Below are 280,620 nucleotides of genomic sequence, written 5' to 3' on the forward strand. Positions count from 1 at the left end.
GGTGGATTTTGAAGTCAAAGGCACGTAATCATTTATCTGACGTGGCTAGAGTTATCTTTTCTCTAAACAAGCAGAGCAGCGTGTATTGAAGAAGACCAAAATTGGCATTGTACTCTTTTTTTTCAGCCACTAGGCGGAGGCAGTGCAGTCGTAGATTTTTTAATCCTGTAAACCACGTGACCTCCCACAGAAACACAGTCGGGCAGAGATCAATACATAAATGTCCAATTTTATTGTGACCGCAGTTTGCCACGAAATCATTTCATGACAAATCCAATGAAAGATGCAGCTAAAAGGGTGAAACTGATCATGCTTATTTTTGTCTAATTTCTACTAACTTTACTCTGTAGTGTGTGTTTAATGTGCAAAATATTTACATTCACAACAAAACCATTTGTTCTGATTTGTCAATACATAATTTTTAGTGTTGAATCAGTTTTTCACATGTCTGGCCTAAATTCTACGCCGCTCATCATGATTAATGACGTGAAATGTGTTGATAACACATGAGGAATTCTGATGAAAAAACTCATTAAAGCGATTAATTTCAGTGTTTTTTTAAAAGTAAAACACATTGATGGTCCTGATTCGATACTGAAATTACGATAAACGTAATTACATGTGAAACTGTTCAAATTAAAATTGCACAATGTTTTCTCACAATGTGAGTGTTGGACCTCCACGTATACATCTCATTTTAAATCGTTTAATCGTTGGTTAACTCATAACAGAGGATCAAGTCTTCATCTAAAGTAAAAAAAAGTTTTTTGTGTGTCATCACTTCCTTCCTTTTTTCTTGTTTATTGTCAGAAAGCATTAAACCACATCTGTGTTTTTTTCCCCAGGCAGTTAGTTGTTGTCAAAATGCCATCGAAGGTACCAGATGTCAGGTTTATTCACAGGACAGACAGAAATGAAATATCTATTTTAAATACATGACTTTCAAACGTTCAGCATGAACTTCTCTCAGGGAGCTGCCTTTGTACAGATGACGTGTAGCTCATGTAGACTTGAGTTGGATTTTAAAACAGGGAAACTAATGTAATTTAAACATCAGGTAAGTGATGAAAAAATAATAATATGAACATGGTAGATATTAAGGGAAACACTTTCACAATAGTCATTACACTGGTAACCTGGCTGAATAATGTTAACCACACAACAATATCTGTGTGACGCTGGCCACCATTAGCTATGGTCATACCCACCCAAGTCTCAGCCAGCTGCAGCAAAACCCGAGACAGACAAATTCTCTGTCAATGTGTCAATATACCATCAATATACCCACCTCCAGCTGAACCTGTAGGTTTATATGTTTATTATCTAAATATCATTGGATCATTTATGATTTCACAGACATGTAACTATTTGATTTAAGAGCTGGAATACTCATTTTTTGTAGTTTAAGGTCAGTTCATGTTCACTGATTAAGTTCTGAAAATCAGTTTTGTAATGAGAGGCTGACAACCACAGAAGAGAGAGCTGTAATAGTTGTCTGAGAACATGACCGGTTTATAGTGTCAGCATTAAACAGTAACAGAAACTGACTGACAGCTCACCCACTGGAAAAGTCTGAGTGCCGAGGTCACACCTTTCACTTTGTGTGTACGAGACTGGCAGAGTAACCGTTGAGTCATTCCATTCACTGACAGATTTTTATCCTTAACAACTAACATTTCTGCCATAGCTACTGCGTTTTGCCATTAATTGAGAAATTCAGATTATATTTCTGAAAAGAAAAATATCAAAAAAAGAACAGAACGTGCCAAATACATGTTTTAAAATAATTTAGTTTGGATTTGCATTTCCTTTATTGAAAAGTCATCATGTTGAATAAAACACCCAGTCAGGCCTTGATAAAGCTGAGGCAACATAAAGCCTGTCTGTGTTAAACTGGCTCTATAAACCACACGAACCCTCAACATTTGCAAACAACTGACCTAACAATTTTTTTCAAGTTCTTGTTTTAATCCACTTGACATTTAACATCACTATCACAACGACATCGCTGAACTCACAGATTCAAACTGCTGCATAAATCAATGAAAAACAAAACACAGCGAAACTGAATCTACATATATCAGCATTATCGCATTTCATCTTCGTAAAATATTCAGTTTGCAAAAATGAGCAGCTGGTGTCCTGTTTACTAAACCTCAGAGCAGTCTGGCCACATTTCCCCTGCCATTGGTGTGCGTGTGTGTGTATGTGTGCGTGTGAATGTGAAGCTTGAGCTGCTCTGTTCTCAGGTTAAAGTGAAATCCATTAACATGGTCAACTTCACAATAAAGACAAAAAAGCACAATTCTCTCATGAATCTAAAATAACGGTGGAAACAGATTCCTTAAACTTAAAATGTTAATGATTTGGTAAGATTTAAGAACCGAGAATGGAAACCCACACACTCATACCTCTGGTGCATTTATTTACTTGTGAAAATCAGTGTGTACTCCTCCTGAAGAGGGCTGGACTCTGAAACGCCGATCTTTACAAGCTTATGTAAATGCATCACAGTTATGGGTGTGCAGCTTTCCATTCTCTTTTTTTGATGTCTGCCTCCCTCAATTTTTCAAATATGGAAAAAATAACATCAAAATCTAAAGCCTCAAAAAATAATATGAGCCACTGAAAATAGAGATCAACGTAAAATACCAGTCATTTGTCTACTCTGTCTACTGTTCATGCATTCATTTAAAAAACATGTTGCCAGTCAGTGTGACAGCGACATAATGTTCATCATCTGCATGACCTGCGGGGTGATTTGTGATCGTGTCGAAACAGCGCTGTGAGAAAAGCTGCTCTCTGAAACTGCTTTTTTCGAGCAGGAGAGGGGAAATTCCTGCACATACGGCCTGGCACCTAACCTGGTTCCCTGAACCCACTTGATAAATGACACACACAGCATGGGACTGAAAAACAAGTGGGCACACATGAACATTTGAACTTTCAAATACCTGACTTCCCCCATAACACTCATGTGAATACCTCTGATTTCTCAGACGTTGCATTTAGCAGTAAAGTGTGAGTGACTGCTTATCAGACAGTAAAGAAGTTCTTATACGAATGTTTTGCATGTAGTCCTCCTGTCAGTTTTGAGCTGCCAGTTGTTTGTCTTGCTGTAAGTTGAGGCCTGGCAGCTTTTGTTGAATGTGTTTTTTTAAGTAAACCTCTGGGTGGGCCCCTTTTCAAGTTTTGTAACACTGTTTGATAGCATGTGAAAATGTCTTCCCTCTTCCACTCTATTAGCTGTTGTTTCCTGTTGCTGGTTGATTTCTGGGTGGCACTATAGTGTCTTTAACAAGTGTGACTCTCGTTCTCACGTTACTCTTTGCTTTCTTGTTTTCCTTTGCAAAGCTCACATGTGACAATTTGAAATCATAATGACCTCATAGTTCACACCTAACGTGCAGTTTCAAGAAAGATTCTGCACAAGGGCTTCTTTTATTTACTGAGCTCTGTGTGCACTCTGCAATGCCCAGAAAATGCTAAACACTGTCAGTCAAAGCACCCACAAAGAACACGAAGTGAAACAGTCAGCGGTGTATTTAAAAGGCGAGATCAAACCTGACGAGGAGGTCAAGTCCCACTGCATTCATCTGGAAGTACAGCTTTGAAAATGATATGAAACTTGCAAAATATGTGGTCATTGTTACATTTGATTTCACCTGCTACTTTTATAAAGCAGCATGTATTAAATTCAATCAACACATCCGTAGGTAGAGACAATTAAATGCAGATGATTTTACTGTGGTACTTCATCGCATTCACGCGTTGCTTTAAAATGTGCCATCTGATAGCTGTAAAAATATTGCTGTATTATCTTATTCTGCTCACATTTCTAAGAATAAAATATCTCTGGAATACCCAGGGCTGATATTATTTTGGGGCATTATTGTATTATCACACAAACTCACAATTACTGTATTAACCCTGATTCTGACACATCAATTATCTTCACAATGACAATATAGAAAATTCTATTATAACTTTGTGCCCTGGGAAAGTAAAGCAATTACAGCTGAGGGGTGATGACAAAATTGAGTTCAATAATGCTGGAAAAATGTTTCGCATATTTTATTTTATTTTTTTTCAAAATCTCCATAAACTTGACTAAAATTACCAGAATCTTTTTGTTAATGTCAAGACTCGACTCTAATTTAGTCTTTTAGTAAAAACATGATTGTCTTGGCTGCACTTTGGAGATACTGCGCTGTCTGCTAGGGAGCTAAATGTGGTTTTGCATCTGTGTCGCACGGCTTTATATGCTGCGAGTGCAGGTGAACGCTCTTTCTGTCCCAGAAAAGCTCACTTGAGACTTGCTTTTTTTGCACTTGCTGTGTAGGTGCAATAGGTTGGTTATTTTATTTAAATCAGTCCTTAGTTTCTGGATTTGACTTATTGAAAAGCTTGTTATAAACCTTTGGGGTGTGACATCTATTGTATATTCTCATACAATTAAATCAGTTATCAATACACAGTGTGGTGAAATGTGCCAAAAGTCAGTTGAGCAGTCTTGTTTTGTTTTTTTTATTCTCTAAGGTATCTCATCATCATGAAAAACAGGTTTCACCTTAGTAGAATCACAAATTAAAAAGAACATACAAAACACCAGTTTTATGTTACAAATACACATTTTCAAAATGCAACAATACATAGATTTCATGACATTTTGTAACCTTATTCATGCTCCATTTCTTTTAATATATCAAACACTTTAGAAAAAATGCAACTTATCAGTGATGTTACAAATTTTAAAATAATGCGTAAACTTGTAAATTAATGCAACTGCACTTTACAAATGCAACAAAATGTGGAGGATTTTCACACGAACAAAAAATGAGTGAATGCTCATATATCAACAATGTACTATATGGTATATTAAGATGAGTATAAAGAGCAGGTTTAATACTTGCAGAAAATTAGCTTAAAGCAAATAAATGACAAAAGAAAACATCAGGCTACATAGCTTGCCATGATTTCTTGCCATGTAGCTGGTTTTACTTCATATTTAAACATCTCTCAAGAGAAATATGCACAAGACCTGACAAGTTGTCCCATAGATCTTAAAAGATAGCAGAACAATAATTTTACTACCTTCAAAGTTAGAGAGTTGTGTCTTCTTCACCTACTCAAACATCTGAGTTCTCCCACCAGTTGCTCCAAAGCTCTCTGAAGTGCCGGCGTTGGTGAATGAAGCTGAAGAGTTCTGGCTCTGCAGTGACTTTGGCTTTCCCATGCAGGTCTTGTACAGGATCTCTGCCCGTCGTCTGAAGTGGTGGTCCAGGAAAAAATAAATGGCTGGATTCACGCAACTGTTGAGGAAGGCCAGGCAACACGAGATGAGGAGGCCGTTTCTTTGCCATGACTGAGCTTCACAGCTCAAATCAACACTCAGGAGCTGTGAGCCAATTACGATGACTTTGAAAATGTTGAAGGGCAGCCAGGATACCACAAAGGCCACTATGATAGAGAAGACCATCTTGAGGGAGTGTCTGCGTCGGGCTTCGGTTCGAGGATTTCCAGCAGTGACACAGTGCTTGTTGAGATGCAGGATAATGGTGCCATAGCAGAGCACGATGATCAACACAGGAAAAACGAAGGTGAGTAAGGCCATGGTCAGGCTCAGGCTGAGAAAAAAAGACGAGTTGTTATCTTCCACACAGGACACTCCATCACTGGACGGCTCCACTCTTCTGTACACCAGGGATGGGATGCCGAGCACCAGGGAGCTCAACCACACCGCAGCACAAGTGGCACGAATGCACCGACTGCTCCTGAGGTACCTGGAATCCATCAGTTTCACCACAGCCAGGTAGCGATCAACACTCATGCACGTGAGGAAGAAGATGTTGGAGAAGCGGTTCACAGCAATGATGTAGCTGCTCAGCTTGCACAGCAGGTCCCCAGAATCCCCAAAATCCCAGTAGCCGTTCTGGCTGGCAGAGGTGGCCCACAGAGGCAGCGTGAGGACGAAGATGAGGTCGGCCAGGGCCAGGTTGACAACAAATGTGTCCACCAGACGCCCACCTCTCCTACCATTTCTGCCCACGACTGAGATGACAAAGAGGTTGCCAAAAAAGCCTGTGAAGAAGATGATGTAGTACATGATGGGCAGGAAGATGTTGGAGCCATGAAGATGGGAGCTGGGACATTCTATGTCCAAAGTAAAGAGTCCATCATCAGTATAGTTCTCGCTGTAATTGTAATAGTAAGATTGATCATCAGCGTAGGCATCCATTCTGAGAGATCACACACCGGCTCTGCAGTGCAGCTGCTGGTTCGTCAGAGCGGTTAACTACTTGATATTACATGTGAAAACCACAGAGAAAAATACAGATGCTATTTCAGCTCTCTTCCTCTCACCACGCAGCGGTGCCTGCCTTTGACTGTCTGTGAAAACTTCCTCTCAGTATCCTCTCACATCTGATTTAAGTCAGTCAGACAGACATCATGATTTGATGGTGGGTGAGACACCAAGTTGTGATATTATAGCACATTATGGCAACATGGGCACAGCAGGCTGTGTAACAGGGAGCCAATGCAATCTTTTAAACTAAATCATAAAGCACTTTGTGCTACATTGTATGTATGAAAAGTGCTCTATAAATAAAGATTGATAAACTTAAAGTAAAAGTAGCAGCAGTATAGAAGTGTTCTGTTATGTTGTAAGTAAAAGCTCTTTCTTATTATACTTAAGTAAAAGTATATAACACCAAAATACACTCAAAGTACTTATTGTGTAGAATGATATGCTATAATTATGCTATGCTATAATTCTTGATAATAATTCTTGATGCATTAATGCAATTATGCTTGATGTACATTATATTAATATTGCAGCTGGTAAAAGTGAGACATATTTTCATCCACAATAATAAATTATACATCATAATTTATTTGTTGATTATATTTAGCATTATTAAAGTAACTTGTGATGAAAGGCATCAAATAAATGTGGAGTAAAATGTAGCATATTTGTCTCTTATTCGTAGTGAAGAAAAAAGCAGCAGAAAATGAAAATACTTCAGTGAAGTACAAGTACCTCAAAATCGTACTTAAGTGCAGTCACACTGAGAGGCCTTGACGACTTTATGAGGACAAAATCAAGCCCCCATAATGAAAATCAATCCATTTTGGAGTGAAGTCTTGGGTTAAGGTTAGAGTAAGTCTCCAAGAAATTAATGTAAATTCTCCAAAAGTGATGGAAACACAACTGTGTGTGGGTGTGAGTGTGCGTGTGTGTGAGTGTGAGTGTGTGGCTGCTCAATAGATGTGTGGTCACATGTGCATTACAAATATAGAAGAAGACAGATTCCTACCTGACGTGAATTATCCTCCTTTCTTGTAATGTAGTGTATTAGCTGTGTGTGACCAGTAGGGGGCAGGTAAGATTTACCTCTGTTTTCAGTGTGGCGACCTCCTGCCTGATTTCAGGCTGTCTGTGGTTCTTCTGCAAAGGAAAGCGTTTGAGTTGCTCAGAATTATTTCCTTCTCAGCAGTAAAAACATGCTTCTGCTTCAAGTCAGGAAGAAGCAAGTAGAGTTCGACTCCATTTACAAACTATTCAATTGTTAATATTTCCTCTACTCATCCATCCATTCTCCATCCAAACCCAGTTTCTGATCTTTTGACAGCTTTATATTCAGCACATATTGTGTATAATTTAATGTCTCTGCTCACCTTGCATCAGATAAAATCCTGCTGGATTGATTTTGAAGCTGCTTTATGTGCTGTGAAAGTGAGTTCTGGCCCCAGTAATTATTTAATGTCTTAGTTTCACCACGACAGGGTTGTACTTATACATATTTTTTGTTTATTGATATTATTTTATTCTTAAGGGATCATACACAATAATAAACATGAATGCTATCGTTTGATGTACCAGAGTTACCTTTAAGTCAGTCTTCATCTGCGGTCCCTAACCCAGGTCACACTTAAAACATGTAACAGGACGGGACACTTGAGACAAAATTACACAGAGCTTTCATATTGCTTTCACATATCATTACATGAGTAAAGCTTTCTAATGTGCAACTATGATCCAGGGTCCATGTGAAATGCCTCTTTCTTATTTATCACTGGCTCTATGAGAGCTGATCGTGGTCAGACAGTCAGTCAGCCGTCTTCCTGTCAGCTGCTCCAGTGAAACACACTGTATGGAAACTGTTCTGTTCTTGTATTTACTCACTCTCACCAGTTAACGTGAGGATTTGAACTGGTGACCTTTTCTTAACACGTGCACTTGTACTAACTTTTTGTGCAGGTCTCAATAGTGTATCATTGTACAGAGAAAGTATGATTTGCTTTTTGTTGTGCACTGTGAGCGAGGGGTTATTCCTTCTGCTAATGTTGTTTCTCCACACTGTGTTTTTTTTTTTAATTTTTGTCGAATCTGTAGACACAACATCTATTGCATGTCTTTCCTGGCACAGACTTCCCTCCTCTGTTTCTTTTCCTGACTTTTCTTCCAATTTTTCCCTCTGAAGTTTTGTTGCAGAGTTATTTTCTAATCCGAATCGATGGTCTAAGGATAGAGGAAGTCATATACTGTGCAGATTATAAAGCCCATTGAGGCGACTTTTTGTTTTCAGGGTGTACAAAATAAAACTGTCCTTACTGCCAATCTGCCGCCAGGTAGCAAAAACCTGAAGAGGACAGAGTAAGCAAAAAATGTTTCATCTGTACAGCAGCAGATGATGTTGGTAATAATGTGACACATAAAGCTGTTTTTCTTTAACTGCCTGGCACGTACTGTAAAAAATACCCATCACTACCATGGAAACAAAGCAGAAGCACCCTGAAACTGCTCCACAGAGCGACACTGTGCGTCAGCAGCTCATCTTTACCAGACACTGCACTGGTGTCAGTCTGGATGGTGTGATTTGACTCAGATTCTGTTGAGGCTCATTGTCTTCATCTGAGAAGGTTCACCCTGGTAAGAGATAGCAGAGATGGACGGGACAGAGGAGACTTTGGCAGTCATTGTTACAGAGAAGGAGACTGCCATTACGGCCACCTCCTCGAGACAGACCAGACCTCAGGAGAAATGAACTCTGTGGTCCAGCTCGCAGCTCTTGTGCTTGAACCGGGAGGAGTGAGGTTGGAAGACAGGCCACATCTCGCAAGAGCGCTGCATTGTTCTGCAGGGAGTTTCAGTTAAGAAAGCACGGCCAATGAATGACCTCCTTATAGGATCCCTGCTCCACTTTCTCACATTGTGCGTTATTCAAACACTCCTTCACTTTGTAGTGTCAAGGTGATGTGTGGATATACTCATCACAGCAGAAAATCCTGTCAGTCGGCATTGTTCGGTTTGACGCCGTTCTCCCTCACGCTCAGCTGTACCTTTTCCTTTAAAAAGTTTTAATTATTTCTTCTGCATTCTTGCTGCTCTGTCAGTGGAACGCTACATTCCTCTCCTCGAATAAGTGCTGTCTCACTCCAATTGAGCAGAGTAAATGTGAGAGCCAGTGAATGGAGCAGCCTCAATAGGAGAAAATAAACAATTGCATTGGTCCATGGGTGCAGCGGGGGAGAGCGGATGAGAGGAAGGGAGAAAGGCCTCCCTAACATGCTAAGATTCCCATGGATACTTAGTCCTTTTTCTGTTGAGAGGAGGATCTCGTAAAGTACTTCAACAGTGGATGATTTCTCTTTTCCTTTTACTCTGTTTTTATTTGAGGAGAGAAAGGGTGGTATGCGCCAGGGTGATTGTTAGACACAAGGCACATGCACACACGTGCGCACTTGTATACACACACACACACACATGCACATGCACACACACCGCACACACACACACACACACACACACACACACACACACACACACACACACGTACAATTTGCTCCTCGCTTGTTGAGTGCTAAGTTTCAGAAAAGGAGTCCATTGTTTGGGTGTGAAAGGTTCTTGTTTTAGCTGTTTAACTAAATCAAAAGTTCCTCTGACACAAAGGATTGCACAGCCTCTGCCCTCCATTCTGTGTCACTCTAAGTGCTCAGGGGCTTTTAACTGTTCCCCCTTTGTTCGAAAATGTCACAATTTTAACCCACTTTCTGATGACTCCTGCGTTTCCATACACACCACAGGATGTGTAAAATGTGAGCAACACCTTAATGCTCATACCCCATGATGAGAGCTATACACAGGGAGTTAAAGAATGACAATAAATCAGCTTGTGCATATAAAACAGTGCCATTTTGAGGAGAAGCAATTCCCATATTTAAGGTGCACCATTTATTTTAATGTGATGTTTCTGTTGTCTTTTACCTCCCAGCATTTTGCCCTGCTCTGCTGAGGCCTCTTTACAAATGCTGCATCAACATGTTGGCAAGGAAGCTCTGCTGCTGCTGTGTTTACACCACGACGAGTCATTTCTCTAAAGAATGTCATTGTTAAATCTGCATCACAGCAAAGCAAACAAACAAACAAACAAAAAAACCCAAAAGAAGATGTTACCGTACAACAATTTCACAACAGTGCAAAAACTTTGAAACACAACAGGATGATCATTGCAAAACACATTTCAGTGAAAAAAAGTGAAGGATGCTTGAGGTGAGTTTGATCAGCTCGTTTTTAGGACATCAGCCTTTGAAGCTGCGCTGTGGAGGCGATGAAAGATTATGTGGATGGCACAGAAATGAGTTGAGCTAAGTGTGTAAGACAAGGTTCAACTGAAACAATGGAGCAAGACTATTTCATCCTTTAGTTGTTCGTATAACTTAAGTTTTTTTTATTCTCTTTGTTTTCCTGTTGTTTCTGTGTCTGACTTGACTTGACATAAACCTAAAGCCTCCAGTCGGCTGCAGGTTATCGTCCCATCTCAGAGCATTTAGTAAACACACGGCTTTAACTACTCAGAGAGGAGTCATGTTTCATCTGCTGTTGACTCCACATGAGAGCTTAATGAGCAGCGTTGAGAGAAGCCAGTTACCCTGCAGCTGGATCAGGTTTGTGATGGCAGGGAGATACGATGGTTCAATTATTGAGTTAGAAAATCATTATTGCTGGAGCGCTGCTGGCAGCTGGTGGCAGGAGTGTGAAAGACCACGAAACATAGGACATAAAACTGAAAAGGCATTGTGTGATTTGGCACTGTGGAGGAATATGCTGTTTTGTCAGGTGTGATTTGTCTTCAGCGATAATAACACCTCAAATCTGTCCTTTGTGGTTGATAATGTACTCAGTATACTGTTCACTGTCCCCCACACAGATCTGAAAGAAAATAATTACAAACTCATAACTTGTTGTAATGAATACAAATGATGCTGTCCAGGGTATATCACAAAGGCAGAAGAGATTTTCAAGTTGCAAACGGTGTTATATGGCTTGTAGATTTTTTCCACATTAAGTCTGGCATCCTGCAGCACATCGTGAACAGGAACTTGTTGCAGCCTTCTTAAAAAGCCGAAACTCACGCTGCCAGCCACATCACAGGCACTGGTGTCAATGCAAGTAATTCACCTCAGCAAAATAAAAGAAGAGAAGACTTTTTTTGGCCCCCACGTAGACATTTGTGATCTCTCACCACAGTCACATATATCAATCAAATGAATGGATTAATTTGTCAAAAAAGAGCATGAATTGGACAGTGTACGAAACTGTTTTCATGCATGCTTTGTGCTGCCAATTAGTTAGCAGCAGACATATACTCACACAAAGCACAAAAGATACCTCATCAAGTTTAACCGTTAAAGCCCAAAACTGTCAGAATACTCTCACAGCAGGCGCAGCATTTCTGCACCCACACTTTGGGTTCTTCAAACATGATGACAGTCGATGGTGTAATAAATGCTACATTGGCTTAATTATCATGTCATTACAATTACCTACTTAGATCTGGACACTAATGAGGCACGAGGGACCTTTGCTTTGCTACATTAACATTATTGGTGTCGGGTCGTAACGTCTTACAGCTTTATTACTTTTCATTAACACTTTACATGAACTCCAGTTTATGACCCATTCATAACGAGCTTCATTAGAGACATATTGTACATTCAACAATAAATATTGTTCTTACTTTGTCTTTGTTGGCGCTCTTATGATGTGAACATACCTTTCCTTACTGTTTTAAGCCGCCCAGATGAATCTCAAACTTGTCAACCCGACATAATAATCTTCATGACCATGGACATTTCACACTGAAGCCTTACAGATGGCCATTGAAGTGTGAATAATGAATTATTATAGCACTGTGGCAAAACTGCATGAGGATAGCTGATAGCTGAAGTAATAAATACTGACAGTTCTCACATCCTCCTTGGATGATAATGACGATGAGATCATGGACATTTGCAGGGGCTGAAGACTAGACCAGTCAGTTGATGGGTCTACTGGTCTTACTGGACTGCCCTCATCTCCCAGGGGAAAGTTTTTGGAGCAGATGGCTGCCGCAGAGTGTCAGCTGACAGTAAATGATCTTCTCAGCAAGGGGCCACCATGTTATAGCTTGTCCTTGTAAAACGAAGTACAAGGTTGTACCAAACTGTATAGAAGGATGTGACAAGGCTTTCGATTATTGATCCACGAAGCAGGCTAAGGATTTGTTGTTGACATTGATCCTCCTCATTTGAATGGCGAAGAGCATCTGCTCCTGCCGGGGCTGAGTTGATTAGGCGGGCGATGATCTCGTCCCCGGGTGATCCTGGGAAGTCTCAGCTGTGTTCACAATGAAGGAGCTGATCTCCGGGGGAGGAAGAGTGGCCAGGTTCCCTCTGAAGTCAATCCTCATCTCGATAGTTTTATGCATGTTTCTGAGTAGTGGAGATGAGCCCGCATGTGTTTTTTCTTGCCATGATTCATGTCAGTATGGTCACAATCAAAACCTGTCACATGCTATCTTTGGCACACTGAGCTGATTGAACTGCCTGCGCTTCTAACATGTGAAGATAACGTGTCTCACCTCCTGTTATGAGTAAGCACTGTCTGTCTCTCTCTCTGCTCTGACTCAGTGGGGCAGGCCACAAAGATTTCGTCCTCAGTTTTGTTATTAACTGTGAGGACCTGTTCACATTTTGAGTGTTTTGGGTCAGTAGGTCAGAGGACAGGCTCACCAACACCTGGGGGACACTGAGTTCATCACTCAGAGAACCATTAGGAGCAGAAGGCTGGACCCCGACCAATGATAGACAGACGTGTCACTGCTAGCTGCAGTAAGAGACAATCAGTGAGAACATGCGGTTTGTGCGTAAGGTGTTTCGAGGTGTGATTGTGTGCAAATGTGCTCTCAGGGAGTCAGAGGGCACGGACGCATGCAGAGCACAAGCAGGGAAGTGTTGTTGGTTTTTGGAGAGGGATTGTTTTTTTCAAGAGAAAAAAAAGGGCGGATTCAGAGGGAGGGTTGATGAATGTGTTGATGGTGGCATTTTGATAGGGGTAATTTTGACCTGACAGGGCCCAGGCTCTCTCATGAATCAAAATGTGTCAGCCAGGCGCTGGAGATGGAGGGTCGCTCATTGTGGCTCTGACACCCATGTGAGGGTCTGAGGCTGTTGGGGGTCAAGTGTGACACCTCATTAGGACGATGTTGATTTAGTGTGGCCACAGTGCAACAGACCTCCTCCCATGGGGTATGGAGAGGCGTTTGAGTGAGGGGGTGGGGAGCACCGAGCACCGGACAGAGAATGGGGGCCTACTGCTCTTCATCCACAAGGCCGTCATCTGACAGCTTGCAAATCATGCACCTACGCCAAACACACCACCCTACCCCCTCTTAAATATTCACCCTGTCTCTAGTTTTTAAACATGCATTTCTTTAACCACAAAGGAGCCATGTGTATAGACAAAATATAGACAGGAATATGTATCTGAATCTAGTTTTTCTTTTTTCCTTTTTTGATGGCGGGGGCCCTGGTTTGGTCAGTTGTCCCCCTCAGTGAACCCGCCACCCCTGATAGAATAATTTTGACCTTTCACCTTTGATCTTTCGATTCGAAATTGTTTTCTGTGATTTCAAGATTACTTCTGACAACCTGCAGTTGTGCTCTCAGCTCAAGTGCAAACTGTTATTTGCTGATTTTGAGAGCTTGAAGGTTTAAAAGCACACTTCATTATTTTGAATCAGTGTCAAGCTGCATTCTCAAACTATTTTAAGTGGGCTGACATTTACAGAGATTAAACTCTTTTAACAAACCTTTCTCAGTCTGATAAACTTCCTAAGTTGCTAATTAATTTTGTCAAACTTCCTGTTTCTAGTTCAAAGTCGTCACTGACACTATTCTCACACTCATACTGTTTGTGGTTGTTGGTTAATACCAAAGAGAGTTCTATAAATACAGACATAATTACACAGATTTCCTGGCTTTGTGTCTATATAATGATTTATGGTTTTCAACGATCACTGTATCATCATGCCTGAATATTGGGTTCAGACAAGTTTCACGTATTAATTCATTTATTTGTGCTATAAAGTTATGCCAGATGTAAAAACTGTGAGTGATGGAAAGCTAACAGAGCAACTCCTCAACTTTTGCTGATAAAAAACATGTTGAACCTTTAGAAATTGATGTCAGAGTGAAGGCAGCATTAAACAAAACTGAAGAGTGTTTGAGACTCAACTTAAACTTTGACCTTTAGTTGTACTGCCCCCATCTGGCCAACTTGTTATACTGCATCCAAAGCTGTGAAGGTACAATTCCTGCAAGTTCCAAGTTTTCTGCTACTTTATGCAACATTTCACAAGACACTGAAAACAATTGAGCTATAACAAGGCAAATATTAATCTGCAGTGTTTACTTGAAGTGTCATATTTATTGATGGCTAATATGGAAATTATTCAAATGTCAGCATTTAAATAATGTCAGCAAATGGTTACAGAGCATTATGATGGATCATCTTCATTATTCTTTGACGCTACCTTTTTATGCAGTTGGCTTGACTGATCCATTTATGTCAACTGATTTTCGGTTGCCTAATTTCTTCACTGTTATTACGTCTCGGTTTTAATTACAGCACAAAGCCGCTCGCTGCTGGACTGTCACTGCGTCTCATTGGCTTGGAATTCACTGAGAAAATTAATGTCTGCCTTAATGTCTGCGACTGCTTGAATTTGATTACACTGACTCACAGAAGTGTCCACCAAATGTCATAGTTTGTCACTGTGCAGTTTCCCCCTCTTTCTGCACCACACAAAAGACATTAAGTAACCCTTTTTTTGCATTAACTCGTCATGCATACTAAAATGCATGAATAATGAATGAATCTTAGTTCATAGAAATGGTCAGATATCATTCATTAAGAAAAGACAACTATTTTTTTTTAGTGAATATCTGGGATTGTGTTATTTAAAATGAGATTTTGAGTAAAAAAAAAAAAAAAGCATTCAAATGTAAAATAATATTGTCGATAACCCTGACCTTCTTCACTCCCTTGGTCTCTGAGACGTGCAGGCACATGCGTGCACGTGCACACACACACGCACATGCACGCACACACCCACAAACAAAGGTGCAGAAGGCCATCTGTCTTTTCTGATGGTACAGATCTGGGAAAACAATGAAGGCTGCGTGATATTTCACAGATTTCCCTGTAAATACATCACACTGGCACAACAGATAACTGCTGTTTTGTTTGGCTTTCTTGTCCCCACCGCTGTGTTCAATTATCAAAACCTTATAAATTGTAGAAAATATATTTTGTCACCCACTTCTTGATAAATCCCTCTTGCCAAGAATGAATGATTTATGAATGCTGTTATAGCCGACGTCACAGTCCACTTTTGTTGCCTTTGAGATTTTACTCATTAGTCTGAATAATAACTGTCACTAATTCAAGCTGTTCTCCAATGGCTTTTTGAATAGAAAGAGAGGGAGAGAGTGCGAGTGAGAGAGAGGCAGCAATAGAGAGGAGAGAGGCCTGAGAGATTAACTCCAGTGAGCTCACTCTGAGAGGCCCAGGAACGGCTGAATATTGTTCTAGTGGTGGGGAGATGGGGAGATGGAGGGGTTGGGGGGCCGAAAGGAAAAAAATCCCTATGCAGCCAGAGAAATGAACTTGATGATCTCAGGGGGGCGGGGGGAGGATCACCATTCCTTGCTCCTGACAATCAAAATTAGATTGGCCAGCACTGTGTCAACACTAGCCTCAGTTAAGGCACGACAGGGGAGAGAGGGAGGGCAACCCCCCCGTGGGTGTTTGAGAGTTTGCCATGTGAACTATGGAGACCCCACAGTGCCTTTCACTGACTGCTCAGGCCTCAAAGAAATCCACAACCCCTTTTTATTGGCCAGCACTGTAACCGACGGCATCTCTGCCCTGAGTTTTCTATATTTTGGCAACTCATTATTGCTGTTTTTGCTGCCTTGTTTCAGTAAACCCAAAATCTGCAATACTGGGATTACAATTGGCAAGGTTTATGAAACAGATGAAAATTATGAATTTTATCTGGGAGCAGTGGAGCATTACTTCTTAATTGTCCATTTCTTCCTCTCTGATGGTTTTTTTTTAGTCTTTCACTTCATTCTCATGATGTGTGTGATCTTTTACTGGCAAATTCATTTACAGGTTATAGCACAATTTATAAACTCGAGGCAAATTCAAAGTGTTTCACATGAAATTAAAAGAAAAAAGATAATCTTAAAAAGAGTTAATGTAAAAGAAAATATTCATCAATGCTACATAAAAAAATAAATTTGATATTTGTGAAAGCCTTTCGCAATTCATCTTACATGTCAACCAAACTGAAGATTGTAAATAATACAAGAAACTCTGTCTAAAATGATAAAAACTAAAAAGTGTCCTGGATTCAAATATGTGTATACAAGGCAAATATGTATATGAAAGTATAATACCATCCATGATCTGTGCCTCCAGGTGCATATGACACATGGAGAACGAGTGCATTAATGTTAAAACATTAGAAAAGTATTTCTGTGTGTTTGTTTTGTCATTTTCTTGCACAACAAATTCAGATGTGTGTGAAGGAGGCTGAAGACTGATTTGATGGAGGGGAGTGTTTTTGGAGGTTTGATCAGTGACCTGGAATATTTCAGTGTGTCCAGCCCTACCACATTAGAGAGGGAGTGCAGCTGTGTCCTCGTATAACCTTCCTGTTTTTTATTGCATCATCCAAATTTGATGTGAAACAACTCAGAAGAAGAACCAAACACTTTGCCAGTGCTTCACAGACAGACAAAGAGCATCCTGATGTTTTTCTTTTGTTTGTTTGTGTCTTTGCATTTGTTTGTTTTCTTCTCCTCGCGGTTTACCTAATAACATCATTAATATTAAAAGCACTGCATGTGATAATTCTGTGTATTAATATGCAATTATAATCGTGCTACAGATTGCAGATGTTGTTCCAAAAACAAGGCAGATTTAGGATTATTACCAGGACGGCAGGACGACAGCGTGGGACAAAAGGTTTTGTTTTTCACTCTTGGGCTGATTCCTGTTGTTGCCAAAAGAGAGATGTCCGACTGACTTTCAAGTAATCACACACTGCTGTGAGGAGCATTCAAAATAAGTGGACGGAATGTGCAGATTGCCGTTATTAGCAGAGGAGAAGCTGGTGTTTCATGTTTTCAGTCATCATTAGGACGTACCTGTGTGAACCAGAGAGAGAATTCACTTCTTATTTTACACACCTGCACGAAGGAGTCTGTTGGTTTATGTTGTCCTCTTTGATAAACCTTCCTCTAAAAACTTCTGTGTTTTTTATATTTCAAGTAACATGCTCACAATATTTTAAGATTGTGTTTTGTCTTGAGAATATCTACACATACTATACATGTGGATATAAGTAAGATAATTGTATGGCACTTTTAAATGCATTCTTCTCTCTTTTGTGACAAGGAAACAACAGATGCAAAGATTGAAGATGAGAAAGCCTCGACTTTTGTTGCTTTTAAAAAGTCTTCCCTCATTTGGATGATTGCATTGACAAATTATTCGTGTCATGTCATATTGAGAATCAATACGGAGTTCTGCTATTTTTGCTAAACTTAAATGTATCAAAACAAGACATGATTGTCACATTAAATCAAAACTTAAAAGATGCTCCTTCATGTTATAATAAACTTGCCTCACTATTATTTGAAATGAATTTGTTTACAAAGCACTACTGGCCATCATGAGTAGATTTAGGTTCAAATACTGTTGAATCACTAATATTGTTGTATTAATCAAACTGAAAAAGCCCCGCTGCATAGAAACTGTGAACCACTAAGAGGATGTACTGATGTGAGAGTAATTATGACCTTTGTTGCTTCCTTTTTGGGGTCTGGCTGTCAGAATGGAAATCCTCCAGGGTAGGGGTGGGCATCCTGTCCTCAGGTATACTCTCAGATCAGTGGGAATGGTAAAGTAACATGCCCGGGCAAGGCAGGCAGGAGTGTCAGCCAGGCCCACCGGACTGCACCTCAACACCATCTATAGCAGAGCCAGCAATCGTCCGCTTCAAACCAGATGGTGCGCTGGGAGCACAAAAGAGTGACAGCTGTCATTCACAGGGTGCGAGAGCAGAGAGCTTTCTTCAAAGTGGTCTGTTCATGTTAAAAAAAATTCTTCCAGACATCACAGTAAGATTTCCTATAATTGTTAGAGCTGCTAGAATGAATAAAAGCCTCTTATATTAAGTACAGCTTGTAATGCACTAAAACAACATTTGTTGGGATTTTGGAAGTACAACTCACATACATTTGATAAGTGTGAGCTCAGTGACCAGAAGTGACATCTGTGAGGACAAGACATCCATGTTGAAGCAAGTGAGATACTGCTTTCAAAAAGAACTTTTAAAGTGTAATGTATATTTTGTCATTATTCTCCCAAAACATGATTTTATATCCACTTTGAGAAGGTAGAGTTAGCTAAATACATTTTGTCCCCACAAAAAAATGAAAATAAACATATTTCCTATTATTTTGAGGCACAGTAGAGTGCAACACAAATTCAGTGATCAATAATTATCATCCACACACTTATGTTCACTCTCATTCACTGTTGAGGATTTAAACATCTCATAAGCTTTGTCTGGTCGCGTCGACTCATCAGGACTCAAATCTTGTGTCTCCACAGTTTATTTTATTGTCATGTGAGATTCTTTTGTCCCATAAGAGTGTGTGTGATCTTCCCTGAACAGTTCCCCTCTCTAAACACCGGCCAGTCAGTGAGCCAGACAAAAAGGTGTTACTGATGACTGTGTCCAGCAATTTAAGCTATTGAGAGCTGCCCCCAATTCACCTTCTTTCTTAACTTTATGGCTATAATTGCCATAAAGGTCCTCCCAAATCCTCCCAGCCCCCACCGGCCTTTCTTGAGGGCTTTGTAACATGTCCAATATTCCCATTGTACTGTACTTTTTTTCCTTCCACAAGTGCCTCCATGGCACAGTTTAGTCTTTATTTAATGAAGCTGGGTCAGAGTTCATCATGTTAGTAGTCTTAAGGCTTTGGGTGCAGCATTCAGTCTCTAACACTTCACGTCCAACTTGTACAACTACTGCTTATGTGCCAAAACAATAAAAACATCCATCAATGTCCTCCCTTGTCTATGTAGGGCGGGTATGACTGATGATGTGTACGGCACATTGATGCACTTGAGGGGCAGGGGACTGTGTGAATGTTTGTTTATGTCAAGTGAGGATTTGTCAAAAGGTTTATGTCATTGCTGGCATCAGACTCCTCGAGCTTGTACTGGGTGGTCTTTGTCTGTTTGCATCCGTAAAGAGCTTCGTTCTCACTCTCATTTGTCCCCTATTGATTCTCTAAATTAGGTTGATGAGAGGCCCTCCTATCAGGTGGCATATTAATTGGGTCAGGCTGGATCTTATATGACATCCAAATAATGGCAACCCGAACTCCAACACTAAACCGTTGTCCTCCGAACGGTCTCTTTCACCAATTAGCCTCACGGTGAATCTGCTTCCTGCCACCTCTGCTGCCCGTTAGTGTTTCCCAAGAATCAGGATGCTTCTGGTGGTTTAAGTAATGTGTGTGTGTGCGCGCTTCTCAAGATGCAAAATCAACCTGGGGGGGGGGGGCGCTCTATGACCATAGAGCTGGTTAAACCAGCTGCTCACAAGCATAAGTATTTACACCCAGGAACTGGACTGGGCTGCACCAGGCACAGGTAAATCTATTACTAACTAAATCCAAATTCTTAGTAACTACTAGCTAATTTCAATTTAGTGCTTTAGTAAATCCAGTTGTATCATTTCAATTTCAGGAATGCCTGAGCGGGTAAAGACTTTGCAAAAGTTTACATAAAACAGTGGGTCAGGTGTGTTGAATGTATGTTATTTCTCTTTTTATTCTAAACAGGTCAGATTAGCAAGCTAATGTTAGTTCCTCACTTGGTTCACTTAGCTACAAAACAGATACACCTGGTACAAATAGGCTGTAAATAATGTTATGAAAGAAGTTTGCATAGTGCAAACTGTTTTGAATTAATAATTTTCACATTTTCATGCAGTGAACTATAATGAAGCTAAGTTTGCTTAGCTAACTGACAAAGCTGACCTTAGCATGCTAATATATGACCTGTTTATACTGAAGAGTAAAACAGATAATAGCTAATCCGTTATCTGTTTTAGTCTTCAGTGATGGTCAATACATGTGACCAGACACACAAAAGGTTGTTTAGCAGTGATGTCAACGTGAAAATTTTCACGATATTTCACAAAAATAAAGCAAGATAAGAGCAAATGTTCCTGATCAAGTTAGGTTAGCATAATTGGCTTGGTCTCATTCTGAACTGCCTACTTCTAACTCTTGTTACAGCATCTTCCTGTGGTTGATAGCTTTCGACTGGAGAAAGAGTCTTTACTAGCTAAGACAGTGCTTACACAATATGTCAACTGATTTGTGGTCAGTTTTAAAGCCAGCTGCAGACAAACTGACATAACACCGACTTTTTAAGTAGATATAGCCTACCTGTTCGCTAACGGCAACCTATTTCCACATGTAGCAGATGCGGAGCAACATTAGCATGAATACAGAGAGGAGTTTGTAGTCACCTGATGAATATAAGTCAAATATTCACACTCCTGATGTGTGTTGTTTTTGGTTTCTACTAACTTCTGAGGGTAAAAGCTGGGTATTTAACAGTTAAAAACTGCGTTATGTTCACCAGCTAATCTCTTAACTTTGTCTGCTGTTTGGTGCTGGGCAGGTTGCGTTGGGTTTATCATTTATCATTTTTCCGTTAAAAATTCATTGCAATGAGCTAAAATACATAAAAGCAGTCATAGAACTTTGAGGAACTGCAGAATCAGGTGAAAATTCTCGCTATTCTTCTTTTTTGACCGACCAGTTTCACATACAAGTAGTGATGTGATCCATTGTTTGTAACGAAGAGTTTAAGAAGGAACAACTGGTGCAAGCCAATCCAGGTAGGAGTTAAACAGATGCACTCGATTCAGTGAATAAACAACAAATCCCATAAGCTAAATAAATGATTTATTGTACAAAAGAAAAATGACAGTAAATAAACAACAAAAGGCAAAAATAACAATTGAACAGTTATTCATATGCACAACCATTAAACTACAAAGTTGGGGTGATTTTTTACTACACAAAGAACAGAGGAATGAAGGGGGAAAGTGAGAAAAACATTAGAAGCGGTGAACCTGTCCAAAACATCATAAATGTCAACATTTGGGTAGGTATTTACATAGAGATTTCTTACTCTCATATATTTATATGAAAACACTCTCACACATACCAGTATACAAACACTAAAATTCAAAATGCAACTTCTCAACAAGCCATAGATGTGGGCACAGCTAATTATTTCTTTTGACCACACATTACCAGAGCCGCTACCATCAGTCACTCTGTCAAATAACTCCATCTGAACCTGAGAGCAAGGGGACCCTGTGGTTTTCATCTACATTTTTGGGGGGTCGGGGTGGGTGGGTGGGTGGGGGGTTCTTATGGGTTAAATGTTTGCACAGATTAATCAATGACAAATTTAAAAAAGCAAGGTTTTTTTTAGAGGGCTAAAGTGAGGTAGACAGACTTTGAAATGCATTGTAATTAATATTAATAAATAGAGAATTGACCAGTTGAATCACTTCCAACCACTGCCCCTAAACCAGCTTTTCCTCCCTTTGAAATGTTCTAGCATATTCCTGCGATCACAAAAGTTACAGCACACAACATGTCATCCTCTACTTTGGCTAACAATCCCTGGGTACTCCTCCCATACTTACATGGGTGCTTTCACTTAAAATACACACAAAGGCAAAAACGTGTCGACGCAAGACAGTCGACACATTGTTTAAGTCAAAAGGACACAGTCTCTCTAACATGGTAACAGATTTAAGTTGGTTTTGCGGGCCATTTCCAGTTAAAGCATTCTATGTTCATTGATCCAGACACTTATTATACACATGACTTGTCACCCAAAGTGGGTAAGGAGGCCTTTCAGGCCGCTGGTACAGTACGTCCAGGTTCCAGATTGGATAGAAGTGTGTGAGTGTATGGACAGGCCCCCGCTTCGGACAAAAGTCAGGAAAGCGTGATGGTATCAAAAAGAAGTGATAACCTCTCTAGAATATGGTTGATCACCAGAAGCTTGAATAGTTTTTTTTTTATTATTTTTTTTTATCCTATACTGTACAAGCTCTCTTGTGCTTAGTAAAACACAAACAACACTTTACCTCCTCACGTCATGAACGTCCCATAGTGCAAAATTTATTGTTGGTAAGGTAGAGTGCCCCAAAAAAGGTTTTTGTATCCCTTTTTTTTTTTTTTAAATATATACATATATCATTTATATATAATGTCAGAAGGCTCTTCCTTTATCCAACAGCATAGTGCTTTCGTTTACAACAAAAGGATATCTTTGCTTTGACATCCAGGAGACAAAGACAGACTTCAAGCGTACTAATCTACTCTGTGTTCAAGCACTAACAATATTTTCTCCATTATGATGCTGACGATACAGTTGAGGTGGAGGTGGATGGGGGCATTTCTAAACGTAATGAAACATGTTCTCTGAACTAAAGTCAGTGGTTGAGTTACATTCTCTTTATTTTCTTTTTTTTTTTTGCACGTTATGTGGTTTGTTGTGATTTATAAAAGCTATCATTTCTGAGTACAGTACTGCAGTTAAAGGATTTTGCATTATTTCCATCTTTTCTGAAACTAGTGTTGAGGAAAAAGTGAATGAACTGGCTTGATACGAGCAACAAAGCTACTGCTTTTTTAATTTCCGCGTATTTTTATTACACAGATGTGAACTCTGTTGTAAGAACGAGTGTGTGCACTTCTAGTGGTAATACTGTTGCTATGTTTGTGCTATTTTCTGCTCAATAATTCATTCAGGTTACAGCAGGGTGGACATTTGAGCATACTGACACCCTCGAGTGTTTTATTTCAGGGTATAGATTCTGCGTTTGTTATTACATGCTCAGTCCCAGGCCTCTTCAAGTTATGAAACAGTGCATTTACTTCTCTGTTTTAAACATTAAATGCAAAAGATGAAGGTGTTAAAGTGTATTTTCCTTTGTTAGATAGAAGAAAGGAGATCTTGTCGTCCTGAAGGACCCTGCTCCTCCTCCTCTGCCAGGCGGTGCCAAATGACTTCAGAGTGCATCTACATTACAGTTTTGTTTTAGACTGAAGTGTGCAAGTGAAACCTAAATCTGTATTGTCTACTCTTGCAGAATGGCAGAAATAGCTATACTGGCTTTATGAACCACTTTGAAAGATAGAGTTAAATAGTATAACCCCCTCTCTCCCTTTTCCTTTTTGAGTTTTACAAGACTACAAATAAAAAAAGATCAAAGTAACTGTGAAAGGTTTCGTAGATACTCGAGAATATCACACTGGGGTGTTATACATTAATAGAGGGTATAGGTTTGGTTTTGGATCTCCTCAACACTTTACATCTCTAGAGCACATCTCTAAACATGTGTAAACAAGATTTTGGATTTATACTAAGAGTACTTCTAATGGTAAACCGTTCTCACATTAGCACAGGTTTTGTTCCTTTTGTTAAAGTGATGGATTGCAAAATAATTCTGATCATGCCCCCTTGCAAACATTTTTTGTGGATCAAATCTCACCCGTAAGTAAGTAAGTGTATATGTGAAATGAAGCATTTCCAAACTCACTTCAGGACTGAAATTGCTTTAAAAATATTGTAAATGCTTATGTCTCCTGTCATCTCAATCCACTAACCTGGACATTTCACAAAGATACCATTTAAAAAACAAAATCTTTAAAAACCCACAAAACTAACACATACTCTATAACATAGTTTTGTCTCATTTACCGTTTTCTGAAGCTGCTCCACAAGGACAACCTCTTTAAATCATTCATAATGTACTGTATTTCCATCACTCAGTTCTTTTTTTGATTCATGTTTCATTTAAAACTTTTTTTTTTCTTTTTTTCTTTTTTAACAGTTAGAATCAATTTAATTACTGGAAAAATGGAAACCCAGTGAGATGATTTTGTGGCTGAGCAAAAGTGAAATCTGGTGCCGAGGAGTGGGTTCTGGTGCCAGGGGAGAGCTCCATAAGGGTTTTGGGTGGTTTGATGTGATGGTGGCTGCACACACGTGTGCGTTTCCCCTGCAGCCTAAGAGCAGCCACATCTATCCACCACCATCCCTGGGATTTTGCCGTGAATGATCTGCTGCTTGTCATTGAAGTAGAGCATGTTGATGGGGGACATCTTGGTCGGAGTACAGCAGGGTCCTGCGGAGCCTCTGGGGTTGGCGTGCTGCACCAGGTGGGTGTGCGGGTATTTCTGCATGAACATGTACTCGCATTGGCCGGAGCAATAGTTGGCTTTGTAGCGTTTGGGGGCAATGATCCAGTCCCAGCCAAACGCCTCGAAATCCACAGTCAGGGGGTAGCGACAGCAGCGAGACTCGGTGGAGTGCTCGTCGCAATCCAGGCCGAGGTTTCTCCGAGAACGTTTGGTCGTCTCAAGAACCTTCACTTCCAGGAACGGCTGCTGGAATCAGGGGGAGGAGGGGCAGGAAAGAGACAAAGAGGTGGTTATAAGAGAACAACAGCAACAACATGGCTGACATGTCAATTAGGAAAATACAACAAACATTTGATAATTCTGTCCAGCCACCAAACTGAAAAAAATCTACATTGTAAAATGTGCACATTTGCTCTTTTGCTGAGAATTTGATGTGTGTGTGCATTAACTATGGAGCTAGAACCAGTTTTAATGCCCTTTGTTGCTTGTTTTATGTCTCTGGATGACACTGATCTTAACCTGCCTTTAAATCTGACCTTGATTAGCCAGTAATGGAGTTTGCTGTCTGTTGGGTCAACAGCCACAGCAGCCAGTGAGCACTGTATCTCCCGATGTTTAGAGAAATAAGTGAGAAAAGAGCCGTTCATCCATTCTGTGGCTCTGTGTAAAGGGGAACAACTGTTCTACAGTTCCTGTTAAAATCAGCACATGCCTGACCAGTGTACACGAACAGTTATGTGATATGTGTTTTCAGTTGTGTTAATAAGGATTGAGATTATTTATGAAATGATGCTAAAACACTTGTCTCAACTGAGATCGTTTTAGTGTAAATGTAGCCTTCATCTGTATAGAAATTGAAGCATAATATGAAAAGTTGCAGTTTAAGGAAGAGTTACACATTTATTGAATGTGCTGCCAAGAAGACATACTGACATATTGTGGCATGTTAATTTTGCTTTAAGAGGGTCTGAGGACAGTTACACCATTAATAAAATGATGACAGTAATCTGGAGTGAGGGAATTCTTTGGTTTCGTCACATGTGCGATTAGTAATATTAAAAATGGTTGCATCTCATTTAGATTTACCAGTTCTAGGGGTACTGTTTACGATGGTTCACTGGTATAACTTGACCCATGTTTTTCCTTCTATTGTAAGTTAAAATGTCTGCTGTGAGAAAAGTTTGTTTATACATAGTATCTTTGTCACGCTGAGAGAACAAAGAGCTTCACAAAGGTCTTACGGACCAAAACTTTTATGCAAAGGTGGACTGCATATGGAATTTGTTTTTTCTTCAAGACACATACATACAAATCAATTTACAACTGCACATATTCTGTGGTCAATCCAGGTGTCAGCTAACCTGCAAACTCACAGAAACATGACAACTAAGTGGACTTCTTCTGATACCTTACTACCATTAAGAATCAATAAAGCAATAATTAAGTGTTCATAAAGTGGCCACAAAGAGAAAAGTAAATAAGTATTCTAATTCAGTAATTTCAGGAGAAAAACTAGCCAAGAGAGATAACAATAGAAAAGAATTTAAAACATCTATGTACATTTAAATAAATGTGACTTTGCATAAGAATTATTCCTGGCCAATTACACCAGTAATCAAAATGTAGTCCAAGTACAAAATAAATGATTTCTGCAACAATAAAACACAAACTGATGATCAACTATAAACTGTTACAACAGCATCCCAACAAGCTGTTTTCACTAACGACACAGCAGCAAAAGCACAGGTAGAAATGATCAAATGAGTGAAGGCTGCATTCCATTTAGCTGCTCCAGTTTTCTGGTATTGTGAATGCTGGCTCACTGTCACATTATCACGGCTTACTGGGACACGTGAATAGAACAGAGCTATTATTAATGTTATTAGTAATGCCTGAGCTTTACTGAGCTTTAAAGTGCAGCAGTTTTCAGTCCCACGACATCAGCATCACATCTTGATGGTCTCCCATCACACCAAGCAGTTAACGGCATTCACCAGACACAGCGGCGGTTAATCGGTTCTAGAGACTATTAAGACATTGTGCTAGACGTCAGTCAGAGAAACAAAGCTTTGTTGTCACACATAGTTAACTGTTAAACTCTCAGTAAAACCCTCTATATCCATTTTCCTGACACGTGTTGGTTCGGTTTAACTCGGCACATGAGCCCAGCTCGGCAGAGATTTGCACCTCCATCATAACACGGCTACCTGCTTGAAGGTGTGTCTTTAACTGATGTTTAGAAGCAGCACCCACAGCAGGAAAGTCACAGGTGTCATTGATAACATTAAAAAAACGAGTGCATCCCATTTAGGTGAGCCAACGTCGGTTTTGAGCATCTATGCTTCTGAAATTGTTGTGAAATTCAAAATAATATATTTTAACTCTTCCACAAACATTTCAAGTTTCTTAATGTTCTATTTCCTAAATCAGGTCTCATCATTTTTTCCACTGCAGTGCATCTGAAGTCCACCAACATCTCAGATTAGAGGGGAAAAACATTTCTCTGCCTGACCCAGCGATCCCTGACCCGGGAGGTCATCTGCAGACTGCCATAACCTTGACCTTTGGGCAAAGCAAGAGGATCAAATATTTTACTCCATCATGTTTGTTTAATAAAACCTTCCTCTCCCCACAGTGATTCCAGCTGGGCTCGAGCACAGTTTTTTGTGACGCATTCAAAAGAGGAAATAAGCTAAAAGGCCGTCGGGGTGAGACCATGTCAGCTTGGCCTTTAGGGCTTTTGTTGCAGAAAAAAAGACCCAGAGGATCAGGGAGAAGCAGAGTTTGACTCTTTCTTTGCTTGTTGTGTTTTGTTTTATTTTGGTACACTTGCCTGTGTTTTTGATCTTTTCCTTTTTTTTTGTTCAAGAATAATATTGCACACTGCTGTGTGCTCAGAGGGCAGCGATTTATTGGCCAAGACACCAGAGCTGACCTCTGATATGTGTTGTGAAGATCTGACCCAAATGACCACTTGGTAAATATTTGGCGTTGCTTAACTGGGATGACTGGCCTACATAATTCAACATAGATGTTGTACGTAACTGTCAGTCGCAGTTACTCTGGGATTTCTAACTGGATTAATGGTTCACGGATGGTTTTGCTTTAACACTGAAGTTTGAACTCATTCGTGCAAACCCATCCATTACACGAGACATAAAGCCAGTACATTTTTAAAATCCTGTTCTCAGAGGCCCAGAAGCATCCCTTCAGCATGAGGATAAATGATCCACAGTCTGAGGTGAAAATCTGTCGAGGAACGCCCAAACTATTCAGCGGAACATTTGGTCAGGATTTTTTATACTTATTCTTGAACTGTGCATGCAGGGATAACTTCAGTTTTCGCCATCACATGGACAGAAAAAAGCTCTGCAAGCTACAAAATTGGAAAAAAGTGCATCTACACAGAAGATGCACATTAAATTTAGGACTTTTAAAAGACAACTATGATGACTATATGAGACACATTATGATGCAGTTTATGTGCTCCAGCATTAGTTAGCATGTGGAGTAACTTAGCAGCAGAGGATGCGGTGATGACTTTGGTGAAGGCAGATCCAAACAAAGCAGCTGTGTTTTCTCTGGACTGAACTAAATACAGAGTGGTCGTGACTGGCATGTTCAAAGTGACTGCTGTGGTGATGGTAGTTCAGAATACATGCTTCAGAACATGGCTGGTTTACAACCTCCACATTTCAAGTAGTATTTTGTTATTGAATCTTAAATGACTCAGACTGCAGCTCTTCCTGTATTCCTAAATGTAAACAGCCTCCAAAAATCTCTTGCAACAATTAAAACAAACTAAATGTTTGACTTGAAGACATTTATAGCCAGAAGTTAGAGGATGGAGGTTTTTTTAACTCCCACCTTCAACAGATCATTTGCCCACTGCTGTTTGATGCCTGCTGGCTTAAAATCATCCTTTTCTATGTGCATATTGACAATCGGTGTCTTTAAACTCACACAACAAATACATTTGTGTGTTTTAGGTGAACCTGTGTGTGAGCGGGAAGCTGTTCTCTTCACGGTGTGACTGTGTGATTCAGGCTGTGAGAACGAATGCAGCTTCACAGAAACATCGCTCTGAGTGCAGGTTTGTTTCTATTTTAAGAGTCGACAGTCATAGAGAATAAAAGAAAAGATGTGGAGAGATTCAGAAAGTCAACTGAGGTTCAGTCCAGTTATTAATACACGGCCACATTTCTCTTTGAATCGAGGTGTTTTCTCTAACGTGCTTTTGGCTGCCCTCCCTTGATCGAATTTGCATTAGCATGCATTAGCAGCATCTGAGCTACAATTGACGTGATTCCCCCCCTGCCCCAGGGACAGGTCTGAGGGTCCTTACCAGCCCCTCCTCCCCGGGTCGCAGCGAGGTAACTGCCAGGTCATTGCCGCTCTCATCAAAGGCGTTGATGTCGATTCCCCAGTTGGTGTGGGGCTGTTTGAACCAGTTCTGCAACACGTGCTTAAAGTCAATACTTTGCCAGTGGCCGACCCTGGAGTTGAGCTCTATCTTCAGGGAGCGGATGCGGATGTGGCGGCTGCCCTGCTCCGTCACGGGCTTCAGCCGGAGGATCTGCAGGTAGACGGTGGAGGTCTGTTGCAGCGGCCGCAGGTACACCCACAGCTGGGCCTTCAGCACCTTGGTGAACATCAGTTTGGGGCTGAACTTGAAGAAGCAGCAGCTCGGCTTCCCGTTCACCTGCACCAGGGGTTCCGCTGTGGAGAGGAGGACAGTTACATTTACATACGTACTGTATATACATTAAACTGTAAACAATCAAGATCAGCATCATTCAAATAGCACTGAACACTGCACTGGCTGTGAATTGCCAGTGTCCCCAGTTCTGGTCCAATCAGGGACCTTTGTTGGATGTCATTACCCAGCTCTCTTTCTCTCCTACCCCCTGCCTCCCAAAAAAAATTAATTCTTTCATACCTCTGCTGCAGCGTGCATTTTGCTTCAGTGTGGTGATAAATATTACTGCTAGAATGTTGGTGAAATTTGGGGTTCGGCAGGTGGAGCTCTTCTCTGTCTGTTCCCGCATCGCTGGCTCCAAAACAACACGCATAATCTTTCATCCACTCAGTGTACATGAATATATATATCTAAGTTGACCTACACAAATAAAGATAGAACTTTGTTAATCCTGAAGGAAGTTCTTGAAAACACACAGTATGAAACAAGAGCATCTCTCACAGGCTGCCACCGGCCGGCACCACAACTACAGAGACAGCTGCATCCACGCTCAGTCGTCCACCAAAGGAACCAATCGTAACACTCTAATCCATGTATTGTTAATAAATACAATCATATTCAGCCACATAACTGAAAGGGAACGTCCCTAATAGAGTCAAGCAAGGGCTATTGAAGATATAAGAGAATTTACTCCCAAAGGGGCCACAGAATCAACAGCATCTCTCAGCAGTTTTCTGAGTGACCACCATTAGCTCAGGCTGTTTGACACAGCGTTCATGAATTCACACAGCAAACAGGAAAGTTTTATGATTGAAGAGCTAACTCTTTCCTCTTTTAATACTAATAAAGATGATGCTCTGCATGAAGCGACACATGAAGACAGGTAGCGTTATTGTAAGTGAGGACGCTCTGATTGGACACTGTGTTTACTCTGTGCTTTCATCCATCACCAGTCATTCTGAGCTACATGAGCCTCAGCACAGTGATGAAATGCTGCTGATGATTAGAAAGCAGAAGAAAGCAGTCAATCAGACACTAAAACTGTTTCTTCTCTGACAGTTTGATTAATTCATCTGACGGACACTTCGGGCCTGAAACACACTCTTCCTAATGTAGTAAAGTGGAAAGCTTTAAGTGAGCAGTTAACGGTGTCGTGACTCCTCGGTAGGTAAAAATCACAGTTGCAGTTTTTTGGACTCAAGAAAGATGTGCATGTGTTTTCCACACTGATCATAATGTGTTGCCACGTGTTTGTGTGACTCCAATGTGTGAATTATTGTGCAGTTTATAGTTTATTAAGACACTGCTGTTGTCAGCATGTCGCTTATTTTCTAGAGGAAAGTTTTTTGATCTGTTATGAATATTAACAAGGATGTCAAACTTCACATAGACCTGGAGTCCATATCATCTACAGACATACATCCTAACCTATACTGATCCAGAGGAGATAGTCGGTATTCCCTTCACAGCATGACATGGTAAAACCGTAGCACCTAAACTGACTTTTTGGAAACTGCCATTCTCTGTGACTGCTCATTTTAGCCACATCTGCATGAAGGCTGTCGGTTATCATATGTGCACATGGTCCTGTTGTTTTGTCCATTCAGTCAGGTTACATTTGTGATTACATCAAGGTTGGACAAACAGATACATTTGCATATTAAAACAAGGATCAGTAATGGTGGCCAGTGGCCAGATGGTAACCTTAGATTCCCCTGGGTCAGTATAATGAAATGGTCTACCCCTACGTTACAACTAGCGAAATTAAAACATCTCAAGTTGTTTTAGCGGCTCACCCTTGCTGGAAATATATTTGGGGTGTGGATTAAGGGTTATGTCAAAGAACACAAGGCGTCTCCTAAAATAGGCAGATTTATTCCTGTCATGATCCTTCGGCTCTGGTGTTTCTGTGATTTGCACCACATGTCAAATCTGCACATGGTTCATTTACATAGATCTCCATCTGATTCATGACATCCATCCATTGCATTCATACATTCATTTCCATGTAAAGCGTTCATTTATTAAGGGAAATTTATTCCGCATCTATCTGGCATAATAATGTGCCAACAGAGTACAATAGAATATATAATCTGCCCATTTTCTCTGAGCATATTTGACATATTACAACCAAGATTTCAGCAAATAAACTGCCGTTTTCTGTCATTTATCTTGCAGATGAGTGTTGTTGTTCTTCCATTAAAAAAGCAGATAAAAAAACTGTATGGACCTGCCAATCATTGCTAAATCTGAGGTTGCTCAGGCAACCTGAAAATGCTTCCTGGGTCAAAAGGTTATTTGGCATCTCAGCCTAGTTAAGAAATGGGATCAGGGGTCAAAACCGTCAGCCTCTTTACATCTCAGGGGTGCTGGGGAGGGGCTGCCCTAATAGCCAGATTGAGTTTGAAGGTCAAGGTCGACCCATGGCAATGGTAATATGTCTTTCTTCACAACACGCTTTTGGGTTTTTTTTTTTTTTTTTCTTAACCAGAGAATCATGTAAAATCTCAGAGACACAACAGTGCTGAATCCGCCACAGTTTGTTTTTGTTTTGATTAGGGTGGAGATTCTCCAGCCAATAGTGAATTGTTTATCAAACCTCAATTGACCAGGAGAGAACACTGCAGCAGGCTGTTTTTTTTACACTAAACAAGTGTTGTAATTGAATTACGGGCATGCATTGAGGGATATGAATTCACTGAGGTACAGATGGACTATCCATTAGACGAGTCCTGGGCAAAAATTGAATAAGGGCCAAGCCAGGGACAGACGTGGTCCTTCAGCCTGTATTTCCAGGGACAGTCATTAGTGAGTGTAAATTATACAGTGTCTCACGCTGGACAAACAATATGTCAATGTTCCTTTTGGTGGGTTGCTGGGGTCACGGCAATTAACGTGGGTGGTGTTGTGTTTGCTCATCAGCACAAAACTGGGAATGAATGATTCTGCAGTTTGCTTGGGGTTTGCTTATGATTACTACTTTTTGTTGTTTTTAATCGCTGCACATGGGAGACTGACACACAACCAGCTCTTCCTTTGCAAACAGTTTTTCTATCGCTTTTGTTGAGTTCCTGTTTTTTTTTTTTTTGGGGGGGGGGGGCAGCAAACACTGCAGAGCTGAAATGGTTCAGTCTCTGGAGCAGAGGCCTTTCTTGAGAAGGAGTAATCTGAGAAGCAGAGCCCGTACAGCGTGATCCAGTTAGGACCCCGGTTATTAAACACACATGCACAACACATGAGCTACGTCACGTTAAACAATGCCTGCATTGATAGGTGAAATCAATTTGTGCCTTTATAGGTCCTGTAAGTGCACAAGTAAAGAGGAAAACTGTGGACGATGAATGAATGCCTGCAGCTTAATTACACCCAGCATCTTGGCAGAGCGTTCCACTTGTGCAGAGCGAGCTAAGCTACCTTGTAAAGATTAGAAAACCAATGAGACATTTAATCCTTCTACCTGCACTAACTTTGCTCCTGCTGCCATAACACATTATTGTTAAAAGAGCTCACACGTTTTTACTGCAGGACTTTTTTTTATGGCTTAATTTCCTGAACAATTTGCTCACTTATAGGTCAGTGTTTTGACGCTCTGATTTCAATCCTTCAGTAAGGATATGAGTGCTGATTTGCATCCAGCACCACCTACTGGGGCAATAACACCTCTCTGTTCAGTTAAACTGAAGATGAAGCTAGAAACTAGTCTGTATACATTAGTACAACTCTGCTCATTTTACTTACAAAAGTAAAAACCAAGTTAAACCCAAGCAAGTAAGTATGGACAGAGGCTGTGTTTTTCCAAAGGAAACAGGCTTGTTTGCTTTCCCTCCTCATGTTTCCAGCCTACTTCATTATTACAGCAGCTTATTTCCCTGTGGTATAATTGCAGCATATGCAGCGCATGAATTTTACTGCCAGCACGCAGCGGGCCTGCAGGTGAGCCTATCAAACATCTGGTGGACTCCCTGGGTACCTGTGTCCCATACTTAGTCCAGAGCCTCCTATATGTGCATGTTGAGGGAGACTTATAGAATATAAGGGTTTATTCACCATGCCATCTGTCCAATACACCCGTAGCCTGTTTCAAAGTTAAATGCTTTTAATAACTAAATGCAGTAATGTAACTGAGGGGTACAGGGGCAGGAGCCAGTTAAACAGATGGAGAGGGGAAGTCAAGGTGTAGTTATACAATGAATAGTTAACACATGTTACCAGTGATGGTGCTTAAATGTTTGCCATGTGGTAAAAATGGTAGATTATTGATTAGTCAAATGGTTATTTAATCATTGATTTGCACAACACATATAGAGAAAAGCAGTAAGTTCACAAAGGTTTCTAATTTTTATTTATGAAGACTGATTTCTGTACTGCTGCATCCCACGCACCCCCATGCCATCAACTTCAGCTATGAGGAGCAACCTCACTATACTTACTGCAATCATAAGGAGCCCATCCAGTGATCATAACAGGACAAAATACATAACAAAGTCTCTTGTGTCAGCTTAAGATCTGAGAACCAAGAACTGCTTCATATCCTTCTATCAAAATGACTTCACCTTGCTTTCCAAATATCAGACAGCAAAGTGCAAAAGTAAACTAAATGATGAATTTGCTTCACAGCAACAATAATGTTTGATAGTCTTAATTTAAAAATGACCTTCACACTTCTATCCCTTATTTGAAAAGAATTTCATTAGAGTTCACTCTTTTATCCAAACTCTCAAAAGGCAGTCGTGTGCATATTGTTTACACATGCTGTAACTTGTCCCAGTCAGGTGACAATCTGCTGCTGAAATGGTGTGGGGAGAGAAATGGTCACTTATTGTTATTGTCCAAATGGATAATGCATAATGGTATAAACCTAGATAGGACTTTCATTTGCATATATATCTATATTTTCTTTTCTTAATGGGAAATGCAAATGTGCCATTTTGTGGTGAGTGTGTGTTTGGGAGCCTTCATGTTGAATAAATGTGACTCTAGGGTATCCCCACGCACCTCGGCATATTAATCATCGTGACACGTTCACGACCCTTCTAATAAGACAGGGGCCACAGTGCACCCCCTCAAACATCCCATCCCACCCCAGCCCCACTCCCTCTTTGTCTCTCGGCCAGTCCCAAGGGATGGGAGAGGGTGGTGGGGGAGGCCGGGCTCGAGCTGTGGATGGAGGAGGAGCGGGGGGGTGTGTGAAGTTAGACCCCCTCATTCAGAAGCCCTCCCCTGGGACAACGGCAGGCACAAGACTCCTATTAGGACTGAGCACAGTAGCCCCCCAGGAGCAACAAAAGACACCTCCTAATGCTCCCTGTTCTAGCTCAGTGAACACACACACACACACACACACACACACACACACACACACACATACACACACAGGGAAATATGCATACACACATAAACACACAACATTCACAAGCTCCAAACTGACCGTCTTCAGCGAACAGCTCAGTGTTTTTAGTGTTGGGGTTATAGTATTTGTTTGTATTATAAGGGGAATGTCTGCGGGACATCTCCAGCAGGACAGAGGATGAAAAGAGCGAGCGTGCAGTGAACTGCAATAAGGTGGACAGCTGGACAGCAGGAAGCATGCTGGGGTCTCACCGCTTGTGTCTGTGTGCATCCACACATGCACGCAAGACGCTAACGTCAGAGGACAATGTTTTGTTTGCAAAAGTTCAATCCCAAACTTTTGACACAAGCTTATGAGTAAATACTAAGACGTGTGAATTCAGCGCTGCCATCACATTCTTTTCTTATTGTATTTACAGGAAACACTGCAAGATGAAAGTATAAGACACCAGAGATCAGTTGTTATATTTCCAAACTATCACAGCTGAGGGATGCTCATGTTTGAACCCACTGCATTATAGCCTCTGATCATAATGATAAACTCCATGTCATGCTTGTAAAAGTACAGAGAAAGCACATTTTGCTCTTTAAACTAAAATGACAAGGCCAAAACTAAACGAAGCACTAGCTTTGTGAAGTCACACCAGCTCCAAGTAGAAACTCTAATTTGTTATTATCATGTTTTTTTTAACAGTATTTGTTGTATTGTTGTTATTTTATTTTATTTTATTTTATTTTTTCTAGCATTTCTGTTTTATTTATGATAGTGACAGCTGCAGTGAGACAGGAAAGGCAGGGAGAGAGAGCGAGGATGACATGCAGCAAAGAGCCTCAGGCTGGAATCAAACCGGGGCTGCTGGGTAACGACTGAGCCTTGATACATGGTTCATGCTTTACCAGGTGAGCTACTACGGTGCCCCTGTATTATCAATATAGATTTCACAGTTATATTTTCCTCCTACTGAGAGTTTCAGACAAATTTTACAAAGTACATCAGGATAGTGTGATTGCATCTACTCTCTAAAACTTCTGTCAATCAGCTGAACCTTCATTTGCATAAACATATCGCAAACTACAAATCAGTAGTTGGACATTAGTTTTAATCCTTAGTCTTAGTCTGAAATGTGCTGCAGTGTGTTAGTTTATCCAAGTGTCTCTGGCATTCAGTTTGGCAGTGACCCTCCTGTGAGATAATCGTTTCAGAAATGGCTGAAGCCCTGAGGCGAGGGCTTCAGCGGGAATGTAGCACAGCAGCACCCAATTTGACTGCCTGTTCAATAGTCTGATAACAGTCAAATCGGGAGCCCAGAGGTGACGGATGGAAAAAGGAAGGAAGAGAATAAACACTCGAGTGATTATATGGTAAGATTTTCAGCTATTATCATTCATGATGACAGAAACTTAAAACTGTTGCAGATGTAACGCAGATCATCTCTTGATTTGCAGGCTGACCATGTGTCAGTGACAGGGGATAATGTGCTGTATACTCCTCAGGTATTTCACTGGTTAACATCTATCGTGGAAATGAAAAAAACTGCTATATTAACAGACTCCAGTGCTGGTCATCAAGCTCAATGTAACAAGCACAGCTAACCCAACATGCATGAGTGCTGATCATCTGCTGTGATCTTGTTTGAGCAGAATCACAAAAAGTAAGCTGAATTCATTCATTGGGTACAAGGTGGACCAAATTACTACAACTCTACCTGCTGATCTATGAGCCTATTTCACACTATAACGAGCTACAAGTGACCTTCAACAACACATGCTGTATTACCACTGGCTAACACATTCTGGGCAAGTTTGACCTCTATGATCAGTTTCTGTCAGGCGACATATTGGTGTCTTTATCCACAGTTACTTTTCAAAGAGTTGCACATTTATAGTATAAACACATTCAGAATTCAGAACAGCAACTTAGTTGTTAATGTAAGATCTTCTGAAGAAAAACATTCATTAAAGATTAACACTAATGCAGATCAATGAAACCAGGCTAAGAACCAGGTCTGACTCTCCACAGTCCATCTGAGAACAGCTCCAGGAATTTATATTAAAGTACACATGTGACATTGAGGACCAGTGGGTTTGGTCATTGTCAGTAGTGCATTGACAAAGATGGGATCCCTCACCGGCTTCCCAGCCAATTGTGTTTTCTGGAATGAGTGACCAACCAGGAGGTATCGCTACCGGAAACTGAGGTGAGAAATCCGCCCCTGTGCCGCCCATGTTCATGACACTGTACATGACTTTTGATACTTTAAACACAAAGTAATAAAAACAACTCTCCTAAATATGCAGATGACATCCACATGTATCTCTCTGACTGAGTGATAATGCTCCCTTTGACTCAGCAACCAGAGTACTCAACAAACCAATGCTCAGATACAGACAAAACTTCCTCATGAGCCTCTCTGGTGTCTGATCCAAACTAATCATGGAGAAACACCATTTAATTATGATGCTCCACATCATTAACTTCCACAATATATAAGACAATGATCATGTCTGAAAGCAGGTTAAAAACTAGTTTGCTCACAATCTTAATGCCATTATTCACATTAGACTTTCATCCTGCGTTCACCTCTGTCTGATTTTTCTAATTCAGTTGGTGTCCAGTGTTTTTTTTTTTTCCATTATTTAAACTCTCTTATGCCTCATGTGTAAACTGTGTTTAATGTATTTTAATCGTGAACTTTTAGCCCGCTGCCTTGCACAACAATCCATCTAATCCAGCAAAAGAAATTATAAACATGCATGTTGCCATGGCATGATGGTCGACTGACTCATATTTATGTACTCACTGCTGCAGGTCAGATATCTTACATGAACACATTCGCACACTATAGATCAAACACATGTGCCGACCGCTGATCACTTTCATCACCTTAAATGCTCAGAAAACGTGGCATATCTCTCCCTCCCTGGAAACCTTTCTGTTTGAGCACACTCACTACTGAAAAAAATCCCTGAAGCCTCCCAAATCTGTCAGAGTGTCAGCCAAGAATTTCCTCTAAAGACAAAGTTAGTGTGACCAGATCGTGCCAACCCTCCCTGTAGGCAGCGTTTTCTGCGTACACGGTTTCCTCGAGAATTTCAAAGTAACATAAAAATATCCATTGTTCCCTTCATGGGCCTCTTTATCCATCTGCACTGTATGGTATATAAATCAAATGTGGCTCTTGTCCCCAAAGAAATCACTTCAGCTATGCATTTTCATAACTGCCATAATGAACTTCCTGGGGTGATGTGGGTATGGCAGGCAGAAATACAACCACAGGTGATAATACAGCGAGAAGCTGCTCTCCTTTGCAGCAGAAAAGAGGCTAATTAAATTTTCATGTAGATAATCGTGAGGTAATCCACTGTTAATTGTGCTTCTTTCCGACACAGTGGCTCCCTCATGGGATCCAGCATTATGCCCATGCAGCATTTCCTTTTCTTAAACGCCTCTTAGATTTAATGGACTCTTCCATAAACTGATCCTCAGCAGCTCCTCGCACACGACCACACAGAGCCTGAACGCATCCATCAACAATAATCCCCTCAATGATCTCCATTTTATCTTTTCACTCCCCTCCTCCTCCTCCTCCTCCTCCTCCTCCTCCTTACTCATGTCCCTACACAGGGCTTAATTACTGGTGTGAAGTAATTATTTCCTTTATTAGTGAAACATAACATCTGTTTCAGGTCTTTTTAATTGTACCTATAAAACCCTTCCATGATTTCTGTCCCTTTAGGATAGGACAGGGCTGCTTGTTGCTCCCTGCGGACTCACTCCCTTCTTCCCTCCACCCCCCATTCATACCCGCAGCATGAGCCGTGCACCTAACTCGATCACACTCTTTGAAATCCTTTCAAGAAGCAGCCAGGAGCTCACCAGTGCTCACAAGCAGAGTTCGTCTTTTTTTTTTTTTTTTTATCAGGAGACAAAAAATATTCCAGCACAGCCACGCCTCCAAACTGACATTAATGCAGTCTTACATCCATTCTCCCAACTTCTCAGCGTTGTATTTTTGGGAAAGCATGCATTAAATTCCAAAGCAACATATTCCCTAATGCCAAGAGGAGAGACCGGCTGCAGGGACTGGTACACAGGAGCGTGGGAATAGGGGAAGAAGGGTGGAAGGAGTGAGATTCCTGAGGTCCTGGGGAAATTTTGTCCCTGTATTAATAGACTTTGGTCCCTTTGAAATTTTATTACCCATAAAGTTGACAGTATGTTGTGCAATTTCTACAGTCCTACAGACCTTTCTTTCTTAAGTTTTTACTTCTTTTCAAACAAAGTGGTCGTGCCCCCCGGTGTCCAAACAATTCAACACCAAAGTTTATCTTTCCCTCAACTGATGCCAGCAACTACACAGGGAGAACAGGTGTCATCGTCAAACTGAGACCTCCATGGAATAAATAAATCTATAAAAACCTCACATAGTCATCAACTTCCAGCAAACACTGGCCAGTGAGCTGAAGACAGTCCGACTTCTGCTGCTCTGTCCTTTTAGCGCTCTCCCTCTTAATTTTTATGGTTCCTGCACCTTCAGGAAATGACCCTTTTATAGGGTCAACACTATAAAAGACTTGTTTTTTTGTGGGAGTGGTTAGTGGATGAGTGTGTGTGTGTGAGCGTGTGTGTGTGTGTGTGGTGGGGGATAAGTGTTCAAGTTACTACCGGTTCGTCTTTGCTGCCAAAGAAAGAGACCCGATGAGGTTAATAGTCTCCTCTTCCAATATATCACATAGCTGTGAACTCTGTGACCCTTTTTGTCAATAGGAGAACTTTTCTCTGGAGTGTGTGTGTGACTGTGAGAGTGTGTGTGTGTGTGTGTGTGTGTGTGTGTGTGTGTGAGTGTGTGTGTGAGAGAGAGCATCCTCATGTGTCTACACGAGTGTGCACATGTGGAAATTTGTATAGATTTGTATACATGTGTGTAGATGTTCATTTTCATGTACGCTATAGTTGTGTAAGCCTGTGCTTGAACTGAATGTGCTTCATCTTAACAGGGTTACATAATAATACCAGTATAGCACTTCCTAAAGTTAGCCTACACACAATGATGATGGACAGGATGAATTATGGGTATAAAATAGTTTAATAAAGTGAGAAGTTTCAAGTATAGCTGAATGGTCATTAGAAATGTGTCGAAGCTCAGTTTTCACTCCTTTAAAGGTAAAGTTTGTCCTTGCAGACAGCCATGATTTCCTGCATTTTGGACCCATGTCAATGCCTGTTTGCTGAGATGAAATTTAAACATGGAATGAAGGTTTGAAGGGAGGGTAAGCGAGTGCTGCTCTCTGCTGGATTCTCCACTACTGGACAATATTGACGAATAATTACTCAAAATGTCACTGAAGAGAAAATAAGTTTACTTAAAGGAAAAGATGATGAAGACAGCTTTTCACAAAGAGCCTAAACTAAGTTCTTGTGCAACAGATGATGTAACCACGAGTATTCTTAGTCCACGGAGGTGCCACTTCTCCTGAAATATTTTCCCTGATGTGCTCTGGCAGAATAATTCGTTTTTTTAGTATTTGCTCAAACAGGTGAATAGTGCACAGTAAATCAGCATCAAAACATCCATCGAGAGACAGAGAGAAAGAAAGAGGAGGAGGTCGGTGATGGCTGAGGAAGGTCTGGTCTACATGTCTTGGACAGGTGACAAATGGGCGTCTAGTGGGGTCAAATCCTCACCCCACCTCAGGCAAAACACACTGAGCTCCAAAGTACACACTTTGCACGCTCGCTCATGCACAATTACACACACAAATCAATCAATACGCAAACAGCTCCGATCATATGTTAACACACACAGACTTGTTAATAAAAATCAAGCCTCGGTCACAATGCTGCACTACAAAATGACCCTGATAAACTCCGAACAGAGTCGTTTTTATGCATGAACAGCGAGCGGAGCGGTTACCTACACGACACACTGTATGGAGGGAGATGTTTTAGTGCCGCACTATGATATAAATAGCTGTACTTTTCCATGAAATTTCATAGTAATTAGAGACCAGGAAGCATGGACCCTCTCAACCCCCACTGCGGCACCCACGTACCTTGAGTGAATACTAAGAAGCAACTCTGGCACGGGTCCAGTTCAGTATGTACTGTGTGAACCCACATGGCCCATCAAAGGCAGTGTGCACGACCGTGAAAGGGTGATTGGGTTCGAGGTGCGCAGGGAATAGTGTTTGAAGTCCTCCTTCTATCAGAGAGACAGAAAAGGCACTTTTAATCCTGTGGGATCACTAAGGCGCCACAGGCAAAAGAGATGCACTCATTCTCTCAACTCTTCCATGAGTACTGGAGAAAAGAAGAGGAAGGAGAGAGGGGGCTAACGGGGAGGAAAGTAGGGGGTGGAGGGAGGGGGTGAGGGGTGGGAGAGAGAGAGGCAAGGAGCAGATGATAAAAACTGCAGCTGACGTAAAGAGATGAGGCAAACAGACCAGAGAGGAAGTGCTGTAACATGACAGATACATCGGTAATGTCAGTCATTAGCTGCTCCGGCTGGCATGAGGCCGTTAGAAATACGCAATTAGCCCGCGTCATACATAATGCCCTTTTCTGGCTTGGGAAGGTATCGAATCACTTTGAATGGTGTTTTGTGTGTGCGTGAGAGTGTGTGTTCGTGTGAGTGTGGCAGTGCTCAGGATGGGAGGTAAACAGTCAAGAACATAGTTTGAGGATGTTGTTGATTTGCCGTGTGATGTGCAGATGAGAGTCTTTTATCTTGTCTGTATTCACAGGTGGAGAGAGAATCATCCAATAAAGGACTGATCTGCACATCAGAGAGATCACAACCGTCAGTGTCACATACATCCTCTGTGTACATGTTTGTGACCAAGCAACACAAACACAAATAGCAAGATGGATAGGTGGATGGATGGATGGACAGATAGATGGAGGGCTTTAGCATGAGACTGCATTAGAATTTGAAGGACTAATCGGATTATTTTGTGGAAATGTCGAAAAAATAACAGCCACATAAAGCAACATGGCTGACAAATCTGACAAAGCGAATGCTTCATGATGCCTCCTCAATTCACCTGTAAGATACAAAACATCGGCTGAGGGCTGTTCTCCTTTAGAACAGCATCGCTCACATCCGGCCAGAGCAAAAACTGTTAGAGGAAACTATTTTTACGACATGCACGAGATTCACAGAGATTTTTGCAAGTGGTAACCTTTAAAAGAAGTTACAAATGTTCAACAGCTTAGATATAAGAATGGGAAAGATGACATTTGAGCCAGCCTGTACAACACCTCATGTGAGGGTTGATTTGCTAAAACAGGTGGGGCTCTCAGGTCAGGTGACAGGAAGTGTTATTAAACTGCAAGACATTAAAATCCACCTCAGCCAGATAGATAGATATTAAAATGAGGCATTAATAGATGCAACACACAGGGCCAAAGTCTCCGGCACACAGGCGTATCTTTGTTCACTCGTGGAGTGAAAAAAAAGATTATTTGGAGTGTGTTTTATCCGCCTTGTGCAGAATATATTACGTGTGTAAATGTTGTTGAACCCCACGATTCGCCAGGAAAAGGTCACACACTCCCCTCGACCCTAAGTGATTCTCTGTCTTTGTGTACTCGTGGTGAAAAAAAAAACGAGCTGCGCCCATAAACTTCGCATTTAAAAGGCAAGTGCGGCCGAGGGGGGCCGCTGCATGAGGGGAACAATAGCAGCTTTTTGGACACACTTTTTCTCACTGCGATGAACAGCAGGGAGACCGGTAGAGCCTCCTATAAAAGAGCGATAGAGCACAGCTGCCAGGGTTCAACAGTAATTTTATAAAATGTCTCCAAGGGGCCTGCCTGTGGTTTATCTGTGGATTTATGGGAAACTATAAGAGGGCGAGCAAATTGGGGCAGTGATCAGAGGGCCTCGCGACGTGATCATAACTCCAGATTTCAGGGCATTTCTGCAGAAAAAATACAGAAAGGGTAAAGTGATGCGGCTGCCAGCCAAATGCTGCATTATCATTAATAATGCACTTGACATTCAAACGGGCCTGTCACGCGTTTAGTCCCTGTCAAACACACACACACACACACACACACACACACACACACACACACACACACACATAATCGGAAAGAGGGAAAGTCTGAACATGACAGCAGGTGGACTGAGGAGTTCAGCAGCTCAATACACTGCTCCAGCAGGACTCAGCCCTCTATCATCATCATCATCATCATCATCATCATGAAAACAAAAGTTCATCAGGCCATATTGTAGCTGTCTGTCTCAGAGTGACGAGGCTCTTTATGCTGCTGGTTATTGATCTATCAGGTTCACGCGTAATCCCTGGCCTATTTTGACAGCCGTGGCACACAGCTGACCAGAGACATTTGGCCAATATTATCAGTCCGCTTCAGACACACAGAGTGGGAACCCCCCCCCCCCCCCCAATCTGAATCTCAAAATGTAGGTTAGGTCACTGACTTGAATGAGCCTCAGAGGCTCCGCTGTCCACGCAGCAGGCCTGCTCCGCGATTACGCGCATGACGCATTTGGAGACAATATTGTTGGGTTGTAAACTATTACTCACGCTCAGAGGCCATGGTGATCACGGACTCCGTGGTGGCGTGGTACTCATCCTCCTCCATAAACTCATCCTGGGACGACGCGTCTCCCTGGAAGTCGTGATGGTCCAGGAGCTGCTGGAGCGGAGGCGCCTTGGGCAGCAGCTGATTGACCACCTCCCGGCTGATGTTGGGCGCCTGCTTCAGACGCAGCTTGCTCAGGATCTGGGACTTGATGGTCTCCAGCCTGAGCACTTTGCTCTGTTCCCTCCAAACACAGGCGGAGCACTCGTGGGAACCGGCGTCCTCGTCCAGCAGGGACAGCCCGGCATCCGTGGGCGTCTCGCTGGCAGAAGGCAGCAGCAGATTGGGCTCATCGCTCCCCGACTGTCCCAGGGAGATGAGCACCATCAAGCACAGTAAGAAGTTGTACCTCGGCATGACGATGCGTGGACACCAGGCAATGCAACTTTTTTTCTTTCGTTTTGTTGTCTTTTTACTCGCTTTATCCCGTTATATCCCCTCTGTCGGATGTGCGCCGCTCCTTGCCTTATCCTACAAAAGGCAGGGAATCAGTGACATGCATATAATCCAATACGATCACCCTAAGTTGCCTTTTTTTTGCAGCAGGAGATTTTGCAAACAAAACAAAACAAAAAAGTACGTTCCAGTGTGTCTCGGTACGGTATGTTTTGATTGAAAGTTAACAAATTATCTGTCTGATGAATGCATAGCCCGCTCACGTGTAGTATAATGGTTGTTTTGGGCTCTTCTGTACAATTTAGTCCATGGAGGTGTGTGAATGTTCAGAAGTGTCACTGAAAAATGTGCAAGTGCGGTCAAAAAGGGGCTCTTTATATATCTCGGCTGCCCGGTGTCGTAATCCGTCTCCATTGGCTAAGATTGCAACAAAAGGCTTTTAGGTCTGTCACCAAGTCAAGAGGGACAGAGCGAAGGGAGGGTGCGCGCACTGTTATGAGAGTATAAATGTTTTTACAGTGCTCAAACAATGTCTCACATTAGAGACATAACCCAATTAGGTTATTATGATGATGACATAAAGTATGGCTCACTGCGTCTGTGGTTACAAATAGTTTATTATGGCGAAAATATGAAAAAAAAGAAAAAAGAAAAAAAGAGAAAAGCTTCATAGATTGTTCCCGAATGCCCGAATGCTCCACATCATCTCCTAAACCTCACACATCCAAACATTTTAACAAGGAAGCCACTGATGGGGAATCTTCATGAAGACATACGTGATGGTTACACGCAGATTATTTAGAAGTTGCACGAGCTTGTTCAATGGAAACTGAATCCAAAGTCCTCACAGAACCAGTAAAGTCAAAACTGGCCTTTTCACTTAAAATCATGAACTCTCGAATGCACATATGTTTTTTTTATTTTATGATAACTAATGATACATGAAATAATACTACAATTGTATGTTTTCTATCCATTATTGATATAGTAGTCATGCAGCAGCAGCAGCAGGTCTGCATGCTCTTATTATGTATGTAGACTTTACAATGTTTGTAGGTCTCCTTGAAATGTCATTTGTACTAATCAGTGTAGGTGCTATAAGCCTCATGAAAACGTCACACATTTTTAAATTGCCCCGCCATGAAATACCATGAATTATACAGTTTTAAATGTTCTCTTTGAAACATTTGATCTATAAACCCATAGTTTGTCAAAATGCCACAGGATCTGATCAAAACGTAGCCCAACCACACACCATGGACAGATACCGTATTTCTGACTGTATATGTGCTTCATAAAAGTTGCGATATTTCTGGAGCAGATGTACAAACAATGAGTTTTGCTGCTCTGAGCTTATCACTGACTCACTGCTGTCATCTGCTGGAGGAAAACACAGTTGCAGCTGCACAACAGATCATGTTAGGAGTTCTTCATGAGTGCTTTCATACCTTATTGAGGTCAAATTGTGGTGCTTGATTTTAAGAGTCATTAGCTCATATAGTTTTGGCAGTATTAAATCTGTATGACTAAAGACTGCACTGAGGATAAAGCTGTTGTCTGTTGATGTACTATGTGGAGCTTCCCAGACATTCAGATATGGGAAACACTGTTGCTGCTGTTTTCCACTTTAATGGTATGAAGGAATCTCTCAACTGCAGGAAGCTGTGTTATTAGCAACAACAATCACTTTTGAAACTTCTTCAAGACTCAAACATGGTTTGAGTGACCAGCTCTACAGTATGTACGGTATAAACGAGTGAGTCCTCAAGGGATAAGAGAAGACACCCGTTAGCTGGTTTTATTTTGGCACAAACGAGGGTGGCATGTCCCTGCTCTGTTTATTTGCAGGTTTTTGTGTTTATATATGCAGGTGGGATGTCAATAATTGACATTACATTTTCCAAAGCCAACCCAACAGCTGGGATTGACACCAAACTTAAACCAGAGTACTGAAGCTCAAACTCTCCAGATGGCAAATAAAATGTAATATCTAACATCGCAACGATACACTGAGACAGATCTGCTTTCAGCAAACCAGTAATGATTTGAATTACCACTGCAGCAACAAGACTTTGGTAGAGTACCTATCACACAACAGAAATGACAAGTTTCGGCGAGGCAGTCATTACGTTTTATTGACATTTTGGGAAAAGTGCTTAAATGCTTTAGTTTTTGTGTGGATTATACAAACACGACATAAGATGTTAATTGGTGAGCTTCAGAGGTGCTAGCAGATGGATTTTGTTACCTTTGGACAGAGCCAGGCTAGCTGTTTTCACCTGTTTCCAGCCTTTATGCTAAGCTAAGCTAAGAGTGGAATCGATCCTCTCATCTAACTCATTGCAAGAAAGCAAATAAATGTTGAACTAATGCTTTATGCAGCACATTGAGTGGATAAAAAGTAAGGCTTGTTAAAGAGCTGCAGGCAGGATATCCAGGGGATGGTAACACACACCAGCTTTAGGCTTTTTCCTTCACTGTGTCATCCAGTGCAGTCACAGCCCAGACCACCTCCAAACCATGAAAATAGATGCTCATGTTTTTGTGTAACATATCTAAGACCGTAGTTGAGAAGAAATGTTACCAGTTTAGTTCTGATTTGCACTGTAAATGCTTAGCATCAAATCCTGTATGTCTGCTGAACAGATGCAAAAACTGCACTGTTATTTCCACAGATTCAGAGAAATATGAACCACCTACTCAGGGGCTCCACAGACTTCATATCTGTGGAATGAACTTGGTCTGTATACGAATGAATACTGGACCAAATACTCACCACCGCCTCATCAGCACAGCTTTTGATTCTGCAGAGCCAGAACTGTCTCCCTAGAAAGGGAAGGCCCATTTTGAGTGTGAGACAAAGGCTCCAGGAGTGGCTGGACTTTTCGACCTTCAGTCCACCCTCCTGATGCTCGGCTTTTATCTGCCATTATTATCAAGAAAGCTGAGCGGTCAGCGGTCCACTGGTTTCAGGTGTGATGATAATCCTATGGAACAAGGAAAGAGCTGTGAAGTGGTTCAGCTATGATCCTTAATATGATTAAACTCAATTAAATTGTCAGCTCTTAAGTCAGTGCATTATGTTACCCAAATGAAATAAAAAAGGATGTGTTACACTGTGGATCAGTTAATGTCTTGTTAAGAAGTTCAAAGTATTTTTTCATTGTATTTGTTGATAATGTAATAAGGTGCTTTCATGAGCAGCTGCTTGATGAATAAATGTTTGTCTTTTTTCTTTTAAATAGCAAAAATGCCCCTCACTGACAGTATGACATAACCTGTAGTTTTCATCATTATGTCAGACAGGAAACTCTAGACAGATGTGCATCATTTTACAGACATTTCTCTCTAATTTAGCCTTTTGTATCTTTGGGATCTTGGCAAAATAAAAACTGTTTTTGTGCATTTGGGCAGTGCTTTGTGCAATTTTGTGTAATTGTATAAGCAGCTTTTTACTTTATTCACTTTCTCTAAACTTCCCTCATCTTCTTCATGTGACAACAAAATACAGTCAAACCATAAAGCTCACCTGAGGGACATTGGTAGGCCTCGTTGTCTTCGACGGGTTTCAACACGTAGTACCCGACCTGCGCCACGGTGCTTATCTGAGCCTTAAAACAAACACGAACTCACGTATTTTTGACTCTCCACAGTTGCAAAAATGATGCAAAGGCTGATCTTTGACTCTGTGAGTGTGGGCGGAGTGAGGGCGGTGTTAAAGACGGTATGAACCCCGTGGCTCTCCGTAGTTCACGGCCTGGGCGTCGGCAGTTCAATAAGTGCTGCTGCGTAGGAAACAAACACTGGTTCACCCACACCCAGAGGCATCGCCGAAGTCTCTTACATAAACGAAAACTTCATATAAAACATAAAAAATGCATTCAGTCACTCTGGACAGCAGCGGTTCGCCAAAGAAAAGGTCGTTTTCTCGGGGACTGAGCGAGGACGAGTCCCTCCGCAGCATTATCAAAGAGGTGAGCGGAGAAATCACAGCGTCACTGAGTGTGCTGAGCTAAAGGTAATGGGATGTTTGTTTTTCCGCTTAGAAATTGATTTCTGAAGCAATTAACGCGAGGAGTGTTGTCGGTATGAATTTCAGCCATTTCGTTAAATGCTAAAGACTGAACAGCGACTCGAAGGAGGCACCGGACTCGCTTCCTCAGGCTCGTCGCTTCAGCTCACTTCCCCATTATTAGCCTGCTAGCTGTGGTGTTGGTGCTGTGTGCTGATGCGAGGCTCCATCTGAGCTGTGCTTTTGTCTCCCGATCAGACCGAGACTCCATCCAGGCGTCTGACAAGGAGCGACAGCCGAGCAGGCACCCTGAAGAAGAGGAGTGACAGTCAGGTAGGAGCCGGATGACCGGAGCCGGAGCCCGGAGTGAACGGAAAAGTCACACCGACACCTGGGCTCCGGTGTCCCCTCTTCATGTCTCTGTCATCATCACTGCAATGTTACGATTGTACATAAGCAGCAGTGCAAAGTAACGAACGATATTTACGAAAATACTGTTCTTAAGGACACGTTTGAGGTACTTGAGTATTTACATATTATGCTGCTTTTATAGTTGCAACGATTAATCGATTAGTCATCAATGATTGGCTTGGATATTTTTTAAGAAAAACAGTGAGTCAAGCTTCTTTAATGTGAGTATTTTCAGGTTCAGGTTCTGTCTGGCAGTAAACAGAATATCTTGAGACTGTGGACAACACAAGACGTTTGAGGACACCTGGGGCTTTGGGAAAATAATGGACAGATTAATCCACAGTGGAAATAATCATTAGTGGCAGCCTTAAACTTTATACCCCGGTTTCTGCATTTAACCGACGGCTCTGATCAGATTAAGACTTCACAGAAAGAAACACATAAGGTCATAACATACAGTGCAGTTAAATGTCAAGTAAACCAAATCTTTTTGGCTTATGACCCCTTAGAGGACAGTAGGGTCATGTTTGGGCCCTTTGCTACAGTTCAGATGTCTGTGAGTTGTTTGCAGTCACACCACAGAGTGATTTTCAATCAGATCGTTTAGTTTGATGCCAGAGATCAAATTATCCACTATTTCAGAAAAAAAAGCATGAAGTAGAAGGACACACAGATTTGTGTGACAGGGTCTTGTTGTTTCTTCTTTCCTCCCTTGTTAATCATTTCACAGCCTCGCAGATTTATCTTGTTGCCCTTTGCTGGGAACCGCTGGACTAAACCAGCAAGCAGCTGCACCTCCTTCAGTACAACAGTACAATGCTGCTCGCATATTGTTGCTATTGTACTGACAACCAGATAATGTCATGAATGTAAAGCTGTCTCTCTGTGTGTCTGACACTTTCTTTCTGGAAAGAGTCTGATGCAAATAAAGCCTCATGAGCTGGTGTTGCACCAAATTTTGGAATGTCAGCTGTATCTCTGCTGCCAGTGTTTTCATCATTCTTAAGCACATACTTGAGAGCCGTTATCAAACACGGTGCCTCCGTATTTCCACAAGGTCGTACATTTTGATAGCTGGGATTTCTGTGCACCGAAGTCTGATTCTGTTTTTTTTTTTTTTGTTCTTTCAACAGTCTGACCAGGACCTCTTCATGGGACTCCCAGAAATGGTGTGTATCTCTTACCGTCACAGTCATGACTGTTGTTATCATTGCGCGTCTTCTGCACAGTCCTGTCAGGTCTGATTGATCGCCGCGCTGATGCATATTCCTTTCCATATGGAGGGTTGTCATGCTTCCAGATGAGGCCACCCACTGCTGCCTCTGAGAGCTTGCTAAACACGTGCCCACCCACTGACTGGCATGCGCTCCTCTAAAGTTGCCCACGCTGATTTGTTACTGTGTTTATGGTGTAGCTGGAGCTGCAGGCCAGCTATGACGAGGTGGTGCAGGAGCTGCGTGGGCTGGAGGTCGAGCGGGAGGCTCTGTTGTTCCAGGTGGACGTCCTGCAGGACACGCTGGAGGGTGTGGAGGAGCTGCTGGCTGAGGCTCAGAGGGAAGCTGGACAGGCCAGTTCTGTACGTCAAAGCCACATATAGACCCAGTGAGAAGCTAGTTATAATTAAGTATGACACTGTCAAGCTGCTGGTTCTCTCAATATGCCAATGTCTCTCTGCGTTTGTAGGAGCTGGAACGAGAGAGGGAGGCCAAGAGGAAACTGGAGAGCATGGTCTGCTCTCTGATGCAAGAGGTGGAGAGATTAAAAGAGGTAATGTGACAGCTGAAAGGAGAAGGTTACATAACAGCACAGAGGCGCACGCTTTTTGAGTTAATCTATAAAGATGTAAAGTCTTCTGCAGCCTGTTATGTAACCGTTTGTCATCTCCTCCTGTTGAGTGTGAATAATGAAGATGGTGCATGTTTTGTTTTCCTAAGCTAGTTTTAACCTTTCTCTGCCAGCTTATCTAAAAAGTATATCAGTCGGTATGGCAGTACACTGTGTACTGTGATGTTAGCTCACTTCTTCGTGGGGCATTGCAGGTTAATATCATAAAGTGGAAATCTTTGTCACTTTGAGGTTGAACCCAATCTGTGTTCAGTAAAAATCAGTTTACAGTGACAGTCATTCAGGAGACGCAACCTATTTTTTTTGCTGATGTTTGACAATTTGTGAAACATCAGCTAGTGGCTTCTCCCACTGACATAGTGCAGATAGCCAGATATCTCACCTTCATGTGTTCACTGTCTTATAAAATTAAAATTTCCTGTCTTTTCTTCTTCTTTGCTTCTGTATTGGTAGTGAAGGCCTTAAATTGACAAACTTGGCAAGTGTAAACAAAATAAGACCAAAATAACTTTCAAATGCAACTGTGTTTTGTTTGATCTGAACGGACATATGAGTTTGTTATGGACAGTTAAATTTGTCTTTGCAGGAAAGGAACAACAAACCATCTGCTCCAGAGGACGCACGTGGAAGTGTGGATGAGGTAACGAGACAAGGACACCAACTGAGAAATCAGCAGTGCGAAAGCAGAGGCCGAGCGTCAGAGGAAGTGGGACCGAGTGACGAGGCAGAGGATGAAGGAAGCGTCCTGACGAAGCTGCGGAAGATGGTCAGCAGGCCCCTGAGCCACGTACCCTCTCTTGCACTGGATGGCCCCGTCTCTGTCGACGGAGTCCTGCGGAGGCCTTACGAAAACGGCGTCGAGGATGGACGAGACCCTTCTCCGGACAGGAACGACTCAGACAGCATAAGTGCCTACGAGGATGCATCAGCTGAGACTCCAGAGCAGGACAGGATGTTTCCGGGCGAAGCAGACACGTTGGAGCTGCCGGATGACTCAGAGAATAAAGAGAGAAGTTTGACTAACAACTGCCAGATCAATGACGGCGAGACCCAAGACCCCAGAAACCCCGAACTGTGTGTCGTGTCTTAAGCGGTCTGTCTCGTCCACGTCTGGGCGGAAGCTCAAAGGTCATTATTGATCATCAATCAAGAGCTCTTTGATTTGCAGTTTACACACATCTGATATTTATGTTCTTTGAAAACTTTGAGGCCAACGATGACGTTCAGAGGTGCAATTAGAGCTCCGATGAGTCGTCGAGTCACTTAATAGTCGATGGAAAGACAATTAATCTTTCAGTCAATTAAAAAAAAAAAAAATGCCAAAAATGTTCTCGTTTTAGCCTCCGAAATGTGAGGATCTGCTTTTCTTTGTGTTCAGTGACCAAATAATCTTCAAAAATTTGGGCCTAAACAAACAATTTGAAGGTGTCACTCTGGGAAACTGTCATGATGATTTTTCACACAACATTTTATAACTAAATGATTAATCAAGGCAATGATCGGCAGCTTCATTGATAATGAGCGTAAAGGTTAGTTGCGGCCGTAGTTGTAATACACTGTAGTAGAGTTTTAAGTTTTAGTTTTAAATTCACAACAAAAGAACTCAGGATCCACTTGGTTTACTCGCTGGAATGCCACTAACGACTACTTAATATTAATTGCCAATCATTTCTTTTAAATGTCTTATTTTTTTTTATATAGATATATATACTAGGGTAGACATGGAGCGTACTCCATGCTGCTTTGACCTTTTACCTCTTTGGTAATCTTTTAAGAACGGTGGTTTATATACTAACAGATCAGGATTCGCCTGTGGACAAAACACACTGAGCTCTGTTGGTACTCAGCTGCTTTGACTCCAGTCAGACCGACACATGAGAAAGTCGGGAATTTAGAGATGCAGTCTGAAGATTTCAGACAGTCAGCAGCTGGTAAGTGCATTTAAAGCGGTGTGTTCTGGCTTTAAAGAAGGACGTGTGTGACATCGATCAGATGCAGGCGATCAAAGGCAGTTATTGATAAGGTACAGATTTTTTTTATGAAAGGGAAAATTGCCATCCATTTACTGCCTTGCTGACGTTCACGGGAACACTTATTTTTTTATCTTTCATATACGGCCCTTTATCCTCTTTTTAATATTGATTTTAGGGAAACTGATTTAGCTGCATTTGCACTTTTAAACTTCTTGTGGCATAAATTTGTCCGATTACATTAGAAACAACATTCCCTTTACAACCAAACGCGTCAGCGAGACGGCGTCGTCTGACCTGCTGCGGGCCGTTTTCTCTCTGCCTGCATGGTAAAACTGTATGTTTGCACATTTGCAGTGAAACTTGCTGAAATTCGTCTCTTTTGATGTCTCTGATTGCTGTATACACTTTGTATTTAATTGCCATTTTTGTACGTTTATTTTTTACAATCCTGAATTTCTTTTTTTATGCTTGAGGCAGAAATCGACCCTTTCACCTTATTTGAGATAGTCCGCATGAGCACCTAAGAATGTATATCGATTTCCAAGCTGTACATGAAATGATCTGTCACTTATTAGTACTTTTGCACGCAGTACTTTCACACATGTATTAAATAATACATTGAAGTTATTTACTGCAAACGTTGCTGTTTTGAAGGGATTTTCCATTTTAGCCTTTGTTTGCATATAATGTATCACTGTCATTCACTGGTTTGGACAAAATGAACAATTTCAGGTTTGAGGGGACCTTTTAAAATGAAGATCACAGTCTTGATCCCTGATGCAGTCACATGGAAAACAGAAGTGGAACAATATTAATACATCTATGGACATTAAGATTGCATTTGTTGCATGTAGCTGCATATACTTTGGTGGGTTTGGGGCAGAATATTAATGTTTGTATTGACTCATTTGTCTTTTGTATTACTGTGGTCACTCAGTCCTGTTTGGACATTATGCTGGTTCACATGCTGATACTTGATGATCTGCTGTCTGACCACGATGCATAAGCGGCTCACATGACGAGCTTTTTCTCCCACAAAATGAGCTGATCGGAGGCAGTGCTGTTGCTGTAGTGCTGTGGTGGCTTTGGGTCAGTACTTGAACAATCAGGTCATCTCAGCCTGACACGGTTGTTGGTTGTTTATGTTGTTGTCAGCAATTCATTTTATTTTCCCGTTCGTTTCCCGTCAGGTGAAAGGATTTACGTTACGACTTCAAATGTTTAACTGATGAAACGTCACATTTGAGTGCACATCAGTGTCTTTTTGACAGTTTATCAAGCAATCGAGTTGTTTTTGTGTTACATTTTCCCACAACAATGCAAAAAAGAGAAATATGTTCTTACTGAAATTTGATGTGTTTTATGGGTCTTGAGATTTTTGACTTGTCCTTAGCTTTCTATTTAAGTGTTCAGATGTAACAGTAAATGACATGAATTTATACTTGTAACCAAAAGGACATTCCTGACATATCAAAATAAAAGCAGTGAATAAAGTTTGATGCTTGATCTGTCATTTGTTTTGACTTGTGTTTGAAATGTTCGTGACTGCTGCCATAATCAAAGAATCACCATCAAAAGCAGCTTTAAACTTGGTATCTGGAGCCAGTGCAGGGATGTGGGCGGAAATCCGCAACCAGGCGTTGGTGAAGAACATGCAAGGTTTCGCTGACATCTGGATGAAGCTTTCTGAAGTTAAGAGTAGATGAATGCCGCAGCATGCATTTGTTTGGCTGGTGCCTTCAGAGAAACAGTCACGTAAGTAAAGGGGAGGACAGTGAAAATGCCGCTAATGGTAATTATGGAAACCTTTAAATCAAATGTCACTTCCCTGTTTGCAAGACTGGTCATCTGTTCACTTTTAAAATGCTACAGTTATGAAGCAAAATGCTCCAGAAGTTTGTTCCTGAGGCGTTTTAACTTCAACATGTTGTTCCATCGTTTGTCCAGCAGGTGGCTCTATTGTTCTTGTGATTCTATTATAATAGAAAGTCACACAAAGGTTTGTTATTGTGCTCAGTTTGATGAACTAAATTTATTTAACCAATTTCTTTAGTTTTGTTTTGATGTTCTGCTTCTGGCTTGTTTGTTTGTTGTTGTTTCATCAGGACTGAAATTCTCCACCACAGGATTAATGTAATGTTTATTAATGTTTATTAATTTCTCTATGATTACAAGAGCTCTTCATTAAACGGTGTCAATAGTACAAAATTAGCACAGATTAAAAAATAATGACCCATTCAAGACTTGTATTCCAGTGATTTGAAACAAATGTGTTAATCAATAAAAGCAGGCGATGTGCAAACACATTATCAAAAATGAGGTTAAGAAGGAGGTTGAGCTAAAGCAGTGCGGGGACACACACAGACGCCTGCTTCAGGTTTCAGGTACAGAAGTCTGATCAGAACATCCCCTTTTCTTTCTTCATGTTGAGCTGTTTCCACCGCGGCAGGCTCACAAAGTCGTCTTTGGTGATCCCAAACACGATGCTGAAGTCCACGTCAGACAGGTGTTTCTGAAAACAAGTGAGCGACACGTCAGCTTTCTTTGGCTCGAGATGATGAAACACATCAATCTGTCACTAATACCACTGATACCACACAGCAGCAAAGCATCATGGTTACAGCGAGGTCCACAAAATGTTGAGTGATTAACTAATTCATGAATAATAATGACTGAATCAAACAAGGTACATAATGATTCTCACTTGAAGATTTGGGAGAAATTTAACGGAAAAGTGTTTTTTCGTAATTTTTTCTAATAATTTCCCGGGAAGTTTCTGAGAAAGAACTATGACATTTCTTAATAATTACAGGGAAAATAGAGACAGCAGGTCAGCTAAACATGCAAAAATGTGACATTTATCTGCAGACGGCCTGCAAGCCAACATATATGGAGAATGAAGTTACCAATAATTAAGGAAATATTAATTAATCGTTCATGCGGCATTTGGAGGCAACTGCTTATTTTCATTTTTTGGTTGTTTATCGATACAAATTTCTTAATAAAAGTGTAAAAGTTCCTAATAAAGCTTTAGCTTTGATCTCCTGATAAGCGTATGTGTAACACACACACACACACACACACACACACACACACACACACACACACACACACTCACACTAACCTCTTTCTCGGAGGGGTCAACACCTTCAGGCAGCTCGCTGGCATGTTTGTTGATCAGATCATCAGGTGGAAAGGACTGATAGTTTCTCACACTTTCAACAGAGTTGTGCTCCTAGAAGAAGACGTTCAGGTTCAGGTTAGAATTCTTAATCTAAGTGTCTCCATCAACATGTTGTTGTGGCTTTGAACAGTCTCTTAAAACACATTTTGAGTTTATAGGTGGTCCATACGATTAGCATTAACTGTAACATTGTCCGTCCTGTCTCTCCTGTCATTTCCTCAAGAAAAAGACTTTTCATACCGTTGTAACATTAACAGGTGACACCACATCTCCCAGCTCCATCTTCAACTCCTCGTAGCTCTTTCCTCCCTGCAGAAGGCAGAAATGTTTCTCAGCGTATGTTTCTCTACTCATCAGTGTTCATGTTGATGCTCTGAGTCAAAGGCAAACCACTCACACTCCATTTGGAGGGGTCCCAGGCTGCGAACCACCCAGTGAAGGTGGGCGGCTCAAACCCCTGCTTGATCAGGATGATGGGGGTGTCTGGGTCTCTGGTGCCCGGGTGGGTGCGCAGGTACTCTTGGCTCGTGACCACTGCTTCTCTGCGCTCCACTTCATTGGCGTCTTTGCCGATCCAGAGAAACACCTGGTCCCACGTGTCCAGCAGCATGATGTCATCCTCACAGAGGTCATCCTGCGTGAACTGAGTCACTTCTGTCACGATGAAACGGCCCGTCTTATTGGAGCATTCGAACAGGCGTGGCTCGTGGTCTAGAACTGTCTGCTGTAATCTGGAGTGACAGGTGTGAGTGTTACCTTCGCTCTATACTCATGAAGCTTATTTGAAGATATTAGACTTGTGTCAGCATCACCTCTTGTCACTCGCATAGGGAGCCTTCCCTCCAAGCAACTCCCAGAATTCAACGGGCTCCTGACCCTCGGCTACAATCTCCTCAGAGGCTCTCTGTGACTTCTGGCCAATCACAGAGCTGACCTCCTTTGCCATGGCTCTCTCATCTCCACTTGACCCCTGATGACAAAACGAACCATAATGTTAAGTTTGACACTTCAAATGTGATTTGGATCAAAAGAGCGTTTGACTCAAGGAAACTTCTTGTCCTTCCTGTCGAAGTATTTTGATATAGTGCAACCCCCCCAAACACTGTGTAATATGGAAATGAAAAAGAAAATGTTGGGATTTGCAAATCCTTTTAAAACTATATTAATTTGAATACAGTACAAAGACGAGATATTTGATCTTTCATAATGCACCACATATTTTCAATGGGAGTCAGATCTGGACTGTAGGCAGGACAGTCCAGTACCTTTGGATGGTCATGTTCCTCTTTACTCCGGACGACACCACATCCATGATTTCCAAAAGCAATTTGGAACGTGGACTCATCAGACCACAGCACACTATTCCTCAAAGGTCACAGGCATTTACTGTTGGTTTTCAGCCTTATGTGCAGTGATTTCTCTGGATTCTCTGAATCTTTGGTAATATTATGGATTGCAGGAGGTGAAATCCCCAAATTGTGCATGGAGACACGTTGTTCTTAAACTATAGAACTACTTGAGGTCGCAGTTTTTCACAAAGTGGTGAACCTCTCTCTGTCCTTGCTTGTGATCCACTGAGCCTTTACAGGATGCTCCTTTCACACCCAATCATGACACCATCACCTGTTACCAATCAACCTGTTTACCTGTGGAATGTTCCAAACAGGTGTTTTTGGAACATTCCACATCTTTCCCAGTCTTTAGTTGCTCCTGTCCCAATGTGTTTGAAACATGTTGCTGCTTCAAATCAGAATGAGTGTATATTTACAAAAACCAAGAACGTTTGTCAGTCTGAACATTAAATATCTTGTCTTTGTACTGTATTCTTTTGATTCAATTTTTGGACCTGGCTGCAGGGGTTTGCTCATTAATGAGGTCAGGCACAGATATTGAGCCATCAGGCCTCGCTCACAGCCTGCGTTCCACATGAGGCTAAAGGTGTTGGACGAGGGTGAGGTCAGGGCTTTTTTTGGACCTGGCATTGTCATATTAAAACAGAAAAGAGCCTTCTCCAATCTGTTTTCTTAAGTATCACTGCACTCTGTGGCATTAAGATTTCACTGAACAGGACTAAGGAGCTGAGACCAAACCATGAAAGCAGCCCTGCAAAAAAAGTAGACAAACCTTTCTGGATGTGGGTTTACCTTTGGCCAAGTATATCATATATTTTTTACCTTTATGTGGCACAGACACACAGATGTGAACAAAAAAACAAAAACACAAAATAGTACCAGAAAGCTCATTGAAAAGTATAATCATCTTCACCTTTCCACACCACAGATAAACTCCTGATTGGCTCTTCAGTAAAAACACATCATTGGAGTTCAGAGAGGTGGCCAGAGCTGGAACCTCAAAGGCTTTTGTGTTGGACGGATCAGAGCCGTGGACCTGGAACAACCTTATTGGTGGTTCTGGGTCAGAAGACCCTTTTCCAGATGTGCCCCCCTGACAGAAGAAAGAGAAATAATCTGCGCTTTTATAAAAACTATATACACCTGCCATAAATAGCATTTTTCCTCTTGATATAACAGATTGTTTCCAAAGAAATGATCGTAAGTGGTCAACAGTCCTACCTCGAAGATGACCATTTTACCCTTGAAAATGGCCATAAAGTGTCTTGGTTCTTTGCCCATTGTTACTCTCACTTGAACTGGCTCGTCACCGTACTTCTGATCCAAGTCCACAGCCTGAAATGCTGAGGCTGCCAGTTCATCCTGTGTGGCATGACGCCCCTGAAATAAGAAGTGGTAAAGTAGTTTAATTTCATCCCATAATACAGTGACAATCAGACAAGCAACGGATAAACTTTTTGTAAGCAACTCCCTACTCACCTGCCATATGTAGAGCAGGTAACACCTCTTGCTGTTAACCAGGTAAGTGTAGAGGATCAGGTAGCAGTCCCCCCCGTAGAAGTATCCGTACCATTCAGGGTCCACAGGGACAAGCTCCAGGTTCTCAATTCTCCAGACCTGAGCATGTTAAAAAAGGTAAATTAACACTGAATCACAAATGGCAGAAAGCTGCTGCTGCATAGCTACATGTGTGTCTGTCAGGGCAGTAGGAGTGTGACCTTGCTAGCTCTGACATTTTATGACTGGATGTTTGTCATGTAACATACCAACATTAGCATGCACGACTGAACAGTATTGTTGCATTATGTTTATTTTTATTGAGGACTTAGCATGTCACAGTTAACATGGTAACACCATCACATTTAACATTACGGTGTTATGTTCTTGCATTAACATGTTTGTACTTCAGTATATTATCACAATGTGTCAGCACTGTCCACAATGTGCAGATGTGCAAATTGTCACACATACCTCCACTTGACCTGTGCCATTGTCCACCATTCGCTCCTGTGCAGCGACCTCTGGCATCACGTGCATCAGAGAGGCATCAAATTTTTCCTGTGTGATGTGAGCTGAGGCAGCATGTGGTCACAATACAAACCAAGTGAAGACAAAGAAGAAGAAAAAGTTTTTTTTTTGTTTTTTTTTTCCAGAGGCAATAGCAATTTTGTGAATTTAAGAAGACACATACCTACTTTCCCTCTTGTATGCGTTTTGCCCAGACCTTGAGTCTGGTCCCTTACAGTCCACCTCTGGAACAGCTGCTTGAAGAGAGCTGACTCTGCCCCGTCATTCACCGTCTCCACATTTGTGGTGATCGGGTAGTTTTTCGCTTTGATGAACTCCTATAACAGCCAGTCAAGAAGGAACATGGGAAATACACCCCGCTGCCAGTTTATTAGGAACACCTAGCTAAAACTAACACAGGGTAATACAACAATCCTGCAATAAATCCTCCCTGTCAGGAGTAAAGGAGCGTAAGCTAAGGATACATGTGAAAGTCTGATGTAGAATCACTCACCAAAGCTCTGTTCATAGCGGCCTGTCTCTCAGCTTTGTTTGCTTTCTTCCCCTTCCACACAAAGATCTTCGTTCCTCCCTGATCCAGGAAGTAGCAGTCCTAAACAGATGATTACATTAAGTAAACATGATCAAATAATTTAATACTATCAGTCAGTAAACTATTTTATCATCACTCCTGGAGTCGTGTGAGGCCAAGTGTGTGTAAGACTAGATGTGGCCATAACATGTGATGCATGCGTCCTTTATTCGGTCGGTGTTGCATCAACTCACATCATGGTTGAGGAGATCCTGAATCAGCGGTCTGGTAGCGACTTCTGTGACCTTCATCTGCCCATCAGCATCTGACACACTGTGAAACAAATGCATAAACAAATAAGAAGAAACGCACAACACTTAAGGTGGACATAGATGAATCCTCATCACAGTCAAGGAGCTGCTCACTGGTAAAGTGTGAGTTTTGACTTCTGCTCCTGGTCAGCAGTTTCATCTGGAGGTCCCTCTGTCAGCTCAGAGGTTCTTTCTCCAAGAACAGTATTCAGGACGTCCATGTTCTGAGGCGAGTTTGTCTCTGCTTCACCCTCGATCACCCTGATCTCGGCCCGACCTCCTCTCTCTCTGTCCCGGATGTCTTTGGCCAACAACGTGCCCTGAGAATCAGAGGTACAACAAAGAAAAACTGCACAATCCAGATATCTCGGAATAAAAAATTACTACCAGATATTAAAGAAATATGTTGCAAAATTTTAGATCCTTTTCCAAATCCTGAGAGATGTCATCATTGTGACAGTCTCATTGCTGCTCATTGTATCATATTATGTCACTAACTGATATATGTGCCGTTTTCACTCATTCAGTAAAATAGTTTTCATCAGCACATAAACATCCAATCTCATCGATTATTATCTGACAACATTCAATCGCCTCTGGAGGTAACGGCCAATGATTTGAGCCTTCCAGCGTCGCCATCAGATATCCAGATAATGGTTAATGAATATCCAGGCCAAGTCTTCCTCTTCCATGTGTCGGTCAGTGTTTATAGTCTGATTAGAAACTTGATGTGAAGACAACAGTTGTCCATATTCACAACAGTGGTGTATAAGTGAATTGCACTAGGAAACTGTAGAGCTGCCAAATCACAAATATACCAGCTCTTTCATAATGTTGCTTTAAATGTGTGGTAGACAAAATGATGTAAACACCTAAAATATGGACATCAATGACCTAAAAGTTCCAGTCCTCACTGCATTGCTGTTATATGGTTTGAACTGTGTGTGGGGTGGGATAATGAATCACTCAGAGCCTCCTGCCTTTTTGTGGGCAGAAGGAAATGAGCTTCGACGGTGCACTCCCACAACTTTCCATAAAGGTTTAATGATGATATTTAGATCTGGTGAGAGCCGGACTGAAAGTATCCAACTTACTGTCAGACTTGTTTCAGGGTCTCTACCTCAAATATACTGTATATATCAGTAACAACCAGATAAAATGCTGCACATTGACAAGACACGAAGGCAGGTTCAAGTGTCTGTTCATGGAACTTTTCCATTCACATGACCAGAAAACATCTTGTAATTATACCACATGTACTGAAACAGAAGTTAAGAGTGAAGAAATGGCAAAGTGTTCTCATGTTCTTTCTATTCTTCTGCTCATATATACGTTTTTATGCTCCCATATGCACCCAACAATACACACGAGCACCTGCACGGTTACAGAAATCTTACTCTAAGCTTCTCCTGTTTGTTGCTCTTGGGTCCGTTCCACTGAACGATGGTCTTGCCAATATCTAACAAAAACACGTCTCCAAGGTTGAAGCTCTTCCAGCTCATCTCCACCTGAAACAAATTCAAACAAAAAGCACTCTCTCATACAGCACATCCTCTGTCCCATGGTGTTACATAACTGCTGAGAAGTGTGGCTCACCTCCTTTGCAATCACTCTTTTCTTCCCTTTGACATGAAGCAGTCTCTTAACGTCATAGGTGTTGGTTTCAGTGTGCCTCATGCCTGATGCTACTCCACCTTTCTTAAAGCTTAACAAGACAGGATCATGATTTTTATAGTTTCTTTGACCGTGTATACACGAGGGCCGACTGACCTCATTTTCACTCACATTATTCCTTGTTTGAAGTAGCCCTTAAAGGCATCAGACTCGTGGTTCTGAACCTCGCGGTGCTGGACGGGAGTGGAACCCAAAAATTCATCGAGCTGGATGGTGTAAACAGCAGCTGCACCCTGTTCATCCTGAGTGGACTGGGAGCCGATCCAGTAGTGGACATCATAAGACAGAGAGCTGCCCACTTTCTTAGTCTGGAGGCATACAGGAGTGGAGTGACAGTGGGGGTGGGTGGTGTTAGCCGATATGCTACAAGACTGAAGGAAAAAGCATTCTGTCTCTTCTTCGTTATTCAAAACACAAAAAATAAAGAGCAAAGTCTACAAATACGACAGTGGGTTTTACTAAACAAACAAGCAGTCCAGGCATTCAAAACCACAATGATTCATTAGTCACCCCCGCAGACTTACAGACAGAAGTACGTAGCAGTCACCCTCATAAAAGTTTCCATATGATCTCTCAGGGAGTTGAACCAGCTCCATTTTCTATTGCACAGAGAGAAGAAGGTGTCCGTTTACTTTTATGTCCACCAAAAAAAAAGAAAGAAAAGTATGTTGAGGAAAACCTTCCCTTTTTTTTTAACATCAGCACAGCTGTTTCAGTCATTTGCTCCTATGGTAGAGGCCTCCTTTTTTATTCTCTTCAGTCCACAGTCACTATTGAAGCAACAACTTTAAAATCAAATTACCTCAACTCTCCAGATTATAATCCCAGGGCTGTGAGTTACTGCTCTGAACGTGTACTCCATGTTTGCTGGATCCAATTTCTCTTGCTTGGTTTTCCTTTTCTGGAGGAGAAAATCATTATGAAATGATGCAAAGTAGTAGTAGTAGTAGTAGTAGTAGTAATAGTAGTAGAATTAGAAAATCGAATACAAATTCCTTGCACCGACCTACAACAACACAAACATTTGCATTGTTTTAAAAGGTAAAAAAAAATCTTATGCACAAAATAAGATTTATATCCAACTGAACTAGAAACCTACATCCAGCCAGCATGATCGAATCTCAAATTTCAGTGTTATCAAACGGAGCATACCTGGTATTCTTGTTTGAAGATGTTCCTGTAAGCCTCTGTGATGGTCCAACAGCTGATTTTCTGTCTGATAACAAGAGGCCCTCAGTCCTCTTCCTCTCTGTGCCCCTAAAAGATTTGCCTGTGTTTGCATGTTTCAGGACCTTCCACTGTGCCTGCCAATCACTGAGGAAGACATGAAATCCTGTAGGCAAATATGCTGAAAAAAAAAAAGACTGACTCATATTCAAATGCACACACACACATACGCGCAGTAACACTGATCATGTCCATTCATTCTCCAGCCCACTTGGCCCTGTACCACCACAATCGCACCATATATGGAAGTGTGTACAGCTGAATAGGTCGACTGTCTATAAATGAATTATTATAGTTATTAATAACAATTATTGTTTATCTTTATCATTATTAGCAGTAGCATTAGTAATCAAACATTATTTTTAGCATCATTATATCCTTTACATGTCCACTGAGCATGCTATGAATATGATGTGACTTTTACACAGTCATACACACACATGCACACTAAGGCAGATGAGGTCAGGCCGATGGGTTTGTTTGACAATACGTAGGAGACAAAACAACGGTGATGCCAAAGGTGTGGAACCGTCCTGAGAGGGTCTGGCCTGCTCCGAAATGTCTGCAGAGGGCTCACATTAAGAACGTCTGATGAAATAAAGAATGAATACAAAACGGAAATTTGTTTTTAACAGGTCTACCAGACTTGGGGAGGACTACTGTATGTGAAAAAAAGGTTGTGTAAAGCCTTTTGAGACTCCAGAGGGAGCTGTGCAAAGTCTGATAAATTGCCTAAGGTGATGTCATTTGACTCAGCGTTAACTGGGTTTGAAAGTGAAAAATATATCTTGCTTGTGCAGTTAGAAAGTGATCTTATCAGACCTTTGTAGCCCGCTCCTCATCTCTGCTACGGGCGAGCAGTCCAAGGCTACACTAGCTGCTCCTTAATACCTGATTGAACTGCCATCATCACATTGCATTGTGGGTAATGTAGGCGTCAGGTTTTGACAAGGATGAGACCTATGTGGAATGAAAAAGGTGATACCTCTGGTTATGCTGCTTCGGTTTTGATCCTCTTTTTTAACTGTTCACAGAAAAAGATTCAGTGTTTGTTGTTGTTTTGGCACCTGTATCCTCACTTTTTATTCAAGGAAAATTAAATGAGTAATAATAAGACCCCTATGCAAATAAACACATTGTTAAACAAACAAACCTCAACAACTCACAGTGTAAAGTGAGATAAAGGAAAGTCATAAAGTTGCCGCACACTACCATGAACACAGTGACTGTATTGTAAATGAAGACCGAAACAGTGGACCTTTAGTTGTAGCAGCATTAAGCAGCAACAACATTTGTGGTGTAATTCATGTGCATGAGAGATGGCATGAGAGCCCACTGACTGATAGAGGAGCTACAATCCTGCACAACAGGGTACTGTCGGCAGGAGGAAATGACATGAAAAAGATCTGAGGATTTAAAAAAATGGTCACCAGAACTCAATGGAGATTACACACACACACACACACACACACACACACACACACACACACACACATTCTTGGGCTTAGTGTACAGATAATTCTGTAAAATCGTGTAGAAATATAAACATGCATGGTTCTGGGCTTTGTTATCATTCTAGTCAAAGGTTTAAAGGCAAACTGATGCAACTCCACCTCAAACTTGGCTCGATAACTCTTCAACAGGAAGCCTGAAAGGTGTCAAAGGTTGCCACGCAGTGCCTTAATGGCTACCCTACATGCTAGAAAAGGATCTGGAACTATTTCACCAGAAATGTATCACAACTTCTGGATGCTGGTGCCCGACCACATACAGCTGGTGCCTAGCTTTCTCCAAAAAAGAGCTAACTGACACATTCCTCTAAAAAAAGGAAAGAGATGAGGAGAGATGAGAGTTCAGGGCATATGCTGTCTTTCACAGTTCTTGGTTCGATTGCATCAGTTCGGTATATTCTGAGGATAAAGCTGCCATGCTGTCAGCAGTGTTAGTGCCAGTGGACAGTGCGTAGGCAGACACACTCAAGTGGTGCTGAAAATATGGAAATGCAAAGCAATTGCACTGCAGTTTGTACAGAATGGAAATAATAGTTTTGATTTGCAAAATCAATTTTCCACTCCAGATGCTCAGGGTGCTATTTACAATACATAAAATCACACGAGAGAGGGCATGAATGAAAGACAGACAGAACTTGTTACAGTTGTATAAAACCATCTTTTGTCACGTCTTTCCTCCACAAATGTGTCTCTATCGGAAACTATGTCATCCAGTTCAAAACAGCCAAAATAAAATGAATTAAAAACCTGTGAAACTCAAAAGGACAGGAAGAGTATTATGCCATTAATTATTGCCCTTGTGGCTCAGGGTGAGTTTTAGAGCCAACGGGAAAAACCGAGGTGTGCAGTGATGTCAATACTGACTCTTGTGTGGCAAGTGAGACCAGAGACAGTGTGAACACTATTCCCTATTTCCCCAGTAATTCACGGCTGGCAAGGCTAACTACTGTATTTTCAGTACGACAGACATGAGCCCATTATTACAGCTGTTCCTGTGCACATGAACAGCTGGAAAACTGCTGTAACTTCATCAAAAAATCCTCATGAATGAAGCTCTCAGAAAGAAACTCTTTACATATGTTTCACATTTTATTTAGATTATTTTTCCAATACCATATTGCTTCCAGTCCACCACTCTGTCCATTACTTACATGCTTGTTTACATCAGATGGATCCTCGAGGTTATTCTGTGCCGTTGAATTTTGGTGCAGCAGCGTTATTGGCTATGATAGGAGCAGCATTAACTGTGTGGATATTTTGTGTTTTTAGTGGTCTATAAAAGGGTGTCGAGTGGCTGGTTAAGGATTCGCAGATGTTTCACAGATGATTTAGGAGGTCGGTCGTGCCCACAGCACAGTGAGCTGTGTTTGTGGATATGATTTGCAAGGTTACATGTGCTGTTTTTACAATTATCAGTTTCCATTTTATATTCATTGGCTGATGTATTGAGCCTGTTTCCAGATGTATGATTTGTGACTTTTAGTTATTAATAAATAGTCTATTGTGTCAGATATATGTTTTTAGTTGAATGGCTCGACAGTAAAATCCTCATGGAATATGCGTTTGCTTGTGTGTGAGAGTCACTGCTGCTGTTATGGCAGTGTGTCCTTCATATGTTGTCAGATGTAACTTGTGTATCTTGTGACTTGTGTCTGAATTAGTTTCCCGTCCAGGGATTAATAAAGTTAATCTGTCTGCTTTAATCTCATTCGGCACATTAGATGTCCACTTTCACCTTTCAAAATAAAGATACCCGTTTGGATTCAACATCTAAGAAATTCATCTGCCGGTAGAGTTCATATTGTGCTCCACAGAGCTCTTCATTGACTTTGTTACAGAGTTTAAACCGAGGGTGACTTTCTGAAGTTGGTCACAGTCCTCAGTCCATGGTATTTCCCTTAGTACAGGAGAACAGTGCCTCACTGACTCCCACTCACATTATGTTTCCTCCTCCTACGTAACTTGTGGTCCAGCACCACATTATCGTGTGGCGCAGGACCACACATTAAAAACTTCCTGCCCCATCAAATTCACACATACATGCAACCATCAGACTGTATATTTTGGTGTTTTTTTTTCAGTTTGTCAGTCAGATAGAAGTTAAAGATAAAAAAAATACTGTCTTTAAGGACTGTGTGCTTCCATCTGCACCAGATGTTTTTGGCTCCTCCCAGACAGCTTAGTAAAACATTCCAGCCCACCTCTGGGAATCTGCTGGCTCCTTCACACTCGCTCACTGAGCTCCAGTCAAACGTCGTCAGGACCTAAAGAGACTGAGCTGACACAAAATGAGAGGACTTGTCGTCTTGGTTACTTTGGCCTGCTTTGCCACCGCTCAGCACCAAGCACTGATTGACTACTTGGAGCGGCGGCTGCTCGCTATAGAGGTAAGACTCCCTTCACCTCCCTGCCGAGCCCTGTGCTCCAGAGTCCCTCTGAAAGGAAACTTCCAGGGACAGGGCAAAGGCAATGGAATGCAGATGTGGGCAAATCCTGAGGAAAATGCTGGAAAATGCAGCTCTCTGAAAACTTTTGGGGTTATGAGCTTCTTGTTTGAGTTCAGAGACTGAGACGAAAATATAGAGTTTAAAAGTTAGATCAGTCAGATATTTGTATATATTATGTGAAAAATGACACAATAAAAACAAAAACTGCCGTTTGTAAAACTTATATAATTGGAAACTGTAAAATTCTATGAAGGCTGGTTTATTTTGTGGAGTTTTGCTGTATTGGCATTACAAAGTGACATTTATCATGATGATCAAATCAAAGTAATTATTTCACAAACAACAGATTAAACAACTTTTCCTGAAATTGTGGAAACTTATTGTTGTGATGGATAGAAATATATCTCTCTTAGTACCCTTAATATTGTGGTTTTGTTTGTAGGAAAAGGTGAAAAATAAAACAGCTGATGGTCTCTCTATCTAACAGTTTCTGCATCGCTCTGTAATGAAGCGTCAGACTCTGCTGATCACCTGTAGGGAAAATCTCTCTTCATTTTTGTCCTCCACAGCGAGGTCAAAGGTCAGGGTCTGCCACTGGGTGAGCTGGTAGGATTTCGTGTTTTGCTTGAGGACATTTGAGCAGGGTGGATACTTGCCACGTGTGGGCTGAACCTGGTTCTTTGAAGGATGAGTTTCCTTCTTATTATGCCCTTCTGTCTCGGTCTATTTACTGAGCCTGAATAGAACATAAAATTATGGCTTTTTCATCTCTCCAGAACGGCATTTAGAGTTCCTGTAAAACAAATATACACGAATTACTCACATTACTGAAATACAAACTGGTAAGATGGAGTGTGAACACTTGTATAAAACAGCACACATAACTAATCTTATGTCACCTTTTAAAACAGGACCGGATCTCATTGTGGCATGAACAGACCACGCGCTACGCTTCAGAACTGCGGGAATTGAAGCAACAGATGGTTTCCCAGCTGGAGACCCTGGATAAAGAGAAAGAGACACTGAGAACGAATCTGGACGGTGTGGGATCGCGGGTGGACCGGGTGGAGCGTGAGCTGGACTACCTGGAGACTCAGAACGGAGCTCAGCCGTGTGTGGATGTGGACGACAAGCTGATCGAGCAGCAGGTGACGCTGGTGAAGGAGAAGCAGAGGGCAAAGTATTCAAAGTTATCAGGTGAGATGTGCTGTGCTTAAACTGCACACGGACAGCTGAGCAGACCAGAATAAACACTGTGTTTTATTAAACTCAAAGCCCTCCGCATGTGATTGTTTGAAAAGTAAGAAAATCCTCAAGTTTTTAACGCTGTAACCATCAAAATAATCTTATAATCTGACGTTACAGAACAGTTTTATAAGAAGATCACATGCTTATTCGCTTTCTCGCAGAGAGTTAGATGATATTATGATATATTTCAATGTAAATGTTGTTAACGTGTCAGAAAGGTGTTGCCCACCATATAAAGCTTGTCACCCTCCCACTCACAGACTGCAGTGACATGATCTCCAGCATAAAAGCCATGAAGATCTTGAAGCGAGTTGGGGGGCCAAAGGGCATGTGGACCAAAGACACCAGCAGGGCCTCTGGGAAGGTCTACATTTTTAACGGGACAGACGAAGACACCATCCATGAGTTTGCCACCGTGCAAGACTTAACCCGCTCGCTGGGTCTGTCTCAGTCCAAGAGCCTGAAGCTGCCGTCTGCCTGGACGGGAACGGGACACATTGTCTACAACAATCACGCGTATTACATAAGCCAGGCTGAGGAGATAATGTTGGTTAAATACGACATGAAGAACAGCTCTGTGACTGACACCACAGTGTTCCCAGTGCAGGACCATGTCCCAGTGTACGGCCTGACCCCCGAGACAGTGATGGACCTGGCTGTGGACGAGGAAGGCCTGTGGGCCATTTATGCCACGCGGCAGAACGATAGGCACATCTCTCTGGCCAAAATGGACGCCAAATCGCTGGACATCGAGCAAATGTGGGACACAAACTGTCCAAGAGACAACGCAGAGGCGGCTTTTGTCATCTGTGGTACTTTGTATGTGGTGTACAACAGCAAGCAGCCCGGCCGCTCTCGTGTCCAGTGTGTGTTTGATGTCAATGACATGGTGACCAATGAAGACGCACCGCTGATTTACTTTCCAAAGCGTTACGGGGCCCACTCCAGTCTGAAGTACAACCCGCAGGAGCAGCTGCTGTACGCCTGGGATGATGGCTACCAGATCCTGTACAAGCTTGTCATGAAAAAGAAACTAGAAGTTTGAGCAAAAGAAACCACTGCACCATCCTCACAAAGCTTCCACACACACACACCCAAACCCCCTTAAAGGACCAGACCAGTGCTTTTACAAGTTAAAGCTTTACAAATCATGTGCACTTTATATCACTGCTGACCATTTATGACACATGCTGCAGAATTTCAGACTTTTGAACGTGTCTAAACAATTACATAACAATTTAGAGACACTATGACACGTTAAACAACTTAAGCGTCTGCCACATGATTTTCACACCATACAGAAATGGATTGACAGCGATGGAGGTCTGAAAAATACACTCAAAAATACTCCAACATGGTACGCAAAGTGGTCAGCAGTGACGTTAAGCATTGAACAGCTGTCACATGCAGTCTCACTGGTATGGGTCTGAAAAGGTGCCGGACTGTATCTTCATACTTTCACACACTCTTTGACGTGAACGCACACGGTCACCTCTGTGTCTGCTGGTGCGCCAACTCACTGTACTTACCTGTGATCTTTTGTGCTACTGTTTCTAAGGTCTTCCAAGACGAGGTTACTTAAGGTTTTGATGTAAAGCACTAGTTTCTCTTTGGTCATGCTGCAGATAAAGGACACATCCTGCTTAAGTGTGATTATAATATAGTAATTGTGTAATTAGTCTAATTTACAGCACCACTCACTTTGACCGCACTAACAAAATCTGTCCATCTTTGTATACTTTACATGCCATTTTGTTGTCTGAATAAATGTTGATAACATAAATCTGAGTAGCACTGCATGAAAACACTCATTTCTTGTTCATTTTGATTCAACCTTAATTCTCTCCCTGGTCATGTGTGTCCTCCTGCAGTCTTTACAGCCAGGGGAAACCATGAGGCTGGGACGAGATTAAGACGTGCAGCATCTATAAGAATTCAGTGTAAACACAGGCTTAGCGTTGCTGAACTAGTCAGTATATAACATTTATTATAATGTATAAAAGGCAATGCTTACTTTAGGAGATAGCATTAATTTTTTTTTTTTGCAGCATTATTAATTTATCACTCATCATGTCGAATGTAGAGACAACAAATGTCATAATCAAAATATCAGTGTTGTCACAATGCAGTCTAACACTGCTGTCACGATAGCAGGCAGCCTCAGAGTGTCAGTACATATAACTGGGATACGTGTGTTTACTTTTCCCACATGTTGAGCACATACGTATTAAATTACGCTTTTATTAAATGAAATCACCAAAATTAACAAAGAGCACCACTATTTGAGTCATGCATCTCATATAATGCAATTGTCTAATTTATACATGAATATGACATGTCCATTTCTTATTGTTTGCGTTTATTCTGCTCATTTCTCCACAATCATCTGTTCCTACTCTGCCTCTACTTCCTGTTCGTTATGAAATAAACTACACCTGTTAACAGGAGTCTGTCTTTTTCTGTGTACAGAAAGAAACTCGTTAAAGCTGACATGTCTAAGAATGAAACGTTTTAGACTTTGGCGCCTCCAGTGGCAGCATCAATAAAGACACTGGCAGACAGCAATGCAAGATGTTTAGTTCAAACTTTCAAATGTTTTACTTCATGAGTTTCGAATGTGATTTTACCTTATACGAGTTCATCATCTAATTTCAATTCAACCTTGATTCCAAAGGTGATAATTTGCTGCTCATTTTTGACATATATTCAGTATATTTAATGTTTCACCTCATCAGCTTCATTGATTTCTGTAAATATCTGCTTCTTCTGGATTCATTCAGGTTCATTGGTAACAGGTGATAGTATCATGATTGAGGAAGTGAGGATGTAGCGAGGTTCAGCACTTTGTATAAAGGATGTTACTCCATGGGCTCATGAACACTTCATAAAACTGCTGTCTGCAAACGGTTTGTTTGCAAATGATTTAACTATGTTTCCATTTATGTTTTACAGTGTCACAACTTTTTAGGAATCAGGGTTTTACATACTTGAATACTTAAAATATCGCTTGCACTTTGTCTATAATTCCTGTCTTTTTAATCTTCAAGCCGTCATGTGTTTCTTTGCATATTTCGACTTGTTTCCTGCCATAATAAAATAAAACGGCCATAGTAGAGATTTCACCACCTGCTTTACCAACAGGTTACCAAAACCACCTCTCATGAAGTGAGCTGTGTTCATCTCACCAAAGATTAGTGAAAAGCAACAGTAATTGGATTTAACAGTGTAAGACATCACACTTTGACTCTGGTATTTGCTCTTGGAAACTTTTTGGCTGTAATTGCTTCACTTGGCTTCGGAGCTGTAGAACACACTCACTCTGTCGAGCCTTGAAAGGAAGCGGCTGTCGCTCAGACTGGAGACCAAAATGATCCTCACATGAACAAACGGTAACAGTTATTTAAACAATTTTATTTTTTCAAACCGTAAATAAACAATATCCATAAAAAACACTTCAACAAGTCTGAATAAAATCAAGAGTAAGAAAGATGCAACAGCACAATCAATTCTGTAAAATCTGAATTACAACTGGGAACATTTGTATTTCTGTCTGTACAAAGCTGAGAACTTCAGTCTGCTGAGTAATCCTGAGCACACACCTGAACCAATACTTCACTCTTCTGTTAACCAACCAAAAAGTGCTGCTCTAAAATCACTTCAAGATACTTTATAGCCAAATGTTGAAATCAACTGCAAGAAAATCACCCTGAAAGAACAAAATCTTGATCTTTTAACATCAACTGTTTCACATCAGCTGACGTCGAGTGTTGTGACAACTTGTGCCGAGAGCCGTCGCCACATCTTCCACTCAGCTGCTGCTCAGTCTCACAAAGCATGACGTTTGTTATTTGCACTATCCCACAAACTTACTTAATTCCAACTACTAGACTATTTGAATTTGGACATCCAAAAGCCAAAAATATCTTTAAATTGGGAAATTTAATGGTAGATAACTAAAATGTGTCTATCTGACCTCCCAATCAAAAATAACATTTACATCAAATATGGCAGCTGCACATAAATATGCAAAATAACGATATTGAAAATTACAGTTAAACATTCAGAACTATTAGAACACCACGGCTGAGAAATCAGCAGAACCCTCAGGACATCTACGGTCTAGAAAGCTGGTTTTAGGTGTTAACAAACATCCATCAAAGGATCCAACATATCCTGTAGCGTCCACTTTTTTCTGTCCTGTCCACTCGCAGACATGAAGAGAGGTGAGGAGGTCCTTATTGCTTCGACACTGTTTGCATTAAAACGGCCTGATACGTTGCTGGTCTCAAAGCCGCAGGTGAGGAACTGGCATGGTGACGTCGCGGAAGAATCTGTGTACAAGGGCGTTTTTGGCAGACAACCTTTTGTTTGGATCATAATTCAGCAATTCCTGCAAGAGCAAAACCAGGAGAAACACAGTCAAACAATGCTGAACGAGGACTCTCACATCAGATCAATCTGCTGCTTCACGGGAATTCTGTGTCTGATTTTGTTTCATTTACATACAGTAATTCAACAGAATGTGTTAAATAGATCCACACTAAGACGAATCACTTGTTCCTTGATTCTGTGACCTTTCCAACAAATAAAAAAACTTTATCGTTCTTTGCCGATAACATGCAGACAAACATGATGAGACAGAGGTAATTCATGCTAAATGAATGAAAGACAAATGTTCTCACTCCCAGCAGTTCTCGTCCGTCCTCATCAAGAAGAGGCACCACTTTGGATAAATCCTGCTGGGCCCACTTTGGGAAAGACGGTTTGTAGTCGGGCATTGACGTCACTCCTGGCCAGACGGTCTCATCAGGCGTGCCCAAGGTGCGGAAGATTCGGAACAACTGATCGATCTCGGAGTCTCCGGGGAATAAGGCCCTCCTGGTGATCTGTGCGACATTGGACAGTGAGGTCAGTCTGCTGCTGCGATGTTATGTTTGATGCCCTGTGTGTCGTGTGCAGGCTTCGTTCATTCACAGTGCAGCTTATCAGGGGTGCAAACTGGTGATGGCACAAAAATTACACATTACCATTTCAGCAAAGATGCACCCCAGACTCCAGATGTCAACAGCTGTGGAGTAGTATTTACAGCCCAGGAGGATTTCTGGTGCTCTGTACCAAAGTGTGACCACCTAAGGAAAAAGCGCAGAAGCAAGATTAAATTAGAAAAATACAACTCTTCAGAAAAAAGTACTAAAGTATCAACAAAATCCTTCTGAAACAGCTTTGTTTAGTGACACACAACGCCGGAAATAAAAACCATAAACTTGAGTGGCCTGAGATATTTCTGCTGTTAGCTAATGTTAACTACACCAGAGCACTCGAGTTCCTTAGAGGAAGAACGCTGGAGCGCACTTCAAATCGTATAACGCTGTATTTTCTCCAGAGGCCTGCTGACACGGATGAATGTGGCGGCCATCCACGTTACCTCGTGTGTGTATGTGCGAACAGGCACCCCGAAGGCTCTTGCCAGGCCGAAGTCAGCGAGCTTGATCTCCCCCTGGGCGTTGATGAGGAGGTTCTGGGGCTTCAGGTCTCGATGAAGCACCCTGTGAGAGTGGCAGAAGGCCAGGCCTTGCAGCAGCTGGAACAGATAACTCTACAAACACAAAAACAACATGTGCCTGCGTGAGTCAACTCAGAAACCCAGATTTCATCTATTTCTGATTTCTTCCAGATCAAGACAGATTTGTTTTATGAATCTAGCAGAGGTTCACCTTCACCAGAGGCAGCGGGATACCGGTGACAGAGGAGGAGTCCATGAACTTCTTTAGGTCCTGATGAAGGAACTCAAAAACAAGGTAGAGCTTGTTCTCGGTGTGGATGACGTCCCGCAATCTGAAACACGTTAACAGGCAGGCTGCCTTAAAAACTCACAGAAACAAGCAACACGAGAAGCTTGGAAGCAGGATTTAGCTCAAAGGTGTAACTTTAGGACCTTACTTGACAATATTTGGATGACTGAGTTCTTTGAGGAGTGAAATCTCTCGGATGGCAGTGCTCGGTACACCCTCTGTTTCTCTGTGTGAAGAACATGGTGAATCAGTCACTCGCGGGTTATAATCGGGTTTTTTCATTTTCTTCAGCCTGGTTCATGATTTTGTAACATTTGCTGGTTTCACTGTGATCTTCAAAGTCAGTTTATCTTTTGTGTATCTTCACAGGACAAACAGCCAAAGCATTCACAACAAAAGTAACTTGAAACTCTTGAGAGACGTCCACCGGGGAAAGATGACCAGCAGGTCTATAAATACATCACCGCCAGCGCAGCAAACATATCAGCCAACAAAAGCACAGCGATGCTTTTCTTCCTTTGGACTGACACAAAGGTCACAAAACACTCGATAAACAGACTCACCAGCGATACTTCTGGGCACAACATTGCAGCAAATAAATATTCTATAAATTAATAACAATAAATGATCCTGAATGTATGCCGACACAAACTATGCACATTTTTTTGCACAATGCACGTGAGCACAGCTGCAACGATTAATCGATTATGTGTCCAGTATTCGAATAATCACCAACTATCTTTGCTGAAGAGAAAACTCTCTGATTTCAGCTTCTTAAATGTGAATATTTTTGGTTTTGCAGCTCCTCTAAGACAGTAAACTGAAAATCTGTGGGTTATAGACAAAACAAGACATTTGAGGACGTCATCTTGGGCTTTGGGAAACACTGATCAACATTTTCTATCATTTTCTGACGTTTCACAGAACAAACAACTCATCAATTAACGGAGAAAATAACCAACAGATTAACCACCAATGAAATGTATCACCTAGGAAGCTGCTTTTAGGTTATAACCTGAAAGTCTCTGGGAGGATTTTAGGGGTGGGGCAACAGAAAAACCTTCACAAGGAAAAAACTACATTTCAATGTCAGAAAACGTTTTCTGTGACAGTATGACAGAAAGTATTTCTTAATCATACTGTGGCCCCTCAGATTGATCTTAGGACCCCTGACCACCAGGCTGGAAACCACTACAAATACACCCACCATAGATTGTGGGATCTTTTTTACAACATGCATCATGTCTGTGTAGTACAACATGCAGAAGTTATCAAATGTCAAATGTGAGAGCTTATATGTGCAGGGATCATATGAGTAACGTTACTGTGTAAATGTAGCTGAGGTTGCAGTTTTACACCTGCAGGTAAAGAAAAACACTCTCACCACAGTATTTCTATGTGTTTCTATCAAACACTAAAGGACTGAGGGGAGGAAGCTCTGCAAACTAACGCGAGCTGTGTGCAAACAGCGTTTAGCTGTCACACCCTGGAGGAGCCCGAGGGAGGCTCAGACAGTTCAATCACACCCGAAGCAAAGCAACAGTTAGCAGCGGCAGCGTTAGCTCGGCCTCCCGGTGAGTCCAGATGATAACAAACAACAATCTGATCTCCACTTACGTCTCGAGCCTGATTTTCTTGAGAGCAACAGTTTCTCCGGTGACTTTGTTCTTGGCTTTGTACACCACTCCGTACGTCCCTTCTCCTATCTTTTCTACCTTCTGAAACGTATCCATTCTTTAAAGAAGAAGAAGAAGAAAGTAACTGGAGGTTTGTTGGTTGTTTAGCGAGTTAGCAAGACTGCCCTCTTTGTGTGTGAGCTAGCTGCTCGGTGGCTACACAGACAAACGTTAACGAGCAGCGCGCAGACCGACATATAATTAACTCCTCCGCTGGTCCGGTTCAGACGGTCCGGTAAACTACAGCCGGAGGGCAGCGGTCCTGCGGAGGATACACTTGGTCAGTTCAAAACAGCAAAACACTGTGGCATCAGGTCATTTGTTGGCCTTAATAATGATCATATCCCTTGATATGTGGATTAGCGTGGCGGGCGCTCCTCTGTGGGAAAACACTGAACCAACACAGCAGCGTTTCCCGCGTTACCCCGGGAGCGTTAGTTTTTGTGTTCACGACACACCGAGTACGGCAGCCGGGTGGTAATTCAAAGCTTGTCGAGTTGGCCCCTAAAAAGCATTCCTCCAAGGGAACGGCTGTGTAGGTGACTGGTGCTAAGAAGTAAGTAAATGTCTTTTTAAAAAGTCTGCTTGTTGAGTTTCAATTCATGGTTTTAACGTCGGTGGGTGCAAATCGAGAGATGAAGTCTTGTGTAATCGGGATAAGAAAAGATAACCGAACAAACACATCTCATAGGTCACATGGTGAGACGCAATGACGCTTTACGTATTCAACGTCCGAGGCGGAAGCGGCAGCGTTACAAAAAAAAAAAAAAAAAAAAAGAAGCTTAGCAGCGGTGGAAAGTTAATAAGAACGTTTATTTTCTCGGGCAGTAAGTCAATTTTGATTTATACTTTATTTGAGTTTTTCCATTTTCTGCTACTTTATACGTTTCAAAGAGAAATATTGTACCTTTTCTCTACTACATTTATTAAATATCCTTAATTATCAGTTACTTTGCAGACTCAGATTAATAATTCAAAATCTAATAAAATGAAAACAAATATATCATGTATTATTCATAGATTAAGATAAGGTTTTATTGATTTCTCGGTCAGCTTTCCAGCTGCAACACTGAAGCGATGTACACATTAATGCATTAATTAATTATTCATAATTATAATCTAGAAATATAATATACATTATTCTAAAATGCATGAGGTAGGTATGTTGGTAAATGTCAAATAATAAAGTAAATGGCCCCACAGTGGACTGAACAGGACCGAATGAAGGAGAAACACAGTTGCTCCCTCTAGTGGCAGCACGTGCAGCTGTTCTGTCCCTCAATGGTTGAGAGCAAGTAGTTTCCACCATATTTCTATCATGTACCTCAAGCTGGAATGAAGCTGGGAAAAAAGTCTGTTGTGAAGTCCTGTTTCATTATTATTCTTTAATAAACAGGATTCACAGACCTTTTCCCTGCATTTTCACTTGTCATAGCAGGAAAAGATCAAGTGGAACTAATGACATTAATGATGACTCGTCACACCTGTGTTTGACATGTTAAAATGATCACTGTGAAAAAGATCTTTTCAACTTAAGTTTCACATCACATGTTTCCCTCTGATCAAGTGTGTGCCCTTTGCATTGGCTTTGTGTTTGGTCCAGGGCCATGGATTAACCAGTGACGAGACCCTGGAGCTGCTGGGCCCCATACTAACCTCCCTGTTCAACATGCAACAAAGGACCCCAGTCAGAATTAAGGTGAGGACACTGTAGTTATATGGTCTGCATCTTAATCAAATAAACAACAGTTTTAACATACCTGCTTTTCTGTCATGTCTGATAAAGGACATAAATGTTATGATCATCATAACTATTAATGTTAGTCACACCTGTAATTTTCCTCCTCTGACAAGTCAAAATGTCTGCTGTGAAAACGGTCTACGTTAATCTGAAATATGGAGCAGGATTGGTCATGAGGCACTGGGTGTCCTGCATTAATGCATGATGAAACAACCTGTGTTGGTCTGTCTGGACACGGAAGCATTCATACTGTACCAGTACTGTACTGTTGGTTACTAATAATAATCAGTGTGAACATCATTGATCAAGAAACTGATGCCCTTTTAGAGGATTTACAGAACCAGAAATACACCCTGATGAAAGTCACGTACGAAAGTTTTGCTTTGTGTTTGCAGAAGGCAAATTTAGGTGAGTCTTGTTTACGTAGCCCTGTGCTGCATTGCTGTATTCATGAGCTGATTTGCCTGTCTGCTCTGATCTTGTCACACCAGATGGCCTTATTGATTTGGCATTTGACCAATAATAAAACTCAGTTCTCGTTTTCTGTGAGCTAGTGTTTGAATACTGAAAGCTTGTTCATGCGTGCGCGACTGCAGGTGGGGTACAGGTTGTGTGTTTGTGTGGTCCTTTATCATTTTTAAGGTATCCAAGCGTAACTGTGACCCTGATGTCAAATTCCATGCACTTCCATTACTTTTCATGTTATCTTTGCTCCACAAGAACAAAAAATATTCCTGGAAAGTGAGCAGCTGCAAAATTCCCATTTCTATCATGTCCCCTGTGTGAAATACAACTCTCCAAATTCTCTGTTAATTCCAGAAATTCCTCAAACCTCGGGAACAATGTTATTAAGAAATGAGACAGTGGAGACTAATGAGGAAAGAAGCTAACGGTTGACTATTTGTGGTATGTTAAGTCAGGTGCTCTGTGGGAAGGATTTATTTCTTCCTGAACTGTGCTGTTAGCACATGAGGGGTCACATGCAGTGCAGCCTGAGCAGCCTCACAGGCATCAGACAACGTCACCGGGAAAACCAGCAGTCACTCGCTGCATAGCTGGGCTCACGCTGCCTCTGTCTTCACAGCCAAGACATTTCTTATTGCTTTCTAACCTGTTCTCTATCTAACTTTATGTGTTTTCTCAACTTACTATTTATTTTGTTTTAATTACGCAGATGTTTAAAAAATGAAGCGAGCAAAGCCTTAAAAGAGAAACAAAAACAAGTTATTTATTAAAAAAACTGTTAATATGAAAATAAAAGGTGAGAAATGGTGAAGCTATGATGAACCATCCACTTTTTTGTACTTTCCTAACCTTTTTTAACTTTAGATTTTGCCCACCAAGAAAAGATATGGTGTTTTCCTACAGAGCCATTTTATGATCCACATTTTAAATATTTGGATATTAACTGATGGATATAGTATTTGAGTGAACTTGCTGACCGACAGTGCTCAGTCTAGCCTCTTTTGTAGCAAGTGCTTTCATACTATGCTATGTTTTAGGCTGTAATGAAGTATAAATATAAACATGTCCATTTTTGACAAAAGCACGTCAGCAAACATCTCTCTGCTTTATTATAGAGCAATCGAGGGGTGGATCCCCTACTGTTTTTTTTAAATATATATATTATTCAATCTTTGCTTTTGTATTTTCCAGCTTCACAGAACACGAACCACAGCAATCCAAATAACATAAATAATTCATTGCGATGTATCAGTGATATCTTGTTTCAGGATTTATTGATGTCATTTGCCTTGCGTTACTTGGAGATGCTAAGTGTGGGAAGCTTCATTAGGTTAGATGGACTCGTATTTGCTGAGAAAACACAGAATGAGAAAGAAACAGTTGTGGAAACTGATACAAAGTCTTTACATCCAATAATGTGAGGTTTTTTTTTTTTAAAATGACTTCCACAATCAATGAGCTCATTCATTTAACTGCCTTCCTGTTGTCATCTGACTGAAAGTTCGGCCTATGAAGGATGATGATGATGATGATGATGATGATAATAATACATTTGTACAGCACCTTTCACACAAAATGCAGCTCAAAAACACAGATAGAAAATCAATGGAAAATAAGGAAATATATAATAAAATAAAATTAGAAATAGACAACAAAGGACGCATGAAATGAGGCAGAAGGACAGCAGCGCATCAGTGAGAGCGATGAACAAGGCTTCGCGCTTCGCATCACATATGTCTCATAAACTGAGCAGGGGTGTGTCCGCGTTGCTGCGAGCGCGGATTCTTCAAGCTGCAGCAGCCTGAGGAGGACAGCAGGACACGGGGGAATGGCTGAGGAAATGAAAGGATGCTATTGACGTGCCGTGCACACACTCATCTTGTGACGCCCATGCACACATAGCTCTAAGGTCATACGTCAAGAGAAGGCATGACTCGAGCTCTGCTCACAGTTCTCAGCGCTCTAAAGCAGGCAGCATGTACAACATTTTCATTTACACTGTGCAGCAGGCAGCCATTGATTTTCCAATAATGCACTTAGAAAAATGTCGTCCTGCTTGAGGGATGTCTGCGTTTGTGTTCATTTGAATTATTTACTAGCACTATATCCATCGTTTGACGTCTTTTTCTGCATTCACTTAAAATACAAGTTGTTCCCTGAGCACACAGTAAAAAACTCACAGCACACATGAAGTAAAACGACTGTTAGCTCTGGTGAGAAGATAAAATCTGATAAAATGGTAGAAGCAATGTCAAAAGATATTCATCAACACAACATTTCCTGTAAAATAAAACAATAGTTAACAAAACAGAGCTCATATGTGCTCTTACAGTTTCAGAGGGGGTGGTGCCGGTTTGCAGACTCCCAGTGATGTCAGAGGTGAGAAGAAACTTTATGGTAATTCAGGTCGGAGGCCCTCTTAAAGAGAGTGAGGAGACATTTGTTAAGTCTCTCTGGGAGTGGTGTTGGGGTTCAGGACTGCTGGGTGAGGATCGGGGCTGAGAGAGAGGAAACACACAACCGATTACAGGATGGCGACTCTGACACTGGCACTGGCACTGCTGGTTTTGGCTTTTACATCTGCCACTGCAATAAGTGAGTACACCAGCAACAAGGTTCAGTCGGGCATGTGGTTTTATGTTTGTTTTTCCTGTCAGTTGAGCTGCAGGTGAATTGACGATGACAGGTTTTATATGTCGTGGTCACAATTCTGCAATTAAAAAAGTGGAAGAGGCCTCTCAGTGTATGCTTTTTTTTCCATCAGACAACAACTTGTGTCAAAGACTTTTTTTTGTCTGAGTGAAACTACAGCAGGCTGTGTTTTCTATCTCCTTTGACACAAACCATCTGAAGCGAGAGAAGCTGCAAAGGGATAAAGTAGAATTGCAACGCTTCTCTTTAGTTTGAAAAAAATAAAGTTTGGAAGCTCAGTCTTTAGTTAAGATGGAGTTTTTAATGTGTGAGATGTAAGAACTTTATGCAAACACAGTTTAGCAACACAAGAAGTGATTCATTTTCACTTTTGTAACTAATGTAAATCAACATTTTTCTGCTTTTCCACCGATTACAAGCGTACATCTGACTCTATGTGTTAGTCTTTCTTTGTTTTGACTACAATTTGAAGAGCACATGGATTGATCTGTGATTTCACACTCATTTCATGCTAACACACTCCCACTCTGTTAAACAAGGGGAGATCTACAAACTGTGACATGCCAGTTTTACGCTTCTACACTGTTTTTTATGCTGCTTTCCATTCATGACTGCAGGCTCAAATATTTTCCAAGGTGTGTGCTTTAATTCAGAATGATGTCCGTCACAATCTTGAAAATAATCCGTCATATCATTGTGAAGGGATTTCATGAAATAACATTTACACACACACACACACACACACACACACACACACACACACACACACACACACACACACACCTCACTGGTTGAGAGAAAACCCAGTGAGCCGTCTGGGAGCCCTCATTCCTCTCACTGGGATTACTGATGTTGCTGCTCAGCTGAGAGTCACATGAAAGGGATTGAGGGGGATTGCAGGTCGTGTGACTCCCACTGCCAAGGACCCCAAGACTCCTCTCCCCTCCTCAACACCAACAACATAAACCTGCTCTGATTCACACAAGCATCTCATCATTATGTTCGAAACCTGATTGATTATCATGTAGAATCTCTTCAAAAAAACATGTAAATAAAATATGGAATCAGAGGTACGTCCACACTTAATATGGCTCGTTGGAAGAGTAACACGAGTGGCTTGATGTGGCGTCTTTTCCTGAAGAGTTTGCAACGTTTCTTCCAGAGCCGAGAAGTCAGTTCACACGTTACCGCTCGTGGAACTCACGGATGTATCCGGTGTGGAAAGACGGAGACCAGAGGTTCAGGAACTGTTGGTCTGGTGAGCCTCATTCCTCCGTTTCTAAAAACAGAAATGTTACAGAATGTTCTGCCAGTCAATCTGAAGATGTTAAACCGCACGTAATCTGCTTTCCAGGTGGTGAAGTAACTTTTGATTTGAAAAATGATGCTCCCACCCTGACTGGAGCAAGAGCAACCTTCTCTATTAATCTCAATTTCCCACCAAACCAGACAGTGCTCTCTGATGGGCAGGTGGTCTGGGCACGAAACTGCACCATCAATGGTAAGACAACCTTTCCAGTAACAGTATATGTGTATACATACACACACACACACACACACACACACACATATACATACATACATACATACATATATATTATCCAATAACACGGTGGAGGGCAGGGACTCCAGGTTAATATGCAGCCTATTGTGATGTCAAATTTTCTGCTTTTTTCATTAACACTGAAAACCACAAGCAGATCACTGATCATTTTATCAAAACAACAAAATGATCTTCATGTTACAGATAAATAGTTGACACGATGTTTTCTAAAGAAATAAAGAGTAACTTAAAGACACTTTCAAATATGTTTTTCTTTTAGAATTTCCATATCAAGAAATGAGAATTTTTTTTTCTATTAGGTAATTTATCAATGATTACGAAAAAGGAGAAATCCGTCTGTTAATTACCAGTTGAAACACCAACAATTTATCATAATGAACGATACAAAGGGATTTGGAAATTGTGCTACTTTCATTTTGATAGGACAAAGACTCTTGTTTTATTTCACTTGTGTTGCCTCATGCATGATCTGTGGCCTTCATCTCCTCCAGGACAACAGTATCAGGAGGGTCAGCCTGTGTATCCCGACCAGGACGCAGAGAGGACCGGAGTCTTCCCTGATGGCACGCCGTTCAACAGGAGCCAGGATAAGAGACCACGCTATGTGTTTGTGTGGAAGACATGGGGTAAAATGCAGCTATCACTACATTACATTAAAACACACAGACACACACATACACACACACACACACACACACACACACACACACACACACACACACACACACACACAGGCACTCCTACATCAAGACAAAGAACAGACCATAAAGCTGTAAAAGAATAGAGGAGGTTTCTCCTCCAGCCAGGAGTTAAAGCTCAGCATGTGCCCGAGGCCCAATCAACAAAGAAAGCCTTTTCAGTGAACAACTTATCTCTGATGTTTGTCTTTGACATTTTATATTTCTCATGAGAAATTCTCATGACTTTTTACCTCTGAAGACTCTGTAAATACACGCTAGACTTCAATTGTGCTGTGAAAATCTTGTTCAGTGAATAATCACTATTATGTGGATTAAAGGTCCAGTGTGCAGATGTAGGGGGATCAGTTGGCAGAAACTGGATTTTATATTCATAATTACATGAGTTAATTGGTGTATAATCACCTCAAAATAAGAATTGTTGTGTTTTACTTACCTTAGAATGAGCTCTTTATATCTATTTATCTGTATCAGATGAGCACAACAGCAGAGCAACCAACCAGCTAAGAAGAAGCTGAGCTGTGCCAGGTTTCACGGTGGAGACTTTCTTCCCAGCCTTTTTAAACTAAAAATCTGCTCCACTTTATTCTGGTGCTGCTTGTCATCCACAGCACATCAGACGCAGGCCATTACATTAACTCACGCTGATGAAACCTGGTGTTTCTCCAAAATGTGTAAAAGAAGTGATTTTAGCTGTTATTAGCAGACCACTCTAAGTAATCACAATGTTGCTCTATTGAAGGGCGTTACTGGCAGGTGGCAGATGGACCATCCTCCTCCCTCTCTATTGGAACAGACAACATCCCCCTGGGCTCGTACAACATGGAGGTCGTCATCTATCACTGCCGTGGCAAAGACAAGTTTATCCCTCTCGGTTACGCCTCCTCAGTCTTCGCTATCACAGGTGACCTATTAAATCATTTCTAGCCTAACTTGAGGAATTTCATTCTACACTATTTGCATTTCTTTAACATCCTCATCATTAAGAGCTCTCCATCTTTTGCTCCACCATCAGACCAGGTTCCCTTCACTGTATCACTCAGCCAAGTCAATGATGTAAACCAGGACGACCAGAACTTCATCCAGAACCGAGCCATTGCTTTTAACGTTGCGCTCCACGATCCCAGCCAGTATCTCAAAAACGCAGACATCAGCTTCAGCTGGGACTTTGGGGACAGCACTGGTACTCTGATCTCCAGAGATCTAACTGTCACACACACATACCTCTCCGTTGGGAGCTTCAAACCTCAGGTGGTCCTCATGGCAAGCATCCCCAACGGCTGTGGAAACCCCACTGCTGGTGAGGTTTTAGTATTTATGTTACATCTTTTGTGTCCTATAAGATGTCAGAACTAGGATTTGCTCATTCGTTTTAAACTTTTCTTCCAGTTGTTCCCATTGATGCCTCTGCTGCTCCAGCAGTAGTTGTGATGGCCTCCACCCCTGCAGCAGCACCAGCCGAGGGAGGAGACACAATTGCTCTAGATGTTCCTGCTTCCGATGTCACTCCACTGGCTGCCTCTGTGCAGCCAGCTGAAGCAGCCACAAACACAGAAGATGGAGAAACAGCCATTGAGACAGACACAGGGGTAGTAGAGGTTGCCTCTGTTGCACCTGCAGGAGTTGATGCAGCTGTTGTCCCAGAGGAACAAGATCCTGCCAACACGGCTGCCCCTGCTGCAGAAACAGATGTTGCAGCTGAGGACACAGATGCAGCAGCAGCAGCAGCAGCAGCAGCAGCAGGTGAGGGGGCCGCAGCTGCCTCTGTTGCACCTGCAGCTGAAGAGCCGGCAGATGCTGCTGCAGATGAGACCGCTGTGATTACGGATGCAGCTGAAGAAAATGTGCCTGTGATTGACACTGCTGCTTCAGTTGCTCCTGTTGCAGAGGGAGAAGAAGCTGCAGCAGAGGTCACTGACACTGTCACTGTTGCTCCTGTGGCAGAAGTAGCTGCAGAGGGAGAAGCTGTTATTGTGGCTGCTGATGCTGCTGCCACTGATGCTGCTGCTGATGTTGCTGCCGGTGATGCTGCCGCTGCTGATGCTGATGCTGCCACTGATGCTGCTGCCGCTGATGATGCTGCCGCTGCTGCTGATGCTGCTGCCGCTGATGCTGCTGCCGCTGATGCTGCTGCCGCTGATGATGCTGATGCTAATACTGCCGCTGTTGATGCGGCTGCTGTTGATGCCGCAGTCGAGGTTGTCCAAGCTGTAACAGAAGCCCCTGCTGATAACGTCGTAGCCCCTGCTGCCACTGAGACCACAACTGTAGAAGAGGCAGCACCAGCTGCAGATACTGAGGCAGAAGTGCAGGCTACTGAGAATGAAGTTGCAACCGCTGCAGCTCCTGCAGGTGAGTATTTACTGTAAACAGGCAGACACAAAATAAAAAGATGGCTCTTGTAACTAAAGCACTTTTACTAAATCTGTCAACCAGCAGGTGAGGAAGAGGCTGTTCCAGCTGAAGGTGAAGTTCAAGCAGAGGTGGAAGCTGATCCAGCACAGGTTGCCCTGGTTGTGGCTAAAAGACAAGCACCAGAGCTGACAGCTGACTGCATGGTCTACCGTTATGGCTCCCTCGCCACCACTGTAGATGTTATCCGTAAGTCAATACAGGTCTTGTAATTATGGCAGTTTAAACCTCGACAGATAATGTTATTCTTTAACTTACAGAGTATGATGTGAGTTTTAAAATCTCTCCTTCTGCCTCTCTTCTCCACAGAGGGTATTGAAAGTGTAGAGATTGTACAAGTGTCCAATGTTGTATCAATGGCGACTGAGTTGGATCAGAATGCTGTGGACGTCACCATTACCTGTCAGGGAAGGTGAGCAGTGACATTTATCTATTAAACATGCTACTTTTATGTAAGCACACTTGCTGTTATAGTTGTTGATTTATCTCAGTCTAGAATTACACAACTCAAACAAATTGTCCTTATTCAGACTTTACCTGAATCACTGATGTTTGAAAAATCCTGAAAAAAAGCTGATTGTTCTCCTTAAAACTACGTGTCTGTGTCTTCATTATCTTTCCTTCAGTCTCCCAAGTGAGGTCTGCACAGTCATTTCGGACGCTGACTGTATCACACCGGTGGAAACGATCTGTAATGCAGCGACACCCTCTCCAGACTGTCAAATGATCCTTCGTCAGTTCTTCAATGACTCTGGAGTATTTTGCATCAACGTCTCCTTGACCAATGATGTCAGTCTTGCTGTGGCAAGTGCTAGAGTCAGTGTGACAGTAGGTGGGTGGAAGAAAAATGAATTAATAGCCACCAAAGTACTTAATCTATTGGTTATTGTCTCATTTCTATCACGTGCTTCAATTCCAGCTTCCGGTGGTTCCCCAGCTGGAACTGCAGCCACAATCCTGGGTGTTATGGTTCTTGCCTGCGTCGTCTGTTGTATTGGATTGATGTACCGGTGAGTACCTAATTTATCAACCTAATTTGATTTGAGGACAAAATGAGCCCCGTCACTAGTGTTACTGATACATTGGCAAAAATCTTATCTTTTCTGTAGCCAGAAGCAACTATCTTCCTTCTTGTTTACAGTTTTCTTTACTTTCTTATGATTTTGTTTGTTGTTGACGGACATATTGGCCTTTTTTCATGGCATATGAACTCATATTTTTATGGGAAACACATATTTTTGTCATTGGTGGGGCCTCCTCACTTGTCTCACCTGTTTCATGTCTGTGAACAGGCGGTTCAAGCAGTACCAGCCGCTAAGAGAAGACAGCGCTGACAATAATGGAGGCGGCTCGGCGGTAACGTCGGTGCCTTTGTTGTTGTGGAATTTGTTGAGCCGACAGTCACCAGGAGAGAGTCGTCCATTACTTCAGGGGAGGATTGTGTGAATATCATCATGAGCTCATGCAGCCTACTTCAACAACATCCACTAAAATATCAGCTTTATACACAGAATGCTTTATATTGTAGTAATATTAGAACTCCCAGTCAATGTATTGAACCCAAACCAATTAAGCCTATCAAGTTAAGTGAACCAGCCTGTGTACAATGATGTGTAAAAATAGAAAAGAGCCAAGTATGTAATAAACAAAGTAAAATAAAAATGTTGAAGCATTTGTAGAGGAAAGTGATATTTATTTTTGACCTACAGTATTTTTTAATAATTGGCACTAATAGTGTAAACAAGCCATAACTATTCTCTTATTTGTGTCCCACTTATACTAAATTGGAAAATCACTCTTAACACGTTTCAGTTCAGTTTCTTTACAATGTAATTTAAATCATTTACATCACAGAACATTAATACGTTTGCTACCCCAAAATAAATAAAATGATACTTTATCACCAACACAGTTATGTTTCCCCATTTTTTTCCTTTTCACTTGCATGTGATATTTACATGATTTTATGTCCTGAACAGTTGAAGCAGCTGAAAGTCATCAACAGCAACATTTGGTACATTTATTAAATCACAAGGTCAGTATAACACAATGGCAGAAACAATACGAAGGTTTGTTTGACTCTCACTGCTCTCACTGAAGTTGTTTTCAGACAAAGTAAAAAAAAGAAATAAAAAAAAACAGCTATTTCTCCCAGGAGTTGATGGAGACCAAAACTGAGGTAAAAGGAGAATGAAGATTGGATTCATGTTCATCAGATGACCAGAAATACACTTCCAGGTGAATATTAATTGGCAGGATAGGCAACTGTGTGCCAACGCTTTTACTATGTTTATAAGATGAAGTTGCTGCACTGCCACCAAGTGGCCAAAAAATCAATTAACACAGATTTAACTAAATAAATCAACCCAATACAAAACCCATCAGGGCTAATCTACCACAATGACTTAATGTTTAAGTGTTTTCCATTTTTAGAGAGACTTTGTCAGCTTGTAACTGCTCAAACTCAAAGAAAAGCATGAATAAATAAAACAGTGAAATTTAAATTGAACTCAGAGACGGAACATTTAGTCAAAATAGCAACACATAACACAAAAGAATGCGGTCCAAAAGCTTTATAAAGAAGACTAATCGAACTACAAGAATTTGTGACAACCCACAACTTTATAAGCACGTCATAAATGTTTCACATGGCTTCAGCAGGCAGTTAGGTGGAGGAGAGCTGTGGTCAGAGAGTGGTGTGGTTACAGGAACGCTGCTGCTGAGTGTGCTAAAAAAATATTACCATCATGTTCTGCTCTCTGCTCAATTAAAATGATTGAACAACATGTTACAGGGTTCCTTAATGCACTGAGCCGACAAAGAGCGTCTGATAGTAACATGTACATCATATGACAGACTGCAGTGCAGGAAAAAAGGCTGACGTCACTGCAGCAAAAGCTTTAATGGAGGAAGCTATGGCCTGGCCTTCACAGAGGAAACAAAGACGTGGGGTGATGGGCCAATAAAGGAAACAATGGTGCTTGATTACATGGTTTATTTTTATGAATCAGAGTAAAATTCAGAGTAAATATGATTGTTTTTGTGAAGGCTGTTGCATTACACATGTCTTAATTCACAGATTTTAAATTAAAGTCTATTGTATCGTTGTACTCATCTAAGGAGCAAAATGAGAGAAAATAGGCTCATGCTCTGCACCCCTCCACCAAACCTTTTGGGATAATTATGCCATTTTGTGTTGGTTTCACTCATGTATGCACCGCTTCACAATGTCCTGTCTCTGTTTACTTACATGCAGAAATATTCCAAATTAACATCCCTATAACAGACTTGTGTTACACTGCAGTGCTCCATTACAGTAATTACCAAACACAGCCATTAATCATCCTCGACTATTAACATGTCTCCGTCACATGTACCAAGTGTTGTTCAGCCATCTGCGTTCAGTCTGGACGTGCACTGCAGCCCAGATAAAAACATACAGTTCCCCTGAAAGACTATTAGTTTTCACAGATGATCTCAATCTTGGACCTCAAAGGCCTCTGGGATCTTACCAGACCTGCTGCTTTTAATAGGCCACAGCATCCTCGTGATTTGTCCCAGTCAAAGCAAAGCAGCATTACTGGCTGTGCTCCAGGAATTGGCTCCTTTTTTCCAGATAAGCTGGCGAGACTTTTATAATTCCTCGAGTCCTCTCTGGACTGTGAACATGGAGATGAGTCAGTCGGTGACACCATCCAAGCAGCGACGCCGCTCTGATTAATGTGAACGGCTCTTTATTGCTCACCCCTCCCCAGCAACTGATCTTAAAAAAGATGCGTTTTCCTTCATCTGTCCTCTGCACTGCAAAAACCAACCACAGTCGAGGATGTGGTGATGAGTCTCGCTGCAACCCACAATTAACATCAGCACAAACAGTCGTCACCTGTATTTATTCTGTACCTTACATTAAAGCCACTATGTCTAGAATTTAAACAATCCATCTAGTACTACAAATTTTATATCAAAGCCTTTTCTTTGCCACCATTTATGAAAGTGTGGAAAACCCAATCATTGGCAAATCTGAATTTGCAGGACAGAACATGGCAGATTAATGTGTTAACAACAGCCAGGAAGCAGCTTCAGACTCTGGCTGTTTCAGTGTAATCCTGGCCAAAGACATTTCTCCCCTGCACTGATGTCAGATGAGTGGGGATGTACAGAAAACCATCTGCTGGGACATGGAAATAAACGGAACATTCCTGTCAATCACAAACTGCTGTTTATATGAAGATCTATTGACGTTGTGAATAGTGACTCCTCTGAAATGCTTGTCATAATGACCTAATTACAGCATCTACATTCAACTAAGATACATTAAGATTTTAAAATTCTTGAATGCTTATTTGTGAAGATATGGACCTTTTCCCATCACCAGCAGCCGTGTTTCATGATACACTGCCTCAGTTCACAATGCATTCTGGGAATTTCCTTCTACCACTCTGTTTGGTGTCTTCATCTGAAAATGCTCCATGTGGAGGGCTGGATAATCACTACCCCTCGATCCCCAAAACAAACGGGACACCGTACCCCGCATGACCACACACAAAGTGGGACTGGGCCACAGTCTATTTGGAATAACAATCCGTCATCTTTCTGCAACCTTAACCTGCTATAGTCGACATGTATCAGCTAGTGGGATTTGGAAAAATGTTAACTTTGGAGATAAAAATATAAATGCCATTATCCATCGTGCTGATGATGGCATTGTGCATCTGTGTGTGTGTGTGCTTTTTTTCTTTTCTTAACTTAACCCTTAACCTAATATTGATGTTAATGAAGAGGGTTGGGACACTAAACTACGAGTCAAAATTCTTCAAGATCCTACACATGGGAGCTTTAAAGGTGAAAGGATGACCCCTGTGAATGACATAAAATGACAGCTGTAAATGTTGCTGTACGCTCAGCTTCCTGTGCAGCGGCGCTCTGTGCTGTTCTCACTGCTGGCTGCTGTGCGAGATTCAAGTTTGATTAGATTTCTCCTCAGAGACCACACCCAAGATGTGAACTTTATATATGAAAATGGAGTGAGCGCTTATTCCCTGTTATCCCAGAAGACTGAGATATGGGAATGCCTGTGTGGATTTGAAACATGACACACAGACTGTGAGTTCAATATGTGGAAATGGGAACAGATATTCTAGCCTGATACTGTCGAAGAGGCATTATTGAATTCATGGCTCCTTCGGGAATTCTCTGAGAAACCAGGAGGATCAATCGCTAATGGTAACATCTGGCAGATGGTTAGTATTACTGACACGGTCCGGTTCAAAATCATCGAGCTGTATGTTTTTTTTGTGTGTGAGTGCGTTTGTGTGCTTGACATACATGTTGGTAATTAAAGTGTACAAATGCAGATTCAGCCTTTACACCGATAGAAAAGCTTGATACAGGAGCAGATTGGAGCAGGATCTGGTGGAAGAATTGAAAGTGAGATGTGCTCTGAGCAGAGAGAAAGAGAGGAGGGGGGAGAGGAGAGAGTTACCGACCATGAAGCAGGTTGATTAGATTACAGAGCTAAGACCAACAGTGGCCATTTATTACGCTGAAAGCCAGAGCTCGGCAGTGGCAGCCATGCAAACCTACAAGGAGGAAAATCAAGTGTGTGTTTGTGAATGACAGACAGTTAAAAAGATTACTATATTTTTACAATGCTGTGCTGCAGATGCTCCATTGGGAGAAGAAACCCAAAGTTTAATTTAATCAGCGCTGAGTACAGTTTAAAATAAGGACTGTTGATTGGTGTGTAACAGTGTGTGTGTGGACATGTATACCTCCTGTTGTAGGGATATGCATCTGTTTACAACATCACATTGTAGGAGACAAAACACAAGTTCTCATAATGTAAATCATTAAATTCTAAGGTGAAGACTTGGGTCAGGGTTGGGGTTAGACAAGTCGTGGTTATGGTTGTGTCCAGGAAATGAATGTAAGTCAATGCAATGTCCCCAACTGTAATGGAGCCTGTGTGCATGTGTGTTTGAAAGAGAAACAAATATGGCACAACTTGTTATACTCAATATTACATCAGGCAGTGGAGAGCATGAGGGTGGACAGGCTTAAAGGTACCAAGCGTGACTGGGGACACAAAGGGAAGAAGGCACCACACCCGGTCACCACAGAGCATGCTCAGAATTACGTCAGCTTTTTATGAGATTGGTAGCCTGTCTGCAGACATCAATTAAAATCACTATAGACCTTACACGCACACACACACACACACACACACACACACACACACACACACACACACACACACACACACACACACACACACACACTGCGCAATACAAAAGATTTGAAGGTGCTGCCTGACAGAATAACATCAACATTAATGTCACATTTTTCCCAGCATTTGAAGCCACTGTCCATACATGTACATTTAAAAACAGCAACAGAAAGCAGGGAATAGTGTTTATTGTTGCCATGTCATTCTGAGTTAAGGCTTAATGTCCCCCTCAGTGGCTGATTTAGTAATATAATAGTCCCCTCCCTTCATCATTTATCAAGCCTGCAAGTAGGATTCACACATCTCTACAGAAAAAGAAACTTATACATTATTAATGATTTTATAGCACAGTCTCTTTTGTCCTTGGCTGAAGCAACTTCAACTGATGTCCGAGAAAGTCTTATATGATAGATAACATTATATGTTGAGAGCAAAGTACCTTCTTTTCAGAGTTAGAGGTGACATACATTTTGATATTTTGACAGTTAGCTAGTTAATAGAGCATCATTATCAAGTTTTGACTGTGATCAGTTGGCTTTTCTGCACCGGTTAATTAAATTATTGCTTTCAAAGTGACAATATCCTCAAAACAATGTAACATTTAAATAATTTCTTTTTAAAATGGTAATTATTTGTGCTTGTGAGTCATTGAGTCCCTGGACCTGCTTTCACAGCAGCCACTATTCTTTGACTTCTATCATCTATCTGACTTGTCCAAAAAGCCACTGCTCACCAGAAATACAGACAAAGTTAACTGACAACTTTTACTCTGACAGGAATTACTGGATCTAGTGCAGTTCAAAAGGATGGAATAACTGCGGAGTCATGGCTCTGCCCCAGACGCCCAGAATATCAATAAAGTATTCCATTACTGTAAAAGGAGAGAGAGACAGAGAGGCGAGAGGTAGGGAGACAGATGGAGGGGGGAAAAAGAATCAAATCAATGTATCCATGTGATTCAATTTAGGCCACAATTTCACAGTTTCTTATTGAGAACCAGGTAACAGAATCTGTGCCACACATTTGATAGTAAAGTTAAGATGTGCGTGTAAGAGTGAAGTCATATTTATAAGTCATATGGAGAAACAACAATCAAAACTGAGCAAGAACCCGTGCAAAGTGTCAGCAAGGGCACGAATCAGGGTGAGGAGGGGTGGGCGAAGGAGACATCTTTCGTAAGCAAAGCAACAATGTGGAAGCTGGACTGGCCCCGTGCCAAGTGCTGGTTAAAAGGGTGGAACTGTCGAGACAGAGAGTAAGACAGAGCGCCGGTGAAAGCACAGAGAGAGAGGCAGGGTCTTTCTCTGAAGGGTAGGGAGTGGCCAAAGCCTGTGTGCTGATGAGTGATTGAGAAAGGAAGGGTTCATGTGGGTGGGGTGAGGAGAAACGAGAGAGGGGGAGGCGCGAGGATGATGGGATAGCCAGCTCCTGTGCATAAAACCCCCGGTACTCTTCAGTCTGATGTCCTGTTGCCTCACGAGCATCTTCAAGTCTCCAGCTCTCCATCTTTCCACAGCGATAAAGAACAAAACAAGACCAGCCATGAGCCACTCTTCAATGCATACCTCCACTTCCTACAGGCGCACCTTTGGAAGCCCACACCCCATCTCCATGTCTTCTTACTCCCCTGCGTCCTCCCGTATGCCCATTTCTGGAGGGCGCTATATGCGTTCAATGTCACCTGTGGTTTCATCCCGCGCCACCACCTACCACCAACAGCGTTCCCGCTCCAGCACCCAGCCCCCTCGTATCTCTTATGACAAGGTGGACTTCACCCTGGCTGAAGCCATCAACCAGGAGTTCCTCACCACCCGCAGCAACGAGAAGGCCGAGCTGCAGGAGCTCAACGACCGCTTTGCCAGCTTCATCGAGAAGGTGCGCTACCTGGAGCAGCAGAATGGCGCTCTGCAACAGGAGCTCAGCCAGTTCAAGGGCCAGCAGCATGGTCAGCCCAACCGTGCCACTGACCTCTTCCAAGAGGAGCTGAGGGAGATGCGGCGCCAAATGGACGCCATTGGAAAGGAGAAGGACCAGTACCTACTAGAGAGGGACAACCTGGCTGAGGACCTGGCCCTGCTCAAGCAGAGGTTGGTACCAACACTGCGATGAATGAAGATATGAGATCTGTTAAATGGCCGATGTTTGGAATGAGACAGAAGGATAAGGAGGGTGTAAAGAGTTTGTGCATGGGTGATATTGTGCGATATATTGGGTAACGGCCAGGGTAATCAGGGGCACATTGAAAAAAGAACAGAACAATCTTTAGAAATTGTTGGGCCTTGCCTCAAGAAAATAATAGAACCATTACAGAACATGGAGCTGTGGAGAAGTTGCTAATCAGACAAACCAGACAAGGTCAACGGTTTCTCTCCTCTTCATTCCAGTGTTTCCTTGTTGTGAGTGCGTCTGTCATATAAGTTGAGCCCTGGCTGTGGGCTCCTGTTTAACACCAATGCCACCATCACATCATTCATTGACACTGTTATGACTCACGGTCCACTTTAAGCACAGAGAAGGCAGAGTCCCAGGGCATTTGGCACTTGAGTCCAGTGGTGATGGTGGTGCAGGGCGTGGCACTCCGGCACACATGGACAGAGCGGCAGTGTGATGGAGGCCCTACTTCTTGTGCGTGAGACTGTTTCTATGTGTGAGTGTATATGTTTAATGAATTGTCTTACTGGCAGGATTCAACATGAAGGAGAAGAGTCTCAGACAGCAAAGTCACCCGCGGAAAACTATGGCACAGTACAGGATGTCAAATTAGACAAGGAGGTGTTGAATGATTCCCGTAAATAACACAAACTTATTGACTTTTCGAAACACATACAATTATGCATGCACACAGTAGGATGAGAGGAGACAGGAGGAGGATGGATGGGGCAGACACAGGGTGGGGCTGGCTGAGGAGCAGGGAGGGGAGAGAAAGGAAATGGGTCCAGAGGAAGAGAGGCTGGATATCAGGCGGGGTGAGAATAGCGTCAGGAAAAATCAATGTGACTCAATGACTCCATTAGGTGTGTTTTCAGTGTCCCTCTGTGCTGATGGGATGGTGCCAGAGACCCCATTAGGACAAAAGGACCCCTGTAGCACAACATGAATTAAAGATGAGGAAGCAGGGCTCACTGTGTGATGCTTTGCCCACTAATCTACTTTATGTCCAGTCCGGGCATGACTTCTGTCTGACAGGACAGATGGAGCTGGATTCAAATTCCCATCCAGACATCGACCACACAGACAGCCCATCAGTCAAACAGTGTTAGCACAGAATGAGCAACTTATTGTGTTCTACATTGTGATACAGTTTGTGATGAGTCAACACAGCGGCTCATGAATTGAAACTGAAGCGTGAATGAAATGTCCTTTTTCATTTTTATTTCATTTTGCTCACTTTTGCAGGAGCACCAACTTACATTTTGTTTGAAGACGGTCCGCAAATGTCTCATTATGCTAAAGTAAATCCTACATAATGCAGATTTTACATGGCTGCCCTGGGCCAATATTAAAATGACCGTTTAAAATCATTAAAAAGACGGGAAGTGCGTGTACATAACCTCACTGAGTGTGTGCCGATGACCTTATTGAACTGTAGAGAAACCACATTAGTTCAAAGGAGCAGCTGCTGATCCCACTGGGCACGGCCCCAACCCTTTTTACAGGACAGTAAATTAACAAATTGATCCAGAAAGCTTTTTGCCAGCTGATGTCCTGGCTCAGGAGAGCTTTTTCTTTTTTTTTTTTTTAACATATTCATCATGTTCTTTTCTGTCCTCTTTTGGTGAAAAGGAGATTCTTGGAGCCTGGAAGAAAATCTGTACACTGTTTGAAATATTCTGTCTCACTCTTTGTCCTCAAGGTTGGAGGAAGAAGCCCAGAAGAGGGCAGATGCTGAGAATAACCTGCTTGCCTTCCGCAAGGTAAACACTCAGCTCACTGGACCACAATTACCATATTTATTACAGTGTCCTCAGGCTCAGAGAACAGGTCAAAATGGTCAGCTTTGTTCCATTTCCAACGCTTCCACAACAGTGCCACAGTACTACAGACAGATTTGACAGACAGGAAAGAAGCATTTTTGCTGATGCACTTACATGAAATGAAATGGCTGCAAATGGTTTATAGAAGTGATGAGAAGGAGACTCTTTTTGTCTTTAGTGTGATTCTGTTTTTCATGATTAAAACCTAATTAAAAACTTTGTACCACGTCACAAAATATTTCTATGCACTAAAGGAACCATAATGGCATTTTCACAGCTCGCATGGCTCAACTCACAATAATTTGTCAAATACAATCTGTATATCAAAGGTGCAGTGATGTAATATTGAAAAAATAAGGTTATGCCTCAGTAAAGATAACATATTGCAATTATGGCAACCTGAACTATCTTTGTCTCATTTATAAACTAGGATGTGGACGATGCCACATTGTCCCGTCTGGAGCTGGAGAGGAAGATTGAGAGTCTGATGGATGAGATTGAATTCCTTAAGAAACTCCATGATGAAGTAAGTGGTGCTGCCTCCTCTGATCATTTCCATTGTGTTTGCATAAATGGAGAAGTTTGAGTGTCATCTGCATCAAAGTTGGAAGAAATGCATCGTTAAGTGATTACATTAATCTGGAGGACACACAGGGCTAAACCATCTCCGAACACCCAAATAAATGTTACTGTGTCAGCTTTTCCACATTTGACGATATGTTCATATCTTGGTATTATCAGGAAATCCAGGAAGTACAAGTGAGTGTCCAGACCCAGCAGCTGAAGATGGAGGTGGACAGCAGCGCCAGGCCTGACCTCACTGGTGCTCTGAGGGACATCAGGGCCCAATATGAGACCATCGCCCTTAAGAACATGCAAGAATCGGAGGACTGGTACAAGTCCAAGGTGGGCAGACAGACATTGACGGTCACATACACATACACACATACAGACACATATTCACTCTTGGGGGCTTCCTCTGTTTTGTTTTTACAGTTTGCGGACCTGACTGAGTCTGCAAAGCGCAACACTGATTCTCTGAGGCAGGCCAAGCAGGAGGCCAATGAGTCCAGGAGGCAGATTCAGTCTCTCAACTGTGAAATTGATGCACTGAAGAACACAGTGAGAAAAACACCATCAGTCATTTGTCTATATTAATCTATATCACTATATCACATTGCATTTTCTTATTGTATTTGCTGCTGTGTTTTTCAGAATGAAGCTCTGCTGAGGCAGATGCGTGACATGGAAGACCAGTTTGGCAATGAGATTGGCAATTACCAGGACAACGTGGGCAGACTGGAGGATGAGATCCGCCACCTGAAGGAGGAGATGGCTCGCCACCTTCGGGAGTACCAGGACCTCCTCAATGTCAAAATGGCTCTGGACATCGAGATTGCTACTTACCGTAAACTGCTGGAGGGAGAGGAGAGCAGGTGAGGAAGAACATATTGTGTCTCAGGTCAAAATTTCTGCTGTTTTGATAGGATTTTTTTCTTTTATCACTGTGCATTTCTCTCTTGATCAGGAACAAGATGGGCATCATGTTGAATGTTTGTCACCCCACAGCTAAAATGACCTAAGACCCATCCTAAACCCTGTTAGACAATTCAGATATCTCACAAATTTTAAGAAACATCCAAGACAGCTGCATAGAAATTTGTAATTGCACACCTACTGTGATTTAAGTTTTCATGCACTAGCAAAACTAGCAAACAAAATGTGAATGTCTTTTTCTCTTTTATGGTCTTTAACCTATGCCAATTACAAAGCGATGTGCATGTTTAACCTTAAGGATAACCTTTCATTACAGATTTGTATATAACACCCAAAATGTGTATTCCCCGTTCAGGATTACTGTTCCCATTGTCAATCTTGGCATGAGCAACCACTTTGGTGATCGAGGTAAGTTATAGTTCTCTGTTCAAGATCAAATATAATTATATTCAGGGATCCCTTTTACCTTTCAGTTCTAGAGTTATGAAGTGGAAGGAGCCACTGGTTCTGGAAGTGGTGTTCTCAATTCTGTATTCTTATTCTACATTTTTCTTCAAGCATTACTCTCCATATTACTTAACAGAGAAATGTGGCGCATTCCTGAATAATGCAATAACCCTGTAGATTCATGTCATAGCCTCAATTTTCAATTGTTTCAACTTGGTTTCTGAGAATTCATGTTTTGTCTGTCAGTTTGGTATGGGGGGTGGCTTTAAATAGTTAAATACCCATGAGCCTCAGTCACCATTGCTGAGGAGAAGAAGCAAGTCAGAGGTGCGAATCAGACTTGGGGGACCAGATCTAAAACCACAGCGTTGTCACAACATGAAACAGATAATTGAACCTTGAAGAAACATAAAGTTTGCATGTAAAGAAATGTAAAGTTTCAATATATCCCTGGTTTTGAACTGTTACTTTGGGAACCAGGGGTTTTCTATACAGCCTATCACTGATCAATAACAACTCTTGATAATTCAACCTTTGAAGAGAATCTTCAGAATGTAAAAGCATCTCTTTTTTAATGAAAATGTGTCTGACTGTAAAAACCTTGATGTGACTTTTCCCAGACTATGAACAAACTCCAAGCACCATGACCAAGAGGACTGTGGTGATAAAGACTGTTGAGACTAGAGATGGAGAGGTACAATGATTTATACAAAAATGACATGACACAATGGAAAATAACTATATTGATATTGTTTGTGTTGTGGAAATTGTGTGGAACAAAAAAAGCTACATTAACTTGCACCATTTGAAAGTGAATTTGAACAAGTCTGTTTGTTTTCCATCAGGTGGTGAAGGAATCCAGGAGGGAGAAGGAGAGAGACTCAGACCGCTCTGATAGAACCGACAAGGATGACAAGGACGAATAGATACAAACTGATTAGAAAATGTGAGGGCCAGAGCCATGAGGGAAAAAATACATAAAAAAGAGGAAAAGATATGAAAAAAACAAACTGATCTACACAGTCCTCATTCCCACTAGTTATGTGTTTTGTTGTCTAGCAAAGAGTCTGTCAGTATAGGTGCAATGGTGAATGAAACCCTTTAGACAGTGTCACTTTGGTGCTATTTCAGCCATCCAGTTTTTGCTAAACATCATCTGTAGGACTAAGCAAAACCACTTTATTAACATACCACTTGAGGCCTTGATTTGCAGTGCAATCCCATGACATCCTTAGACGACCACACGTTTGTAGTATAAAGCTACAGGCTAAAGTAGGTAGTTTAAACGCAGAGTTTTAATAATTTGTGTCGTAGATATGACTTACTAACAAAGCTTCAGACACTGCCCTTTGGTCAACACAGACACTGAGAATAAATGAACCTGTCTGCTTTTGTTTTAGACGCTTTTCTATCCTCTTATTGTGCAAACCAATACATCACCAAAGACATGGACCATTAGTAAACATGTGACGCACAGGAAATGTTGACGCTGAAAATATGACAGTCACCAACTGAAAAGACTTGCTGAATGTGCTTCGCAATGCTGAGTGTATCTGGTACAATTGATGACCGAATACGTGCAAATAAACTTAATTGGAGCAAATCTATGTAGTCCGTATTTATGAATGTGCTGCAAGAGTGTTTTTTTGGTTTTTACTAATTCCCTCCACGCAGTGTTTTGTTCCATACAAGCCAATGTCTCTAAGCCTATGTTCAAGAACACCTTTACAGAAAAGTGTACAATGCAGCAGGAAACCATTTGTCAGAGGGGCTAGAAAACCAGCGGATAACATAAGTGTTCTTATGCTTCAGCAGTAGCGGAACCCCTGCATTGAGATGCTCTTTGCCCGAAGTAAAATCTCTCAGGCAACACCTTGGCTCAAGCTGCATGTATATTCCACTAAACTCTCAGAGTCTTCATCATCCAAACGTCAACCATGACTCAGGTCTTAACCTTTGCCTCTTTGCTTCGACCTGACACATTACTGATTTGGGTTAGTTGTGAGTGTGTTGGGTAGGTAGACGTGGGAAGTGGCTGCCTGAAATGCTAAAATCAGGGCAGGATTATCCCGTAGTGACGACATTCTACATCCGCTTTCTGAGTTTTCGCTCGCTGTCTTGGCGCGAGACTTGTTTGATTTGTAAGACAGCAGGCTGGAAACCAACGTTATGCTGATGGAAAAGCTCTTAGATTTATATACCGCCGGTTACTGACAAGAACACCTGTAGAGTAACAGCACTTGAACGTTTTGGTAAGTTATTCCATGCTGTTTCTCTTTCTCTGAAGTAAGGCTCGAGACATTGCGCGGTCTGCTGCTGTAAACTGAAGCTAACTGTCCCGGCGGCTACGTAACATTAGCAATCCGCTGTGAAGAACCGTCCTTTGTGGATTCACGTTAGCAAGCTAAGTACCGGGACTGACATACACATTTGAATGATCGCGCTACCTTTAAATAACACTCGAGTTTTTAACGTTATGGTTGTCCCCCAGTCTGGTGTCCACTTAGTCTGACGTTACACTGAACAGTTTAATACTGATGTTTGTAGCTTTACGTAGAACCCACTTAAAGTATTCAGACTCCATGAAGTCAGTCAGATAATAAGCAAACTTCACCTGCACAGAGATGAGAATGGAAAAGTCTGAAATCCCCTCCACAGGTGACAGATGAGCCAGCCAGCTCAGCTTGTAACAGTTTACCTGTCATGTGCAGGTTCACGCCCATGAGCAGATATTGATTGGATTGATCTCGTGCTCAAGAGTAACACGCAAAATCTGAAGTTCACAGTAAACACAACTTTTTGAGATGCTTTGTTGATCTATTGGTCTTTCTATACCCTGCTGATTAGGCTGAACCTCCACCTTTATGCTGTCTGATGGTGTCTGGACTTAGTCACGATGAACTGCGAGCTTTTGGCAACGTGCAGCGCTCTTGGCTTTCTGGAGGGAGACACCTATCACAAGGAAGCTGACTGCTTAGGTGACATCTCTTTTAAAATGTTATGAATATTTTGTGACTGTAATAAACAGATTATTTTCTCGCATCATCAGAGGGAAGGGAATAATATACAGTATTCTTGTTACGGATTAAGGAGATAAAAGCCTCCTCCTGACCGTCCTGTGTCTGTGTTGCAGAGAGTGTGAAAGACTTGATCAGGTATTTACGCCATGAAGATGACACCCGTGACGTCCGCCAGCAGCTGGGCGCAGGCCAGATTGTACAGAATGATCTTCTACCTATTATCATTCAGCATGGACAGGACAGGGCCTTATTTGATGCATGCATCAGGTACAAACCCTCACATGAAACTTCTCTCTTTAACCTCAAATGTGTGTTTATGAATATTTATAGTATGGGCAGAACAAATAATCAGTTTGTTAATATGTCATAATGTAGCCTGATAAAGTGGATTACTGATACACCAAAGCCAATATTGTTAGTACCAAGTATTGTTTAATTAAACATGTTGTCATTAAATTTCCACAGTAAGTCTGAGAATAGGACACTGTTGCTCATGTGACTCTTCTGTGGTTTACCTCAGGCTCATGGTCAACCTTACTCAGCCTGCCATGCTTTGCTTCGGTAAAGTCCCTGATGACCCCGTGTTTAGACATCACTTTTTGCAAGTGACGTCTCATTTACAAGCGTACAAAGAGGTATCGTGATCTCAGTATTACTGCAATATCATTTTACATTTTCTAATATGTAATGATATTAACACAGTGAATATTTCTGGGTTAGATAAGTGCTTCCATTACTACCATTAGAACTGTAATTCATATTTAAAAAGTACTGTATTGTGTAACAGTGACTACTATTATTTTCAGGCCTTTGCCAGTGAGAGGGTGTTTGGCATTTTGAGTGAGATATTATACAACCTTCTACAACTGGTGAGTTTCACCTGCTTCACATTACTTTCACCTCACCTGGGTTCTAGTTTCTATCAGTAAAATGGTTCTGTTTACCCCTGTGGTTCCTCCTGTGTATCCCTACTCACTTTCTTGCTTTTCAGGACTGGGAGCACAGACAGGAAGAGGATAACCTGCTGATAGAGAGGATCCTGCTGCTGGTCAGGAATGTGCTCCATGTGCCTGCAGACCCCTGTGAAGAGAAGGTGTGAAGTTAACATGAATACCAGTGTGATTATATGAGAGGCAGAGCTAAATCTGGCCTAAATTAGACTTTTTTACCCTTTATCTCACCTGTACTTCCTCCCTAATCTGTCCGTATTGTAGAAAGTGGACGATGATGCCAACGTCCATGACAGGCTGCTGTGGGCCATTCACATGAGCGGCTTCGATGACCTGGTTAAGTTCCTGGCGTCGGCCCAGAGTGAGCAGCAGTGGAGTATGCATGTGTTGGAGATAATCTCCCTCATGTTCAGAGACCAGGTTAGACTGAAGAACCTCTTTTAGGTACACATTTAATCTCCATCTCTTCTGTGTTTGAGCTCTTCTTCTTTCCTTATAGACACCAGAAGCTTTGGTGAGCGCCGGCCAGGCTCGTTCAGCAGAGGAGAAGCGGAGAGATTCTCAGGAGCTGGAGGCGCTGAGGCAGAAGGAGCACGCGGCAAAACGTTGTCGCACATTACAAAGAGGAACCAGGTACCATCAAGCTGTTATACAGTCGCCACAGCAGCTTCAAATAGCTGCAGTTATATGTTATTATGCTGTGCCTCTGCAACACAAGCAAGACATATTTCCAGATGGGAAGAAAAGCCCTTGTTGCAGTCATACCAGGGTTGGTAGTTACTTGTTGTATTTCCCAGTCAATCGTAAGAATGTGCACTACAGGTGAACCACAAATGTACCTTCTTTATTCCACCAACAAAATGTCTTTTATTTTCCATCTTTTCTTGAAAAGTATCATAGAATGCATGTTATTAGCTTTTGTTTGTCCCAACTGTAGTGAGAGGAAACACTCCTCAACCTGTATATATCTTGTTTGAAGTACTGGAGCTTGAACCTGGATATTTTCCTTTCAGACACTCTCGCTTTGGAGGATCCTATGTGGTTCAAGGCCTCAAGTCAATTGGGGACAAAGATGTGATTTATCACAGAAATCTTCATCATGTGAGTTGTGACTTCCTGCAGCTCATCAATCGGACGGTGCTTGCAAAAGTAGTTGTAATGTGAATCTCAGTTTTTCTTTCTCTTTTCTCTGTTTTTTTTTAGTTCAAACATTATACTCATGATGTAGGCAAAGCAGTGCGACGTGTTCCAAAGAGGAACCGACAGGCACAGGAATGTAAGGACAAACGCCGCTCAGCCTTAAATGTTCGACTCTTCCTGCGAGAGTTTTGCATCGACTTCCTGGAGAACTGCTACAATCACCTCATGTACCTTGTCAAGGTCAGCTGCTGCAACATTAACAAACTAATAAAAAGCAGGAGATGTAGTAAAGTTCAGCAAACTTAACAAGATGCTAAAACACTTTAATCATTATGATGTGGTCCAAGAAAAACGTTGCAGTCCACTTTGTTACTGTTGTGGACAAACTGAAAGAGTTACACAAAAATCCTTTTAGAGAGGATGTCTGATATGTTTATGTGGAATAGGTGATCGGTCTTCTTTAGTTGCTGTTGTACATTTTGGACTAATGTTGTAAAAGTTTCATAAGGCTATTTGTATGTGACACAAACTACAAAACTCTCAACACGTTGTGTTTCCTTGTCTCTTCGACAGGAAAGTCTAATTCGAGAGCAAACTCAGCAACATGACGAGACGTACTACCTTTGGTCGCTCAGCTTTTTCATGGCCTTCAACCGTGGCAACGGTTTCCGCGCTGACTTAGTTTCTGAGACCATGTCCATTCGCACGTTCCATTTTATTGAGCGCAACATCACAAACTACTACGAGATGATTCTCACAGACCGCAAAGAGGCCACGTCCTGGTCACGCAGGTAAGAAGACCATCAGGAGGCAGCTAAATCTGTGCGTGCGTCCCAGACTGATCGTCACGCTCTTTCTAGGATGCACCTGGCACTGAAGGCATATCAGGAGCTGCTGCTGACTGTGAATGAGATGGACCGCTCAAAGGATGAAGGCATCCGTCAGAGCTCCAACATTATTAAGAGTAAGATGCTAACAGCTCTTGTTCAGATAGAGTACTGCATGCATTATGCAACTGCATAATGCTCCAAGTCTATGGAGATGCTATTAGGACAATACACCAGTTTAAATGTGCTGTGCTTGTTGCCTCATCTGTTCACCTTCACTTTCTAGGCAACATATTTTACCTGATGGAGTACAGGGAGATTTTCCTGACCTTGCTGAGGAAGTATGACGAAACCACACAGCCTCACTCGTACCTCAAAGACTTGGTGGAGTCAACTCATCTCTTCTTGCGCATGTTAGAACGCTTCTGCATTGGTCGCAAAAACTTGATGGTTCAGGTAGCTTGTTCTTCTAAATTTGCAGTTTGAGGAAATTCTTGTCATTAGTGCCCTACTCAATTTACCAATATCACGCTCTGTTAACTCGGCAGAAGAAGAAGTTGAACCGGAAAAGGTCTCGACATGATAAAAAGCCCTCAGCTCCAGACACTAGTCCAGAGGCCCTGGCAGAGACATGGAAGGTCGTGGAGGAAGAGCTGAGGGCGACAGGGTTTCAGGTTAGTGTGAGAATCAACCTCTAGGGGCAGCAGAGAGCATTTATTGATGAAAATTGTTCCTGGAGTCAGGATGCTTTCTAAAGGGTCAAATTAATCAACACTGAAAACCACCTGTCTGTTGTCTGTGTGCAGCTGTCAGAGTCTTTAACTGAAAGCATCGTACCGTTCGATGCCACGTCTGAAACACCACTGGAGGAGCAGCGGACTGAGGCCATGGTGCGGGTGCAGGACGCCCTGCTGGTCCGACTGGGACCAGAAGCACTGGGGCTGCTGCGTGCTGCCCGGTCAGTGAGACTCGACCCCTCAGACTAATGACGCGTGTTTAGTTATTTAAGTATTTACCATCTTCGTGTCGTACTCAGGGAGGTGTGGCCGGAGGGAGATGTATTTGGGTCAGCTGATGTGGAACCTGAAGAGGAACTGGAACTCCTCAAGCAGATCCTACATGCCAACCTGCCAAGTAGGTTTTTATAAATGTATTCTTATGTGACCCTTTGTATCACAGCACCTGTGCAGCATTTCAACGTTTAATTTCAGGGTCATCTCCTCCTGATCCTGTGGTAGAGGATGAGGATGATGCAGCAGAGTTAGAGGAGGAAGAGCTGGAACCTGTCCAGGTTTCTGAATCAGAGTTCAACTTTCTAGACTTTATCAAGAGGTGAGGAAAATGGTTACTGTAACCTGCCACTGCATGCCAAATACTGCCTTTGTGACATTCCTGATGGGACATGTGACCTTTCTGTTACCCCTCACAGGTTTGCCAGCCCCAGTATTGTGCGTCCATACCTCCTCTTATTAAAGTCATACTCAAAGAACACACCACACACCAACCACTGCATCGCTCGAATGCTGCACCGCTTGGCGGTCAACCTCAAAATGGATGCTCTGCTTTACCAGCTGTCAGTCTTCAACCTTTTAAACAAGATCCTAAATGACCCCGCCGCAGCTGCTTACAAGGTACAGTAATGACATGAGAAAAATCATCTCTTAGTGTTGTCAAACAAGTTGTTGGTGATATCAGATCAACACAAGAGCTGACTCTTATTCTCTGCTCCACAGGAACTGGTGACCTTTGCCAAGTATGTGCTGAACCGTTTCTTTTCACTGGCAGCACAAAACAACAAGGCATATGTTGAACTGCTGTTCTGGAAAAATGTGGGGGCTGTACGTGAGATGACTGAAGGCTACAGCAAAGACGGGTCGGTGCTCTCTTTGTGTTGTGTTTCACTTATAAGACACGCCATTTACACATATCACAAAATAGCAACATTTTGGTTCTGCCATTTGAAATATTGCATGTTGGTGTCGTAAATATGTCAGAGAGGGAAAGAAACAAACATGGACTGAAGAGGAGGAAGAGGAGCTGCGCAAGCTCTATGAGGAGCACCGTCATTCTGAAGGTCAGCTTCCTTTTTGTTTCCTGCTTGTAAGTCACAAGATGCATTTGCACACTCTGATCTAGAGTCTTTCATTGAATGTTGATTCTTGTGTTTAGTACCAGATATAGTGGAGACTCTGCTGCCGTTGCTCAGCAACAGCACCCGCACTCGGCGCCAGGTAGTGACACAGCTGGTGCGTATGGGTCTGGTAGACAACGCAAAGGAACTCAAGAAACCCAAGTATGTACTCCAGACAGAGTGATATGTTAATGTCAGAATGGCTCCATACACTGCAAATCATAAGAAACCTTGTTAAAGAGTTCTTTGTATTCTTTCACAAAAGGAAAGGTACCCAGATTGTTCTTTGGACTGAGGAGCAGGAGCAGGAGCTGGAGATGCTCTACGAGGAGTACAAAGACTCTGACGGTACCAGACACCGTGTTATCATTGTGTAGTGCCTGGGTGCTTTTTCAGTGTGCCTCTATCAGTTCCTGTCCTTGTACAACAGCTCTCTTTAGTAAAAACTCTGTATTTTCATAGATGTGCTGGGTGACATCCTGAAGAAGCTCACAGCCAAGCGGTCCCGTGCACGCGTGGTGGACAAGCTGCTCAGTATGGGCATGGTGTCCGAGAGACGAGAGCTTTATAAGAAGAGGAGTCGCAGTGCTCAAGGGAAGAGCTCTGGAAAAGGAATGGTAAAGTTACTTTAGAGGTGCTTTGTTCTTTTGTAGTAACAGTGTGGATTAGATTAAGAATTGGGAAATAAAGACAGTTATGTGTCTCGTACAAAACCAAGTATACATTAACACACTCTGCAATAACAGCCACTCTTTCTGTCACAGAGTGAAGAAGAGTTCCTACAAGGACTAACACAAGATTTCCCAGATGATTCTGTGGACAGAGATGATGAAGATGAGGGTGAGGATGAGTCTGAAGAGAGTGAGGAAGAGGAAGATGAAGAACAAGAAAGGGAAAAATCACAAAATGGAGGAAGGACGAGCCAAAGCCCGAGCCAAAGCCTGCACTCTCCAGTGGAGAGGAGAGCTGATGTAGGTGCCATGGTGTGTGCTCTTCAGCAGGAAGGTGAGACAGTTCCAGAGTGATATTAGAGCGTCTTTAGATAAATGAGATCAAAGGAAGAAACAATGTGTTTCTGTGCAAAGACGCTGGTGGCATGTGTGTTAGTCCTTGTCTGAAAAAGTACATCTTCCAGACTTCGAGTTTCATGCTGTTGTTTTTTGATAACAGGTTTGTCTGAATCCCTGTTGTGGCTACAGAAATGTCTAAACAGAACAGCAGAGGACCGTGAACAAGATGGTAAGAGCAACTGTCAGACATAAAACACTTCATTTAAAACATTTCATGTTTTTAGCTGTCAGGGGAGTCACAGTATCGCACAGTTGTTTGGTCTGTTAATGAAACTGTGGTGGTGCATTCATCACCAGGTGTGTCCCAGGCTGTACCAATCGTTCCTCTGAAAGAGGAAAATGAAGCCGCCATGGACAACAAGAACTTCCGTAAACTGCTGCGCAAACTGGGAATTCGAGCACCTGCAAATGAACAGGTGTGTTTTTTGTGTAATATTTCACTACCAAATCCTTTCACCTCAGACTGATTCTAACCCTTTGAGCTGCTCTGTGTGCTTTCATTTGAGACGAGGATTGAGTTTTTAAGTTTGACTGTAAAATCATTTCTAAATAATGGATCAAACACCTGATGGTAAAGTACTTTATCACTGATACTTTGCATTTAATTTTTCACTGTTCTATTACCAGGAAACCTTTTGGAGGATCCCAGCAAAGATCAGTGCATCCCAGCTTCGGAGTGTAGCTGCAGCTCTTAGTCCAGGAGAGGAAGAACATAAAGGAGATGAGGAGCAAAACGGCTCCAGGAGCCCGACCGGAGAGTCCCAGCAAGAGGAGGTCTCAGGTGAACAGAGAGCTCAGGCTCTGAGAGCTCTGCTGCACGCACGCAAGAGGAAACCCCACACCTCAGAGCGAGCGGGTATGTGTGGGAGTTTCACGTTGCTCTGTGTGTTGTGTCAGATGACCGTAGTTAATTACAGCCGTGGTCATGTGGGTAAGTGTTCATTTACAAAGAACACATGAAACTTGTGTTTTTTCCCACCACAGCAGAGGCGTCATGTTTTCGGGTTGTCTGTTCATCCCACTGTACGTACGTACAGGTCAGGGTCACTGTGACCGTCCCTCTCTCATAAATTTGATCTCAAGAATGCCTCGAGGGGATTTCTTGAGGTTTGAGCAAAACATTCAGCTGGACTTCAGGATGAACTGGTTAGATTTTGGTGGTTGAAGGTCACTGTGACATCACACAACACATTGGTGGCCATAATTCAAACATTCATACACTAATTATGATGAAGTTTCACACAAATGTCTCAAGATAAATTGATGAAGTAAAATAAGGTCAGCTTCATTGTGATTTCATAATGTTGTGTAGAAACACCTTTCAGGCCATTATTCAACACCATAACTCAGGAACAGCGTGTTTCTCACTGGAAATTATTCACTGGAATCATACATGTCAATATAGTGTTAACTTCCATTTTGCCAAAAAACACACTTAATACCTTTTATTAGATTTCTTCAATATCTTCACTACATGTATTATATGAGCCTGGACAGACATAGATGTAAATGTAACTTGACTGGTCGGCTGAGGGACACGACCTTGAGGCAATAATTCTAGTTTATTGCATGCTTTGTCTAATCTAGTAGCGAAGAGTGTGGTGTCGGAATGTTTCTAAATGTAAAAAGTCAACGTTCGTTTTTCAGTTTTCCAGAGAATCTAACAGAAATCCACTGCAGTGGCAACATTCTCACAGCGGAGTGTTGTTTTAGCTTTGAGCTTGAAAGGCAGCAATGTATTTGGCATGGTAGATCTCAAAATGTTGGATTTATAAGAACATAAAAAATCAGCAGCACGTAGGCACATGGTGGAAAGCACATGATAATAGATTCCTCTGGTACGCCAGTTTAGAAAATACTAGCTGCCTTATAGATGAGACGGGAAACGAAAACCAGTGGGACACTTTTGAGATGTTGTTAAAGCATTTAAGACGCAGCATTTTTCAGATGAGTCAATGATGAAGATAACTTTGTTCATATAATTCAACTTTTTTTCTGTTGTTTTTAGCTCCTGTGTCAGATTTCTCTCCTGTTGAGGATTCAGACAGTACAGTTGAGAGGTGAGGTGTCACCCTGTGTTTTTGTTAATCCGTTAAGCCAAACCACACCTGAAAAGTGTCTGTTTTTAATTCTAAAAACTGTTAATTCTTCGTCTATTCCTGTTCCCCTCAGATCCCAGGAGAAGAGCTCAACTAAAAGAAGCAGAAGCAGCGTGTTGGACGATGATGAGGAGGAGAATGGTATTTTACTGTTGGATATCAGCTTGGCGTTTTAATGTGTTAGTTTTGTCATGCCTATCTACCACTAAAGGTTAAAAGTAGGTTCAGGTTATGACTAAGTTTAACGACAGCACTGCAGGACCAGTACCGGCCTCTGACAGTAGTGTTGTTTAAGCATGACTGAAATTTTGACTCGTACATTACTGTCTTCACAGAGGAGGACTCCACCCCCGCAGTGCATATGGATACCAATGGTGATGCAGATTCAGACAGGGAGGACATCTCTGCTCCTGTGAAGCGTAGACGAAAGATGGTCTTAATTGATGAAGAGGACGATGAGGATTAGTGACTCTCTTTAATGGACTGTAAAAAACTGCAGACAAGGGAGACATAAAAGTCCCTCATTTTGCTCAGACGTGGATGCAGCCCTCTGGAGGTCTGCAGCCCAGACAGCGGAAACTCTATTAATGGAATACTAAACAAGAAATAGGCCCTAAGACCTGCCCCAGTGGATACATATATCATATTATGCAGTTTGATTTTGTCATCTCTTGGGTCAGCTTGATTGGTGCCTTTATGTGGTTATGGTAAATGCATTCTGCCAGTCTTCTCTTTTGTGAATCGTTCTTTTTCTCTTCACATTCTTAGCAGGAACAGCGTACAGATATTGCTGTCTGAGAAAGTTTTGCATCACAGGACTTTGTTTATAATTCAGTAATTTCATCTTTGATGTGAAAACTGGGGGTTAATTGTCTCATTGTTTTGATAAATTTCTCTCTAAACAAACACCTTTGTACTTCTTAATTCAATTCCAGTGTTGACCTTGGATTTAAATTCATGCCTTCCTATTAATAAAAAAAAAAGCACTATTGTCAAAATCGTGTCTCTGGCAGCTTTTTGTGACTTTGTTGCACTGCATTGTTTTAAACACTAGAGGGCACATGGTGAACTGTTTCCTATGAACGAGTCAAAGAAGTGTTTGAATATGTGGAAGATCTCATTTGAACTCTTGAATACAATGTTTATCCCTTTGAGTTGGAGTTATTGAACTAATCTTTAATTCGTGTTGCACCTCTGTAGTGAGTGAGGACAGGCTGAATGAAAGCTGGAACAGAACAAAAGGTCAGTCTGTTGATATTTGTCTTAAGATTACATGAACAAATGTCTTTTGACTGAGCTTTCTTCAACACAGGGATCCTGTTTGTGTCTGCAGCCGCTGCCTGTAGCCATCCCTGTTTTGCAGCTGTGTCGGAGGTGGTCTTGTCCTTACATCTGGACCATGTTAGTAACTTCCTGTCACAGCATCTGCTCTGCCCCCACCCCACGGAGCCAGAGGCAGACCTGACAATCCACAGATACTGCTGTGCGTTAAGCCTGTGAGCACAATAGTGGGTGGATGTAGTTCACAAAAGCGAAGAGGCTAAAGGTATATTGCTTCCTCTGCACAGAGAAAGGCTTAATATGTCTCCATGTAGCAACCTAAACCAGGCTTGGACAGTCTGTATATCAAAATGTCTATACAGAGATGACTCATTGTTTTGTAACCAGAACATGAAGCGCCAGCAGGCTGTATTGCAGAAATGTTAGTGCAAACTTTCAGTACAAAGGAGCCATGCTTTTGTTGGTGAAAATGAAGACCTGAGTATTCATTTCAAAGCTACAGAAAGTGACAGCATATCTAAACCTGACACAAGCTCTGCCACAGACAGAGTTAACACCATTGCTTATCCATAAAGGGCTCATTAACTTAAAATCTTGTTGAGGTTGTAGGCCTGTGTAATGATTCTCCTGCTGTTGTCCGCCTGTTGCTGACGTTGGGACACAGTGTCATGCTTAGGTAAATTCCAAGCGGCTGGAGAAAAAGTACCTGACATCTGCGTCACAAAATTTCCCAGAATTTAGGGACTGGATTGCAACTGAACTTCATGTCACAACACAAGATTATTGTATTTATGGATTACACAGACGAGTTGTGACTTTTCAGAGGTGAGGAGGTTCACCAGAAAGGAGAGAACAGCATCCTCACTTGGCAGTACTTGATGTTTTTCCAAAACAAGTTCTCCATGATTGGAAAACCTCAAGAAACCAAGAATAACTCAATTGCTCACTATTGTTAAATCGTCCTGGAACTGCAGTGAAAGGGGTTACATAGAATAATGTACCAATAAATGATCATGGTACTGGGATATTTCAAGGCAGGAAACCATGGAGTCTACAAGCCATGTAAAAGAACATATGTCTGTCTAGTCAAACCTGACTGAACAGATCATAAAATTGTAAATGTAGACTGCATGAACATCTGTATGTGGGTGTGGTTGTTGAACTGTTAGTGTGGAGGTCATACAATCTATGGACATGGCTATAAATAAATAAGACCCTCTCCCTGCCATACACTCACTCAACCACTGACCCCTCCTCTGGGAGACCCTGTGGGGAGAATGAAGTCCTCCTACAGTGTCAACACTCACAGCTGTAGCTCATTCCCTCTGCATGTACCAACACAATCCACAGAGTCCTGTGTCACCAGTTGTTTCTCTGTGGACACCACAAATTCCCAAGCCTCTCCTCAGTGTGCAGCAGCCAAAATGCAAAAAGGAGAAGAGAATGAATAAGCTTGAAATGTGTCCAACTTGTCTGCCTTCACATTCACACACTTGTCAAGTTAAGCCTGTACCACTTTCTAAAAGGGCACCCTTTAAAAAGTATTTTTAATTGTATTAATGGCTAAATCATTATTGATTTATGAATCAGTTATAAGATAGTAACTTTTGGTTTGTCAGGTTAGAAAAAAAATCTCTCATTAACAGTCTTGTCATTATTAGAGGATAATGTGTCATCAGGTCTGCAGGTATAGATGTTAATATGCGATTACTCATAAGCTTTCAATGTCTGTGCTTGTTTTTAATATGTGCACCCATGAGTCACTGGGTAGCCGTGTCGTGGTATTATAATAAACTGATGGGATTATCCAGGTCAAATAAAATATGTTGAACTGAATCAAGCCACAGTTGTAAATCTGAGTAACTTGTCTCTAAATGTATTCTGGCTTAGAGGCTCTGCAGCACTTTTCCAGGAGGTCAGAGGTCATGGGTCCTTTTGAAGTTCTAGAGCAGAAAATGATTAGCTGGAGAAAGCTAAATGCAAGCCAGAGACAACCTGGCCACCCAAAATGAGGTCTTATTGGTTTGAGTGCCCTGTAAAGTGCTAGAGAATACTTAAATAATTAATAACGAGATTATTTTCATGTTTGCAATGTACCTTACTAGAAAGTGGTAATGCCATTACTAGTTAGCACTTTAGCTAATCCTTAAAATGCATCTACCATCATCCTGTAAAGTTAGCGAGTGTTGTAGCTGTTTTCATTAGCTAGCCTGTACTGTGCTCTCATTGAGTGTTGGAGAGGAAAAAACTAAATAACGTTACAAGGTTTGGTGTAAATGGACTGCCGTGACTCCCATCTGTTCGCTATTGTTTCCTATTTATCCAACCTCCTGTCAATTGAATGAGTTTCCAACAGGAGCTCAGGTATAGCAAGCTAGCTCCATTAAAACTGAGACTTCATCTGTTGCTGTGCCCCCCCCCCCCCTCTCCCTGCCCCTCCAACGGACCAACTGACGACGCTGGATGGAGATAGCGAGGGGACCGCCTCGGAGGGAGAGAGGGAAAAACTTTTTCTCCTTTGTTTTTTTTTTCAGTGTCATTTACTTAAGCGGAGAGAGGAGGAGAGGGGAGGTGTGTGAAGGGCGGACCGTTAAGATTTTCCAGAGGTGTTCGTTTTTTTGGTGTGGAGTCCTGGGAACTTCAACGGTTAATGTAGTGAACGCTTCAAAGCAGTGACCGGCTGAGGAACCCGTGGAGAATATGGAAACTAGCTAACCCTCCATACGGCTGTGGTCAGAGCTAGCTTCGCCTTTTTAAAAAGATTTGCATGAGGCAAGGGTAGGCACAAAACCATGCCGCTGGTGTCGGTTTAGCTCAGCCTTTGAGTTTAAAAAGGAGTCTTGGGAGAAGTTGGGAGAAAACCGGTTTTTCCTGGTACCCTACCGCCGCTCTGTGTGTGTGAATGGTGGGCTGTTTTTCTTGTCTGACAGGGCCGATTGTCAAGGAGAAGTTAACGTTACAGCTGCCGAACACACGGGCTCATCGGTAAGTTTTTAAAGTCACTTTTACTTAAGCTTAAACGATTGTTTTGTGTTGCATATGTCTACATCACTAAGCTACTCTTTGTTTAAACATCAAGGTTTGGCTGTCTGTTTCTCAGTGGACATTTGAATTCAGTCCAGTCTGTCATAGGAAACTACAGCCACATAGTTAATTACCGATGGAAATCCACCTCAGATCGTGACTGATCAGTGCCAAACTCAACAGCTGGAAATGTTTGTAATAACACGTATAGCAAGTCCGGCTGCTCCCATGGCTGCTCCCCTCAAGCATTTTACACTTGAGGCACATAATGCAACTTATCCTTCAGCCTTTGAGGACAAAGACATAATGATCCAGGATAACAAAGGCTTTATTTGTGTGCACTGAACTAAAGCATGTAGACAAAGACCCCGAGTACTGAGTGCTTTAATCACTACTGGCAAACAACTCCAGGTAGTTTTACAGAAGTTGTGGAAGATGGTAAGTGGCATTCAGCTCTTAACAAAACATATGCTGTGAGATCAGTATTGATTTTATGATGTTGTAAACTCCACAGTTTGCTTGATAAATCTAACCACTTCCAGAAACAGTATATTCCTTTATTGTCACCCATAAGCATACTATGGAAACATCCTTCATCTTGTAAAGCAAACATTTCAGGTCCCCTCATGGCCCACGTAGCGTGCAAAAGGCCCTGGCCCTGTGGTTCAGCTGTGTGATCCAGGGTAGGACTGCCTCTTGGTTTTTTGGCCAGTGTGATGACAGTCTACAGGTCCCGTCTTTACTAGGGAGTGCAGTCTGTAGTTACACCCCCTCAGCAAGCCGCCCCATCTACTTGACCTACTCTGTCAGCCTGCTCCAGATGGTTTTGCCGCTTTGAAACGGCAGAGAGGAAGCCCTTCCCTGCTTTGGGGAGAAAGAGAAGGCAGGAAAGGAAGCATGAAGAGCGGGGGCTGATGAAAGTTGGACTGCACATGTTGTTTTGCATGGTGCCTTTTAATTAGCACAGATGCAGGGCTCTCATTTTTTGTCTTGTCCTTGTTATTAGAACATGCTAACACCATGCTGACTTCTCTTCAATGCTTTTTACACACATAATTAAGTGAAACAATTTAACAGACATATTGAATGCTGAACTTTATTGAAAATGCTGTAAGCAGCTTTCAGGAGAGTGCTGCAGGGGAAAGAGTGTGCACAGTAAGAGCAGCTGACCAGCACAGCGAAGTAGGAATTCCCGTTTTATGAGGATAAGCTTTAATTTGAAGTTTGGGTAATTACTGCGTTTGGATCTCTGCTTTCTTCTTTAAACACAAGCAGTTTTTTTCCCCTTAAAACAACAAGGCCAGAGGCTAAGGTTTATTCTTCTAACTAAGGTATGGCTGGTTGGCCATCCACACTATGTCTACAGTTCCAAACTTCTGTGAGACGGCGCTGTTGGTTTACTCTTTATTTTGCAGCGTAAAGTAAAAATAAGATACACAATTCCTGCTTTTGATTCACATTCTGAACAGTTTGGCTAAAGCTGTCGTCAAGCTCATAATAGAAATTTGGGTAAGTTCTAGTTTTACTTTCAGCTGTGTCACATCTGTGAAAAAGATGAACTTCATCACTGTCTGTGGTTACTTTAAAACCCCAGTTAGTCATCTGTTCTGCAGTATTAGCTGTATTGTGTTTATTGATGGATATTCAATAGGAATCAATGACAGAATGGCGTATACACAGCTTCTCCTCTGTCGTTAGTTTTTGCCACGTGTCAGGACATTATTTAAGATTGAAGACATTACAAATGCAAGTGCAGTGTCGCAATGACACTGTTGTGTAATGATGATTATTTAGACAAATGTACTTCAGAAGTCATAAGAGTTGCTCTAGCTCTGTCGGGCCGCATGCTCAGGCCTCCTGCATCAGTCCATATGTACTGCACATGGACAGATCTGTTCGCTGAGGAGAGGTTCTAAGCTTGTCTTTCCGAATAAGAGCTGAGGAAGAGCTGTGCTGTACAATCTGTACTCATTGAAGGCTGTTGTAAATCTAGTAAGGATGCCATTGTGTTTTGTACCTGTGACTTTCTCCTCTTATTGGACAGCACGTCATAGATGTATTCTCATAAGACCTCAAGGAATGCTTTTTAAGTAATGGGCAAAAAAAAAAAAACTCAGAGGACAATTTAAATGGTGCCAGATGTGATGTTTTATGTCTTTGTTTTTTATATAGTAAAAAGTGGTCACTCATTGAATTTATTTTTAAATTACCCAAACATGAGTGGAATTGCTTTTTTGTCATCAAATGCAGTTGATCCTGGTACTTCTTAATGGCAGCTATCTGAAAGAGGAACTGACACGGCTGAGGGGCGACCTGACTTTGTGTTTGACTCAGGGATGGAAGGATCGGGAGACTCCTGGGTCCCATTGTCACATGGAAACCACATAAAAAACTGATAGCAGTCATTTTGAAACATCCATCCATAGGCTACTTATAGCACTTTAAACATTGGTTATAGTTTCAACATGAGAGGGGTGTTGAGTTGGCTTGGAAAATGAAGGGCACATGATATTTTAGACTCGTGAGATCGCTGTTGGAGGTACAATTATTGTCGACTGGAATTTGACAGAGAGGGTTAAATGTCTGCTCTAAATGATAGAGCTGCAGACATATATAGGCACTGCATGGAGGTCTGAACCGCTACATTGTCCCGACTCCTCTTTTACCACTATAGCAAACCTATCTACAAATTATCACCATTCAGTCAGTGGCCTACTTGATTTTCAATTGGCAGTCTGCCTAAGCAATGCTGTTTCATGTACACCAGATTGATAAGAGCTAAGCAAAGTGTTAATATGCACTATAATAGTACCATCACGCCCCGGTGAAACTTTTTGAGGTCAGAACACCCCTGGTATTTGCGATGGCGTCTTGCTCAAGGACATGTCTGCACGATGGGTGGTTACATGTAGGTCCTCTACGCCAACCTAGTGTTCATCAGCAGCATATATTATCTCATACACAGTGCTGTTCTGTCATGCTCTCACAGACATATGGACATCAGACTCCACCACACTGCCTACTAAATACTGCTCTCCACCACAAACCCTAATAGAGTGTTGTGGAAGTGCTCCTCCTTGCTGCACACACTATATGCTCCTTCCTCTGCTCTCACTTACTGTAGCATAGAGAGCTAACTGGATGAATATTAGTCCTTACCGTGTTAATGTCCATGTGTGTTTCTGATGTACAGCATACACACATGCACCATTGACATGTGACTCAGAAAGCTCCACATTGTGTTTCTGATCTTTTGCCATTCCTCTCTATAAGTAGCTCTCTGCAGTCTTAAATTGACAGGCCTCTTATTGTTTAGACTAAAGTCAGGCAGGCGTGAGATTCAGAGATAATGAGGGGAAAATAAGTTGGATGCTACTAATAGAATATTGCCACAAGTGACCATTCTGTGGCGTTAGGGCAAATGATTTAGCAGTGAGAGCTATGAATTTGATTTATGATTTTTTTAATGATCTTCATTCAGGAATTGGAGACTTCGGTTAAAGTCCTGCAACTGCCAGTGGGATTGTTATTGGGATATCTCCACTTGAACAGCTGCAAATTGTGTCTGTAAATTAAAAAAAGCTATGATGGGAATTTTTATAAGTCAGGGTAATGACTTAGGCAGGATCTCCAACTGTGCTGTGCACAAGATGAAGTTGTCTGTGTGAGTCAGCTTTGGGAGGCAAATAGTTTTGCATAAAATTAACAGCTTTGAAGACCCTGTGGTCAGAAATATCTTGGTTATGGGGACAAAAGTGAAACATATTTTTGCTTCAGATTCTGTGGCTCAAGAAAGATGCATTGCACACAGTGCACATTTTGGTGTCATATCTTGTCAGAGAGCTGCATTAAAACGTATGCTTTGGTAACTGTCTGATTGAGATGGCTTTAGGAGAAGCAGCTGATGTCTAAGGAAAGACCATGTGACACCCTGGCAAGAAAGCTTCAGAGGAGATTAGACATGAATATGAATAAGGAATTGTTCATTCCCAGATCTGCACTGGGATACAGTTGCTCAAGCCACATGCAAAGGCTGTCAGAGGCGTGAGTAATGAGTATGTAGAATATCCCATGAGTCACATACAGTCTGGTCAACTTTGTAGAATGCACATAGCACAGCCGAGCTTTTAAAAAACCGTTGATTTGCCTATCACACGTGCCAGTAAGGTTGAGGTATGCTATGTAGTTTTTCTGCTATATTTATTTAGATTTATTTTTGCCTGTGTTTTTCAGTTTTTTAAGAACGTGTGAGTCAGGGCGTATAAGACTTTGTTAGAAAGATGGGAGGAATGTGTTTGCTGTGCGACCTGTGAATGTGACAGTGGAGACTTGTGACACTGGCAGGTATTGACTTGTGTAGTTGTTTGTTTGTCATATGCAAAACAGTTTCAGTGAAGCAATCGTTAGCAAGGAAATTCTTGTTCTTAGGCCCCCTCCAACAGTGCTCATACAAAAAGACATAAATAGTATGCAGAGGTACACTGGTGGTGATGAATAGGTAATGAACATAACAATATGTACTGTGTACATTTTGTGTATATTCATAGTCAGTGCATCATTGTGCTTTGAATGTAGCTGCATGTAGCTCAGACCCAGAGTTCATGAATAAGAATTCACAGTCTGTAAAAAAAAGAGTAAACTGACTATCATGTGGTGCTTTGTTCATTATGCAAGTTGTTACTATGCTTGGTGACACAATAGCAAGTGTTATATGTAGATTAGCCTGCGAGCCAGACAGATTACAAGCTTATTTTCACGCTGAAGGCTGCCTCTGCTGCTGTTTCCTCAGGATGGCTGAAGTGCTTAGGTCCACTCTCGGTATCGACAATGCTAACTTTCTTAGCAGTGCACAGTCCTACGTGTTTTCCCAGATTCTCAGTTTAAACCAAGGGAGCTGTGTTTTTGAGGTGAAATGATGTTTCAGTGTTGATGACCCGGCTTTTTGTTCCTGTCTCTGCTCCACGTCAAAAACACAAGGGTCAGTTCCTGCTGAAACCTCATGTTCCACTTCCTCATCTGGCCCTGAGCTTCCTGCTATGGAGGGACAGGAAGCTCAATAGTGGCCCATATGATGTCTTGCTCAATGTGATCCAGACTGAAAGCAGATGGTATTGTGATGATGAGGGTAGATTTATCCACGTTTATCCAGTGTTATGCTTAGCACAATATGGAATCCATTTTAATAACCCCAACTGTTAAGGCCAGCGTTATTCCCATGGTGCCTGTTGTCTGGCCTCGAGTCTTTCAGCTGGTTGGGGTGTTCAGCCGAAGGTGCCGTGATTTATGGCTGCAACTGCAAAGTGCATCTCACATGTTTGGTAGAGTCTCAAGTGAAGTTGTCAGAAAGCCAAGTCATAACTCTGCAGATTTTCAGCTTCTCAGCTGGCTCTGGCCATCAAGTCCAGGGAGCACTTGCGGAATCCTTGGCTGTAATCACAGACGCCCACCCCTTCATTAAACACACCCAAATTAGTTATGTGGGGAAGTTGTTGTCGGCCCTGCCTGTTCCTCAGCAGCTGAGCACTCAAACCTGTGCTGCTCAGCTCCCCTGCATTGTTTGTTCAGGGGGAGCATACTTTTGGGCAAGTTTTGCTTTCAAGGCCAACATAATATTCCAACAGCTCATCTGCAGCTGATGCTTGTCGTATGGTTACACACTGTTTCCAACTATTGCCTCTTAAGCACGTGTAAGTGATACTTCTGGAGGCCATTATCTGTGCTTTTGTTTTTGTCTCCCCATTTAAGTGAAAGTAAAGGGGGTTTGACTTTCAAGCCTCTAATGGTCAAGCTGGAATGGTAGATGGAAAGGAAATAGTCGATCAGTTGGTTGGTCGTTACGCCATTTTGGTCCAGACTGAAATATCTCAACTACTGGGCAAACTTCTGTAACATTTTCTGTAGACATTGACGCTCCCAGAAGGCCAATTTGATGATCCTCTAACTTGTTGTCTGGCTACATCACAAGGTTTACATTTTTGTGTTTGTGTGAAATTTTGATGAACTTTTGATGGACTGATGTGAAAGTTGCCACAGATATTTAAAGCGCCCAGAGGACATACTCTAACTTTGTTGATCCTCTGACTTTTCATCCAGCACCGTCAGGTCTAAATTAGAGTTTGTCCAATCCTTGGCTATGTGAGAAAAAGCACCAAAAATGAATGACATTCTCATGCGCCTCAGGTGTGCTTTCTATTTAGTGCTAATAAGCTCATTTTCGTATGCTGACCGGCTAAATGTTAGCACTGTCACTGAGCATGTGAGCACGGTGATGTTAGCATCTTGCTCCAGCCTCACAGAGCTGTGAGTATGGCAGACACTCTTCCTCTTGTTGACTTGTATTGAATTAGTTGCCAGGCGACTCTAGCTTTTAGAAAATTCAGCTAGGAAGCATTGGGAGATTTTGGGGCCTCCAGAGAGCCCAGTCAGTAAGATAGATAGTTCTGTTTCTTGTTAGGACCCCCTCCCTCCATCACTAGTCAGCCCTCTGAAGGCAAATACTTGGCACTCATCTTAAAGCAAACACTTGGAATCTACCAGTTTCCTTGGTGCTCTCAGCCATCTTTATGTGGTCTCTGTTTTTGTCCGCGTGGTTTCCTCTGAGTGCCACTAGAGGTCACAGCATGGGCCTCGGAGTCTTTGTTTTGCCCCATAATGGCTCCATTCTCCCACAGCAGCAAGGACTTCCAAGCCTGCTAGACAGGATACCATTGTGACTCACAGAGGGGTAACATGAGGCAGGCGCACAGAGATATGGGAGTGTACATGGACAAGCTTCTAGAGTTGAGTAACTACTGTCAAAATGGTGATGAAATATTAACGCGTTCACATTCAGAGTGCTAGCATTACTGGTAAACCAAAAATTTGTTGTTTTTGACCAGTTGGAATTTAAAAAATGATCAGAAACCAAATTTGATGTGTGGTAGAAAGAAGGAGACTTTATTATTTTCTTAGCGTTGATGTCTCATAGTTTAACTAAATTCAATAAGCGGACCACAAACCATCCATTTAAAGTCCTGGTCCATTAGAAACAAGGGAGGAAGCTGCCAGTGTCCAATTATAGTAATCAGTATAAGCTACTGTGTAACATGATCTGTATATACCCACGGAATGTAGAACAAAGCTGTATTCGACTTGCTGTACATTAAAGCTAGAGTTGGCAAAGCAGGAGCAAATAGCAAAAGTGAACTAGACTCTGAAAGTATCCCACCAAAAAAATCCATCCCCTCCTTTCAGGCCTCCCCCCAAAACCACTCTCTCACAACACATGAACGCTCGCTGCCTGATTACAGCTGGAGGACGAGTCCACGACAGAGCGCTGGGAGAGGAGTGGTGACATTGAGACGAAAGAGAATTTCAACAAATATCAACAAAAGAGTGCTTCTGAAATACTTCAGCTTTCACTTTTTGTCTTCTGTGAAAAGATTTTCTAATTGAACTGGTGTAGATTTAATAGGAACAGCATCAGCACCTGTTGTTCGTACAGACAAACAGGATGTGGTTTGTTTGTTTGTTTGAATGAATTGTGTTGAAGAAGATGAACTTAATCTCTCATTGTTATTAAAGCTTCATGTTTCTCTGCCAAGAATTGCAAACATCAAAAGGTCAGAGCAGGTAAATATGGGACAGGCTTTAGAGTAGAGGCAGTCGCAGCAAGCTCTGCTAATTACAGGAAGCTGGCTGGTGCAGGTGTTTCACATCCAAACCAACCAGGTGGCTTTATGCTGCATTCATGTCACATGAAACAAAGGCCGACTGAGGCAAAAAGCTCCAGGCCAAACCCACAGCAATCAACATCATCAAGTTGAACCTGTACTTAGAGTCAGAAGTAAACTAAATCCACTGAAGCTCATTGGTTCATTTTTTTAGAACTACACATTAACCGTTTAACAGTTACACATGGTGACATAAAAAAAACTCCTTTTCTTCTCATATGACTGAGTCAACACCAGCGTGGAGAGACAGATCACAGTAAGGAGACCAAAGAGCGGAACAGACGCCCACAATGATGTTCCTGTCTATGTCAATCCATTTTCTAACCTCTTACCCTGTTCAGGGGTCACATGGAGCTGGAGGCCCCCCTCTTACTGGGCAAGGGAAGCCAGTCTATCACAAAGATAAACGTATTCACCGACACTCATATTCACATCTAGGACACATTTAACCCGATTGTCTATAGACCCTTACAGATGCAGAGGGAATAGAGCACTGTGTGTGTAGTTGTAGAGTTTGGTTCCTCATTTTAGGGTGGCTGGTGTTGATGTGAAGATTATAGTCATGATTGTATGCAGAGATCTCTCCAGCATTTTTTTTAGGAACGTTAGGCTTTATTGTGGGTTTGTCTCAGTCTATCCAGTTTCCTTTTTGTCTTCCAACCTTTATTTCAGCGACTATCAGTGCAGTTTGCACTTTTATGGGCACGTATGTGTAGTTTTGGAGTATTGAAAGTGATACATGGACAGTCATTGAAGTTTTTGTATTTCATTTTTGTATATATAACAACATTGCTGTACCCACATCATGTTACATAACGATTGTACGTCTTAGTTTCAGCTGTTTACACATAGTGTATCCAGACTTTAACTGGCCACATACACATTTCTCCTAAATTCCCCTGCAAAGAGAAAAACAAAAGAAATGAGACATTGCTGTTGTCACTGAAGAAAGCAGAAGAGAGAGAGAGAGAGAGAGAGAGAGATAGGTGCTGGAGAACTGCAAGTGACTGAAGAAGAAAAGGAAACTTTCCAGTGGACTCTCATTTTTTCCATGTAAAGTCATTCACAGGCAGGACATACAAATTACACAGCCCTGTGTCCGAGAAGAAGGCGAAACAAGTGAGGCCCATTTCAGCGAGGAAACAGATTTAAGCTGGGGAAAGTTCCAGGTTAAGAAGGAGAGCTGGAACATAGACACGGTGGAAAGAGAAAGATCTGGCAAAGAGCAAAGAATAAAGACAGGGCCGACTGTTCTGATCGATGGTCTCAAGTAGAAAACGTGAGTTAGCTGTAATCGGATCTCGGCTGCGGTGAGATCATCCGAGAGGCCTGCCAGCAGGCTCAGAACGAGCAGTCCACCCATAAGCCTTTAGCCCCGCTGCAGCCCTCTGTGGCTCTCTACACGCCTGCCAGCTTAAACATCAGAGAGAACTGTTCAGGAGTACTAGTCAGTGCATATCCTCACAATTATGGAGTAGGTAGAGGTGAAGTAAGTACCAGAAAAATGTTTTTAAGCTTTGTTTTGCATACAGTTACATAAAAAGATGGGCTTCATGCAATTTTAGACTGTATTTTAGGATAGAAGCTTGTTGCTGTCCAATGAAAACCACGTATCGCCAAATTTTCAGGTTTTTTTCCTTTATGAATTAAGAATCAATACCTACTTCTTACGCTAAATAAACGATTTAATATTCATTGTCAAGGAGCTGAAACAGGGCTGCTGTTGTTCTTAGCTCATCACAAGTCAACATCTTGAAGACATGGACAGTTAACATCAACTGCTCTGCAGATACTGTGTCTACTAGTTGTTATCATAGTTAAGTTACCAATTAAGTGGATGTTTGTATCTTTTTCAATCAGCAAGACCGTTAGATTTTAGTCAGGATTGAAATAGCATGCTGCTGAAAATTGTCCTGCATGGATGCTTTCCTTCCGGAAGTGCCTGAATTCTGGCACACTGGATGCAATTTTGTTTTTGAACAGTGCCAAGAAAAAGCCTAAGTAGATTCAGCCATCACATTGTACTTTAGGCTGGATTGGCACCGGTTTTGCTTCAACTCGTTCTATTTATTTTGAACTGCTGGGGACTTTATAGCTCATTTATCGTTCATGGATGTTGGACAGCCTTTGAACACTGGTCTGAGTTCTTAATTGTTTGTTTCGGGAGGTTGCAGTGACATTCAGAACTTATTTTGAAGAGAAAATTGATTTGCCTCAATATGCCAGCCTATGTTTGGACTGGCATGTTTATTGCTTTTTTGACAGAATTTTAGTGAGAGGGGATGAAAGATGTCTGCCTGTGTTCATCTATTGTGGAAGCACCATTTTCATTTTTACCAAAAAAGAACTTAAAATAAATGTTAATTTACTCAAAACCAGCCATTCATTGTAATATGTTACCATATTACCCCGAGATATCCCATTAAGAGGCACAGCAGCATAACTTGATTTAGCTAATAACTATTGATTGTTTAAATCTCCTGACAGGATCTGTCAGGATCTAATGTTGACTAATGTTCTGTCTTCTCCTACACATCCAAAAGGTCACACACGCAGTCAGGGTTCATACAGTGAACCTGTTTGGACTGAAGCAGCTGTCCTCCGGATGAATCTCAAGCTCCGTCAGAGCTGCCTAAAAGAAATGCATTTTAGAAGCTGGAGGTTGCATTGTGTTCTCTGTCCTGTCAAGTTTTAGTTTTGCCTCGTAAATGGTCGATGATATTAATGCACCTGTGGAAACATTTAAGATGACTGAAAGTAAATCATTACAGAAACACTCATACACCAATACAACACACAATGACGAAGTCACCTGGAAAGCTCACACTGCTCAGTGTCATTTAAAAGGCAGTATAGCTTCCAGGGACCGGTGTGAAATGCCCGTGTGGGTGTGGTTCTCGGAGCCGATCCGCGAGTCGCCCGAGCATGCAGGATTGCACTGAGCTGCATATCTTGATGTTGAGTTTGTGACAGCTGCACACACAGAGCAGCTAGGAAGAAGTCACAGCTGACCTGAAGATGTCACGCTGCACATTCTTCACTGCTTAGGTTTTCTGCGCTGATCATGATGAACCTTCTTTCTTTTTCTCACAGTTCATCAACATTTTCTCTTCTCTTCCAGTCACCTAACCTGCTCAGATGGACTTGAGATAACGCTGCCAAAAGTTCTACCCTTGTGTCCTGAACTTCAGCCTCCCACATTGAGCCAGCATGGCAGATCCCACTGGGCTGAGCTCTGAAGGGGCCGGGGCGGGTACGGCTGAGGTCGACGCCTGCAGTTTGGAGATAGAGAGGAAGTATGATGTCATCCCTGCTGTCATCTGCTCCATGTGTTGCCTGTTTGGCATCATCTACTGCTTCTTTGGTGAGGATCCCTGCCGGCTCACATACTTTGATGCCAAGCGATCGGAAACTTAATGTTTTTGGGATGACATATGTCATCAAGCTCCTCCATGGTGCTGCCTTTAAACATATCAGATCAAGTTGGCTACACCTCTGTTTTTACTAGATGTTACCGCTTTCTTCTACAACCAACCTCTAGTGGGCATCTTCTGTCTCGCGTAAAAAAATTGTCCGTTTTCTCTTCCTCTAGGTTACCGCTGTTTCAAGGCTGTCATGTTCCTGTCTGGCCTGATGTTTGGCTCAGTCATCATCTTCTTGCTGTGCCACAAGGAGCACGTGCTGGACACTCAGCTGAGCGTGGAGGCCAGCGCAGGTATCGGCCTCGGCATAGGCCTGCTGTGCGGTCTGGTCACCATGCTGGTGCGAAGCGTCGGCCTCTTCATGACCGGCCTGCTGCTGGGCCTCCTCCTGGCCCTCGCCGCCCTGCTGGTTACACACCAGTTCTACACTCCCACCACGGTCTGGGTCCCGCTGGGTGCGCTCCTGGGAACGGGCATGCTGTTTGCCGTGCTGACCCTGCAGTGGCAGAAGCTCTTCACCGTGCTCTCCACGGCTGTGTTCGGGGCAGCTATCATGACAGTGTGTGCTGATTACTTTGTGGAGATGCTGGCTTTGGCCACGCATGTGTACGAATGCTTGCGCCTCACTCCGGGGCCAGCTCTCTGCTGGTACAGCTGGGTCATTCTGGGCATCTGGCCCACCCTCAGCCTCATAGGAGTACTGGTCCAGTGGAAACTGACGGATGGCAGCTTCTCACACACTGAGGGTAAGGAGGAAATATCAGGAAGCTTGAGTTGTGTTGTGGAGTGGTTAAGAATGACACTTAAAAGTTCTCTAAAGAGCAGCAAAGTCAAGAAAGTGCTCCTCAGATATCAAGCAACTTACTCCTGTTCAAAGCAAAGTGAAGGAGAACATTTAAAGGCAAGTCAAGTGATTAATCACATGTATGCTTGAAGCTGGAGCAGCCAATTAGAGACAAGGATTTACCCAACATCTGCTCCTTTGTACATTCTTGTTAAAAAAATCTTTATTATTCTGCAAAAACATTATGTGATTTTCATGTTTTTAATGCTTAAGTAAAATCCTTACTATCCCTAACAGCAAGTAATATGTAACAATCTCATTTACTCATAATATATAAGTATATTAAAAGGGAAACAAAACCAAAACCAAACTGAAGTAGGAAATAAAATCTGCTGCTGGTAGAGAAGGTCCAACAGAGAAAACACAGAGTAAGGAGAGTTTAATTTAGCAAACATGAAGATGCACTAAAAGTGATTGCAAACAATAGTGTTGCAAATGTTTTCAATAAAGATAAATGCAAAAATTTAAAATAGTAATACAAAGAAAAAAGAAAGGATCTTGTAACATTCTAATTACAAGACACATAAAATGCTCATAAAAGACTGAAATGAGCCTATTCTGAATAGAATTTTCGAGTAAAAACAAAGGATTTGTATTTGTATTTGTATTTTTACTTTTCAGTCGTCCAGAATGTTACTTTCAGCAGTTTGAGGCCGAGATGTTTTAAGTTTGGATTTTACAACCACACTGTATTTCCTCCGTATCTCATCGTCTGCCCAGAATGACTGCTGTTTAATGATGAAGTGATGTTTTAAAGCTGCCTCTGAATCCCCTTCTCCTCATAGTCGTTATCAGTCGGAGACAGAAGAGAGTCCAGCTGATGCGGATTCGAGAGAAGGACGCCAAGAAGCGACAGCAGGCAGGTGGGCAGGAAGGCACGTACCGCCGTAAACCAACCCCAGTGAAACGTTACGCTGGGGATCTACTGGCACCGGTCAGTGTCACCCAACAGGGCGTGTGCTGTAGATGCTGATGCCATAAAATCCTTGTCCAGTCAACCCCGCCGTGTCTGTGCACCTCGCTCATCTCTCCCTGTCTTCTTTTCTCTTCTCAGAGCTACCTGCAAAGTCTGCGGGACAGACAGATGGGCACAGGCACTTCCCTTAGCAGCCTGGGCACTGCCAACCACACCATGATCGATTTGGACTATGACACCGGGTCCACCGCGCCCCTGACAGCTACGACACCGGTCGTCAGGGTCTGACAAAGCGGAGATGAAGAAAGAACCGCTTTGTACTCTCTGGTTCTCCATCTGCATCGTTCTAATGTCGAGTAAAACCAATAAACTGCTTCATTCTGCCCCTGAATTGACTTGCAGTGAGGATGGATTTCTTCCTGAGGTGTGTCCACCTCAGAATGCTGCTTTTTGGGGAGAAGTGGTGTCATGTTACACCCTGATTCCAAAAAAGTTGGGATGCTGTGTAAAATGTAAATAAGAACAGAGTGCAGTCATCAGCAAACAAACTGTTTCCCTCCCAGCAACAGATTTACAAAATGTTCCTGAGTCCATGCAGTAACATCCTTTATCCAATCATGTGTTCACAAAGTGGTGAACCTCTCTCCATCCTCGCTTGTGATCGACTGAGCCTTTCCAGGATGCCTCTTTCATACCCAATCATGATACACCTGTTATCAATCAACCTGTTTACCTGTGGAATGTTCCAAGCAGGTGTTTCTGGAGCATTCCTCATCTTTCCCAGTCTTCATTGGTCGTGTCCCAACGTGTTTGAAAAATGTTGCTGCATCAAACTCAGAATAAGCAGATCAATGGAGCAAATCAATGGAGCTGATGAGGTCAAACATTAAATATGTATCGTCTGTGTGCTGTTTTCAGTTCAGTATATGTCAAAAAGGAGTAGCTTATAATTATTTATGTTTTACACAGCATCCCACTTACTTGGCGTCTTGGTTGTATAAACAGTGCAGCCACTGTGTTTCTCAGAGAAACACTAGAAGACAGATACTAACAAAGTAAGGTCCTCCATTTCCTCTCATCATGTATTAAATACATAAATGGCAAGTACGAGCCTCAAACATAGTGAACGTAACAAAGCCATTTGTTTGACATTACATGTACTGTACTTAAAAACTTAGTCATTGCCATGAAGTGTTGTGTTTTGAGCTGTCTTACTGTTTAACTGTGTGGTCGTAGGATTTGTGAAAGTTTATCTTTAAACTGTTTTTCATGTTTTGTATTTTTTTTTTTAGATGGACTGTGGTGAGTGTGATATGACATGTAGTTGGATACATGGAGTGTGACAAAGTGAAGCAAAAACTAAATGATGCAAATAGAGTAGTTTGTCTTTGGGAGCTCTGTGCGTGAGCTTTTAGCAGGATCTCTTCCAGCAGCACTCTTCATTCTGTGACCTTTTTTTGTGTTTTCAGTGTAGCTCCTGTCAGAACACAGCAGGTGAACACTTTAGGCCTGTGTGTGCTTGTGGAGGAAACTTTTTATAATTTAATTTATATAATGACCAGTTACATGCTAGTGTTGAAAAAGGACAAAAAACAAAGCATGCTTGTTGTTAATTTGTAGATTTTTAAAGAATTATCCTTTTTTTTTTTTTTTTTAATTTTGCAGGGACACTGCACGTTACCTGAATCTGTACATACCTGTTGATAGAAATTTCAAAGATAAATAAATGAGTTTGATACAAAAACACTTCTTGCTCATTGGCTGAGTCAGATACATTGGGCTGTTTTGTTTGTTTGTGGCTCTTAGCAACGCTGGCGGCATTACTCACTAGATTTTTCATGGGCAAGAAAGAGGTCATGGGGAGGATTTCCTAGTCTGCAACCGTTTGGGGTGGCCATGGCGCCTCCAAAGTTTTCTCTTGCGGACAACTCAATGCAGGACAGACTGGCCTTTCATCACAGTCAACATTAAATATTTATCTCTCCTTTTTATGTGTAAATGTTGAACCACTTTTCTGGTGACAGGGAATTGAAATCAGAAAGGCGACATCACTGCTGGCATTATGTCTTGTTTAATTGTAGAAAATCTGACATTATCACCAACACGGAGCTGTGTCACATGAGCTCTCAGACCAGTGTGATTCATGAAATAATGGACGTGTTTAGAAACATTTAAGAGCACCGAACACGCTAGAAAAGATGACTGGTTGTCTCAGCAGAAAGTGCACACTCCCATCATCATATTACAGCTTGCTGAATGTTTTAAGACACATAATCCAACACACATGTTAGAGAGAAAAACAGAAGGCCTCCCTTGATTTCTCCCTGAGATCATACAAATGCTTACGTAATTCTCGCAGTCACAAAAAAACACGTTTGCGCTCAAGGCTTGCAAACATCAGCCCACTGCGGAGGCCAGGAGTCGCTTGGTTAATATCCAGTGAAATAAAATCAAGTCCCACTCAGTTTCTTTTAAAATAGTAGTTGACAATTCACAATGAGTGGCTGCTTTTGAGGTTTCCAAAGCCCCTGCAGTGGAACCAGGCCCCTGCTGCAGACCTCTTGGTGCCTGCTGCCCCCTGATGGCCGAGCCCTAGCATCGCATCCAGCGCTCCTTCTTGCTCAGCGGGTATCCTCGGTCCACTCTCAGTAGCTCATTCACACGCCAGTAATCGTCTCCCTTAAAGAAGAAGATCTTGCTGTTGGTCCAGGTCAAGGCTGCGTCCACACTGGACGGCACTCCGGTGAAGAGCATGGAGAGCGGTTTGGGATACACGGTTAAGTCGGTGTACTTCAGCTCATCCCATTGCCAGTACTCTGAACCCTACACAAGCAGACAGCAAAGAGGTGATAAAAACGGAGGATTTCTGCAAGAGGATGAATATGATCCTGTCTTTATGTTTTCATTACAGATACCTTGATGAAGACTAGTTTCTTGTTGATCTCCAGGTACAAGGCTGCATCGATGTTAGGAGGGATGCGTTTGACCTGTTTTGGGTAGCCGTAGTCCAACGCGAACATGGTATACCTCCACACTTTATCACCTGAAACAGTACAAACATTCAGTTCTGGACTCATGGCTGGAGAGCAGAGGGTGTACATACGTACTGGACAATAAGTGTACCTTTAAAGAAGTATGTCTTGTTGGTTCTTTGAGAGTGCACGGCAGCGTTCAGGTTTCCGGGGAGTTCTTTCCACAGCCTGTCAATGTTCATTGGTTTGTTGTGTCCCATGTCAGAGATGGTCCACACGTAATCACCACTGAAAGCAAAGGTCTTCTTCCATGGACCTGGTGAAACATACAGTGAGCTACTCTTTGTGACACATTTTGTGTGATGGTGCAGCAAATATGGATATGTTGATGCCCATTTAAAAAGGTTTATGTGATCACCTGGCCCTCACACATGCAGGAGGTGGACAAAATAAAGTGTAAACCAGTCATGAAGATGGACTTTAAGCCCACAAGAAGAACCTGATTTCTCAGACTGCCACAGATGGTTTGACCTCCGTGGAGCTCCACTGGTTGCTTTCTTGTTTTCCATTGAAAACATACAGGGAGTAGACAAAGTAGTGTAACCTGGCAGCATTTGTGGACAGTGTTAAAGATCTGAAAATGCTGGATTTTCAGATGTTGTCAGACCTTTACTGCAGCCCACAAACACTGCAGAAAACATTATTTTGTTGACTACCTGTGCATCCAGTGTGTTGTGTGTGGTCTAAGGTAAAGTCAGACTACAACGCACACAGGTGGGGCTTCTCGATAAACTCAACTCACCTAACATGATGGCGTCCAGTGTGGCAGTGCAGGGGTCAGGGATGCTCTCAGATTCATGGCTGCTCTCTGTGGGGAACACACTGTCCGGGGTTGGACTGGCTAATGAGCTGGACGGGCGTTTGCCTATCAGACAGAGAGGTTGCAGTTATTATGATGACTGCATGCTTTGCTTTTTTGAAATCTGAAAACCATGAATAATGTAGGTTTAACTTAAATAGTCAGACTTGTATACAGGTTAATAAGATACCTCGTGGACCTCGTTGATGCACTCACCATATAAGGCCTGGATGCCTCTGATGTCATCTGAATGCAGCTTGAAATTGGCACGGTAACCAGAGTAGACGGGCGCCATCAGAGCATGTTTGAACTGAGAGTGACCCAGGCCGAGGGCGTGGCCGATTTCATGGGCAGCTACAATACGCAGATTAGTACCATAATATGATCCCTCAGTCCAGAACTCATCCTCATCGAAATGGACAATACCGGACTCTGGTGACTCAGCATGGGCCAGTACCCGACCTGCAAGTGGTGCAAACAAACAGTGTTTCAGGGGACAGAAGGCCCAACAGCAGCCTGTGTTTCACAGTGTGAAGAATATGTCTAAAGAAAAAGACAAACCTTGGCCATCAAATGGGGTCGGGCAGTAGCCATCTTTCTTATGGAAGGCAATCTTTATGTCTGCTCTGCCATTGTGGACCTCTCTGAAGGTCAGAGGAGTCACGTCGCTCCAGTACCTGAAGGCAGAGCGGACGGCCATCGTGACCAGTGACTTCTTCATGTCAGGTGTGTAGTTGTAGATGCGGTAGGTCAGGTGCCTCTTTCTCCAACGACCTGCAAGAGAAGAATCCTTCTTTCTACATCATCCCAATAAAACTGTCCACCTCACTGAAAGTCTCATATTCGCTTTCGATAATGTTTGGAAAACATCTTTACAAAGAGCGAGGACTGTGGCTTTTTTCCTCCAGCACCGACACTGGAGGTCCAGTGTGAACAGGAGGACTGATTATAGCAAGAAAAACCTGTGTCATTGTTAATGTAATGTTAATTAAGACTTTGACCCTCATTTTCATTAACATATTTTTTGCTCATTCTGAAGAAACGCATTAAAAAAAGGTGGATGGAAACAGAAAATAAATTTTAAAAAATCCTACATTTTACAAAAAAGTTTTTATGCTCACTTGAGGCAGTTTTTTGCTTTTTAAAAAGTGAATCCCCTTCATGGGAGATGGAAACACCTCTTCTGATTGGCTCTGGAGTAGTGAACATTTAACTCACATGACACAAGTCAGAAGATCTGATGCAACCTTCCACACATTAATACAACAAACAGTCTTTGCGTTTCACCATCTGAGATTTGCCTGATACTCTTTAATGACGTCCTCTGGCTGTACCCTCTTCTTCTGCAACAGTATAATAGTTTTCTGACTGGAGAACTGGCGACACCTACTGCTTATCTTAATGAATCAACTACTAATAATGACATAGAGGAAGCGGATGGAAACAAGCATTCATTTCCTCTGATAAACTTTGGTTCAACTTTACAGTACATTTGGATGGAAACCAAGTAAGTGATTCATGATCTCCTACCTCTCCTCCATAAGCACCAGAAATTGAACAATGAAAGCATTCGGTCTGTCAGTCCACTAAGAAAACGGAGTAATCTGGAACTTAACCACTCCATCCTGTCGTTTCCTAGATGTTTTGTTTTTGGTATCACATAGACCAGATCACATCTAATGGCGCTCTCTTTCATAACACTTGGAGGACACTTTAAATATGGCACTTCATAAGGCTACTTTAGTTGAGTTTATTTTTTTACCTGTATTTCTACTAGAGTGGAACATTTCATCAGTCTTTCTGAGACAGCTGCCTTTAAAGGTCTCTAAAAGCCTGAAATGTATCAGATATGTACTGCTGGCTGAATTTATGACATGTCCTCATACAAAGTTCCATCTGCAAACACTCTTAATGTTACAGTGTACTTAAACTGTACACTGCCAGCCTCAGAGTGCATGACTCACCCATCACTCTGAACTTGTGAAATTTCTTGTTGAAGGGGTCCTCCATGCCACATCGCGGCTGTCTCATCACATCCAGAGTGGCTTCATCTAATTCTCCAGTAGATGGCAGGTCATTCACCCTCTGGAAGACCCTGAAGACAGAGCAAATGTCTGCAAACTGATTTGGGAATACAAATCACTTCCTCCTCCACTGTTTCCATCCTTCTAACAGAGCCTCATACAGATGTAACATGTGCTGTGACATTATCTCACTGTCAGTAGCGATCTGAGTTTCCCCCTGAAAGGACACACAAAGTCTATTTTACCTGAGAGCGTCAATGAGCTCCTCCAGGTGGTGGGGGTCCAGTGGATCAGCGGGGTCATTCAGGTAGCCATACTGCCTCAGATAGGCCTGTGAATGCAGAGGCAGAGGATTAAGCTCTTACACATTTAGAATAACAGCATGTCTCTACAGTATGTATTTGCACTGTTAACATAAGCATCTCGTGAATTTATGTTTAAACAAATCACAAAGCAAACTGGCATCTTACCTTTGCTTCATTTAATTCTGTCCATTCCACCGCAGCACAAAGGGCTCCGCTGAGGTTGAGCAGCAGCAGCAGCAGTCCTGTGTAGTCCATGTTCAAGTTTTCAGCGAAGGTTTGTGACCCAAATATCCAGAGCTGATGATCAGAGCCTGAGAAGCTGTCGGCAGAGTCCCACAGCAGACTCTGTTTGTTCTCTGAGCGCTCCGGCAGCTTTTTAACTCAGCCCGGCGCATGAGTCAGCCCTGTGGCTACGATGATCCATCTCTGAAGAATGAGGATTTCAAGAGCAGCCAGTTGACTTCTGTCCAGCACGTCTGCTGTTGGGCTGTGCAGCTGCTCAGGGAAGACGTGGAGATCCAGCAGTGGTCTTCACACTTCACACCAATTTATAGGATCGAGCTACTCTTTATGAATAGAGGCAGTTGGCCCTGAATAAACGTACCACTGTAACATTCCCATCTTAATCCTTCAGGGTCAATGCCTTGTTGTTGTTTCCCTGGTGTTAACAAGGTACAATTATGAGTCCAAACCACAGACTGTGTCTGTACCCTCCATCTCCACATTCCTGTCATCCCCACACCCATCTGACACAAATATTTGTGTTTACTATTCAAACATAAATTGATCCATTATTGGGCATATCTGCGCTGAACAAAGGGAAGATCACATGTAGGGCTGCTATTACATATTGTCAACAACAGCTATGTTTTATTTTGTGTAAACACTTATAATCTAAAGGGTTTTAGGCTAATCCATGTTTCAAACACAAACAGAATTTTTACCTCACCACCAACACACAAACACTGGTTTGAGATATCACTCCTGAATTGATTGACAGGAATTTGAAGAGATGAACACCAAGCAACAACTGATTGTAAACTGTTCATGTTTTCAGATGATTTTGTTTATTTGTAAGCAAAGCATGTCAAATATGTTAAACATGATTAGTTTATGGACATGATCTTTGCATATTCTTATTTATCAAAGGCAAATTAATCAGTATCTTAATGATTAACAATGATTTGAATCTTCACGTGGAACAATGATGTCAAGTGAATAACGTAGAGCCTCATGGCCAAACTCCACAGAGCTTTTTAGCCTCTTTTAGCTCATTGTATTGGTTTTATAGCCCACTGATTCACTGTATGGTTCACTCTTTCCACTCTAAGCAACTGTTTCCAGCAGCAACACAAGAAGCTAGCTCCGAGCTAGCACACTGAACGCTAGCTACCCAGCAGTAAAGACAGACAAGCGATTGGCTAATGAAGGTTCAGCATCTAGCTAGCAAAAAACAAAAACAAAAAAACCCCCTTCTATTTTTCTTGGGAGTTGACAGAGACCAGAAGTGAGTAAATATGGGGCCTAAATTCATCAGGCGGCCAGAAACGGGACTCCAGTGTTACAATGAACTTTATAACGTGGGGGTCGTTTGTCACTTTGTTTTCTGCCCCCTAGTGGCCAAAACTTCATTATAATAATAGAGCTTTGAGTCAAATTCTTGGGTTAAATGTGAAATATAATTTATATGCTCACAGAAATTAGAGATGGGGCTTTAAACCAGTATATTTGTTTTTGCTTCTAGTATATAATGACTTGAAAACTGATAAGCTACAGGTGTGTATAAAATATGTCAATGCGTGATGGTCCAGGCTTTAAATTGGCGTGTCCGTGTATATATTCCCCATGGTTTTTAAATAATTAAGTCGAAGAGGAAAGAAGCGAAAAAAATCTGAAGCATTTTGTCTAACTATCGGAGAGTTTGGACGACAAGTGGGTTGATCACTTATCGTTAGTGCAGTTGTGTAGATTTTCTACAAACCTTGTGTTATTTACTTGTGGATGGCAGAAGGCTGAAGATGAAATTCTCATGGAAGGAAGTAGGCGTCAAACTTTGGGACATTTGTCCGGTATCTTTACAAAACTTGAAAGGACAGGGTCACAGCAGACTGCTGAGCATGGCGCTGGTAGGAATGTTACAGTAGCATAAGCTGACAGAACAGCTGGTCTCAAGATGTGAGTGCATGCTGGATGGTTGGCATTCAGAGGTGCCTTACAGACTTACACCGGAGACAACACTATATCACTCACGGTTTGTCCTTGTATGCCAACAGTGTCTGATGAGCAGCAGAGAAAACCCCAGCAACAGTAGGCGTTATTAGGCCATGGGATTTATTTGCTAATTAGCATTAAGCTAAGAATTACTCATGCAGACAACTTAGGCATGGCTGTATCTTGTATTTTCCTTTGATAATTTTCCCAGAAAGTCCTCTGACAGATATATTCATCCAGTCCACATGCTGCACATTCCTCACTGCATCACAACTTACCACACAGAGAAATTAAACCAAAGCTTTAGTGCCCTGGTTTGCATTTACCACCAATGTGACACAGGTCTCTGTATTCGCTGACCTGGAAAGGAGTAAAAATCACAGTCAGCCTCATCTGCTTCCTATCTAGTGTATACGTCATTGTTGTGACAGGATCTTTATTACGGAAAGTGGAAATAAAGGAACAGAAAGAAGGAAGACGCAAGAAGTGGGAGTACAGTCCGGGCTATTTTGGATGAGGCTGTTCTTGACAATATTTGTCACTACTTTTGCTGACTTTGCTTTCGGTCATTTCTCCTCAGACTCAGTGAGCAGTGCACGGTTACACTGCACAGCACACACACTCATAGCAGCGTCAAGTGTTTGAGACCAACAGAATACATCAATTCTCACAGCCCGGGTCAACTGCAGAACCATATAAAAATGTGTTTTCTTTCTATCTTCCACGCAATTCGGCTTACCACAATTTTAGTCATTTATGACTCAGAGACAGATCAGAAAGAATCTAAACAGCCTCCCTGCTGGGTCAGTGGCCTCCAGATACTAATAAACAATTGAGTTCCCCAGCATTTATCATGCATGGAAACTCCTGGAGCATATCAGTTTCATTATATTATATGGACTGTGACTTAAAAGGCAATTAAGGGTAGTTTTGGATTATCAACTTTAGTGAGGATTAAAATCTCTGTTGCATTCTGTTATATCTCCAATCACAACACCTCATCTTTTCATCTGCTCATCCTCTCTTTTCTCTTATTCACCTTCCTGCCAGCTGTGACATCTTTTTTCAGGATGCAGTCTGAGTCACTTCACATCCTGTTTCCTCCGTTACCACATTTAGGGATCACTAAGAAAAGGTGTAAAATTAGAGCTCTTTATTCATCATGTTAAACGATAACGTACATTTTACACGAAACATGGTGTAATCCAAAGTGCTGATCACAGGGCTACACGTCAGGAAATGAGCAGATTTGACAGATTCAACTGTCAACATGACTCAAATATATTAACATTACTGAATATTTCCTTTGACCAGCCTGAAGAGCAAACGTTTCTTTTGGCGAAGCTGTGCGGTCATTCCTGTACAAAAAAAAGTTCTAAAAAAGGGGAAGACACTGTCTATCTCGGTTAATACACATTTTTAACCATCTGTCTCTAAATCCTCAATCCTCTTTACGGTCACCTATATGCCAGAGCACAGAGACACCTGGCAACCATCAGGTAAAAAATGTGGTCAAGAGGCACCCAGACCTCTGCAATGTGTAGTGTTGCAGCATAAGCACAGCTAACTTTAGCTAGATGTCTACAGGGAGGTGTGGTACTTCACACCTATTGTGAAACAGTGGGGGGGGGCAGGCCCACAAAATGAACGGCAGACAGAGGGTCACAGCTCACCTCTGATTTGCAGACTAAAAACAAGCACTGATGATCTAAGCCACTGACAGCTGCTCCTGGCGTTTTCCTTTGAGCTGCTTAAACTTGCCCCAGAAAAAATCTTATTATTTTCTAACGGAAAAGGTTATCAATCAACATGTTAACAATGCTTAAAACTCACTTAAGTTGATTCCAGCCTTGGTAAAATCCAGTTGTTGTCTCTGAAGTGAAGCGAACACTCTAGTCACCTTCATTTAAAGGAATGACTTCACTCTACATTTCAATTAGCTTTCATAACATGATTTAAAATCAGCTTTTTAAATGATGATGCATGTTAAATAGTTCAACCCTTTTCATACACTGAAGATGTACGCTATCTTCAACGTGGAGAATGTCAGTTCTGGTTACAAAAATAAACGTATACTTTTCAACAGAGTGAACAGACTCACGTGTTCACTGAAGACCTGCGGCTCATCACGAGATAAAACTGGACGTGTTTTGGTTTGGTCATTTATAGTCTTTTGCTTTGTTCCAGCTATGTAGCTTTTAAAATCTTTCAAATCTCACAGGCAACATGATTACATAAATACTTCAAGGCTGCGCGTCAAATAAACGCTGCTGCATTTGTCGTTATACTTCAAAATGTTGTGCTATGTCTCCAGAACACTGTTCACTTCTCCTGCTGAGTGACGGATTTAAGACGATGTCCACTCTTTGATGACTCTGTTGCAGCCGTGAACCTTTTGGATTCTGAATGTGGATCAAACCACTGAGTCTATTCCTCGCTCTCATCCTCCCTGACCTTCACCTTCACTCTGTGCCAGGCGTTACTCAGCACGCCCCTCAGGTTCCATATGGGAAGAACTGTGTCCGGCTGCATGTTGTAACTGTTGTCAACCGCCTTGCAGACTATCTCCAGCTCCTGAGCCTCAGGAGGAAGAGGAGCCGTTACCTCCCACAGCTTCCATGCCCAGGCTCGTCCCGGTGGGGGCGAGGGTTCGGGTGCTTGTCCCTTCTCGCTGGCCTTTAGCTGGGCCACCTGCCATGTCTTTCCTCCATCCAGAGAGACATCTACACGTACCACCTCTCTGCCACCGCCACTCCAGGCGTAACCCTTCACCGTTACCTCCTCAGCGCTACGATCGACCACAGCGCCATCTGCAGGCGTGGTGATAGCTGACTGAATGGGCAGCTCTTGGATGGCTGGAGCAGACTTGAAGTCCACTGTGTCCCAGTCCGTCCCAGGAGAGAAGCCCTTGTAGTCGTTCTGCTGCCAGTGGCTGCTGCTCTCCTCCGCACTCACTATGATCTTTCCCAACCACTTAACATTGCGTGCACCAACAGTTCCTGGTACCACAACGCGGACAGGGTAGCCGTGGTCGGCAGGGAGATCTTCACCATTCATTTCATAAGCCAGCAGCACATCACCTTCCTCGCTAACTGCCTTGTTTAAAGGGATGGAGGCACCGTAAGTCGTACCGGTCACGTCTTTGTCCAGTCCTTCAAATTGAACATGACAGGCCCATCGGGCCACATCTGGCCCGTAGCCAGCAGCCAGCAGCACATCCCTGAGCCTTGCACCACCCCATGTAGCATTACTGATGGCAGCGATGCCCCAGTTCAGTCCTTTCACCTGCTTTACCTTATTCATCTCAGAGCGGCGGTTCCCGGCACACTGCAGCGTAGCGGTGATGGTGTGTTTGGGGAATCGAGTCTTCAACTCTTTTAAAGACAGCGTCAGCACTCCTCCAGGTAGTCCCTCTACGTGCAGCTGATAAGAAGCTGGGTCCACCTGTGGAACTGGCAGGTGGTTTCTCTTGAAGAAGATGGCAGACGGGGTGATGTAGCTGTCGGTGAGGATTTCAGGAGGCGGCTCAGCATTGAATGGCTTGAGGTTGTTGATGCGCAGGACGGGGTGGCGCTTAGGGTCCGAAGAGTAGGGGTCAGATGATTTAACAGACTGCTGCTTCTTCAGGTCTTCTGCACTCAGCTCGCCAACCTTGTATTAACCACAGAAACAAAGATTTTATTAGACCACACGGGACTAAATCAATGCAACAAGCTATTACATATGTTCAGCTGAGTGTTTCTGCTTATCTCAAACAGCCTGAAAAGCAAAACAAAGGCAGTTTCAGTTTTATTGGTCATATATAGGTTAACACTGGGTCATCTGTACAACGAATATATACACACATAATATATATACATATATACCACTTTATACACGTACATATGGCAGAGAGGGACAAACACAACCAGGAAACAACCAGGAAAACATCAGCAAAGCATTATTCTCACTGACCACTTGAGGGAGTGCCAGTATTTATCAAACAGCTGTTCACTTTTCCTTGGTGTTCAGTTTGAAGTAGAGCTTTTCACATGTCTTTAGTGATCAAGTGGAACGATAAGCCAAACAAAAGACAAGTTCATTTAAAGATAAATTCAAACTGACTACGCCTGCTAAACAGCTGCCGTAAGCTCACATTAAACAAGTTTCCATTTCTCAAAGAACAAAATTAAACATATGTAAAAATAATAATTATTACAATTCATTTAGATTTTAACTAGAACAAAATGACTCTTGAGCAGCAGCAGTAATGTTTAAGCAGCAAAGTGACTATATATGCTCAATAATATCTCACTGACAACAAATCCAAAATGTAATAAATAATATTCCTGGCATCACAATACTGAGTGAAGTTTAGAGAATGAAGACAGACATCAGTCAGTATCAGTCTGAATGAGAGATTACAGACATAGACATGTTTATGCTTGTTGAACAGGTGTATTGATTATGAACTGGCTTTTTATTCACGAAGGCTTTATTACATTTATGAAGTGTAGTTGGAAGAGCTCAGCCCAGATTCAGAGAGAAGATGCTGCAGCGTGATTAGAAATTACACCAAAAAGCTAGAACGTTTTTTCATTTAACCTGTATTTAGACAGGTAGTCTCATTGGGACACACAGTCTCATTGTCAAGAGAGACCTGATGAACCTTGATGGCCACAGAGTAACCTTTCGTGGCCACGGTTCATGTTGAACCCTGTGTAATATGAATGGTGACTGTATTGCACTGCAAGCAAATCAAAACTTAAAAGGAATTGTGGTTTGTTATAGCTTGGGTTTTACTTTTGTGGCTTTGTCACAGGTTTTCCTGGTTATGTTGAAATTGTACTCACTAAGGTAATTATGAGCTCTCAGATGGTGGCCACATTGCTGAAACTAGGTCGGGGAATAAATACGAGCAGTGCGTGGAAAAATACAACCTGTTTGTAAACTGTGATGGATGTTTACAACTGACAGACTGGGCAATCATTTTACTGTTTGTCTCTCTTCCCTTCCAAATAAGTTTAGAGGTTTTCTACTCATTTCATTTCAGGTTTTATTTTCCAACCAGACGTGTAACTCAGATGTCTACACACAGGCGCACAGAAATTGGTTACACTGTTTGGTGCTCGTGGCCACTTCTTGGCTCAGCTTTGTGTTGTTCCACCAAGTGATGAAAAAATGTTTTTTTCTGAGGTACTCCATTGTTAATATTCTGCCTACAGTTCGCTGATTTCATAGTAAATTCTTCTTTTCTGTCAGAACAAGACACCAGTAATAGGAATGTACCCATTAACAAACTTTAAGTGCTTTTACTCTCTAGACACATTTTATTTTTTGATCTCACTCATTGTTTTACAGCAGGGGTGGGGAATCACTAGTCTTCAGGCCTTATATAGGCCATGGGAGCATTTGATCCAGCCAGTGAGGCAATTCCTAACCAGCAGTAAACGAAATAACATAAAAAAGGATTATCTTCTTGTTGAAGTAGAAAACAAGCCATTGTGCCTGTGTTACTTTGTGGGGATGAGCTCGCAGTGATGGAAAAAGCCTCAAGAGACATCACAGCTACAAATATGTTAAACTGGATAAGCAGAGAGGACAAATGCGCTTGGATGAAGTCAAAACTCTTTGGGTGTCCCACAAGCAGCTTTCACAAGACCACATTCTGACAGAGACTGTGTTCTGCAGTTTTGTGGCGAGTGAAGAAGATGAAACCTCATTCAGAAGAATTTATGGTGTGAGTTAGCTCACCTTATATTCTGAGAGGATTTCCAGCACATGTTCCTGCTTGTGCACAGCATACAGCGCCCAAAAGGGTTCAAGGTCTCCACCTGCCGCCAACAAGATTTTATCCCCACCGGGATGCATGGCCACAAACTCAGTGATGTCATAGACTCCACCTTTGTAAGTGACCCACACACCATCTTCCATAGAGCGGTGACTGGTCACCTCTTCCTGGGTGAAGACGGGAAGAGCTGAGGTCTTCTCTATGGTCTGCACTCTGATGGTGTCTGCCTGCTCCGCCTGCATCGGAGAGAGGACACATCCATTTTGTGATCCATCAAAAGGGACATTTAAAAGAGAAGACGACTAGAAACCAGCAGTCCACTATTGTTGAAAGGTTATTTGGATTCTTCTGTGATGACTCTGTAACTGTAATTGTTCATCACTATTAGGCCTCTCGTCTTTTTGGTGGTCAACTGGCTGTAACAGCAGAGGCAGTGGGTCCTCAACACCGAGGACTTGAAACAGCATCAACGTGTTCTTTAGCTGTTAATGAGTTTTTTTTTTTAACTATTCTTTGAATTTTCCCATTACTTGACAAAGACAGACAAAACAAAATAGAAGCTTCTGAAGCTTCTAATTCATGATTCAGACATAATACCACTGGTACTACCACTGCTACTACTGCACAACTGGTTGTGCTACTATTACCAATAAAAGTAGCAACAAAGTCTCGAAATTGCACTGCTGCTTGGAGTGGTTAATGTTTTCTCACTGTGCATGTGAGTGCCTGGTGGATCTGTAAAGATCATGTACATGTTTTCCCTTACACAGTATTTTAAGAAATGAATCCACCCATCACTCTGGGGTGCAGCAAACTCCACAGTAACTGCGTGGTATTTAAAATACACCTAACTATACAAAACACAAAAGAAATGTATTCTTCTTGGCTCAAGATGTGTACACACGTTGACTCACATAAAACATGGGAGTGAGAGCTAACAAAGGAGCTGAGATTACAATCCAATCACTGCCCTCAGTGTAACTAGCCCATACAGACCATAAATGGGTGTGAATGAGAAGGAAAACTGCAAGTCTCTTTCTAAATTGAATTATATTAAAATGTTTAAATAATGGAGTACTTTTAGAGTTAAGGTTTTAACATATATTGCACATTTCCACTGTGCCACTCTAGATCAACACTTGATCCAACAGACCTTTCAGACAAAGCATCTGGAGGAGTGTAGCCAGTGCACTGCTGGGCTGTGACTACATTTCATGAGTCTATTGATAACTGAGTCTATAAGATATAAAAAAAATAATGTCAAATGCCTACTTCAAAACTTGAAATCACAGCCATGTCTTCATATTATTATGTTGAACAACAGTTTAAAAAAAAAAAAAAAAAACATGTTTAATTGACAGAATTTAGCCTTGGCACAACCACAGCCAATTAAACATTGACTATCTGCACAGATCTTATCTCCTCCTAACCTTGTGGTGGTGAACACCGTAAGTCAGCACTGCTCCAGCACCAGCCAGCAGTCCTGCCAGGGCATGTCTCCAGCTGGGACCGCGGGCGTGCTGGTACCATCTCTGGTCCTCACTGCTGCTGCTGCTCCAGAGACGAGCTGCACACGACACGGCAGGTGCTGTTTGAGGCCTATGAAATCAACAAAAGCTAAATGTAACTTTTATACAAGCCAAGCTCTCTCAGGTCTCAAGTAAACCTGTGTGTTAAGGAATGACTATACAATTCTGGTGTATTGACAAAGTGTGAAATCAAAGATAAAAAGGGAATAAACACCACTAGTCAGGATTTGTTGTTCACAAAAATGGAGAAGAAAGATTTAACAAATCAAATGAACTTGCTAAAACACTGCTTGAGCTGTCTGTTTTAGCATGCTTCATCAAACTGAGACATTGGACTGGGTGGACAAAACCTAACTACTCTGTCAGTGGCAAGCCAAGTAAGATAAGATATTCCTTTATTAGTCCCACAGTGGGGAAATTTCCAGTATTACAGCAGCAAAGTGGATAGCAAAAAATAGAGAGCATCAGTAAAAAAGACATTAAATAGCAAAGAAGCAATATAAACTATATAAACATGAAATATTGATAAATATGAACAATTTAAACAAGGGGAAATACAGAAACTAGCAACCTACTATGGGGAAATGGGAGCGGTAACAGTATATAGTGTTTTCAAGTTTACACCATGGCACAGAGGAAATACCAATACTGCACACTGGAAATTAGAGATTCGCCAGGTACTGATATTGCACATTGGATGATAGTACTCCTGACTGGAGTACTGATATTGCACATAGGATTGAAAGATTGATATATTGCACCTTAAGTTGAAATTCACCTGAGCTAAATATTTTCACAGTATGAGTGAACACAGTTGATGTGTATTATAGTGCAGTCATATTGAAAGTCTTGGTGAGTGTGTGGTCTGCGGGGAGCACTGCTGGTCGTAAAGTCTGACTGCTGCAGGAAGGAAGGACCTGCGATAGCGTTCCTTCACACACTTTGGGTGAAGCAGTCTGTTGCTGAAGGAGCTCTCCAGTGCTGTTAAAGTATCCTGCAGGGGTTGGGAGTCGTTCTTGATCATGGATGACAGCTTAGCCGTCATCCTCCTCTCTCCTACCGCCTCCACTAAGTCAAGGGGGCATCCTAGGACAGAGCTGGCCTTCTTGATCAATTTGCCAAGTCTCTTCCTGTCAGCCGTCGAGATGCTGCTCCCCCAGCAGACCACTCTATAAAAGATGGCTGATGCCACCACAGTGTCATAAAAAGTCTTCAGGAGTGCCCCATCCACTCCAAACGACCTCAGTCTCCTGAGCAGATAAAGACTGCTCTGGCCTTTCTTGTAAAGTGCGGTTGTGTTGTAAATGGCAGTACATAAAACACCCGGAGCAATACTAGGACAAATGTCACAGCATCGTACCTTTGAGTGCTGAGAGGGCCAAGTCGAGTCAGGCTGTGGCAGCGTCTGAAAAGCAGCATTGCACTGATGTTCTGGGAGGAAAAGTAATTTCACAGTGAAACAACACAAAACATCTCGCAAACAAACAGTAGATTTCTATTAACAAGTTCTGTCAGTTTGAGATTTAACACAAAACCCACAGAGAAATACAACCTGCAGAGTTCAAAATATTGCTTCTTTCTTTTGCCAGACAGACTGTGAATGAACATAATTCTGGAGAGTTAAAGGCTACACACACCTGCAGTATATGATCCGCTTCAAAACACCTAGATGCATTTACCTCTACGTAAGATCTCAACTGTGGCTTTGTCTGCCACTTAGCCTGAACTAAGGAGTAGAAAAGTGTCCGGTTTGTCAAGCAACAACAATACCAAATCTTTTAGCTTTTGACCCCTCAAAATGAAACCATGTGTACATGTGGAGTACACTGAAGTCGAATGCACAGTCAGTTTGACTAGAAGAATGTGCAAATTGAACCAGCTAAGATTAACCTCTTTAACAGATATCCACATATGAATACACAATCTGTTGGCAAGGGACAAGTTTTCGGCATTGGAAACATTCTGGTTTTCCATTTATAGACCAATTTAACTTTGTAATTTATCTGCACACATATGTAGATATCTGTCCGTAGAGCTCAGCCGAAGTATCATCTGGACGTAATACAAGTTGCTAATTGGGCTGTAAACCATGACCAGCACACAGAAGAGGAGGTTTTGGTATGGATATCTGTTACCCAGATGTCTGCTGGCTACACCAAAAGCATTGGCCGTTGCTTCCTGAGGTTGAATCATTGTCAGATGATAGCTGATGGGTTCTGACACTGAGTAAAGGTTAGCTTGCAATGACCTGTAACAGTCCTGCTGAAAGCAGGTTTTGTCAGTGGTGTGTGAGGTCACAGTGATTGTAGCATGTAGCCGGTAAAAATCAAGCATGCAGCTGTGCACACGATCTTTTTACATGAAGGCTATAGACAGTCTAACATACAGACTTTCATGTCACCAAACCACACTCTGCACAGCCAACATTGTTCTTAACATGACCAATTGACCCTTTAAAAACTTCAACTCCTACTGAATTGACCAACCGGGAGTTACTTCAACTTTCAAAAGCAGCCAACCAGCTCAGGGGGAGTGAACAGAATAGAGGAGGAGGAAGCTTCAGCTCACCAAACACAGAAATGTACAGCTATCGTACACACTGGCTGTTTGTCCAGCTTTAACAAACTAATGGATGCTTATGACCAGCTCAGTGGACAATGTCATTTAACAGGACTTTATCTTCTTCTGTTGACAACAGCGTGACATTTTAACAATAAGGAAGAAAGTTGTGACTTAATAATGACTCCAGCCTGAATAAAGAAAGGAGCCAAAATGTCTGTAGCCTTTAGAAAACTTTTGGGTAGGGCTGTTTGTGAGGCAAGATCTGTGACTGACTAGTTGGAAGGATTAAATACACGGATCTCACTGGAACATCTGACCAAAAATTACAAGGATAAAATTTAGCTGGGACAAACAAAATGTAATGTACTGTAATGTAATGTATTGACAAAAAAAAGTGCTATAAACTGATGGTGAAAAAACTAATCCTAACTTACAGTTCACACATATGACGACAGGTAGCATTAAGGAAGTCTGCTTTATCAATTACTTACACTTGTCTTATCACTATCAGCAGTGGCCATTTAGATTACCCTGAGTTATCTTTAACCAGCCTTCACTGACAGCATGCCTGACAGCAGCCAGAGGCGCACTGCTTGAACTCTGAGGGGCTAGAGGGTTAAAGGGTCATCTCCTACTGTTTTTTAAAAGAAATGATCGTTTGAGCTTCAGAGCCATGTGTGATTATAGCTGAATTAAAACAATGTTGACTTGCCTCACTCAAAACTATGCAGGAATAATTCACCTGTTAAAAGAGATATCACTGTAAAACTTGAATGTGGATCTACATTGTTGACAATGCTGCGTTTGAGGCTCTTGAACATGTAAATAACAGATGACACATAATCATAGCACCGACACCGATCAGAGAATATGTGTCAGGTCTCATTTCAGACAACACATTTCTCAACAAGCTTCAATTAACTGAATTAATTTACAGAACGACACTGAGGCCGTTTAATTTAAGAGAATAACATGGGATTTACAGAACACTGTAAACACCTATTCTAACTCATGCTGTCAACACTCCCTTTGTTCAAGATACATACATGATGATGGGCGCATTTCCGACCCGCTCGAGCTGAAAAGACTGAAAATTAACTTTACAATATAAACTAATTCATTACGTTCCTCGCCATTGTCACCGTTGTAAAATCAGAAACGAACTTGCTCTCCTTCAGACATTTTCCTGTAATGTTGATGAGTATACTTACCATAACAACCGGTGCCCTGTGGTGTAGTCAATTAGCCCCGCACCTGAATCTGAAAGGCTCGCGAGGGAAAAAAATAAACAGAAAACTAAAAGCAGCAACGTCCTTCATTAATTTACTTCACGTTAGTTAAAATGACAGCGAATGCAGCGCCAAGGTAACGACTTCAGGTAGTCGACTCAAATTGGTCATCTTCACGTTAAACGGCGGGACGTTGAGCTGTTGAACTTCAGCGTTCGAATAATTTAACGTTGCGAGCTAACGTTAAATCCGACGGTGCAGTCCTTCGTCACCATCATCACCATCATCATCCTCGCGGCTAACTTAGCTAACACTCAAGTTAGCAAGTGATAGCCAGCCTATGTGCCCGACTCTAAGCACTCATTCAGAGCTGTTCACTACTAACAGAAACGTTCGCGTTATTTTTTATTTCTTCTTCAAACAAAACCAAAGTACTCACTTTTGGTGTGTCGGTCGCCGGCTTACCCTCGGATGCTCTCCACTGTGTGCAACCACCGAACAAACAACGAGTATAAGTCCCACGGCTCTGCAACGTTACACACACTGACCAAGTGGCGTTCAAGACCACTGCGAACGTTCTGGCTTATCTCTACGTCCTCGTGTGCCAAAACCGGGGGCCTCCCAAAGCTTCCCCGCAGAACGGGCGAGGCAAGTTTATCACACGTCCAAAATAACTAGAATGGTCTTTTTAACAAACAACCGTTTGAATGAGCTGTCCCTCAGTGTATTCTTAGAATAATTAATGAATTCATGGATGTTGATAAATCTTTTACTGAAGCTTCTGGCTCTTTCTAAGGACAACTTTTGGGTTGCCAGGTTGCAAGAATTCCCTTTGACTAATTGCACCACTTGACAACTCACCTTCAAGAAAAGTGCTGCAAAAAATATCTGGGACAAGTCCATTCCAGTCTATTATCAACACTTCAAGCTGCATTTTTACCAAATACAAAGGACTCCCCCCCCCCCCCCCCCCCCCCATAACCTGACTAACAAGCAACCCAAAATTTGTTCTTATTGATAAGGATTTACTAAATGACTTGTTGACCACCAATAAGGCCATGAGGTACAGCTTACAGACCATAAATCAAAGATGGCTTATTAGACTGTGGTAGCAGCGAGAGAGCAGGGCGCCTTGTCACACGTTGCATTGGTGCACAAATGTATAATCTTTAGGTTTTTACTTGTCTCTTTAGTATAGACTGATGAATGGTGAAGTACAGACTGTTTGTGACAGGTTGCCCCATCACCAGGTAAGTTGACACACTGTAAATCATCACATTAGATATCTTTAGAAAAATGCTGAAAGAAGCACTGATACCTGATGAAACCAGAGAAACCAGATACAGCACTCAACACACAAGTACAACAACACCAGTCAGGTGAAAATAGGAAAAGGCTGCTGTGAATGTGACTTCTCATTTGAAGAAACTTTTTTTAAGTCAAAGTAGAACCTCACTACTAATCAATATGGTATTCTATTAGGAACTTAGGAAATTTTATTGTTCCAGTCAACTGCAGGCACATAAAGTGGCCAGGTGTGGGAGGACAGGTCTCCAAGATTCTTTTTCAAGTCACAGGTCAGGTTTGGGACCATAGATTTGGACTCAGTGAGCCTGAGGAAGTTTTGTGACATCCAGCATTTGAGATCAGAGAAACAAACCATGACATTCAAAAAAAAAATTAAAAATTCATGATTTTACCTGTCAGCAGAATGTAAATTTGTGTGTCATTACAGTGGAAATCAGTGTCATACCTACAGATTAACTGACCCAAAGGAAGCATATAAATAGAAAATAGAATAGGACAAAGAATTGACCCCCGGGGGATTACCACATGAAAGGGGGCTGGGGATGCCGTAAATTCTCCCATTACAACAGAGAAAGATCTGTCTGAGAGGTAAGGGCCAAGCCAGGCACGAGCAGTGTCCTTAATACAATGAAGTAGTTACAGTGCTTAACACAGTTTTCAAGGTGATTTATGAGCATACTGTGGTCGACTGTATCAAATGTGAAACTCAAATCGAGCAGAAATGAAACTGAATAAGGCCCCCAAATCAGTAAACCATTGGTAACCTTGATAAGAGCTGTTTCTGTGTGGTGCTGCTGGGCATTGAATCCTGATAATACTCAAAATACTACTGTTATTCATGTTTGGGGTTAATTGAGAGCTGAGAGGCAACTCCATTACCAAGTTGTGTTCTGCTGAGTAAACATAACCTTAAAGGACTGCAGTAGTGATTTATTGATGTGAAAATCTTACATAGTGCTCCTTTAAATAAATCTATAACGTAATCACTGTTGAAGAGGAAGAGATACAGAGAGAATTCCACATCAGAGAGAATCTCACACTCGAGTGACCACGGTCCTCCTGTGCCTCTGTCATAAACACCAACATATCAGAGACCAGGAGAACTACCAAGACATTCTCAGGAACACTGCAAATTCAGTTTAAACAGAACAAACATGTCCCACTAAACCAGGAGGACCACAGCTCTTCAGTTTGTTCTCTGCCAATGCAACATATGACCAGCCTATGAAATAAAACATCTTGTTGAAGATTAAACCAGTGGTTCCAAACCACTGGTTTGGCTTTTGACCCCTTATGAAAAAGGTGTGTAGCTGCGTGTCCATGTCACGTTTCACGTGTCTGAGTTGTCAGCAGTCCACCAAAGAGCCATTTCCCTTCTAAACTTCTCATATGGTTTCATTTAAAAAACGGTTTGAGGCCCAAAGATTTGTCTGGTAACCCCTTTGAGGTGCCCAGCCCATAGGCTGGGAACCTGGACTCAACTAGTTGACTGTATGTAAAGTAGTTAAAACTAGCTCCACCTAAGTACAGTCAAGTGCTGTTTCCACATGGGTGCATGAGTATTAATCTAATCATGTCAGACATAATAGTCACAGGAGGACATCATTCACTGTGAAACAAGCACTTTTACTTTTGATGCTTTTAGTATTTTTAGCTAATAATACTTCAGTACTTAAATAGGAACTTGAATGTCTGTCTTTTACTTGCACTGGAGCAGTTCTATATTCATGGTTGGTACTTTTATTGAAGGATCTGAATACTTCCTCCATCCAGGTTTCAGGCATTTACATCTGAAAAGCCACTGACCTGAAATGATACATATTTGAGAAATGCAATATTACACAAGATGTGTACTTTGGATTTGACCGCTGCTGTGTAGAATGTGGCTCGGGGTTGTCTGTTTCCATTGTTTAAACTTGGCCAGTGTGAGACGTGCCATGTTTGGGGAATCCAGTCAAAGCATAACCTGTAGCCCATATTGAGTTTCTATGGCTACAACAGATTCACTAGACCGTACCGTCTGTGTTTTGATGACAACATTTCCAACATCTCTGGTATTTATTTTCACATGTGCCCTCATGAAGCTGAACAGTAAATGGTATCGTTGGGTATCTTAGCTGTACATGTTGTTCAGTATACTTACTGCCCTCTGACAACCTCATGACAGCTACACTGGGTGGATGAACCAGATCATCCTGTTGATCATTGAAAGGCTCTGAAACAACTCCTTGAGCTCAAAGCTAAGGAACAGATCTGACATGGCCACATATAACAAAATGTATCCGCCAGACTACAGTTAAACATCACACCTTCAATACATATTTGTGTAAGAGTAATGGCATGCAGCTCAGTGCAGCCTGTTCATGTTTTAGAGCTGTGCATGCCGCACGGACACTTCTGTCATAAATGCTGTAAAGACAGGACGTTTTGATGTGGAGTTTAGGAGGAAACGTAGATTTGACACATTTTTGAATGACGTTGTACCCGAGTGTGATCAGTATTTCAGCCTGGCCTTTTAGCTGACTGAAACAAGAGAAACAGTCCTTTCCAGAATGTGTTAAATATATGTTTTTTGCTACAGTAAGCAAACCCTGAAACGTGTATTTGTACAGTACTACTTGGAACATCACCTGTGTCTTACCACTGGGCTCTCTAGCACCATCTGCTGGCAAAAAGTAAAACCAACACTGCAGCGATAAACATTTAAGATCTTTTAACAATTCTTACTCACAGATTTAAATATCAAATGTTGATTAAAATTATTTCATCATCTTTTGTTTGATAGGCACTTTGTAAACTTGATTTAAACATTTTACTTATGTCCTACTAAAACGTGCCCAACCCTCATCATTTGGACCAGAGAGTTCTGAACATTTTAACCACGCATGACTTTGCTTGAGTGTCCAACACTGAAAAAAATATTAGAGAAAATCATAAATAAGTCTTTCCCTCATTATCTTCCCATCCCCAGCTTGAAAACAAAGTGACCTATTTCCAGCAAACTGCTCTAGTTTAGTGAAATCTCAAAATAATGTGTCAGTTCAACATTAACTACATTTGACTGTGAGTGAGGTCAGAGCCTAAACTGATTAGATAACAGGATCCATGAGCTCATAACACATTCAGTTCCATTATTCTACTAATGCACTGCTGGTCTATGGAAAACAATTCAGTGTGAGTCAATGTGAGTCCAAAGAGGTGAATTCCCTGCTTACTTTTAGTGAAGGAAGTAGCACTCACTGGTGCTCCGTGCTCAAGCTATTTGTTCCCATTAGCTTTTGTTACTATCTTCTGATTGTCTTAAAGAAAATGTGGCAAAACATTTCACAGCGTAACAGATACACTCAACAGATGTGAAAATGCAGGATTTGTTGTTTCTCACAGCACACCTCTATGTTAATATCAACAGACCCTCAGAACATCATGTATACAAGTTTAATATTCTGAAAAAGCTTTACTACAGAATTTAAATACAATATTCTGAAAAATCTGAAAAACAAAGCTCTATCATGAGTTTCTACATTACAACATGGAAAATGTTCCAACAAGTAAAACCTGATACTATTCTGTTCCAGGATTTAACTGTAGTCTGTTTAAAATTCACAATTCCGGCTAACATGGCTGTCTGATTGGTGGCAGCACTGCTGTGCTTCCAGTGAAAACCTGTTGGACACAGACGGACTGACTGGACACGGTACGTCCTGCATGGTCACTCTTCAGCTGGACGGCTGAAATTCACTGCTGTGCCATCTTGGCTGCTTCAGCTTTTATTAGTGAGATGAGTTCCAGGTTAATTAGAAACACAAAGCGAAGACCTGCAATCTGAACAAACACACACAGTATGTTAGTATGTCTCACCAAGTACCACTCAAACACATCAAGGGGTTTCAATCTGAGTAACATACAGCTTGGCTGACAGCCTCCACACACCTCTACTACTGAGTTGTTGTTGAGTTTCCACTTGTTGCCTGACAGAACCGGTCTGCCATCTATGTAGATGGGTCGTCTGCCCTCATTGGCGATGAAGAAGTCTCCATTATTCTTCAGTTTAATAATTCCTGTAGACATCAATACATGTGATGACTTGGAGTGTCACAATTCTCCAAATCCAAGATTCTCTTTCTATTTTAAAGCTGCAGCAGGTAAGATGGAGAAGAGAGCAGACTTAACCTGAAAATTTAAAACATCACAAGTTCACGTCACTCCCCCTCCCTCTCCGCTGCACTCATGCCCTGCCTCCAAGCCCCTCCTCCCTGCAGCGTCTGCACGGCTGCCATGACAACCAGTAACGTTAGCCTTAGCATCGGAAACAAGCTAACTCTGCCCAGCCACTACATCACAGTCGCTAACATACCGTATGCGCTGCGGAGTGTTACTGTGACAATCACCATATTAGTTTTATGGTTATTTGTTGTCTTAGCCGTATATGCTGTTGTCGTCAGCGGTGGTTTGGACAGTTTCTCCTTTGCAGGTGGCTGTTGCTCCACCATAGCTTTCACTAGCCTCCTGACGCCGCTCACAGAGCTGTTTGACTGAACAGCAGCCGGCAGCATGAGCGGAGGGAGGGGGCGGTTCGCAGCGTGTGTGAGTAGTGATTGACAGATGTCAGGCACTCCCTCAGATGCTCCTCTTGCCCTGATTGGTTGTTTTGTGTCGGGCGTGGTGGATTCTTGCAAATTGCAGTAGGAGCAGTAGGTGGGACCAATGGAGCGCTTTTGTTTTTTTTTCACAGATTACATGTTTCATGTACTGCTGTCTGGGCATAGGGACAGTTTTAGCAAACTGATTTTCGATTGAAACTTTTTTTTTCCAGCAGTGACGGCAATGCCATTGTTAGTCTATTGAGTCTTGATTTGTAAAGATCAACAGATCAATGGTATTAAAACTGTTAAATACATTTTAAATTGATTTAGAATGATGGTCTGCCATATTTTGGGGGGAAGGCACCACACTAAGGCAATATCGTCAAATTTAAATAATTCATTTCAAATGTAATAATAACTTGAGGCAGGAACTGTTGGCGGGGTTTCTATTGTACTCTTTCCATTCTCCCAGCTGCTGCCAGGTACTAATAGCACATTATTTTAAAACATGTTACATGACAGCCTGACACTGTCCAAGTTTATTCACCTTGTTTTCTTGATATTTTCCAGGCAGGTCCCTCTAGCGATAGATCTACATCGATGGGTTTGTCCTTGGTCGCCCTGCCCAGTGTAATCTGTGTGGACATGAATAAAAAGATAATTATTATCTGACTTATTAGACTTGTTTTTTTTCCAGTGTATTATATATTTCTCACCTCTCGCGATCTCATGAGGTATCGCACCATTCGTCCTCGTAACGCTGCCAGCGTCTGGTTGTCAAAGTCGGGCATGCTCATCCCTGGTGACCCAACACACACGAACACATCTGAGTTCCACCAAACTGGATTCCAGCAAACAAGCTTATCTATGAAAGCCATCTGCTTGTGCCTGGTGAGTGAAGGTTTACATACCTGTGATACTGTCTACGAGGACCTGCCAGCGAGGGAGCTCCTGCTCTAACTGTCTGATCTCTCTTTTCTGGTGACGATCGGAGATCATCAGCTCTGGAAGGAAAGGCGAATGTCCAGGTCAAACAGAGACAACAATCCTATCAGAACATTTTAATTTCAGGCAATGAGCCAAAGACATTTTATAGCAGTAATAACAAACTACAGTACTTCTTTGACAATAATAAGTTAGATCATAAGTAAACCTGACTTTGACACATGGTTCACACGGTGCTGTACAGGAACCAACTCATGCTGTGCACAAGGAATTATGTTCAACTTGTTTATTTGTAATCCAGTTTCTTACCATGTTCTAACACTTCATCTCTGCTCTCCCTGTGTGAAAAGACATAGAAACATACGATCAGTGGCAAAAATGTTTGGACGCCCACTTAAGTGAGGAGACTGAAAATACATTTTTATCAGCAACAAACACACGAGATGAAGACTGCAAAATCAAAGAATGTCTCACTTTAACTTTACATCATCCACCATCTGCTCAGCGTCAGAGAAGTTGAGGACCTGGTCACCTTTAGGGAGAGGCTGGACTGTAACACACAATCAAAGGCAACAAGATGACGACATACAAAACCGTTACACTCATCACTTAAAGAAAACACCCAGGGCATCTTCATGTCACACTAAAAAGGCTCACATACTTTTTACCCCCAACTTTTTACATTACGACTATTCAGTTATGCAATTTCCTTCATAAATGTCAAATGTTACAGGAAGCTGGCACACTGCGCTGTATTTTCAATACAACTGATCAAATCTCATCCAGCAGGACTTAGTCTGATGTTATTATTGCCTAATTTCTACAAGATTTGGTCTTTCTTGGCTATCTTTTGTCAATTTTGTCAATCAATAGTCAAGATTAATGTGATAAATAATTGAAAAAACTAGGAGGGAAATGACAACTATTGGGTGATATCAGTAAGAGCTGATCAGGGCAGGCATATTGGCAGCTCATTGCAGTAACGCATGTTATACCAAAATTATTATTTCTTAATTGTGTTTCTTAAATAGTCAAAATTTAGTCAATTTCTATAACTATAATAACTCTCGTATAGATGAATTATACCTTCTTTTGTTTAACCTTTGTGAATATCTGTTTTAAACAAATGCCTGATTAAAGATGTGTTACTTGCCGTACATGTTCGTTCTGACTAGGTACACATGATGTGTACACAAGTTACTGCTGGCTGTAAACGTCAAAACATTTCTTGACTGGTAAAATGGTGAAAGTGTCTTGTCCTGTCAAATATTTTGACTACAGCTCAGATAAAACAGATCCAAAATATACGTATTGCCGTTTGCTTTGGGGATGACACATAATTTGACTTCTGTTCAAGTACAAAAAGGTATTTTTCAGATTTGCCTAAATAAAACCAAAATAAATGACTAAATGCTTTGAAGTTTTATTGGAATAAATGTGTAGGTAACTCAACATACCACTCTGGTCATCCAGCAGGTAGTACTGCTTTAGCAGCTGCCAGTGCACCAGCAGGCTCTTGGGGGTGCGGGATGGGTGAAAGACACCAGGGTGTTTGCTCAGAAGCTCCTGGAACACTTCTAGTTTGGGCTGACTTGTCTGTTCAACGACAAATGAAATTAAAACCTCTTCTGATGACTGCAGATGACAGTAGATGTCAAATATGTACATTTAAGAAGGATGTTGAATGTAGTGAGCTGGATAAACTGGTAAATTTAAGATAATTAGATGATTACATTTTATGTTAATTTATTATACTACAACAGTGAAATGTTCCTGAGGCGACAGTTTAACTTACTGAACCAATCTTAGCCAGCAGTGCCTCCTCAGGCTGACTAAAGAGGGCTTTGCTTTGGATTGCTGCAATGGCTTCTGGGTGAAGCTGACGCATGGCCTGCCATGCAAGCCTAAACAGAGAGACAACAGAGAGAATTTGATTGTCTTAAATTGGTAACTTGCATAGAAACTTGGACAGGAAGGTAAAGTTGGTGCAGGCCGAGTATCTTACTTTGAGATGACAGGATCATAGAGGAGAGCGTACCACCTCTCTTTAATTTCTCGCAATGTGAAACGGCAGCTGAACTTGACCCCCAAATGAACAGAGGTTAGATCTGTGGTCTAGAGACAAATGCAGACTCCTTAGAACATAAACTGACAGATTCATACAAACAAAATAACTTACATCAATTCATAAACATTACCCATCCCTTAGGACAATGACTTTAACTTTTATGCTACTCACCTGCAAGACAGCATTTATCAGTAGCAGGTCATCAGTGGGTTTCCATCGTCCCAAGTCTTTAGTAATATGTAGAGGCTGCTTGCTTTTCTTTACTCTTTTTGTGATGGGTGCAGGGTTTATTACCATGGCAAGAGGCGGTGTGAGAGCAGTTCCTGATTTTGTCACCTGGCAGAGTCACACAAGGGCATAAAAATATCCATAAAACCTTTGTGAGCTCATTATCTTTGCCATGAGATCCTCCCAGAACCTGTGGACTCTGTGGTCTACCTTTTTTTTCTCACTCGACGAAGGTTCGCTCCCTGAACAGCGGACAGGCTCGATGACAGGAGGGCCTTTGACTCTGCTGGATGACTTCACGAGACTACTCTCCACCAGCTCATCATCAAACTTCTTCCTCTTTATTGACCTAAGGAATGTATACAGTCATTACTTAAACATTTGCAGATACACCACAGAAAAACAGTGGAAAATACGGCTCTGATAATAAACTGATTATTCTAATATACTGATGGAATAATGCAACATTCAAGAGGGCCAAACCTGGAGGAACTTCTACGTTTGGGAACACCACTACCAAACGCTTGCGTTGCCGTCCTTTTCACATCTTTCACTCCAAGTGACTCCTCGTCCTCCGACCGACTCTGAGCACCAGCTACTGCCATCGGTGCACCGACCACAGGGTCACCAGCTTGCATCTGTACAGCCACAACATGAAGCACATCAGGAAATAATGCACACAGATCACAGGAGCAGGACTCACGACATGGCGAGACTAGACATCCTTTTTGTTGCTCACTTTATTAAACCTTGAGCTTCACAGAGTTGCACTGTCCATGGAGCAGATGATTTAGCGTATTCCTAGTTATACATAATTACCGCAATCCAAGAACAGTTTGAAAGTTTAAAAGGGTAACTGGCTGCAAAAGTTGTGCTAATTATAAGGTGAACAAGACGTCTGTGGACTTCCTGACAAGAGCATCTTACTTTGACGAACAGTTTCCAGCCGGTCTAATGGGCAAATAAATCAGGCATGAGTCGGCCCACGGCATCCGTTTTCAGCAATTCATGTCAATCCTTGATAGAGCATCGTAACACTTTATGACAACATCTACCAGCTTGACGTTAGCTAAAGTGTAAACATAGCGTCAAAGTTAGAACCGAGAGATTACGTCTCAGACTCAAGTAATACATTCACAATGTTACTTCAGAGCTCTGTGTGAGACCCATATTCAAGAATATTAGCTAACGTTATGGTTTTTGTAGGGAGTAGGGGGAACTGACAGGCTGATCAACTTAGCGATGCCTTTGTTTACATGTCATGTTAGCCATAGAGCCTCGCCTATTGTCTTTACCATGTAATATTTAGTATGAAACCAATGGCTATGGCGAGCAAGACAGTTAATCTAGCAAATACTGCAATGACGTCTGTTAAGTTAGACACCATAATTGTATCAAAATAACGCTGGTTTATGTTGGCTAGCTAGCCTTAGCTTAGCTAACACACCATTCTTAACGAGAGCCAACGTTAGTTCATTAGCGAGCTGGCGAACTAATACAGTTATCTACGCTGTCTCGTGACTCACCTTTCCTCGCTACTTTCCTTCACTGCGGGATCTGATCCGTTGACTAGAGTCAGTGTAGTCTATTTATGCCTTTTATAAACACTTCGTTAGCTAGCTACATGGCTAACTGGCTAGTACTACTTTAACGTATGCCTGTTAGCATTAGCTACTCTGTTATTCTGTTTTCTTCCCGCGAGGCTTTTATCGCGGTTGGCAAACAGCTCTACGGAACATTACTGCCCCCTCCTGGACAGTATATGCATGTTTATATGCGGTTCATTTCCTGGATATTTAACAGCCACCTAAATCATTTTACAGAGAGCTGGGTATTTGAAACAGAAGTTGTCCCTTCTCTTGTCCCTTACTATAAACAGTATGGTATTTTGGTATATTATCATGGTAACATTACTTCCTTCCTCCTGCCCCTGATAGTACTAGTACTACTACTACCAGTACTGCTGTCCAGCTTGATAAAAGACAATGGGGGCACCACAGGACATGCTACTGTTAGATGCTTACGGTAACGGTAGTAGTTTATTGTTTTTTCTTTTCTTTTTTTTTTCTTCTCACCCTTATCTAATGCTTTTCATTCAATAGGAATCTAAAAGCTTTCCAGTATAGTTGTACGGTATTCCTGATTGCCCTTACATGTTTATCCTGTGTACAAACAAAAGCAGCATTTCTCTCAACTCTAGAGGTGTTTCATGGTCTATTTCTCCACAGTCAAATATTGAACTCAAATGGCCTTCAGCTTCACAGTCCAAACATCCAATAAGTATAATACACACATCTAATATACACAAGTGTGAATGCTACAATAAAATAAAGTCAGCAGCCTATTTCTATGAGGCATCGATGAGTTCAAACTTGGATTGGAGCTTTTAGAGCTGATGTCACATTTTAAATTAACTTCCAAGCGAAACATCATTGTTCCTCATCTGAGGGACAGGTAACCGTGACGTGCCCAGCAGTGGAGTGATGTGGTCCAAATTATCGACCGACAGCTGCTGCACCAAAGCTCACACTGCACAGTCCACATGGTCATGTCACACAGGAACTTTAATACTCAGAATTGTATTTCTTAGAAATGATTGCCTACGTGGCCGCAGGTTGTTGACTGGCATCAGACTAACACTTGGAATCACAGTTAGACTTAATCTGGTGCAGCTGATGGTGTTAAAGCTTAAAGCAATTGCTGAATTGTAACAGACGGGATTGTTTTTTCTTAACAAGTGTGGATGTCATTAACACAAAAGAAACTGGTGATGTTAATGACGTGAACCAAATCTCATTGGTTCGGACAAATAAAATCAACAAATAAGCAGAAGTCCAAATTGAAACCTTTTAATGACATTTACAGTAAGTTTAAAAATGTGTTAAATTAGAATAAATACAGAGTTCAGATACTGAAGCTTATCATATCAACAAAATGATGGTATATCACTTAGGGTAGCTGTAAAAAAACAAAACAAAAAAAAACCAATTAAGACAGATAAATTTGCATTGTCCTGCACTGTTGAGTTGTGGCATACATTTCCATTTTAAAGACAACATAAACAGATTTACAGAGCCTGCATTTGGGATTTTAAACCGTGGCACCATGCATTCCTACACAGCAATCATTTCTACAGCTGCCATTTATTTTAGAGGAACACGTCACTGAGAGTTTTTCATCATAAGCACCTGATAAAATACACTGGGATCAACATATCAAACATCACATGTACACAAAACTCTCACAGTAACTCAACAAGAGCTGAGGATGTTAGACACAGTGTGTCCATGTGTCAGTCTGAGATCCTTCTAACACTCTTGGATAATTCAAGGTGGCATATCTCCGACTTCGAGAGACATGTAATGTGCCTCTATGTACAGAAACGCTCTTAAAGTGAAATATTTTGCAGGACACACAGGAAAGTATTGATGCTGCTTTAGATGAACCAAATTCTGAAAAAAATGTTGCAAATTCCATGAAAGCGAAAAAACACACTCTGACTCACTTTGAGGATTAAACAAAAGTCTGATGACAGTACTGAAGAGATCACCAGCCTGCTCTCGGCCTCTGTGTGAATAATTGTGATTTTATTAAAAAAAAAAAAAAAAAAGAAAGATTAAGTTTGGAGTTACGCTGCTCTCCGTGGAGAGCCTCAGAGATGAGCTGCCGCTGTTCATCCTTCACAAGACAGCCTCGGCCCACTAGGTGACAGGTACGGAGGGCTTTGGCCTTTGCTGTGTGGAGAGTTGAAGGTCCGCTCTAACATGATCCACTACGTGCAAAAGGCTCACGGTTCCTGTGAAAACTCCGCCTGCTAGCGCTCTCTGCTGCGGAGAGACTCACGTTCTAGTTCGCATAACAGCAGAGGAGAGAGGGTCATCGTTCAACAAACTGCAGGTTGATGACTTTTTCGGGGACTAGAAGCGTCCGTGTCATGGGCTTCACAGAAATCCCTTCGGGGTCCGGCTTCACGTCGAACTCCACGAGGATCTGATGAGAGCGGAGACAGAGAAAGCAGACTGAGCACAGGGCTGGAGACTGAAATGAAACACATCAAGTGCTCATCACGTGCTGCAGTAATTGCTGGGTAGTGACTCTTAGCTGAAATCCCTGGATTAAGTAATCAAATTCATTCATTAGGAGCTGGATTTGCACAATGGCTTGAATCCCCTTCTTTTAGTTTCTTAGGTTCTTCCGAGAAAAAATGCAGCAAGAGGATTTGTCGCAAACACTGCAGTTTCTGCCAAAGTGCATTTAATCGTAAACAATTGAAATTACTGGTTACATAACTGAAATATCGTGCGTACATGCAGCATTACAGTGTCCTCATCCTCTCCTGATACATGTTTTATATTAAAATTGATTTTCAGGACTTGTGTTCTTTTTTCCATCAGTTTACCAGCTGATGAGCACTATTTGCCTGCAAATAAGTTGCAATCTTTCTGTGTAAAACTATTGACTCAGTCTGGATTAAGACCAGATTTGGGTCCTAATATTTTGAAAGCAAACTATCTGTCTTCACCAAAGACGATCAAATCCGGCCAACTCACCCTGGCAAGAGCAAGGTAGAGCTCCAGCTCAGCGATGCGGCGGCCTATGCAGCTGCGCTTTCCCACCCCAAAGGGCACAGAGGCGTACGGGTGATGAGTCTGGTCCTTGTTCACCCATCGTTGGGGCTGGAATTCATTCGGATTTGGAAACACCGCAGGATCCCGCGATGTTGCAAAGTGGCAAAGGGTAATCAAGGTCTGGATAGGAAGATTCAAGGAGATCAGCATTCATATTTAGCCCAGTGCGACAGATTTGAATCTAGTCTTTGCAGAGTGTTTTCAATAATTCCCTCATCACGCTCACATTTTTAGGGATGAGGTAGCCTCCAACCAGGACGTCTCTCTCTGTGATGACTCTGGCGTTGGCAGGAATAACAGGGTACAACCTGGAAAAGAAAAATGGAAGCAAACTTAGAGTCTGAAAACTAGACGTCTTCAGGAAACAAGCTGAAACCTTCTGAGTTATACCTCAGCACTTCTTTGACTGTGGCCTTCAGCAGAGGCATGCGGGCCACATCTGCTGCCAGAGGGATGCCTCGACCCCCCAGCACACTCAGCACCTCTTCTCGGAGCGAGGCCTGCACCTCGGGGTGGCGGGACAGCTCGTACAACGACCAGGACAGAGTGCTGGAGATCTGAAAAGCACACAGGAGGTCCATTAATCTGCAGGACCGACGGCAGAACGAGCTGAAGAAGAAGGCCACAGTGATCGCTCTTACTGTGTCGACTCCTGCCAGAAGCAGCTCCGTGACGTTGCTGTAGACGGTCTTCATGGGCAGCCCCGTCTGCGACAGGAAGTAGGTGAGGTAACGGCCCTCCACCTTCTCTCCACGGGCGACCTTCTCTGCTTCGGCCGTCAAACGCTGGTCAATGTGACCTTTGGCTGGAGGCACATTATTATGACAGTGAGCGTACAGTATGTGAGACACAGCAGAGACATCCTGAACTCCCTGCTGTCATTTTTAGAAGACTGAAATCATGTTATTCTTTTTAATAAGGAACGGAAACAAAGCATGAATTGCCCGTGATGATAAACTAACTTTACTCAGAAACCTGACATCTGTTTTTTAAATTTGGGGGAAAAACAACAGTTTGATCAGCGTGGCTGATGTTTGCTCGCTTCAGATGATCTTGTGTGTGCGTGAGGGTTAAGGACTTTAATCTCCTGCTTCCTGATCCAGTTTGCACCAGCGTGATTATTTTAAACACGTTCGATTTTGACGTCTCAGATCGGGATAAGACTTAATGTACCGTGAGAGCCGGCGGGACGATAACCCAGTGCTGAGTGGAAACCAGCAGCAGCCAATAAGAACGGAGAAGGAAAATAATTACATGAAGTGTGGGAAGACATACAGAATGTTCCGCCTCCATGTTTGTGTTGGTTCCACGTCGTAGTGCCAGCTTGAGTATAGACTGAAGCCTCCTTATACTGTCATCTAGAGTTGGCCCCTGCTCATACGTCTTTTTATATTTGTGCATTTTAATGGATATTTTTTGATTTTATCCTCCTGTTTTCTAATTTTCAAGAGCCCTTTCATAAAATAAACATTTTGCTACCACTTTCCACACCAGCGCCAAACTCAAACCACCCACCGAAGTCAAACATGTAGTCCCAGCACTGACAGAAGATGCTCCAGGGTTTAGGAAACAGCTGGTGCAACCAGCTTGGCATGGCCATGGTAAGTAGTGTCATTCCAAACATGGTGTTGATGGATTGGATGAAACGTTCTGTCTCTTCGGGAACAACCTGATCCAGGCAGCCAATTCTGGATTCAAACAACACTGAGGAAACGCCTGTCAGAAAAAAAAAGACAGACAGACAGAAGAAGGTAAATGAGGAGGTGAGAAAGACATGGCACTGAGCCTGACAGATAAAACCACTTCTGAGGCTTCTGAGCTGCTCCATCAGGAAAACAGGGCACAGGAAGAACATTACGGCTCATTTAAGAAGTAAAAATATAACCAGGGGGACCCGATCACAAATTAAAGGGATAGAAAACGGCTTTACGTCCCAGCTTCAAGTCAATAATATGACCATTTTGGCCATGGTAGAGTTAACATTTGAGACGTGTGACCACACAGTCACTGGACTGAAACTGTGTTTAGTCTGGGAAGATCTGGGAGAAGGAACATGAATGAATGTCGCTCTCTCTCAACAATAACTCCTGAGGAGCCTCCAGACAGGAAACACATTTCAATTTGTCACTCTGATGTGTGTATCCTCAATTCATTTGCTGTTACAAGTATGTTGTAGCAGTGTTCAGTAAGCAGCGGTTAGGGTGAGTCAGTGGGAAAACCACAAGGGAAAAGTGCAGGGACGGTAACACAGTACATTTACAGTACTTCACTTGAGTGGATAGATAGATAGATGCCTATCCAGTAATACATTAGTAACAATTACCCAAAATATAACAGATATACTGTATAACATTATAGAAATAGGTCATTTTGAGGACTTTTACTTGTTAATTAATAGTTGTGTATTGCAGAATTACTAATTAGACTTAATCAAGTAAAGGATCTGAACACTTTTCCACCCCTGCAAAGGTGATATAAAGGTCACTTGGAATTATTTGGGCATGTCAGGCTTTGACAGGCATGTGTGTTTAAAACGTCAGTGTGATCACATAATACTGCTTTCTGCATGTGGCTGGTCCTCATTACCAGTGTTTACACCGTGCGGTACAACATGCAGCGATGCGTGATGTTTCCACCCCTCAGCCTACGTGAAACCTTACCCTCGAGGCCGAAGCGATAGAACTCGCTGGCGATGTCGGTGACGAGGCCCTGGGAACCTCTGCGAAGGCGAAGTTTGGCAATGAGGTCACCGACCACGCTGTTCAGGGTCTTATCGTAAGCTTCGACTGCCTTCGGTCGCAGCATGTGCTTCCCCAGGAGACTTCTCACTGACTGCCACTCCTCCCCCTCGCTGGGAACACACACAGAGCAAAATGAACAAAGACGCATGTTAGTACAGCATCTGTGCACAAAGTTCAGCTGTACTGCGCCAACCGCTGCATTAAAAAGCTTTAAAGCACTTCACTCTGAATCAGCAAAGAACTTGAGGTAAATACATGTTTTAAAGTCTTGTGAGCCTGAGCGAGTGAGCTGAGAACAGCTGTCACCTTTGATTTGAACGAGCAGGTTGTGTCTTTATTTCCAGTTACTTTAACATTATTATCGTCACTTTTATTTGCATAAAGCAAGTCTAACCAATAAGAGTGAATTATGAGTCATTCAGGTCTACATTTAGTTTGACTTTGCCTTGTGATTTGGGGCTTCTGATAAGAACAAAGAGGATGAAGAAGAGGAAAGGTCTGAATGGTACTCACGACGTCAGGAGTCCATAGTGATGTCCTCTGAGCTTCCTGTAGTCCTTCCAGGAGGAGAGGTCAGAGCGCATGGGGTGCTGGCCCTCCTGCCTCAGGACCTGCTCAATGAGCGCCGGATCGGCCACGTGGACGGTCAGGATGGGGCCGAAGCTCGCCTTCCACATGGGCCCGTACCGCTGCACTCCTTCCAGCTGGGACATGAGAGAGAGGGCTGACCTTGTAAAAACCTGCAGGCTGTGAGATGATTGACATCACCTTTGGATGCACTCCGCTAGAGTTTGAAGAAATGAAGGCGCCCACAGGCTTTTCTGATCCGCTACCGATTACATCATTTTCACTGAATACACACATGTTGATGGGCACAGTTTGGCCGGCCAAGTCTCCTCGTCTGCTCGGCCACATGTTGATAACTGACGGCTAAATTAATTTACCTCACAGCACACATGCAGTCATAAACTCTTAGATACATTTCAAATCTTACAAATCAGTTGCTCAACAGAAACCTGCATCTTATTTCACCTCAAAAGGTGAATTTAGATGAAAGTCTCCCTCCAGTGAAAAATGTCTTTTGCTCATTGTCACTTCAGAATGATTTTAAGCGCAGAGTTTGACACTGAAAGGATCTTTTTCTCACAGTTAATCTGCTGTGGGGGGAAGTTCCTCTGTGCTCACCTTTAAGACAAGCAAGACATGTAATTTTGTGACATCACAACCAGCGTGGAGGCCAATCACGGTCCTGTATGTGACTTACACAAGTGAAGTCTCCTGTGCACACACTGTACACTGTGTAAAGTTCAGTGGACTTCTCACTGAAGTGGGACACGTCTTGTGTCCAGTGAAGGGACATTATTTGCATGTTTAGAGATTCTGGATTTTTCAGAGGGGCAGAGGGAGCTGCCTTGATGTGTTTTTGACAATTGATGCAGGAAACTGAACTTTGTTGAAAAAAACAGAACACAATTTATTAATAAAATAAAGTTTGAAATGTCTTAAAAGATGTCTGGAAGGAACCTTTAAGGCATTTCACAGTAATAATTTAAAATAATCATAAAAAAGTTATTGACCAACTCTCATTTTTACCTTTAATTATCGTCTACAGGCAGCCCATGGTGTTTTCAGAAAAGCATTCATTCCGTCTACTTTGAGCCTCCCATGCATCAATATTTCTTATCATTGTCCCCCATAATGCGGCCTGTCCTGCATGCATTTATATTAAATATGCAAGTATTGTAAATATTCATGTGTCCTGCAGTGTTTCGCCTCCTCTTTAACTCAATCGCTGTTGAACTTCATCTTACCTGTAACTCGTGCAGCCGTGCCAGCCCCCGTTTGGCGAACAAGTCCCAGGCGAAGCTGGCGACCGACGGTCCGGGCATGTCGTCCAGAGTCTTCACAGCCTCGGTCCCCTGCCACCTCTCAGCCCACCTCTCCATCCACTTGACCAGGGGGAAGGCGCTCCGGCCGGACACTCTGAGAGCCTGCTGCAGCATCCTTCTCACAAAGATCATGAAGCGGTGGCCGGACGCGGCTCTCCTGGAGGTCGGTGCTCATTTTCATTTCCCGGACCGGAGGCCGTATTTATAACGCGCGACCTGCTCCTCGAACCCGCGGAGATAAAGCTGTAAATTTTATTATTTTGGGCCAATCGTGAGGTGTAAAGGCAGCGCAGGCCCCGCCCCGCCTGGACGGGACTGTGAAGGCGTGAGGCGAGAGGAAGGTGTGTCCAATCAGAGGGCTGAGCTCAGACCATCCCAGGCGCGGCACACGTGGAGGTCCTGGATAAATAATACATGACTTCTCTCCAACTGCTCGGGCTTATCCCCCCACCCCAGCGGCCGTCAGCCACCCCTGATAATGCAGCAGACTATCTCCAGCGGTCACGCACTTGTGGAAATGGTGTCTTGTGTGCTTAGAAAATCAGTGAAGGTCAGTGTTTTTATAGATCCAGCATATATAGGCCAGCACCAATAGTTCAGTCAATAGGCAGAAAATGCCACAAATTACGGAAATTACACATTCCTATCACACCTACACATGCAGAGGTTTGCAGAGGGTCTGAATTAACGGAGACATTTGAACGTTATTAGGTGCTGAACATGAGAAATGGGGCGGGCGCAGCTGTGGCTTTTTCAGACCGGGTTGCGCTTTGTTTACCCAGATATGATCATTCTTTTGCTGACACTGTAAGTTTCCCAGCGAGGGAGAAAATCCTGACCTGATTCCGTTTGGTGGAATTTGTCCCAAGCTCCATGTGTGCGGACGGTGAAGTAACAACCCCGCGGCTGTACTCTGAATCTGCTCTGACATTTACTCCAGTGTTTCGTTTGCTGCCCCCAGAAATCTCAGATCGCCCACTTTCAGAGAAACAGAGTGATGAAGGTCCTCTGCACCCTGTGAGTTACAGATCAGCGCTCACTTAGCACTATGGTGCTTTTGGACATGTTCAGTGTTTGCAGGATGAGCCTCTTGAGATGCATCCTCAGAGGATGAAATAGGACAAAATCACTGTTACGACATTCACTCATGATCCTGAAAGTAAATATTAGAAGCAGCTTGAATAAGAAAATGGCTTGTTTTGATTAACATAAAAAAGAGGTTATGGGTTTCATGCCTGAATGTGATAATGAAAGCGCCTCACTGCACATAACTGAAAGTATATTTTAGGATCTTTTGGCTCTGTGCTCTGTGCCAAGAAGCATATACTAAAACATTCCTGTTGGTTTTATGTAGACCAGAACTCTGTTTTGTCTGTCATATTTGAGCGTAATCCCTCTGAAATGTATGATTAATAATCATCCCGCAAATACCAGTCCTTAACCACGTGAAATCATAAGTCATGACCACAGTAAGTTACGATAAATACCACTTATACCAATCCGCAGCCTACAATCCTATATGTGCAGATACTATAAATGTGTGCAGCCTGAAGGAGAAAGCAATATGGGTTGGCGCCTGAAAATGAGCCCAGCAGCCTACAAAAGGTCATTCGAAAAAATGACACGTTAGCTTTTTTTCTTTGTACTCATGACGATGTGCAGAATAACAGCAGACCAGCGTATTATTTAGTAGGAGTACCTGGTAGATTTACTACAGTCCCACGGGCCTGTCGCCCTGTGATGTTCCACATTCTGAACAGACAATGTGGAGTTCTGCTGAGTCAAACAGCGATTAAAAGACATTTATTCTGCAGAAGTTCTTCTCATTGATGCTGATTTTATGGGTCACTACTGACCTGTTACACGACGTTTTGATTCTTAGCATCTAGTTGGTGTTACAGGATCTCGTGCAGAACACTTAGACCGTGATTTGGGGATGTGGTCCTTATTTTCTGGGCCAATCTCATGTGTCGGCATTCTGCAAAGGTCAAGTAACGTGAGTGTGATCTATTTGGCTGTGGGCTGGAGCAGAATTCAATTCCCTCAGTATGACCTGCTACTGCTTGTGTGGACTTGATGCGATGAAATCGAAATGTCATGAACTAAATTTAGTCCAATAAAAGGAAAAATGAACAGTCCAGTGAAGTGATTCTGGCCTGGTTATGTAGAGATTTGCACAGACATCCCATTTCTACTTTATCGTGATAGTAACAACTGGAGAGAGACAGGAAATGCAGGAGGGGGGGGTGACATGCAATAAAGGGCCGGATGGAACTGAACCCAGGCTGCTGCGGTTAGGACGCAGCCATGATAAATGGTGTCCGCTCTACACTGTGATGCACTGGGGCGCTTACACACAGACACACTGATGTGCAGTAACAGCCTAAGTAATACCCACCATGATCATGCTGTATCTGCACTCATCTTCACGGGTTCTTCTCATGGGTTTTTATTTGGTTTACATAACGATCACAGACACAGAAGTCGACGGAGATGGATCGATGCAAACCCTTGACAGCAGGTTCACCTGTATCGAGTGACTTCTGTTTCAGAAGACACCAAACAAACCGTGACATTATGACGTATGAGGATAAAAGTGCAACATGGAGCAAAGATCAAACCCGGTCTGTCAGAAAATGTCGATGCACGGGACTTGAACACGAGACTTCCACGAGATTATCTTCAAGGGTGAAGGAGGACAGTGACCTCTGAAATTTACATGAACACACAAACAACTTTCAAACGAGGTCACTGGTGTCTTGACGAGTCCCAGTCTGAAACGACACAATGCAAACAACTCAAACCGAAGATTTGATAGTGCCATTGATTTTATTGACATCTGTCTGATCAGTACTGCATGTAAGTCTCTGCAATGAACATGTAGAGTGTTTTAGCATTTCCCTCATCTTGTCACTGATGCACATATCGTCACATTTTTCCTCTGGCATGGTGGCACAGCTGCTCATCCTTAGCTTCTTGTTGAGCTCGCTGGTAATTTAAGACCTCACAAGAAGCTGACATCAATTAAACTCGCCACAAAACCAGACGTTTGTAATTAATCTTGCCTTGCCTGAGTAATGGGGGATTAATATTGATTATGAGAAACATAATATGAAATCCTATGAAAGAATGGCGTCTTTGTGCCGTTGAGTCGGGCAAACTGATGTGGCTCAGTTATAGATCGTGCTATAGAGCGCAGCAGGGACAGCCTGAGACGTACCCACTATTTCTCCTTACTGTATTGGCCCGGTGCCCAGAGGGAAGGCTGCTGTACTCCTAGACTAGTGTGTTAAAGTTCATGGCTGCCGCCTGCCTCTCTGGGTGGTATCAGAAGAGTGTGTATGTGCACAGAGGTGCAGATGGGTGAGTACATGTCTAGTGGTTGAGTTAGCTGTTTTGCCTCATTCAGCAGCCCCCCTCCCCCGCCTTCTCTGCTGTGTATGGTGTTTGAATGGTTTCATACATGGTCACCCATATAAGCATTAAATCAGCGGTCCTCAGTCTTCAACACCACCAGCCCCCATGCTGCACACATTGTGTCTATGGATGGGTTGTAAACTGGAGGTTATTTAACTTTCTTATTTATATGAAAATGGAGAATTTTTTCATATATCGGGTTGCCAGCTCCGCCAAACGTAGCCTCGACTTTGAGCTTGCCATTTAAACTGTTTCTTCAGGTTCAGGTCACTTTATTTGTACCTGAGGTTAGAATTGAATGACAGTTGACATTAGAACGCCAGAGCGCGCAGTATTTATTGAGCAAATTTCACTTTGTTTGGTCATCAATTTCAAATATCTGTTCATAACGTTCAGCTAAATAGTTCTGTTAGTCGATTACTCTTAGCTGTCAACTGTGTAACAGTTACACTATTCCAGCTGTTTATCCGTTAGTTTTAGCCATCTCTTTCAAGTGTCCATAAGTATTTCATCTTTGCTTATTCACAACTTTTCATGCACTTTCAATTCCAACACGTGGTGTTAATGTGTTACAACTAACACACACGGGTGGACACTTTACTGGCTGCTTATCTGATTTTTCTCCCTAACACAAACACTCCTTATGGGGACAAAACACAAGTCCCCGTAAAGTAAATGATTACATTTTAGGGTGAAGACTGGGGTTAAGCTTAGATTCAGGTTATGGTTTGAGTAAGTCTCCAGGAAATCAATGTAAGTCTGTGTAATGTCCCTAAAAAATGATGGAAACATGACTGCGTATGTGCGTGTGTGTGTGTGCGTGTGTGTGGATGGATTTTAAGTCTTTGGCTGAGTTGATGGGGCTTTCCCCTGACAACAGTAGAAGTATCCTCTTGGTAAGTACCCTCTGGAATCACAACACTAAGTACTCACTCGAAAGATACGATTCCAGTGACTGAGCCTCTCTGTTTTAGGTGAGAGTCCTCTGCTATTCATATTTATACACACATGTTGTTCCCATTTGTGTGAATCATTTTTTAGCTTGCTCCTCATTGTGTTTGAAAAATGTTCACTGTTCAGGATATAACAATCAGGATGTGTTTATGATGCTTCAGACACACAATGTTACATGTATAACACTGAAGAGTCGAGGTGTGCACAGAGTTATGAGCAACGTTCACCAAATGGCCAACAGCTTTTAGTGAACACACAGGATATGAGGATGTGGTAATGAAGAATAAAAATAGAGCAATAAAATTACCGAATAATGATTTTTATTGCCGTACATGCTGTAATTGATTAAGACTGTGCAGTTTTTTAAGACACTTTAATGTCATAAATATAAAATTGGTGATTAAGGTGTGATAAAGGGCATCTGTTAGATTATGAGCACATATGGACGCCAGATGTGCTCCGTCATATATGAGAAAGACTTTTTCATCCTGGCTGTATATGACGTACGTCCACCACAGTGACAGCATGTAATAATGAACTGTCTTTGGTCCTGAGAAGTATGCAACAGGCGCAGACTGACGGGATATGATGATTGATTATACAGAAAATTGAACTCTCTGCGCCACAGAGTCATCAGGAGCTCTGCAGAGCTCTTTTGTAGGAGTTTGATGATATCCATCACATCACATCTGATTGATAAAGGTTTTATGATGAGCGGCTGTCCTCCACATCCTGCCCAATAATTGAGTGTATGTCTTGTTTACATTTTGCAGATGTACTCCTGCCAGAACTAGTTGATCTTAATACTGTTACATAACCCTGCTCACATCCTTTATCTCTGCTGTTTCTTTCTTGATTATTAGCTTTGGATGTGTTTCCTCTGAAGCTTGTTTTTGACTAATTTGATCAGCACTATATGAAAACACAAGTAGATACTTGTGTTGTAGTTAAAGTAACTCTTACATCAATGGATGCTGTAATTGTTTTTGTTAACTTATCTCGCTCCAATGTTACACAGCAGTTTCCATTCTCCTAACCATTATTTTCAAAGGAGGAGGTAGCAGCTACAGGCCAAAACTCTTCCTTACACCCCAAAATATGAGAAACTGTCAGGTGAAGAAACAACACTGATGATTTTGTTATTTGTATAATGGCAATAAAAATGTGGGACGATAAATGAGCTAACATGTTAGCCTGACAGCGGGAGGGGTGAACCAAAACCCTTTGAGAATGTGGAAAATCACTTGTCAGATGAGAAGATCAATACTAGCCTCAACGTGCCAGTCTTCTCATCTAACTCTGGTCTAGAAAACCAGTAACTGTACTTTCTAAACTGAGATGTTCCTTTAAGATGAATTCATTGCGGGTATTTAATATGCAAAGCAGCTATTACTGAAAGGTGCCAATTAGCTCTGCAGAAGTCTGATCCTGGACCGAGCGGGTGGAAAAACCAAACGGCATCACCGACCTACCGTGCTGTTAGCATGGCAAGGACAACAGTGAAGAAACCTGCAGCAGGACACATGAAGGAGGGATCCGTCTCGAGCTGTGGGAGTGCTTGAACCAGGCGTGAGGCAGACACTGCTACAAACTCAGAAACCCTTTTGTCCATTATCAAAGGGACAAAGTGCAGATGCAGCCTAACAGACACTTGGAGCTGTGTCATAATTTGGACATCTGATGCAAGCTGACTTAAATAATGAAGCAGTCATGATGTTATGAGCAGCAGGTGTGAAGCGTTAGAGGCTGAGAGGTGCAGCTGCTCTCCACTTTAAAATAGTGTCCGTCAGCCGCGAAGCCTGCTCTGAAACGTTTGGACACGTCACATTTCCTAATATTTATCACTTACATGTGATGCTGGGACAAACATGGACGTGCAGGAAAGATAGCTGTGTTGTTTCTGTATTTCGTACGACCATGGTGACAATCATTTATACCCAAATAGTTCAAGTTGTTTTCTGAGAGTCGTGTTGGTCATCTGTCTGTAAAAGAGGTGTTTTCAGAAGGAGAATTTGTAGTTTGATGTCCAGATTTCCAGATTTCCACAGAATCTGCTTCAATACAAACTGTTAAAACATGAAACTTGGGGCCACAAAACGAAAGTATCGTTAGAAACGGAGCAAAGAAACGCACTACAAATATTACCGTCTCAAGTCTGCCTACAATGAAACGAGTCGCTCCTTCACGCTGGAGGTTTGAACTTCACTGTGCAGAATGATTTTCCGCGCAGAGTTTGACCAAAAAAAAAAAAAAGTGTGGAAAAAAGAGACAAAAGACAAAATTATGGGGTGGAACTGGTGAGCCGACAGACTCTGATGATGGTTTCAGGTGGAGGAATGATTGAAGGAGAGTTACAGGCTCAGTGGGATTTTTATTTCCTTTGAATAGTCACTGGCAGTCATGCAGTGTGGGGGTGCACACAGGACAACTGGGAGACATTTGAGACAAAGGACCATTTTCAAGATTAGTTTGAAAACTCAGGTCAGTTCGAGGTTTCTCATCAGCCCAGACCTGAGAGTCCTGAGTGAGGAAGGACTTGATGCTAGCGTGCAGGATGGCAGATTTGCGGTGACGTGGTTGTGTTGAACTTCAACATTATTGTTTCCGCTGTGGGAAGAAGCGAGCCAGGATTTTCTGTGCAAGTACGGCAGCTCAGATGGGTTTAGGCTGAGCTCGAGGTGGCGGGCAGACATCCAGCTGCAGATGTCAGCCAGGCAGCAGAGATGCACGCCTCAACCTGAGCGTCAGGAAGGAAGAGAGAGGCAGAGCGGAGTGCCAGTGACTTGGCAAGAAGTAGGACATGTTGTGCGATGTAATTACGAACGTGGAAAGAAGATCAGATCAGAGACCTTCTTCATGATAAATGATGAGGTCAGTTGGACACAGAAACAATGAGTGCACACATCCAGAGATCGTCTCGTCTGCTTGTGCTGGAGTCTGGTGGTTGATGGTATTAAAGGCTGTGAAAGACGCTGGGAGGATGAAGATGAAGCAGTACAAAGGAAGAGTTCAACACGAGCTGAGGGTTAGATGAGGAGATCCACATCACTCTCACATGAGTACAGTCAATGGACAGCTGCAGCCAGCGGCAGAGGACTTGAAATGTGGACATGTAGCCTGGCTCTGTCCAGAGGGGAAAAAATCAGCTGACCAGCACCTCTAAATCTCCTTAATTACTATGTTAACTTTAACTTTTAACTAACTATGTTGTCTTTATAAAAACCAAAGCTTTAAAACAAGTTGTGTTTTTACGGCGTGGTTATGTGTCAGACTGTTCCTTGGTTGGAGGATTTTTTAGTTTGGTGTTTCACCTCTTTCCAAAATTGGCGCTAAGCTAAGCTAACCGGCTGCTGGCTGCTGCTTCATAATTACCATTCAGACATCAGATTGGGATCAATCTTCTCCTCTGACTCATGGCATGGACACAAATATTTCTGAAAAAGTCAAACTGCACTGATTTAACTGTGTGTAGAAATCATTTGCACTCGGTTTGCTCTGATGAAAGGTGACAATGAAATCAGTACCTGAAGTTTTGACCCATTACAGTGGACAGCTGCCTCTGTAAACACTTTCAGACGGGGATTAACCTTTGACCTCAATAACTGATGTCCAGATGCAACAAATTCTTGGGCTATGAAGAAAAGGCAACATCCATGTTGCTTTCCTCGTGTTGCCAAGTGTTAATCATTAAGTTTCTGTCTTTGGTTCCCCTGCAGCGCATTTAATTGAGCTCTTGTTTGATGACCTGATGGTACTAAAATGTTAAATGATGTTCTTTGGCGAACTCAGGCAGCTTTGTCTCCACGTGGCAATAATAAGCCATAAGAGAACGGCGGCTCCTCGAAAACATCACAGGTTTGATGGACTAGAGCGGTTAACATTTTCACACCATAAAAAATCCAGTATTCATCAAACCATATGTGGACTTGAGGAAATGAGTCAGAGATTAGAGCTTAAAGGTTCATTCAGGACCTCGGAAAAAAGCAGTTTGGCAAATAACTCTCAGCGTAATGTCCATTTATTTTTGTTTTTTTCAGATGTGGCTGAAAGCTTCTGAAGCACGTGGACCTTGTGTTACGAGTCAGAGGCCAGACTTTTCAGTAACCTGCACACCACTGTGTGATGAACAATATTACAATCCCTCAGGCAAAAATGAAATATACGCAATATGAATACTTGATGATGTGCCATGAAGCAAACAGATCAGGCTTCTTGCTCTCTTTCAGACCATTTCTCAACTCATGATTAATGCTGTGCAGTAAACACTCACCTCCACATCTCCATGATCAAAGTGTAGATTGAACACTTTGTTGAGCTATCCAAGAACAGGACATTCAATTTATTTAAGAATAAATTATTGCACGTGCATCCTGTGAATCTGCTTTTCATGTACCGCAGAGACTGCTTCACGGTTAAAAGCTGCAACTATTTCATCATAACCTGGTGCCGTTTGTCACAGGTCTGAGCAAATACTGCTGTGTGAGAGTGGGCATGCATTTTACATGTTCATCATCTGTTCGCAGATGGACTTTAGCCCACAAGCACATGGTAAATACGTACATTTTGTACTGTATACTTAAGAATATCAAGAGCAGGGGAAAATGAAACACGCTGTCAGACGGCTGCCTGATCACAGCTGCTGTTTCAAGATCAGTTTGCTATGAAGGCTGGAAGTAATCTTTATATTCATATCAGTGGAGAGAATAAAAAGGTTTTATGATTAGGAAGAAGTACTGTCAAATCCAGCACAATTATACCAATGACCTCAGCCACGGATACAGAAGTTCAGTGTTTTCTGATACAACTGAGTGCTTCAGTGACTCTCTGTGATCGTCTAGTTTTCCAGTGTCTGGCTTTCTATCTCTGAGGCATGTGCTGTCCTGTTCTTAATCACCCCCTGCAGCAGCACCATCTCCAGACTCCTGACAGACAACAACACCAACCTGTAATACACGACTAAAATCATGGAATGAGCACAGAAAACCACTGTTTCTGCAACAGACTCCTTTGATTTGGACTTCACAAAGATCCTCAGCAGACACGTCTGGTAGCTGAAGACAATATAATGGGTCTCTTCTGGAGATCATATGACACGTAGGAGCAACAGCAGTTATGGTAAAATTGTGGTTTTGAATGAATATAAGAATTGTAAATTACGTTAGAGAGACGTACGGGTAATCTGAAGGTCTTCAAGCATAGGTATTAATTAAACCCGCTTCATATGTTTTTGGCCAAACACAGTTAAATCATCAGATAGAAATGTTTGTCACACTGTGGCTCTGCCTCATGGTGGAGGATTAGAAAAGATGGCTGATAACTGTGCTGCTCAGCGCTCATTAAAACCTCAACTCCTCTTCAGATCGAGTCAAGAAGATGGACTGAAATGAAAAAGAGCCATTCTGGGTTTTTCCAACTAAAAATAACTAATAATGTACAAAGAACCAAACCCAACACTGACTTTTTGTTTTACTACAAGAATTTAAAGTTTTACAGGCAAAAGCAACAAGAATATCATTAAAAAAATCATTTTTACAAAAGCAATGCAGGGCACTTCACAAGTCTACTCTGAGCAGAGATCCTTTAAAGATTTACTTCCCTTCTGCTGTTTTTTTGTGAGCCGAGGAAGGAAATACTTAAATGATTTGAAAAACTCAAACACAAATCCTTAAATCGGGTAATGATGTAAATGTTTGTCCATTAATACCGCAGAAACCGTTCATGTGCTGCAGGAACCAGCCACAGCCTCCAGCTCCACGGAGCAGCACCACCCTCCACATGACCGCACACATGACAGCATAAGACCATCGTTTCTGTTCATCGCACGTCCCAACTGTCTGCTCTTAGTTTGAATCCTCAATCCTCCGGAAGACTGCGAGGAAATTCTTCCCTCCATTTCTCTGGACCTTCTTTCCTTCCTCTGTGCAGGTGCCCAGTCGATTTATAATGACATCACCCACCTGTCACACAAACACAATCACGTAGTCACCCAAACCTTCATCTGCGACAGTCTTTTCATTCATCAGCGTAGTGTTTATTATTGTTCTCAATGTATGTTAACCGTGAAAAAAGAAAAAGAAAAAAGTAAACTAAGCTGAATTTCTTTAGTACCTCAAGGTCAGTTTACGCTCTTAGTCTTTCATTAATGTCAACATGACTAACTTTCTAAAGGAATAGGACAATATACTTATTTATTTTCTGAGGGATTGAGAAGAAGATCGTTACCACTCTCATGTCTGTAGCTCCTGCTAGCAGCTGGTGAACTTCGCTTAGCCAGACCAGTTACCAAGCAGCCAGCAGAGACTGCAGGAAGTTACTGGATCCAGGTGAGAAACAGTGAGCTTCAGAGGTGCTGGTCGGCAGGGTTTGCTTCCTTTGGACAGAGCCAAGCTAGCTGTTTCCAGCCGTTTTGCTAAGCTAAGTTAGCGGGCTGCTGGTCGTAGCTTCATGCTTACAGGTATGACAGTGGCATCAGTCTTCTCATCTAACTCTCAGCAAGAAAGTGAATAAACTCGAATAAGCTTAACTTTTCCTTCAAAAGAAGCTGCAGAAACACAGTCTGTCTGTGTCGGCTGTACCTTGACTGGTGTGATTTCAAGGTTAACAATGGGGCTCAAATGTTTCCATGTCAGAGTAACAGGAGACTTTTCTGTTCTTCCCATTTTTCCTACGTTGTGTGAATGCAGCATAAGCTCAGTGCATCAGCTGCTGGCTGCAGCTTCATATTTAGCATCCTGACATCAGAGCCATATTCATTTTTTTACTCTGAGAAAGTGTCTATCCCAAAATGAACTACTGCTTTAAAGAATCATGACTTTGACCTCTTTTGCTCTAACACCGATGAAGAGCAAAAGTTGTTGTCATGACCTGCAAACACAGGGATGAACAGCTGCACGCCAACATACCAGTTCTTCATCAGGGACACGTGAAAACAGGGGATGTTCAGTGAAGTGCTTCACCATCCAGACGTGTACCTCCTCCACATCTGTCATGGTATACACCAAACCCTGACATGACCAGACAAACACGGGGAGGTTATTAACACAGTTCTGGGAAAAATAAGTTGGCAAAGCTTCACAGGTGGTGAAACACAGATCCATTTATCAATCATGAAGTAAACCTGCGGCATTTATCTGAGAAAGATTTTTTTTCTTTTTCAATCAATGTTTCAGAGTTAAGTGAAGAGCAGCAGTAACAACGTCAGGGTCTGGAACGCTCCCTCCTAAAAAGATAAAAATAACCTACAGACAGCACAGAGGTTAACCACCTATGTGACTGCAGTTTACTTTGGAGGCTGGACAGATAACGTTTCAGATAAGGATTTCTTAGAAAACGAAGCAGTGGCACAGATTTCCACACCAGTGCACGTCTGCACATACAGGCTGTGTTTCAGGGAAGGCAGGATGAGGGGCCGTGTGCCTGTTGTCAGCACAGATTCATGTGACACACCTGGTTACTCTTTCAGGTGGAGGCCGATTCAAAAGATTCTCTAAGAAACAATAGACTCGAGTTCATTTTGGTATGAAACTGCCTCTTAAAAGAGGATTTTCTAGACAGTCTCTCTGCCCACCAGCACAGTTATGGCTGAGTGCCAATGCTGAAGGCCCTTGTAAAGCTTACACTTACACACACACACACACACACACACACACACACACACACACACACACACACGAATGCATCAATGCACACAGCAGAGGAAAAAAGATAAAGCCAAATTTAGACACAAGCCCTCCATTGTTCCCAACAACCTCCATCAGCGCTCGCTCCCTGTTCAAGTGTCCCACTGCTGCTCTGACAGCTCTGACAGGCAGAAGCAGGGTGTGTGCAGACGTCCACCAGCTGCAGGCCACACCGGTTGCTCAATTTTATTTCAGTGAATTCATGGATTTCTGCACACTGCAATCAATTGATAAAACGATGAGGAGAGTGCCAATTTGTTGTGTAACGAATAGCTGTTTTTTTATTATTAAGCGTATGAATGCAATGCAGTTCTCCTCAGTGCTGTTGGGGTGGTGGCAAAGGCTGGTGATACTATACATATATATATAGATTTTTGTCAACAAATCCCATTGAAAGCCCAAAACCAACAATAAATTCATCCTGATAACAAAGTTTTGTCTGTTAGTCCCCAAACAAATGGACACTATTCACCTCTGTTGTAATGTTTTCTAAAAACTACAGTGCCCAGCTGTTTTTAGGAAATCATTTAACCATTAACTGATTAAACTTCAGTGTGTGAGATGTCAGAAACCTTCTCAGAGCTCCATGTAAAACCTTCACATTTCTTATTTTGTCCATTTTACAATAATTTATACGTATATCCTCATATGTGAGAAGTGGAAATCAGTGACTGGAATTTTTTGCTTGATAAAATCATTAGAGAACATACTTTATTAATCACAACACATTATTAGACTTATGCACATACCCCGACTCTCAGCGTGTAGGCATACTCTGCCAGCAGCGTGGGACTAATGATCCTCCATTTGTGCTTGGTCTTCTTAAAGTGAGGGTCGGGGAAAAGGAAGAACATCTTACTGAGCTGAAAGAGACACAGAAAAGGGTCAGAAATAGTAAAATAAGCTGAGAGTTTAAAAAAAAAAAGCTCTTTTAAACTCTAGTCATTACTTGGTGTCATTCCAACACAAACTTTCTATTTTTGTCTGCTTTAATACTACGGTTCGAAAATGTTCAAATGTCATCACGTAAATGTGGCCCCCATTATATTTTGTGGTTGGTTTTTTAGGACCGCAGATTGCAAAACTGGAATTTCCCTCCGTGATTTTTTTTCTTCTTCTTTCCACGTCTCTGTATTTGACAAGCGCACAAGTGAAGGCTCCATTGATACAAGTCTGGCTGATAAATTAAAAACCATTCCAGTAACTTTTTTTAGTTAAAATAAATAATGTCAGGTATAGACAGAAAGATGTGGGGATAATCACTGGGGACTGCTGCCGCCTCAGGGGCCGCTTGAGTGCTGATGAAGGCGGAAAAACCTTAACACATTGAATCACTTTTGGGTTACAAAACATACTAAGAACAGGAGGAGGAAAAAAAAGAAGAGTATTTCAGGTCTTTGGAATATGCTGTTTCCACACTTCAAACACATCATGCATGTGAGAAGGACTGGGACTAGATTTTGAGAACTGGTCTGGGTGGTCGTTTGAGCCTCCGCGTTGAAAATCTGGGCAGCGACGACAGTTCGGTCCTAATCATGAGGGAGGAAGACAACTGCTGCTACAGCAAGCTGCAGCTGGAGAAATGAGAAATGTCCATCTCTGGTAAGAGAACACGAGAGCAGAGGTGCAGTTTACCAACGAGGTGAAGGGAGTGCCGACGTCTGCAAAATAAAGCAGCTTCATGCAAAACCAAGCCAAACCTGCAGCCCCTCAGGCTGCATAAATAATATTTAAATCATTAAAAAAAAAAATTAAAACAGTACAAGTGTTTTCACATGAAACCTCTGTATAATCTGCATCCATTAGTGTAAGAGTGTGGCAGCACTCTGCTGTGTTCACGTCTTAATTATACTCACTCAGGGCATTTGAGGTGAAGTCTCTTATCCAGGGTACCCAAATTAACCCTGGTACACTAAGCCCACTGTGTAATCTAATGCGAGTTTCAACAAGTCATAGATTACTGCAGCAAACTGGAACGAATAAATGGCGTCTTGGGCTGCTCTATGCTCAGCTGATGTGATGCCTTGCGTGTCAGTCAATGACCCCATTGTTGTGAAATCCTGGATTTTATTGAGCAATCCGTATAAATTAATTCAGTCCATATGTTAAACATGAGGAAAGGAATTTAAGTCGGAAATGTTTGGCCCGCGTATCCTTATTACCTCAGCAGTGCCAGGACAGACTGGCAGCTTTAATCTAAGGTTACGCAGACCCGGTCGGATGAGCTGTTAGAACTGCAGGCCTTTTGCAAATGAGCTCCGATTCCTGTCTCGTCTGTGTTATTTCTACATATCGTGTCAGTCCACCCAGTCCAGAGTCACCACCCTGCGTTTGTACGCGTCTGCCAAACAGTCAAGTTTTAGTTTACATCCAGATGAGTCCAGGCTCATGTATCATGATTTTAATAAAAGGCCTATTTTTTCCAGTCAGAAACATGGTGTCTTGACTCAGAGACTGTTTTTACAGAGCACAGAGGACGGACAGAGAGCTTCATCACATGGTGCAACGACAATCACCTGAAGCTCAATATCAGCAGAACCAATGAGCTTGTGGTCGACTACAAGGCTTCAGACATGGACGTTGCTGCAAATAAGCTAAAAATTGGTGGATGCTTCACACACATCTTCAAGTCGGCAGCACAGTTTGAAGGTGGACCACCATACAGTATCTGAAATACGGTCACAGTTTGTTTTGTTCCTGTGTTGTGGTGTTGAATAATGACCAGAAAAGTGTTTTTGCTGAACATTATGATGTCACAGTGAAGCTGACCTTTGACCTTTTGGATATAAAATATCATCACTTGAAGCTATGGCCAAAAATGACTTGTGTGTGGTCACAGTGACCTTTGACCTTTGACCACCAAAATCTGATCAGTTCATCCTCGAGTCCAAGTGAACATTTGGGGCAAATTTGAAGAAGGTCCCTCGAGGCTTTTCTGAGAGCGCGTTCATGAGAGCACGAGGACAAATGGACAGAAGATGGACTGACAAACTGAAAACTCCATGCCTCCGGCCACAGCTGCCGCCGGCATGGAGGCGTAAAAATGGACCTTCAGTTGAACGTAGACGTGCAGATGTAGTTTGTACAGATGTGCTGGTACAGCCTCAGTTGTGGCTGGTAAGAGGCCATTATGACTGCGCTGTGGTCCAACAGTTAACAGTTTCCTCACAAAAACTGTCGACAGCAAAGTCTTTGGATTGCTCACAGTAATGATGCTGGCTACACGAACCAGTGTGTGTCCTGCATCAGACCTTCTTATCACGTACTTAAAGCAAATACATTTACCTCTCTGATAAATGAAGAAGCACTCTGGTACTATACAGAAATAGTGACGATGCAGAAACGTGAAAAACGTCCTCTGCCTGTGCCAAGTGGAACAAATTTTACGGCAGACCAAATATATTTCAATGAAAATGTGAAGGTTTCCTCCAAAACAAAATGTCCAAAATTTCCACCCTCAGTGAAAAACATCAGCTCTGACAGGATCTCTGATTTTGTGAGGTGAGTTTTTTTATATGTGAAGCAGAGGTTGTGACGTTTATTGAGTTATTTCTCAATCAAATTGTGGGAATGTTTGAAAATTGAAAGTCAGTTAAAAAGAATTAGAGAGAACTCATATTTAAGGAGCTCTGAGGCACCAAAGCAAACAGACGACTTTAGAAATATCTAAATCATACATGTTTAATAACTTAATTGAAGCTGTATTCACACACAGACGGGCTGAAAATAATGCACCTGAACAGGCTCGTTTTATGATGGAAAGAGCAGAGGCTGGCTACACTGTGAGGAAGACAAAACTTCCTGCAGTGACTCCTTATGAATGAGTGAATTAAGCATGTCAGCCCCAGCATCTGACAGAGAGCAAGAAACACTCACTCACACACACACACACACACACACACACACACACACACACACGCTAACCTACCTGTCCTTTAGAAAAGAAGTTGGGGAGGTACTTCATTGCATTGCTGCGAAGGCAGGCGATGTTCTGGTAGCTTCCTGGTTCTGAGGCCCGCAGTGACTGGATACGATCCCGAACATAATCAGATACCTTGACTCGGATCTCCAGGCCCAGGATGAGCGTGTCTGGGAAGAGTGGAGATAACTCCACTGTGGGTGAAACATAAAGACAGGAGCAGAGACACGAGGTCAGTGGGGAGCAGACTGACCTGTGAGACATGCTGGTGGTCAGATCGGTGACAGAACAGACCTAAAAGCCCCCCGTATCCACATCCAATGTCTGCAAACTCAACTCGGGGGGTCTCTTTCTCAGAGGGGCTGCTGCCAGTGAAGAAATGTGGATACAGCTCAGACCAGTCCATCTCCTCCGGACACACAGGACTGAGGAGAAAGAGGAGGTGTTCAATGGAGCTACTTTATCACGAGGAAACATGAACATAGCTGACAGTGATTTGGTGAATTGCTGTATAACTGGGACCAGTTTCTGCTCGCTGTCAGCACCCACTTTGTATTAGACTGAAGCGGAAATATCAGTCAACTCCTAACCGACTAAAAACTAAACTTCTCACGTTGCCACACACCACCATAGGTAAGTGAGCAGCGGACTCTCGTCTTCTTCTACGTTTACAGGTGCTAACGTTAGCAGGTTGAACTCGGACACATGGACCTCACTCACTAATCAAACGTGTGGTAAGCCATCGGGTTTGAATGGGCTCGCTGTCTGTAGTAACGCTTCTGCGGCATAGACGAAGTCATGGTGGACTGACACAAAGACGAAATACTCCCTCAAACATTCAGCCTGTCGCGTAATTATTGGATAAACTCAGGTAGCCACTTCTGGAAGTCGACTCCCTGACAGTCACGTTAGTTTCTGGTTAGTTTATCAACGTTTGGGAGTCGCGGCGTTTTTACGTCATCAACCAGCGCCTGCGCGGTTGCCAGGTTTGTTAAAAGTGTGCAATTTACACACCAGAACTAAAACACCACAAAGCTGCTGGCAGTACCAAAGCAATATAGCGCAAATTTAAACTATTATAGCTACATTCCTACATTTAAGTTTGACTAAAGCAGCAAATGTAGCTACTCAAAGTATAAAAAAATAAAAGTGTGCCACGAACTATGCGGGCACAAATGCTCATCCTCGTTATATCATCAGTTGGATTGTTATTAAAGATGCAGGGAGACAAAGTCATATCTACTGGTGACTTCTTATGAGTTGTGATTTATTCAGTAGTTATTTTATGTTCTCAGATTGTTTAATTCGAGGAGTAGTTGGGGCCTCAAGAGGTGAATTATATAATATTTCATTTTAAGGAAAGCATGGCTGGAGAACAGCCTGAAAAATAAACCTAAATGTAATAGCAGAATTTATTCATTTTCCTTGTTTCTTTCTCATAATCATCTTGCGAACCAAATTTTACTTGATATATTGTTATGCAGTTTTATTGATAAGGTGCAACTTTTGTCAGCAAATATTTGCCATGTAAAAGCTGACTCTGCTTAGTAAAATCAGATAAAAGTAGGCCTAGTGGAAAAAGTACGCATCTGCCTCTTTAATCAGCACAAGTATAACATGCAAGAAAATGGAAATAGTCAAGTAAGATACAAACACGTGTAGTTAAGAAGAGTGTTTTAATAAATAAACACTGATGCTGTGTAACGGCTTTGTAAACACTGTGGTGTTTGCATCATTTTAGCCGAGAGTCCACATATTATATTGAATTGATGCAGTTATGTTTTATTATTTAATGTGTTATAGGAGAGTCTGTGCAGAGAGTTGTGCTGTGTGTTTTACTATTTTGCTGTTGATAAGTAAAGTGATCCCAATGGAAGCTTCAGCCCAGCCGCAGTTAAACATGAAGAATGCAGTTATTTTTTGCAACAGGGAATATAGCAAAAAAGGTTTTTATGCTTTCTGAAGCCAAACTTCAAAGCTTCATTCATTTGTTGAGCTCTCTGCAGGATGAAACTCCACCTCATGATTTTTAGTGTCCAAGCAGCCACACAGCCAGTGCTAATTTTCTCTGTGCCGTCTATTAAATGGAAACACTGCAGATCCCTCTGGGTGTCCTCTGAGTCAGCTCTGATATCCTTCTCAGCTCACTCTGTCGAGAACGTGGTGACACATTATAGTTCCCTGCTGGTGGAAGGTTTTATTAGAGACTTGTTCATGTCCATGCATGCACAGCAGACTGCCTGCTGTATCTCCTTGTCCCGCAGTTATGAGATTTATACATTTTTTGAGGTACAGTTTTGTGAATATACTGTAGAATAAGAGGATGTGAATGGATTTTCAATCAGGCATTTTCCAGATTTTTAAATTTCTTTCTTTATTTGGTAGTTGACAGAGAGGAGAGACAGCGGGGAATGACGGAACAAACTTCTCTGGATGTTTAAGCTCAGGATTTGTGTTATTTGTTTTTGCCTTTGAGAATCTGGCTGGATGCTGGTTTGTGCAAATAACTTGTGCAAAGAAACATAAACCCCTGCAGACACATAATCATTATCATACATAATGAGGACAAACAACCGGAGGATAGCATTAATATATATTTTTAAGATTTGACTTTGCTTTTCTTTTCATGAACATAAGCACTCCCCCTTTGTCTCTATCGTCTGTCAGACCATTTTTTCTCTTTCACTTTAATTATCTAACAATGCTAAATCCATTTTAAGATGAACTTGTTCATGTTTTACATGAAGTTCAGCTGTGATTAATGCCTTCATTATTAATCCTCAGTAACACTGAACATATGCATCATGCTAACATCACATATTACACACATATTACAATGAGGTGAGAGAGATGAGCCTGAGGGTGTCGATTTCAACTGAAGAGCCAACAATATCAACATTTTAAATAAATATCCACCACTGTGATCAGTTGTTTGTTCTGGTGAGATGAATGTTTTTTCATTCCATTTTTTTAACCGATACATAATCACATTAATTTATTTGATTTGTGAGATTTGTGTAATCCCTACAGGAAAAATCCAATCCGCACATGTCAAAGTGTCACAACTGTTTTTAAGACACATTCGCTAAGATCAAATATCCAACAAAACACAAAGTTTTCCTTTGAGATCAACAAAGTCTTTATTATAAAACATGAATTGTACTTTAAGGGTATATTTTAAGCAACTGTGTCATGTCTGAAAGTTTTGTTGGGCTTTTAATGTCCGATCCATCAATGCTGCTTCAAGGGAAAACATACCAGATCACGCGGACCCTCAGGAGTACGCTGAATAAATTAAGGGGGCTGTTGTCACATGAATAGCAGCATTTTCATCATCAAACTCTCAAATCCAACTCAAATTTAACAACATTAATTTTATTTTTTCTTTAGAAAGCTAGACAAAAACCATTCAGTGACATTTCTTAACACTGGTCAAAAAAAAAAAAAAAGGTTAATAGCTTGTCATGTTTTCACAGTCTTTCTCTGCAATCTGACTCAGATGAAACTGCAATGTTCTCCCTTTGCCCAAACCCGAGAAATATTTCTCACTGTCCACTTTGAGCTCAGGGAGAATCAAAATATGAGACCAGACGATAACGGCAGTGTTAATGTGGCAGAAAAGGATTTGTGTTTTCATTAAATCCTGATCATCATTAGATCTCCTCCTTAAACATGGGAGCTTTGTGTCTGTATGACCCAGCCTCATACAGTGGTCACCCTCATGACCACTTCTTGGTTGGCACGGTGCAGGTTGTTGGGTCTTAACTGGCTGAGGATGTGCAAAATAGTATAGCCACAGTGGTGGTGGAGAATAGTCCTGATGTGTCGATTTGCCCTCCGTCCGCCGTCTGTGACAGTGTGAGCAGAGTTCCTCTCAACTCGACCTTTACTGCTGGAACCGATGGGGTCCCCTAAGTCCTTTGCTTTCTCATAATTCAGTACTTTCCACTGTTGGTTCACCGCCTGCCAGCGCTTAAAGATCCGGTAAACAGACGATCCTTCATGGATTATAAGGCCTGGGCATAAAGGACAAAGGGTGGAAGGGAGGTCAGGGGCAGGAAACAGGGTTATATACAGACAAACAGTTGTTTGTTCGATACGAATTAGGAAGTACTAAAAGGTACAAAAGGTAGAGAGTTAATAAGAACTAAAAGTTCTCAAAAATAAAAAGATTACATATGCCCGACTTGTTTGTGGGTAATTTGGACTCATGTTTGGTGAGAAACACGTGTTGATGAAAATCCCTTGAGGCAGGGACAGACCACAGCAAACATATGAACGAATGCACACGTGGATGTATCCATCACATTACTGTATGTACTGAGTGTGCAAACTATCTTCAATACGCTTTAGCTGCTGATTTATAAATTCAAAACTAAGAGATCATATTAATGACAGCAATTAAGGTTAACCAGGTATTCTCAGCCATGCTGGCTACATGGCTCTGCTGATGTTGGTCTGTCTGTCCTTACTTTGGATGGTCCACAGCTTTGGCTGAAACATATCAACTATCTCGCTATGAAATTTTGATGTTCATGGTTTCCAGAGGACGAATCCAACAGGCTTTGTTTCTCACCAGACTTTTCTTCTGCACCACTGCTAGCACATTTTTATTTACAGTTAAATATCTTTGCAACTATTGAATGGACTGTCCTGAAAATTAGTAATTTGATGCCCAGCATAAAGCCTGCTACCTTTGGTGACCTTTCCTCTGGCGCCACCATGAGGTTCAATTATCTGGTTTCAAGTGAAATGTCTGCTCTTAGATGTCATGAAATCAGGTTCCTCCTCAGGATGAATTCTTATAACTTTGGTGACCCCCTGACTTTACATGTAGCGCCATCATCAGGACAAAATGCCCCTTTCTACAATGCTTTGGTTAATAACTGCAAAGCTAATGACATTTTCATCAGCCTCAGCTTTACTTTGTTTGTAATTGCTGTAGCACATGTTAGCATGCTAACACTCTACACTCATATGGTAACATGGTAAAAAAAAAAAAAAAAAAAAAAAAATTATATATATATATATATATATATATATATATATATATATATATATATATATATATATATATATATATATATATATATGCGCTTAACATCAGCACGGTAACATTGTCATTGTAACAATGTTAGCATGCTAAAATTAGCATTCAGTACAGCCTCACAGAGCCACAAGCATCTCTGTAGACTCTTAGTCTTGTTAATGAGGTGAGTAAAAGATGTGTTAATTGAAAGCCAAATTGGTAACACTTTATTTACAAGGTCTCTAAATTTCGAATGATTTCCAAGGTAATTTGTAACAGTGTAAGTTGGTACCACTTATAGGGAAAACAGGATTTTTCCTTGAAAGAACTGCTGTATTTAAACCCAAGTAAATATTAGTTCATACGTGTTAAATTGTAAAATACTAGATAGCAATTAATTGGAATTAATTAAGTGATGTATGCCATAAGTATACCATTAATCCGTGTCTCTGTGTGCCTGATAAATAGCATCCAATTACAGAATCAGTACGTGTGTCTCACCTATACAAACTATGTCCATGAAGCCGTACATGCCGTAGCATATCTGGAAGAGGAGGTCCTGCCGCTGCCATTTGGCTGAAGGGCTGAGAGAAGACCACACCAACCACGAGATGCTGGCGATGAGGAACAAAGAGCCCAGGATAATGGCTGCAATCTGCACCCTCTCGATCACAGTCAGAGAGATGGCCTGCCACTGGAGAAGACACAGTGAGACAGAAAACACTGGTTTGAACTGCTCAATGCGCCTTGATTATGTGAGATGCTGTGACAGTGCGGGGCTTGTCTCTTTTTAGTTTCAGACAGTCTTTGTAAACTGAGTTGTTGCACAGAAATCTTCCCGTAAGGAGCAGTGCACTTTCAAGTAGCCGTGTTTCAACACGCTTCCCAAATGTTTCCTGTGGCTTCAGAGTGTAATCAGGGGGCTTCACAGGGAATGGCAGTATTTTGGTTATGCTGCTTTGAAACAGAGAATAGTCGATACAACAGACTTCTCTTTGTCTCGCTTAATTGTAACAGGATAAACTGCGTGGACATGTCTGTCTTTCTGCCGCTGGTTTGAGACGACTGTTGTCAGTTTCACATCAAGCAATTAAGCTGCTTGAATGAAAGAAAGACATTACACAGATAATAAAAACCAATGATAAAGCAAATCAGAGAATTCTTTTAATTAATTAATTAATTAAGCCATTTCATTAATACCATATCACATCAATTCCACAAAAACACTCTGTTCATAATGTTCATTCAGAGATGAAGCGATTGTCTGTGGGACGGAGCTTTTCATCTGATCATATCTGTTCCAGCACTCAGAGGCTGAAGTCATTTGGTGAGACTGTCTGTTCGTCTGCTGTCCATGTGCCACACACTTCAGTTAAATCGTGTGCCAGCTCATTGAAATGTGCACTGTCTCATAAATGTGTTCCTGGCATTTTCCTATAAGTATCATCACTTTCTTCTTCCCCATTTGTCCATAGAAAACAGTATAAATAGGTCTGTGGAAATTGAGATGGGCTCTTTATCTGCCAACAATAATGTGAAAGTAAGGAGCTTCTTGTTGGGAGTCGCTGCACGTTAACTGGACAAAATCAGTCCAAAACGCCTCTGTGGTGGCGGTACTGTACACGCTGTACTGTACAACATTACATTCACCTTCCGATCAATGACAGTCAATGTGATTAAAATGCTTTTCTGCTAATCACTCACTCAAATCTGGCAGGACTGTGCATGGCTCTCTGCCACCCAGCCTGGCAGTCTAACATCCAAGACTTTATTCATGTATCTCTTTCACTCGTTTTTAGCCCCGGACCATACCTGCAGTGGGTTTTTGGTGCTAATGGCCAGGACCTGGTACTTGAAGTAGCAGAGCTCACAGCTCCAGGAGCCTCTCTCGCTGATCCAGCGGATAAGGCAGGACTGGTGGGTGCAGCGCACAGAGCCATCGCAGCGACAAGGGCTCAACAACTCCCCCTGCAGGACACAAAAAGCAGCTGCATGGGACGCACAGCATTCACAGGAGCCGCTGGGTGTTGACAGTGTTATTGAATCTGCCCGTTACAAGATTTGATTTGGTGAAGATGGCAGTGAAAAACAAAGATAAAGATCTTTATCATGAATGCCCCAACTTGGAAATCCCCAGGCCTGACAATGTTACATCACATTTTAATTACTGAAATGATGGTTTTGTTTGAGGGTATTGTCTTGTTTCCGTCATGAAGCTGGCACGGCATTAAAAAAGAGAGATAACAGCCTGGAGCACGCTGCAACAGACACAATCAATATCATTAAGTTCAGACAGGTTCAGCACTGGAAAAATGAGACCATTTTTGATGGTACATGACATCATTACGGCAAAGGAAAGAAAGATTTTTAATGAATAATAACTGTTCAGCCCTACAAAATGAGTGTGTATCTTACAGCTTGGCTTTCTTTAGTTGAATATTATCTTAGTCTGTTTGTTTGATTTATTGATATGTGCAATCCTCTCCAGTCTCCAGCGGCAGACTGAGCGGACAAACATAAGAAGGGCTCCAGCTGCATGCACTGCATCATCTGTTTTTGCACAGTGGGGCCCCATAGAGCTCAAGTGTTAACAGATAAAATGAAATCTTAACTCTCATACAGTTGAGAGTTCAACTGTTGAGAGTGGAGTTGGGTTCCTCTATCTCCCACATCTCTTTTCAGTTCTGTCTTTTGCAGTTCCTTCATGGCAGCGATAAGGAGGTTTTTCACAAGTGCTGCAACTCTACGAGGAGTTTCACAACAGCGAAATGACAGTGAATCTGTCTGACTGCACTTGGCTTGCCCAGGCAACACATCTCAGTCCAGATGAACATTTGGGATGAGAATTTTGGAACACTGATCAGCTTCCAACTTGTCACACTTGCAGAAATAAGTGGAGTCAACGCAGGCCAGGATTCCTGAGAAAAGCTTTCAGCAACTGATCGTTCCTCATTCATTATTTCACTATGGCCAATTAGGGTATAAAATCGAGTGAATCTCATTATTACGAAGGTATTTCAAGCATCCCACGCTCTGAATACTGCAGTTATGTGCTGACTTTAATGGAAAATGTTCGAGCTTGATACGTTCACTTGCTGCATATCCAGTCAAAGGATGCACAAGCCTTTATATCTTGAGCTGCCGCCATCCAAAACATGAATAAAAATGAAATAAAGGGAGATTATATGATCCTCTGGTTTTGATATATTCCACTATCTGCTGCTTAACGCCTTCATCTGGATAAAGTTTGCTTCTTTTGTGTCACTTTTCTGTAGCCTCAAAAGAAATCACAGGACATCTGGCGCAGGTTTTTGTTGTCAGTGTGAGAGTCCCTAAGGCCCTCGGACTGACAGCGCTCTCGCACATCTCACTTTATTTTCTGTCTGACTCCAGGTGATGTGCAGGGCCTTTAATTAGTTGGATATCTGGAGGGGAAACAAAAACTTTCTGAGACCTCTGGCAAAGTCTGTCTCTTCAAGGTTGATTTCATCCAGTCCATTTGAGTTGGACTGATGACTGACGTAAACATTTTTTGAAACATTTCCACTTTACTTTGGGTGCTTCCGCTCCCTTTGTTCTCCTTCATGTGATATTTAAGCTGTATTTTGAGTGACCTTCCTGTAGCCTGAAGCAATGATCAAAGACTTGATCCCTGTATTAATGGTTCTTACTGAAGAGTCCCTCTGCAAGTCATTGAACTCGTGCTGCCACCCTCACTCAAATGCTTTGGAATAATAATGAGTACAAATGTCTTTTATGTCGAGGAATCTTTCTCTGAGACTTTTTTTCATTGCTTTTTTAAAAATAGCCTAATTTTGTGCATCCGATGCCGAATCTGTTACTGCGAGGACTTCACCGGCTCACACAGTAAATACAAAGCTCCTCCTGCTTCTCCCCAGCCTATTCTTAACTGATGCCCTTCATCTGCCCACTGCTATTTTCAGATCACTGCTGATAGATTGATTCCTTTTTTTTTAGTCAAAGTCATTCTGGATTTTCACTTTGCATCTGAGCAGACTTGATGCACCCTTGCAGAGATTTGAAAGAGTTTGGTATTGATGTATAATGACTCACACCTTCATCATGAGTTTTCAAGACTGAATTTGTTCACACAATTAAATCGCTTTAAAGGGCACTCCAGTTATCTTAATGACAACTATCAGTTGACTTGTTATGAAGAGGACTCAGTCTGTGAAAACCAGCCTGGACACAGTAGAAAAACGGGTATAGGAGGTTATTAAGGCTCATATTTATGTTTATTGTCAGGCAGTGACCTCTACTGGCTGTGGTAATTATGAAGGGAGCAAAGGAGGAAGGCAGGTGATGTAGTATAAAGAGCAAGAAAGTCTGCATATTTACGAAGGTGGGGATCAGTATATGAGCCAAACAAACACAGGAGTCTCACCCAGGAGGACGCTGTTTGTGTCCCGTGTGAAACCGAAAGCCCACATTGACTTATTTTAACCACGTGAAGATGGAGGTCCGGTGCGCCTGTCACTGAAACTCTCCAACGGTCACGTGTGTCGACAAACATCGTTTCTGTATGAGGATGTTTTGGTGGAAACAGCTGCATTAAGTTTTCTGTAAAGACCCCAGTGATGTCATAGTGATGTCAGCAGGGTTATCTCAATTTGGTCCTGAAGACACATTTATAATAGAAAACCTGCTCTACTGACATGCACAAAGATGTGGACATTGACAAAGCAGGGAAAGTCTTACAAAAAGATGCTATTGAGTTGCATTGTGGGAAATGTAGGATCCCAGCGTTTTTGGAGCTTGACCCATATTGGATATCTCAGCCTCTGCTGCTTCAATTTTGATGACTGTTGGGAAAATTTGCCTTTTGTAAGTTCCTAACTTCATATAAGTGCAACACTAAATTTACAAAATTTATATTGTACAAAATAATATTAAATGTCTAAACCTCTTAACAGTTGCATTTTAAATGTTTTTGAGGAAGCTGCTGGGTTTATTATCTCAAACATATTTTAACTTAAATATTTTCTGTTTTCACATTGACATATTTTCCTGACAGCAGGCGTTTCTGTGGATCCTCCCTCAGCAGTGGAGCAGTGAACCTGCTGACCTCCAGCTGAGCACCACGTGCTTTGAGGCCGCATGAGCCAGAAAGCACCTGTGCTGCTGAGGAGCCCACAGGCTCCAGGAACCTGGACGCAAGGGGAACCAGGGTCCATCTGAGCAGTTGATCCGCTTGTTAAAGGAACAGGAGCCCACAGTAACGCCTGGATTATTTAACTGTACCTTCTCCGCCCCCTGGAAGCAGATCCGGCACTGCGGCGATCGCATCCCGCTCTCTGAGAGACTCGGTAGGGAAGCGGCGTCCAGGCCTCCTCCCTTGGCTTTGGCTCCATGTTCAGGCTCCTCAAACGCCAGGCTGCGTGGCCGCGGGTCGGAGCCGTAATATTCCTCCTCATCGTCCCGGTGAGAGCAGGTCAACGGCGGCCAACCACAGCTCCCGATGGCGAACCCTCGCATCCTGGTCTGAGTGTCCGGGTCTGTGCCAGTGTCAGTCCTCCTGCTTGATCCAGAGCGCATCAGTAGCAACACTTTGAGTTCACTGAAAAACATTCGGATCCGATACTTAAACATTCTTCAGCAGCTGTACTACACAGACTCAACTGCTCTGTGAAACAAAACAGCCTTCAGCTCGACTGTGGCAGGTCCATTATAAAGTATTATTAGTATTATTGTTATTATTATTACTACTATTATGGCATCTGAACCATTTGATTCAAGCACACAGTTCACATCCTATTAAATACAGATCTCGGTCAAAAAAGCATGCGGGAAACATGATAGGCTATTAGCTCAGCCCATAGCTCTTTGCATATCCTGTTGTTATAGCATGTGCACCGCAATCCAGCCAATAGGGAAGGATTATTTTTCATGGATAGAGGCGTTTTCTCTCGGGATTCAATGGAGGCTGAGAGCCACGAACCGCCAGGCACCAGTATTAAAGTCAGAGGGGTCCAGCAGCGTCCTCTCATGCCTCCATGTCCAGGCTTGTGTGTCAGTGTCTTTAAATCAGCTGGAGCTATCCGGGGAAATGTTGCTGCCCGTTCTTCTGCAAGCGGAAAAGCAGCGAGGGTGTCTGAAGGAGGGCTGATATTAAATCCTATTAACAACTAAGTTAAAGCCGATTTCTATTGGAGTTTGTCGTTTTCCCGCACGAGGTGACAGGCGTGCATCCTTTGTTGTCTCGCAGTGGCATCCCTCAACGCGCAGGTTTCCTCTCCTTCTTCGCTTCAGCCTATTTCTTCTTTTTTTTAATTAATTCATTTTTGGCTGGTTGGTTTCGTCCCACACCTTCCCCCGCTTCAGCAGGTCCGACACCCCAGTTACAAAGTTACAGTCCGGCAGCCTTGCATGTTAGAGATGGATGCGATAAAAATCTGAGAGCACTAAAGAATCCATTTCACGACAACTTGCAATGCCAGTTCTCTGCTTCCCCCCCAACCACCCCTGCGCCACCGACCAGGAGGAGCGAGAGGATAGAGACATGGATCCCAAACACAAAATGAGCCAACGGCACACTGCAACGAGCCCTTCCGGGTTGTTAAAAACAGCTGCACATCATCATCATCATCATCATCTCCATCAATCCTTCACCAAATTCAATGCAGGCCTGCGTGAATCGGTGGGACAATAACATGCCCCCTCACATGGCAGGCTGCGGCGATGTCTTAAGGATTTCTGGGGTGTTCAAACTCGATGTTCAGATGGTTTTCAGGCGCGTCGAGTCTAAAACAAAAACTTCTTCATCTGTACAGTTAAAGCCGCAGTTTGCCGTTAAAACACCGTCCGTCCGTGCGGCTGAGAGCGCAGAGATGAGCGCCGTGCACAGGCAGAGGCTGCTGCAAGGTGCTGCTACTCCTGTGACGCGCAGGCCACGTGCTGATATCTATCGGCTGATGGAGAAAAGAAAAACAATTACTGTAGGAAACACTCTCTCTCTCTCTCTCTCTCTCTCTCTCTCTCTCTCTCTGTGTGTGTGTGTGTGTGTGTGTGTGTGTGTGTGTGTGTGTTTCACCGGCTCATGCACTGTGTCATAAGACTCTAATAAAACAGAACAAAGACACTCCGGGTCGGGGCAGTAGGGACAGTGTGCACATAATACATCCACTATTCACAGAATCACAGCACTGTCTGCACCATAATTGTCAGAGGAGGCTGTCCACTGTCTGTTATTAGATACACAGGCGCCTGTTCCAGCATCACAAAGACAAGCATTGTAGCTGTGTGCTGAATTGTGCTCGGCTAAAAATATAAGCACTATGAAATAAACATCAATCATCAGATGTTTCCAAAAAAAGATCACGAAGATCAGAAAAATGTGTTGAAGAGAGGCATGTTGTCTGTGATATCTGTGTGCCTTCTTTTGCATGATTTATCATAAAAGCACTCATGTTTTTAACCTGCTCCTGTCCTGCTTCAATGCAAAGCAGCCGGTGGGGCAGAAATCCTTCTTTAACGGTATGAAAGTCACATGAAGTGCTCAGGAGCTGCAGGAGAGGTGAGCAAGTTCATGTGTGCTTGAGTATGTTGCTCCAGCAGCGCACATTTACTGTGAGCGTAACGTCATGAATTTCTGATTTAGTGACCCAATTTTTCATCTAAACTCAAGTGCTTCAGGATCTGAAGGATTTCTTTTCAGAATTTTGTGCTAATTCTAAGCAATCAGTGATGTGTTAAGTCCCTGGAGCAGTTGTTGAAATAAAAGTTTGATGCTTAATTTGATTTTTTTCCTCCAAAAGTCCAGAACTGATCTGTGAATATTGATCCCACAGGTTGATTAATTGACCTAATTGCTCTTCATATGTGTTTGAATGAGACCACGGTGAGTGGATCTGGAAATACACACCACCTTTTAAATGAAAGTGCTTCCTTAATCATAAAACACGACTACAAAGCAAGCTGATGACATAAACAAAAATTAAAATAGATTCACGCTGACGTGTGCTGGAGATCTTGATAGATTCATGTTGCTCAGTGTCTCACGTAGAAACATCCAAACAACAGAGAGATGATGAAGTGTGTTAACATTTCTTACAGTGATATAAATAATGTATTGGAAAAGGAGGTTGCGCTTCACCAATGGGATTCTCAGTCAGTCTCCGAGCCTTCATCAGAGCGTTTGAAGTATATTCTTTAGAACATCACCTCCTCTATCATGACTGTCTCAGTCCCACAGAATTCTAATGAAGAGGCTGAACTGTGATTCGCTTCAGCATGATGTCTGGTTTTTGTTGTTTAAGGGGTCGTTTGGTCTGCCCGACATATGCTAGATCATACGGACACAACAACATGTAAATCACATGAGTTGTCTGAGAATTTAGAAAAAATAGGAACGTTCCTCCCGCTGTGGCGACGATGGTAGCAGCGAGCACAGTGACCACGGTTGTTTTCAGCCATGTGGTCTAGTTATGACTCATATTTTTGTACATGACAGTGTTTTTAATTGTGGTTTCTTTCCTGGAGGAAAGGAGGATTTTCAGAAGTCCTTTAAAGGCTGTTCTGTTTGAATGTACATGTCGGAGTCAGAGTCATAAGGCCTACTGGAGGAGGTGGTGGCCCAGAGAGAAACACACTCAGCACCACCATGACACCACCATGACACCACCATGTCTTAATGATGACTTGCTTTTTGCTTTTTAAATCAGGCGGGTTTGTAATCTTCAGAGACCCACAAACTGTGAATGTGAACACTGACAGCTTTAGGATGTATGATTATCCTTCAGATCATCCTTCAATGGAAAATGAATGGGTTTTATTCAATATCCCTTTATTGCCATCTAGTGTATGGTCCAAATAGTGAATGATGGCTAGAAACAGTGTTTGGTGTATGTGATAGGGTTTAAATCATATTTAACTACATACATTGTGATTGGTCCCTGTCTCTGGAACCATGAGATAAGTAAAGTGATTGCTTCCTGAATAATTGCGTCCAGCTTTGTATTAACTGTGCCTTTGTGTTTGTCACCAGACTGAACCTTTGTACTTTAAATGCTGTGATGAAGGCTCTGTGCTGAAAAACAAGAACTCTTCTACTGTGATGTGCTGCCTTTTTATATTGTTAGCAATCATTAAAATGGTTCAGCCTGGAGGTTACAAATGCCTCGAAGTGCATATGGGAGAAAGCACGTCCTGTTTGAATTACACAGTTGGCAATATACAATACACAGCGGTGAGGTAAGTATTTAGATCCTTTACTTAAGCAAAAGTACTAATACCACACTGTAATAATACGCTGTTACAAGAAAAAGCCCATGCATTGAAAATGTTGCTTAAGTAAAAGTATGTAAGTATAAGCAGGAAATTGTACTTGAAGTACTAGAAGTAAAACTACTCAGTGCAATGTCCCTGTATTCATTATATTATTTCATTATTATTACTCGTATATTAATGCAAAGCAGGATTTTACTGTTGCAGCTGGTTGAGGGGAGATCATTTTAAGTATTTTACAGAGCTGCAGCTAACGATTATTTTCACCATGGATTAATCTGCTGATTACTATCTTCAGTAATCAATTAATTGTTGGGTTTGCAACAATTCTGGAAACGGTGAGAAATGCCATCTCAAGTATCCATGAAATGAGTGTATACGGTGTGTATAACAACTCACTGGATATAAAACATGAAAATGAAATGAATCACAATGTTTAGTGTCAACACAAACTAGGAAATAAATGATACTGTATAATATTGTGTGTGAGTATCTAAGTGTGCAAATGTGTGTGTCATACATACACATAAAATATGTGTGTAAATTCCCTTTTTATTTAATTTCAAATGTAGCTTGTGATTATTTGTAGATATTTTCTGTTACTCCTTCTTCCTCTCCTCAGAAATCTCTCATTCTGAAATCAGTTGAATTGACTCTGTCAGTGTTTCTTCAGCAACTCATTTTTAGAGAAGCGGCGGCTCCTTTTAGTCTCTTGTCCCAGCCACAGAGACAGTCTGCATGCCAATGGCACTGCACTGCATCCCCTTCTGTGGACACAAGTGCGGATACTGGCAGCGTCTACTTCCTTCCCCTCTAGCATGCAGCGGGAACACAAATGCAGCAGTGGTGGCTGGGACAAAAAACTTTAAAAGCCCTCAAAGAGTGGATTGGTTGTGCAAGACAGCAGAACACATAAACTGTAACAGACTAACTAGGATTTTATTTATAGACAACCACAAAAACATCATGTTTTTCTGTGATCACATGCTGTTTTCAGAGCACAGAACACTGCACAGACTGTTTATAACCAATGAACGTCCATAAAGCAACAGAAATCATCATTAAATGAATATTTGTCACTTTTCATACAGATTATTAGTGAGTCAAACCTGAATTGTATTCAGTCGTCCATCTTTCCTATCTTGACCCCTTGTTAAACTCTAATGACAAAAACAGGGATATGCATTAGAGTGAAGCGTCCCCTGGCAGCCCAGCACTTTTTAAATATCATTTAATATTGGTTTATTGTAAAGTAATAAAACAGAAGAGGATGTCCTGATATTTCTATGTTAGTACTGAATCAGTTGCCACCAGAGCCGTCACTGTATTCATGGACGTTTTTACTTCAATAACTGATTTACTGATGAAAGATTCCTCTCAGTACACTGTGCAGCTTTCATGCTATTGTTAGATTCCTTATTTCCGCATATTCCAGATATCCAATAAAGCAAAAACTGCCAGGCCTCAACTCAATAATCCAAAATGAGACGACAAGAGGGATACAGTAAACACGAGCTCAGAGAAGATGAGAGACGCTTTGTTTTCTTTGAACTTTATTCCCACATATTTTTTTTTTCATGTTTTGTGTTTCATTCTGCATTGATAAACAAACTTTGTACTCCCTCAGAGTACTACGTTTATGTATTGTGTTACTAAAACTTAAAAAAAAAAAAAAAAAAAGAAAAGAAAGAAAAAATTGTGGGTTGCTGAAAAAATAGCTGTCCGATAGATATGTGGGTCTATTTTTAGTGTCTGAGAGAAATAATCACAATCAGCATCATGTTTATGGGCCAAGAACAAAATGTGAAGACATACGAGGAATCTGACTGTGGTTTTAAATCTCTCTCAAAGTTACACGCAGTTTTCAGACAGCTTTCAGGAAGATTGAATTAGACATGTGGCTAAAAACAAGGACAACAAAGCAGGACAGAACTATAATGTACACACAAGTGGTTGAAAGGAAAATATATAGAGCACAATGAACAACACACACTGTACGTGTCAAACTGTCTGAAAATAGAAAACATGAAGACAAGTGCAAAGAGTGCTGGACTAAAAACTGAATGGGTAATGTAATAGATTACTTTATATGCATGAAGTAGGGGGAGATGTACATTGTTTACTTGTCTGTATACAGTAACAGTGATCCTTAATGTTTAACAATGCGGATGATGGACTTATTAAAACAGTGTGCATTTAAATTGTTTTTCATAATGTGTTGGAAAAGTGACTGTTTTAGAGTTATTGCACAGGGATGTTTGCACGAGCTCTCTCTCTCTCTATATAAAATCCATCCGTTCAACAATCGAATCGATCGATCCTGATCGGGCATTACACGATCACTGTCCCTCACAGCGGAGCTCTGAGCTCCTCACACACGCTGTGAACGTTTAGCTCCACCTCCTCCAGGAGTTGAAAGAAGCAACAGGAAACGACAGCCCAAAGAGCAGCAGAGAGCAGGCTGGAAGTGGAAAACACTGGAGGCCCGAATCACATCGCCTGCTTGGCCTCTCCGCACCAGAACCACCGCCGGGCTGCGCGACCCTCAGCCTGGACCCGAGCCGCCGCCCGCGACCCGCCTGTCTGTCGGAGTTATACGTGGCAGATGAACGAGCATGTCCTCCTCTTAAGGCTGAAGTGAGCTTTTTACCTGCTGCACACGAGAAACAGACGAGGTGAGTGTCTCAACTCGTGCGCTCGTGATTCGTGTGTGTGTGTGTATGTGTGTGTGTATGTGTGGGACACTTCAGCAGCGGACATTTATGTAATGTGGCACAGATGTGGAAGTGGAAGTTGCTGGCGGTGATCCGGCTCATCCGCTCCCGTCTCTACTTTTTCTCCCTCCCTCCGCCACGTCAGTGATCGTGGAGGTGAGGAGGGGGAAAAGTCCGTGTGGCCTGTTGTTGTTCCACTTTTTCTGCTTTTGAGAACCAGTTTAATTAACAAAGGAGCGCCATGGAGGAGCACCACGTGTCGGAGAGAGGGCCTGTTTCTCTCCCTGCCTCCGCCCACCGGCCTGCCACAGTCCGGCTAGATCTGATGCGATCAAGAGGCCTAATGAATGAAATGTGGTCTGAGAGCTGATGAGCGCTGACAGGCTCCTCCTCGGCGATCAACAGGTTAATGACCTCCGTGCTGTCACATCAGAGGAGCCTCCAGGTATTGTGCTCACATCTGTCTGTCCTCTGGTGGCCTGAGCTGTCCTGTCACTGAGGAGGAAATGAGCAGATGTTTTTAAGGTGACAAGTCATACGCACCCTGACCACTTCCTGTAGGACCAGAGCAGGCTTTGACCTGAGGACCGCATCAGACTTTCAGAGGGCTCACTCTGTCATGTAGAACATACGAGGTGGATGTTATGTGGAGCACTGACGTATGACGTGAAGTATTCAGATAAGTAAAAGTACAGATACCACGCTGGAAAAATACTTGTAAAAGTGAAAGTCCTGCATTGAAAATGTGCGAATTGAAAGCTCTCATTTCAGAAAAATGTCCCCTGTGGCTGATGGATAATTAGATTATTATTATTACTCATTGATTCATAAAAAAGCAACATTTATTTCAGCAGTGTTTTGCAACAGACTGCAGCTGGTGACTGAAACGACTGAAACGATGATCAGAAACGTTGGCGAATGATTTTCTATCAATCGGCTGAACTTGTACAAAAAGTATGAAGTGGCATGAAAAGAAAAAAAACATAATAATATATTTTTAAAATATGATAATGGAGTAAAATCCAAGTTGTAAAGTTGTTCTTGATTGTAAATGTACTTATTTACATTCCACCACGGGCTTTAAAGATGAGAATTGTTGACATTACAGACAGTGAAATATCTGCATGGGCCTTGAAATGCAGAGCTGGTTGAACTCTGGGAGGAGACGATGCAGAAACTTTGTGTGACATTTGACTGTTCAGCATGCTTCTTCTCCGTGTCTTCAGTCTTTCTAAGACTTGGCAGTGCTGCCTCCCACAGCAGTTGCCACACAGTCCGCCCGCAGTGGAAAGTTTCACAGTGAGTGGTGGATGATAAAAATCAGCTTAATTACTTTTATGAGGCATCTGGGCAATCTGTGAACTCATAACGGGAGCATATAATAATAATAATATGTCGGTATATCATAGCTGTATGAGCTTCCCCTCAACTGTAAAAATGAAATGGAAGCTGAGATAGTTTTTGAATGCACAAAGTTGTGGGAAGGCTTCCAGAGTTTATTAGCATTATCAGACAGCATGGAAAGGGAAGTCTTTCATAAACTAGCCAATTCATTAAGAAATGATTCTCATTAGTTATTAATTAAAGTTCTGTTCTGCTGGTGGTTTCCATAGCGTGTTGTTTTTAACCACTAGATCATAATTTATTCCCTGTTTTAGCTGCTCACCCCAGGCGGACTGTGTGGGTCATTGTTGCAGTTTGTTGCTCAGTGTTCGGCCATTTGTCATCGTCATAGCTGCCTGGAAATTGTAACTCAGTTTTGGCACATTCGGCTCCACATAAATACCGTATATTGTGAATATGAAGCTATGTTTAATGTAATTCTAATAGAAAAACTAAAGCTGGTACAATCAGCATCATTAGGGTCACCTGCTCATAACAGCTTCATTAAAAGCCTTCAGATGTTTCTCCTCGGGGTGTATTAATGGTATTTTGCTGTCGGCTGAATGAAGGCAGCTGTCTTGTGTCTCTCAGGTCGTGTTTGCAGTTTATTTGTCGCTTCAGTTCCGGCCTGAATAATGTTGACAGGAATTTGTATTTCTTGCAGAGACGCAGGAATGCGGGCGGATTCCTTCCCCGCTGACACTCTGACTCAACTTTCTTTGCATAAGAGGAAGAAATGTGGTGCGTTCAACAGGAATAATGCAACATCTCTTCCCCTTATTAACTGCACTTTATATTGACCGCGTTGGTAATTGTGGTTTGGCAGCTTGCTTGATTATTGAAACCCTCGGCTCTAACGAAGACGCCTCACGCCACGTTCACTTTCGCCAGCGCTTCAGCCCAGACGTGATGCAGAAGAACACAGCTTCTGTGAATACTCTGGGATGTCGTTAAGCCTGCTGTGTATGTATGGTCAGATGTCCATACGGATCCAAAAGGCTGTGAATGTGGTTTTATCAGCCATAAAAAGTGAATGTGTTTTTTGCACCATTGAACAGTGACTCTGCATTTATCTGTTTTCTTCTCGGGGGTCATGAAGCAATCATGTTTACAAAGCTACAGCGCAGACATGCTGTCTCATGCCGTCAGCAAAGCCGCTGACAGCCATTTAGAGCGCTGGCTTTCTGGAGGGCCGGCTTTGTAAAGAGAAGAGTGTGTTAAAGAGCAGAGGAGAATGAATTCCTTGTTGAGGTGTTTGGCTTTCGCTGGGTTGTGTTTCTGCCCTTTTGTTGCTCCACTTTTCTCAGTCTCCTCTGCAGAAACAATTGGAGCTCCAGCCCGACTTCTTCTCTGTCACACTGTGTCCTGCCCGAACGTCTGTGATCGGGGTTTATACGCTGAGCGACACTGAGAGGTTTCCTGTTGACAGCTTGGTGTTTTATTGATATTGTTATTATTCATAATATATGGCATATTTTCTAACTGGAGGAGAGTGAAAGTCATCTATACTGCAGGATGCAGCTCAGTTCTTTTCATTACTGAATCATCGTTTTCTGGATGAATTCATGTTTTGTCTATAGAAAGTATTGAAAAATGCCTGTGGCACTTTCCCAGAGGCCAGACTCATTTATTTAAGCTTTATTTTATCTAAACAGTTCAAAACCCAAAGATTTTCAGATTACTATCATATATGAAAGATTGTGAACACGAAGTGTCAAAACATCACATTTAGGAAGCTGAAACCAGCAAATGTTTGGCGTTTGTGTTCTGAAAAGTGAATGAAGCGATTCATCAAATATCCACATTTTGCCAGTCGACTTTGATTAATAGACTCGTAATTTCAGCTCTTGCTGCCCACACTCTTCTGGGTGCAGGCTTAGTTGGCTGAATCCAAGTTGCTCTGTTAGTTGAATATATTTATATGTCTAATTTGAAGCAGTGCTGCACGTCCTGATCCCATGAACTGAACTGGAAAAGCCATGAAGGCAGCAGGACGAGGTGAACAGGACAAACATGCCATGTGTGAAGGCGCTCGTGTTCAGCGGTACCAAACTTAGACCTGAACGAAGGGAAGCAAGCAGCGGCATGACGCTCGCTCTGGTTGTGTGCCTGCTGCCTGGCAGGAGGTGGGTGGATGGGTTTGGTGGAGACCAGAGGAAAGTTGTGGCTGTCGGGGCGTCCTGTGCTGCCTTCAGTGTACTTGCCTTAAAATGCCGTCCCATTCAGTGATTCATGTAACGTCTTTCAGGAGGTCAACTGCTTTGTCCTGTAGTTGGTGGATTATAGAAGATTTTGAGATAAATTCCTCTTTGGATAGAAATATGTGACACATTCCAGAAGTGTGCACCATCGGTACCTGGAGGACTCTTAGGATGCTTCACTCTGATGGAGGCCATCGCAGGTAGCCATAAAATGCTGTGCACTTAGCGTCAAGCATAGTTAACTCCGGCTGCCAGGATGGTTGAGATATACTGAGGAGTGTGAGCTGTGGGCGAAACCTTCGTCACCTCTGTATGATGTTAAAGGGGCACCAATCAATAGTTTCAAAATTAACAGATTAATGTTAATGTGAATAATGTGAACTGCAATACAGTTCGTGAGTCATTTCCAAACAGATCAGGGATCTGTTTTCACAGGAAAAGCTCTCAAAAAGCTCATGGTGCCATCAGCACGGAGTGTTTTTGCATGAAAACAATCATCAGCATCGTTGTTAGTTAATTTTCTGTCAGTTCATGAACTGATTCATCAGCCAGTCGTTTCAGCTGTACTTGTATGAACTGTTGGCCAGTTAAATTCGTAACAAAGCATCATGTTTTCTAAGCTCTTCATGTGTTTTGTGTTCAACAATAAGAATTAATAAAGTAACTAAAGCTGAAGATGTCGTGGAGTAGAAGCAGGAAATGGCAAAACTGTATCGCAAGTAAAGCACAAGTTCCTCAAATTTGTACTAACAAATACAGCACTTGAGTACATGTACTTACATTCCTGATGTGTGTTTTACTGAGTAGACTCATTATCTCTGCTTATGTTGGACCATTGTTGCAAATCAGTGAGCAGAACTGCTTCATGACAGTGTTTGATTTACAGGATTTTCATATCACTGCGATGAAGGTCTTTGATTTTTTTTAGGCCTTTAATTAGAGCTTACTGTGTATATCAGACATTCCCATCCAGACATGTCATCTTTTTCACAAATATATGATATGTATTGACGCAGTATTGAAATAGAAATCTGCACATCCTGTCATAGAAGAGTGTATTCCCCTGGTACCTGAACAGTGTTTTTGTACATTTTGTACTCAGCACAGAACCAGAATGGCCCAGTCAGCTTCTTGGCATATCTGCCAGGTTGTTGGGCTGTGCAGCAGCACTGAGCAGACAGCGTGAAGACGTCTGTTGTACAAATGGAATTGTTAAAGTAGAAAAACGGCCCTCGGCCCCCTTTTTGTAGAGTGTGGTGTTCCAGCAGCTTGGTTTGTTGTCACACTGTTTGTGAAACGCTACTTCTGACGAGCTGCATGGCACCTCTCGTCCTCTCGTTGGTTACTGACGAGGCTCCGTGCGAACGGGCTGAGGTCATGAAAATGCAAAAGCTTGAATAAAAGGACATTAATAACACAAAGGGGGGGGGGCGTGGGACAGATGATGTAAACATGTTTCAAGGAATATTACCGAGCTCAAGAACAACCACAAGACTTGTGGTTGAGAAGTTATTTCTGAGCCACAGTGCTGCAGGCGGAGTGACTGAAAATAGATTCTGTACAAATTCATGAATTGATATCGAAGAGCTGTTGAGGTTCTTCTGTTCATTTTGGATGTGAGCGGTTTGGAGGAAAGAGCCAATGATTTTCAGCTTGTGCAGCGTGTGAGTCTTAGCCCGAGGACAGGTCTGTCTTTACTGCAGAGCACCTGCCAGCTTCTCACAGCCGACATATGAGAGGAGTCTAGTCCCTGTGCAGTGCGGAGCGTTCACGAGAGTTCACTGTGCCGGTTTACTGTTGTCAGATGTTTTCAGTATTTCAGTTTTTATTCATTTTAACTCTTAAATGCTTTATAGATGCTAATACGGGGCTGTCAGTTGGTCCACCAGTTTGGTCCAGACTTAAACATCTCAACCAAATTTAGCTCAGATATTGTCGGTCCCCAGAGGATGAATCCTACACACTCTGGAGATCAATCGACTTTTCCTCCAGCGCCACCTTGAGTTGAGAGGAGAGCTGCTAGCATGGCTGTGCATTTCCAACATTTAGAAATACAAACTGACACTGAATTTGGAAATAGTCTGCAAACATAAGAGTGAGAAATGACAGCCATCAAGAGACGTTTGAAGAAGAGTAAAGCAGTGATTTATCCCACATCTGTGAGCTTTGGGGATTGTTTGTTTGGTTGTTTTTATGCTGTTTTTAGCTGCATCTTCTTCAGTCATCTGTTACTCTTTCTTCACATAAATGTGTGTGCTGGGTCGATGTGGGTGGAGTGTCCTTTTGGTTGATGTGGGCAGTGAGACCCAAGAGGAAGGGTGTTGGGGAGGGGTCTGTGGTGATGAGTATGACATGAGGATACGGTTTCTTCTTCGCATCCAGTGTTTTCAGCTCCAGGCTTCACATCTGTGTGATGTTTCAAAATGTTTCTTTCCATCGTCTCATTATTTAATTTTTTTTTTTTTATATTTATAGCTTTTGCATGTGACTTGTCTGTCATTGTTTGTCTCTCAGTCTGTTTGATCTTGGCCATGGCCCACGGCACCAGTATCCAGTATGAGCCAGTGGCGGAGATCGGAGGAGGCGCTTACGGGACGGTTTATAAAGCCCGAGACACGGAGAGTGGGCAGTTTGTGGCTCTGAAGAGTGTGCGTGTGCAGACGGACCAAAATGGCCTCCCGGTCTCCACAGTCCGAGAGGTGGCTCTGCTGAGACGGCTGGAGCAGTTTGACCACCCCAATGTGGTCAGGTAAGACTGTTACCACAGTTATGTTCGTGTCGTCTCCAGCTCACTGTGCACACCTCTCACAGAGGTCTCTGTTTTTATTCCACGTGACAGGCTGATGGACGTATGTGCCACGCAGAGGTCGGACCAGGAGACCAAAGTCACTTTGGTGTTTGAGCATGTGGACCAAGACCTCAAGACGTATCTAGAGAGAGCCCCGGCTCCAGGATTAGCTCCTGGCCACATTAAAGTGAGAACTGAAACAGTATCCAAACTGCACTGTGTTCTCTGCCCAATAGGTTAGAGGGAAGAAAATGTCTCTTTTAAGCCTGTTTAAAACCATGTTCTGTTGAAATGTTTGGCTTCGGTTCTGTGTGCTTTTGCAGGACCTGATGAGGCAGTTGCTGTGCGGTCTTGCATTCCTTCACTCGAACCGCGTGATGCACAGAGACCTGAAACCTGAGAATATTCTGGTGACCAGCCAGGGCCAGGTGAAGCTGGCTGACTTTGGACTGGCCAGGATCTACAGCTGCCACATGGCCCTCACTCCTGTGGTAAGAGCTCACCGGGACCATGTGTACAGCATTTTCCTTAGATTTCAACCTTTCAAGCTGCTGCTGATTTCCATTCATATCAGATCTAAATAAAGCAATTAGTCCTCAGACATTTTCTGGTTTACAGTGATTTTAGAAGCCAAGTGGTGCTGTTAGGCCTGACAGAGCTATTCAACCTTCAGCTGCTGGAGATAACTAATCTATCATATCCTCCATTGTGTCGTTTGGGAAATGGTGAACAGAAACACAGCTAAAGTACAAGTTTTCTGTTGTTAACAAGCTAAAACATGCAAAAAAGTACAGTTCTTTAATTAACTTTGAACCTCTTTAAATCACATGGTCTTGCCCATCGACGGGCTCATCTGTGTCTCCCAGGTGGTGACGCTGTGGTATCGACCTCCTGAGGTTCTGCTGCAGTCCAGTTATGCCACACCTGTCGACATCTGGAGCACCGGCTGCATCTTTGCTGAGATGTTCAGACGCAAGTGAGTCAGCCGGGCATTGAGATCGAGAAGCCTGACGCCGTCTATCCATGCTTATATTTTTGTTGGGATCATCATGCTGTAATCAGAGTAACACATTTTGATGTGATTTGGTGAGAAGAGACGCCTCGCACACAGGAACAGTGTGTTTGATTCATGGAGCAAAGAAGCAGCAGAGGTTTGATTACATTTCCTGAAGGAACCTTTGCAAGGTGGAAGCTTGTGCTACCAAAGCGACTTCGAGTTTCTCGTGTAACTCCTCAGGCTAGCTCAGAGTGTGAAACTCCAACAGAGTTTGAAATGCAGCGTCACGCGCACACCATGTCTCCAGCAAAATACGTTTATCTAGTGCTGATTTACTTTCCCAAATATGTCTTGGAGGAAACTACTGCCTGGATAATGTTCACAGCAACTTTTTTTTTCAACCAATAAGGAAATCCATAAGTGACAGGAAGGGAGGGAAGGGTGCGCAAAGCAAGTACTAAAACACTTGATTAAGGTTAAGATTGTGACTTTGGTTACATATTGACTGAAGTCTTGTCCTGTCTGTGTTTCAAGGTGCTGTTGACCTTTCCCTTAACAGGAGAAAGTGCTCGGAGCTGCCTCAATATATCCGAAGTTGACAGGGTTGGCTACTGTGGAGAATACAAATGAAATACTGTACACTGCCAATTAACAGTTTGCAGATATCTTAAATATAAATGTTTCTCTGCTGTCTTGTTTAAATTTGGCCAACGTTACTGTGCGTTTTCTATCAAATCCATCTGGGTTAGGGTTGCAAAATAGCTGTACATGAACTTAATTTGTATGAGCCTCATTTGCACACTTGCAAAACAGCTTTTCTTTCTTTTAGTCCCAAACGTACTAACGCTATATTTAGAGACACTGCCCAGTATGATATTGATCATGTTGGCAGAGGGAGGTATGCTCCACCTTCAGACTTTTAGCAGGTAGTACATAGTAGTAACACTCATTAGCTGGGGAGGTGAACAGGCGGGCTCCGCCACACGCACTGTGTTACAGCACATGTATTTTATTTCAGTCATGTCCCTCCTCCAATCACGTCAAACATGCAAAAATAATTTTTGGATTCCATAAATAAACCCGCTGACAGACTTTGACCTGCTGAAACACATTGCTGGTGTACACATGACCACACGGAGTCGAGATGTGTGAATTGAAGTGAAACTGCTGGGAGACCAGCAGGTGGACTTTGTGACTGTTTTGACTCCCATCAGTCTTGCAACATCCCCCAGATCAGCTGAGAACCAGTGTAGTCACACACACACACACACACACACACACACACACACACACACACACACACACACAATAGCTCCATCTAGTGGTAAATGGACACATTGCATAAATCGAGTAAAGAGATTCATGTCTCAAAATAATTGCCTTGGGAACAGTTGGTGTAATGATGGTGATTATAGAATGATACATGGAGAGAGCAGAGGCACGTCGTTATAATGTTATAGATTTACACTGCTCACACAAACGTACACAAACGGTAGAATCGTTCATCCTGCCCTCCGTGCCAAAAAACAGACAAACAGGAATTTCAAGGACGTGAACTAATAAAAGGACATCAGCTTCGATCAACTGACTGTGCTTCAAACTTTCTGTCTCGTAGACCTTTGTTCTGCGGAGAATCAGAAGTGGATCAGCTTGGGAAAATTCTTGAGTGAGTAACTAAAAGTTTCCATCACATTTTCCTCACTATGAGGTGTATCAGCAGATGATTCACATTCTAGGTATTTGACTGAAAATGATATGTCGTTTCAGAGTTATTGGCTTGCCACCGGAGGAGGAGTGGCCAACTGATGTTACACTCTCAAGAAAAAACTTCCCCCCTCTCTTACCTCGGCCAATCACTGACTTTGTTCCAGAGATAAATGAGCAGGGGGCGCAACTATTGCTGGTAAGACCTCAGCATGAATCAAAGATCAGAGGTGACAGTGCGTTGTACATGGTCAGTCATTTTAAGAGCTGAAAACAGGACAGTAACAGATAAGTAACCTCAAGACTCCAGAAGAATTTTCTCCACTCACGTCTGCTGATGTCCAACACAGGCCACAAGAATGTCACCGGTGCATCGTTAGAAGTTCTTGTGACTATTGTTACTTATCCAGCCGGCTAAACTAGAACAGAGAGGAAGGCTTAACAGCAGGTCTGTTTGAAGAGAAGTATTCTGTCTGCATTAGTATTCACTGAGGTGAAAATCGCAACCTCTCTAATGAAAATGTAGTTTAACAACAGCTCTAAAAAGGGAAATGAACAGTAAATGTTTCCTTTCTATGACTGAACCAGTGACTATTTTATTCTGCCCTTCTATATGATGTAGAAAATGGAGGTTTAAGAGCACAATAAGAAACATGATTTAGGGCAAGAATCCATTGAAATAACCACATTTAAATAAGTCCTAATGACCAAAGAAAGCTAATGAAATATATTAGTTTATTTTTAGTGTCTTTCCACTGAATTTGACTTCTGTACTCACTAAAGGAATAGTTCAATTCTTGACCAGTAACTCCCTGCAGTTTCTGATGGTTGCCTGGCAACTAGTGTGGCCCAAAAATAGAATTTTTAGTGTATAGTAATTTAAGCATTGATTAAAAAGACGAGCTTTAACATGCTAGTCAGTGAGCTTCAGAGGTGCTGATACCAAGATTTTTTTTAATCTCTGGACCGAGCCAGGCTAGCAGTTTCCCCCTGTTTCTAGTCTTTGTGCTAAGCTAAGCTAACCTGCTGGCTGCAGCTGCATATTTATCGTATACATGTGAGAGTGGTATCAACCTCCAGCTCTTTGCAAGAAAGCGAATAAGAGTATTTTATGAAGCTTTTAAAGACACTATATGGTGTTGTTTTGAATTTTTTTACCTTTATTTCTTTATGATTGACTATCTTTGCTCCTGTATTGTGTGGTACTGTATTTATTATTAGTATTATTATCATTTCTCAAAATGTCGAGCTGTTCCTTGAAGACCTGAAAGCAGACGTAGGTCTAATATCCTGCTATTCTCTCTTCCACAGAAAATGTTGGCCTTCGACCCCTACAAACGAATATCTGCCCTAAATGCCCTAGAACATCCATATTTCCGGGACGAGGAGACATTGACTCAGACAAAAAGCTGAAAAGATGCAGTGAAACGTGCCACGAGAGGTAACAGCGTCTAAATATAGACCTGGCCTTAACCATAAAGGATTTCAATTGCCTTTCAAGACATCTGGGTTTTGCTTTGGGATTTTTTTTGTCACTCCTACATCAAAAAAAAGGATGAAAGCCTGGGAAATGAAAAAAAAATGAAGAGGAGTAAACTTAAGGATCACTGGCATGCTTTCCAACATGTAAATGTCACAGTTAATGATGTTAACATGTCACGTCTTCAAGGACAGTACCAGTGTTTTTGATGTCTGACTTCTGTATCAGTCTCTTGTCAGCAGGGACTGATAAACAGAAACGTCTGTCATCTCCTCTGAAACGTTGCTCTCGTTATTTTTGTACAGTGTTTAGACAGAAGGAAGCGGAGATGTCGGCTTTTTGTGTTCCAGGCTGAACAATGTCTGACAGAAGTGACACCTCAGGGTTAGGACAGCCAGTCGTCAGTGATTTTACTGTATTTGTATTAATATTTATCCCACAAAAGGAACAAAAAGACCATGCGCCTGTGACGGGCATTAAGCTGTCTGAAAATCATGAGGAAAAGAAAGAATCGTCTGAAGAAGGAGAAGAAAAACGCACAAGAAAGTTACACATGACAAAAATACTGGTATTGCCCTCAAATACTCTGATAAAAAGGAAGAAATCTCTTCTTCAGAGGACTGAAGGGTTTGACTTCATTTTGTGTTTAACATGTTTTGCTAAAACCATCTGATATCAACCAGCACTGCAACTGCAAATGAATAAAAAAGTTTTAATCACATTCAGATTTCATTTGTGTGTTATTATACAGATGGCAGTGTGTGTAAAATGACTAAATGTGGTCCTGTGAACACCGAAAAGGACTAAAATGTTTTGTGAAAAATGCCACGGTCTATATTAAACACTAACAATGAAAAAAGACAGAGTAGCCTCACTGTGCTGCTTTTGTCCTCTAATATCGACCAGAAAAACAGTGAAGGAATGTGGCTGTCTAAATCAGTGAGAGATGGTTTCTTCTTTGGTTTTAGCTGTTGTGCTTCACATAATACAAATCAATCGTGTCTTTTTGTTCGACCAATTCGGCCTGCTAAACCCTCTCATCTTTCACTCTTTGAGTTGGTAACTCAGGATTTATCTAAAAAAACACAAGTGTTGTTTCCAAGTCCAAGCTCTGATGACATTATTCTCTCAAAGTTTAAAACAGATTTTTATACAGCTTTCACTGTTAAAGGGCCAACGTGTAAGATTTAGGGGGCTCTTTTGACAGAAAATGGAAAATAATATGAAGATGTTTTCATGAGTGTGGAATCACTTGAAAATAAGAATCGCCACCGAAACATTGGCTCTAGCGCCTGTCACATTTTTATGTTCTTCTTGGCACTGAAGTTTCTCTTTGAAAGTGAAGGGTGAGGCGAAGGATGTTCAGTTGGCTTCAACCTGCAACCTGCAACCTCACCACAAGATGCCACTAAATCCTACACACTGGTCCTTTAATTTATGCAACTGTAGACTGCAGTATCCCCCCAGTATAAACGAATGTTAAATTCGTACTAAACAGCCATCCATGGTATAGCATGCAACCTGTAATGACTAAAAGGCTGAGTTGAACGAATTGTTCAGCATTTGGGGAAACATGCTTATTGGCTGTCTAGCCCAGAGTGAGATGAGAAGATTGATATCACAGATGTCTGTACAGTAAATATGAAGCTACCACCAGCAGCTGGCTACCTTAGCTTAGCATGAAGACTGGAAACAGACTGTCTTAGCTAGTTTGGCCACTAAAGCTAATCAACACCCTAGTGTATCTCATTTAATCCATGATATAATTCCTACAAAAGTGTACAAATGATAAGGCTAGCTCCATCTTTATGCTAAGCTAACTGGGTACATATTTATCTTACAGGCTTGAAATAATGTCAGTCTTATTCTCAAACTCTCAGAAAGCGAATTGAATAATCTAAACTAACAGTGAAATTATCCATCCGGCTGCACTCAAGTAAAATTCCAGCTCCAGCTCTTAGCGTGTTTTTCCATCCTCCAAAATAGACACCAGCTGGCACTATTTCATCAAAATAAGAGGCGTAATTCCATAAATTGATATGGAAATCGAAGAGAAATCTATGGTGCAATAAGGATGTTACTGCTGAGCTACAATCTACACATCTAACATATTATTTGTGACATGCTTCTGACCTAAATAGACCTAAAGTATTTGCTTAAAGCTAATAGCATGCCATGTCAAATATTTGCGCACACATAGTCTCGATTCATATTCCAAAACAGATACTTCTATTTTATCTCAGTTTTCCTGCTTTAAGGTTTACAGTTTAATCTTGTTTGGGTGTAATTGCTGTGTTTTGATTGATGCAAATACTCATTTCATTTATAGAGGATCAGGGAACTCATGTTTAGCTGTAAGACTGACAAAACCAAGAAAGCTAATTAACTTGATTTTTGAATCATTTTTTAGATGTAGGCAGGTTGATGATGAGGAGACGAGCAGAGAGGGAAGAGGAGCGGCTTCCCTGCAAAAAGAGGCTGTGCAGTGAAAAGAGAAACATCTTCAAGAGATAATTTGTGCATGTTTTATTTCCATAAACCACATTTTTCCTCCCCTTTCTTCACCTGCACGCCCATATTAGTATCTTCAGTTTCTTCTCTGCGTAGTTTAATTACTCGTACTTAATTCAATTTCCCTCGCTACACATTTCTATTCTCTTTCTATTTTATTGTCCTGCTGCAACGATCCAAAGACATTTTTCTCTCTTGTGCGTCCTCACTTTCTCCGTCAGAGGGGACAGACAGCGAGGCAGGGAGAGAGAGCAGGAGCTGCCCATAAATTGCTCTGGAAAAGAGGAGAGGGGAGAGAAAGAGCTGGAGACAGAGCAGATGCATTGGCAGGAGCAGAGCTGAGCGTTTCTCTTCCTCCCTCCTGTCTCTTTTGTTGTGTCTGCACAGATAAAAATCTGATGAACGTGGGCAAGGACCACCACCACCGCCACCACCGCCTCACTGCGAGCATCCCATCCTCAGCGTGTTTGCCGGAGCTGGATCCAGTGTGGAGCTGGGTGTGCAGCAGGCTAACGGCGGACTAGCAGGGGGGCTGCAAGGCTCTGTGGCAGCGAGAAGAGGAGGGAAAAAAAGGAGGAGGGGCTGTGGTGAGCTGGTGGGCTTCCTCTGCCTCACAGACACATTTTATTGACTTGCTAATTGGATGAGGCACTCGGAAGAGAGGATGCGGTGAACGAGAGGAGCTGCTCTCCAGAGGGATACAGGCACAAGGAAGCATTGCTTGGGTTGCATAAATCTGGCTACTTCATCTCTCCTTTTTTTTTTCTAAAAAAAATAGCATTCTGGAGACATAACAACAGATGTTTTTTGGCATCTCCCAGTGACCCTCACACCGTGCATACATAATTTTATGCATGACATTGTCGAATGGAGGCTCCAGCTGCCAGACGCTTCGTGACAAGTGAATGATTTCCATTTTGATGTTTTTGCACCCTGTTCCCTTTCACCTGTTTTTTCTCTTGGACTCGTGAGCTGGGGCTCATTTTTTTCCTCAGCCTTGTTTGATGTGCCATTTGATATTAATGGTAGTCTCATGGCGAGATAAATTCTTCATCAAATCAAATGTACAAGGAACTGTGCGATGGATATTCTTCAGGGAGTATGAAGGTATGATATGAGCAAAAGCCAAGACACATGCTGTAGTAAGGTGGCATTATTCAGCCAATATTCATTTTAAGTCCTAGTCAAGAAATGGATCAAGCGAATGTACTGACTGTTGCATAATTCCAGGCGGAAATATGAGGTTAAGACATCAACACAGTAAAGAGAAATGTCGCCTTGTATCTATCCGTGTGTCTAGATGTCAGATTTGTGCAGAATAAATGAGTTTAAGAAGGAAAAGTGAGGGGAGGATTATGAATGAATCAGTGGTAGAAACCAGTAGTAGCGGTGTGCATTGAGGAGGATTAATGGAGGCATTAAAAAAACAGTCTAGACTTATTTCACCACTGGGTCAGCCTTTTAAATATATTCTGGAAATTTGCAATTCGAAGAATTCCTCACTTTTTTCAATTACCCTTTGTGTCTTATATTATTGAAAAAGAAAACCAGGCTTCCTGTCAAATTCACAGGCCTGATATCAGCCACAATCAGCTCTATGAGGCTCGATCAGGTGTCTGTGTTTGATCTCAGATTTTCTCTTTCCTCCGCTTCAGTCTCGTCCTGGTTGCCATGACTGAGGTGTGCAGGTCTGGCTAGGTCAGAGAGCTGGTGCCACTGCGCTGAAGTCTGCTGTCCCGATGAGCAAGGCAGGCAACCCACAGAGACGCACCACCTACCTCATCTCCCTCACTCTGGTGAAGGTTGAGGCTGTGCCAGAGGATGTAGCAGGGAACCAGAAGGAGGCTCTTCCAGAGGGGGAAGGGAGCCCTAAGAAGAAGGAGGAGGAGGAGCAGGAGGAGGAGAGGGAGGTGAGCAATGCCCCTGAAAAGGAGGAAGGACCTGTATGTACACAAGTGGCAGAGAAAGAAAACACACAGGTGGAAGAAGAAGTAGAACAGGCGCAGGTCAAATATGGCAGCCCTGTTGAGTGTTGGGGGAAGCCTGAGAGGAGGGAAACTCATGGACACCAAAAGGACATCGTATCAGTGGGTAAAAGCAAAGACACTTCTTTTGTACATCCACCTGCTCGGCAAATGGTCAAAGTGTATGGAGGAACTACCTCTGAGGGACCGGTGCGCCGAGAGGGGCCTCGCTCAGATGCCTTGCGCCCCAAGACGGAGCTCTACAGAGAGCCCCCCATGCTGTTCCTAAAGGGTGAAAATGGGGCGGACCTCAACAGCCGCTCACGTTGCAGCCTCCCTTTCTCCATCCCGCCGCAGGTCAGCCAGCGTCCTGAAGCCCTGATGAGGTCACATGCAGCAGGCAACTCCGCGTGCTGGAGGGACCTCAGAGAGGCCAACACAAGCGTGTACCACTCTGCTAAGACTCTGGATCGAAGGGATAACCGTGTCGGGGACCAGTCCCCCTTAATGGCAGCTACAACTCTGGGGCCTTACAGGGCGTCCTGGGCTGACAGCGATGGCAGGGGCACGCTCATTCGCCCCGGAGTGCCCATCAGCGGGGGATTTTCAGGCATAATGACCAGGGACAGTCCTCAGGGGGAGAGATTTAAGACGGTTTCTATTTCCCTGTCTGCTCCTCCTGCCACCGACTTGTCCAGGCCTCAGAGAAAAGGTACAAGTCGTACCCTGGACAACAGCGACCTACATTCCCTCTCTGAGGATCAGAAGAAGGGGAAGGAGGGCCAGGGAGGAACAATCCAGCGGGCTCCTCCCCGTGACAGAAAGATGCTGAAGTTTATCAGTGGCATTTTCACCAAAAGTACAGCTGCGCCACCCAGCGTCAGCACTGCACCTCCCCTCTATCCAGCTGTGGAAAGGGGCTCGAGCGAGGAGGAAGGTAAGGCCGCCTCATGCATCTACTGTGTCTGCACACAGAGCGTTTCACAGGCTTTTTACAACAGATTTACAGTTGTGATAGGTTTAATACTTTATACCAACGTTTCTATTCACACAATTTCAAACATTTTAACTCTTCTGATTCATTTTCAGCCCCACAGTGCAGCACATACTTAAAATAAAGGATCAGTCTCATGAACCAACACATTCATATGGATCAGAATTTGGTGCTGGAGGTAAAAAACAAAAACAAAAACAAAAAAAAACGGCTGACACATCTGTTGTTTCAGTTCATCCATGAGTGCCCACTTAGGCTGAAATTTAAATGACTAAGAAGACCATTTTGCTTAATGTGATTACACAGGATCATACATTTATGTCGCTTACATTGCTCTCTCTGGAGTTGTTCCAGAACCAAAAAAATGTGCTTCCATCTCGTTCCACTGATGCTCGACTTAAATACAGTTGCCACCCTCAGTTATCAGGTGAGCATGAATTTATTGTGCTTATTTTCATGCAAAATGGATTTGAATTCGGCTAGAGCACTAAAAGTGTCTTCTGTGGTTATTTTTCAGTTAGGTTAAGCTGCTGTGGTTTCCTTCGGTGAAATAGATGAGATGTGACTTACACTCTTGCTTTCGGTTTAAACTCTGACTGATGTGACTGAAAGCTTGTCTGAGATCAGGAGTGGGTAACCTTTCTTGTCTTTGAGAGATTTGCTGGGGATTTATGGAAACTGTGTATCTGAAACTAAATCTGAAGGCTACAGAATAACTTTGCGACATCTGGTGAACACGACTGATAACAGTACCGACAATCGTATCCAATAATGAGGTGCTCCTTCACTGAAATGTAAAAACAGGCCTATAGAAACAGACATGAAGGTCTTCCGTGAAGGAAACAACAGAGCAAGCTTTCAAAGCAATATGACATCTGAGATTTCAGTATGTACTAGGTACTATGTATTAGAGCTTGAGTCCAGGCTTTTATCATGTTAACAGACATCATGCATCATGGGCACAAGCAGATAAACCACAACTCAAATTCCTTAATGACCAAGAGTTGAAACAAGTAGCAGATTATTCTGATATGCGATTAGTCCCTTAAATGATTTTTCAAGCAAAAATACTGAAAGATTCTTGTTTCTTGCTTCTCAAATGTGAGGATTTGCTGCTTTTGCTTCATCTTATGTGATAGTTCTCAGTATTTTGGGGTTTTGGACTGGTGTTCGAACAAAAAAAAAAACTATTTGAAGATGTCACGTCAAATTTTTCTCTGTTTTCTGACAGCTCACACACCAAACAATCAAATACTCGAATCAACTAATTGACTGACGATGACTATAATCGTTGCATCCCTATAATAATCACTAGATTATTATAAAGATGTATCTTCCTTGACAAAACCTGGATCCATTTTCTAAAGACCCTGAACACCCCCAAGAGGTTTGGAGAGGTGATTATTTAGCTGTAAATAAAAACGGTTGCAAGGATAAGTAATATAACACACAAACAACCAAACTAAAACCAGCCACAAGCAGGATTTTTAACTGAAATAGTGCTGCAGACAAAGTTTTAAAATTCAGTACACATTGTTCTTTATCAGCTTCACTGTCCATTCTCATAGTGCAAAGGGTTGAGATGCTGTGATCTGTCTCTCCATTTGTACTTAACGTTTTGGATCTCTGTTCCCCAAATCCTGACACTCAAACAGATAGAAATCAGTTCAGTCTTGTCAAAAATTACAAAAACACCTCATGAACTATTCAGACGTCTCTATTTGGAATAAAGGAAATTATGCAACTTTATCAATCTTTAATCTATATTGATATAATCTAAAGAAAATCATCTTTGACAGAGAGTTTGGTATCGGAGTAAGCTCTGAATAATTTGTCAGTAGTAAGTGGGACATGAATAATTAAGGTTGGGGATACACAGAGCTGTGTTCATCGGAGGAGAGCGGGAACCTGCTACTTCCTGCTCTGTGCATAGAGTTAATCAGCCTTCAAATGGAGCCTATTCATTCGCTGACGCTATATTGTGTTTAAGTGCTCGGCCATGTTAAACTTGTAATTTCAGCGTATTGTGTCACTGTTCTGATGACAGATGAACATCATTGATCAAGTTGAATTCAGAAAATGGTTGTCGAATTGTGTAGAGACACACACCGGCATATTTTCAGCATCATACGTGCACAGGTGGACATCATGTCCCTGCCGCTCATACATGTCGCTGTATCCATGAGAGACCATTTATTGTATAGAGACTCGGGCTGGAGGCTTCTGGAAAATGGAGTTGCCATGGCAACAGCAAGCCGTGAGAGATGCTATTTGGTCTGTGGTGTGACGCTGTTGATGGAGGGGAGTGTGGGGGCGTGGGGATTGCCCAAAGATGGGGATGAGGGGGTTTAAAGTTAGAATCTGTGTCCCCTGGAGAGGAGGCCGACACCGTGGCTCCGTCCGAATGCAACGTGACCTGACAACTTCACAGTTTGTGTGTGTGTGCGCGCATGTGTGTGTGAGTGCAGTTGTGTGTGTGCAAACAGAATGTGTTGTTATCTCTGCTGATGATGATTTCTGCAGTGATTTATACCTGTAGGTACTTGTATAGTGTTATCCAGAGTGTGTGTGTATGTGTGTGTATTACTTATGTTGTGAGGACATAAATCTGTTTACACAGTCACATTGTTAATACTTGCCTTCCTTATGGGGACAAAACACAAGTCCTCATGATGTAAATCATCACATTTTTGGGTAAAAACTTAAGGATAGGTTTTGGCAAGTAGTGCTTATGGTTATGCACAGGGTCAGTCTGGAGGAAATGAATGTAAATCTATGTAATGTCCCCAAAAGTGGTGGAAACACAACTGTGCGTGTGTGTGTGTGTGTGTGTGTGTGTGTGTGTGCATGTGTGTTAGTATTTATCATTTGTCTTTCTCCATTTAGCCTTGTATGCAGATGCTTGTGGCGTCCTTCCCAGCTGTGTGTGTATGTGTGTATGTGTGTGTGTGTGTGTGTGTGTGTGTGTGTGTGTGTTTTATTGAATATCCTCTCACAGAGGCACCTTGGCTGTAATTCTACTGAGGTTAGAGCTAAGGCACTCAAATGTGAATGTTAAGTGAAACCTCACTGTAAAGATATCCTCAGCAAGTCTTTTAATGCAGAACTTAAACCCTTAAAATGTAAAAAAAAAAAAAAAAAAAAAAAAAAAATGTCCATCAGTAAAGGAAAGGACTGTAAGTAAATTCATGAAAGAAATCTGTTTCAATATGTCATTTGTTTGACCAGTGGACTCATCTGTCTTATTCCACCTTCTTCAGAGATCCTCATTATCCAAAATAATGATGCGCTGGCTGAATCATTCCTTTGCAGCAAAACTTTATGGCTGAATATGAGAGAGGAAGTGACTTGTGATTGATATTTTCTGTGGAGTGTGGAACAGAAATATATCCATGACCTCAGAATTGAATTAGAGAGTGAGCTATGGAGTAGTAAAACTAAGAATAAGCATAAATTTAAACAGCTGCTATAGTGCTGTAACCACCTCACAAAGACTCCAGTAAAAACTGAACACATGCAGCTAAGCTTGCTGTCTATACCACCTTCATGAATTTTTGTTAGAGGATTTGACCTTTTTTTTTTTTTCTTCCAGTTTTATTTTAGTACATTAACACCGAATCTGATACCGCATTAACCTGAGTGCTGCACAGTAAACCCACACAGCTGGAGCATCATTATGATCACAGATAAGCAGTGACGTCGATATATTCAGCCATATTCTCACAACTATTTATCATCATGACACTTGGAACATAGTGTGGGTTTGTAATAATTACATTCAGTCATCATATTGTTTCTGCCAAGTGGAGTTTCTTATCACTAAACCAAAGCCAGGAAACCTGTGAAGTTTTTTAAACATTCAATAAATGGTCTTAGATCTTCTTCTCTGTTGAAATAAAAGCTTTTGTCTTTAAAGGTTTGTTTCTAGTTAACAAGTGATTCGATTTCGTAGATTTCTGATGCAGACACTATAAAGCACTGACAGGGGAGTGAGTTCGCTCGTCTCTGGAGAGGCTGACGTCTGCCTCAACCTAAACATGGTGTGCTGGAGCCGGATGAGTCACCTGACAGCAGTTATCTTCTATCATTTCTAAAGGAGCCATTTCCTTTTTGCCTGATTCAAAATAATGCTGACGTGTCCCACTATTGATCATTCCGTATAAAACCTCCATCTTAACGAGGTGTTTGGCCTCAGATTCAGCTGTCAAGACTTTTTCACCATTGTAGTAATTTCATTTTCCCAGAGCAGTTTCCTATATTCCTATATTTTAGAAATTACAGTCAATGTAATCTTACTCGATGAGGTAATCACTGCAGTAGTATTAAGACTCTGTATAACTCAGTGATAGACAATAATAGCTCGAAGTGTTTTGATGAAACTTCAAAAAATCTTTATTACAGTACGACATCATTTTTATTTTATGTTATTTGACTTGTTTCTGCTCCTTTCAAAGGCCTTTTTTTGAAAGGAGGAGGTTTCACTTTTAATACCACAGACTACCAAGTGGCATATTCGGTCTTGTTTCAGTTGACACAGACTTCTATAAAATTCATGAAATGAGGGAAACTGCTCCGGGAACAAGATGAATTATCTCACCACAGCTGGCTGAATTCATTTTGCCTTTTTTTTTTTTTTTTTAATAAGATGAATGCGTTTTTAATGTTGAATGAAAGAATAAATGACTTGTTTGGAGGGTTTTTGCGGGTTAACGTTGAAGAAAGGCAGAAATGTGGTGTGTAAAGTGAAGATAGCTCAGTAACTCTTGTAGACTTGCAGATTTTGTACACTTGACTGAGTCGTGTGGGCGCTCATGTCTGGGAGCTGCAGCCTCTCGGTGGGGAGGCTTGGACGCTCTCCTCACTGTCTCCACAGGCTGTCAGAAACACAGCCGGCCGTCATTCTTTTTAAGGAATACTCCATCATTTTGGGGAAATAGGCTTATTTTAGCCAGAGGCAGACAAGTTGTGTGGTGTCAACTCTTTCTTTGTACCTTTACAGAAATAGGTCTGGGTTTTGTTTAGCTTAGCTTAGCTTAGCTTAGTACAATGACTGGAAGCTGGGGGCATGGTTAGCCTAGTTAGCTTTTGCCTTCAGTTTCCTGATTCTAAACAAAACCCAGGTGACTCATGGGTGTGTGGGTAACTATTCTGGATTCTAACAACATATACATAAGAACAATTTAGCATTTCTTTTTCTTTTTCTTTTATTTCAATGGATGCTAACTACCTTTGCTTCCCAGACCTCCTGTAGGCCTATGACACACCTCTTAAAGCTGTCTGATGCTTTTAGAATTAGTTTGCCGTCTTGCTTACAGTCAGATGAGAAGGTCATTGCTAATTATGTCTATGGAGCTTTGTAGCCTAGCCTAGCCTAGCCTAGCTACACTGGAAGCAGGGGAAAACCCATATGTTAGCTTAAAGCTTGTAGCAATTGCAAAGTTGTCTGATCTACAGTTTGTATCCTCTGTAAGTTGGAATAATATTACATCAAATATTTAAAATTTTGTTCTTGTATAATTACTTTTTTTCTTTTCAATTAATCCCCTCTCCTGCATGTGTCATCTGTTTGTTGTCGTCCTCAGCTGCATGCACCAGCAGTCAAGAATGGACCATGAGCCAAACTATACAGGAGCTTCACCTGGTAAGCATCAGGACATCACTTTTACAAACCGGTGAGAGGGATTTAACACTAAAGCAATATTTTCTCTGTCTGTGTGTTTGTGCTCTGCAGGGTGTTTTGGGAGGTCTGTGCAGTGGGAAATCGGCTCTGGTCCACAGACACCTGACAGGAAGTTACCTGCAGCTGGAGAACGCTGAGGGTTTGTTTCACACATCCTCATCTACAACCTTTATGTGTGTTTTTCTATGACATTGTCAGTACATAACTGACAGTAGACCATATAGAATCTACCTTTCATGCATTAATAATTAATTAATAGTGGCTATATTCCATTTAAATGGTCCAGGGACATGGCTTGCTGTTAATTCATTTCCTGCTTTAATAAGCCAGACAAGCTTCTGTGAAAGAGGCCTATAACAACTCTTGTTCATTCTTACTGTGTGTTTACAGGGCGCCAGTACATTAAGGATGTCCTGGTTGATGGACAGAGTCACCTGTTGATAATCAGAGAAGAGACGGAACTCCCAGGTGCTCAGGTGGGTTGAAATATTGATTAGCTCAGCTTTAATATAAGGCTCAGTCGCACTCATTAAACTAATTTCTATAGATATCGCTTACATTTAACTCCATTCATATTTCCAAATACTTTGTATGTCTGTGCTCTGGTTGGATTTGGACAGAGGAATGTGGCCTGACTGAACTTGGTAAAACTGGACAACCAGTTAAACTTGGTGTAATTTGGTCCTCACCATCAGCCTGTTTCTGTGTGTTTTGAGTGCTGCTCTTCTGCTCTTCCGTTGTCTTCAGTTTGCGAGTTGGGTGGATGCAGTTATCTTGGTCTTCAGTTTGGAAAATGAGGCCAGTTTCCAGGAAGTTTACAAAATCTACCACCAGCTGGCTGTCCACCGGCCTGTTTCAGAGATACCTTTCATAGTAGTTGGCACTCAGGGTAAGACACTCAGACACAACATGTGCTTTGAACTCAAATGTTTGTAGACATGGACTTTTGGTGCATTTGTGATTCATGCTTTTTCTAGATAAGATCAGCAGCACCAACCCCAGAGTTATAGACGATGCCAGGGCCAGACAGCTCTGCTCAGACGTGCGGCGCTGCACTTACTATGAAACCTGTGCGACATACGGCCTCAATGTGAACAGAGTCTTCACTGACGGTATGAATCCCTTTCAAAGTCAGACCGGGGCAGAGATATGAAGGTTATGTGTCTTTTTTCAAGCTAATGTTTCAGATTTTTTTATTCTGTTCCACAGCTGCTCAGAAGATCATGGCAGCCAAGAAGCAAGCTGCTCTACTGGCCTCCTGTAAATCTCTACCTAACTCTCCCAGTCACTCTGGAGGCTCCACCCCAGTGTCAGGTGTCTTTCCAGGACAGGTAAAACTGGACCATCTGTTCCTATTTCTGTGTATTTCTTGTGTAACAAATTTAATTATCACCTCATTCCTTGCCGCCACCCCTTCTTGCTCCGGATCTTTCCTCTCTTTAGGCCAGTAACGGTGGTCAGAGCAGTGATTACTCCTCATCACTTCCCTCCACTCCTGTGATCAGCCATAAGGAGATCGGCAGGACAGCAAGAGGAGATAAACAGGAAAGTGCCACACCCGGGTCAGTTCGCAGCGCCACCCGGAGACGCACCTCCCGATTTGCGGTACATACTCGTCAAGTGATCGCTTTTTAGGGGACCAAGCACTCGTGCTTATGCACCCTTTTATTTTTATACTCTCTACCTTTTCTTTTCTTTCTTTCTTTCTTTCTTTCTTTCTTTCTTTCTTTCTTTCTTTTTGACTTTGACCTCACATTTGCCAGGTTCTCATGTTTGAAACGTGTTGCTGCATCAAACTCAGAAAAAGCAGATATTTACAAAAATCAATGAAGCTGATGAGGTCAAACATTAAATATATTTTCTTTGTACTGTTTTCATTTGAGTATACGTCAAAAAGGATTTGCAAGATATAACATTCTGTTTTATTTATGCTTATGCAGCATCCCAACATTTTTGAAATCAGGGTTGTATCAGTATTTGTCATATCCTTTAGATTATAGTGAACTGTTTAAAGAAAAAGGACGAAAGAAGTTGTGGTCAGACTGGCCTCTCAAATATTTTCTGTTTTCTTCTGAGATGATAAAAGAGGTTTGTTGTTACCCGGCGCTGTCTGTAGATAACTGCATTCTCTTTGATGTTTGATGTTGGGAAAAAGAGCCTTTTCACAAGCCAAATTGTCAAATAACATAATGGAAAAGTCATTTATGCTAAAAACTTGGTTTGGGATTTGACTATGAAACTTTCTGAGGTCAACAGGAACATTGCAAATCTTGAAATATCGATTATCTCAGCTTTAATGTAAGGCTCGGTGGCACTGATTAAACTAATTTCTATAGATATCACTTACATTTATCTCCATTCATATTTCCAAATGCTTTGTATGGCTTTGTGATGAAGTGCACAGTGATAAGAAAAACTTCCATCCTGAATTATATTGTTTAAGCAGTTACCCCAGTGTTGCCTCTGATGCAGTTACTGCTTCTCTGCTCTGTGTAGGGCCGGAGAGGCAGTGACTCCAACAGAAGGAGCGCAGACTGTAAGGGCGATCTGGGCAGTGGACGCTCCATTCCCATCAAACAGGTACGACTCAGATTCACACTCAATGCAGAAACAAATACGATGTATCTAATGACCCTCTGCAGAAGACACCGCACCAGCAGTCACTTGAAATCAAGTGTGTGAAGGTAGTCTCATCATGCGGTGTGATGAAGTGTTGTGAGCTCCCATATTGGCCTGATTAATAGGATAGTGGGTGTTTTTGGCAGCCGGCAGTCATCATGCTGCTGAAACCTGTGATATGGACATGCAAGACATTGGCAATAAATTCTCACTCTTCATTTGTCGTCACCTCCATCAGGGCATCTTGCTGAAGCGCAGTGGGAACTCGCTCAACAAAGAGTGGAAGAAGAAGTATGTCACGCTGTCCAACGACGGCATACTGTCCTATCACTCCAGTGTCAATGTGAGTCAGCGTGTTGACAGAACGATCTGAAGCATTATGCTGCTGAAAGCACCACTGACAGCTAGTGGTTGATGGTGATGGTCGATGTTTGGCTTGGCAGGACTACATGCTGAATGCTCCGGGGAAAGAGATGGACCTGCTGAGAGTGACGGTGAAGGTGCCGGGAAAGCGACCACCTCGTGCCGTCCCCACATGCGGCCTTCCAGTCGGCCTCAACGGACGGGTCAAAGATGTGCCAGCACCCGAGGGTGTCAGCCCAGGTCAAACAATAAACATGAAAACCACCGACTCATTTATTTAAGTACTATTTCCCAAGGATTAAAGCTGAGGCACATGTGAGTTAGGCCCTGAATAGGAAAGACCAGGTATAGTAAAAAATAACAACAATGGTTAAGAAATGGAGTTGGGGAAAAAAGCAGAGATGAGAATCAGAAGTACAGTAAATGCACCGTTCCTAGTATTTTAAGACTTTTTTTGTGGGGAGGGGTCAGACCTCTGTATGAGAGAGGGAAAAATGCATGGGAATGCAAAATCTTTACAAAGGGAGAAAAGCGCACCATAAGGGATTTCACAAGTTTTAGAAGTGTGTGTCTTAAAAACTTCTTCAGTCATGCTCTTTATCATTTATTTCCTCTGGTGTTCATGCATCCAGAATCAGTAATGCATTTTTTCTGTAGCTCTGTTTTTATTTGAACTTTGTCTACATTACTTTATTATTAAGTGCGTGCTTGCTGTCATCTCTTTAGTCCCTGTAAGCGCCAGCAGCCTCCTGCAAGTAGAGGAAATGGAAGGACTGGGTGGTGCACTGTTCCTGAGGAGTAACAGAGGGGTGCAGCGATGTCCCTCTACGCTATCTAACCATGCTCAGAGTGTTGGTGAGTAAAGGACCTTTCATCTGTGCATACATTTAGCTCACAAACATGCATGTTTTGTGTCAGATACATTGAATTTGGTATGTTTTTGTGTGATCTTGTGACCAGACTCTGCAGTTGATGGTGTGTCCAGCTCCTCCTCCACCAAAGATGTAGGCTCCTCATCCCCAGTGACAGACAGGAAGAAGCATCGCAGGAAGAAGAGTATGAACCAGAAAGGAGACGCAACCATTGGCCAAGCAGATGGTAAACGCCAAGAGCTCCACATGTGTTTTTATGAAACATTTGTTATGTCTTTCCTTTCTCTCGTTGTCTTTTCTGTGACATTTTCTATCTTCTCTTGCAGCCAAGCGGAAAATGTGGAAACTTAAAAGCTTTGGTAGTTTAAGAAACGTAAGCAAGACAGGTAATGTTGATCTGTCATGTTGCATCTTTCACACTCTGACTGACCCGCTGCACAAGCTTGTGTTGAGTTTTCTTGTCACAAAGACGTTATATTGCATCAACCTTGTTGTAGAATGGCTAAATAATGACTATTTAATTGATATGCTTTCTATACATCAAATTATTTTTCCCTCCATATATGTACATTTTAGCATGTAAATGAACATTTTGGCTATAATTCAACAGTTAATATAAGAAGACTTGCTTATGCCTAATAGTCGGTCACACACGGACACTGAACTGCACTGATGCATGCAAACTAAAAAAGACTTTTTAGGTTATAATGTTCAATCTGTTACTGAAATGTCGACATCTGAATAAGACCTGATGCAGAATCTCTTGTATGTTTAATGGATTTTTCTCATCTGTTAGATGAGGATAACTTTGACTTCCTCATCGTGTCGAGCACTGGCCAGACTTGGCACTTCGAAGCCCAGAGTGTGGAAGAAAGGGACTCGTGGGTCCAAGTCATTGAGAGCCAGATCCTGGCCAGCCTGCAGCTGTGTGAGAGCAGCAAGAACAAGGCAAGAATGAACAAAAGGCGTACAGGAAGGCAACTTTCTTATTTAAGAAAGCACAATATAGGCAACAGATGGTAGTCATGGATATCTATTATGCTACATGAAATGTGAATACGTGACATTATCTGCCCTTGGAGGTACATTTGGAGGGCTGTATAATCATATTGTGTGCTGTGTATTGAGACTCTTGGATAAGAACAGTTTTCTCTGAGGAGACGCTGGCCTGGACTCTCTTTTAAAGCGGATGAGGGCAGTCGGTGAGATTTGCCATTACCAAACCCTCCCCATCTCGAAAACTGTATGTTGTCCTGTCCACTAATGGGCTGTGCTGGTTTCTGTTCCTGAGCGGGGAGTGTGTCCTTGTGTGGAATTAGTTCAATCATCTCCAAAAATGTTAATTGCCACTAATGTAATGATTCTCAGTAATTACTTTAATCCCATGATGCATTTCTTTATGAGAAATGTATGTCCTAGGAGGCTAAAACCAATAATTTTACAGCTTTAAATGGTCATAATAGTGATTATAGCCTGCCATAGCTTCACAAGGAGATTTGGAAATTCTAATCATTGTTATTAATAATGAGAGCTGTTAGCACAGCTCATATCACAGCATGTTAGATGACTGCTGTTTCTCTTATTTGAAACATTTATGCATGCTTTCTACAGGCTCGCAAGAACAGCCAGAGCGAAGCAGTGGCTCTGCAGGCGATCCGCAACGCAAAGGGCAACAACTTCTGTGTTGACTGCGACGCTCCAAGTAAGTGACACAGTAACAGCTTTTCTCCCCTTTGCATTTGTTCATATCAGTGTCTGGTTTGGGCACATTACCCACCTCGTCTCATTCCAACACTGCACATGCGTCATCACTCCCAAGCACTGCTGTCATTTGCTCTTTGCTCATTTTTTTCCATTGTCAACGTCTGATGTTGATATAAGACTCAACCAGTTTTCAGACAACAACAAAGTTGTCCATATTTGTATTTATTTATTTATTTTTTGAGTTCCTGCCTCTTTAGTTGGGGCAGTAAGCTGTGAAGAGTGGGGAGAAAATCATGTGGAGTCTGAATCCTCATCTGTTACCATCCAGGCTTTGAAGTTGCTCTTTCTTTTACTACCAGAAGGAAAAATACCTGACAAAAAAAAGAACTACATCACCACAATGTTAATTGCGAGTTGAGTCAGTTGAGTCAATCAGGGAGGGACGTTCAAATGTTTGCTTTCAGTCCAACACAGGAGAAATGACCTACAAGGTATAATGAGGAATCTTTGTTTTCAGAAATGTAGGCAGCAAAATATCATCAAAAAAAAAAAGCAAGAAATACTCTAAAATTCAAATCAGCGGCTTAGACATCACTAAACCAACCAAAAATAGATCAAGTGCTGAATTCCTCTAATGTTGGAACACTTTAAAGGGCCAGAGCTTCAGGGGAAAATATCATTTGGTACACTGGCCACAGATTTAACAGCTCTGCTTGAAAACTTTTCCAAGAAGGATTTCACACACTTTTTTCACTTTGACGGCACGGCTTGGCCAAACTGGCATATCTAAGTGGAGGAAATCTATCAACCATATGTTCATAGTCCAGTTTCAGATGAAGCGGCAGCCTAATTTGTTGTGTTCTCTCCCAGATCCAACCTGGGCCAGTCTGAACCTGGGCGCTCTCATATGTATCGAGTGTTCAGGGATCCACAGAAACTTGGGCACCCACCTGTCGCGGGTTCGCTCGCTGGACCTTGATGATCTGCCACGGGAGCTCACGCTGGTTCTCAGTGCCATCGGCAACCACATGGTGAACAGTATATGGGAGGCGCGCACACTGGGCCGCCGCAAACCAGCACCTGATGCTACACGGTGAGGACATATGGTCAAAAAAGTGGGGTGGTTTAGTTTAATGTTTAACAGCATGTAAGTGTGAGCTGCATACTCAGAAATGATGTGTGTCTGAGTTTACTGTTTTCAATGGGAAGAAAATGCCATTGTCAGAAAGACAAGAAGCTGTAAATGTGTTTCACTGAATATTCATCATCTTCTCATTTCTCTTTGCTTGTTCAGCGAGGAGCGGGAGTCGTGGATCCGGGCCAAATATGAGCAAAAGCTGTTTGTGGCGCCGTTGCCTCCTCCAACTCCTGGCGAGGGCCCAGACATCACGCTATCCGGCCGTCTTCTCTTGGCAGTGATGGAGCACAACCTCCCCAAGCTGCTGCTCCTTTTGGCCCACTGCACTAAAGAGGACATTAACGCCCCTCTCAGCCTGGCGCTCTCCTCCAGGTCGCTCTTAGCGCTGCGACTGCCCGGCTCTGCCCTGCACGCTGCCTGTCAGCAGGCTGATGTGGTGATGACGCAGCTTCTTGTTTGGGTGTGTTGACCTCCTCCTCTGATACAGAAATCACAAATACTTTTGTATGGACGGTCTGACTCATATCACCAAGAGCAGTGCATAGGAACAGAGATAATGTTACAGTCAATGTGCAGCGTCGACTAGGTATGAAATAATGCAAAATATTGCATCACAGCAATGTGTTGAGTCATACAATACTGGCAAAATAATAAGCGTTACCCTTCAAGAACCTCAAAGTGATGACTCAGCAGACCATTCAAGGGTGATCTATATGTGTGAAAGACACTAAAACTCACTGAGTCACGGCTTGTTGGGAAAATTTAAAGCACCTCTTTGAGGCCGATGTTGCAACTCATTCTACATATGATCAGACCTCATTAAAATGTGAAATATGGGATAATTGCATCATCTAATCCAGTTTTTTATCCTGTGTTTCTTCGTTCCCTGCAGTACGGCTGTGATGTTCGGTACCGGGACGCTCAGGGGCAGACAGCGCTGGTTCTGGCTCGCAGTGCCGGCAGCCAGGAGTGTGTCGACATCTTGCTCCAGCACGGATGCCCAAACGAACCGATCGCCACGGTCGGTTTCGCAGCAGCCGCGACGTCCAGCTTCCCTGCTGCCATGACGCCCAGCCTGACAGTTGCCACGACACTCAAGATCTCGCACAAGAGTGGCAGCACCAGCTTGAGTTACAGCACGTCCAGAAGAGCGGTGTCATAATCAACATGTGGTAAAGTGTGCGTGTGTGCCTGTGTGTGTGAGCTTGTCGCTTTGCCGTCATAGTGTCCTGTACACTCACACAGGAACTGCAGGACTTGTGAACATGTTGCCAGATGTTGCGCTCCCTGAGGCTCTGAAGGGTGCTTGTGTTGGTCAGGTATGAAAACACACACCGGTGATCACACAGGCTCGTTCAGTCTGCGAGAAGGATTTAACCAAAACAAAAAGAGAAATTTTCCTCACTACACTTTGTACGCACAGTAGACGGTCAGATGAAAGAACAGGGGGGTACAGATTCAACAGGAATGTATTGCACTGTATACCAGCTGGTATGATTCTTATTTCATCATGCAGTCAATATTCAACTCTCCACTCAGTTGGAGGTCCAGTGTGTAGGATTCAGGGGGATCCACTGGTAGAAAAAAAATATATATTCAGATGTATGTTCATTAGTGTTTAATCACCTGAAAATAGGAATTGTTGTGTTTTGTTCCTACAGTAGCCCAGAAGGGTCAGACCAAACACTGGCTCTAGAGAGAGTTTTTTTCCACATTTTTCCACATTTGTATTCAGTTGGTAGATGCCACTAAATCCTACACAGTGGCCCTTTAAGAATGGAAATTTGCCTTCGGCCTCAAACAAGCTTATCTTAGCATTTACAGTAAAGAACTGCAATAAGTTTACGATTTCATAGATGGACGTCTCTGTTTTTCAAGTTGGTCTCTATCTGCTTGAAATCCCAACCCTCCACACATCCACACTTCTTACCGTTATTGACAGTGAATGTCGGTTTTAAATTCAGAGTGCATATGCTGCGTTACGTTCAACACAGCCGGTCATTCTGTGCATAAATAATGGTGTTATTGAGTTGAAAAAAATAAAAAAAGAATAAAAAAAAACCTTTACAGTGGCTGAAAAAGAGAGGCTGTTTTAAAGATAATCAAAATAACTGTATAGAAATGCATTGATAAAATATTATAATTCTAAAAATTTAAGAAGTGCTTCATTTTCAAGATTGTTATTGTATGATTTGTACAGTTGGTTCTGTGTATAAAACTCAAAGGGTTACTCATAGCTGTTCAGAGATTTGCTGCACAGCGTCTTGGTTCAGTTTTCCTTTAATAACCACCTGATTAACTCTTTGAAATCCAAGACTGAGATTTCTATGTTATGTTTGTATCACTGTGCGTGACATAAACACTGTACATGATGTGTGCATTATGACTCCAGCAGCAGCTCACTATCAAGGCAGGAGTGTAATACTAGACGTGTAAATGAACAGGTGAGATGCCTTGATTTTGATTGAATGTATACAAAAACCGACTGGTTTGAGCTCATGATTTTCAACACTAACGTGTTTTTCTTTTAGATGATACAGTTTCGGTGGACTGTCAGGGTGTTTTATTTTTTACTTGACTAATATTATTCCTGCTGTGACTAATTAAATAGAGTGGTTTAATAGATTAAAACTTGGTTCTGATCTATAAAACTGGGCCTTCGAATGACTATGATTATATTTGTAAGTGGATGAAAATCTACATGAAATAGAGGAATGTTGCCCACGTTAATATTTTAAAAATGGCATAAAAAAACAACCCTCCTGCAGTACTGTATGTATTTTTGTGTTAATCTGAAGACGCCACTGAGTGTACATGTCTGTGATGTAAGCATCTCTCTCCATTTGTATTTTTTTACTCATGCAATGACTCATAGAGCATTCATTATCAATACACTAAGGCTACTGCCCAAGCTGTGCTGGTGTTTTGTTCGGAGTTGTGTGTTTTCCCGTGTCTGGCCTCATAGCACACCTCATTTCAAAAGGCGAGCCGAGCCTCATTTGTTCATTTTCCAGCTGTGTCAAAAATTAACAACGACCGTTAATGAGGGTTTCAGCAGCACGAGCATCAGGCAGCATGGTTGCATCATGCTGGTGTGCAGAGGGTTCGTGTTTCAAACCGAGCTGTGAGCTGCTTTCTGGACAGGTGGAGCCAGTGGCCATCACTTAACACTCGACGAGCATTTGAACACGAGATCTCCTGGATCAAACCAGTTCTTGTTTAAGGCCCCTACTGGCTTTGACCTACTTCTTTCTAGGTCAAAGACTCATTTTTACACCATGATACCATCGCTGAGATGGTCGCAGTTTCATGGATTCACAGCAGTAAAGTGATTTTTCTTGGAAAATACATATAGAGACAAAAGTGACACAACACAGTGATTAGAAGGCTACTTAAGAATTCATGCCAGTGTGGGGATGATTGAGGTTTATGTGTTCAGAAATCCTGTTGGGATGCTGTGTAAAACATAAATGAAACAGAATGTGATCACTTGCTAATCCTTTTTGACATAAACTCAACTGAAAACAGTACAAAGACTATTAATTTAATCTTTAACCTCATCAACTTCATTGATTTTTGTGCTTATTCTGAATTTGATTCAGCAACACATTTCAAACAAGTTGGTTCAGGAGCAACTAAAGACTGAGAAAGTAATGGAATGTTCCAAAAACACCTGTTTGGAACATTCCACAGGTAAACAGGTTGATTGGTAACAGGTGATAGTATCATGATTGGGTATGAAAGGAGCATCCTGGAAAGGCTCAGTCATTCACAAGCGAGGATGGAGAGAGGTTCACCACTTCATGAACACATGATTGTATAAAGGATGTTACTATGTGAGCTCAGGAACACTTTGTGAAACTGTTGTTGGTAAACAATTTGTTTGCAGATGATAGCATTCTGTTTGTGTGGAGGTTTTACACAGCATCCCACCTTTCATTACAACCCTGGAATCAGGGTTGTAATAACTGCCAGGTATAACTGAAATGACAAAACTGAGATCAGCATGTTCAGAATGGAATATCTGTGTGTGTGTGTGTGTGTGTGTGTGTGTGTGTGTGTTCACCCATCAGCATCAGGCTTATACGGCTCTGACCAGTCCTTGGCTCATTAAGAGGTATTTTAAATACAAAACTTGACTCAAAATAAAAACAAATAAATGTATGCATCATACAATCAAACTATCTAAACTAATAAAAGGCATTTTTTGGACTTGTTTTAGAGTTACTCTCACAAGCTTTGTTTCTCCGAATCTCCTGTTTGTCCACTCAGCTATTAAAAGTGAAATCCTCATGATAATCCTAGAAGGAGATTCAGGAATATGTGCCAGGAGGGCTGGGACAGAGCAGAGGGACTAAATAAGGACAAAAATGAATGCTTTGCCACTGAGACTAAATTTCAGAGGAACACATGCGCTGTGAGATCTGGGATGCTGTGAATCACATTCTGCTTTCACTCACATTCACAGCCGCTCTGAGCTTTATGACTCCTTTGATACTTTACATTACGTTGATAAATAGTCAGTATGACAGCGGTATACAGCATGGGGCTGGATCCAAGCTACAGTGTTTGACATAAAAAGCTCTTTGATCGACTTGCACTTCTATAATTAGTGCGCAATGGTGCCTTTCAGATGATGCAAGCTTGTGTGGAGCATCCCCTGAAGCTAGCACAGCATTGCACTGCTGTGTAGCACAATAAGTGGTGAGCGCCGAGCTGAGAGAAGTGTCGCCCTTCAGCTCTACTGGAGATGTCCAACTTTTCTGTTTCTGGCTTTCAAAACACAAACTAAATTAAGACTATTTGTACTTAAATCTGCAGCAGCTCATGCAGATATATGTGCATTTTTTTACTGATAAGGAAAATAAAATGGTGACAGCGTTTCCAGAATCAGAGCAGTCACTAATGAAAGCGCCAGTCTGGTATGTTCGCATACTCTTTATGAAAACAGCTTTTCATAGAGGGTACTGGTAAATCTGCATTTGGCAACATTTCCCATAAGATAACATCCGTCTTAACAGCTTAAATCACACATTGGTGCTGAGAAGGAGATTAGCATGGTATTGTTTCTGATTGATTTGCCCAGTTTTTACCCAAATGTGTTCTTGTGCCGTCACTGGAGGGAAAAGAGGGAGTCACAAATTAATATATAAGAGCAAAGCATAAATCTCTCTCCCAAGCAGTGGTGAGTGAGACAGAGGTACAAGAACAAAGAATGTGTTGAGAAAACATGTTTTTTCATCATCTCCACCCCCATTGGCCACTGCATTTGTGTCAGAGGTGTTTATGGGATTTATTATTAGCAATCCTGTATCTCTGGCCGAAGTTAAAGCAGAGTTGCTGAAACTTCAAGTGGAAACAAAAGAAAATTCATTAACAACAAGTTGCCATGAAGACTTTCCCTCCTTCAAAATAAAATGCGCAGTCCATCTCGAACGATGTGGAGGGTTAAGTGCTCAAAAACCACGTAGATCATTTAGAAATTAACGGGAAGTTTTCAGCTCGTCCTGATGTTGATTTGAGGTGACACACAGTAAGTATTGCATAGTGAGACTCCAGCCTGGATCGAGTCCTCGAACTAGGCAAAGATCTTAGTGATGAACTCCCGGAAACGTTTAGCGTACTGCTCTGGGTGAACTGTGGAGATTTCTGCTCCTGCCTGCAAAGCACACACACACACACACATATTGGACATATTGGATGGGAGATGGCTGAGAGGAAGGTGAAAGCAACCCTGTGCAGGCTGCAGGATAGAGATGTAAAGATGCTACTCAGTCCCTTTAAAGAACAACTGGCCCCTCACCCCGTGTTTGACAGCCTTGGCAGCGTGAGCGGCTTTCTTCATGGTGTCGTACTGCGTCAGCACATCAATCAGACCCATGAAATACACCTCCCTCTGGGGTGCACCTACACGGGAGTGATTCACAGCATTTGGTGAGTGATATTGATCTGCACGTATGATCTCCTGCTGCGTAAAATGTAGGTGTTTTACAGCGAAGGCCTCCTTTGACCCCTATAATTCACCAGAAATGTCTCAGCTGTGAGGACTCACCTGCAGCGCTCTGAATCGCATACACATCCACATAAGGGTCGAACTCCCCGGGGCCCATGGGTTTGAAGGAGTTCATGTAGCCGCTGATGCCCTCAGGTGAGGTGGAGCCCAGAGGAGGAGGAGGAGGCAGCTCGTTTTCATCCTCCTCATCCTCCTCACACGACGACTCCATGTCCTCCTCGTCCTCCTCCTCCCTCTCAGCCCGCTCCACGTCATGGATGCCCAGCAGCAGGCTGTAGTCCATGATCCTCATGCGCACCAGGAACTGCAGCAAGAGGACACACATGCACTGGTTATGTCCGAGAAAACAATGGCGGCGTGCCTCTTCAGCCCTGTTTTCTTACCTCAGTGTCTCTGCTGAGCTTGTCCGTGATCTTCTCCTTCTCCTCGTCGCTCACATAAACTTTCTGCATGTTATTCCTGAAGTCTACGTCTTTATAAGTGGGCAGCTCCTTCACCTGGAAATATAGAGTGAGGCCAACTACCGTGAAATTACATTTAGGCTAGAATTCACAATATCCATCAGCGTCTTTCTCATTAAAACACAATCAATCGTCCTGTTTCCAGCGACATAGAAGTCAAATAATATTACTTCAAATATTGTTTTCCAAGTCAACACAGTTGGAAAGATCAAAACAGCTCTGCGGTTATTTAAACTGCATCCATTCAATCAGCTGTTTGTCTGTCTTTTTATCGAGGTCAGAGGGGCTCTGATGTTATTTCAACTCTGCTGGGGGTTTATTCTGTGAAAGCATTTTCTGAAAAATCTAATATTAAAATCACATTTGTCACAATGCACAAACAACAGTTAGATGCAATATAGGAAATGTGATTTCACACTCCGCCACTCATCAAAAACTACACGTCTGTGGTTTCTCGTTAGAGACTGAACGCGCATACGCGTCCACACCTTCAGACAGACCGGTGGCACAGCTGCAGCCAATTCAAGCTCATTAAGTTGTTCTCATTAAGCCAACAACAAAGAATTGTAGATTTAATTAGATCTCATTCTAATTATTTCACTTAGCAGGGTCTCTAATTTTTGTTGTTGTTGTTTTAATATGAAACAAAAGCAATGAGTTGTCAAATGTTGCTGTTAAAGGGGCTTTCCACCATTTTTCAGCTGACTCTTCAGGAGAAATAACGGCTCTAATAATTCTAATGTCTGAGGAAAAGCAGGAATCAGCATTTTTATTGAAGTGTAGCTCTACAGGAGTCTTAGAAAAGAAAACCATTTTAGTGGTATAAAAAATACTGAACTTCTCTTTGAGGTCTGGCCATATACAGCAGCTGTGCAAAAACATCTTTTACTTTCCATTGTTTTATGTATATGACCAGCTCAGCGTATAATTACAGGTAACAAACTCAATCAGGATACTCAGTGAGTCAAATTTCTTCAGAGAAGAACACTAATGCCCGTTATTGAAAACAAATCTGACTGCATCTCTTCAGTAAATTGCCAATAATCGACAGCAGAGAGCAGAGTTTAACTGCAGCTCGTCACACAAGCTTTACCTTAATGTGAACTCACCTTCTCTTTGAAACTTGCTTCACGAGACACCAGCGACCCCTGAGGAAAGAAAGGACCCCCAGTCACCAATACAAACCCCAATTCCAATCCTTGTTGACATTTACATAACCGAAAACAGTACAAACACAAAACATTTAATGATTTAGCTCATCAGCTTCACTGATTTTTGTAAATATCTGCTTTTCTGAATTTGATTCAGCAACAGGTTTCAAACATGTTGGGACAGGAGCAACTAAAGACTGGGAAAGATGTGGAATGCTCCAGAAACACCTGTTTGGATCATTCCACAGGTAAACAGGTTCATTGGTAACAGGTGATCGTATCATGATTGGGTATGAAAGAGGCATCCTGGAAAGGCTCAGTCGATCACAAGCGAGGGTGGAGAGAGGTTCACCACTTTGTGAACACATGATTGGATAAAGGATGTTATCATGAAGGCCTTGTTTGTTTGCAGATGATTACACTCACACAACTTTTTGAATCAGGGTTGTTCTTTTAGCCAAAATACTACAGAAATTGTAGTCACGCATGACTTCACAAAGCTGTAACCTCTTTCTGGCTGCTTGTTATCAGCCACAAGCCCCTGAAACATCAGTGTCTTCATACATGATGCATGAATGGTGATGAATCCAATAGGTTTGGTGTTAAATTAAATTCATGAGCATTAAAGCCCCTGTGTGAAGAATTATGTGATGTGATTAAAGTGTCTTTAAGTTCCAGAGAAGAGAAATAGCAACATAAATAACAGACACTTCCAGTAACATTAGATGGCAAAATGAGCTGAGGCAAAAAACAGTACATGCAAACCTCCTGCAGGACTTACCTTGAGGTCATACTTCCTGTGCACATGCAGCCTGTGGCTGAACATGTTCCTCATAACTAACAGGTAGGTGTCCTCACTCTCCACAGTGACTCTGTACATGGCCAGGAACTGAGGGAGCAGCGTATTGCCATGGCAGGTGACAATATGCTGCAAGAGAACAGCAGTGAAAAGTTAATCAGTGATGGGAAGCTAAAGGAGACACATGAACCCAGTGGCATGAGGCAGTGCATACATGAAAATGCAGCTGCCTTTAGTTTAATGCTCCTCTTATGATGAACCCTGTTCAGTGCCTGCTGTCTAAAGAAGTATTGAAACGTCAGGAGAAAGTGGACTGCTTGTCATAGTGTGCAAGCATGCAGGTGATGCTGGATTTGATCTTTTTAAAAGGTTTTAGGTGGAAGAAAAGTCCTTCATGACATTTGTTAGAGCTCAGGGATACTAACAGCATGTCTTAGTGAGTAACACTTAATGTAAACATAACTTTTATTTGTTCAAGGTCTACCTACTATATTTTCTGGAGCTTTCAACCACATTTTACGTCTTCTTGGTGTCTGCTCTGAGCAGACTTGATCCACTGATGGAGATGATGTGCTTCAAGGCTCTGAAAAAAGCTAATAAGTGGCCTTTAAATGTTTTGTGTTAATGGTTATTATGGGATTTGTCTTCAAACCTTTTTACTTGACAATAGATCTTTTTTACAGAGGACATTTTAACATGTCACACACACAGCTGTTCACAATGATGGCTGAATTCCATTCAGCTGCTTCAGTTTCAGGGTCCCGGCATTGTTCTGCATGGCTCAGTGTCACGCTGTCATGGCTCACCGGGACCCTTGATTAGAACAGAGCCATCGTTGATGTTATTACAAACATCTGTGCTCTTTCTCCTACTAAACCACCAAGAAACACTCGTCTCTCAGCTTTGATGCTGTAAAACCTTTGCCATGGCAACCAGGGTTTTCTCCTTTTCTCCTGGTTTACAAAAAATATACAGTGACTGAAGGAATGCATCCTCGGATTTTTACTGCATTTTGCACCTGTGTCACACCTACCTGGTGATACTCAGAGAGGATGTTGTGCATTTCCTCCACCTCCTCGCTGGAGATTTCTTTCACCACCAAAGTGCGGTCGTATGACGTCAGCAGCAGCCCCACGCACTGGCCGTCCTCGTCTTTGAGTGGAGGACTGCGGGCCAGAGACACCTGTTGGTGACAAGATGGCATCTCTGAGCACTGGCAACATGTGATCCTGGCTGTACAACACATCTGCCCGCTGAAACCTTTCACATCCATCACACCGGCATCCTGTTTCTAAACCGGCACTGAAACACAATTTTTAATGCTGTATTTTGCACACTGACTTTTCTTGCATCACCCCTGCAGATGATGCAGAAACAAGACTTTCATCGGCGCATGTGCACATGCAGCAAGCCTCCCGCACAGCAATTGTGTGCTAAGCAAATGTGCACTGAGCAGGCTGAATGATGACTGTGTGCCACCTGCCACATGCAAATATCACACAAAGAAATGCAAATATAGAAGGGAGCAGACCAACACATACAGGTAAACGTCTGCTTTTATAGAAGAAAAAAACACTTTCTGTGTTTGTGAAAGTCTGCGTCTGTTTTGTTGTTACCTCCCTCATCTTGTAAACTAAACATTTGCTGTTTTTGTCCAGTTGGATGCTGATTTTGCAGAGGAGTTTAGAGTCATACCTGGTAATCTTGGTCCTCGATTCCGAAGCGCTCTCGCAGGTTTCTGAACACCTGTGGGCAGTACTCTTTGAATTTGAACTGTCCTGGAAGATTCTCTCTGAGGAACAAAGATGTTTTGAAATAAAATGAATGAAATGCATGCAGAGCTATGCGTAATTACCGATCATGTTTATACAAATCAACACTACATATGTCTATAATGCAAATGAAACATGAGTTTGTGTGTGTTCAAAGAGAGTGGAGTCAAGTCTGTCTGCTTTCTAACTGTTCAGATTGATGACAGCGTCGTTGGTCAACGGTTCGACTGATTTTGTCTTTAGCATCGGGCTCTTTCCACATCGAGCGACATGAAAATCTCACCAAGGTAACAGCACTTGAACTCAAGAAAAACATATTTTATTGTTCTTGCCGCTTCTGTTTATAAGTCTTTACACAGCCTGGATTCCTGGATGGATTAAAGGATTATTGAAAGCCACTCAAGTTTTCTAGCCTCCATCCTTATAGAAACTGAACCTCAAAACAGACAAGGCTATCGCACAGCTTTCATAAATCAATTGGAAACAGGTTCCATCGAACATTTTGCTTGACTGAGGCTCCACATCTTCTGATGAATGCTTTAATTTAGTTTGTCTGAAACTTCTGGTGTTGCAAAACCACTAAAACAACTCACTGTGTGGAAATGATGCTGCATTTCCCACCCTGCTATCACTTTTATACTTACAGCCTTGACATTACTGCATATTGCATCGTCTAGACAAGCTGTAATGTTATTTCCTTCATCCTTTTGGCTGCTTTCACTCTTATTGTTGGTGGTAATAGCTGTTGCTGTGCTAGATTTAAAGGTTTTGTTGGGGCAGAAAAGCACGGTTGTTCTCTCAAGGGGTCTGCAATTTCTGATAAGCACATGCAGGCAAATGAATCACAAGAGCCGCAGAAATCTGTGCAAATGACAGGAAGCAGGATGAAGGTTCCCGCAGTCAGGCAGAGAGTTGAGAGGAGCACAGTACTTGTTGAAGAGGTGGTTGTTCACTTTGATCTTGGTGCTGGCTTTGAAGTCGTCAGGAAGCAGCATGACAGGTACAGGCACCTGGCTCAGGTCATTAATCTGCGCATGATCAATGGGCACATCGTTAATGAACACTGACACACACAGACCAATAGAAAGAGACTCGCTGAGCAGCGCACGCACTCACCGAGTGATTGACTCCCCACATCAGGACGCTCAGCACCGGCTCACTGGCCCGGAAAACCTCCACTTTCTGCTGCACGAAGTGCTTCTTCTTGGTCTTCCTCTTGGTGCTCAGAGGGTTGGAGGTGGCGCTGGGAGAGGACATCTCGCTGTGTGTCTGAGTGCGTGTGCGAGCAGAGCTGTCACTTGTGTATGTAAAGCAGCCTTAAGTCCGCCTTGTCCGGAGTCTGCAGCAGCGACCTGCACGGCGCTGTGAACCCACCTCCTGCTCCGGAGACTTTGGGCGGTTTAGTCTGTGAAACAGCAACGACAGTGAAATCCAGCAGGTGCAGAGACCCGAGAGCAGCACCGGCACAAAAGCAGCTGTAAAGTCAGTAAAGGACAGGCTCTGTGGTAATCTTTGCTCATCGCATGTATATGATGTGGGACTGACCTTTATTCTGAAATAACAGAACGCATTAACATGTGATGATCCAGCTGTAACACACTGACAACAACAACAACAACAACAACAACAACAACAACAACAACAACAACAATAATAATTTCCCTATAGGCCCAACAATACACCAGTCTTGTGATGAATGATGCCTGTGTGAAGTGGTATTTGGTGCTGATTTTGTGGTCCACTGATCACATTCAAGGCAATTTTTCCTAACCTTTTTTACTTTTTAACCTTTATCACAGGTGATGGCCTTAATGTGGACTTGAGTTTTACTTTTGCTTCTCATAGTGCTTCATTGGCAGGATTGTTGAGGCCTGAAGAATCCAATTTCACAAATATGTCTACAGGGGCTTCATGAGCTGGACAGTACAGGACACCGTCTGTCCTTAGACCCTCGATTCTGAGAAGGAAGAACTCCCCCCAGTATCTACTTAACTTCATATCAGATATTAATCACCCCTCAGATTTATCTTGGGACCCTGTGGGGGTTCCTGACACTCATGTTTACTGTACAACCTCTGTCACAAGGTGTTTATAGCACTCAACAACAAAAACATTTTAAGTAAGGTCATATTTATTAGAGGGCTTTAATTGATCCTTTGCAAAATGCACTTGTTTCTGTTCACTCAGTGTCGCACAGATTATTACAAACATCATGCTGCTTTTAAGCAGTGAGTGAACTGTCATGATGGTTTTATTGCAGTTAAATCAAATATTCATTCTGCTACGGTACAAAAAGCACCAAGGTGCTCTGACTTTAAGAAGAACTCATTGACTTTGATCTCACAATACCTTAAATGACATTTCTGTTAAAGCTTGTGAAAAGGGACACCTAAAATAGGGACAGTATGTTTTCATATGACTTTTTAGTTACTCAGGCCCTCTGTGCTGTAATCATGTGTTACGTGTGATGTGTTGCTCTCCAACTCGTCATCCCTGATGTTTGAAGAACTACATGGATTTATGTCTTGAGTAAAGTCATTTTTATTTTTAAAAAAAGTCACAAAACATTCTTTAAATGCACAAAATCCACAAAGCATGTGGACAGTATTGCCCATCAGTGTCAGTCTTAACCTTTCACCTCGTCTTCTTGTTCAAAAGGCAAATTTTCGTGATGAATGAAATCAGAAGAAAATCATAATAATGATGCCCCCCCATCTAATTCTACATGAGAAATTCAGGTTTGTCAAATAATAACAGGTGTCCATACCTCTCAGGGGCAGCCACTGATAAATTACTTATTCAAATGACCATCAATATTAGCATAAATAGATTATCATATTCAAAGTAACATAAATAGGATTATGTACAGCAATTACAGTAATACACTTAGAGTGGTTTCAAGGTAAAATAAAATACTGAAAATATACGTATAAATACGATACATTGGTCCAAATCATATTGTTCCTGAAACTTGGTTGATGGTGTGAACATTAATGGTGCAGTTAGTGTTATTTGGTTCGTTACTGGGCAAGAGACCGTTCAGGTTAGCACAATTATCTCAACAGAGTCTCTTTCAATGCGACACAATGTGACATCTACGCCGAATACAAGTATATGAAAGGAATGTCTAATTAATACAGTCCTAATCTGTTCAGTAGAGGGCGCAAGGAGACAAAGGTACACCTGATTCTGGATCAGCTTCTCAATTGTGGAGAGCTGCTTCTGGTTGGTGGAGAATGAAATGTGAGACTGTGCTGAGCTCCGATACACTTTGGTGTTCCTTCATCTTTATCTCATATCGGCAATGAAGCTTCAGCCTGCTCTGCTTCAGTCCAGGCTTCGTGCATTTTAGCAGCTCAGGCCACCCTTCTCTTTAGTGTTTGAGGTGACCGGCATGCCGTTCTGATCCACACACCAGCACTTGCCACGCCGCTTACCTCGAGATGACCAACACTGCACCAACAGAGTAAACAGATCAGTTTTGTGCAGCTGGAAATACAAACCACATGTGGATAGGAAAGTGTGATTTCAATCATTCCCTCTGTCTTGTTTGCAGACTCACCTGCTTCTTCCTGAAGAAACCGTGCTTGTCACAGTTGGGCATGTAGATGTCATGTTGTGAGTCGAATAAATGAGCATCAAGACCTTTGATAAGTGTAGTGAGCAGTTTACGACATGGAGCCTGTAGGAAGGAACAGGGATCAACAGATACATGTAAGTGCGAGCCTGATTACATGACGCCCACGTGCTGTTTCTCTGAATTATTGAGATTGTTAGATAAGAGAGGATTTTTACCTCATCTGGATTCTCAGTAGGTGCTGGCTCTAGAATGAGATAAAGACAAAACATTTAGCGTTGGTAGCTGATTACTGTGTGAGTAGATTCATTCATTTCATTGTGAGATCAGCTCCAGTTACTCTTTGTGAACTCCCCAAACCCATCTTGAAAAAACAAATCAGTGGTTTGTTTTGGATGTGGTGAAATATCACTACACCTCCGTGTGCTGATGTTTTTATGTAACAGCTCATCCGGCAGCGGGAATAAACTCAGTGTGTAAACACAGGTGTGTTTCTCTGTTCAAATATTCTCTTGACTATTACGAAATCGTGATCGCATCACAGGAAGACACACTGAACCCTTGTTTGTTGATTGAAGGTGAAATATAAGAAAGCAAAAGAGTCCAAACCTGACAGATAAATCGGTAAATGCTGACTGCTGGTGGTGAAAATGCCTCTGCTTCATTCATTCTCATCGTCCTGCGGGCACAGAGTGTGACTCTTACCTGCCGTCTGGATTATTTCAGTCGGGCCGCTGCTGCTGGCGTTGCTGCAGACTCCCCTGCCTTCCAGCAGGGCTCGGAGGGGCCTCGGCTCATCCTCTGGAGGTGCACAACGTAGACCGTAGCCACAGCTCAGAGTGTAGACCCCACATGGCTCTCCAACGGCCAGAGTGGTGCTGTTTAAATCTACGGACGGCTGACTCTGTGTGGGCTTTGGTTTACAGGTGGGACACCCTCTGGACGGGGTGGTCAGCGGCGCTGGGCTTGACGCAGCCGGCTGCAGGAGGAGCAGCATCATGACGTTTACATACAGCAGCATCTCACGCTGAAGTCTGGAAGTTGTCCGCTAAAAGATGGTAACTGTCCTGTCTCCTACAACTGACTTTTTCTGATCTTAGATCCACTGACTGCAGTTTGTCTGTGTATCGAAAGGTGGATAGCAATTCCCTCAAGCCAAGACAAAGTGATAATGAGGCTGACAGGCAACTCTGGCAGCTGCTTTTAAAGAGCCCCAACCAGTGGGGAAAGGTATGGGAGGGTACGTGATGGAGAATGTTAGTTTTCCCTCTCATTTCCACACAGCTGAGCACTCCCCGTTTCCCCTCGTCTCTGACACATACAAACTCACGCATGCTCATACCATTTGTTGTCTGTCATCTTGCAGGATTGTAATGTTTTCTACACCGACATAAATCACAAGTGACTGCTGGGTATGCTCCTCCATTGCTCTGCCTTTTCCCCACTGAGAGGGTTATTTATTTACAGAGGTGATGCTTTTGTGTAACCGATCAAGGCTCAGCAGAGCAGAAATCCACCATGGAAGTTTTAAAATTACTGCTGTTCATCGTCAAAAAGGAACATCCATTGGAATTGTTCCATCTGTCTGTAGAGAATTTATGAGGTTTTGCATCTGGTCATCAGTCACCTTTAGCTGTAAACAAAAAGTACAAAATAAAATGAAGAAGGCCATCAGCAGTGGTGGAGTCTAACTAAGTACATTTATTCAAGTACTGTCATTTTTCAGTAGTTGTAATTTACTTGAGTGCTTCCAATTGATGCTTCTTTATACTTCACTACATTTCACAAGCAAATATTTTTACTCCGCTATATTTATCTGACGGTGGTAATTACTTGCTACTTTGCAGATTTTACATACAAAACCACTAAGGACATTATTAAATATAATGCAAACAGTTAAATTTAGCTCAACCTCAACCAAATACAACATTAAAATGTTTTTATACAGTAAATTACACTATAATCAGTTTTGCCACAGTACTGTGCAATTTATGGTGATTATAGTGAGCCAACAATGTAATACTCTGAGCATAGTTTGTAATGCACAAGCACATAAATTCAGCAAAAAAAGGTGCAAATAAACTCAAAACATTACAAGCACCGTGAAAAAAATACTCAGTTACTAACCGTAGTAAAAGCATTTTGATAATTCTACCCTTTTGGTCCTTATTTTGGGCATTGTTGTGACTTTTCTTTAAATAGCAACCGCTAAACAAACACTTGGTTCACACAGTGTGTTTACAATGAGTGTAACTGCAGGGCTAAAGATTCAGAGGAAGCGATCGACACTGAGAGGCTGAAGGAGTGCCACTCAAGGCTGGATGACTAAGACATTAATAGCCACGAGCAAAAAAGTCCCACCCTGCAAATTCCACTGTCTGTGAGTCACAAACAGATTAAATTAGAAGACACAATCTTAAAAAGTCTGACAGCCTGTCTTCTAACTTGATGTATTGATATCCAGCTTGTGACCACTTGATCTCAGGTACAAATACTATTTAGTTACAAACGAAGACCAATACCCACGGATAGAAAGAGAATGAGTATAATGACGTAAAAATCTCTTAAGTAGAGGTAAGACTGCTTGATGTGAATGATTTATCCCTTAATACCTATTAGGCCTCTGTGGGCGATACTGAATTAGTAGGATTTGCATGAATGTGATGAGAAATCTTGATTTGTTGACAAAAACAGTCCCATCTGGTCTTTCCTTTTAATGTATTTTATATAATGGTTTCAATTTATTTCATTCATTTTCAAAAAATTGTACCGGCCTATATAATGGTTTATATCGGTATCACATCAAATAGTTACACTGTGATAGAAGATTTTATTCATATTACCAACATCTTGTATCATTAGTAACATATGCTTCACTTACAGAAGGAGTTTTGGTAAAGTACCAAACTGTCTTTCTCTTCTTTATGCTTCTCACAGATTACTACCACAGAGAAAGATGTTTAAACGTAACCTCAGTGGACTGTCCTCCTTACTGTGACTATAAACACAGTGCGACATCACGTAATGTAGCTCTGTGTTGATGCTGTCTTTCTCAATTCAACATCATAAGCCCATTTTGTCTTGCACTACTGTTATCAATGCTAATATATGCTCACATTATCCATTTCTAAGTTGTATATTTATCTGGACTGTGCAATAACACTATTTATTATCCATATTGGCAACAGTACTTTCATAAACTGTATATATTGTGCATATACTTAGACCTAGTATTTCTCAAGTGCATTAGTATTTCTCAAGTACAATACAATATATGACATTAGTAGTTTTTCTAATAAGAATATTGGCAATAGCACTTTTTATGGCTTTTGGTATATTTTGAATCTGTACAAATGTACATATACATAGCTGTTTTCTATTCTGTATCCTGTACACTTTTTTATCTTGGCCCTTTTGTGCCTCTGTGTTTGTTTTCTGTAATACTTGCTGCCTGCTAATACTTGCTGGCTTAGCTTGCTTATCTTATCTTATCTTATCTCATCTTAAAGCACAGCTTCAGCCACTCTGTGGTTCGTTCCAAGAAGTCTAATTTCAGACAGTTAAGCATTACTTAACATTTTTAATTTTTTCATAAAAACATTGAGGTGACAATGCTTCTTTTCGCACAAGGTGATAAACTTTTTTCCCAGCCTATATACGTGAAGGCTTATATAAATGTATGTAAAAAACATATGCAATATGAAGGAAAATATGAGAAAAAAAACTTTTATGGGCGCGCGCGCGCGCGCGCGCACTTGGCACTGCACTGGTTAATGACGCTGAATTTAGTCCTGTGATGCGATTGGTTGAGAGGGCGGGACTTCCGGCAGCACAGGTTGGACCTGAAGTGACAGACTTCATCTCCTTAAAATTGGAAGAAAACCCAAAGGACGACGCGTTACACGTTTATAAAAAGTAAGGAACCAACACGACACAAATAGGTTTTGAACAGTTTGTGGCTAACTCGGGGTGTAGTTATGTTTTCAGGACATTATTAGCCAAACAGCGCGGTTATGTTGTATCGCTGAAAGCAGCTAGCCGGCCAACAGAGTCCTGCCCGTAGTTTGGGAAATACGATGCTGTGTTTAGGGAAGGCTCGGAAATAGGTAAACCAGACAAGTTAGCGCAACAAATGATAATACGATGTCGCACATTTGTTTACTTTATGAAATTACATTAACCGTTACAGCTTCAACAATTTTATTCAGTCGTATGTTGGCTGTTCACTTAGTTTCATCATCACTTTGGAAAAAAAATCGCCCTTAAATTACTTTCAGTCTTTCAATAACGAAACTTAAAATGTCAGTACGCGAGAACTCCACGTCGTTCTGTAAGGCAAACTTAAAAATCCAAGCAGTCAGACACGTTTGTTCTTCCTTATGACCTGACTCTTTCAAAAAGGTGTGTTCACCTCATTCACCCTGATTTTGATTACATAAGCCGACAACAAAATCCAATTAAGTGCACAGGTTAAAGTGCACCAGTGCTGGGCTGATGCGCTGATCGATTAGTTGATTGACAGAAAAATAATCCGCAGACACTGTGAAAATAGATTAATCATTCATCGGCAGTCATTTATTGAGCAAAATGCCAAATTTTCTTGAATCCCGTTATTTCAGGTTTTCAGATTTGCTGTTTTTCTTGTCTAGTTATCTGATGTTCAGACATTGAGGTGTTGCTCTGACACGTTAGAGACTAAACCATTGATTTATTCACAGAGACAATAATCAGCAGATGAACCAGTTATGAAAATAATCATTACTTGCATTCTACACCAGTGGGGCATTGAGTTCAAATGTTGGTTTTTAGGTCTGCAGTATTTCAGACTAGAGACACATCAGTGAACCGGATGTCTCTCACAGTATTAACAGAAGAGCCAGTCTATACTTGAGTCAGTCACAGTTGACATTGGGTGGAAGACACCCACACCTGACCATCACAGGACTAACACGAACAGGGGACTCACGTTGATGCCTGTTGGCAGTGTACAGTCACTGTCCAGGCCTTTGCTTGTCTTTGGAATGTGGGATTAAACTAAAATGGAAAAAAACAAACGCACCATCTCCTCACGCAAAGGGTTTGGCCCCGAGGTTCAAACCCAGGTCTTTCTTGTTGTCAGGCAACACTGGTAATCATGTCGTGGTCAAAGATGTTTGCTGTGTTTTCAAGGAGGACCTTGCTGTTGCTGTGTTTGTATCCCTTACGCCCAACAGCTTTTATGGCTGTAATGATTGACTGAACAAACACTGGAGGCTTTTGTTTGAACGTTTAATTGAAAAGATCAGCAGATACATTGTATACATAAAGCAGCCTGTTTTCTTCAGATTAGTGGCTAATTTTAGTTGATTTTTATAATTCTCTAAATCAGTAACACATCTTTTTCATTTGTTTCCCCGTGTCCTAGATTGGAATGATTTTCAGACATGGAAGACATAAACCTTCATTATCGCTTTCTGAACTGGAGGAGGCGAATTCGAGAAATTCGTGAAGCGCGACCGGTGCGATACCGGGAGCGTCTGAAAAGGATGCTGAGAGATGGAGACATACTCAGGTAACAGTGATGGCCAGCAATGGCACCACGAGAGTTTGAACTGCACACTCGAGTGGTTTGGTCCCTTCCTCTGCTGGTTGAGAATTCACTCTGCTCGCATCTGGCAGAAGTGATATCTGTAGTAATAAGTTGTTCTTCTCCGCGGTTGTCTCTGTAGGTATCATGGAAATTCAGATGAAGTTGGTTGTTTTGTGGCAGCCAGGCCATTGACGAGAAGAAATCGCTATTATGAAGTAAGAGTTGATCATTTCCTTTCAATCTGAGGACATTAATGTGGCACAGGAGTGACAATTAGTGAACCTCTCTCCATCCTCGCTTGTGAGCGACTGAGCCTTTCCAGGATGCTCCTTTCATACCCAATCATGATACTCTCACCTGTTACCAATCAACCTGTTTACCTGTGGAATGTTCCAAACAGGTGTTTTTGGAGCATTCCACATCTTTCCCAGTCATGAGTTGCTCCTGTCCCAACTTGTTTGAAATGTGTTGCTGCATCAAATTTAGAGTAAATATATATTTACAAAAATCAATGAAACTGCTGAGGTCAAATATTGAATATATTGTCTTTGTACTGTTTTCGTTTGAGTGTATGTCAAACGATCACTTTCTGTCTTATTCATGTTGTACACAGAATTTCAAGAGTTTTTTTTTGGCTTGAAATCCATTAGAATGTTATTTTTCATGTTTTTTTTTATAATCAAGGATGCTTGTGTACATACAAATTATTATTTGAGGTATTGACGGACACTTACTGCCCCACAGTGCAGTGCACAGCAGACCTAGAGGAGCTCCTTGGGTCTGGAAATAAGTGAATTCATGTTTTTTTGGTTTTAGGACACAGCTCTTGTTCTGTGATAATGAGAGGAGACGTGGCAGGTCATCATGCCAGCATGTCTGACTGCTTGCCTTCATCCTTTAGAGCCATAGTGAAAAAGAAATTATGGCACTTATCTAAGAAACAAAGATCTTTCAGCTAGGAAATAGATACATTCTCAGACTGATTCTTCAGGTCATGGTATGCCAAAATCATGAGCACAGTCCGAAGCCGTCGGCACAGATAATACCAGCATCATTTTTTGGATTGAAACGATTCTCCTCTGCATGCTGAGCAGGTTTGCCAGCTTGCACCTTTTCTTGAACAGCTGTGATGTTGACACAGAAAACATGTCTCATTGCATCATTTTTATTGTAAAGCCTTTGTGATTAAGAAGCGATAACGATATGTTTTGGAATCAGAGGAGAATTGGAAAAATGCAAAAATAAAAAAAAAAAAATTAAAAAATGCTAAAAACATAAATTCACTTCATACAGAGGTGTTGTAAGTCCCACTCCTCTGAGTTACTGTTGCTATACCTGTCGAGCACTCCATCCCAGCACTGAACACATGCTGTTTACAGTGATAACGAAGGCAGACTTTCAACTTGAACTCTAAATCAGCGAGTTCTTGATTTCAGTCGGACAAAAGCAGGCGTCACTGTCGACCTTGCTGCCTGAAATCACAGCTGTGTTGGGCAGGTTTTATCAGCTGTAGCTGGTCAGTTAATTAAGATAATGTTAGCTCTGTGGGTCGTTGAAAATGTTTACCCTGTAAAATGGGGTCTGAAATGTCCACTTGCTGACATTATATTATTATTGATGGGTGCAGTGACTCGATCTGATGCCAGGTCTTTCTTATCTCAGCCCTGACAAATCCGTTTCACAGAGCCAAATAAGTCCCAGCTCACCAGCAACCATGTGCTGCTTTGTTTATTTGTCTGCAGTGCACAAACATTCGAAGACGAAGGGACCGCTTCTCTGAATAAACCGTGTCCAAACTTGCCTAACACACACATCCTGCCCCCGGTCTGACGTGTAGTGAAACAGTAACTAACCCGCTCAACCTTTATACTTAACGCGTGTTTCATCATTGTGACTCACTTTGTGGGAGTCACGTAGGAGGAGGGAGGAAGCCATTTGCGTAAATGAGAAATATGGGCTTACAAATGGTAGTGAAGTGGATGCTGATCGTAGATTTTAGGGTTCACACTGACACAGAAAATGGGGACGTATTACTTGTCTCTCTCAGGAGACCAGTGTTGAGGTCATGGGAAAGAACTTGACAGTTTCCTCTTCTCCTTGCCCTGGATTTGCCAGCCGTGCTCTGATTGCGGTGCGTCCATGTAGGGCTCCCCAGGGATGATGTCATATGGTCAGTATTCAGTTATGATAACAATGATGAAGGCCAGCTCTTTACTGAAGGGTTTTTCACTTCAACAGGCAGCGCGTACAAAGAGATACTGTAGAGTTTCAGGTCGGTTTGGAAATCTCATGAAGTGAAAAGAGAAGTCGTGTCAACCCAAAAGCAAAACGAAATGGCGTGTAAAAATCTGGGGTGGAGCTTGATCTTAACTTAACATCCTTATTTTAATAACCCTGCAGCACTCACGTGGGCATTATAAAGTTTTTATGTCCCTTTGGATGATTTTCCTTCCATAAAATCAGTCAATTATGAACCAGGAGGTAGACAACTACTCAACTACTATTGGGTAGATGGCTTTGAAATTTTGTACAGACATTCGTGACATTCGAGATTGAATCCCTCTGATGATTCCCTGACACCATTAGCAGCACCAGCATCAAACGTTTATATGTCCACTACTTTAGTTTATGACTGCATAGCTGCAAAACTAATGACAATCCCATGAGCCTTAGTGGGGCTGTTGTAATTGTCAGGTAATAACATGCTAAAATGCTAAACTAAGATCAACAAATATTATATCTGTTACCAATCAGCATGGTAGTTGGCATTCTGCTAGCATTAGCATTTAGCACAAAGCCTCTCTGTGCTTCAGTACAGCTTCACAGAGCAGCTTGCACGGCTGTAAACTCGTAGTATTTTTCATAGAATTATAAAGTAGTGTTGGCTGTATAAGCATCATTTTGTGAACATGACCTACTGGTACTGTGCATGTTATTTATTTGATCTCAGTGGCTGAATCACCCTTGCCTGGCAACACCCACCAAAAGAGAATAGAAGAATAGATAAAAATACGCCTCCTCTTCCTCTGCCTCATCACACTTTGTTCTCTTTCTGCTGTCTCTCAGTGAAAAATGGTTCATGACTCGTTGTGCTGGGTGTTACAACAGCGTCTTTTAAATTCAAGGTTGGCGTCCTTAGATGTATCAGAGGAAGGATAAAATGACTCATCACACTGTTCTGAAGAAACAGTAATATCCAAAACTACTGGCTGTGTTCTGATGCTCACGCCTCTGAATGTCACATGAAATGAGGCGCATTTGCTGATATTACTGTTTTAAGACACCTCTCAATGTTTCTTGGTGCTAATTCAACCTATGGTCTCTGCAGGTGAAGATCACCGATACAGGAGTGAGGGGAATGATTGCTGTGGGTCTGGTGCCTCAGTTCTACAAGCTGGACCATCAGCCGGGCTGGCTCCCACACTCTGTGGCTTTTCATGCTGATGATGGCAAGTATGTGACAAGGAGGGTTTTCTTTACACGCTGTAGAGTGAACATGTTCTTAATGACACGCGACATGGAGATGCAGCAGCGCAGTGTCATACGTCTCCTCTATGTATCTGTTCTGATGTTTGAAGCACTGACTGGAGGTTCGAGAAGCCGCACACTTATGTCAGACCACCTCTTTAGAGCAGCTGAGTGATACAACAAACACCAGGATTTGTTGCACAAGATCAGTTATCAACTTTGTGAATGTTTCCTCTCTGTTTCCTGGTGTTTATGACAGCATTTTGTAAATTGATGTAAATTCAATAACCCCTAAAAACGTCAGATCAACAGCACACAAGCGCTGCTGGCTCCATTAGACCTTTGACAGTAGATAGCTGATCGGAAATGATGGGAGAGGGAGATTGCGACCGACAAGCAGCCACCGACCTCAGCTGGCAACGTTTTTCGAATAGCCTCAAGTCTTTCTGACAAAAGAAAAAAAAATCTACAACCATAACTCCCAACAGCCCCCAACTCTGCTGTCTGTGTGTGGATGAGGAGAGTTGGAGGGAGTGGGTGGGGCTGGGTAATGTCCTCCTGTATTCAAGCTCAGTCAGTCCATCTGCAGCCTCTTTGGCAGGGAAACGTGGTGTGCAGCGCTGCTTCTGCCACGCTGTCGGGCTCACACGGAGCAGCCGTCTGCTAGAAATTAGGCTTGTATATTACTAAATTGTTTTCATAATAACGTTGTGGTGACAGTGTAATCGCTGCCTGGCCCTGGACTCTGCTCAGAGACAACGTTTCTTTGAATGAATGAAACGCTACATTTGTGTACTGCACTGGAGGTGCAGGGAGGTGGTCGGGGTGGATGGTGGGCGTACGAAGTGTAGAACTGTGACAGTAAAATCCAGGGTTCACGTGATTTCAGTTTAATGTTAATAAAGAATTTCATGTCTCAGGTCACTGCTGAGTTTTTCTTTATTAAAACAGACCATAATCTATACCAAACCTTAATCCAGCGCTGCCAGTGTCTGAACATTACCATAAAAAGTGCACGTAGTGTATTGTAAGATGGCCTATTTTGTCACACAGCAGGTGAAAGACGATGTCAGTGAACATTTTACTGATACATTTCATATGCTGATGTGACTTGTCAGGTATGTTAATTAACATTTTGTCATTATGTTAATAGGAAAGCTTTGAGAAGTTTCAGCCGCCCTGCAGATGTCCACTTTTCCCACAGCAACTGTCTCCACATTACTACTGAAACATAATGTTTGCAGTAGTCAGACCATGAGGCAAAATGAAATGGGGTTTAGGTCGCAATGCTGTGAAAAACAGAGAATGTGATCATTTGCTTATCTTTTTTGATATGTGCTCAATTGAAAACAGTACAAATACAGTTTGATGTCCGCAGCACATTTCAAACACGTTGGGACAGGAGCGACTAAAGACTGGGACAGATGTGGAATGCTCCAAAAACACCTGTTTGGAACATTCCACAGGTAAACAGGTTCATTGGTAACAGGTGATAGTATCATGATTGGGTATGAAAGAGGCATCCTGGAAAGGCTCAGTCGTTCACAAGCGAGGATGGAGAGAGGTTCACCACTTTGTGAACACATGAATGTAGAAAGGGCTCAGGAACACTTTGTAAATCTATTGCCTGTAAATACAGTTTGTTGGATTGCATTCAGTTTTTTGTCTTCTGTCTTCTGATGTTTCTTTCTCTATCTACAAAATCTGACAGTGATGAAGCTTAATGATCAGCCGTTGAACCTCTCCTACTTGTCCTTTCGCAGGCTGTATAATGGTAACACTGTAGGACAGCAGTTTGGTCCAAAGTGCTGCATAGGGGACAGAATCGGCTGTGGAATATGTCCGGACTCGGATGACGGACAGTTGACAGTGTTTTTTACCAAGAATGGCAAGGAAGTAAGTACTCCATTACTATCATATTGCTTTGGCCTGGACAGAATTTACTCAACCTGTACAATTTTACAAATGAATTTATTCATGGTTTGATGCTGTACCTGAATGTGTGCTAAGGTCGGCAGCGTGGAAATCCCAGCCTTTCCCGATGGCCTCTACCCTGCTGTGGGAATGCACTCCTTGGGGGAAGAAGTGCTGCTGGACCTGAACGCTGAATGGACGATGGAGGAGGATGAAGGACAGATGATAGTGGATAGTCATGAAGAGGACTGGGGCCGTCTCCATGACGTCAAGGTGACTGGCACGGTAAGTCCTGCTGCAGAGACAGAAAAAAAAAAAGGTTTTTGTTATAGTTTTACTAATTCTGCTGTGAGTGGGTCTGCTGGTCAGGGACATTAAAAGGTAACATAAAACTCTGACAGGTTGTCTGTTCACAGGTCTGGAGAATGCACCCGCATGTGAGAAAAAAGCTTGTATAAAGCCTGTTGTGGCTCCAGAGGGAGCTGCACAAAATCTGACAGATCTTCTCCAATGATGTCACTTAAGCCCTAAACCAAATCTCAGAGTCAATACTGAAATTCTGAAGTAAATTTTAAGTTTTTGGTAAATACTTAACAAGAAGAGTTAACAAAAAATAATACAAACACTATTTTCTTTAGTGTGCTCCTTGACCTCTCTCTCTGTGTCTCTGTCTCTCTGTGTCTCTCTCTCGTTGGGTGTCCACCCCTCCCTGTGACGGGGGCTGCAGTGTTTGTGTTTGACTCAGCCGTTGATACTCACAAAACCTGAATTGAAAAGGATGGGAGGGGATCGCAGGTGAATGGCCCTCAGGCAGGAGCGAGTAACTTGTATGCCACCCGCACATTTAATTATCCTTTATTTCTACAAATTTGGCCCTGTCCTGTTTGAATGCAGGGCTCACAAACCGCAGTCTGATCTCCCTGGAACTCATCAATTACACATGTGCACGTCTTAACACTACATGAGAGCTGTCAGGACAGAAAAACAAGTCAGTCACAAAGCAAGATGTGGGATTTCAAGGCTCATGAGATACAGAGCAGCGCGCTTTGAAGGTGATGTTTTATTGTGACAATGTATCCTAGTTTCTGGGTTTCTGTATCTATTTGAGCCTCCGCAGTTTCTCTCCATTTGTCCAAACACTCACTTCAGGTGTTACTCTGTTTGATTTTGCTGTTAGTTGTGATTCTGTGTCAGGTCACGAATTTATTGGATACGTTTTAAAAGCGTTGATGTGCTGGTGTGTTAAACACTGTTTATGAAGACACACAAAATCCAATTTTGCCTTGAAATAAACTGAAAAGAACACACTTTGTTCAGAGATTGCTGATTTACTTTCAGCTTTCATTGTGTCTGAAGAAAACACAAGTTCTCCAGAAGTGAGTCAGTCTGTAAATGCTGATGAATGAGGCTTAAAATGTGATATATTTAAATATGTGTATGATTTCAGCTTTAAGCCTCGAACCAGCATAATGTTGCTATTGGTGCTGAAGTGACAGTGGTTGAGTGTAATGAGATCACACATTTCAAACACTGTTGGTCTCATCCCATTAGTGCTGCCCCGACCAAAGAGTTTCCTATTTGATGAGTCGTTGTTAGTTCAAGCTGTGAGTTGACTCGTCATCACATGTGTTAACACTGTTCTAGATTACAGAAAATACAACCCTTTTACAGTTTTACAAAGTGTTCCCGAGTCCATGTAGTAACATCCTTTATTCAATCATGTGTTCACAAAGTGGTGAACCTCTCTCCATCCTCTCTTGTGATCGACTGAGCCTTTCCAGGATGCCCCTTTCATACCCAATCATGATACTATCACCTGTTACCAATCAACCTGTTTACCTGTGGAATGTTCCAAACAGGTGTTTTTTGGAGCGTTCCACATCTTTCCCAGTCTTTAGTGGCTCCTGTCCCAACGTGTATGAAATGTGCTGCTGCATCAAATCCAGAATAAGCAGATATTTACAAAAATCAATGAAGTTGCATTAAAACATTAGACATGTTGTCTTTGTTGATAGAAATTTTACAAGAACACGCTCAAAGCGAGTCGCATGTTAACAACAAGGCCAACAGCTCTGTTAGTCAGCGTATAGATGGATCTAACAGACACATATACAACCTTCAGTCAACACCCAAAGTGTATTTTTTACTGATCGACTTCTACCAAAACCCTGGTGACACTGATCAGATCGGGCTGATTCTCGGCTGCTGACTCAGTGACAGGGTGTGGACTGTGTGGACGTCATGGCGTGTTCCTGAGATCAGTGGTACAAGAGAAAAGGTCTGAGTTACAACCGTCACCCCGATACTGTTGTTGGGCTGAGACACATGGACTACGAAGTCTTTTGTCTTCACTGTTGGTTGTGTTGTGGTCCTTTGTGTTCGTGACATTTATGAAGGTCACTCTGGAGAAGGATCCAGCTTTGATGGGGTTGATTTCCTCTGCTGCGCGTAGCAAACCATTGCTGCAGCTTTGCTTTCAGTACCCAAACAGTGCTGTGCAGGGATGAAATCTGCCCTATTTTTCCAGGAAAGAAAGCGCTGCATGACGTCGCAACCTATTTTTTTCATCTCATCATCTAACGTCCCTAACAGGATAATGTGTGAATAAAACATGCTCGCTCTCCTCTTTTTCAACTCCTGCCTCTACCAGCCTGAGAGGGGAGCAGCATCCAGGCCAGAGCACGATCAGACGCACCGTCGCTAGCAGTGAAACGTAGTGTGCCATCTGGGGTGAACGCAGGAGTTTTTGAGTCATTACAATAATTTCAATGAACTCTTCCTCTGGTTTTGTTGACACACCTAAACACACAGTGGGTTTAACAGCCTGTTTGAGTAAAGCTAGGCAGTGTTTAGATTTGTTTATTTAAGCAATTAAAGACACAAACGAGTTTTTAATCTACACTAAAAGCAAGTCATTTTTGCTCCTCATTAGCCTCCAACACAGTTTGAGCTGGTTCAAACATAATATTGACAGTAATGCATTCTGCATTGTGGTTTAGTGGAACAGAAGCTTCTTTGGAAAACAGGCAGGACTTCAGCTCTATATGGGACAAACAGGCTGCTTAAAGCGAGCCTGTGCAACTGTTCTATGCTAAAACGATGTGTAGTAACAGAAAAGGGTCATTAAGTCAGCCATATCTACTTAAGTTAACTAACATAAGCTAACATTAGGCACCATAAGCCACTGGTCAGACCAGGTAAGGCTACAGAAGCATCTGTAGCAGCAGTCTGTTTACATGCAACATTAGCGTTCATTTGGAGTTGTGTTTTTGGCTGTAGCACAAAGGTAAATCCAATATTCACTCTTCTTTTTGGGAGAAATATCTGTCTCTTTACCTGCTAGATGTTCCACTATGTTCACCGCCTAGTTAGTTGCTAAAGCCAGGCTCAAACTACAGGAGTTTTGAACTGATTTATTCCCAATGTTGCGCCACATCATTCTCCATTTTGTTTAGATCATGTGAGATCACATGAGGTGGTGCATTGCTCCCTCTGGAATGATAATCTTAATGTCCTGTAGTGTATGATGCATTGTTATTGTCAGATCTGTGTGCATGAAGAACGTCTGTAAAGTTTCTTCTTATGTGCGTGATGCAATCCGATTTCAAACACCTGTGCTTTGTCTGTCCGCTGTTTGGTGCTGGACAGGTAGTGTACAGTCAGTTTATCTGAGATTTTTATCTGCATACAACTGTCTGAGTTGAGTTTGTCGACTGGAAAAAAGAAACCATGAGCTAAAAGAGGCTAAAAGGCATGTAGTCATTTGAACCATTGTTAATGCATCTTCACATACAGCTGAAAGTGTTTAATCATTAAAGTAAACTGAGGACCAGAATGAACACTTAAGTTTTGTTTGTTTAACCCATTAAGTTGATTTACTCCAAGTGCATTTTTAGTATAAGACATAGAGATTTTGATAAAGCAAAACTGTGAAAATGACCTCAGACTCTGGAGGACATAGCAGATACTGTTTTAAGTTCTCGTGCTAAGATGCTGAGAAAAGTTTAGAGACATTGATCCGCTCTCTGTGTTCAGCCGTAACCTGTATTCTACCTTAACCTGTGCAGCTGCTGAAGTACACGGGTAGAGGGAAGAGCATCATGGACGTGGGCTTGGCTCAGGCCCGCCGGCCTCTCAACACGCGCTTCCACTACTTTGAACTGGAGATCACAGATGCTGGAGAGAAGTGCTACATCGCCCTGGGGCTGGCACGCAGGGTAAGAGGCTCCTTGTTTTAGTCATCGCCATAATGACCACATGTCATTATCATTGACACGGCGTGTTACTTACTGTACGCACTCTGTGGTTATCTGTCAGTGCAAAAAACCCCCCACCACCCTCTGCCCTCACGCCTCGTCATCGCTCTCCCTCATACACATCACTGCTCTCACTGTTTCCAGTCTGAGTGATGGATGACCGAAAGAGGAAAAGCTAACAACAGAATAAATATTGTCTCATTTCATCCCCACATCTGGTTTTCCATAGAAAGCAGGTTGTTCCATTCACATGCTAATCTGCCATGTTAACCAGAAGACTGCAGTCAAGTGTGCTAAAGGTTACTGATGAGATAACAGGAGATTATTGTATTTGTGTCGGTTTCTTTCAGTTTCTGCCTTATTTTACTTCCTCTTTCCCAGCTGTGAGTCACCGCACACATGGTGGAATAAACAGAGAAGAATCAAAAGCACGCAGGAGTTCCTCAGGCGAAGCAATTAAAGGCTGATATCCTAATTAATTTGGCTCAGTTTGGTGGTTTTAATCTGAAATGATGACAGCAAGTGATGATCCATATTTTGGAAATAAGGCTGAGAGAAGACTTGTTGAGTGTTTACACATCAGAGATGCAATCAGCTGCCTTCGGCCTCCTATGAAATCATCATGAACTTGTGCACATTGTGTTTAATATAAATAAAATCAGCGTAATAGCCGCTCAGGATGCAGTCATCGTGCCGTTTTACATGGCAGATTTGAAGCGAAGTGTGTCTCAGAGGTCGCTGCTCTCCTCTGGGATGGGCAGCACTGGTCCCTCTCAGTTGTCGGACGCTAATTGCTCGAGCATCAGTCTTACTAACCACGCTGCTGTTTTGCCAGCTGTGGTGCTGCTCACTGCCTGGGAGGTGGTGGATCACCGCTGCACTCGCCCTTAACATGAAGCCCCCCCCGACTCCTCTGCCATGAGTTACTCTGTGTGGGCATGTCGTGCCCCCGGGTCAGACGGCGTGGAGAATGGAGCTCTGTCATTTCGCTGATTGTTTTGCAGGAGTTGTTTTTCCTCAATGTGTCTGCGGTTCTGCTGGAGCATTATAAATCCATCAGACGGTCATTCCTGAGGTTTCGTTCCATCCCCCCGTCATCTCCTACAAGGCGCATCAGCCTGCTGATGGGAAGCGTTACGTCTTGCTGCAACAAATCAAAACAAAGGTGTCTCTCTCTGTCCCAGCGTAACACAGTTACTAGTTGCTCAATGGCTGCTTACGTTGGATAAAGGTGCATTTGTTTTTGGTGCATTCCTTTTCTCTTTTGTTGCTTCAGGGAAAAGTCTTGTTCCAGTCATTACAGACACCTCGTCTCTTTAATTCTGCGGTGTTGCTTCCGTCTTATCTTCTCATGCTTTCTCCTTCCGACGCCTAATTTTCATACCTGTCGCTGTGCCCATCATCACACCGGTGCTCTGCTCACACAGGGACTTATATGGCTACTTAAACCTCCCTGAAATAGACTGAACATTTCAGAGTAGAGTTCTGTTTGTCCCTCCAGACACAGAAAGTCACTGCTGTCACATTGCTTGATGAGTAATGGCGCTGGTTTGCTGTTTGTCCCACGAACTGCCTTCATAAAAGTGACACTTTTGGCTTGGTTTCACCTCATCGTAGAGTTTTTACGTCCTTTCTGCACCTGTCTGAGATCATCAGCTTCTGTCACACTATACACTGAAGCAATATTTTCTTTTAGTATTTTGAAATTTGAGTTTTCCCAATTCAAAAAAAAGAGGTCCAAGAGAAAATGACTGCTCTTCCAGCAGTGAAAATGAATGAATACATGAAATGCATGAAGACATTGTTCAGACTGGTTGATGTGTTAATGAATCATAAGACGTGACTTTCTCCTTTGTTTCTCAGGACTACCCCAAAAACAGACATCCAGGCTGGAGCAGAGGGTCCATAGCGTACCATGCAGGTGGGTGCTGGCTCATCATGATGGTGCATTGTGTGTGTTTCTCTGCATTCATTGTGGACAGTGGTTTATGTTCTATCCTCTATTTCACTGTGTCACCAACAGTCACACTGGTCATGGCACCAAATTGTCACTCATGTTTCCGGTAGAGAGAACAGACGTCAATATTTTATTATTATCAGTGTCAATAGTAATGAATTTTTTAAAGGTTGTCATTGATGTCTGTGGCTGTCTTTGGCTTCCGCTGCACAGAGCTTTGCTGAGACCAGTTTCCACTAAACTTAAGACTGTTATTGTTCCAGTATATTATTTGATACGTGTTCTCTCCTGAGTGCACGTGGGCTTCCTCCGGTTGCTCTGGTTTCCTCCCACAGTCTAAATCATGCAGGTCAAGTGAACTGGAAACTCTAAATTGTCTGTAGGAGTGAGTGGGAATCAGTCTGTCTGTCTGCACAGAGTGTGTTGGCTTAATAGGATCAGTGGTTGAGAAGATGAATGGATGGATGTTCCGGTACACTGCTCAACCAAACAAAAAGATTTGTTTAAGATTTAGCGATGGCAGGTGTTGTCTTGTGTTTTGACCGTCTTGATTGTGTCTCTCATGTCTGTGACATGAAGCACTAACCAGTGGTTCATTGTAGATGATGGAAAGCTGTTCAAGGGCAGCGGGGTCGGGGACCCGTTTGGACCACGCTGCTTTGAAGGGGACATTATGGGCTGTGGGATCATGTTTCCACGCGACTACAGCCTCGATGGTGAAGGTGAACATCTTTCATATTATTTCAGAAGCGCTGTTCCTCGTCATGTACCATCTTTAATTGACTTTCTGCGTCTCGGTTCTTACAGATGACGTAGACGACTGGGACCTCGAGATGTTTTCTAAGCCCGTTGAGGTTCAGAACGAATTGTATGCAGGAAACGAAGATGGGGAGGAGGAGGAGGAGGGAGAAGATGTGGAGGGGAGGAAGGTCATGGTGAGATGCTGTCAAAATCTGGGAATATCAAACCAGCGACTCTTAAAGCCTTCAGTGCAAATAGTCTTATTATCTCTTTGCTGTTTGAACAGGTGTTCTTCACCAGAAATGGAAAGGTGGTGGGCCGTCGGGAAGTGGTCGTGCCCGAAGGAGGCTTGTACCCCACGATTGGCATGATGAGCATTGGGGAGAAGGTCAGAGTGGACCTGCACCCCCTCAGTGGCTGAGCTGAGTGGAGAAGATGAAAGCTGAGTGGTGAAATCAGAGAAAGGTGGAATGATTGAGCTCTGGTTCATTTAGGAGATCGGACAATAAATAATGCCTCCACATCAACAGACTGCAGGTGTTACTTGAAAAGTCACTCCAGTGTAGAGGAGGGAGACTGTGGCACCCTCCTGCTGTAAGGATGATCAAAATAATGTATGTTGATATTAACACGTGTGCCTTAAAAGAGTGATTTCCAAAGAAAATTGTGTGTGAGGGTAAAACACTATTTTTGACAATTCCATCACTCAGAGTAAAGTTAACAAATAACATGGGGTGCCAAATAATGAATGAAACAGTCCAATCAGAGCAGACCCCAGCCAACAAGTGGACATAAGTGAGCAGATTCATAGTGCCGCTCCCACAGCCTGCAGCCACATTGTGCTCATTACCAGTGCTCTGCGGTACTTCCTCCTATTGATGGTGCATTACTGACACTCAGTGGTGAGAGTGATGGCGTGAAAAAATAATGCTCAGGACGTCTTGCCAAAAACAACGTAGTGAACAGTGGGTTTAAAAACTGGTGCTTTATCACCGTGCTTCTGTCTGAGTGTGATTGCTTGCTGAAATGGAGTCATTACATCACACGCTGGCAACTGAGCAAGCCACATGCATTAGGAACTATGGGATAATTAAATGTAATCACAGGTTGTTGAAATGAAATCCATCATTATGACCTTTAATTGTGATAGTGGAGGAAGCGGTTTTAAAAGCAAGACTCCGAATCCAGGTTGTTTTTACAATCCTGGTCAGATGCTGTGCAAAATCTAGAGAAAACAGAAGGCGATCACTGCCTAATCCTTTTTAACCACTTCACCACTTTGTGAAACACATGACTGTATAAAGGATATTACTACATGGGCTCAGGAACAATTCATGAAGCCTTTGTTGAACACACTTCATTCGCCCATGATTGAATTGTTTTTATGTGTTTTACACAGCGTCCCAACTTCTTTGGAACTGGGGTTTTATAACTAGCTGCTATCGGTGTGATTTTCACCTGATTCTAGATGATGTCCTGTCATTAAATACAGTCACAATCACTCCAAAATGTTAGGGCTAAACATTTGTGACAGTAAAACCTAAATCATGTCAGAGGTTAGTGAGGTGTCAGCATGGATCTGTTGATATTTCAGTACCAGCTGATGTTGCCTTTGAATGTGTTTTTCCAGTATAGAGATATTTTGTGTCCAAGTGTAACTGCACACCTGTTCTCCAAGCACACACACACACACACACACACACACACGCACGCGCAAACAAACAAACCAAGGAAATCACTGATCCCTGAGTTAAACTCAGTCAAGCCTCTTGATTTGAAGTCATTTGAAGTCCTGATGTTCATTTTCTGTGGATCATGAGGTATTTTGATGAAATGGATGTCAAATATCTCAAAAAGGGAAAACCGTTAAGAGTATTGAACCCTGTCAGGACAAGAATAATTAAGGACTTAACAACATTTTTGTATTAAATTACTTACGAGTTCAACATTTGAATATTTGACTTCAGATCTGAATGTTGAAAATGAAGCCATACTCTAATGTTTGCTGTTCTCAGGTATATTTGAAAATCAAAATGAAATATCTTGTCTTTTGTTTTGTTATTTTTGTGATTTTGCTCTATGCTGAATCAACCGTTGATTGCTCCAAACCTGTAATGCATTTTTTATGTTTTTTGGTTTGTTTGACCACAAACTTGTTTTCTAATCAATCCTTTTTTTTGCAGTTGAAGACTGTTAAGAAGACTTTTGACCGCTTTTCCCAGGTTGTTGTGCCAAGTTATAAGACTGTTAAGTTAGAGTTTTCTATTCATGACACCAAATTCTCCACACAGCACCTACGTTGTACCAAAACCGTCGAGACAAAGGTGTAACAGGTGTAACCTGTAACAGGGTTTTCTGCAGACCTCTGTGCTACACTTTGAGTTATTTATGAGGATAAACCAACAGGTGTTGATTGATGGTGACACACAGAACTTTTAGAGAGTTTTAAGTTTTACCTGCAGTACTTTACAGCCAAGAACTTGATGATGTTAGAAGCAGATTTTACAACCAGACTGCTTTTAAACATTTGACCCAATGAGCAAAGTGCCTGCATGGAAAGATCCAGTCTGGATCCTTTATCACATCATACTCCTGGTCATAGGATCCAGGTGTAGGACTTTTTTCATGCTGACTGTGGAGCCACGTCCACACTTCGACACCTCACCTCAAAGGTGTCTCATGTCTGTAGATGTCACTGCAAAGATTGAAAAAACAAAAACCCAACCCAACCCCTGGACTCTGTATCTTCCTGGGCTACTCATTTGAATAAGGATTGATGGCGTCCATGAAAAGTCTCCCTGGTCAGCAGGAAAGGTTAAAGACTGTTCATGTGTTGCTCACCTGCTGCTAGTGGTGTGCTGAGGAAACACTCTGCACATCCTCACGTCCGCCTGTACTGTTCACAGGGTGTACTCGTGTTTTTTCACCGTCATCGTCCAGGTTTGATGATTCATCTTAGTTCATAGGAGGTAATGACGGTCTCCTGCTACTGCCGGCCATCTACCACACGCCTTTAGTATTTAGCCCACCTTTATTTTTGGTTTAATTAAGCATGACGTGTAACACAGTCAGGGCCTCTCTGATAGCTTCTGTCTATCCAGCCCGTGTTTACATCCTGTCAGGTATGTTTTTGTTGATCTTGACTTTTATCTCATTCCCTCTTTTCACTTAAAGCAATCACAAAAACATGCTAAAGTCATGTAAAAAATAAAGAATGTTTACTTCCACTGCACCAATGACCACTTGTTTCTGTTGTGTCAAGTTTTATATGAATCACATTTAGTGCCGTCTGTTGACTTAGATGTATCTGAAAATGCAGTCCTAATACTTTGATCACAGCTCCCCACAGTTGTGTGTCGTAGTACTGGTGGTAACATTTTGAAATATATGTATATTTTCAAGAGTTGAACTCTTGATAATTTGGTAAAGCAGTTTTTGTAGCCAACAGTGTTTCAAAAGCAGTGAAGCAAATACATTATGGCATTATTTGGGTTAACTGGTGTTAGAAGTTTTCAGTCCTGTTAGATCTCTTAAAAATACAAAAATATGGTGTTACAGTATTTAAGTACTTGCAAAAGTTCTATTTACAACAATTATATTGTGACTACAGCCTGCAAGTAAAGAAATCTGGCTTCATTTAAACGATGTGAGAAAGTGCACTCATCATGAGGCTGGTCGCTCTCTAGTTCTAGTATAGTGGATTCATTTGTGAGTTCAAGTAAAAGTCCAGATAGACCGTGTTAACCCTGTTTGGTTTGTAAAGTTGATGTTTCTTACCAAAGACAGAACACAAAGGCAGAATCAGGCAAAAAAAGGCAGTGACAGGTTTGTACAAACTCTAGATTTCCTTATAGATACATTTTAATTGTTTTTCAACAGTTTAGACTGTAATGCCCAATGTGTCATTATACAAATTATTAAAAAATATTCTGCAGTGCAAACATATATCCAAGAACACCTTTTAAAATACAATATAAACTGAGTCACATTTGAAAACATAAATCCAGAAGGCCCAAAGAGATGACACCATGCTATTAGACAGCTGTCAGTAGAAACCTTGATTAATTACACTTCCTGCTTTCATGGTGATAACGGTGGTTAGAGCAGCAAGTATTTCTGACAGAGTCACAGTGGAGAGGCGCTGACACCCATCAGATCATATAAGAAAGGCTACTTCACACAGCTATACCTGAGTAAAATAATCCCTTTGCAATTTGCCCTTTCTGTAAAGCTCCAGTCGTGCTTTTTTTATGAGCCAGAGTGCCCCCTGCAGGATAGCGTGATTAAGGCTACTAATATGTGTGTGTTTAAAGACCCTCAGTTACTTCCTAAGAAGACCATCAGTATTGGTTTGGAGGATTTCAAAAGTCCAATCCAGACTATTCTCATTTGCCTTCTATTTTCTTTTATGTGCAGGTCAAACAGAAATGTGTAAAAATGTGAGCTATAAAATGACATCTTCAAAATACACTGCTGCTGCGTGTTTTTGGTGTAACCTATTTAGGTGTCTTCTGCATTCTGGGGAGGGCAAAAAAAAAAAAAATCACATAATGACTGTTTTGCTTGAGCAGAAGGGTACTGCCTGTCATTAAAAAGCACTTAAAGAGCCACATGAAGTATAATGGTTTTTGGATGCACCACCTGCAAATAATATGCCACTGATGGTGCATATAATTAGCATGAGATGAGGTCCAGAGATGCAATAATTCAATTTAATAGAGGCCTACTTTCCAGTATAATCAGGAGTCATATAAAAGTTGTATTAGATATCTTTACAGTATAGAATTAAAATGTAACAAAATCAACAGTTAAAGGCAGTTATTGCAATATATGTGTACATAAACATACCCACTACACATCTGTGCATCTCTACTATAACACTATGGAATCTGGCAAAGCTATATTTGTGATTTACCTACAGACTGAGAGAACAAACCTGGCTGAAAGTGTTATATGGTGGATGGACGTGACAATACCAGAGAGGCGTTCCTATGAGTCAGAGTCCTGTTCCTCCTCCTCCTCCTCCTCGTAGTAGCGGTTCCTCTTGATTATATCCTCTGCAGTCAGCTCCTCGGCATCACTTCCTTCTTTGTCCTCCTCCCAGAAGCCAACATCCTGGGAGGTGCGGTTCTGCTTTGGTTGGAGAGGTGGAGAGGGTGATGGTGAGAGATCCGGGGAGATGCTTCTGAGAGAGCCCTCTTCTACCGCCATCTTGTCTGCAGCTGCCTTAGCTGTCTGTGCTTGTTCCTGTTGCTCGGGCAGAGTCTCCACTTCCTCCACTGAGATGGTCTCACTCTGTATTTGAGGCTCTTTCTTTTCTTGCGGTTTCATCTGCTGAAGCTCTGGCTGATTTTCCTTGGGTGGCTCCTCAGTTGGGTTTTTCTCCTCAAAGGATTTCCTCCATTCCAGCAGGGATCTGAGAGGGCGACGGTGTCCCCTGGGTTCCAGACTGGTTGCGGTGCTGGGTTTAGCTGCGATTGTAAATGGCCGACTGCGCTCCTTTAGAGAGGAGCTCCTCCTCAGGCTCTTCAGTTCAGCCCGATCTGAGCTCTGGAAGGATGATGGCACATCATCCACCGGGGGCCACTTGGCTCTCACAGATCGGCCAAAAGCAGCTCCCTCTGTGACTGGACTGAGCGCTGGCGTCCCAGCCTGGCCCTCACCAGCCGGAGGAGGCCAGGCGACCCTCAGCCTGCGTGCGTCCGCCAGCTTCTCTGCAGACTGGAGCTTCTCTCCAGAGGCGGCATGTGTCTGCCTACGAGTCTCCAGCAAGGCAGTCAGGTCTGTAACTTTAACCTGCGGGGATGTTTCCTCAACCGGCTGTTCGTCAGAGGTACTCTCAGCCGGACGCGTCACCGCTGCTGGTCTCTCTTGTTCTTTTGGCTTCACTGCTTCCTCACCTTCCTCTCCATCAGCTCGAGGCTCCCAAAGCTCCTTGTGAGGCCGATGGCCAAAGCCCTCATCGTAGTTGCCTTTAGCTTTAAACAGCTGGCTGAAATGGGGCTTGCAGTAGACGTTACCATGCAGCGAAGCATAGTTCCCAAGACTAGAAATAGAGAGCAGCAAAGATAATATTTTGCAATTGGCCCTGTTTGTCAGCCATTGAGCATATTTAAAGTATACAATATTTACAGCTTGCTTTTAAAGACACAATGAAAAGTAAGACGTCTCAGGAAACAGTGCGAGCCTAACCTGAGCTTAGTGCTGCAGTGAACACAGCGGAAGCAGCTTTTGTGGTAGACGTGCTGCAGAGCCACCAGTCTCTCCAGCGGGTACACGGTCTTCAGACAAGCGATGCACGTCTCCCTCACCGGTGGGCAGAACTTCTAAAACACACACCAATAGTCACATATAACCATCATCAGCCAGGGTTGAAATGGATTTTTTTTTATGAGTCCTGCATGTCTGTGACTGACTCACCCTCAGTGCTTTGGGTTGTTCGCTGTTCTCCCCTGAAACAGACACAAACACACAAACTGTCAATCTGCTGTAGCTCAGCTGAAACCTGCAATCGAGCCAAACTGTACTTCACTCTGGGTGCCAAAGGTATTACTACTGCAGTTCTTTTTTCCATTTTGACATTCATACAGGTAACATGCCCCGGTGGTATCCGCTAAGACTGACCATTGCACTCAGGTGCAGGACTGTGTTTCTGATCAGCTGCTGCAGATGTTTTCGGAGCAGGCTGCTCTGGGGTCAGACCCTGGAGGACACACAAAGTAAAGGAAAAGAGGAAAACAAACACAATGTGTAAATTGGCTCGGACATAATGAACGGTTCTGCATTTCCCCCATTTCTGGTGGAGGTAGGAAGGAAGAAATCAAAGAAACAGGAAGACAGCTAACAATGTATATGCAGTAACATCAGGGGGTGGAGACAAAGACTCATAAATCACCAACACATGGTGTTGCCTCCATCACTGCTATATGTTAACTTTACTTTTGTGAACAAATGCAGTCAGAGTTCAGTCATCTTCTGATGCATGAGAACGGGCTGTTTTCAGACCATTTTAATTGTCTAAAAGCGTGAAGTGTTTTTTTTTTTTTACTGTGGATGGTCAAACTCCAATAATGTGGGAAATACTGTGAGTTTGTGCGTGATTAAATCCACCTACATGATACATTTATTGACTTATCTGCAACAATTCTGGATTATTGGAGCTTCTGAATTCCCATTACAAACAGATGTTATTTCAAAACAATCAAAATCTATATTTCTTAATACACAATACAATAAGGAGTTAGTTTCTTTTAAACTATGTTAGAAATTTCTTATTTATAGGGCTTTAGTTTGTGTTTTTGAATATACTTACAAAAAATAAAAAAGTTTCACCATAAGAAAACTTTTAAGTTATCATTAATATTTTGGTAGATTATATTTTAGCTGTTATACAGAATGAACTCACAGAGGGAGTGGTGCCTTGTTTAAAAACAGCAGCCTGGTACTTGGCCATCTTCTCCTTCATGGACGTCGACTCCAGCACTCTGTCAACCACAGGCGGACCTACAGCAGAGGAGACCGTCACACTCAATGATGTGATGCTAACTCATGAAAACTCCGGCTGCATTTCACTAAAACAACACAATAGCTCTTCAGCTTAAAAGTACTGTATAATTCATACTGCAGCTGTGGCACAAATGACTGTGTTCCCTGAAACATTACCCACCCACATACATGCACACACTGCAAAGGTCTGAAGCAAATGTGTTTTAAGGAAAAGATCACATAAGCAGCCTGGGGGTTAAAGGTTCGGGGTTAGTCTTAATTTAATTCTGTGCATTTTATCGCCTCATAAAAAACCTCTACTAATTGTTCAAAGGGCTGTGTGTGTGTGTGTGTTTGTCTTTACCCCCTTGTTGGTCCATGTCCTCTGATGAAGTACTGCGCAGTGTTGTTCTGCCACCCTGTAGGAGTAAAATGATGGTGGAATCAGAGATCCAGTTTACCGCTGCTCATAAACTCGTCCGTGCGTCAACGCTGTTTCCTCTCCTGACTTTGTTGATGACATACATCCATAATTACATTTGTTTACCAAAGCTTTACTGCCTTCCTGTCTTTCAGTCAAACATCACTAGAAATCCTACATTTTCATAAAACACAGATCCTTTGCATTTAGGTTTCTGTATCTATTTTTTTTTTTTTTTTTTGAATGAATTTCCACAAGATACAGTGACTGAAAAATCTTTACATCATTAAAAAGCTTGCCATACTGTTGTCCTGTGTTTGTTATAAGACATGTTTTGATGCCACAGTGTTGTTTACTTCTAAGACTTTTCCAGCGATGCACAGAATAGATTTTTAGAGAGACAACATGTTGTGGTTCAGTTTGCGTGTGATTTAATACTATAGGCTACTATTTTAGTCTCTGTCAACTAGTGTAAAGAGCGAGAGAGAGTCTGAAATTATTTCTGAGACAAAGATTACTGGCAAGTACAAGTTTCACTGCCTGCACGTCAGGCACTGTCTGTCCTGCTGCCTGCACGACACATGGACATCATCATGGACTGATGTAAACCCACAGCACCGTGAGTCCTCACTGTAAAACAGGTAGATCATATTTAAGTATGAAAATCCTTATTAACATGAAATATCTTCTGTGTTTCAGGCATTATCCAGAATTATTTTTGATAGATGTCCATCTTCAGAATAAAGCCTTCAGGGGCGCTACACCTGAATCTTGCCTCCATATTCCACCCTTACTGTTCCCATGAAGGCCTTTAACACAGCGTCATAACCACAAGTACTAAACTACAGGCTCCATCTCTGCAACACTGCGGTAAAGACAGAAAAATGCCAGGTATGCATGGACAGCCACCAACATGCCTTCGACCTGCAGTCAGAACCACAGAAAATATTACACTGCACTTTACTAAAGGAATGGACTTTGTGTGTGTGTGTGTGTGTCTGTGTGAGTTTCTGACATTGGCTACTTTCAGGGGCACATTTCCGACTAAAGACCAGTTAACTGGGGACAGCTTGTCCAAGTGAGGACAAAAGCTGTGTGCCCAATTGATACAAAAGCTGATTTCTGGGTCAGAGGTTATGGTTGGGGTAAGTCTCTGAATGTAAGTCTGTGTAACTTCACCAAAAGTGACCTAAGTCAATGTGTGTGTGTGCGTGTCCACGTGTCACCAACACTAATGAGTAAACCAGACAGTTTGTCTCAGCAGTTCTCCGAAACACACATGAACGTAAAGAGCTTTAGCCAATTAAAACAGCCCATTTCTTCAGGCTGCTTCACTGTGAGGTCCTGTTGTGCCACCATCTTCCTCTGCCACGTAAACCCAAACACCTCCTGGGTTCTGAAACACCACGAGGGCTCGGCTACGCTGACCTGCAGTGCTTGTGTTCGCTGAAGAGGAAGATATTCAGCCTTTTCAGCCAGTATTGACGGAGTTAGTGTTACAATGCTCCAAGTCTAACCTGTGAATGTTTACCAGCAACTTTTACACTTCTTCTTTCTTCGTGTTGACGAGTGAAAAACTAGAAAGCCTAAAACTGAAGCTGTTTGAAATCCAGGGCACACAGTGTGGCTAATGGAGAGGGAGATAACGACAGTTGCACCTCAGATGTGACTCTGAAGAACGAAACAGCCCTCGCTCAGGAATGTTCCCACATTCCTCAGCTATGGAAGGTGAAGAGTGGAGGGCTTGTTGTTTTGGGCTCAGAGGGAGAGAGACACCCAGAGAAAGTGGAAGGGAAGGGCAGGAACAGGAGGGGGAGAAAATCCAGGTGGAACAAGACTACTTTAGAAAATACAGGCAGCGGAGAACACTAGGACAGACAGCGCCATGTTTTAACTGTTAGGCAGCATTTCAGTAATGCGTGTAAACTAATGACACAGTCCAGATTCACAATAGAAACAATACTCCTAATTATTCTGTTCTGTTTGGTGACAATCAGCTACATTTTTTGAGTTGCAGAAACAATAACTGGCAGATGAATGCACGGCGCAGCAGCAGGCTGCTAGTTAGATCTGAGTGGTTAAGAGTTCCTTCAAAGGTACAAATTATTTGTAGTTGTGAAAGCAGTGTCAGGTTGTGCAACATAGGGTTAACCACATGTGAAAAACTATGTTCTGCCTTTTAACCACCATCAGTACAGTAAATCCCAAACATCTACATTGTGGTTACAGTTAATGCCTGAGAAACATGGCCAATAGATGCACAGCTGTCACAGCTGTCAATAAAGAAGAGACTAAGAGGCTCATTCATGGAAACAAATATGATCTCACTGAACGTCAGATGTGTGCACAAACTGAGAAGGTCTGTCCCACTTTTGGAGATACTTAAATAACTGAATTATTAATAAAGTGAGGGGATGTCAGTGCTTGAGGAAGCGTGTGTCTGTCAATGTGTCTCGAATGTATTGTGTACGTGCTCCCTCCAGTCTGTAACTACCTTGCCCATGGTGTCCTCTCCTCTCTCAAACCTCATCTTCAGGTTGTTCAGTGGAACTCTGGGTTTTTCGTAAATGGAACAGGGGCTGGTTGGAACTTGTTCTTCATGCTTTTCAGGTCTTTCACTGTTTGTCAGCTCATCCCTGTCCATCCCTCTCTGTTCTTCACCTTGGGGTGCCTTTGGAGCTGCGGAGGGCTTCTGGACACGACTGGTTGTAAGCTGGCCTCCCTGAGCGGTCAGTGGGCCGGGGCTCTCTAATGGAGGATGGTGCTCGGCTTCAGGAGCAGGCCTGGACAGAGCAGGAGGCCTGTTGCGGGAGCTGGACTGGCTAGGAGGTGGGGCAGATGGAGGTTTTGCCTGATCAAGGTTCCCTGCCTGCTCCCAGCGCTTCTTCAGAGCACTCAGGTTGGCTGACCGCAGGGAGGGTGCCGCACTCTCTGAAGTCTGTGAGGAAGAGAAAAAGAAGTTAAACAGTGAAACGTAAAGAAAAGCAACACTATAAAGTCTGTTCTTCTCATGCTGGTGTCACTTTGCGTGCTAACTGAACTATTTCCATTTGGCAACACGGCATATACAGCACTAAACATACAGCTTAAACCTTGATTCACCACGATGGGATGAAGGAATCTGAACTCGGCTTCACTGACAGATGAGGTGAACAGCTGTTCAAAGCTGGTCCAGGAAATAGATGCTTTGCTGCGGCTGCTGAAGGCAACGATTGGCTCAAGATGGAGCACGCTCGCAGACTTTTTCAGTTGCATTCCTTTCAACGTGACAACTTCACCTTTCCCCCCAAAAACCACCACTCAGCCATTCGTGTCAACCAAACATGTTGGGCTACAAACAGCACAACAGAACAACAGGAGGCAACGCTGTGCAACCTCCAGGAACAGCCCTAATCATGAATGAGGAACGACACGTTGAAGAAAGAGGATGTGGACGTGTGAATCAATCAACCTCACGTAAGTTAATTCATCAACTAATAAAACTTTAAAAACAATGTGAGCGTTTGTGAGCAAATGTTCCAGCTGAGGTCACATCAGCAGGAGACAATTAAACACCAAGATATTATTAAAAGCACAAACTGCAAATCAATTTTCAGCTTAACTTACAGACGATAAGAGATGACAACAGACCAAAACACACAATTAGTCCCCAAAAGACGTAACTACCTCAGCATATTCATACATTAAGTGAAACTTCTACAAATAAGTTATGAACATGCACACACAGAAAGACAGACAAAAAAAGAAAGAAGAGACAAATAAGAACACAAGAAAGGACTCAACAAAAGAGACCAAGCACCCAAAGCTGACGAAAAACAGACGTACAATTACTGTCTTTGTGAGGCCAGTCCAGCGTGAACAGGAAGAACTGGACAGTGAAAAGATTGTTCCCCTTGTTAAAGCAAAAAGAAAAAAAAACTGAGTGAATGCAATGGAGTGGCCAAACGAGTTGAGAGCACCACAGAACAGCAAGAAAAGTGAGAGTCCTCCGGTCGGTCCTTCTCTACAGCTCAAAGTGCTGACAGACAGTGAGAGGCAGAGCTCCTCCAGATGTTAGCGGCTTGACAAAATCTGGTCCGAAGAGCCAGTCCAAGCCCTTTAACACCAGGAAAGTGAATGACAGAGAGAGAGAGTCAGAATACCCAGGAAACCAGAGCAGGAAATGCTACATTTGGGGAAAAGTTAACTCTTTGCTCACTGTGTCGGCTTTGACATTTTTCCACTGGCAAATGATTTCTGAAGATAGTCGTGCTAAATGTGTCAGCATAGCACTTCTCTTCACCGACCGAACAAAGGAGTCAAATAAGAAATGGCACAAAATGTGGAATACAAGACATACAAGAAAAATCATCAAGTGAAAGCAGGAATGAGTCGTAACAGAGTTTCAGCATCAGAAGAGACACATCACACAATATCAAACAAAACGCTTGGTGTTTATTTTGAGATTTAAAAGTATTCACTAAAAATGCAAACTATGAAACTGACTAAAACTGGGAGTCTCTTTGTTTGACTTAACGGTGTTAAGGCAGCTATATCAGCCGGAGGAGATGATACACACTGAACGAGTCTGAATGCTCCTCCACAAATCACTCACACATACAGAAGCTTTGACTTTTCAAACAAATTCCTGACTGAGCCGAACTAACCGGATCCTGCAAAGACAGAATCACTGCACCGAAACCATCAGTGGTTTGATAGGTGGCGAAAGACGACCTGGTCTGTTTGGACTCTGGAGGACTGAGCACAGCTATTACTTCCACGGTTCATGAGGTCCAACAAGTTCTGAGAACGGCTGCACCAACTGATACCATGAGGATCAACTCTGAGACCTTCAGGCCTGTTTGCAGGTTCTGAAGGAGGAACATGCACCAGGAGAACATTATCTCTTCGGTGTGATGACAGCTCGTAGAAAATCTGCAGTGATAACTGGCTCCAAGTACGATTTACTACATACAATGAAAACAGGAGTAAATGAGGTGGACAGAACAAATCTATCCAATCCTCAGCACCATTCTTTTATCAATCAGATTATATTTTTATCAGTGATTTTCTCTAAAAATGACCAAAATAATCTCAGATGCCCCTCACACGTCACCAGAGCCCAAACTGAAGCCCAAAAGTTCCAAAAGTATCAGCTTCCAAGTCAGACAGAGAAGCTGTAACCAAAACATGTTTGATATTTTTAAGAATTTCATTCATCATTTCCTGTCATTTATCAATGTAACTTATCTAATGGACTAATCGTTTCACTGACCACCCCCTTCACCCAACCCCCCACCCCCCCAAACACACACACACACGCAGACAGATGGTCTTTTACGCTGCTCATTCAAACTTGCCTCAGGCGCGTCAGGTTATAATCAAATGTTTTAACTAGACTTCTGCATCCCTGTAACAGCACGCGCACACACACACACACACACACACACACACACACACACACACACACACACACACATCACTGGTTCCTGAACATTATTACAAACTGTGATGAATCACACTAAAACGTTATCATGAACCTGACAACTTGAGCTTGTAGTCTTTACAGAAATGAGCCTTCAGAGCATCTTTTCAGTTCTGTTCTGCATGCAAAGAAGAAATGAAGACCAGTTGCTTTCACTGACAGTACATTCACATCACGTTTCTGCAGGAGTTGAGAAACAAAGCCTTCTTGTCATTGTCTTTATCAGCCTGACCACTAAACAAAGACTAGAGAAGCTAACATTTTTTTAAAGCAGCTGGCTCTGTCACTCACTCTCACACACACACACACACACACACACACACACACACACACACACACACACACAGGTAAACAATCACATTTCGTGCTGCACACACACAGCAACATTACCTTGTATTTCTTCATGGCATTAGCTGATCAGTTACTCATCTAATCTCAGTCCTGCTTTGTTTATCAGTCTTTCACACTGACAAAGCAGCTAGACACAGAGCATTGAAGAGGGATTACAGCGTAGTAGGATTATAGGCTTGATAGCCTACCCATCGCAACAAGTGGCCAATGAGAGGTCAGCTAAGACACTGGGCCCAGACAATGTGTTGGCAGGGTGAGCGTATGTGTACGCTCCTCATGTCAACATGCAATTTATTCATTTAGCACCACCAGCACCTACAGGGCAAATGAGGCGAGACGTGCAGCATAAACACATTTCATTTAATCATGAGTTTGTTCAGAGAGGCTTATCAAAACGCTGTAAACAAGATGTGTCATGGATTTAAGATTGTGGATCACAATTTAAGCTGTATGCTACTATTTCATAAATCCCAAGACGTGTCTCTGAACTGAAATAAGATGTCTAACAGAAATACCTTTTTCTTCTCTGCGCTGGACTCCTCAGCAGCTCTCTGGTACCTGAGAAACACAGAAACAACACTGACCTCTGGTGACTCAAAACAAAAACAAACTAGACTTTTTCTAAGACTCACAGCGTTTCTTCTTTCAAGAACCGTGCCAGGTGTTTAAGAACTTTAGAGCTGTGAATTCTAGATTTAGCTTTAGTTTGTATTTAGATTCTGTAGTATAGTACAACATAATAATATCAATATAGAGTAAGGGCTTTCTTTTTCATTCATTTTCAATACATCATCAGCTCAGTGAAGAGGATAATCATTTGTTTTCTGTCTGGAAAAAGAAAAATGCATAAGTAGTTTGAACTAGCTCAATATAGTCCTAAATAGAGCTCAAACATTGTGTATTTTTAACATACTGTATGTAAAAAAAAAAAAACCCTGGCAGAACAGGAAATGTCATGAAGAACATGAGGCAGTCATGTGGGCCAAACACAGCGGCACTACCTGGAACTGCACTGTAATACAGATAGTTTCACATGTGTAAACTGACATCGAACATGAGTGGCACGTGTCACTCACTTGAAGAAGCGATCAGCTATGGCATTGTTTCTCCCCCGGCCACTCAGTGACAGCTCCTTCGCAGTCACGCGCAAGGACTGCGTCGCCCAGGACCGTCGATTGAATGGACCACTTTCCATCTCTGGCAGCTAAGTGAGTACCTGAAACACAAACACGACAGCCATTAGCCATTTTCATTACCTCACCTATTATAACTCTTCACGCCTAAGTAATTTCCCGAAAGTTTAGCAGAGAAAACTAAACTTCAGTCATATTGTAGTTGTATGTGTTAAGCAATTGAGACCACCACACTGACAGTACGGCCCTGTTTTAAATGGATAAGCAAGGCTAAAATCTATCTTGACATGTACAGACTCTTCACAGTGTTGGTGCCAGAGTCCAGGTTTGTGCACGCAGAGGAACCATCTTCAGTGTGAGATCACTGATTTACAAGATGCTCTCCATCAGCTTACATCTTGTCAGCCCCCACCCCCGGACGTACATACCAAAGAGTGCATGCACATGCAGTATCTGTGCTCATACAGCCGTGTATGCAAACAAGTCAACATGCTCAAACTTGCACTTCATCTTGTGCCACTTGATTGCAAGACAGAAACACAACTACAAACTGCGAGCACATTGTCATTATGAGAGGAGAACTCGCCAAGATAACATGCCACAACCGCACTGCGTGACACACACAATCTGTCTTTATCTTCACTCCAACAAACCCACACTTAAAGTGCTGCAGATGAGCCTCTGATAAACTTTCTGCGTCTGGAGAGACATCCTAATGTCAGGCCATGAATCCCTCCTTTCATGCTCAGACAGCATGTGTTTAAATCACCACCGAGCACAGCTGGGAGACTCAATCATAATCATTTCTCTGACTGTCTGAGCCTTTTCACTCAGGTGTGCCTATTACATCACCACTCAGATACAAAGCGATAATGGCAAGAGGACTTTGGACCGAAATGAATTTCAACACAGCCATGATTTTAAACACTCAAAACCGGTCAAATGAAACGACACCTCTGCCTGTACGACCTGCAGACTTACCCATTCAGATAAATACAATATGATACACATTACATGTTAATACTATGGAATTATATATAATCATATATAATTACTTTCACTTATTGTCAGACCAGTGTTTAGGTCTCTAGATGCGTGGGGGCAAAGGCTAAGAATTAGATCCAACACACTGATATGAAGGACAGTCCACAGTTCAAGTACTTTAAATACATTTATTACCTCTTAACAGCTTGGGCCCGTTTACCGCTGCCACAGGCTTTAATGCCTACCAATCAAGTTAGTTAATCTTGTCTGTTGATTAGTTGTAAGACTATTCCAGCCTGCATTGGATGGAAAGGCAGGGACACACCCTGATCAGATCACCAGTCCCTCACAGGGACAACGCAGGTGAGTTCAGAGTCACCAATGCACCTCTTTTGCATATCCTTTAACTGTTAAAGGAAGCCAGAGCAACTGAAGAAACCAGGAAACCTGCAAAAATAACAAGGGATGAGAATCAAGTTCTTGTCGCTGTAAGTGCACAACGAGAAGAGCTGAGCAGAGCTGCCGTCTGGAAATCAATACACAGCAGGAAATATTACAGATTGAAATGAAGAACAGGGTGGAGTCATGGTATGTTTTCATCAGTGTGAAAACAATCATAAGGCTCTACATTCTGACTGTCTTACTCAGTTTGGAAGCCGGAGATTAAAGAAGCTAAACTGTTCACTCAGTATTGTAAAAGAAGCTATTGTTACAATTTTAGGACATGCAAGCCACTATTGAAACCCAAAGAAACACTGTACACACTGCTGTTTCTAAATGTAACACATCTTTACGACATGTGCCAAAACTTTTACAAGTCCAACAGACAAGAGACAACTTACATTTACCTGTTACTGGTTTAATTAGCATTTATCAATACAAGTCTGTCCTCGGGTCAGCTTGAGGCACCGTTTGGAGTATTTTTAATTAGCATTGAAAGAAAACTGTTCAAGCTTTCTAAGCTTCACCATCACATAGCCAACAGGTTTAGTTTGTTTTTGTGTGACAACAGGGAGCTTTAATGAATTGCTTCGGCTTTCTTGTTTGACGGCTCCACACCTCCCAGCCTGGCAGGGTTCACTTGACGTATCCCTTCTCTGAATTCAAGCTTCGGGAGAGAGAACATTGATGAAATTGTCATTAATCTGGCGTAACAAAGGCAACAGAACATAAACAGTGCCTCTCCAAAGGTGGCCCTGTTTCTGCAGCTCACCTGCAAGTGGAGCCTTGAAACCATTGCAAGCCATCTGATATATGAGCTTTTGAAATCTGATCATCTAAACACCCGCACTTAGCTTCATCTCCATCACTTGTTCTTAGTGAAAGGTGGATACTAACCTTTAACCCTGGCTTTAAACCATGTTCTCCTTAACAACAAGTAACCACAAAACAGCCAGATCCAGTCTGAGTCATGAGGGAGGAGGAGTCCGCATTACTGAACACATGAACGACCTAAGACGCAGTTATTATTATTGAAAAACAAAAGCACTAAACATGTTGCTTTTATATAGGAATAACTGAGGTTGCTCTGAAAAAGCAGCACTGGGCCGATGTAACACACCAACGTGACTTCTGTTGAAGATTGACAGGCCTGCTCAGAGGCAAACGTTATGTGAAGCATTTTAATTTCAGGTGTGTGTGTGTTAACACTGGAAGCGCCTGTTGGGGAACGTCTGTGTGCGCTGGTCGAAAGCCAAAGTTCAGAGTTCCAGGGGAAACATTTCCATACGTTCACCTCGTGACATGTAAGTTTACAGTGAGGAGTAGACGGTGGCAGCCTACAGCACAGCCTCAGCAGCTGGACTCTTTGGTATCGATCGTCTCGGAAGACGGTGAATCCTTTGAGAGCGAGACACAGCACGCGCACGTGCGTAATTCTAAAAATCACCGTCAAAATCGAAACACTCACATTCGACTCCTCAACGTACACTTTTTCGTATCTTTAAAATGGCCACTATAGAGCTATTTCCACCTGTTTTCACACCCTTGCTGCGAGTTTTGTCTTACCTGTGCGAACTTCCGTTGAGTCACTCTTTTGTGAAACCTGGAGACACCTGACACCTGTTGCCGCCGCTGCGTCACCGCCCGGTGTGGACCCGCCAGAGGTGGAGAGAGCGAAGAAGCGTCATGGGAGTGGCAGAGCCGCGTCATGTGATCTCATACACCAATGACCTTGGGTTTTGCCTTACCCCTACCTGGTGCTTTTTGTCCGTGTGAGCGCGCTTCCATACCACCCACCAAAATTCCTGAGAAAGACTCCCTCACTTTTCAAGCGAGCGGACACACTGAAGAGCTCAGGTTTCTTAAAGTGTGTGTGACAAAGCAGCAACTGATTCCCCATGGACTGACAGTGCAGTGATGTAGACTGTGACAGAGTTTTTTAATTAGGTTAAATTAAAGTGCCATAATAACAATACTTCTAGTGATGATGATAATAATAATAATCAGAAGATACTTCATTTATATTGAAGCTTTCAAGCACAAAGTCCACCTCAAAGTGCTTTACAAAACAATGAGAAGAACAATGAGTAGATAACCAGTCAATATGTTGAAGAAGAGAGCTCTGGTTCAGGCATTTTCTTGCTCTGTGAGCAGAGGTGACAATGTAGGTACAAAGGTTATATGCAATATTAAAATGATTTAGTGTCTGCAGAGCAATAGGAAACTTCAAATAATAGTCCCTTTGTGAGATCTTGTGTTCTTAATTGTAAATGGGAATAAAAATAGTTAATTGCTGTACGTGGTGCATTAGGTGTTTGCATTGAATTTGCCTGCTAAATAAGGCCGGCTGGGTGGTGTAGTGAGACTCATGGCTTTATGTAAAGACTTTGCTCTATGCTCCAGAGTTGGCAGGTATCCAGTCTGCTGAAGAGTTCTTGAGCAAGGCATGATGTCTTTTAGCCACATGCAGGGCTGCTGCTGTGAGAGACATTATAGGGCAGTGGAAGAGTGGTTTAAGATTCAGTTTTTCAAGCTCAAGGTTTCACTGATCTATGATCCCCCAGCCACCCAGTGGAACACACATTTTTCAGATTTCTTTATCTAATAAGACAGTGCTACATACCGAAACTTAGTCCTTGCATATAAATGACATATAGGATATCTAGACAGAATTGCAAAATGTTGTTACACTTTATTTTCTCTCCTTGCTAAGAAATGAATCAGTTTTCGTTTCCTCTTCTTTTCTTGTTCCTATTAATGATGTCGAAACACAGAGCACAAGATCATGCATTCATTTTGAAACGGGAATGAGCTAACTCTTATTTTAGTTGTCCCCTCGCAACAGTGTGCTGACAATTTCAACCAATGGAGTGTCTCTGAAGTATCATATAAAGTCTCGTGACAGTTTTATGAGTCCAAATTTCACTTTATGACTTATGAGACATACTATAGTATTTATTCTGTGAATGGGGTTATTATTTAAAGTCAATGAGGAGCCTATTACAGTGTTAAGGAAATGAGCTCCAATTTATGTTTCCACAGAACGTGGATGAGGAACTGACCACTAATGACATGACATAAGCAATCAGTAATCACACAAATGATGATTTCCCCAAATGTAATCCATTTTACAAAGCTGTGTTGGAAATATCCAGATCATTTACTAAATGAGCTGTAAAAGTATGCATAAAGTATATACAAAGTATAATCAGGAAAAATGTTATTCAAGTATGAAAAGTATTCAATGCAGAAAAATGTCTCCTGTGACTCTGATACTATTATTTATAATTACATTATTATTACTCGTGCATTAATGTAAAAGCTGAATTTTATGTTGTATTTGGGGTGAAGCTCGTTTTGAACTTTTTTGTACAGGACTGCAGCTAATGATTAGTGATTCATCTGCTGATTATTTTCACCCTTCAACGATGGTTTGTAAGATTTTTGAAAATAGTGAGAAAAGCAGAGTCCAAAGAGACACCTTCATGACGCTTGTTTGGTCCAACCAGTGTAGTAAATCAACAAATCCTCACATGTGTGAAGCTGGAAGGATGAAATGATTTTTTTTTTTTTTTTAATCACTTAAACGATCATTGAGTTAGATAGAGTTAGTTAGATGTGGTGGAGTAGAAGTAGAAATTGCCATGAAAACAAAAGTACTAATACCTCAGATTTGTACTTAAATGCAGTACTTAAGCAAAGCTACAGAGTTACACCACTGATTTTACCAAAGTCCAACAGTGGCACAAACAAACAAACAAACAAACAAGGTCTATGCTAATTGTCTAATTGATGGAAGAAAGGGGACATTTTCAGTTGCAGGTATGCGTGCAAGCCAGCCATAACGCACAAAACGAAAGAAGCTAAGTGCAGAGAAAACTCAATGAAAGATATCAATACTGACACCATTGACGATGACGCCATCGCCTGTTAATCGGCAGCGAGGGAGGCGCTGCCCCATAATATTAATTATTTGCCTGTAAGATTAAAAGATTCAGCGACAGCGATAACAGCGGCCATACTGCAGGAGTAATTGATGCTTGTTGGGCCTGAGGGGCAAAGGGGCCGCGGACTGAGCCACTAACACCACCATACGTGAATCGTCTGTACGTCCCTGTTTTCTGTCGTTTTACTGTCCACTCCTTCCTTCTCATCTGCGTCTTTTCAGCCGTCGTCTGAATCGGCTTGAAATTGAGACCGGGGGCTGCTCCATCATAACAGCATACATTTATAACGTAAAGTCGATGTAAAATCTCCGCAATAATATAAAATGTGGATTAACAGACAGGTTTTTCGGGCTTTCAAATAACGCTCTCGGTTTACGAGGAGCTGGTAGAAGAAGATGACCCTTTTCTCTTCGCTTGAGGAGGCTGTGCTGCTGTGTGGGGGAGTGGGTTACATCCTGTGGCGTTTCCTGTGTTTGTAAACTAGACGGTCTTGAAAACGTCGGGAGAGTGAAGCTCAAAGGTAGATAAATATCTTCTCATTTTTCTTCGATGCTCGCTGAATTTTGTCTGTGCATACATCGGTCTGCGGTTTCATTTGTAAATATGCATGCTCGGAAATGGGCGCAGAAGGATTTACCTAATATTACACAGCGTCAATGTTAGCCATTGCTAGCTCGCTAACAAACGTTAGCTTAATCATCGGGAGGGGGAGGCACTCGCAACGACGGCCATCACGAATGTCTTTATCGCTCAGTCTTGTCTTGAACGAGTTGAGCTTGTGTCTTTTAGTGTTATCATGGTGAAAGGGTTCATTGGTCCAGTCTACAAGATAGATACTCTCGCAAAGCTCATATATCAAACCGGTGATCAGGTGGGCTAAAAATGTTCGATTACTAACATTTCAGTGGGCGAGGGCGCCAGCGAGCAGCTAGCTGCTGGCTAGCTGATGTTAGCCAGCTCGTTCAACATCAGCAAAACTAACGATAGGTTGGTGGTAATGCGAAGGCCAGTTCAGTCAGTACAGAAAAAATGGCATATTTATTTACAAAGGAACATTATGTTAGGGTCATGGCTTTCCCTTTGCTGGCAACTAACACAACTGTAGCCAAAAAACCAACTATACGACGTAGCCTTGAAGTCTTTAAAATCAGCGTTAGCCAACGATAGCGTTATGCTAGCTGTCTATTTTCCTAGCAACGTTAGCTAGCTAACAAACGCCAATGGCGAAAGCACTGTAGCGTTTAAGTATATCTCTGTCTCCATCTGGCTACCGGTAACCATTATGATGGCACTAAAGTGTAAGAGTTAACTTGTGCCACCTTTGGAAAAAACGGACGAAAGAAGGCAAAACGTAACGTTAAACTCGGAGAAACCATCTCAAAATAGAGCAATGTTCCTTCGAATGTATTCATGGCGTCCTCGTAATGTAACTTCGCTTGTTACTTGATAACACCCCACGTCTAATTGTAAAACATACCTTTCACTGCCTTTCAGTTTTTGTTTTGGTTGACACTCGTCAGTTAAACTTGTGCTTTTAATGTGTAACAGTTCTTGTTTGTGCTTTTTGAATTGTGTTCGATATTTTAGAAACCTTTTATGTAATATGCTATTAATTAACACGTGATGGGTTGTAAAGTGTTAATGCAACAGTTGAATATTTTGACGCGTGGCTGGGTCACACATTTAAGGATACCGGCTGATTGTCTCATCAGTCACACTCAAACCATGACATTATGGTGTAGTTTAGTTCTGGCTGTGCTGTAGAGATTTTTCCTCTTCCTAAATGTTTGTGCTGTCCCCTCTTGTCTTCACGTCTCAGCTTGTTTCCATCATGCCTTCCAAACGATTGGATAAAATGTCTGTTGTAAATGAACCCCCCCATACTAGTTCTTGTATGCCCAGAACATCCAGGTGTGCTTTGCTATTGTACTGTCAGCATGCAGTTTACTTGTGGAAAAACTCAGTCAGAGCTGGGGGAAAATGGGTAGTGTTTGATATACATACAGCTTGGAGGTTTGTCTTACATGAGGAAGCATTAGGTGTAGCACACTGTAAGATTGGATGTTTTTGATTGCCCCATTAACTGTCTTAATACCCTCAAATCAGTTGATGCATCTCTCATAAGTAACTGGTGAATGGCGTGAAAAAAATGTCATTGTTAATCCAAAAGTACCTTGTAAATACCTGGACGTTTATAGCAGCTTTAAAAAACATGTTATATTCATTTTCAATTAAAATGTAACAAAGTATGAAGTATTCATATATAAAATGATTAGGTAAAAATGGTTTTCTGGTCAGACTTTTCATATCCAAACCACAGCTATGTGACAACAGTAGCACCTCTTTTAGGTGCGTGCCCCTCATTTTGTCTTGATAGCACATAATATGAAACGATAGATGTTCGTCTGTTGTCACACGATATTTCTTGTCATATTGTTGTATAGCCCTTTGCCAAGAAATGGAACCAGGATTCATGACAAACTCAAAATACTATGTCACCCATCACTAAAATAGGTTGAATGTTCAGTTTTTTAAAAAAACACAACTTGGCTATGGCCTTATTTTCATGTGTAAGGCTTATTCAGAAACAATTAATTATGCAAATCCACCCGTTGCACACTAGGGATAGTCCGAATGACTGATTTCCCTGTTGATTAAACGAAAATTTAAATTTACACCAGTCAACTAGTCTAGAAATAAAAAATACTCAGAAAACATTCTAAATTGAGCACAATTTGATCAACAAGGTTTAACATTGTCAGAAAACATATTGTGTATGTTTTAAGAAAAATTGGAAAGTGTTTCTGCCACTGGCTGGCTCAGACTGTTATTCTAAGTGTCTGACAACATTACGGAAAGGATCCCTACAGAGATTGACCTTTTTGTTAAGGAGTAAGATCCTTTGTGTTTAACCAGAAGCAGCCTCTACATTGCTCTCGCCAAACCCACCAGAATCCATTTAATCATCATAAAACACACTTATTCAGACTTGACAGAAACACAATAAAACTTACCAAAACCATCTTGGTTCGTCTTTCCAATGTTGGAACAATCTCTACCAACTCTGGTTTGGTTGACGTACTGTAAACCCCTAACTTACAGTACATAAATAAAATAGTAAGTTTTACTGGCTAATTTATTATTTCTGGTGCAGACTAACAAGGCCAGCAACCTTTAATCAACTTGTTGACTAATTGTGCACATCTCAGAGAAATTACCATAGCTGCGATGTAAATATACCGTATGGTCAATCAAGTATTGGCCTCACCCAGTAAACTCTGTGTATAGTGGGTTTTTGTAATGGTAAATGGTAACTAAACTCTATGAACAAAAATCAAGCTAATTCTGTTAGCATAGTTATTTGTGCAAACTAAGAATATTTCTGTGTGTTATGTTATATGATGTGTACATGTCATTGTGAAACGTGACCATCCTAATTGGACATAATGGAATATATAAGGCTAAAGACAGCAAGTGATGCTGTAATTGAATGTTTGTTTGTTTCATCCACATCCTCCTCTTCTTCAGTTTTAATGCTAGATGAGTGAGGTGGGTGTGGCTTCCCACCAGCCCGACCATCCTGACTGACGGATCTCTGGATGACCTTGTCCCCACCCCTGTCCCTGCGCTCACATACACCACAGCAATGTCACATCTGCCCAGCAGCTCAGTCCGCGACCATATGAAATGGGTTTGTTTTGAGACCACCAAAGTGGTTACAAATAACTTTATTTGAAGTCTTGTGTCACTCAGGATGTTGTCGTTGATGACTAGCTTGACAAATGCTATGTCACTGGCAAGATTGTCTGAGATTCAGATAATTTCAAATTGTTTTGAAATGTTTGATGTAGTTGCTGAAGTGTTTCTCTTCATTCTGTTTTTTTTTTTTTTTTTTATTGTTTTTTGCAGGCGGGGCTGCTTGGCTGCGAAGCTGTCCTCTCCAGTATGGCCCTGATGCAGGCCAGCTCCATGGCCGCTCCACCCAAAAAAATGATGGCTCCACTTGGCCATGGACCACCGCAGCGAGAAGGACCTGACCGTGGTCCCCAGAGCCACATGATCCTCCCGTCTGGAATGAGCTGTCCACCCCTGGTTAGGACCCACTTGGGAAATGCAGAGTGGGGATGGGGTTGTCATATGCTGTGCTTTTAGTATTATGAGGAGTGTGAACCCTTTGTCTTTATGGAATTGAAAATTTTAGTATGGGAGGACCTTCCCTCTGTATGCACTCATGATGATTTATTCTATTTTAAAACAACCCCCACTTCTTGTTTTGGTAGTGTTTTAACTCATAAATTGGAATATGACTTTATGTTATGCATATTTTATGGATAGAAAAACATAGACATAATCACTGCTGGGTTATATGTAAGAGCAGAGGTTTAGTTTTATAGTTTTTTTTTTTAATTTGTTGCTTCAGATTGACAAAACTTTGCCCTAACCAGCACAGTATATGGTATTTGTTCTCCATCAGAAACCT

The 280,620-nt window shown here is 42.2% G+C and overlaps 23 protein-coding genes across 79 annotated transcripts in view; 10 read left to right on the plus strand and 13 right to left on the minus strand.

Moving 5' to 3' along the window:
• Positions 1 to 4,821: 4,821 nt before the first annotated feature.
• Positions 4,822 to 6,342, minus strand: gpr25 (G protein-coupled receptor 25). The gene has a single exon (XM_076750181.1). It carries the CDS (start codon positions 6,236 to 6,238, stop codon positions 5,126 to 5,128), a length of 1,113 nt encoding a protein of 370 aa, XP_076606296.1. The 5' UTR covers positions 6,239 to 6,342; the 3' UTR covers positions 4,822 to 5,125.
• Positions 6,343 to 22,859: 16,517 nt separating this feature from the next.
• On the minus strand, positions 22,860 to 48,172 carry gdf11 (growth differentiation factor 11). 3 transcript variants are annotated; one of them, XM_076756069.1, is made up of 5 exons: positions 47,248 to 48,172; positions 46,495 to 46,705; positions 43,265 to 43,793; positions 29,009 to 29,382; positions 22,860 to 24,906 (listed from the first exon to the last, which is right to left on the minus strand). In XM_076756069.1, exons 3-5 carry the CDS (start codon positions 43,677 to 43,679, stop codon positions 24,529 to 24,531), a joined length of 1,167 nt encoding a protein of 388 aa, XP_076612184.1. In that variant the 5' UTR covers positions 43,680 to 43,793; positions 46,495 to 46,705; positions 47,248 to 48,172; the 3' UTR covers positions 22,860 to 24,528. The 3 variants fall into 3 exon arrangements, with proteins under 3 accessions (XP_076612184.1, XP_076612176.1, XP_076612193.1); XM_076756061.1 differs by lacking the exon at positions 47,248 to 48,172 and having other exon boundaries at positions 22,860 to 24,909; positions 46,495 to 46,613; XM_076756078.1 differs by lacking the exons at positions 46,495 to 46,705; positions 47,248 to 48,172 and having other exon boundaries at positions 43,265 to 44,069.
• LOC143336147 (uncharacterized) lies at positions 47,551 to 53,456 on the plus strand. Its single transcript, XM_076756091.1, has 6 exons — positions 47,551 to 47,692; positions 47,989 to 48,063; positions 49,275 to 49,310; positions 49,556 to 49,717; positions 49,825 to 49,908; positions 50,573 to 53,456. Exons 1-6 carry the CDS (start codon positions 47,594 to 47,596, stop codon positions 51,074 to 51,076), a joined length of 960 nt encoding a protein of 319 aa, XP_076612206.1. The 5' UTR covers positions 47,551 to 47,593; the 3' UTR covers positions 51,077 to 53,456.
• Positions 53,457 to 54,293: 837 nt separating this feature from the next.
• Positions 54,294 to 62,250, minus strand: avil (advillin). The gene is made up of 19 exons (XM_076747547.1): positions 62,172 to 62,250; positions 61,822 to 61,920; positions 61,544 to 61,618; positions 61,131 to 61,327; positions 60,942 to 61,050; positions 60,743 to 60,853; positions 59,460 to 59,665; positions 59,289 to 59,367; positions 59,017 to 59,115; positions 58,687 to 58,840; positions 58,467 to 58,567; positions 57,975 to 58,112; positions 57,717 to 57,875; positions 57,409 to 57,588; positions 55,956 to 56,113; positions 55,541 to 55,874; positions 55,384 to 55,452; positions 55,084 to 55,194; positions 54,294 to 54,471 (listed from the first exon to the last, which is right to left on the minus strand). Exons 2-19 carry the CDS (start codon positions 61,879 to 61,881, stop codon positions 54,358 to 54,360), a joined length of 2,454 nt encoding a protein of 817 aa, XP_076603662.1. The 5' UTR covers positions 61,882 to 61,920; positions 62,172 to 62,250; the 3' UTR covers positions 54,294 to 54,357.
• Positions 62,251 to 65,964: 3,714 nt separating this feature from the next.
• olfml3b (olfactomedin-like 3b) lies at positions 65,965 to 69,898 on the plus strand. The gene is made up of 3 exons (XM_076745021.1): positions 65,965 to 66,144; positions 67,116 to 67,401; positions 67,713 to 69,898. Exons 1-3 carry the CDS (start codon positions 66,046 to 66,048, stop codon positions 68,495 to 68,497), a joined length of 1,170 nt encoding a protein of 389 aa, XP_076601136.1. The 5' UTR covers positions 65,965 to 66,045; the 3' UTR covers positions 68,498 to 69,898.
• A 945-nt stretch (positions 69,899 to 70,843) lies between these two features.
• On the minus strand, positions 70,844 to 75,314 carry cdk2 (cyclin dependent kinase 2). Its single transcript, XM_076756103.1, has 7 exons — positions 74,862 to 75,314; positions 73,393 to 73,470; positions 73,167 to 73,287; positions 72,878 to 73,048; positions 72,480 to 72,581; positions 72,135 to 72,338; positions 70,844 to 71,842 (listed from the first exon to the last, which is right to left on the minus strand). The coding sequence occupies exons 1-7, from the start codon at positions 74,975 to 74,977 to the stop codon at positions 71,738 to 71,740; spliced, it is 897 nt and encodes a 298-aa protein (XP_076612218.1). The 5' UTR covers positions 74,978 to 75,314; the 3' UTR covers positions 70,844 to 71,737.
• A 4,251-nt stretch (positions 75,315 to 79,565) lies between these two features.
• pmela (premelanosome protein a) lies at positions 79,566 to 86,363 on the plus strand. Of its 2 annotated transcripts, none has more exons than XM_076743167.1 (12): positions 79,566 to 79,721; positions 80,941 to 81,036; positions 81,133 to 81,279; positions 81,834 to 81,968; positions 82,783 to 82,944; positions 83,056 to 83,340; positions 83,430 to 84,392; positions 84,477 to 84,641; positions 84,762 to 84,864; positions 85,079 to 85,284; positions 85,372 to 85,462; positions 85,745 to 86,363. In XM_076743167.1, the coding sequence occupies exons 1-12, from the start codon at positions 79,658 to 79,660 to the stop codon at positions 85,896 to 85,898; spliced, it is 2,571 nt and encodes an 856-aa protein (XP_076599282.1). In that variant the 5' UTR covers positions 79,566 to 79,657; the 3' UTR covers positions 85,899 to 86,363. The 2 variants fall into 2 exon arrangements, with proteins under 2 accessions (XP_076599282.1, XP_076599289.1); XM_076743174.1 differs by having other exon boundaries at positions 84,480 to 84,641.
• A 5,658-nt stretch (positions 86,364 to 92,021) lies between these two features.
• On the plus strand, positions 92,022 to 98,196 carry prph (peripherin). The gene is made up of 9 exons (XM_076748039.1): positions 92,022 to 92,765; positions 94,532 to 94,592; positions 95,083 to 95,178; positions 95,394 to 95,558; positions 95,649 to 95,774; positions 95,868 to 96,088; positions 96,505 to 96,557; positions 97,217 to 97,290; positions 97,442 to 98,196. Exons 1-9 carry the CDS (start codon positions 92,140 to 92,142, stop codon positions 97,520 to 97,522), a joined length of 1,503 nt encoding a protein of 500 aa, XP_076604154.1. The 5' UTR covers positions 92,022 to 92,139; the 3' UTR covers positions 97,523 to 98,196.
• A 523-nt stretch (positions 98,197 to 98,719) lies between these two features.
• timeless (timeless circadian clock) lies at positions 98,720 to 108,827 on the plus strand. The gene is made up of 30 exons (XM_076747721.1): positions 98,720 to 98,848; positions 99,444 to 99,574; positions 99,730 to 99,883; positions 100,137 to 100,251; positions 100,423 to 100,485; positions 100,608 to 100,709; positions 100,831 to 100,986; positions 101,066 to 101,199; positions 101,580 to 101,667; positions 101,770 to 101,946; positions 102,280 to 102,497; positions 102,567 to 102,670; positions 102,820 to 102,989; positions 103,082 to 103,207; positions 103,340 to 103,491; positions 103,570 to 103,667; positions 103,745 to 103,865; positions 103,963 to 104,164; positions 104,267 to 104,406; positions 104,528 to 104,607; positions 104,703 to 104,826; positions 104,930 to 105,012; positions 105,127 to 105,281; positions 105,429 to 105,669; positions 105,835 to 105,903; positions 106,032 to 106,150; positions 106,362 to 106,590; positions 107,743 to 107,794; positions 107,907 to 107,974; positions 108,169 to 108,827. The coding sequence occupies exons 2-30, from the start codon at positions 99,493 to 99,495 to the stop codon at positions 108,297 to 108,299; spliced, it is 3,753 nt and encodes a 1,250-aa protein (XP_076603836.1). The 5' UTR covers positions 98,720 to 98,848; positions 99,444 to 99,492; the 3' UTR covers positions 108,300 to 108,827.
• Positions 108,828 to 111,645: 2,818 nt separating this feature from the next.
• On the plus strand, positions 111,646 to 126,772 carry LOC143336161 (transmembrane protein 198-like). 2 transcript variants are annotated; one of them, XM_076756115.1, is made up of 5 exons: positions 111,646 to 112,099; positions 122,972 to 123,214; positions 123,443 to 124,018; positions 124,902 to 125,050; positions 125,171 to 126,772. In XM_076756115.1, exons 2-5 carry the CDS (start codon positions 123,061 to 123,063, stop codon positions 125,318 to 125,320), a joined length of 1,029 nt encoding a protein of 342 aa, XP_076612230.1. In that variant the 5' UTR covers positions 111,646 to 112,099; positions 122,972 to 123,060; the 3' UTR covers positions 125,321 to 126,772. The 2 variants fall into 2 exon arrangements, with proteins under 2 accessions (XP_076612230.1, XP_076612237.1); XM_076756122.1 differs by having other exon boundaries at positions 111,647 to 112,099; positions 124,902 to 124,979; positions 125,171 to 126,771.
• Positions 126,773 to 127,291: 519 nt separating this feature from the next.
• mmp19 (matrix metallopeptidase 19) lies at positions 127,292 to 131,519 on the minus strand. The gene is made up of 9 exons (XM_076749146.1): positions 131,358 to 131,519; positions 131,133 to 131,218; positions 130,828 to 130,958; positions 129,425 to 129,637; positions 129,080 to 129,325; positions 128,807 to 128,929; positions 128,156 to 128,320; positions 127,948 to 128,075; positions 127,292 to 127,855 (listed from the first exon to the last, which is right to left on the minus strand). Exons 1-9 carry the CDS (start codon positions 131,445 to 131,447, stop codon positions 127,625 to 127,627), a joined length of 1,413 nt encoding a protein of 470 aa, XP_076605261.1. The 5' UTR covers positions 131,448 to 131,519; the 3' UTR covers positions 127,292 to 127,624.
• Positions 131,520 to 134,536: 3,017 nt separating this feature from the next.
• Positions 134,537 to 145,040, minus strand: suox (sulfite oxidase). 2 transcript variants are annotated; one of them, XM_076739658.1, is made up of 5 exons: positions 144,592 to 144,714; positions 142,063 to 142,133; positions 140,604 to 140,772; positions 139,137 to 139,409; positions 134,537 to 137,054 (listed from the first exon to the last, which is right to left on the minus strand). In XM_076739658.1, exons 2-5 carry the CDS (start codon positions 142,119 to 142,121, stop codon positions 135,831 to 135,833), a joined length of 1,725 nt encoding a protein of 574 aa, XP_076595773.1. In that variant the 5' UTR covers positions 142,122 to 142,133; positions 144,592 to 144,714; the 3' UTR covers positions 134,537 to 135,830. The 2 variants fall into 2 exon arrangements, with proteins under 2 accessions (XP_076595773.1, XP_076595765.1); XM_076739650.1 differs by lacking the exon at positions 144,592 to 144,714 and adding an exon at positions 144,933 to 145,040 and having other exon boundaries at positions 134,548 to 137,054.
• A 2,805-nt stretch (positions 145,041 to 147,845) lies between these two features.
• mcrs1 (microspherule protein 1) lies at positions 147,846 to 155,368 on the minus strand. Its single transcript, XM_076758389.1, has 14 exons — positions 155,152 to 155,368; positions 154,109 to 154,263; positions 153,836 to 153,974; positions 153,569 to 153,733; positions 153,335 to 153,444; positions 153,125 to 153,233; positions 152,787 to 152,925; positions 151,804 to 151,879; positions 151,639 to 151,667; positions 151,296 to 151,388; positions 151,101 to 151,183; positions 150,932 to 151,019; positions 149,732 to 149,859; positions 147,846 to 149,623 (listed from the first exon to the last, which is right to left on the minus strand). Exons 2-14 carry the CDS (start codon positions 154,261 to 154,263, stop codon positions 149,537 to 149,539), a joined length of 1,401 nt encoding a protein of 466 aa, XP_076614504.1. The 5' UTR covers positions 155,152 to 155,368; the 3' UTR covers positions 147,846 to 149,536.
• A 1,190-nt stretch (positions 155,369 to 156,558) lies between these two features.
• Positions 156,559 to 163,015, minus strand: cyp27b1 (cytochrome P450, family 27, subfamily B, polypeptide 1). Its single transcript, XM_076748495.1, has 9 exons — positions 162,806 to 163,015; positions 161,508 to 161,698; positions 160,914 to 161,104; positions 159,769 to 159,969; positions 158,895 to 159,058; positions 158,644 to 158,810; positions 158,480 to 158,561; positions 158,176 to 158,373; positions 156,559 to 157,615 (listed from the first exon to the last, which is right to left on the minus strand). The coding sequence occupies exons 1-9, from the start codon at positions 163,013 to 163,015 to the stop codon at positions 157,502 to 157,504; spliced, it is 1,518 nt and encodes a 505-aa protein (XP_076604610.1). The 3' UTR covers positions 156,559 to 157,501.
• A 9,694-nt stretch (positions 163,016 to 172,709) lies between these two features.
• mettl1 (methyltransferase 1, tRNA methylguanosine) lies at positions 172,710 to 179,806 on the minus strand. Its single transcript, XM_076748736.1, has 6 exons — positions 179,573 to 179,806; positions 179,147 to 179,277; positions 178,862 to 179,046; positions 175,683 to 175,796; positions 174,157 to 174,258; positions 172,710 to 173,211 (listed from the first exon to the last, which is right to left on the minus strand). Exons 1-6 carry the CDS (start codon positions 179,650 to 179,652, stop codon positions 173,095 to 173,097), a joined length of 729 nt encoding a protein of 242 aa, XP_076604851.1. The 5' UTR covers positions 179,653 to 179,806; the 3' UTR covers positions 172,710 to 173,094.
• A 2,161-nt stretch (positions 179,807 to 181,967) lies between these two features.
• LOC143326628 (E3 ubiquitin-protein ligase MARCHF9-like) lies at positions 181,968 to 190,798 on the minus strand. The gene is made up of 4 exons (XM_076740370.1): positions 189,144 to 190,798; positions 185,694 to 185,849; positions 184,383 to 184,575; positions 181,968 to 182,868 (listed from the first exon to the last, which is right to left on the minus strand). Exons 1-4 carry the CDS (start codon positions 189,489 to 189,491, stop codon positions 182,555 to 182,557), a joined length of 1,011 nt encoding a protein of 336 aa, XP_076596485.1. The 5' UTR covers positions 189,492 to 190,798; the 3' UTR covers positions 181,968 to 182,554.
• A 4,762-nt stretch (positions 190,799 to 195,560) lies between these two features.
• Positions 195,561 to 207,112, plus strand: cdk4 (cyclin dependent kinase 4). The gene is made up of 8 exons (XM_076759275.1): positions 195,561 to 195,799; positions 201,937 to 202,171; positions 202,262 to 202,397; positions 202,534 to 202,701; positions 203,077 to 203,186; positions 204,823 to 204,873; positions 204,975 to 205,110; positions 206,223 to 207,112. Exons 2-8 carry the CDS (start codon positions 201,954 to 201,956, stop codon positions 206,322 to 206,324), a joined length of 921 nt encoding a protein of 306 aa, XP_076615390.1. The 5' UTR covers positions 195,561 to 195,799; positions 201,937 to 201,953; the 3' UTR covers positions 206,325 to 207,112.
• Positions 207,113 to 209,130: 2,018 nt separating this feature from the next.
• Positions 209,131 to 227,151, plus strand: LOC143336181 (arf-GAP with GTPase, ANK repeat and PH domain-containing protein 1-like). Its single transcript, XM_076756150.1, has 20 exons — positions 209,131 to 210,009; positions 210,558 to 211,803; positions 217,443 to 217,501; positions 217,592 to 217,679; positions 217,931 to 218,016; positions 218,288 to 218,429; positions 218,518 to 218,652; positions 218,750 to 218,871; positions 218,984 to 219,145; positions 220,037 to 220,120; positions 220,398 to 220,502; positions 220,603 to 220,762; positions 221,249 to 221,377; positions 221,483 to 221,620; positions 221,721 to 221,780; positions 222,191 to 222,342; positions 223,006 to 223,096; positions 223,969 to 224,191; positions 224,393 to 224,696; positions 225,129 to 227,151. Exons 2-20 carry the CDS (start codon positions 210,642 to 210,644, stop codon positions 225,396 to 225,398), a joined length of 3,672 nt encoding a protein of 1,223 aa, XP_076612265.1. The 5' UTR covers positions 209,131 to 210,009; positions 210,558 to 210,641; the 3' UTR covers positions 225,399 to 227,151.
• Positions 227,152 to 229,168: 2,017 nt separating this feature from the next.
• On the minus strand, positions 229,169 to 235,764 carry LOC143331253 (phosphatidylinositol 5-phosphate 4-kinase type-2 gamma-like). The gene is made up of 10 exons (XM_076747942.1): positions 235,549 to 235,764; positions 235,363 to 235,460; positions 234,356 to 234,452; positions 233,694 to 233,843; positions 232,643 to 232,789; positions 231,820 to 231,858; positions 230,633 to 230,746; positions 230,289 to 230,553; positions 230,040 to 230,143; positions 229,169 to 229,895 (listed from the first exon to the last, which is right to left on the minus strand). Exons 1-10 carry the CDS (start codon positions 235,687 to 235,689, stop codon positions 229,815 to 229,817), a joined length of 1,236 nt encoding a protein of 411 aa, XP_076604057.1. The 5' UTR covers positions 235,690 to 235,764; the 3' UTR covers positions 229,169 to 229,814.
• Positions 235,765 to 236,959: 1,195 nt separating this feature from the next.
• LOC143339188 (insulin-like growth factor-binding protein 6) lies at positions 236,960 to 239,030 on the minus strand. The gene is made up of 4 exons (XM_076760288.1): positions 238,715 to 239,030; positions 238,228 to 238,256; positions 237,995 to 238,114; positions 236,960 to 237,885 (listed from the first exon to the last, which is right to left on the minus strand). The coding sequence occupies exons 1-4, from the start codon at positions 239,028 to 239,030 to the stop codon at positions 237,781 to 237,783; spliced, it is 570 nt and encodes a 189-aa protein (XP_076616403.1). The 3' UTR covers positions 236,960 to 237,780.
• Positions 239,031 to 241,822: 2,792 nt separating this feature from the next.
• On the plus strand, positions 241,823 to 259,136 carry LOC143339180 (SPRY domain-containing protein 3-like). The gene is made up of 11 exons (XM_076760275.1): positions 241,823 to 241,924; positions 243,414 to 243,560; positions 243,718 to 243,793; positions 246,907 to 247,031; positions 248,810 to 248,942; positions 249,057 to 249,245; positions 253,028 to 253,177; positions 255,080 to 255,137; positions 255,776 to 255,895; positions 255,981 to 256,108; positions 256,201 to 259,136. Exons 2-11 carry the CDS (start codon positions 243,433 to 243,435, stop codon positions 256,333 to 256,335), a joined length of 1,242 nt encoding a protein of 413 aa, XP_076616390.1. The 5' UTR covers positions 241,823 to 241,924; positions 243,414 to 243,432; the 3' UTR covers positions 256,336 to 259,136.
• A 602-nt stretch (positions 259,137 to 259,738) lies between these two features.
• Positions 259,739 to 273,834, minus strand: LOC143326958 (LIM domain and actin-binding protein 1-like). 3 transcript variants are annotated; one of them, XM_076741051.1, is made up of 10 exons: positions 273,760 to 273,834; positions 270,712 to 270,851; positions 270,151 to 270,193; positions 266,315 to 266,758; positions 263,764 to 263,818; positions 263,320 to 263,417; positions 262,539 to 262,617; positions 262,335 to 262,366; positions 262,107 to 262,237; positions 259,739 to 261,960 (listed from the first exon to the last, which is right to left on the minus strand). In XM_076741051.1, exons 2-10 carry the CDS (start codon positions 270,828 to 270,830, stop codon positions 260,904 to 260,906), a joined length of 2,058 nt encoding a protein of 685 aa, XP_076597166.1. In that variant the 5' UTR covers positions 270,831 to 270,851; positions 273,760 to 273,834; the 3' UTR covers positions 259,739 to 260,903. The 3 variants fall into 3 exon arrangements, with proteins under 3 accessions (XP_076597166.1, XP_076597156.1, XP_076597176.1); XM_076741041.1 differs by having other exon boundaries at positions 259,740 to 261,960; positions 262,107 to 262,240; XM_076741061.1 differs by lacking the exons at positions 270,151 to 270,193; positions 270,712 to 270,851; positions 273,760 to 273,834 and adding an exon at positions 269,675 to 269,744 and having other exon boundaries at positions 259,740 to 261,960; positions 262,107 to 262,240.
• Positions 273,835 to 276,164: 2,330 nt separating this feature from the next.
• Positions 276,165 to 280,620, plus strand: part of znf740a (zinc finger protein 740a) — a 23,880-nt gene continuing 19,424 nt past the window's right edge. For 40 of the 50 annotated variants that reach the window (XM_076756162.1, XM_076756230.1, XM_076756303.1 and 37 more), the window contains exons 1-3: positions 276,208 to 276,660; positions 279,669 to 279,831; positions 280,050 to 280,232. In XM_076756162.1, coding sequence (XP_076612277.1) covers positions 279,787 to 279,831; positions 280,050 to 280,232 — 228 coding nt within the window. In that variant the 5' untranslated portion in view covers positions 276,208 to 276,660; positions 279,669 to 279,786. Of the gene's footprint in view, positions 276,661 to 276,838; positions 277,012 to 279,668; positions 279,832 to 280,049; positions 280,233 to 280,620 lie in introns of those variants that run through there. The other 10 variants (XM_076756212.1, XM_076756387.1, XM_076756196.1 and 7 more) reach the window with 8 other exon arrangements.

The sequence above is a fragment of the Chaetodon auriga genome, chromosome 2 (assembly GCF_051107435.1).
Source record: "Chaetodon auriga isolate fChaAug3 chromosome 2, fChaAug3.hap1, whole genome shotgun sequence".
In the NCBI taxonomy this organism is placed as follows: Eukaryota; Metazoa; Chordata; class Actinopteri; order Chaetodontiformes; family Chaetodontidae; genus Chaetodon; species Chaetodon auriga.

Bases quoted from the DNA above. Each gene is read 5' to 3' on its own strand.
- mcrs1 (XM_076758389.1), bottom strand. From the start codon at position 154,263: ATGCAAGCTGGTGACCCTGTGGTCGGTGCACCGATGGCAGTAGCTGGT. The intron at 153,975-154,108 runs GTTTGGCCCTCT...TACATTCCTTAG, and splicing joins AAACGTAGAAGTTCCTCCAG to GTCAATAAAGAGGAAGAAGT. The intron at 149,860-150,931 runs GTGAATAAACTT...TGATGTCTACAG, and splicing joins GAAAATATCAAGAAAACAAG to GAATTATTAAACTGAAGAAT.
- LOC143336181 (XM_076756150.1), top strand. From the start codon at position 210,642: ATGAGCAAGGCAGGCAACCCACAGAGACGCACCACCTACCTCATCTCC. The intron at 220,503-220,602 runs GTGAGTCAGCGT...TTGGCTTGGCAG, and splicing joins CCTATCACTCCAGTGTCAAT to GACTACATGCTGAATGCTCC. The intron at 221,378-221,482 runs GTGAGTAAAGGA...TCTTGTGACCAG, and splicing joins TAACCATGCTCAGAGTGTTG to ACTCTGCAGTTGATGGTGTG.
- LOC143339188 (XM_076760288.1), bottom strand. From the start codon at position 239,030: ATGCTGCTGTATGTAAACGTCATGATGCTGCTCCTCCTGCAGCCGGCT. The intron at 238,257-238,714 runs GTAAGAGTCACA...ATCTCATTCTAG, and splicing joins TGAAATAATCCAGACGGCAG to AGCCAGCACCTACTGAGAAT. The intron at 237,886-237,994 runs GTGAGTCTGCAA...CTGTTGGTGCAG, and splicing joins GTTTCTTCAGGAAGAAGCAG to TGTTGGTCATCTCGAGGTAA.
- mettl1 (XM_076748736.1), bottom strand. From the start codon at position 179,652: ATGACTTCGTCTATGCCGCAGAAGCGTTACTACAGACAGCGAGCCCAT. The intron at 179,047-179,146 runs GTCTGTTCTGTC...TTTCACCCACAG, and splicing joins TGGATACGGGGGGCTTTTAG to TGGAGTTATCTCCACTCTTC. The intron at 175,797-178,861 runs GTAGGTTAGCGT...TGTCTCTTTCAG, and splicing joins ACTTCTTTTCTAAAGGACAG to CTCAGTAAGATGTTCTTCCT.
- cdk2 (XM_076756103.1), bottom strand. From the start codon at position 74,977: ATGGATACGTTTCAGAAGGTAGAAAAGATAGGAGAAGGGACGTACGGA. The intron at 72,582-72,877 runs GTAACGTGGATG...CTTTTTCCTTAG, and splicing joins TTCGCACATACACACACGAG to GTGGTCACACTTTGGTACAG. The intron at 72,339-72,479 runs GTAATGTGTAAT...AATGTCGCACAG, and splicing joins GGTGCATCTTTGCTGAAATG to ATCACCAGGAGGGCCTTATT.
- LOC143336147 (XM_076756091.1), top strand. From the start codon at position 47,594: ATGCATTCAGTCACTCTGGACAGCAGCGGTTCGCCAAAGAAAAGGTCG. The intron at 47,693-47,988 runs GTGAGCGGAGAA...TCTCCCGATCAG, and splicing joins TCCGCAGCATTATCAAAGAG to ACCGAGACTCCATCCAGGCG. The intron at 48,064-49,274 runs GTAGGAGCCGGA...TTCTTTCAACAG, and splicing joins AGAAGAGGAGTGACAGTCAG to TCTGACCAGGACCTCTTCAT.
- cyp27b1 (XM_076748495.1), bottom strand. From the start codon at position 163,015: ATGATCTTTGTGAGAAGGATGCTGCAGCAGGCTCTCAGAGTGTCCGGC. The intron at 161,699-162,805 runs GTAAGATGAAGT...CTCATGTCCCAG, and splicing joins CACGGCTGCACGAGTTACAG to CTGGAAGGAGTGCAGCGGTA. The intron at 158,562-158,643 runs GTATAACTCAGA...TTTCTTTTCCAG, and splicing joins ACAGTCAAAGAAGTGCTGAG to GTTGTACCCTGTTATTCCTG.
- avil (XM_076747547.1), bottom strand. From the start codon at position 61,881: ATGGAGTACACGTTCAGAGCAGTAACTCACAGCCCTGGGATTATAATC. The intron at 58,841-59,016 runs GTGAGTGATTCT...TGGCTGTTATAG, and splicing joins CCGCTATGAACAGAGCTTTG to GAGTTCATCAAAGCGAAAAA. The intron at 57,589-57,716 runs GTAGGACTGTTG...TTCTTCTGTCAG, and splicing joins GTAAAATGGTCATCTTCGAG to GGGGGCACATCTGGAAAAGG.
- pmela (XM_076743167.1), top strand. From the start codon at position 79,658: ATGGCGACTCTGACACTGGCACTGGCACTGCTGGTTTTGGCTTTTACA. The intron at 81,037-81,132 runs GTGAGCCTCATT...TCTGCTTTCCAG, and splicing joins GTTCAGGAACTGTTGGTCTG to GTGGTGAAGTAACTTTTGAT. The intron at 81,969-82,782 runs GTAAAATGCAGC...GCTCTATTGAAG, and splicing joins GTTTGTGTGGAAGACATGGG to GGCGTTACTGGCAGGTGGCA.
- LOC143336161 (XM_076756115.1), top strand. From the start codon at position 123,061: ATGGCAGATCCCACTGGGCTGAGCTCTGAAGGGGCCGGGGCGGGTACG. The intron at 124,019-124,901 runs GTAAGGAGGAAA...TTCTCCTCATAG, and splicing joins CAGCTTCTCACACACTGAGG to TCGTTATCAGTCGGAGACAG. The intron at 125,051-125,170 runs GTCAGTGTCACC...TTCTCTTCTCAG, and splicing joins CTGGGGATCTACTGGCACCG to AGCTACCTGCAAAGTCTGCG.
- LOC143326958 (XM_076741041.1), bottom strand. From the start codon at position 270,830: ATGGAAAGTGGTCCATTCAATCGACGGTCCTGGGCGACGCAGTCCTTG. The intron at 270,194-270,711 runs GTGAGTGACACG...TGTGTTTCTCAG, and splicing joins ATAGCTGATCGCTTCTTCAA to GTACCAGAGAGCTGCTGAGG. The intron at 266,759-270,150 runs GTATTTCTGTTA...TCTTCCTCACAG, and splicing joins CCAGCGCAGAGAAGAAAAAG to ACTTCAGAGAGTGCGGCACC.
- LOC143331253 (XM_076747942.1), bottom strand. From the start codon at position 235,689: ATGTCCTCTCCCAGCGCCACCTCCAACCCTCTGAGCACCAAGAGGAAG. The intron at 233,844-234,355 runs GTATGACTCTAA...TGTCACCAACAG, and splicing joins TCGAGGACCAAGATTACCAG to GTGTCTCTGGCCCGCAGTCC. The intron at 230,144-230,288 runs GTGAGTCCTCAC...ACTCCCGTGTAG, and splicing joins TGCGATTCAGAGCGCTGCAG to GTGCACCCCAGAGGGAGGTG.
- LOC143326628 (XM_076740370.1), bottom strand. From the start codon at position 189,491: ATGTTTAAGTATCGGATCCGAATGTTTTTCAGTGAACTCAAAGTGTTG. The intron at 185,850-189,143 runs GTACAGTTAAAT...TGTGTCCTGCAG, and splicing joins GCTTCCAGGGGGCGGAGAAG to GGGGAGTTGTTGAGCCCTTG. The intron at 182,869-184,382 runs GTGAGACACACG...CTTTATGCCCAG, and splicing joins CATGGACATAGTTTGTATAG to GCCTTATAATCCATGAAGGA.
- prph (XM_076748039.1), top strand. From the start codon at position 92,140: ATGTCCTGTTGCCTCACGAGCATCTTCAAGTCTCCAGCTCTCCATCTT. The intron at 95,775-95,867 runs GTGAGAAAAACA...TGTGTTTTTCAG, and splicing joins TTGATGCACTGAAGAACACA to AATGAAGCTCTGCTGAGGCA. The intron at 96,558-97,216 runs GTAAGTTATAGT...GACTTTTCCCAG, and splicing joins CAACCACTTTGGTGATCGAG to ACTATGAACAAACTCCAAGC.
- timeless (XM_076747721.1), top strand. From the start codon at position 99,493: ATGAACTGCGAGCTTTTGGCAACGTGCAGCGCTCTTGGCTTTCTGGAG. The intron at 107,795-107,906 runs GTGAGGTGTCAC...TGTTCCCCTCAG, and splicing joins TCAGACAGTACAGTTGAGAG to ATCCCAGGAGAAGAGCTCAA. The intron at 107,975-108,168 runs GTATTTTACTGT...CTGTCTTCACAG, and splicing joins CGATGATGAGGAGGAGAATG to AGGAGGACTCCACCCCCGCA.
- LOC143339180 (XM_076760275.1), top strand. From the start codon at position 243,433: ATGGAAGACATAAACCTTCATTATCGCTTTCTGAACTGGAGGAGGCGA. The intron at 248,943-249,056 runs GTAAGTACTCCA...ATGTGTGCTAAG, and splicing joins TTACCAAGAATGGCAAGGAA to GTCGGCAGCGTGGAAATCCC. The intron at 249,246-253,027 runs GTAAGTCCTGCT...TAACCTGTGCAG, and splicing joins ACGTCAAGGTGACTGGCACG to CTGCTGAAGTACACGGGTAG.
- gdf11 (XM_076756061.1), bottom strand. From the start codon at position 43,679: ATGCCGAGGTACAACTTCTTACTGTGCTTGATGGTGCTCATCTCCCTG. The intron at 29,383-43,264 runs GTGAGTAATAGT...TCCTCTCCACAG, and splicing joins GATCACCATGGCCTCTGAGC to CGGAACCCCTGGTGCAGGTG. The intron at 24,910-29,008 runs GTAAGGACCCTC...CCCTGATTCCAG, and splicing joins GACCCGGGGAGGAGGGGCTG to CAGCCGTTCCTGGAAGTGAA.
- suox (XM_076739658.1), bottom strand. From the start codon at position 142,121: ATGCTGCTTTTCAGACGCTGCCACAGCCTGACTCGACTTGGCCCTCTC. The intron at 139,410-140,603 runs GTTAGGAGGAGA...TCTCCGATGCAG, and splicing joins ACGGTGTTCACCACCACAAG to GCGGAGCAGGCAGACACCAT. The intron at 137,055-139,136 runs GTGAGCTAACTC...GGTTAATACAAG, and splicing joins AAATCCTCTCAGAATATAAG to GTTGGCGAGCTGAGTGCAGA.
- gpr25 (XM_076750181.1), bottom strand. From the start codon at position 6,238: ATGGATGCCTACGCTGATGATCAATCTTACTATTACAATTACAGCGAG.
- cdk4 (XM_076759275.1), top strand. From the start codon at position 201,954: ATGGCCCACGGCACCAGTATCCAGTATGAGCCAGTGGCGGAGATCGGA. The intron at 202,172-202,261 runs GTAAGACTGTTA...TCCACGTGACAG, and splicing joins GACCACCCCAATGTGGTCAG to GCTGATGGACGTATGTGCCA. The intron at 205,111-206,222 runs GTAAGACCTCAG...TCTCTTCCACAG, and splicing joins AGGGGGCGCAACTATTGCTG to AAAATGTTGGCCTTCGACCC.
- olfml3b (XM_076745021.1), top strand. From the start codon at position 66,046: ATGAGAGGACTTGTCGTCTTGGTTACTTTGGCCTGCTTTGCCACCGCT. The intron at 66,145-67,115 runs GTAAGACTCCCT...CTTTTAAAACAG, and splicing joins GGCGGCTGCTCGCTATAGAG to GACCGGATCTCATTGTGGCA. The intron at 67,402-67,712 runs GTGAGATGTGCT...TCCCACTCACAG, and splicing joins AAAGTATTCAAAGTTATCAG to ACTGCAGTGACATGATCTCC.
- mmp19 (XM_076749146.1), bottom strand. From the start codon at position 131,447: ATGGACTACACAGGACTGCTGCTGCTGCTGCTCAACCTCAGCGGAGCC. The intron at 129,638-130,827 runs GTGAGTCATGCA...CTTCTCTTGCAG, and splicing joins TCACAAGTTCAGAGTGATGG to GTCGTTGGAGAAAGAGGCAC. The intron at 128,076-128,155 runs GTACACTTATTG...GTACTGTTTCAG, and splicing joins CAAGACATACTTCTTTAAAG to GTGATAAAGTGTGGAGGTAT.